At 37.0% G+C, this 288358-nt stretch overlaps 7 protein-coding genes and 1 long non-coding RNA gene across 11 annotated transcripts in view; 4 read left to right on the top strand and 4 right to left on the bottom strand.

Annotated features, from left to right (window-relative positions):
• Positions 1-5226, top strand: part of Gp150 (glycoprotein 150) — a 12304-nt gene extending 7078 nt beyond the window's left edge. Inside the window, exon 2 of the mRNA XM_071585231.1 lies at positions 1457-5226. Coding sequence (XP_071441332.1) covers positions 1461-3584 — 2124 coding nt within the window. The 5' untranslated portion in view covers positions 1457-1460 and the 3' untranslated portion in view covers positions 3585-5226. The remainder of the gene's footprint in view (positions 1-1456) is intronic.
• A 12280-nt stretch (positions 5227-17506) lies between these two features.
• Positions 17507-33402, top strand: T3dh (Type III alcohol dehydrogenase). The gene is made up of 10 exons (XM_071585229.1): positions 17507-17809; positions 17955-18078; positions 23390-23598; positions 25576-25772; positions 27896-28064; positions 28626-28793; positions 28912-29070; positions 30175-30326; positions 31909-32030; positions 32232-33402. The coding sequence occupies exons 1-10, from the start codon at positions 17757-17759 to the stop codon at positions 32313-32315; spliced, it is 1437 nt and encodes a 478-aa protein (XP_071441330.1). The 5' UTR covers positions 17507-17756; the 3' UTR covers positions 32316-33402.
• On the bottom strand, positions 29048-37420 carry LOC139687895 (uncharacterized). Of its 2 annotated transcripts, none has more exons than XR_011700681.1 (4): positions 37257-37420; positions 35637-35771; positions 30118-30397; positions 29048-29128 (listed from the first exon to the last, which is right to left on the bottom strand). It is a non-coding gene; the product is annotated as an uncharacterized lncRNA (long non-coding RNA). The 2 variants fall into 2 exon arrangements; XR_011700682.1 differs by having other exon boundaries at positions 35637-35735.
• A 345-nt stretch (positions 37421-37765) lies between these two features.
• LOC139687705 (rRNA N(6)-adenosine-methyltransferase ZCCHC4) lies at positions 37766-44254 on the top strand. Its single transcript, XM_071584960.1, has 9 exons — positions 37766-38143; positions 38225-38414; positions 38483-38630; positions 38714-38914; positions 39129-39363; positions 41110-41220; positions 42208-42368; positions 43776-44009; positions 44101-44254. The coding sequence occupies exons 1-9, from the start codon at positions 38065-38067 to the stop codon at positions 44176-44178; spliced, it is 1437 nt and encodes a 478-aa protein (XP_071441061.1). The 5' UTR covers positions 37766-38064; the 3' UTR covers positions 44179-44254.
• A 1943-nt stretch (positions 44255-46197) lies between these two features.
• Positions 46198-190351, bottom strand: LOC139687498 (protein scarlet-like). 3 transcript variants are annotated; one of them, XM_071584683.1, is made up of 15 exons: positions 190240-190351; positions 190040-190142; positions 64846-65129; positions 63379-63427; positions 63244-63293; positions 62968-63101; positions 60611-60763; positions 60221-60459; positions 58850-59084; positions 58316-58429; positions 57796-58020; positions 57410-57545; positions 54594-54699; positions 54377-54477; positions 46198-47223 (listed from the first exon to the last, which is right to left on the bottom strand). In XM_071584683.1, the coding sequence occupies exons 1-15, from the start codon at positions 190247-190249 to the stop codon at positions 47042-47044; spliced, it is 2121 nt and encodes a 706-aa protein (XP_071440784.1). In that variant the 5' UTR covers positions 190250-190351; the 3' UTR covers positions 46198-47041. The 3 variants fall into 3 exon arrangements, with proteins under 3 accessions (XP_071440784.1, XP_071440785.1, XP_071440787.1); XM_071584684.1 differs by having other exon boundaries at positions 190040-190165; positions 190240-190268; XM_071584686.1 differs by lacking the exons at positions 190040-190142; positions 190240-190351 and adding an exon at positions 147129-147215.
• Positions 190352-210110: 19759 nt separating this feature from the next.
• Positions 210111-228949, bottom strand: Hydr1 (phospholipase Hydr1). Its single transcript, XM_071585226.1, has 9 exons — positions 228765-228949; positions 228156-228454; positions 227859-228028; positions 226581-226794; positions 224925-225037; positions 224637-224819; positions 220070-220121; positions 219579-219744; positions 210111-217240 (listed from the first exon to the last, which is right to left on the bottom strand). The coding sequence occupies exons 2-9, from the start codon at positions 228264-228266 to the stop codon at positions 217032-217034; spliced, it is 1218 nt and encodes a 405-aa protein (XP_071441327.1). The 5' UTR covers positions 228267-228454; positions 228765-228949; the 3' UTR covers positions 210111-217031.
• A 31472-nt stretch (positions 228950-260421) lies between these two features.
• hui (hase und igel) lies at positions 260422-268469 on the top strand. The gene is made up of 4 exons (XM_071585064.1): positions 260422-260571; positions 264423-264506; positions 264932-265118; positions 268180-268469. Exons 2-4 carry the CDS (start codon positions 264446-264448, stop codon positions 268313-268315), a joined length of 384 nt encoding a protein of 127 aa, XP_071441165.1. The 5' UTR covers positions 260422-260571; positions 264423-264445; the 3' UTR covers positions 268316-268469.
• A 17474-nt stretch (positions 268470-285943) lies between these two features.
• LOC139687889 (uncharacterized protein DDB_G0282077-like) overlaps positions 285944-288358 on the bottom strand; it is a 4460-nt gene continuing 2045 nt past the window's right edge. The window contains exon 2 of the mRNA XM_071585223.1: positions 285944-286980. Within this exon, the coding sequence (XP_071441324.1) occupies positions 286613-286980 (368 nt within the window). The 3' untranslated portion in view covers positions 285944-286612. The remainder of the gene's footprint in view (positions 286981-288358) is intronic.

Genomic DNA, 288358 nt, shown 5'->3' with positions numbered 1-288358 from the left:
GCGATTATGTCCTCTAACTGATCGTTTATCCTATCGACTTCTTCCTCCTTATGATTGCTTTGTGGCATGTATACCTGAACAATGACCAAGTTCGTCGGTTCTGCTTTTATCTCTACTAGTAATATTCTATCCGTTGCTTGTTCTATGTTGACTATGCTTTTTCCTACCTCTTTATTCAATATTAATGCAACCCCTTGTTGGCTCTCATCCCTACCACTGTATATTATTCTATGACTATCACTCCAGTAATCCCTGCTGCCCTCCCATCTTACTTTGCATAAACCTAAAATATCTATATTGCCTCTTTCCATCTCTCGCTTAATATTCTCTAATTTTCCTGTCCTCAACATTGTCCAAACATTCCAAGTTCCTATTCTAACTTATTTGGTCTTCTTCTTGTGCGTCTTCTCTCCTGCTACTGACGGTTTTCCTTTGCAAGGGTTTTGCGAGATGACTACCTCGGAAGCCTTACCTCTCCTGCTGCCAGGCACGACACATGGCCAATTGTTGCTAGGACTCGTATTCTCTATAGACTCGTCCCGTAGTTGCCAGGACTCATATTCTCTATAGTGTCCATCATTATTTTCTTGGGAATAATTATTTAGGTGGTTTCCCGTTGCCTTCCTCAGTAATGTTTTTAACGTGACATCATCACTCAATGGACTGGGGTCAGATGCCTTTGTAGCTGCCTCTTTGAGGAACAGATGCTGCCTGGACTACCTTTCGTCTGGCTCCTAAGCTTTGACCTATCTAGCATGTGTGACCTTATTAGGAGCAATTATGATTACTCCCACCATCACAGCTCTAAGGGTCATCGGAATGCACAAGCCCTTCCACCTCGTCAATGATGTAGTCCATGGGAGGGATTTATATAATATCTTATATTATTATGCATATACACATTACTATTGCATGGATGGGACTGAACTTGTTCAACTTCACAGAAAAATTCATTTTTTGGGATTACCTAGACTTCTGACTGTTTTCATCTACCTGGAACTTATTCTGGACTATCGTTGCTCGGTTTAACAAGGCTACAGCACTGAAATCTGGAAGTCTTTTATACGATGCTTCAAATATGATGACCTAATTTTAAGACACAACCAAAATACAGCTGCTCCAGGTACCTATACCTCAACTACAGAAGCCTAGGGATCAAAATATGATAACATAGTAAAGTCAGGCATAATTACATTTCACGGGCAATATGCAATAAGACAAGTCAAAACAGAAACTCCTTAAAATTCCAATGTACTACTCGAGATTCAAAATGTCATGCCAATCCACAATTTTTTAAAGTAAAATCCTCTGGCATGTATAATAATTTGTGATAAATAGAAAACCTAGTGCTTCAACAGGAATTTGTTCTGTTTAGTTAAGTTTGCATAACTGACTATATTTGTAACATTTTCTAGTTAGTTTTTCTAACTATGGAATTTATGTCTTTCTTTTGCAGGTGGATGAAAGTGAGCGACATGCCAAACAAAGTGACTATGCATACCTCAAACAAGAATATTTATGGTCCTGTCTTTTTGCTGCTGTCTCTTCTCTCCCTTGGGAACTGTAGATGTGTACCTACTTTCCCTGATGGAACAGGATTACTGTGCACAGATGCCTTCCCAGAAGTAGCCTCCATTTCATATGATGTGCGCCATTTGGAAATAAAGCATGTCAGAACTCTTCCAATAGTCCAATTCTCTTCTTCATATTTTGCAAGGAACTCCAAGTTAAAATATCTCGAGTCTATTCACATTCACAACACAAGTCTGAGTTCCGTGCACAAAAATGCCTTCGGTGGCCTGAAGTATCTTGATTATCTAGACATCTCTGACAATTCACTCCTGAAGTCCTTCCACCCAGAATCTATTTCTATGGCGACTGAATTGAGAATCCTGTCACTTAGTGGAAATGTCAATTTATTTGATAAAATTTCTGGCCCCATCCTCATTTCTGAGAGCCTAGAGGAATTGGATCTCTCAAGATGTGAAATAGAGTACCTGCATGATGATGCTTTTAGTCAACTCAAGCACCTAACTTTCTTAAACCTTGCCTATAATAAGCTCCGTAAAATTCCTGAGGATACATTTAGTGGGCTTCATCATCTCATAGAACTTGATCTATCAGCTAATTTGCTGGTTAGCCTTCCAAAGTATATGCTCCAGAACAACTCTGCTGTTGAGGTCCTAAGGCTCAGAGCCAATCCCATACATGATATTCCTAAGGAAATATTTTCTGGTAATTCTATAGTTTACCTAGACCTTGGAGAAACTGAATCAGCGACTATAAGCATACCACCTATGCAATCGTTAACTCGCCTTAATCTCGGTGGCTCACTTGTGTCATCACTGGATGATCTGTCTGGATTCCCTAATTTGAATCACTTGAACCTATCCTACACAAAAGTTACAAAAGTTGACTCATTTTCTTTTGTAAATAACTCAAATCTAGAAACATTTCGCTTATCAGGCATCCCCAATCTGTCTTTGCCTCACCAATTTTATGGATCTTTCTTATACGTTGACTTTGTGGAAATCAGCAATTGTGGTCTGGTCTACTTAATGCTCGATTTATTCAAGGACATGAAATCAATTGTGAATCTTAATCTCAGCCACAATGCATTCAATGATTCCGCATCTTTGGGGAAAGCTCTCAGTCACCTAAGGAAATTGGAGATTCTAGACCTAACTGACAACAAGCTTCGGTTTATAGAAGAAGGGGACTTCTCCGGAAATAGTTTCCTAAAGAAATTACTGCTCACTGGAAACCCCCTTGTTTCTGCCCCATCTCTTTCCAGCACTCCATCTCTCGCAGTCTTAGACATAAGTCACTGCACCCTTACACGCTTACATCTTCCAGCCATCTTCCGCCAGGCACCCAAAATGCAGTATATGCTCCTTTCCCACAACAATCTTTCATCCCTAAATGATGAAGCATATTTGAACCCTGTTGAAGATGAGGATTCACCTTGGGAATTGCCAGGGTCACTAATGATATTCGACCTCAGAGATAATCCGTGGTCATGTGATCCTTCATTTGTCAGCCTGATCCACGAAATGAGCAAGAGGGGTGTGGCACCATCACCAGAACCACCACAGCAAATTAGACCCTCTGAGGGTGAAGGAAGGAATCTGGATAAAGAATGGGAGGAGCTAGTGGATGAAGTGTGTGAACAACCTCACTATGATGTTGCGATGACAGTGATGCCAATGATTCTGCCACCTCAAGTGAAGAAAACAGTGACTGCCAAGTTTCCCATCTGGCTGATAGTTGGTATTGTGACTTCCTTTGTCCTAGCAAGTGCTGCTTTCCTATTTATACAGTACCAAAGACATGTGAGGTACCTGCGACATTCCAAGGGACTCATTCCTTCTAACAAATCTGAGATCAGCAAAATCAATGTTTCTCTTGTGGGCTCAACTGCAGGGATAAAAATGTCAGGGCGGGCCAAGGACTACCAGCGACTGCAAGAGGATAGGTCACCTAATTCTCCTGTAACACCAAGGATATACAGGCCACCACCAAATGAACGTCATTTCACATTTCCTGATATCCCCGATGGAAAAGACCCAGAGAGTTGTGATTAGTCCCATAGTGTAATAAAAGGTAGAAACTTATGGGAAAGGAACGAAAAAAGAAAATATTGGTCTAATGATACCAGTCACTACAAGGAAGTTTAATTATTGGGTGAAATTACAAAAATCTGAACAATATTTTTCAGAATCAATAATAAATTTAGTCATGACCTTGGGATCATGAATAAATTCCAAAAGAATTGTAACATGTTTGTTCAAATAAGTAACCAAATGTTTAATGAAAATAATTTAATTATTAGTAATTCCTTGGATGTTAATTGTTATCCACAGTTTTCACATGAAATGTATACTTATGGACTTTTCTATTGATAAAATATAAAATTGGGGAAGGTTAATAGTTTGCTACATTTTGTATACACGGTCCTCAGCCAAGGTGTTCAATTAAATAAATATTTGCATCAAATTTTCAAGTAGTCTATTGCTGGTATCACTGCAATACCTACAATGCCACCCAATTGATGGGGGCAGTACTCCCCTGCCAGGTTTCCTTTCTATATGTTCATCTCAATTCTCCTCTAAAAGGAAAAAAGGAAGAAAATATGTTATGGTAGTAGTGTTATGCTCTAAACCAAATGGACTCCTACCCTCAAGGGTGTGTAAATGCTAATGGCTATAGCAAAAACCCTTTTTAACATTATAAGAAGTATTGATTTGTATTAACTGATAATGGCATATTTTATACGTGGCTATATCAAGTTGGTAATCCGTGCAGAAGAATGAACATTGTTAGAAAGTGAATCGCTTGAAATGGACGAACCAACATTTGAGCATTTACCATTTCAGGTTAGCAGCTTAGCCCTTCAAATAGAGATGAAATTCATGAAGGTGCTAATACAAATGCTTGCAATAATTCTATGTTGAAAAATGTCTCTAGCATAACATACATTTGTTTAGAAATTGTAGGAATTTAACAGACACTGTGTATGAACTATTTGGTTATCTTGTAAATGTTTGCAATGATTGTATATTGAAAAATCTCATAGGCATAACATATCTTTGTTTTGAAATTAAAGACATTGTACATATTATGAATTAACTTCTTGGTTAGTTTTTAAATATAATCACATTATACCTGTGATATTATTATGTTAGGTACAATTTTAAAATCTTATGCATAAAGATTTGGGTGAATTAAATTATTAGTATAAAAATAAATTGGCGGTCAAATAAAAGATAAAAACTAAATTTTCTACAATAAATGAAAGATGAAAATAGGAATGTTTGTAATAAAAAATAAAAATTATACATTAGATTTTGTTGACATTGAAAACTGAATATTGGTCCTTAATTATTTCATTGCACATTATTTTGAGAGATTATCGTTCAATGAATGGAAATTATGGAGTTTAAGGGGATCATTTAGATTTTTTAAGTATTAATGTGACTCTAACTTAAGGTGCAATGAATCTACATTCCAACTGCAGCAGTATTTACTTTTTCATGCAGCATAATAATGGTTTCATAGATTTTCATGGGTTTGCCATTTTGTCTGATGAGTATAGCCATATATTCAAGAAATTATTATATAAAAATATACAAAGAGAGCATCTCTGGTTATAGGCTAAACGCATTTACTAATTATTCATGTTTTGTATTCTAACAAAGACTTGATGTTTCGCATTATTTTATTGAGCTTGAGAAGTATTCTTACAAACTTTAAATATGCATGATTATTTGTGATGAAAATACAGTGAACATGCAATATTACATACATTATACATGCATTTTTTTATTAAATTCCTTGCATGAACACCTAGGAAATATGAATTTGCTTAAGAGGCATTCCTGCACAATACATGAGTGTCATCAATATTCTGGACAAAGACTGTTGTTTGATAGTGTGGCAATGATTTGATGCTTCATGATCCATCAAGTATCCTTCTAAGTCTTCAAATAATTATGAAAAGAAATATGATATAATGCTGAAACTATTTACATATTTGCTGTGGTTCTTAGCTGGGATATCATATTGGAAGAGTAGTTACTCCTATCATGTGCAGTGTTTTCTTGACTTGTAAGTCACCAATTTCACATGAAAGAAGTCATTGTAAATTTTCCTCTTTTGTCGACCTTCCATCAACTCAGAGCATTATACATTAGGTGCTAACTTCACTCCTCTCAAAGGCTCCGATGGCATCTAAAATGACATAGGTCATCACAGATTCCATTTGCCCATGATGCCCGGTGCATTTCTGAAACAACTGATGCCAATTTCAGAAGCTGTTTGAAGAATAGCATCAAGCGACTTATGAGTTGCAGAAAAACCCCCCAGGCCCGTGCATAATGGCATCCTTATGCAATAATTGCCATCTTTAGGGTATCTAATCTATCTAATATACCTATCTAATCTCTTTCTTCATACGATGAAGATACCTATTTAGTCTATTTTCCCCCCAAACTTGTTAGATGCCCAATAGAGTCAATAAACTGACAAACCAGAGGCATTAGGTATTTAGGAATGCAAATTTCTATAAACACATAAGTTGTAAGTACCTACTACTTAAGTTTTTCAATATTTTTTAAATTTCAGGTTGAGACTTCTTTTGCATTGGCAGCATATAGTAATGGTCTTAGCAAATTGCATTTGAGCTAAATAGTTATACTATTTCTCCTACTGACATCAGGTTATGGGCTAAATATAGAGTTTTTATGTTTGTCTGAATGCCATTGCAATTTAATTTAGTATGGTATCAAATGCAGTGGTGCTGGATGTACTTCGGTACCACTAAATATTCCTGGTGAAACAAAGTCTCTTGACTGGTCTAAAAATCCTTTGTCTGAGCTGATGTATTTCCCACAGCTGGAAAAGCTCAAGACACTGTACATTACCATCTTTGTATTGACTATATTAAGTAATGGAGTATTTAAAGCTCTGAAATCTCTAGTGTGGTTAGATCTAACAAATAATCTTTTCAAAAGCTTCCCCTGGAGCTTGGAAGCCCCTACCCTAGAGGCTCTGATATTATTAAGAAATGTGCAGCTAGATTTTTTTAACGAAACAAGACCCATACTTGAGCTCCCCAAACCTTAAAACTTTGGACCTGTCTCTTTGCTCACAAACAAATCCACCGTATTTTCTTCTCTTCCATTTTTCAAGTATTTGAACTTCCGTAACAAAATTCCTATGAAATTGCCCCATCAACATCGTTAGGCCACTTTCCTTTCTTAAATCTTTGGATTTATGTCATAACATAATTTTGTAATTTGAATTTTTGAATATTCTTCTATCTTATGCTTGCCTGCAGATAATAAGAAACCCACTTGCATTACTACACATTCGTCAACCTTACTTGATGTTTTCATTTCTAATTTTGATGGTGATGAAGTAACAACTAGGACAATCCCCTCACACCTTCCTGACCATTACGCTATTGTTGCTACTTTTCTAATGAATGCTATCACTCCATTGGAGGTTTATGTCACTCGATCTTTCAATAGCTCTAAAATTCATCATTTATCTCTTGTGGCTTGAGGAGTGGCACAATGTGTATAGCATTGCATAAAAAAAGGACCAAGTGTTAACCTTGGATAAGTAATGAAATACATTTCAGAGCTCAATATGTTAAAAAGCTGGCCATCTCCAGTAAAACTAATAGCAAACTTAAGACTGAATATGTAGAAAGGCAAAAGCATTACGGTTACATGTTACAGTCAGCTAAACGTTGTTATAATGACTGAAGGATCATTAACTCTGACAATAAATCTGGAAATTAAACCTCCAGAAACAAACCCAGGAAGCCGTCTCATATTCATCCGGAATTATTATATTGGACTTTTCCGAACTTGCCCATAACTTTTCATGGTGCTGCATGCTGGTGCTGGTGCTTTCATGCTGGTGCATTGACTTGATGAAACAACACTTTCTTCTTAGCCAAATGCAGCCGCTTTTGCTTGATTTCTTCGCTCAAACATTGCAATAAGTTCGCATAATACTCGTCGTTGATAATTTTTCCTTTTTCAAGACACTCAATGAAAATGATCCCACATGCATCCCAAAAAACCGACGCCAGGACCAAGCCTGCAGATGAAACGATCTTCACCTTCTTTGGATCTTCGCCATCTCTAGGTCAGGCCGGGTACATCTGAGCCTTCCCATGTATAGTAACCAAGAAGATTATTGAGATTCAAAATAATCAAACACAGAAAATAAATGTTGCACTTCTAATTTCACCATCAATTAGGAGTCTTGACCTCTCCAGATGCACTCACTGACTTATCTTCCAAAACCTTGACATTTATATATTATTAACAATTTTACAAAACATAAATGGTTTGTATAAAAGTTTCGGAAAAATAGATTTATTCCATATATTGCCACAGAACTTCAAAATTTTTCAAAGTACATCCCTTAAGCATCAACACAGTTTTGCCAATGGCTCTTCCCTGACTCAAAGGCTCCCTGATAGGTAGATTCCGGAAGGTCCTTCAGGGCGCATGCGCAAACTTCTTTAATGGCCCATGGTGGTGTCCTTTGAGGGAGGATTTCAATATTGGGAATAGAACATAGTCTGCTGGTGCCAAGTTGGATCTGTGAGGGGATTCATGAATCTTTGTAAGCAGACTCTCGACTCTGCTCTTGGTCGTTCATCAAGATCTTCGAGACGAATTTAGCTCAGATCTTTCGCATTGCCAAATTTTCAGTGATAATGGTGTGCACTGTCATTTTATCAATACCAATATGATCTGCAATCTTGCACAAACTTAACCAATGGTCTATATTCAGCACTTCATGCACATGCCAGGAAAAAATTGTTACCAAAAGTTTTTATATAAACTTTGTATATATCTCCCAGCATTTGAAGGCCTTTTTAACCTTGAAATGATACACATTACTTGAAAAAATTGTGCATAAGTATCTAGTGACTTATTCATAAAAAGTAAAAATAAATTGACATCCTTAAAATGTACTTCTTGCAGTGCATTTAATGCTTCACTAAGTTTAACCAAAATTTCCATGTACAGGTAGATCAAGGTTCTCAGCTAGTCATAGAGGTGTCTCCCTCATTACTTTTGAGCTCAAAAGCTGTCTTAAGACTTCCCGGATGACATTACTCTGACTTCAGGGATTTGACAAATTTATCTTTATAACTCATCTTCAGAATTTGAAGCATTGGCCTGAATGTCATAAGTGAGAGAATTTTACAAGAAAATCCATCACTGAGAATTGTTGATTATTCATATAATGGACTTAGGATTATCCCAAGGAGAATTTTCTCTTCTAATGCTTACATCATTGAAATCATTCTTCCAGGTAATGATCTAGGAGCTTCTTTGAGTGGCAGACCCATCTTTATTCCATGTACAGCATTGCATTTAGAATTGGATAGAACTGTTTAGACAATAATAGAGAAGAATTAATTTTTTGACCTCGAGTCAATAATTAGCCTTAATCTCTCCACGAATCCCATATCATTTGGGAGGAAATTGCATTTTCAGAACTGTAATGTTCAGAAGTTTTAGACCTGTTTCAAAAACATTTATTGCCCCTTCATCCCAACTCAATTGTCCCTAAAATGGCTACAAAATGATTTTTGTTTTCCCAAACAATTAATGCTGACTGTTCTATTGTTAGCTACTAGTAACTATTCCTTCCATTTGCTACAAATAAAAATTTTCGAAGTATTAGATATATCAGCAATATATTTTATATGCCAAATAATGCATCCTCAGGTATCCCTTCCTTTGATAAAGTAGGGTTACCCAATAATAATCTTTGAGACTTTGATTTAAATACATATATTCAGCTCATATTTACCTATGGTTCTAACACGGAATCCACGGTACAACCTTTCAAATCTGTAGGCATCACCCCTGATTCACCGAATTCCTTAGCAATATCTTGTGCTTTCACACCTTTAAAAGTAAACTGCCTAATTTCGGAATACATTTGCTTTACATATAAATCTACTCGACTAATCATCACTTTCCTATAACTACTGACTAAAGATTTAACTAAACCCCAAGCTTCCTTAGCAAAATAAGTGCTTGGATTCAACAAATAGTAATAATCATCCCAATGATCGTCCTTCTTATAAAAAACAAAGTCCTCCTCCAAATATGTGCAAAGATTGTTTTGTAAACGTATCACAGGGGCTGAATAAATACTGCAAACCCTAGGAAACTTTCGTTGGCGACGAAAGAGCCGTTTCCGAGGACGGCGACGAGAGCGTAATGATTTCAACTTCCTCGGTACATACTTCCTGTAACCGCTCCTCCTTCGGTAGTATGGCCTTCTCCGCAAACCAGTACGGACTCGTCGCCTCCACATATTTCACCCGGTTGCGAAGCGCCTCGTCAGTAAAACTGTCATAATTGGAAACAAATATAACAAGACCTTTAAAATCAATTCTACAAGCCAAACCACATTTAACAGAAGCCATAAAAGGCTTACCTTCCAATAACCTTTTCAACATCGACGCACAATGGTACTTCATATCAAATTCCTCAAACAACACAACATTATGAAATCCTGGATACAATTCCTGATAGGCAAATTTCCCTACATCGGTTAGAAAAACGTAATCCATATTACGCGAACCCAAAAGGTGTTCGACGTAAGACGTTTTCCCACAATTGGAATCACCGTACAAATATAATTGTTTCTTTTTATGACCTTTACTGACAATTGCTTCATTAAACCACATTGCGACTTCAAAAGCCCAACCCAAATACGTTACACTAACAGGTTTCAAATTCAAAGGACTTTCCAAAGTTTGCTTAAATTCACTGAAATATGATTGTAAAAACTTATATCTTGAATGATGTTCAGTTACAAAAGGATGCAAGAATGAAAATTTATCAGTAGTTGAAGCCCAATGAAACAGCCGGTAGTTGAAATTCAATTTACTAGTACTTACATTAGTAACAAGGCCAGTATCCTCCTTAGAAATGTATTTCAAACAGGAACGTGAGGACCGACAAGGTTGTACATCCAAATTAACACCAGGGAAAAATATTTCAAGAACACTTCGCACTTCACTGCAAGTTGTTTTCTCCTTAAAATTTAACCAGCAATGTACGTGATAATCAAATTGATTAGAAGATTCAGAAGTCTCTTTAGCAAGCCTTGACTTGATAAATAACCCTTGGAGGCGTCACTATAGGCTTGAACAATTAAGAGATTTAACAAATAAAATAAATATGGAACCTCATTATCTCTAGGTTTTTTGTGATAAACCAGAAAGGTTGAATGGTCACTATTGGAGTGTCGTTATTGAATGTGCCAATTTTACTCCTGATGAATTCCCAGAAAGAGTGCATCAAAATAAGGAGACTTCAACAAGAAAATAAAATCTAACTCATAGGATAAAAACTAAAAAGAGCACAGTATATGGGAATAGTTATCATTTATCTAGCAATGCATAGCTTGAAAATTATGAGATACCTAACAGTGGTAAATATCATGCCAATAGAGGTTCTCATCTTCCCAATGAAAATGGCAGTGACAAAGAGTATAGTGATTTTATTGCCTCTCTATTGTTCATACCCAAAGAAGAGCTTCTTGAACAGTGTATCAGGATGAGTTTTAATGGTATTCCTGAGTATGTGGTAGTTCTGAGCATTGGATATGTCCTTATCAATATTTTTTTTTAAGAGCAACTCCTTTGAGAAGTTCATAATGCATCAAAGTTGGACCTCTAAAAATGAGATAGTTGTTTAGTTACTTTACTTCAAAATTCCTTCAATATTAGTGCATATTTGCACTTCATCACACCCACATTAGGGTGAGCAATAAAGTGTTATATAAGGAGGAAGGTATTAGAGAAAGTGTAAATTGAAAGAAAATTTGTGAATGCAAAGCACATTTTTTCAATGTATACAACTGTATCAAAAAAATGAATTATGCACTTCCATTCTTCAGCAAATGGGAGAACTCCTAGTCACCTAAAAACATACAGGATGATGTTCATCTAGGAAAATGCTCCTAGAGTAAAAATGGGTACATATTAAGTAGTAATAGTGCATGCTTAAAAACAGCATTATTGATTGAAATGGGTTTTATTGTGGCTGGTCAAAGGGTGCAAAAGAATGTAAAAAGAGATAAAGAAATGCACCATAATTTATTTTTTGCTGTAAGATCTTTTTTTTCACTCTTCTAGAGAACATTTAAAAAATATATCTGGAAAATTAGGTCATGTTATTCAAATATAATGAAAACCATAAACACAGTAATCAACCCGAAAGTTGTTTTAGTAGGTGATGGTGGAGTTCACCCAATACTAAGCCTGATGGCATATGAAATTTACACATAAAAGTAGGGGGGGCAGTTCCTTTCCCTTTGCCTGCAATGATTTCCCAAGAAGATCTGGTACCCAAAAGCATCACACAGCTTGGGCGGAGCCGAGGGTGCCAAGAGAGTTATACCCAGAAATTGAACCCGAGCACTCCAGTCAGCAGTCTCTCCCCCTGGATTACAGCATCCCATGCATACATAGTATATACATATATTAGAACTAGAGGTAGCAAAAACGTTCATGTTTTTTGCCAAGCTAAGAATTTATTCCTCATCTGCTTTTTGCAATGAATGTAGTATGAGAAGTGCAAATAATTATGTTTAAATTAATTTTTATAATAATGAAATTTCATTGTAATATAGTATTATATATGATGTTGCCTTTATGAAAAGATAATTAAATATAAAATACATATAATATATTATAATACAATTATTATCTTTGGTAATCCACTGATTAAAGAAAGTTTTGGAGGGACACAACCTATACAATTGTATGATGATATTTCCCTTGCCTCTCCCACAAAACACAACCTGACAATCAGCAATAAATAAATGAAAGGACTAACTTTGTAGTTCCACATGAAAACGATTTATTCACACGACCCAGGTTTCGAAGTAAAACTTCATCATCAGTCACCTGATGATGAAGTTTTACTTCGAAACCTGGGTCGTGTGAATAAATCGTTTTCGTGTGGAACTACAAAGTTAGTCCTTTCATTTATTTATAATGAATCGGTTCCATAAAGTTACGCCAGAAACCATGAATTAAATCAGCAATAAATTAAGCCCCTCTTCAATCCAGCATACTTCCTTCCTCCCTTCATTCAGTCTGTCCTAAACAATACCTATACTAGTTTCCATGACTGCAACATGTCTATACTACTTTCCAACCCCTTCCCCACTTGCCTAATGTTCTCCCTTCTATCACAGTATTCAACATCCCATTGCCAATCAAAATACTCTCCATCCACTGGCCTCCTCTGTGTAACTCCCAAAAGTCCTCTCACTTCCCCCATCATGTCTTCCTCACTTGTTTTCCTTTCTGTCTATTTCACCTTTTCCATCCTGCTACCGACATACATTTCAAAAGCCTCCAATGCCTATCATCTAGTTTCAACAAACATGTTTCATTCCATACCAAACCACACCCTATTGCAAACTTTTGATGAGCCTTTACCTAATGTCCCTGCAAATCAATTCCCTTCTCCTTTGCATAACACAATTCTTTTTCTTATGTCCCCACTACTGTGACCATTTTGGTCAACTGTTGCACCAGCTCTTGTTAATGAGCTCCTAATTCAATGTTTAATTTAATCTTTCTTTTTCTCGAAAACCAAATAGCCTTTGTTTTCTTCACATTTATTCCTATCTTATATCCATCCCACTGGCTTGTCCATGAACCTAGTAATGCTTGCAACCCCTTAGTTGACTGACAAAATAAAGCTTGATCTTTCGCAAACCTGATTTTTTGAATAGTCCACTGATTTTCATGCCTATTTCCAGTTCTTCCCATGCCTCTTTAACCATTTCCTCAATATATACATTAAAGAGAACAGGTAACATTGGACACTCGTGTCACTCCTCTTCTTAACACTTCCCATTAGAACTCCCGATCCGCCACTCGCACCTGAGCAGTCTAAGACACACAGGTTATAAATAACTCCCCTATCCCTCCAATGTACTTCTATTTCCTGCCACACATTCATTAATTCTACCCAATTCACTATATCAAATGCTTTCTCAAAATTTATAAATGTTGCAAATACACCTGACTGAATTCCTTATTAAAAATAAAGTGCCCTCATTACTGCTAAGACATCACACATTCCATTTCTGAACCCGAACTTATCATCCCCTATGTGATCATTTGCTCTGCTCTTCATTCTCTCAATAATAATCTTGAGTACCACATTAGCTGTTAAGAGAAACCAGACTTATTGCTCTGTAGTCCTCACATATGGATGGCTTTCCCTTTTTTTAACTACGAAATAATACTGTTCCGATGAAATCTTCTGGCAAAGTTCCTATCTCACAAATGCTATGAATTAGTCCATAAAAACTCTCTATCCCTTGTTTTCTTAAACATTTTAGTAGTTCTGTGGGAGCATCATCTACCTCCAAAGCCTTTATTTCAATACCTTTTCTGTCTTGCTATCAAGTAAGCCTAGAAATAAGCTATCCTCATCTACATATTATGCTCTTTCATGATGGCACATGAACAAGTAAGGGAAGAGAAGGAAAGAGCAATGACAAGACCTGAAGCTGCACTTTTGAATAAGCTGAATGCTCACTGAAAGGCCGATGCATTGCACCAAGATACATACAATGTGAGCAGCAGAGGGAAGCATATATACTCAAAGAGAGGGTTAAAAATGCTGGCATTTGCTATTTATTAGATAAAAATGATTAACATGACAACAAATATCAAATTAACTTTTGTAAAATTGTTGATTAATAGATGCAGAGGAGAAGAGAGTAAAGTGTGACTTCTTAAACAAGAAAGTAGAGACAAACATTCATTTTCAGATGAAATAACCAAATAAGGTAAAACGAACTATGATACTACAGCATCAACTGTCACTTATATGGTTCATCAAATGAATTTCATCTAAAATAAAATCTCTTGAGAAAATAGGTCATGTTGTAGAATAAAGCTCTCTAATGACACGGTCCGTTGATGTCCATGAAGAAAAAAACCAAAAGATGCTTCGTGAAAGATTATTACACATGTATTGTCCTTATGATTTCTCTATCTATCAATTGCAAAATTATGGGTCAATATAAGAGGACAACAGGAAAAATAATGGTACATTTTCTAACAATGCTGAAAGCATGCATAATGGATTTTATGTTTTATCTAATGAAGAGACAGGATTTCAAAAACATCTTTTGATAGATGTTGAATGAACATCTTTGGTAAGCATAAGAAGGGAAATGTGTACTGCAGCATTCCAATTTGAGGAATAGATTGGGTCTTACACACTGGTGTCAAATATTGATCATAGCTTATCAATTTTTCAAAGTTCATTTTATTTACAGTAAAGTCACAAAAATTTTACATAAGGATTATAAAGGTAATATTAATGACTTGACCTTACTAATAATAACTTTTATGCATATGTATTCATTTTCCATGTTGTTCATTTTTCAATCGAGTGTGTTCAAGCGAATTTCAATTCCTGTATAGATAAACTGACATTTAATCAAAAAAATATAGCATGCATTTAGTAGGGATCAATGGTTTACAGTGGCCACCACCAAATAAGTGTAGCTTTGGAGTTTTACTTGTTTTTGATGAGTTAAACATGTGATTTAAATTAGCTTTGAAAAAGTTAATCACTTCACACTGCAACATTTTTTTACAATATCATGGTTCAATATTGATTCTTTAGATTACCTGTTTCTGAAGCTCTTATAATCTGTTTTGAAATTTGTTGTCTCAGGCGTAACTTTGTGGAATTTGCATAACATATTGAAATGTAATGAAATAATTGACTTTGTAATTCCACACACTTTCCACAAAAGTGTGTGGAATTACAAAGTCAATTATTTCATTACATTTCAATACTCTTATAATCTGATTTGAAGTAATAATATTGTGAGTGACACATTCATTACTCATGTACCTCTATCATGTTTCATTTATTTAGGCTCTTTAACCTCACATAGGCTCATTTGTTCCCAACATCATTCCAGAAAATGCATGTAAAATTAGTGGATCAAGTTTTAAGTGATCATATTACCACATGAGTATATGAATTAGTTGGAAGAAGTAATATGAGAAAATTTTTTAAATGGGATTCGTAAGCCTCATGCACATCTTTTTTTGTTCTTGTAGGTGTTGTGGGCATGGCTGAGCTGGCTACAGCACTATTCCTGATGGAAGTGGATTGTACTTAAGCTTAAATTGAACAATGAAAAAAAAACAAACTGAAAGCTTAAATGGGACAATGGATAACCAATACAAGAAACCCTTGAGTTGGCCGTTAGGAATGGGAGTCCTCATATGGATCAGTGGCAATCAGCCCTTGCAAAAATCAGCTCAAGGGAGTGCCTGTGAAAGTAAAAGGTAATCCACCCTCCTTTGCAGGATAGGTGGTTAAAAACCATAAGAGTGGTAATGTCGTTGTAGGCTGAACTAAAAACTAAGCAGTTCTGGCACCTCAACACAAGAAACCTTAATCAAAAGCCAATTGAATTTTTTTTCAATATTATTAAGTAAATCCGGGGATTGTCGCAATCCTGATACGCACCAGTTCCGGATAGTATTGAAAACTGCATTAATTAATTACTTTGTTCTCCAACCAGACCCAAAGAAATACCATGGATGATGGCTGTTATATTTTGACTGACTTATCCTCTCTTTTTCATGAACATATTTGATACAGTACATGAGAACCAGCTGATGACAAAGAAAAGTAGATATTGAGTAACAAAAAGATGTGTTCAGTTGCATATGTGGTCCAGAAAATTCCAAAGGTTCATCCTTGTGGCCAATATAGAGCAACCCAATACAGCAGAGCATTTTTTATTATAGGATACCTCTATATATTCTCTTTTAGATGATGACCAACAAAGCACAACCTCTCCCTCTGAAGAACTTCTTTCTGCCATTGACCAAGGCATTACTAGAGCTAGGCATGCATTAACTCAATCAGGTTGTTGGAAAATTTTGTCCAATTTAATAACCCCAATACTGTCATAAAGCAGTTGATTTTCAATTTTTCAGGTTTCACTCATAGACCTGAATTTTAAGAATTTATTCCTTTCGGTTATCACTGCAGTATCATTAATAATATTGGCATGTATTTGTTGCAGTTAATAATTTTTAATCTTGTGCTGAGTCTCTCTCATTATCCAGGCAGTGCACAATGTACTGGCGCTATTTAATGCGTTTTTCATATGCTTCCAGAGGATCTCTTTCCCACATGAGCTTTTCCAATGAAATAAGAGAAATGCTGCCAAGCTGATAAGCTCTTGAGCGGTAGTAAACAAATATTATGGCAGAATATTCTGCCATAATATTTGTTTTTACAACTATTTTGTGATGTTGTCATCTTAAATTACTTTCACGTTGATTGCAGCAGTCATAGTCATTCATTCAATAAATTATTGAAAAGAAAGCTTATCCTTCAACTGTAAACTGGTCACTTTTCATATACATTCATCCTAAATGTACAATTCCTTGCAAAATGCCACAAATCTAATATAATTCTTTTTCCTTATTGCAGAGCCACATAATAGTAAATAAGGAAGCATCTTTGGAAGATTTTAGAACTATCAACCGAAAATTGGCATTTCTTTTGAGAAGATTATTTGTTAAAGTATTTAAAAGCGAGGTCAATTTTTTAATTAATAATGTGGCTTTTGAATTGTACTTGTATGCCTTTCTCCATCCAATAAATATATATATACGCCAATGCAGATGTTTTCCTTTCTTGCGAACATCATCTAAGTCATTTCCCAATATTTGGAGTTTGTTTCGGCATTAAAATTCAATAAATAATTTAAAAAATTAATAATATATGGACTACATAAAATATATATATAAGACGGAATGGGCGCCACGGCACAGTAATGCGATATCAGCGTCATCTATCAAGAATGAAACAATGTCGTAGTTTCATTGTAAAAAACGCCCTCTTCGAACGGGGGACTTAAAGAAAACAGAGTTAAAGGTCTTTACACGGGAGTAGAATATTCCTTGGCTATGTTAATGCTGCGCACCTTTACGGAGTAAACACATACCATTTTCGGATGCCCTTCATTGAATACGGCTGGTGACTTGCGTAATAACACTCTAGCATAAACCAAATATAATCCCATCAGAACCCTGCGTTTTTATGCAGAAAAGAAAATAGGCATTTCTTCACAGGGGCTAAGGTTTGCGAACGTTCGTACCCGTGGTGGGCAATTCATTACTGGAAATGGGATCCCGTAAAAGAGTATTGGACTTAATTCGTGTAATCAATAGTTTCTCGTAAGTTAAAAAACTAATAAGCACCCAGTACTGAACTAAATGCAGAGAGCGAAATGGGAGAAAATTGTCATTTGATGCGTATTCTTTAAATTTTATCAAGTAGCACACTTATTATGCCGTTGATTAAGTATTGATTTTTTTACAGTTGCAAGTGTCCAGCGCATTCTAACAACGGTAGTAATTATGTCATTCCCAAAATATCCCCCGATCAAAGATTTCAGACAACATCTGTCAAAGATGAGAAGCCCTCCACAGATTACGCCTTTGAGGTTGGTAAAAGATATGCATAATTCCTTTAACCTAAGGATAACGTCACGAGCTCATTCATGACTAAAGCGAAGTTAACTAGAGGTGTGCAAATGAACAAGGAGCATATCTACCTTAGTATACACTCCAAGAATATTTGCCCCGAAGTCGATTAACTTTGTTAATGTATTATACACAATATTTAATTCTGGGGGAATATTTACCATGGACGTTTAAAAGTAATGAGTGTCCAAGAAATATTCGTAAGCTCTTTTAGCTGGCATATTTCCTATGTTTTCATATTAATCATTTTTTCGCCAAAACATTTTGTTCATAGTGTGAAATATATGGTTCTTAGTCTTTCATGGAAGCTTTTTGTTAAATAATAATCCATAACTTATACACTGAATGTAATCTCAGACTGAGGGCACTTCTCCATTGCCTTCGGTGTTCTCAAAAGAATCACTTGTTTTGATAATTTCTTCTGGCTCTGCATACATGCACACTATTTTTGCCCATTTAGGTGGGTAAAGTCAAAATTGGTCATTTTATTCCATTACCCCACCCCCTTGAGTGATTTCTTCCATTTTATCCTATCCTTGAATATTCCTTTTGTTATATATTATTTCATTTGTGGTCTTCCATTTCTGAGACAACTATTCCTTGTCTTGAATCACATTCACCGATAGCTTCCTCAGCCTACCTCTTCTCTTACTCCTATCATTAATCTCTGTCGTGATTCAACCCTCAACAATATTAAACTTTCAATAAGACATAGCCCACTTATTTCATGCGTCTATTACTGGTGCATCTAATCCAGGTTCATGACATTGAATGGTCGAGCCATGGTGACATTTGTATCGTTGTATATAATGTAAGCATTAAAATCATGATAACATTTCATCTGATAATAAGGTGCCAAGCAAATTGAACTGACATATTAGGAATTCAATTGCTTAACATTATGTCTTGGAAGGAAGCATTTTAAACCATGAGTAAATAATAAATATAGCAGATGACAAAATGAATACCTGACTAGAGTGTTGGTGCAAAATGGACTTCTGTGCAATGACATTGCTCAGTTAAGTCATTCCAACCAATGCTTGTATAGCAGAAATTAAAACATATTTCTGCACTTGAGAATTTTCCCTTAATGTTTGTTTACATCTGCTGCTTTTGGATGGGCTAAATTGATTGATTTGCTTCGTGGGCTGTGGTGAGATTCTGTATCATTATTACTCAAAGAAAGGGACATGCAGTTACCACTACTGTAGTACCTTCATATATGGTTTTGAATTTTCTCCAAAATAATATGCTACTATTGTACTCATCTAAATAAATATGACTGCCTCATTTTGTGATAATAAAATTGTCTTTCATCCCTAGATAATTTTAATGAAATGTGGTGGTGGTAGATTGGCTTCATAAAAAAATAAGATGGCCAATTTACAAATGCAACTTCATTTATGAATGCCAGTAAAGGTTAATACATAATAAAAAATACATTTATACAAAGCAAATATCTTCATCGATCCTATATTAAACTAGTTAGTTGAATTCCATAGTAATGACTATGATGTATATATTGGACTGAATATCGTTGAACAGCTGAGATTGCAATAATGACAAAAGTTTTTTGAAATGATGCAGATTTTTCTGAAATGAGGTTTGAGTTGGATACGAGTTCACTGAAGCCATCTTAGCATACTAAAAATGAAACATAATAATGGAGAGCATGATCTCTTCGAATTATGGATTATTCATTAGCCTTTCTGGTATACTAGCTATAGATTTTCCTATTCCTTGTGAACTTCTGCCCCAGCAATATGAACTGATATGGAGTAAATCCTGGAAGACTTGGATCTTCACTTTTCCTATTGACTCAACTAGTGAGGGGTAAAGTGCATTATCATCAAAGAGAGAATGTTTGACATTGATCTTCAGACAATTCATTGCAGTGCTCCTCTTTCCCTCCACTCCTTGCCCTTAGGGGAGAGCCTTGGGAAAACCCTAATAAAAAGTCACTGGCATTTGCAGTTTCTACATACATTTGGAAGAATTTCATGCTAGCATTTATCTTTGTTAACATTATTTATATTTATCTATTGGTGTTTTCACTTAAACAAGCTCCACATCTCATCTCATCAGGAAGACTACTGTATAATCGGCTTCCTGAAGAGTTAAAACGAATACTCCCCCAAGAAAATAAATTCAAAAAAATGTTAAAACATTTCTTTTTAAATAATGTTTTTTATAGCGTCCAAGAGTACACAGAAAGAGCCAATGTAGGAAATTCAACTTTTTTAAATCCTTAATACTCATATATGTCATGTACATTATTATTCCTAAGAACCTGTATACAATTGATGTAATTGAATTTTTGACGAAGCCCATACAATTATGTATTGTTCTATGGCGAATAAAACTATCTATCTATCTATCTTGCTTCCTTAACTTTGGAAGACTGAATTCTCCTTCAACTATCCACCATCAATGTGATATTCCAATGTTGGTAGAATAATCGCCAATACTTTTATCTACTTATTCATTGATTATGTGGAAAATGTTGAGGTGGATACCTGCACCCAGATAGTAAATAATCAACATGGGCATAATACTCCACAATCCACCACAAAGGTGTGTGGCAGGGGCTGCAAGCACCAGGTGGGAAGAGTAGGTGATATGGGGGATATGGGAGAGGAAGAAGAAAGGGAAAATATTAAGTAAAACTCTATCATATAATGTGCTTATATCTATACATGCTGGAGGAAGACTCAATCCAAAATATGGGTTGATTCACCTAATAAATAAGTTATTTGTTATACAAAAAGAGGGAATAAAAAAGAACCACGGCCACAAAATATGACAGGACTCCACCATAGCAAGACAGGTCATGCAGAATTGATAAGTAGGAGGGGGAAATTCCGCTATCTCATGGACTCCACCCTTATAGGAGGGACTCCAGCAACTCATAGTCTCCACCCTTAAAGTCACAGGTAGGGAATGTGACACACTACTGTAGGCTACGGATGGCATGATGCATCCCCTTCCCAACAGAGAGAGACGAGGGATGGAAGGAGAAGCTTTAAAACAATATAGAAAGGCAGGCAACACTGAACTGAGCGCTACATTCATTAAGTGGCAGTCCCTTGTGGGAATTAATACCATGGGCTTATGCATGAGGGCATTGGGAGACATTTTGCAACAAAAGCACAAGTTTTTTATGGTATGTCTACCAATTCAAAGTTAATATGCTGAGTCCATTTGTCAACAATCCACTAGGCCATTTACTACAGATTATTGTTTAAGGGGCAAAAATTTCTTTTGTGAGAAATGGATATAAAACACATGGTATTAATAATTTACTCATGAAACTTTGCTATGTATACACATACAATTAATGATGGGTCTTGGGGTCAAATTTCACAATGAATCATTTGTTTTCAAGTCATTTGGCCAAATCATGGCTTCAAATTTCATTACTGACATATTTCAGTTTATTTGTCCTTAAAAGGATTGGAAAGTTCAAAGCTTTTAACTGTTATTGGCTCCATTTTAGATGGTGTATACTTTGAATTGTGGGTCACGACAGTCCAGGGGTAGAGCGTTGGACTGCTAACCAGAGGGCCTGGGTTTGATTCGCGGGCAAGTCTCTGGGCACCTGCAGCTTCACCCAAGCTATGTGATTTTTCGGGTACCAAGCCTTCCTTGGAAACCATAACCGGTACAGGGAAAGGAACTGGCCCCCCTACCACGATGTGTGAATTTCACAAGCCATCAGGCTTAGTACTGGGTGAACTCTACCATCACCTACCAAAGCAACCTTCGAATTGATTACTGTGCTAATGGTTTTATACTTTGAATTAAATGGGATCAAAATATTGAATTGAAGAATTACATTTTTCATTGCTCTTTTTAGGCCTGAGAAGTAAATTATTTTCTGATCCATCATTAGCAAGAAATAATGAGCTCTATGACCTCTCAATTAAATAAGAATGGGAAAAGAAAACTCCAATGGCCGTAATAATTAGTTGCAAATCTCTCGTCAGACCAATTGTTGTGTTGGTTTAACGGGAACCACGTCAGGGACCAACCACAACTTCTCCACCAGAATACCCTCTGTGGTGGTTTACCGGGAAATTAATCTGCGTCAGGGACCAACCCACAGCCACACGCACACTATCCTGACTGAAATCCTTCACAAGGCTGTTAGACCCTGTTAAAGAATTTCAGATGGAGATGAGGCTGTAGAGTAGACCCTATTAAAGATTCCAGGATATTCTCAAGCAGGAAATTTTCCTGGTTGTGCTCTTTACCTGTGTCCAGATTCTCCCAGAAGTTGGGCCCTTTTGAGTGTGTGTTTCCTGAGTGCTTGTGTGTGTGATTGGTCTGTACCAGTCACTAAGTTTGTGCTTGAGAATATCCTGGAATCTTTAACGGGGTCTACTCTACAGCCTTGTGAAGGATTCAATCTCCATCTGAAATTCTTGAACAGGGTCTCACAGCCTCGTGAAGGATTTCAGTCAGGATAGTGTGCGTGTGGCTGAGTGTTGGTCCCTGATGCGGATTAATTTCCCGTAAACCACCCCAGAGGGTATTCTGGTCGAGAGGTTGTGGTTGGTCCCTGACGTGGTTACCATTAAACCAACACAACAATTAGTCTGACGAGAGATTTGCAACTAATTATTACGGCCATTGGAGTTTTCTTTCCCCATTCTTATTTAATCCATCATTGATGAGCCTATAATGGTAGATGTGCCACCAACAAGTTTGGCCACCATGGATTCCAACTGAAATAGTTTTTCTAAATCATATTTCCAAAGAGGTAGTGTGAGTGATAGGTAAAAATGGTAGTCTCCTACAATTGTAAAGTTCACATCTTTTACTCCCCATGTACAAGGGTGGCCACTACAGTACAATTGAAAATTTACTATTGCTCCTTGAAAGTATTAGAGAGTAGGGTATAGAATGTTTGAAAAGGGGTGTGAAGAATTAAATAATTTTGATTTTTTAAAATTAATGCTAGGTATTTCCTAACCATGTAATCCACCAGACTCAAAGTTGCTCATACCAGCTGAAATAAACTCATCATTTGACATTAGAAAACCAAACTTGGCTCATCCATAAAACAATTAACTATACAAACATATGCATTTTCTTAAGGTAATAACTGTATGTTTCCTTTTCAGCTTTCACATGTCATATATCATGACCATCTGTCAAATAAATGTTACTAAATTTATTGTTATCTGCATGAATAAAATATATGTATTTTGTCAGAGCATACCTACATTATGTAGATAAATATTAGTGAAATCGTTTTTTCCTTTACAGGTGGCATGCTCAACAATTCGATATGGCTTAGGTGTAACGAGAGAAGTTGGGATGGATATGGTGAATATGAAAGCCAAAAAAGTTTGTGTAATGACTGATCCTCATCTATCTAAACTTGCACCTCTCAAGTCAACTGTTGATTCACTCACCAAGCATGGTGTTAACTTTGAAGTCTACGACAGAGTTAGGGTAGAACCAACTGAGGCCAGGTATATTGTGTTCTCATGTGCTAAAGTATGTAGTTCAGTGCAAACCATATTGTCATGATAATACAGGTTATGTATTTGTTCATACACCTGTATTTGTTCATTCATGGTAATTTACCTATTAAAGCTTTTTTGGCAGCCTCCAACAACTGTAATAAATTATTTGTCTTTTGGATTTCCTCTTATTTACTTCAGTTCTTCATACTTACTACTTGCCCTCAGGCTGTCCCAAAAGCTCTTCTCTTCCTTCCACTCCCTGTTTATGTAAAATAATTCCTTCTGTCATGTCCTTCAGCATAACTCCTCTTACAATCTCCTCCACCCACCTTTTCTGTCTTTAGTGTCACCTTTGTGTAGTAACTTTGTCTATTTAATCATAATTGCTCGTCTTCTTCTCAGTCCAAATTAAGAAGTTCATTCTTTTCCACCATTTCATAAACCTCTTAATCTATTCTCATCCTTATTTCAAATATCAAGTTGTAGCTCCATGTAGTGCTACACTCCACATTGAAGTCCTCACTAATTCTTTTATTTACATCTCTAATCAAGCATATGTGTCATAAAAGTCCTTCATCTTGCAAATGATTCTTTTACCAACACAATTCTTTTCTCAATGTCTGTACATCTACACCCATTTTCCTCCAAAATACTGCCCAAATGCATACTTCTTTACATCTGGTTGAGTTCATTCTCTCATACTTTAATATGTCACTTAGTCTTCATACTACTTACTTATCTCATTACTTATGATTTATCTTCATGCTGCTTTGCTCGCATTGATCCTCTCAAGCACTCAACAATAACTGCAATCTATTAGCTGTTGGACAATGGTTGGGCCAATCACAAGCTGACTTAATCATCACCTAATTTTACCCCCAGCTAAAACCCATCCCATTTCACCCTAGTGTAAAAACAATAATGCACTTTTGATAAAGGACAAACCTCTATCACTGCCCATGTTGATTCTCCCTCCATACTCTTACTTGTATTGTCTGATTCATTTACGAATTTCTAATTAATTGCCTTTCTCTCTGGTTCACTCCTATATTCTGTGGTACTTGGATCAAATTTGCCCAGTCTACTCTGTCGAATTCCTATTTAAAATCTACAAAGCATACCAAGACATCCTCATTTTGTTCCGTATCATTTTCTGTTAATTTTCTCAACACAGCAATGGCCTCATATGCTCCCCTCTCATTTATAAGCCCAAATTGATTTTCACTTCTGTCATTGCTTACTTTATTATGTAAACTTCCATTGATGACTCAAACAACTTGATGCATGTAAAATTCAGCATATTTAAATGTGCTCTTCTGGTCAGATTCCTTATTCATAGCCTGCATGAAAGCCCTGAATATCTCTTTTTTTAATTTTTCCCTAAATCTAGTTTTTCAGTGGGGGAATTATCATTCCAACTGCCTTATTTGCTCTCATTTCCATTGTGTTTTGTATCTCATCATCTGATGGGTAGTAGATAATTTTTTGTAAAAAATGGAAGGAAATCAGTTTGAAATCTTGCATCAAATGGGAACATAATTATGACCCTTATGATTCAACTAAAATGGGTGATTTCATATTAATTGGTTGGAAGGGTTCTTGACAGAAGGAACATTTTCAATTGCAAGTCAAACAATGCTACAATGTAGTAGGGTATGAACAATTTACCCTCTTAATTAGAATCCCATGCTTGTTTACTGTCTGTATCATGTATTAATTTATTAAATTATACATAAAATAAAACTTTTTAAATTGCGCATTTTAACAAGCAATATGTACTTCTATTTTTTTGGTGAGTCAATCAATAAAATCCCTAATTAGCAAGGTGGTTGGTGAGTTAGGACTAAAACCTGGAACCAACACAAGAGGGTACTCCATTTGTCTTAATTAAATTTTCTCTTGCTAGTATATTTATAAACATTTTGGCTTTTCATCATTTATTGAATTTATGGCATCTAATTAAAAAATATTCTAAATGTGAAGCTTGCAGGATGCCAGCAAAATTACCAGAGCTGGAAATTTTGATGTCATCATTGCTGTGGGTGATGGATCTGTCATGGACACAGCCAAAGCAGCAAACTTGTATGCTTCAGATCCAGAGGCAGATTTTCTAGACTATGTTAATGCGCCAATTGGAAAAGGAAAGCCTGTAACTGTACCTTTGAAGCCTCTGATTGCAAGTAATGACCACCAATCTCATTAAAACAACTCTAAAAAAATACTGATGCAAAATACATAGCTTACATCGGTAATTGTCATAATTTGTCATTTCATTTTTTTCTCTTATTAATGTGCCGATATATAACCTCCTGTTTTAAATATTTTTTGTGACTCATATTTCAAAATGCATGTAGTAAAGGTAAAACTGCATTAATGAAGCTTGAGAAATAAGGAAACTTGATTATTCAATATTCTCATGTGAAACAGAAGTCATTCCAATTATCAAACACACATGTATAAGTACATGCATGCATGTACGTGTGTAAGAATTTAGGCCAGCAAGGTTAGGCATAAAAAGAAAATATGATATAGATAGCTTAGGTCCAGGCTTACTCAATGGTGAGGTAGAAAAGGTATCGGGAGAAATGAAATCAAATAAGACTGTGATCGTAAACACAATTGCTGCGGAACTACTGCATTTTCCCCTCAATAGCGTGCACCTTATGTATAACGGGCATGTAGAACTTAGTAGTTATCATGAATTTGCATAGGTACCACACACCCTTTTTCCCATGGCTTTGTGCAATGAAATAACTGTAACAGTAGCAGTTCTGTATAAAATAGAATGCAATTAGAAAGGCATGCTTCCAGGCTAATTTATTTTTGCGAGACTCTTCTTTAAATAATTGTGTACATTGGTATGCAAATGTTTGGATTTTCCAATTTTCGTTTTACATAACACCCATGGTCATTTTTTTTGATCATTTGAAAATTTTTGTATAGATAACGCGCGCGTTAACGATGGGAAAATACAGTACTTAAAGGTTTAGGAAAATATGGAAGAGTTTTTATGAACTAATTCATAGCATTAATAGAATTTAAGATAGAGATTTGCCCAGAAGAATTCACCAGATCAGTGTTAGTTCCTAATCCAAAAAAAGAAAATACAGCTATATGTGAGCACTACAGAATGATAAGTCTGATATTGCGCACAGTTGATGTACTTATCAGGATCATCAATAAGCAGATGAATTGCAGGGCAAACTACTACTTAAGGGATGACCAATTGGGGTTCAGGAAGAGGAGAGGCATAAGTTATGCTATTGCAGTAGTGAGGTCACTAATAAAGGGGAGCATAGAATAAGTCAGGATGCATTTCTCGGGGGTGTGCAAGGCTTATCGATGTTGAGGTGTATGTTAAAAGTCTAGCAAATGAAATCACATCCATTTCCTAACATTTTTTTTCATAAATTTCTTACAATCCTTACTCAATGTCCCTATAATTATTTTCCTCCTCCTTGAGTTAGTTTCTTTGCCTAATGAAATTCTTCTTCCTAAGTGATAACTTAAGTGATTGTACTAGAGCTTGCATACAATGTCCAAGATAAAGAGGGTGGCACATATTTAGTAACTTTTCCCAAAAAATGGTAAGGTGTAATATACAGAGCACAAATATTACTTCAAAATAGTAAGCATCGAGAGATTTTGTGAAATTGGCAAATGACTCAAGAGTTCATACCATTTCTTCGCTAATCCAAAGCATTTACAGTGTACATTGACATCTTTGGCGGAGTGCTTCATGCAATATGCAAGGATGTATGCTAGCCACAGGGCTGCATCACAATAGCTTAAAAACATATTGACCGGATAATCATGGCTGTAAGAAAGGACTTCAACCTGTTTTAAATGAGTCAGTAGTCTAAACTACATTTAAACTTAGTCTTATGTTAGCAAGGAACCTCAAATTTATGCAAAAACATTTTTAAAACTCAAGATTTCACTTAATATGTCATACTAATTTTTTTAAATGATTATCATATAATAAGAAAGTTGCAGGTTTCCAAAACAAAATGTCAGGCATTTTATGTAATTTCACATGCTGTCAACAAATTTTGCCTCTATCTATAATAAAGTATTAATCTAGACACCCATGGCCTTGAAAGTTTTTATGGCTGGACCAGGCATAACAGGAATAGGGCTCATTGGTGGGTGTTACTGACCACTGCTTTTCACAGTCTGTCTAAGATTTCAAATATGTCTAGCCTTTGAATATTTTATGTTACATGCCACTTTTCCAAAACCATTTGGTAGCTTCAGTCAAAATCAGTTTGACCAAGGGTCATGTTGTGTGGTCACTTTTCAGTCCCCACCACCTCTGGCACTGGAAGCGAGACAACAGGCGTGAGTGTGTTTGATTATAAACCACTTAAGGCAAAGACTGGAATTTCTAACCAAGCACTACGACCTGTTCTCGGAATTATTGATCCACTGCACACACTGTCCCTTCCAGAGAAAGTTTGCGTTTACAGCGGGTGAGTTTTGGTGCCAGTTGTCTTTTATTGCCTTGTTACCCTATTGACTCATGAAATTTAGCCTTGCATTTTTACATGCTTTCTCATGATTACTTATGTCTTTGCCATTGAAGATATGGGTGATACACATTCTTAATTGGAATGCTTTGTTCTTCATTCCAAGGTATGTTACTTTCATTTTAGCATTTAAATTAGAATGGCGATTCCCTTTTTTAACAATTGCATGATTTTATATGAGGTTTCCATATAATTTTCCACACTGCAAATGTGACAATTTGCTTGTTATATGTATGTTCTCTACTGTGACTGATCATTAGTTTAGTTGATCATCCAAGGCTATATATTGTTTTAATATCATCAATAATAAAGCTTATGGAATTATTTCATTTACCTTAAAATTATTAGGTTGAAAATATTGGAAATTATGAAAAAGGGTTGTTTATTGTGTTTTTATGTGTCAACAAAGTGGATCAGTGTGTCCAGCATCCATTCCATACTCATACGTTGTAAAATATTTTACATATCAATAGGTCATGACTTCAAATATTGTTATCTTTTAAGTTTTGATGTCCTTTGCCATGCTTTGGAGTCTTTCACCGCAATTCCATACACTGAACGTTCACCATGCCCAGAAAATCCTAATCTGAGACCTGCTTATCAAGGACAGAACCCTATCTCAGATGTATGGGCTCGTTATGCTCTGGAAGTTATGTGCAAATACTTTAAAAGGTAATTCAATGAAAATAATTAATTTAATCAATTAGTTTTCAATAAATCATACTGCAGTAACAGTGATACTATAACAAGTTTGAACGAATTTTAACCAATTCATTTTTTTCACTTCCAGAGCTGTTTATCACCCTGATGACATCGAGGCACGCTCTCATATGCATTTGGCGAGCACAATGGCTGGTGTTGGATTTGGAAATGCCGGAGTTCATCTATGTCATGGCCTTTCATATCCAATTTCTGGGCACGTTCGTAGTTTCCAGCCGGAGGGTTACAGGTACCTTATTGGTGTTGTGCCATTGGTTCTAGTTTTATGCAGCTTAATTATCTTTGTTCTTAAAGAGAAAAAGAAAAATTAACTTGCAGTATAACCACATTATTTTAAAATTAAAGGGACTAAAAGAAATGAACTTTGAAGTATCCAAATTTTAAATATACATATGAACTTAAAATATGACAAATCCATAATTGGACAGTGAAATCATGATGCTCCTTCATTCCTCTGTTAACATACTAAGGAAATTGACCTGGTAAGTAAGGTAATTTTTTCTGCTATGCTTAGTGATAAAGCATAAAGCATTGCCACAAGTATTTAGCAAAAATATATAAGAGTCATTGCTTTAGGGTGTGAATCATAGCATTTCTAGTATCTTCCACTCACTACCTTGCGGAGAGAGTATGAGGGGAACCTTGATAAAAATATAATTGCCACTTCTGCTCTCCACATATGCTTGGAAGCAACTGAACACATTTGGTTTAATTCCTGAGTGGGGGACGGAGAATCTGGATGGGTCATGTTAGGGAGAGGAGTGAGGCAGGGTGGTTCATTATAACCTATGCTGTTCAAATTACAAGGAAATAAGAAGGAAATGATGAAAGAGGCATGGGATGAACTGGAGATAGGAATGAAAGGCCATGGACAATTAATAAAATCAGGCTTGCTGATGATCAAGCTACAGTTTGTCAGTCAGCCAAGGGTTTGCAGGCTAAGTGCATTGGAAATTTAGGGCAATAGATATGGGATAAAATAAATGAGTGACAAGGTTACATTGTAGAGGTTTTTAAAACAAATGATCTGCACTCTGCAGGGGCTTGGAATCAACTGCCACTGGCCTCCAGCCTTTCCTCAGACCACTCCCTCAAACCCAACCCGAGAAACCACTGTGCGTCTGTCCTTCTTTTGGAAAAAAACAGTTCTACTACTTCTGGATCACACCTTGTGTATAGAGTTGAAGAGGGATGTATTGAAGAGTAGAATGTTTGATTGTGTTTGGTTGGGAGAGACAAGAGAATTATAATTCGCTTTCTTCCATATAAAACCTACCTTAACTGGTAGATTATCCATAATAATAATAGATATCTCTTATGATTTGCTTTGTAGTGATGATCACCCAATCATTCCACATGGCTTGTCTGTTGTGATGAGTGCTCCAGCTGTCTTCCAGTTTACATCCCCAGCCTGTCCAGAGCGACATTTAGAAGCAGCCCAGCTACTAGGATCCAATGTGACCAATGCCAAGAAGGCTGATGCTGGTGACCAAAACTTAAATTCTAGGAATAATGTCATACACAGACCTTTCAATGGTATAGAAGGCTATTGAATCCTGTAATCAGAACAAAATTTGAGCATTAAAAAATGCTGAAAGAACTCTTGTAAAAAGTATCGGTCTGGTTATCATTATGTAAGTTCTTGTGACATTGATAGCTACAGGAAGGACTTGGTGGTTTCCTGGTGTTTAAAGATCACCTTTAGAAACCCCGTTTCAACTATTCCTTGGCTCTTGAGTGTGAGCCATGTTTCACCCACAATTATGTATCAATGCAGAAAATCATCAGGTTTGGTACAGAAAAGCACCAAATCAGTCTCTTAATCAACCACATAATTGTATTTATTCACCACTGAGAGCAAATATGGCACCCATTTCGCTGAAATTTTTTTCACACCTAACATTTTCCTCAAAAGTAAAAATATCACCTTATGATATGCTTGTGGTCTCAATTATTTTCTCAAAACTATATTGTGGATTTTGCCAATCATTTCAGAGGGAGTCACTACCACTGGACATCCCAACTGATGCCACATTTAAACTCGTTTACCCTCCTGTAAATAGTCACATACACAGAAGCTGATGTACCATGAGCTTTGCCTAACTCGGCTTTGATCTCTTTTGATGTTAAGCCATTTAAATAAAAGTGTTTCACTGCATAAAACTCATTTTTTCCATTTTTCTAAAATAAACAAAAGTTTGCTGCTTCAATTGACTATGTAAATGAAACCACGCAATCAATTTAGCCAAAACTTAAACAGAAGTCTAGCGAGAGATGAGAAGGCTTACTAAAAACAAAATTTTCTAATACTACAAGTGCCATCTCTAGGAATTTCTAAGCAGTAATTCAATGACCCCTGTAGTATTAAGTTTAATGTAGCCAATTTTTTAAAATTATTTAGCAATTTGCAAGATGAATGTGATTAGACATCGATTTCTTTGGAACACGAAGGAAGAATCAAAAAGGCTGGTTTTGCTACACTGCAACATCATCTGGACTCTAAATTGAAATTCAGATGATGCTACAGTGTAACAAAACCAGTTGATAATTAATTCCTTCCTGTGGAAACACAAAGTCTTTTTGATTCTTCTCTCATGCTTCACAAATGGATTTCCACAAAGTATTACCTCTACTATCTCTCAAATTGATTTCTCTGCAATGCAGAACATTTCTACCAATTTGAATAATCTCTGCAAGTATTTCAAATTGAATAAGCCATTAACCCAATTTAAACACTTGTGAAAGTCCATGTAAAGAATACCCGAGAAAATTTAACATTCAGAAGTGGTTTCCTCTAATTTAAGTAAAGCCATGACATGAATAAGTGGCCCCTTGGAACTTACCCAGGGTAGAATAAAAGGCCAGCTTATCTAAATATGAAAACTAGATAAATTGCCTTTAGGTTCTCTGTATTTCTACAGATTGCCATGAAATAAAAAACAATATAACCTGTTATCCCAGCTAGAGTTGTTGTCTATTGTGGCCATAGCCATGGTCCATTGATGTGCTAGAATGTATTCTTTACCAGCAAAAAAGAGTTAATTTTTCCATCTTTATGTTATTTCAGGTTTAATTTTGGCAGATACCGTGAGAAAGTACATGCAAACCATGAAAGTTGAGAATGGCTTAAGTAAATTAGGATATAATAAAGATGACATCCCTTCATTAGTGAAAGGAACCTTGCCACAGGTATACTTTACAGTACTTTTTACAACCAATACCTATATATGTTGTGCCTTGTTTGTTATGTTTCTTGCTTAATACCCTAGCTCTTGCCTTATCAAGAGATCTTGAACTGTTTTGGAAGGCCATTATAAGAGCTAGTTTTATATGAGAAATATTCAGCGAAGAATAATTCTCAGCTCAATTGTACCTTTTTATTCCTTTCAGTACCGCATCACTAAAATGGCACCAAGGCATCAGTCTGAGGAAGATCTAGCTTCCCTCTTTAAAAACTCAATGAGTGTATATTAAAAATTAGTTTTATGAACTTAATTATGAATGAAGTACAAGACCTGGAGAAATACAAATACATATATGCATTAACTGTTACCAATTAAAAGGATATCTATCTGAAAAAAAATCGTTGCTCAATTTTTCAGGTACTTCATGAATGCAACATTTTGAATCATAAGTATGCATCGTGAATTATAGATCCAAAGGTGGTGAAATATTGTGGTGTAGGGCATGAATTGTGCATTCCACTTAATCAGGGTTTAAAGTATATTTTTATCTTTAAATGTTATGTTGTTATCCCAAACGTTAAATGCATAGATATTTAGACATTAGTGTTCATGCACTGGAATAAAAAATTTACAATACAATGACAATGCAATAGCCATATCAGATACAATTCTAAATCTTAATTCTTTCCCTTTATTATTTGTAGGCTATATAAAAATTCAATGATTCAAAATTGAAAAAAGTGGTTCACTTTAATAGCAAAAAGTGAAAAATTCACTTTAAGACCAATATTATAATGGATATTTGATCATTTAAATTTGAATGGAATCGAGAAACTGGATAGAAATAAGAACTTTGAACCATATTTTTGTGAATTTTTCAAGTGACAAGCTTTGAGAAAAATCTCATGAGCCAGAGATGAAATCTTATTTCACTGGTAACCTAAGATTTCTTTATCTGTATCTACATTTTGTTGTTGATGAAGTGTTTTTCTAAAAAATTATACTCTTATCAAGTCATTGATGCAATCATTTTGGACCAATGATATTTATGATGCATGTATCCCACACGTTCCTATCCATCAAATATTTTAATCATGGTCAAATGCCAATATTGTACTAGATAAACATAAATAAATCATTGGTATTTTAATAACATGAGAGTAAAAATATTTGTGTACATTTGCCAATAATTTTTCTGAGGTAAATTCAGAAGTTAATTTTTATGGATGCACAATAAAACTATGTATGTATATAAATGATTAAATGAATAGTGCCATCAATTTAGTGCAGATATATGGGTGGCTTTTCAATAAACTTACTGGGATGGATGAATAATATGTTATGGAAATATTTATTACTTAAGCAACTAACATAGAAATACCATGTCTTTAATTTAACATATTAATTTGTCAATATCATTAAATTTTGACCTTTTAGCCAAAGATTTTGAATTTTAAGTTTTAAGGATTGAGATTTCTTAATTAAATTACAATTTTAATTTTAAAACATATTAGGACCTCAACTTGAGGACAGGACTTACTTTTATTTAAGTAGCAATTGGGGATACATAGGGGAAGGAGAAAAGTCTTTGATAAATAAGGAAGTATTCATGTGGATAGTAGATGAGTCGAGCTTTGAGAGACATTTGGAAAGATGAAGGCCAGAGTCACAAAAGGATGATATAGCATTCAATTGTGGACCATTTTCACCTATTGCACAGTTTTGAACTTCTATAAAGTATACAAACATCTATCTTTGTTTGGAAAGGATTTCAAGTTCCAAGCTTGAGCTTTGGGAAATCTAACTTTAAGAGTATTAATAAAATAGAACTTTTAACTATACTAGCATTTTGTGACTCTCCACTTAGAATTACGCAGACCTATGAAAGCTTTCCCACATTTTTTTGAACTTCCCCCTTACATTATCTATGCATGAAGTTTATGGTTTTTGAAAGAGTTAATTTATTTGCAAATGATTTATCTGCACTTAACAAACGTGGACAAATGGGTCTCAGGCCATGTACTTAACTCAATATCTTGAGTTATTTATTTGATAATAACAAATAGAGGGGGAGATAGATCCTCCCAAATTAGATCAAATAGAGCATGCATATGATAACAGAGGATCAGGCTCCAGGACAGATAATCTACATCTACACAATAATTCACAAGCCACAATGAGGGAATGAGGAGGGGGGTGCTAGAACTTCACCCGTAAAAATAAAGTGCAACTATATGCAATACCAGCAAAGAAATGCTGATGTACATCCTCTTAGACATAAATATTACCGCAAAACTTATGTTAACTTACATGCAAATACATACACAAGCACTAAAAAACACATGTATATTAGTGCTTGTGTATGTATTATAATAAATGCAGTAGATGTCTATGAAGTATTTAATCTGGAGCCCACTAGGAATATCATTGACTTCAACTTTGTTACTAATTATTCCTGATCATCCAAGGGAAGAATGAATATTAAGAGTCTCGATCCCTCCTTGAGGTGCTTTGTGGAGGGCACTTTGAGTGAGTACGCCGTCCGTCGGATGGGACGTTAAACTGCGGACCCCTTGGCGCCTTTCGTAAAGAGTAGGCTAATGCCGACGCCGGGTTTCTCTCCACCCTTCATCCTTTCCTATCCATCCCCTATGGCGCAAATGACCTCAGCTGTCGGTCGCCTCCCCTCAAAACTACTACTACTACTATGAATATTAATACCTATCTGTGCTGGAGTCTGTCTCCTTTATCTTATCTTTGTGGCCTAACCTGCCAAAATGATGCGGGGCCATTATAATTCCCTTGTGTCATAGTAAAATTTGTGTGCTGCAAACCTTGCTAAAAGTCCAAGTTTCACTAGTTCTTTTCATGTATAAAGCAGCTCTCAGCCTAATTCCTAAGAAAGACCAGTCATGCTGATCTTCTCAACGCAGTAATTTTTGTTCAATCTGGAGAAATTGACTCCCAGTCTGATTCCTCTGAAAGGCCAGTCATGCTTGTCTTTTAAACATAGCAATTTTTGTTAAATCTGGTGGATTTTCTTTGAACTTCATCTAATTCTTTCATCAGCAATTTTCTCCCAGGATCTCAAATACTTGTGGCATATTCCAAATGAGTCCTAATTAATCCAAAATAACGCCTCCCTTTAACTTTCACATTACATTACCGCACCTCCCATTTAATGAAGCCAAGTTTTAGGATCATCACACTCATCTTTGTATCATAACAATTATTGAAGAAAATAAAATGTAAGTAGTTTCCCAGAATCATGTTGACTGAGCTCTCTTTGCATTGTTTAATAACTATACCTACTGCTTCACCTAAGTGTTATTAACTCAGAAAACTCTGAATCCTTAGTAAACCCCCAAATCCTTTTAGAACTACCTCTGCTTGTGAAACCTTAAGTGTTAATGCTGAAGATGAGCTCTGATGTGAGAAAAAAAGTATATTGGACGTAGAAGAGAGGGAAAATTATTGTGGATATTGAAATACTGATAATTCAGTGCATTAGAAAAACCAAAAAAATATCTATGACATACGATCTAAGGCAACAAAATTAAAACATGATTGCTCCCTAAATAAAATTATATGTAAACACTAGCATACTCACTTTACTAACAGGGATAGTGCAGTTGTGATATTTCTGACTGGCCTCTTGGTTTTGTCGGCCATTCCATTCTTCATAAGCCTTGATTCTACCTCTTTGCTCCTTGGAAAGCAAGCAAATCATTCAGTTATTTTAATCCTATAATAGATTAAAAAGAAAAATTTCTAGAAAGCATCTCAACCACAAAAAATATTATTAATGTAATAACATATTTGTAAAACCAATGATTATAGAAACAGCGATGAATTAAATAAATCAGTGCAACATCCCTCGGGCACATTGAATAATTATGAGTTCACCTGGTTTCAAAGTTATTCTTAACACATATTTTACGATGCCGTGGTGAATATTGAAGAAGAGGACGGTGAAGTTGCAAAGGGAATATCTAAATACAAAAATCAGTTTAGACTATGCCTGAGATATTAAGCAAGAATGACAGAATAAAAGAGATTGAGCCAAAAAAAAGTATGATAAAGTGTTAGCCCATTAAAGTGTTAAACCATTAGCCAGCCCAAATCTTCCCGATGAACTCAATAAACTAACTGCCATTTTCTTTGCTTGGGAGCAAATTTTTCAACCCTCATGGTAAATAAATGACATGATGAGTAAAGCATCTTATCATGGGTACCAATCTAATTCTGCACAAGTTTCATCTCAGCCATTAAGCAAGTTCATTCCAAGCTCTCTTTTGGAACTAGGTTTTTATTTGGTGGCAATGACATTCTATTATCAACCATTCTCATCATTAAGTTGACTACAACTAATATAAAATCTCCTTCCATTAATATATTGGTGCAAATGCTCACTAAATGTTAAAACAAGACCATGAATTAATTGGTGGTCATATTGAATATCTGTGTACACTGCAGTAAAAGTATACACTACGGGAGAATGCCGTCACCAAGAAATACGCGACTTTGGCATTTAAGAAATATTTCCAAGAAATCAAAAAACTTAAAGAGTCATGTCATGAGACTGACACTATTTACTTAATAAAACCGTTCTTTCCATCCCAACTTGTACATACATGTGCAGTTACGGCACTATTTTAATAATGCTCAGGCGAAATAAAATGTTTCAAATAAAATCATGGATTTTACAAGCCAAACTACGTTGACATGTGATTGAATAAACTAAGTTAATTAATTGCAGAATACACAAAATTTTCTGGCGACCGCAATAACACATTTCGTGTTACTACATTAATCACCTGGATAGAGGAATGGGTGATGCAGAAACTATGAGGATTATGTTTGGAAAAGAAAGGAATATAGAGAGTCTATCCGTTTCCCAGCAACAAAATATGACTAACAGGTAAAGTGGAGTTTGATGGGCCAAAAACAAAGTTATCAAGATACGACAGAAAATTTGAAACTCAAAGTTTTACCCTTTCAAATACTACAATAATTAGGATTTTTGGGAGATAATACACAGCTTGTAATCACTATTGCCATGACCAGTTCAGTTCAATGAAGGGATTTAGTAAATAGATCTCCATTCCCAGTAAACTAACTCTCAACCTATCTAATTCAAATACATTGCCCATGAGGAAATATGAATACGTTTAATTATTCAAAAATTATCTCTAATCCCCATGAGAATTAACTTTATGTTACCACTTACTCTTTCATGCTTCGCGCACTTTACCCCAAGTGGGAGTTCCGTGATTCACATGGTGTGAACGAGTTCTCAATAGGCGAAAAATATAGTTCCAAATGATGCCAACATTTGATGGCACGCTAATTTCACAATGGGCACCGTAAAAAGGAAGTATGAATTGATTCTCTATAATCAACAAAGACTAGCTAATTGGAATAAATTTTGTTACATCCTGACCAAGTATTGGAATTAAATTAAATTTTTATAAAGAGATTTTTTAAATTGTGTTGTTATTATTATTACATTGGTGTGCATGTTTATAATGCAATTTTGGTTCCATGGGTTGCCAAACACTCAGGCGCTGTAAACTGAGCAATTTGGGAACAGGCAGAGATCGAGGAATATTGCGTTTAAATTTAGGGGTAGTTTGACTGATGAAATATATTTAAAATAACTTAATGATATATGGAGGTATGCGAAATAAAAGGCGCAAAATTGAAAAAAATTGGTCTTTTTAAAATTATGCAATATTTTGCCGAAATTACTTCTTTTCTCAAAAAATGCAGCGTTCAAAAAAATCAATCAGTGTTCAAGACTATAATAGAATATAAAGAATGGCACCGATTTATTAGTTCCTAGAGTCAGTATTTAACCTTTGATACGCTTTTAGAGGGATATTGTATTCTGTGATTCAGACACTTGGACTAAGTTTACGTTTGTTTACATAATAAACTTTTGGACAACTGTGATGCCTAAGACGTGTGGTGGCAATCTGTTTTTGTTACTGTCAGAATACGCGGCGTGCACACTTGGGCTCTAACAATCAGAAAGCATGGACGATGAGCAAACGTTTTCTCCCAGCATAAGGGTGATAATGGGAGATGTGGAGTCGCATCCCCGCTGCCTTCATGGTAGGTGCATGAAGAATTTTCAAGAGTTTGACTGTCTTAGTGAATGCACTTTTATTCTACATTCATTGTTCTATATTACAGGACCTACCCTCCTTTTTGCTCGTACTGTCAAAGGGGGAAAAGAAAGGAAGTTTTATGCGTGTTCGGCATGCCGAAGTAGGAAAGATTGCAGTTTTTTCATGTGGGAAAATGAGCATGAAGCGAAAATTAGGAAACAGTTAGGGTCGCCTCGGGACTCCTCTCAATATGGTTTCACCAAATGCACGAACACGTAAGTTGTTTTACTTGAGCCTATTATTGTAATTATTTCTTTCTCTTATTGCCCATTCTTAATTACAGGATTTCAAAGTTTATCAAGTTATCTGCAAGGAAGAGAGGGTATTGTCATACATGTAATTGTCTCTTCAACGTTAAGGAAAAAGAAAAACATTGCAATCACGATGCCCTTTTAGGGGTATCTGACCATCTTATTCGCCGTCCATCTAAGGTCATAATGATTTTTAATTTATGAAATTAGTGAATGTTAAATAAATGTTTCTTAGAGTCTGTATTTGAATTCTTTCTTTTCAGTTGCTGAAGCAGTTGGAATCCTCCAAGAAAGAGGCGCAATACATGTTTTCGGACAGAAGTGTAAATTTTATTTACAGCACCCTAAAGAAACTGAATGTTACGTTTGTGATTTGTATTGGAGCTCCTAGAATCCATGAATATATATCAGTAATGCCTTCCTCTATCATGAAAACATTGCTACTCGACATAGATGAAAGATATGTATGTATTATTTTGTCATAAGTGTGTGCAACTCCACTCAACTATAGTTAGGCTACTAAGTAATTCTGTAAAAATTAAAAACTTTGTAGTAACACCTTTCAGCCAGGCACATTGATTGTGTATTTATTGGGTATGACTATGTAAGAGACTTGATTTAACTATTAGTTGCATTTCGTTTGCTTGCACCTAATTAGACATTAATATTTTTTTTCAGTATAACTTTTACGGTTCAGACCAATTCTGTCACTACAATATGTTCAACAATTATTTTTTTGGTGGAGAACATGCTCGGAAATTATTCCTTAGTGTTTTGAGGGATGAAAGTAATGAAATTGCTGTTGTAATAGATCCTCCGTTTGGGGGGCGTGTGGAACCACTGTCTTTTACTTTGCAATCTCTGCAAGAACTTCGCCAAGATCTCACCTCGTCCTCTGCTAGTCCAATCCCAGGTAATGACTTTTCCACCTTTCATAATTTTTATTTTCATAGGATAAAAACTGGAAAGGACCCCGATATTTCATAATATACACCGGTGGTGCTCAAGAATCAGATTACTAGTTTGATTAAAAACTGATGTTGACTCTACCTACCTCAGTTGAATTAATAGTTACATTTGAGTTGCTGAAGTTAAGTTTCATCAACATCAAAATATGCTGACAAAACACCACTTTTGGTTCATCAGTGTGTAACTTACCTGTCCATGAGTTAGGATGTTAAGAAAATATTATTGAATTCTTTGATATTGAACATTGTTTTTCACGGGATAGAAATTTGGTTATTAGAGGCTGGAGATGAGGATAGATTGGAGGCTTAAGAGGTGTGGGTGTCGAGAAGAGTGAGAACAAGTAAATTGGATGGGTATGAAAATAGCAATCCTCCATCCCCCCTAGTCAGTGTAGGGTACAGGATTGTTGGAAGAAGTTCGTAGGAGGCAGGAAAATTGGTTTTGGTTGTGTTGATTGGAAATCGGCAGTTCGAGATCATGATTGAAGGAAAGAATATTTAGCGAGCAAGGTGCAGTAGGAAATGAATAGACATGTTGGATGGACTGAAGGGTGGGAGAAATTAATCAGAATTGAATATGGGTTTATGGTAGTGAATGGTGTTGCATTGTGCCATGTTAGAGGAGGCATAGAAATTGCAGCAGTGGTTAGTCAATGTTTCCATTCAATTTCTACCTTTAACCATTCGAAAACTGTATATAATAATCAGGTATGTGTATTAGTTACTTTGGCTTAGTGACTGAATTAGTGAAAATTTTGTGTTTGTCTATACTTCTCAAACAAATTCAGAGTAAAGGTATATGGAAATCTGTATTTGTCTTATTTTAACTGGCACCCTTTTTGTCAACATATCCTGAACCAAATAACTTTGTTTTCTTTCTTTTCAAATGTTAATGATTGTATCCAGATGACGTAAAAATCTGCTTATGTCATTTTAAGTTGAAAATGGACAAAATAATACTCTAGTTAAATTCTATCATTAATAGGTATGTGTAGGTAGGTATTTAATGCAGCACAAATCTATGCATACAAGTGGTACTCTGACTACTAATGCGTAATTAATCACTGTACTTGAACTGTGTGCGGTATCTGCACCAACTTGGGATTTTGGTCAAACATGTCAAACTTATTTGCCTGGCTATGTTTAAATGTACTCGTATATATGTTATGGTAGGTTTTGGATGAACACACATTACAATGGTATGATATATACTTCTCTGCCTCTCCTAACAAGGCACAGCCTGACATCCAACACTACAAAAAACCCTTTTTCAATTCCTATTACATCTTTCTTCCCTTGATACCATCCAAAATGCCTCACTTACCTAACACTCTCCCCTTTATCACAGCCTTAAACATCCTATTTCCAACCAAAATGCTCTGCATCCATCTTTTCTGCCTCCTTGGAACTTCTCCCAGCAATGCCCTCTTCTTTCCACCAATCCTATATTTATGTGACATTAAATATGTTATTAAATTACATGCAATATTATAGTTCATATATTATAAGCGACTTTGAGGTGTTCCATAAGAATTTTCAATGGCTTTTTGGAACATAATCCTGATATTGTTACAAATAAATTCCACTTTGTTGTGATGAATAAGGAAATTATAAAATGCCCAAGTAATTTTATATTTGTATAAATAGTAGATCTGGGTAGGCATTGATATGTTTTGTTTGCTTTTTTTCAGTACTCTGGGCATTCCCTTATTTCATGGAACCCTACATCCGAGGAATGTGTCCTAATTTTACAATGCTGGACTATAAAGTTGACTATGAAAATCACATTCATTTTAAAACAGGTCAAGTATAACATGTAGTGGAGGTGTACCTATTTAAAATGCATTTAATATAGTCATCTTTTTTGTTCTCCTCCTGTAGTCATATGTGCCTCTTCTCTAGGTGCTCATCTCTTTATGCCTACATATGTACGTTCCTCCTTATTTGGAATCGTCCACCATTTTTGTCTATGTTCGTTCTCTTCCTTCCTCTTTCCATTAATCTTTCAGTTGGCAATCATTCCTTAGTGCATGACCAATTCAATCCCTTGTTTGGTTCTATCATAGTTCTCTTTTTATTACATTAAATGCACATCATGTAAAAAATGTTTTAAATTGCATTTCAGTTTGGACATTAAACTTACCCTCAAATATACATATGTTTACCATGTAAGCCTACATGTGTTATATACACACATGAAAAATTAAACCAGGTGTGCTACGGAGACCCTTAAGAGATATTTAATTCCCTTTGTACACATTCTAAATGTTTTGTGACACCAAGATGCCAGAAGTATCTAACAAACAAAAGCTTTCTTCTGGAGCTATTTGCTTCTTCTACATTAGCCTTTTGTTTTTACCATTAACCTAACAAATAGAGATTTCTTTTGGTCTACCAGATGCAAATGACATCAGTTATTGAGGTGCCTAAAAATTAAATTACTGCTACTAATCTTTTTCTCCCTTTAAGGATAACTGTGAATGCATGGGGAATTGTAAAAATTTAGCACACATCAAAAATTTTATAATTAAAAATAGAGTTTGATGAATTTAATGAATCCCCACTTAAAGTACCATTTCAATTTATCTCTTGCCTTTAATTAATATTCAATTTCTGATCAAAACTGAGCATGCTCTTGCTGAAACCTCTCTTCTATTATCTTTACCCCCACTATAAATTCTAAGATTGTTGGTTTGAGTTCATATTGGGTATGGGCATTATATAGTCTTGTTTTACACCATTGATTTTAAGCTTTTAGTTAATCAATGCCCACAATGTTTAAATTATAGGTGGCAACAAACGTGGATCTCCTGTTCGGATTTTCACTAATGTATCAGCCAGTAAAATTCCCCTTCCTGAGACAGAAGGATACTGTTATTGCTCAATTTGTGATCGATGGATAGCTCCAGAAAATAAGCATTGCCAATTTTGTAATGCTTGCACATCCAAGGTGATATGTAGTTTATTTTCTTAATTAGTTAGTCAAATTATGGATAATTAGAAATATTTGTTGTCTGATAATCAATGTTTTAGCCTAGATACTTGCATGTTTATAGGAGATGCCTGTAATACTAGAGTCCCTTCCAAGTGACCTAACCATAGTTTGATGAATTTTGATTTGAGATGAACAATGAATTTAATCAGCCAGAAAGATTCCAAAGAAACTGCGGGAGATGCCGAAGCAGTAACTTTTAACAGAGTCTACCGCTAATGTGCATTTCAATGTAACAATTTCAGAGTGTAAAAGTCGTAGGCAAATGATTTTTACGCTCTGAAATTGTTGCAGCCAGGAAGAAATGGCAAAGCACAAAATGTTAAAATATAGAGATTTTTAATGCAAGAGTCCAATTTTTTTATCGAAAGATGGTCTATATATTTCAGGTAAAAAGTTGTGGCTTCTAAGTCCTTTCAAATATCTCAGAAGTTTTTGGCACCATCTTTTTAGTGGGCTATTGACTTCATATTATTAAATGAAAATGCTATGTACATATTAGTAAATATTTATTGCTATTATCATACCTACATTAATGCTCATATGATTGCTATTTTTGAAAATGTACATTGGCCTAGTATTAAAAATCATGACTAATAGGATATAAATGACAAGAATCTTCATCTCTATCTGCCCATCTCTACAATATGTAATATTAGAAGCCAGTTATGAAATACTTCTTGTTTGATGTTGTTTATCATATTAACATGCATAAGGTGCAAGGGGAATCATAATTCTATTTATGGCATCTTGGACTACCAATGATCAAGATGAGATCAGTTGGAATATGTAAATTTTTGTTTCAATTTTGAATTTTCCTGAAGTTTTTTGTTGGAGAATAAGCCCTGGAAATGTTTTTAAATATCAATATTTGGTCATTTGTATCAGGAATATAGTCAAAAAGAGTGAAAGTCTCAAAAAGAATTCTCATGGTGAATTTCAAAGCTATGTGTTAGAGGTGCAGGCCATTTCATGGAATTGAAGGGATTATAAGTAACGTTGTCTATATCTGACTTATTTTGTCTGATTCTCAAAGTCATTTGGAACAGGAATGTGCAGGGAATGCAAATGTGATCCATACAGACATTTTATAAAAGGCTAGATTGCCTTGCCACTCATCTTCTATACATATAAGATATTTTTAATTAATAGACAGGTCGTAAATTTCCACTGAATATATGTAATTCATTGCTGTAATATTTTTTAATTAGAAAATTGCGAGTAGGTACATATGTAATGCCATTTTTCTACAAAATTTTGCTGATTTGATGTTAGAAAGAGTCAAAAAAAGTGTGATAAAAAGGGGGACAAGCGTTATGAGTGACATTTTCCCATAGAATTGTCAAAATTCATTGAATATTGCAGGATGGTAGAACATACAAACATTGCAAGATATGTGGAAGGTGTGTTAAGCCAGCGTGGATTCACTGCGCAGATTGTGGTCGTTGCTGCTTGCCCATTCACAATTGTGGGCAGGAACCTGCACAACCAGTTGCCTGTTTCTGTGGCTCTCTTAATCATTTATCTAAGGAGTGCCCTTTGAAAGGCAATAACTTAGAGAAACACAGAGCAAAGAAAAGGAAAACAAGAGAGACCAAGGTGGCTAATTACTAATATTTTGAAAATGCAAGTAAAATTAAAGTACATTTTAACTTGTGGGTACATATTAGTAATTATTTTTCTCTTTCAGGAGTCAAAAAAGAAGAAATGCCGTCATAATGAGCAACAGATTCAGAGAAAAGACTCAAAGGAAAAGGATATTAATTAAAGAACCTCATAGCTGTTGAACATCTGTTGGATACTTGCCTTATTAAAACATTATTACTTGTATATATTTATGCAAATAAATGAAAATTTTTGCAGTTAAATGTGAAATTTAATGATTTGAGTAATAAGAAAAATGAATGTAAAGAGTAAAGCCCACACCATACAGATACCAACAAAAGTAACCATAATATAAACTATAAATATATAGTAATAACCTAACAAGCATGAGCATAAATTAGAGGATTTTGAGCACAGGCATAGAGAAAGAAAACTGTAGTGGGAGAACAAAAATGAAAAGGTGTTGGAAGGACTTTTGGAAGGGAGGAAGTTATTGGTTAAATTCATTTAGGCAAAAGAGTAAAATTGAATTGAGAGGTGGTGGGATGTTAAAAGCCATGATATAATGGAGGATGTTTGGGCAAGCAGGGTTGAAAAGGAAAAGAATATGGATTTTGAAAGGTATAAGAGGGAGTAGAGGATATTGGTATAGCAAAAGCTCAAAAAGGAATTAAAATTAGGCAAACATTAAATTGGTGTGGCTCCAATTTTGTAATAGATCTCAAAATAAATTTTGGTATCTAAACTGATACTAAAATAATATCAATTTCCTTCATTGTGAAAACAAAGATAACAGCAGCAAATTAAAAAGGTCCACAGCATAATATGTGTTTTTGAGTCTGTAAAAACAACATTTTAATAATGGAAAAGTTGAATGAAAAAGTTACATCGCTTATAACTGTCTGAAAAATCACCTCTTATAATTCACTCAACTTCCCACTTACCCTTATTAAGAAAAAGTGATTGCATATCATGTTACACTTATTCTAATTGGCTTGCAAGTTACCAATGAAGCTTTTTTAATGTGTGGCTTACGTGAAAAGAACATTTAATTGCAGACCAGCATGAACTATCTTTGTTAAATTTTAAGACCTTCTCAGCCTGCTGCATTTTCCTCTTCTTTAATATTATTATATACCTACCTATTTGTAGTGGGTTAAATTTGTCCCATAAATTTCAATTTCAGAAATATTTTTACTGAGTACACCTCACACATGGTGGAATCCTCAATTGCATATCACATTTTGAAAGATAGCTAAAGGCAAAATAACTGTAACATGAAGTCTCGTTGAACATGTGTAATACTGAGTCAAATAGCATTATGCCATGAATGTGGAAGCTCTGTGCCCACTTCATGTGTTGCCATACAAAAATTGAAATTACCTCCAGATGATCTTCGTATGATTTGCTAGTTTACTCGTTTGATTATTATTACCAAAGCACAAGACAAGCACAGTGTTTTGAACAAGATATGCTCTTTTGATGGCAAGAGAGAAACATTATTTTCTGGGACTCATAAAAGAAGGGGTATCAATAATGAAAAATCCTAGTAATTTCAACTGCGAGGGCAGCGACAGCCTGACTACAACATGGAAAAGGGTGATTCCTATTCACCACCAAGAAAGAACCAATCAGAGGACTCGGTGCCAGCCAGCATCTCCTATAAATAGCGGCCTAATTGCGTTTTCACCCCGAAGAGGAGTTAATCCTAAAATGGGGTTTCCGTATTGTTTTATTGAGTTTTCCATTAAAAATATTTGACATATCTCATGTATCGTGCCTATCTGTATGAAAATATAAACCTTTTAAACTGAAAAAAACGATGCAGATCACTTCGACCTGAAGACGCATCCAGGACTGGGGGTGAAACAGTTGTCTAACAATCAACCTATGTGACGGTAATTCTGGGAAGCAGCATGGACCCTTCATCAGATAGACGTCGAGGAAGCCTTAGGATTAGCTTGCCTATTTATTCATTTGTGCACCTCTGGTAATTCGGTATCCTTGGAAATTACAAAGGTAAAATATATGTTTATCACATTATATCAGAGCCAAGATCAAAGTTGATATTGCAGGCTGTAGATTCATATTCAAGCATAAGTATATGATAATTGAATAGAAATAACCCAAAGATTTCTTTTTAAATGCCATTTGAAATTAAAATGATTTATGAACATTTTTATTTAATGATAATATATTCATAACATTTTTTCACAAATTTTTTTATCTTAAACATTACACATGATAAAATACCTACTTTCATTTTGTATAAAATCATAACTTTCACAACATATACCTAGATAAGATTTGATTTAGCTTTCAGTCTCATTGTCATATTAAGCAGCTTGCTTTTCAGCACCAATGAAAGAGCAAATATGAGAATAACATAATTTTCATAACTTTTATCCTCAAATTTATCAACAACCCCAATAAATAAAATTAAAAACTTTCATTTTCCAGGAAACCAAACTAATTGCAAATTTATTTCAATATCTCTCAATAATCCCCAACAACCATTAAACATAACTTTTCATTTAATTATGAATCAATCAATCACTCTCCTCCCATGCATTTAGTTCTTTTATAAGACTGGAGTCACCGCATTTTTTGTGATCACTTCACATCATCAAATGGGTATTTAGTAAAATGCTTCAAGCATTTCTATCACAAACATTTTGCATGTATGACATTTGTTCTTTATTACTGAACAAAAATTTCATCTTAATTTTTGAAAGGATTTTATCCTAAATTAAGCCAGATGCCATTAATGCAAACATAATGTAATCATAGCACAGCATATTACTAAGTCATTAACTGAAATAATTTCATTGGGATTTATGATTTCAACTAAATATGGATTTTAGAAATGCCTGAATTATCGCATACAATAACCACGAAATCACTTGCATTAATTAAAAATTGTAATCTTGGTACTTTTATAATCTATTCATTTTATAAACTTGATGCCATCAATGAAAGTCATTTAGTTGACAGGAAAAAAATCCTATGGTTTTGAGTTCAAAATTTCAATATGCTGCCTGATTCTTGCTTCTCCTGTAGAAACATGTGAAACCAACAATGTGAGAAATAATATATATGAGGACAAGTCCCAATATATCGATTGGTAAATTTTCTTCAGAAAATCCATAGTTTTCCAACACTTCATCACCATTCCGAATACATGGCATATCTGGGTTATCAGAACATTCTGAAAAATAGAAACAACAAGAATTAATTTCCCACTGTAATTTGAATGCATTCGTGCTTAAGCAACAGAAATCAACTTTAAAATAATAAGAACTAGCAAATAGGTCACTTGTTAACAGAGTTTATTCAGATAGGCAAATCAGCATTAAATGATAATTTCTCTGATCTATAAAAGGCCAAGAAGGTCTTTGAGAAAATCTAATTTTCTTGTGGAGCATGTGAACAGAATCCTGAAACTAGACACGCTGTTAGATTAAAAACTTACCGGATAAATCTATATGTGATGATATTTTGTCACATATTTAAGTCTCTAAATCTACACTTGCACCAATTCAAGTACTCATAATTCTAATTAACTGAGCAGTAAAATAAAAAAATAACACCCATTCCTCATGTCTGGCTCATGAATTTACAAGAAATGTGTTATCCACATTGTAAGTACATAAATCATACACGTGGCTCAAACAGATGGGTAATTTTAAAAAACGATTGAAAAAACATAAACCTAATATGTATGGTAAATGTAAATGAGTGATACTTAGCCATGACACTTATATCAAATTTTCAATTTGTTCACCACATAAAAATAGTTTCCTTATGTTAGTAGTTCAAAGAAGAGAATAGGTCAGTTGGAGAAGTATGTCAGATGGGGAGGAGGCATAAGTATATAAAATGGATCATAGTATATACAAATAGATAATAATACAACTGAGTGAGCTTGTGACCTTCATAATTATTTAAAATATAACCCTCACTTATGATTATGGGTTTATGGCCACAGAAATGTTTTATGAGCTTCATTTTCCTTGTGTGGTTTATTGGAAAAAATTTTTTCACACAGACGGTTAAAATTTTTTTAGTGCCTCTTAAACTAAACTGTAATTTTGCTACAATTTTGTGGTTTGCTTTAATTAAAATACCCAAATTACTGAGTATTTAAAATTAAAAAATCCAGAGTAGATTTAATTTTTTGATGTATATAATGAGTTTATGAAATGACTTGAACATACAACCAGGGTACTGAATGGTCCCTGGATTAATAAACTTGTTGATGTACCTTAAGGATTTGAGTTTGAAACTCACTTTTTCATAATTGCAGTAATGTCATGTGCAAATTTTTCATGGATTGTATTGCTGATACAAAGTATGCAATCTCAGCAATCAAAACAGCTGATGTAACAAAAGTATACACATACTATAGCCTACCTCCTCTGATAAATACAGCTATAAAAAAGGCTAACAAAAAATGAATTTTTTGTGCATAGCATTAGTGATTTTATCTTGGTATCATTCTACTGCTGGTGAGTATCCAAAATTGGTGGTACCTGTATTTATGCCTTGAAAGGTATGCCTTTTAAAGTAACTGACTTAGACAAAGTCTCTATGGAATTACACTTTGAAATATCTGTGATCATGCATTTTGAAGGACCTGAATCTGATCATTGCTTCAGTGTACCACTCCCCAAATGGCTATTTGAATATTTCCGTAATCAACTGGAACTAGTACTATCCCTTTTCTTCACTCTGAAAGCCAATATCATACATTGTTGGGATCTCAACATAGATACAACACTACAAACTAGTGATTGAAAATCTTGGAAATCTATTGCTTTCTTATAATTTATACTGGGCAAACAAACAGTGCACTTGACTTTCTGCCTACTTAGATAATGTAATTACCAATTGTGGTCCTGAACTCTTCAGTAAAAGTGTTATAGACTACCTTCTGTCTCACCATCAAGGTATAAACTTTACTTTTAAGACTCAAATAACTCCATATAAATTCTCAAATAGAAGTAAAACCATAACTATTAGGCCCATAACTGCTACAGTAGAAGATTTAGAGAGTTTCAAATGGCTTCTATCTTGTTACCAATCGGCTTGGTATTTGTTGAGCAACTTAGTTTTTCAAGTTTTTAAGGTAATTTCCGAGATATTTTTGAACATTTCTTTCCTAAGAAAATACTAAACTGTATGCTCATTAAAACTGAAAATAATCTGTGACATACTGAGGAGTTATTAGCTCTTAGAATTGACTTACTTAGTTACTACCACTCTTACAAAACCAGTGGAAGCCAGCATGACAAAGAGGCTTAATTGAAATACAAAAGAGATTATTATAACTCAAATAGGAGTGCAAAAAATAAAGATTATAAAGATTTTATTTTCAAGGAAAAAAATAAGTGAAAGGCATCTTGGAGAGTAATCAATGAAGAAGTTGGTTATGGTAATGCCAAGGAAAATCTTCCTTTTAACCCAGAAAATGCCAACAATTTTATCTTAAAAGCTGTTGAAGACAATTTATTCTCTGAAAAAGTTGATGCTGTCAATATTGGCAATATGCTGCAAAATATTCCTCCAAATAATTTAAATTTTAAATGCAATTTTGTTACTACATTTGATATTATATTGACTGTAAAAAAATTCAACATTAAGGATATCTATGGTCTGGCTAATTCACTAATCAAGGATATTATTGTGTTCATTGTGGAGCCATTAGGTATGTTACTCAGCTTATGTTTTGAGACAGGAGATTTTCCAACAGCTATAAAATATTCCAAAACAGTACCCATCTATTAGAAAGGAGATGAAGATGATTTCACTAATTGCTACCGTATTTCCATAGTCCTGGTTTTTGGTAAAATTTTTGAAGCTCTAATGAAAGACCAAATATGTGATTTTTTTGAGTCAAATAATTTGTTTACCAAATCACAGTATGGCTTTTGATCTAGGAAATCTACATTTATGGCTGTGGAGTCAATAATTAATTATGTCATTAATGTATTAATAGAGAGGATATCAGTCTCTGTGACGCTGTGTGATCATAGCAAGTTTCGACTGTGTTAAACATTCAATATTAATATCAAAGCTAGAATATTGTGGCACTATGGGTGTTGCACTGAAACTAGTGAAGTCATATTTGGATGATCGCCACCAACTGGTTGAACTTGATGGCTGTCAATATGCAGCTCTTAAAGTAAAATATGATGTACTGCAGGGGTCTGTACTTGGCCCAGTACTTTTCATTTTCATAATTAATTATTTATTTTGTAATATGAAACCTAATTCTACTTTATTTGCTAATGACACAGTTTTTGTACAAAAATGTCAACACCTAGGAGATACAAAGGCATGATCTAGCATTGCCCAAAGACAGGAAAAGAAATTCTTTGATATTAATCATTTACATTTTAATTAAAAAAACTCAGCACATTGCATGCAGTCTTAAATCATAAATAACTGAAATTGAAGCTGCTAAAATACTAGGATTTTATATTGATACAAAATTTAACTGAGAGACCCACATCAGTCAGATCTATAATAAACTGAGAAAAGCTGTTTATAGGTTAAGATAAATGAATTTTCTCATTTCAAATCAGCATTAGCATTTAACACCCCACCATGCCTTCTTTCAATGTCATTTGAATTATGGCGATGAGCTATGGCGTCATTCCCCACATGTCAAAAAAATCTTGCTACTACAAAGGAGAGCTAATTGCTCTCTTAGCAATATACGAGGGTCATCCGGAAAGTAGTACCCGTTCGTGCCGCATGAAGTGCTGACGACGCGAGTAGCCGCTGGACAAGGTCAGATAGCTTCAGTGGCTTGTCTGCCTTCTCTGAGCCAAGTTGCGTGACGCTAGCATTGCCTGTGTTGTTTCTGTGATTGTTTACAATGTTTAAAAAAATTGAGAACGCCGCCAGTTGTGAAGTGAGGGCAGTGATTAAATTCCTCAATGCAAGAAACGTTCGGGGATCGAGATGGTGCGGGGGCTAACGTACTGGCTTCCCACCCTGAGGGCGCGGGTTCAAATCCCGGCGGTGTTGAATATTTTTCAGAGGTATCTCGATCCCTACTTGAGGTGCTTTGTGGAGGGCACTTTGAGTGAGTACGCCGTCCGTCGGATGGGACGTTAAGCCGCGGACCCCTTGGCGCCTTTCGTAAAGAGTAGGCTAATGCCGACGCCGGGTTTCTCTCCACCCTTCATCCTTTCCTGTCCTTCCCCTATGGCGCAAATGACCCTAGCTGTCGGTCGCCTCCCCTCAAAACTAAAAACTAAGAAACGTTCGCCCATGTGATATTCATCGCCAATTAAAGGAGGTGTATGGAGACAATGTAATGGACGAGTCGTCTGTTCGGCGGTGGTGTCGCAACTTCAACATGGGGAGGGGGAACACACACGACGATGAGCGTTCGGGGAGACCGTCTGTCATTACAGACCAACTGGTGAGCTCAGTTGACGAATTCGTGAGGAACGATCGGCGCGTCACAATTGATGACATCTGTGAGCATTTTCCCAATGTTTCTCGAACAATTGTTCATGAAATTCTTAAACACCATCTGCATTATGCAAAAATTTGTGCAAGATGGGTCCCTCGCAAGCTTACAGATGAGCACAAAACCAAGCGTATGGCTGCAGCACTGACGTTTTTGGGACGTTATTCTGATGAAGGAGACTCTTTCTTGACTCGCATAATTACTGGTGACGAAACATGGGTTTGTTATGCATCACCTGAGAGTAAACGACAGTCAATGGAGTGGCATCATGCTCATTCACCAAACAAACCAAAAAAATTCAAGACAGTTCTGTCCACCAGGAAACTCATGGCAACCATTTTCTGGGATCGACGAGGTGTATTGCTTATTGATTTTATGGCCCGTGGAGACACTATTAATGCCAATGCGTATTGTGAAACATTAAAGAAATTACGGCGGGCAATACAAAATCGGCGGCGAGGTCTATTGTCTACTGGTGTCATTCTCGTTCATGACAATGCCAGGCCTCATGCAGCTGGGATAACACAAAAACTTTTGCAGCAATTCAAATGGGAAACTTTCGACCATCCACCGTATAGCCCGGACTTGGCCCCTTCAGATTTTCATCTCTTTACAAAGCTTAAAGACTTTTTGGCAGGAAAAAGATTTGACAGCGATGAAGAACTTAAAGAAGGAGTGACCCTGTATCTCAATGAGCTGGCGGCGAAGGACTATGCAGCAGGAATACAGAAACTTGTCACACGTTATGACAAATGCCTTAATTTGCTTGGAGATTATGTTGAGAAGTAGTTTAAAGTATCCTCTTTCAAATAAAATTTTTTATGTTTGTTAATATTTACTTTTGTGTCTTTATTTCACGAACGGGTACTACTTTCCGGATGACCCTCGTACCACTATGTGATTCCTGCAAGCCTTTTTGTATTAGGTAAATAATCATGACTGTACTTAGTTTATACATCTTTAATGCTCTGATTCTTGTGAAAGTTAATCTAGAAACATACTAATTAAGATCTCACATCCATAACTACAACATTTGGCACAAAGAAAATCTAAGTACTACTTACTTATTGTAGACTGTCTTCAACTTACAACATTTCTTAACATAAACATTTGACTGTATAACTAACTGTCTGCCTACTCAGTTGAAATTGGACTGTATCGCAAATTTCAAGAATAGGGTATGTACCTGGTTATTTGCTAACACACAACTCATTTCATGAATTATTTTGTGACAATCTTCATCACATTTAAGAATTTGTTTTTATATATTACGTAATATTTATATTGATGACATTTAATATGGCTATACCATTTATCAAAATTAATGAAGTATTATTTTCATTATAGTTGATGGTTTATGCAAAAAATAATATGAATTGGAGCAAGGAAAAAAGATCATTGCCAATTTATGAAAATACGTTAATCTCAAATAGCAATGGTTGAGAAAATGTGAGTAGTCCCTTCTGGGACCAAGAAAAAATGGCCATGATAAAATTCTTTTGGTTGGAAAGTTTGGTTCTTCCAGCATTATGGATGACTTCAGCATTTGGATTTTTCGGCAGCTTTTGACCGAGTGCCTCACGATAAATTATTGCTAAAGTTGGATTCGTTACCATTGGACTTGAGGGTAAAACAATGGATAAAAAATTTTCTCAGAGGTAGAACTCAAAAAGTAAAATTAGGGGATACATTTTCAAATGAGGCGAGCGTACTAGCAGGAGTTCCACAAGGTAGTGTTCTAGGGCCATTACTCTTCCTAATTTACGTAAACGATCTACCAAACAATTTACATTCCCAAATAAGACTCTTTGCTGATGACTGCATTATATACAGACGGATAGAACATGTAAATGACCACGTAATATTACAAAATGACATCGATCGCCTTGGTGACTGGGTTACAAATAATAATATGGGCATTAATATAAGTAAAAGTAAGCATATAAAATTTTCAAATAAAAAGAATGAAGAAAAGGAAATTTACACCCTCTTTGGAGAAAGAATCCCATGTACTAGTCAATGCAAATATTTAGGCATTTATTTAACTAGGGATCTTGGGTGGGGGGTCCAAGTAGATAATTTGACACGGAAGGCATTTAAAGTATTGCATTGGGTGATGAGAAATTTAAAAGGAAGTAGCGTAGCCACAAAAGAAAAAGCATATAAGGCACTGGTTATCCCTATCCTAGAATACTCCTCCATAGTATGGGATCCATATGAGGTGGGACATATTAAAAAGATAGAAAAAGTTCAAAGAAAGGCAGCAAGATATGTACTCGGAAGGTACAAAAGAACAGATAGTGTCACGGATATGTTAGATGTACTGAAATGGGAGAGTTTGAAAAATAGAAGAGAAAGGAGTAGGTTAGGCGCGATGTATAGAGTTGTTAAAAAGGACGAAGCGTGGGAAGATTTATGGCAAGGGATAGAAAAGCCTAACTTTAAGGGAAAAAATGACCATAGCCACAAAATAAAAATAAGGACTCAAAAAACCAATAAGAAAAAATACTCTTTTTTAAATAGAACCATAATTGATTGGAATCAGCTGCCTGGAGGTTTGATTGAGCCCTTTCCATCCAATTTTAGAAGTTTTAAGTTGAAATGTAAAGCAGCCACTGGGTAATAAACTTCATTGTAGTCATGAAAATATTGTTTGTATGTAATGTGGACGGCATATTGTATGTGATGTGGAAGTTTGTTTGTATGTGATGTGGAAGTGTCATTATGTAAAAATATTTTATCTCTTCTGTTTTTATGTGTTCGTATGTAATTTTCGTTGTAGAGTTATCTTTGACCTAACCTGACCGTTGCCACCAGGAAATTTGCCTAATTGCAACGCAATTGTGTAAAATAAAATAAAATTTATTAAACCTACGTATATTATCCACAAGTCTCCATTGGAATATGGATATTGCTTCATTGGCGTAATAAAATTGTGAGATATATTTAATCCAATTCAAGTATGATGGCACTGTGCTGTAAAAGAGAAAAAAAGTCTTATTAATTAATCCATCAAAGAAATGATCATATTTATTGTCTATTTTTATTAGTAATCAAGTGCAGGAATAATTTTGAATTACTTTGGCACTTACCTTAACTGGATATATATTCCTGAGAATGCGATACATATAAGATCTACTGGCACTGAGACCAATGAAGATGTACTTATGGATTCAAATGAAGCAGACAACATTGCTCCTGCAAGAGATGGAGAAATTGAGAAAAATGATTAAAATTTTGGCCTAAACTGACTGCAAACATTTGAAAATTGCAGAATATGTCATAGCACTATGGGTCACGCAACTTGGGTACAGGACATGCCACTAGTGCAATGCGATTACATATTTGGCCTAGTGCAGTGGTATGGGAACTGGGATGAAAAAACTCAAATGGGTTTAAATGAAATTGTATGGGGTAATTTTCATCAACTGATGGTAGAGGTCACCTTGGCATTAAGCTCTGCAATACGTAAGTGATTATGTCCTTGGGCATCTCCTATCTTGGGCATGATGAATGCGGAGATTTCTCACAACCAGCAAAAATTTGGTGCTATTGCCCTTGAGGTTTGATGAATTAAAATACCCATCCAGTTGAGTAAACCAGAGCTGAGGCTTTTCTGGGAAAAATGGCAGCATCTGCATGGGCTCATGAAGTTCATTTCACCTTTGTCTGTATCTCAGTTCATCTTGTTTGTGGCACACACAATTCACACCACTAATAAAATACTATGGCATGTGCATGCAAAAGAAAAAATAGTCAAATTGAACTTAAGGTGATAGAGTGAGTGGAGAAACAGAATACAAGTTTTTTTGTAGCCAGAGTAAGAGGTTACATGCTCACATCATGCCGGGGTCACTAATTTTAGAGGATACATCAGGGATGATCTTAAGAAAATCAGTAATCCTAATTAATAACATGCATTTATTTATTACTGATACACGTACACAAAATGAATGAGCAGAAGCTAAAGCAGAAGCTTTAGTCAGTAGTAACAACCAAGCGCTAACTGCCTCATCTGTTACCATCTGCCACTTGTCTCATTGTGGTGCTGCCATCAGCAACATTTGAAGGCTAATATTCATGCACAAAGCAACAACAATCTTATTACCACTATATCTAGCTTAAAATTGAAGGGAAAAAGAATGAAAAATCATAATCTGAAGAGCTAAAGATTGGGAGCAACTCTCTAGATTAACCAGATGAGCTTCCATCTTACAGGCAAGAAGATGTCTCATTCAATGTGGCCTGTGAAATTAACACATTCAGAGTAGGGTGGACAGCTCTTTTTTATAAACTACCTGTAATCTCCCAGAAAATCCTGTTGCTTAATAAAAAATCACAAAAATTGAGATGGGTGGGTCTAGGATCTTCCATTTTTGCACCCGACCATTCTGTCAGAACTTGGTGACCATGCCGCAGCTGTCTGAAATATTCCCTGTTTGTTTGTTAGTACCATATTAGGTATACATAGTTTGGAGAATTCATTCTTTCAATCATGTATTGTAGCCCTTGAGCTTTCCCAAAAATGATATAGTGATTCATTTTCCATATATTTGGGGTTCCTTATCAGTTTTGATATGTACACATGATGAATTACTGCTTCATAGGTCAGGATTTGGTGATATCCACACTTCATTCTCATACATCTGTGACAACATATAGCCCTTCAAAGAATGGAAATGCAACTGGATATATAAATCTGATTGTAGTCACTAGAAAAATCATTTCCTATTTCAAATTAAGTCCTAAGATTAAACATGGCTGACAATCAGTTGGAGAAACTAAGTTTCAATTAGGAAATTAAGCAAAAAATTCCCAAAGGGTACCGAAGTCAAATTTTGCAAGATGTATGTAATCATACATATAAACTGAAATAGAATTCTAGTTAAATAAACATGAACACAGCAACCAACTAAAAGGTTGGTTTGGTAGGTGGTGGTAGAGTTCACCAAAACTAAGCCCAACGTGTGAAATCCATTCATTAGGGTAGGGGGACCTGATCCTTTCCCTGTGCTGGTTTTGGCTTTTACATACCTTGGGTGGAGTTTAGGGTGCCCAGAGAGGTGTACCCAGAAATTGAACCCAGGTCCTTCGATCAGTAGCCCAACATACTACCCTTAAACTACCACGATCCCCTAGTCTAGTTAAATGTATATGATCTTTTCTTCAGTCAAAATTCTTACTCCATAAGGATATGGAATAGCACTATTCTACTGTTATAGTTAACAGCTCTCTATTACAGGTATGCAGCTTTACTGTAAGTATTAACCTGCGATGTGCCTTAACAGACGGAGCAAGTGTAGATAGTCGAATACTGGGAGAGGTTTCTAAAGGGGTGTGAAAATTCCAAAATGACACCAGTAATTTTGGCTAGAAATTTGCAAAATGTACTTTCATCATCAATTATCCTTAGAGATAGGTTAATATTATAAATTAATATTTTAGTAATTTCTGCATTCAAGAAGGTGAATAAGTGGTTTACTTGCTTCACTGTGGTGCAAGTGAATACAACTGGTCTAAGTATTACAAAATTAAATTTCTGAAATATTATAGCAGGCAGTCAGATACAAGAATAAGAAGTGAAATTGTGTGAAAGGAGCATGCCCCTTCAGTGAAATATCATATCAAAGCTGAGCTGAGCATTATTATTCATAACAGTTGATGAGAACTTTAATCATTTGAAGCTAAATTAAAATTCCAGTGATGATAGGCTTCTTCAGGAAGATTACACTTTGTAAAAGGAACTGATACACATTGAAATATGTACATCCCACAAAATTTCTCCCAAAAAATAATACTGTGTTAAAAGTATTAATAATTTTTCCTGGTGCATAGGAAATTTTTTAGTTTTTCTATTACATAAATAAGGCTTACATATTTTAACAAATAATATAATGAATCAACTTGCCATATGCAGTGCTAGATGTGGCACAGAAGATAACAGGGATACAAAAGAAGAGAAAGCCAAAAAATCCACCAGTCAATCCAACAACGTAGAATATGAGAAATGCATATGGTATTGGTTCAAAGAGACTTTTGGGTAACTGCAAAAAAATATTTATTCCATAGTTAATCAATTATACACATCTGAATTTGGAATATATGATTAAAAATGTCATGGATATTAATTTCATTAATTTTGTGAAGATGCTAGCCTGATATAGTGTACAAGATAATTTAATCAAACGGCACACTAGCATAGAAGTCCCATTGCCATCCTAAATATAATAAAACATGGAACTTGATTAATATTAACTAAAATATTGAAAAAGAAAGATAAATGCATCTACTAACCAAAGTAAGCATTTTTGATGCATAGAATGGTCCAGGTGGATAAAGACCATCACCTATTTCTCTTAAAAGCATAGGCATTTGTCCTGGAAATGTGTGCATCACTGCATAAGCATAGGTAAAGATAGTTTCTGTAACAACAAGGTATAATAGTCCTTGTCTACTCTGTATTCCACGCTGATCGGTTTTCATTTCCATAAAAGGAAAAGCCAAGACCATGCTAACAAACTGCAAGTAAAATTAAAATTATGTCAGAAAATAAATACTTTGTTCTTCCACATCTATTTTATTATTCACGACCTAGGTTTTGACTTACAAAGTCATCATCAGGTAAATGAAGATTTGAATGAAGATCTGAATGTTTTAACCACCTGACTCATGGCATATTTTCTTCATTTAAAATAGCATTATAATACAAAATATATTGTTTATGAACATTTATTTCTATTGACTTAATATATGCTAAAAAATACATACTTTAAACGAGCAACTGTTATTCAGGATTATTTATTTCAAACTGTACCATGAAAAGTCCCAGTCGAATTGCGTGTGTTGTCCACTGCCTTTTTTCATCAATTAAAGACCTCCAGGTGAGCCAATATAACTGAGTGTAACATGGTATTTTAGGATGATTTATCTGAAAAAGAAGGACCAGTAAATGAAAAATCTCGCAGAGGGGAGGACATACTTTAAAGTTGTGAAGCAAAGGTGTATTGATAGGTGTTTAAAGTGAAGGTGTTTTAATAGGAGTTTAAAGTGAAGGTGTATTGATTCATCTCAATTCTGACTAATGATAAATAACATGAAATAATGTATGTGTCGATTAAAAAAGAATAAAGCCTATATCACAGTACTTGTCTAAATGAAAGAAACAGGTTATTTGCATTAAGTTTAATTTTTAAATAAGAAGTCAGCACAGTTGCCACTAAATGCAAGCTCAATTCACATAGTTTTGACTATGGTTTACATGATCTTTTTGGAACTTTAAATATGTCATGCAGGAAGATGTAAACAGTAAATATAAAAGAGAGAAAATTCCAATATTAAGAATACTTACTGACTTGAGATAAGAATTTCCACTGATACAAGAATTTGTATAACCTTCATTATTTGCAGAATGAGATAGAGATGATAGCTCTTCTTGTAATGACATGCCCAGTGATGATAGGGCAAAGCGATCACATAAAATTTCTATGTGCCTCAGGCATGCTTCCTCTCTCCCAGGAGTTACAGCTAGCTGTTGAACATAAAATTCAGCTGGGTTGTATGTTGATGGACACTCCAGTCCCAAACTGCAAAATAAATAAATAACATTTTTCGCTGCATTATTTTACTATGTATCCATATGTAAAAAGAATAAAGCCTATACCACGGTACTTGTAATAAGTCTAAATGAAAGAAACAGGGTATTTGCAAAAAGTTTAATTTTTAAAAGATAAGTCAGCACAGTTGCCACCAAATGCAAGCTCAATTCACATAGTTGACCATTTAGAGACCACAGTGAAAAAGTGTACCTGGCAGTGTAAATGTACCTACTGTACATAACATAGTTTTTCAGTTCAAATTATTAACTTCAGGTCGATACTTTCTAGTTCCTATGATAGTATTGACCATCTCTTGGAGTTATGATGGGGAACATTGGGACATATGGAAAATCCCCTTCTGTTTTTATTTTCAAAGATCTTTTTTCTTTTATTAGCTACAAGAGATATGAACATTTATGTACTTCATTTCATTTTTCACTCCAGTAAAGACCCACACCCTCCTACTTTTCTCTCATCATGCTCAACTAAACATCATGCTCAGCTTTTGTATAAACTGCTTCAGTATTGAGTCCTACACCAGTGATTTGTATTAGTGCTTTTTAGCAAAGAATTTTAATGATAATAATTAACTAACTGGTTTTTAACTTTAACTTTAGTAAGGTAGATTTAACATTTTGCAAGACCTTATAATCATATAGGTAAACCAAGAAAAACTATATCAATCATACTACACATATTGCCAAAGTTTCAATGATTGGAAGAGAGTGGAGGTTGATTTTTTAATGTTATAACGACCAGAATTCATTGTCAGTGGAGTTACAAATGTAGTGACCAAGTTATTAAATAATTTCATGGCCATACAGCCCTTATTAATTGGTCAATTCAAATGATTTTTCATAGTAAACATTAGTAATTTTCTCACACTAGAGGAGTTGTCTCTGTTACATATATATCAACATCGTAATATTTAATGGTCATGTTATAAACGTACCATTCATAGTAGATAAATAGACATGAAAATTTAAATCATTATGCTGGATATGAACATGAATAAAGAGCTACACTATTGTGCAAATAACTTGTGTAACAGGAGTGTCACATAGTGCAGGGTTAAACAAAATGACAACATTAATGTACATATAATATTCCAAATCAGGTTTTACCTTTTAAAATAATTGGGAGCATCTGCTACATCTCCAAAATAGGCTAACCTACCACCAGCTAAGAGCAAAACTCTGTGAAAAAGGTCAAATAATCCAGATGCTGGCTGGTGGATAGTGCAGATGATAGCCTTGCCCATGGAGGTCAATTGCCTCAGTTTCTCCACCACAGCACCAGCACTGTAGCTGTCAAGGCCGGTTGTAGGTTCATCACAGAAGAGTATGGGAGGGTCAGTTAGCAACTGGGGGAAATAATATAATTAATATTATGATTGGTTAGAATAGGCATGTATATGTTATCAAAGTTTGTTCAAGATAAGTTCCTAGATAAATAACCGGCAAATAGAGTACATTCATCCAAATTCCTCATGCTCCATGTTCTTTGAAACATACCTGAACTGCCAGTGACATTCTTTTCCTTTCTCCCCCTGAGAGTGCTGATATTCTTGTGTTAATGCACTTGTTTAGGCCAAGCTCTGCTAACAGAGATCGAATCCACCTCTTTCTGTCTGTCTCTGTCATGGCAGGATTAATTTTGAGACGACTCTGACCAGGCAAGAAAAAATTTTTCATTAACTTTCATTTCATTGTTTCATTTGAACAGCTTATACCCCAGAATGTTGTGCATAGAAAATCTTACATTCCAAACGCTATTTAAATCAGGTGATTCCCACAGCTATACTCCACTATCTCTAACGCATTGAAACTACAGTAATATTTAAAGAACTGTGGGAAATACTTCAACGGTTACTTTAGCAGAGTCACTTGCAGATAGGCATGTGAATGTGAGTATTTCAGGTTGTACAAGTTATACAACAATTTTCACACAGTGATAGTCTCACTTTTAGATGCTATGTATACATGTAACTACAATTGTTCCTGCTGTAATTTATAACGTAACTTAGTTTTTTATTTGAAGTGGCAAATATGCCAAAGGCAATACATTCACAAAAAATTGTGTGTGTACAAAAATTAACAACCAGCATAGTATAAGGGTAAAGGGAATACAATAATTCCACAGGAATATATCAGTAATATGGTTTTGACAGGAGGCATCACGACCAGAATATATATTTTACATTATTGTACGGAAAAACTCACATGAGCGGCACAATAATGGGCTGACACAATATAACACAAATAGAATAGAATAGCAACATTTAAAAGGACACTCACATGGTAAATTGTTCAAGCTTTCAACCCTCTCAGAGGCCTTCGTCAAGTGAGACTCACTTAAAGAAGGCCTCTGAGAGGGCCGAAAGCTAGAACAATTTACCGTGTGAGTGTCCTTTTAAATATATATATATATATATATATATATATATATATATATATATATATATATATATATATATATATATATATATATATATATATATATATATATATATATATATATAGTTGAGTTGAGTTGGCTTCGTGACACGGCAGGAGAAAGGTATGACACATTGTATTAATAAACTGGTTTCTAAATAAGCTAAATGCTCAGCTCATCCTATGCTGTACATGAAGTTGAAAATAAATTTGATTTTTCTTGAAAAAAATAGGAGACCTTACTTTTCAAATTGCCCTTGTACATTTAAGTAAAATTCTTAAGTTTCAACATCGTAAATTTATTTTTCAACATATTCACTGTTAAGGCTAACACATTTCTCCCAACATTTAACAAGTTTTTTCATTCCGTCACTGAAAAACTCTTACGACTTTTCTCGAATCCAGGACTTGACAGATGCCTTCATCTCATCGTCCGAGGTGTAATGATTACTCTTGAGGTGTGTCTTGAGTTGAAGAAAAAAATAAAGATCACAAGGCGCAAGATCGGGGGAATAAGGAGGGTGCGGAATTGGTTCAATTTTCCGGTTTCCTCCGGGAGCCTCTCCAGTTGGAGTATGGTGGGGAAGGAGAGGGGTTTGTTGGGAGAAATTCAAAGGAGGTCGGAAAGATGGGTGCAGAGCATTCTAATTGGGGATGGGATTTTGAAGACTGATTGAGGGGAAAATGCTGGGCAAGGGAGGAAAGGGAAGGAATAGGATAGGGATGTTAGACGGAATGAAGGGAAGACGGGAGGTATATGGAGATGGAATGTGACTTAGTTGTAGAGTAGGATGTTGGGTTGTGTTTTGTAAGGAGAGAAAAGAGAATTGTTGCTGTACTGCTTGGTAACCTTAATCAGTGGATTACATATAATATTATACACCTACATATTTTAATATAGATACATTTAATGAAATATGTGGCTATATCCATATCCACTGTTTTCATGGAAATTCTTACATTATAGTAAATATCTGTTGATATAGGTGGTGATTTCACCATTTGCTATATTAAGTGGTCTAATTATAAATAGAGGATACCTGTTAAAATATATTGATATCCTCAATAGCAGCTGCCATTCAACCATATGGAGTAGTAGGAAAATTATTCACCAAAATCTTTGGTGGCTTTTTACTCATTTGAATTCTTTTTATATTTGACATGACACCAAATAATGTGCTAAGAACAATGGGTAATTATATAAATTTTATTTCCTCCGCTAAATCTGAAGGAATGCTTGTGGATGTCAAAAATCCATCCCGACTAGATTCTTTATAGTCTTTAGTAGCCTTTCTAAAGAGCATATGATGGCTTACATATGTACAGGGTTTCAATACTTCTCATGCATATTTTTACCAAGCCAGCAGAGATTTTCTATTATAGAAGTGTTAAAGATGTTACAAAGAGGCCATTAAAATGAAATAAAATATAATTACCATGAAACTCAAGGTTTCCTCAACAGTAAGAGTTTCAACATGTAGATCCTGCTGGGGTACAAATCCAGATATCTGTCGCATTACTTCTTTTGATACATTCTGACCATTTAACAAGATTTCTCCTGTTGAATGTGCTGAAAAAGTTATAAATCTCTTTTATAAATTGGCATTCCAATAGTAAACAAAAAATGAGGAATCAAAATTTGATACATTATCTGTTTGATAATTGCTTTTATGTATGTATTTGTAAATATTTACTTCCCACAGTATTAGTACCTTTGATTCTTTGACTAATTGTTGCAAGCAATGTTGTCTTTCCAGCACCACTGAAATAAAGAACAACACAGAATCAGATAAAAACATGTAAATAACTAGCATAAGCTTTATTATTTCTTAAATCTTGTTTATTACCTTGCACCCATTATGGCAACAAGAGATCCAGAATGAACTACACCACTGACTGTCGATGTCATGAAAATTACAGAAGAGATGCAATAATCAGTAAAAGATTCCTTTTTTCTAATATTAATTATAAGTACTATTTATTTTTCCACTAGAATTTAATAATAACTAACTATGCACCAAAGTGATAGCTCTAATTCCCTTTCTAGCAGAATATTAGTTTAGGAACATCAAAACAAAGAAGATCATAGAAATCTCTAAGCATGATTTTTAGAACTATACAATCATTTTAAATTAATATAGAAGATACTTGCATCACCCCATACTAGTTTAAAAAATAAATGTTAAAATTAAATAAATAGATAATTGAATGGTAAGAAATATTAGGTTAGGTTTAAGGTGATTAACAAAAGAAAAATCATCCAAAAGAAAATAGATACTGAGATGATAAAGACAATTGTGTATCATAATACAAATCATTTGATTTTGATACATGATTTGAACCGTTGGTTTAACTTAAGTATCACATGATTAAGACCTGTGTACTATTGGTGTGTGATCCATATCTCATGAAACCATTAATGCAATGATTTATTAAGGATGCCCAATGCATACCCGCTACATAACTAGGACTACAAGAGTGCTGAGGGCATCATCAATAGTTTCATAAGATATAGAGGCATTGCTGTGTCATATGATACACAACTATTTCAATATATAATATAACTTTGTATCTTGATGCACAGACTACACAACCATGATGAAGAAATCAGTATCATGTATTACAAGGCTCACATCATTGATAAAGAAACCATTTACATATCAAAAGCGGACCTTTCATATCATCTCAATATTGATTTTCTCTTGGCTGACTGCATTAAAAATTTTTTTACTTCAAAATTAGTGAAAATGGATTGTGTGTGTATTTTTAATTGGTTTCAATTATATTTTTCACATTACTTTTATTTTATTAATTGAGTTCAGCTGCTTTAAGGTAAGACATATTTATGTTGACTTAATGCTATCACTTGGAATAAGTTAAATGATATGAATAAATCACAATACTTGTGCTGAATATAAATTTGTACCTTTATATAGTGATGCAATATATGCGCTTATATCATCACTCAATATAAAATTGTTTTTTAACCACAAAACAATCTTTAGCTTAATCTCTTACTGCTGACACCAGGCCAACATCCACCAAACACTGCCTAATACACACAACTTGGTTTAAAGATGTAAATTCGAGATGCCCAACACATGGGCATTAATTTGGTCAAATACTTCTATTGTTGGTCAGTAGCCCAAGTTATTTTCACCAGGGTATTGTTGATGATACAGTTATAAGCTCAACTCCTAATAAGCAAGCAAGCCGATTCCTCACCATTGAGTGTGAGGATCTAGTATGACATAGCCACCTTATCCTTTTCCCTCCCTCTACATTAAGTGAACCTCATCACATTTTTTCCCTACCATTATTCAGGATCTCTGTATCCTCGTACTTGGGGAACAAGTTCAAGAATGTTTCCTTCCGTTTTTTTTTCACCCTGACAGAGATGTTCTTCCAGGATAGGGTGAATTTTGGAATGCCAGAGGCTGGAAGGACCTTGTCTATTTCTGAATTCAGTTGCGTCTCAAGTACTTCCTCCCCTTGGTGTACTAAGAGTGGCAGCCTGTCTGCAGGAAGGCTAACACCACTCAGGAAGGGGTCCTCCATTTCCATCTCGCTACCAATCACGCAATAAGCGTGATCAGGCCTGTTGGATAAAGATAATTTATTAAAATGTTGTCAATATCCACTCCATGAGTTGACTTTAAGTCAATGGCATTTTTTCAGATTTTTCTTGAAAAGGGTAAGATTTTTTTAAAGGAAGAGAGTACATTTACATTATTGTACATTATTGGGCACATTGATATATTGGTGTACCCCTTTCCTACTCATCTGAAATGAACTATTTTCCAATTTACAGGCGTAGTTTTTTCATTCATAGATTCTCCTTACAGTTGGCATACACTTGGTCCCTGTTAATATCACATCGGCGAATCATTTTTATGTACTAATCTTAGAATCGGGAGCATGGTAGGGGTTGAATAGTAAAAGAAGGAGAAATTGCCTCACCCTGCCCTCTTTAAATGATGCCTCTACTTCATGTAAAGAAAAACAGAGCACCTAGCACTACAATCACAGAATGATCCTGAAATAGCTTGACAATTTTCAAGAGGAAAAAAAACTTATTGACTCACTATTTCACAAAGTTACAGGGAGATGATATATACGTCAAATTTCTATGCTATTAGTCATCATCCACCATATTGATTTAATTTTATATCCAGCTAAGCTCATTTATACTTCTTTCACACTTTCCTCACCCACTTGAGTCCAGCCATTTCTCTTTGCATGATGGAAACTGGAACCAGTTTGAAAAAACGTTTCATTCCACTGGTAAACTTTCAGTCTAGTTGGAGTATTTTTTATAAATGTAGCATGAAACTTTCTTAGTGCTTGAAAAATAAATTCAAATGCATGAAACATAATTCAATAACTTTGCTCAGCACCAGTAAAAATCACCATTTTATTCTCTACTACAACAGCAATGCTCCAGAGGTATGTGGTTCAAGCAAATGATATTAACACTAACAATGTAGCAGTCTTGATTAATGTTACTCTCTGATGATATTCTACACATCAAAATACGTATATTAGAATGTGATACAATGTTCAGAGTTTCAAACCTGCTTTAGCCTGACTTGGAGTATAAAAATAGTGCATGTATTATCATTTTCTCAGGCTAGTACATACATCAAGAGGCAACATTTTGGCCACTGCCGGGCTTTGAGTACCATGCTATATCATCATTGAGTGCTATAATGCTAAGAGCCACCAATACAGCAAAGTGTATGCTGCTGCCAATGTAATGCTGCCAGTGGTATTAATATACTTAAATTTTATTAATTCATTTTAGTACCCTACCAGCCACTGCTAGGATGAGTGGCAGTGGGTGAATACACACCAAACTAATTTTGACCCTAATGTGACCCTGCCATAGTTAGACAATGTTATTCTGATCCCTTATCATTTGTAGAATAGATGACATCTTAAATCTATCTGTTCGACACTTGATCTCTCTAATTTAATTGACATGATCTCTCCTACCATAGTATAATAGGGGTAATAACACATTTTCAACATCTTTGATAGAGAAACATCCTTCTAATTTATGCAAGAGATTTAATCTGTAATTTAACCTTCCTTCCAAGACTGATTCCCAGCCTAGCTGCTGTAGTATTTTGGATATGCTACTAAGTTTATCTGAGGAACTTTTTATAAATCTAGCTCCTCTAAGATGCATGCGATCCATTCTGGTAACTAATCCAACTTGCTGAGGATACCACATACTGGCAGCATATTTTAAATGAAGCCTAACCAATGACAGATAACATTTCTCTTTGACCTTTTCATCACATTTATCCAGTATTCTTCTAATAAATCCTAATTTTTGTTAGCATGTGCACATATACGAGTAGGTGTATCCCCCAGGAGAGATCTTGAGTGAGGGTAATGCATTAGTATTTAATTGAGTCTTCACATTCCATTTTGGTGTTCCCAATGAGGTAGGCATTCAGAGGGGAATCGCTTTTTTCCAAAAATTTATCACTATGCTATTTTTTAAGTTTGATTCTAATTGCCTAAAGGTCACACAAGTTTTGTACGATATACGAGGGTCATCCGGAAAGTAGTACCCGTTCGTGAAATAAAGACACAAAAGTAAATATTAACAAACATAAAAAATTTTATTTGAAAGAGGATACTTTAAACTACTTCTCAACATAATCTCCAAGCAAATTAAGGCATTTGTCATAACGTGTGACAAGTTTCTGTATTCCTGCTGCATAGTCCTTCGCCGCCAGCTCATTGAGATACGCGAGGGACCCATCTTGCACAAATTTTTGCATAATGCAGATGGTGTTTAACAATTTCATGAACAATTGTTCGAGAAACATTGGGAAAATGCTCACAGATGTCATCAATTGTGACGCGCCGATCGTTCCTCACGAATTCGTCAACTGAGCTCACCAGTTGGTCTGTAATGACAGACGGTCTCCCCGAACGCTCATCGTCGTGTGTGTTCCCCCTCCCCATGTTGAAGTTGCGACACCACCGCCGAACAGACGACTCGTCCATTACATTGTCTCCATACACCTCCTTTAATTGGCGATGAATATCACATGGGCGAACGTTTCTTGCATTGAGGAATTTAATCACTGCCCTCACTTCACAACTGGCGGCGTTCTCAATTTTTTTAAACATTGTAAACAATCACAGAAACAACACAGGCAATGCTAGCGTCACGCAACTTGGCTCAGAGAAGGCAGACAAGCCACTGAAGCTATCTGACCTCGTCCAGCGGCTACTCGCGTCGTCAGCACTTCATGCGGCACGAACGGGTACTACTTTCCGGATGACCCTCGTAGCATTAAGGTCGTCTCACAAAGCTGCTGTGTCCTCAGGATTATGGAGATCACGTTAAACCACTGCATGATCGGCAAATAACCATATCTTACTAGTAACTACAGAGTCAATGTTGTTAACGTAAAGTAGGAATAAAAGAGGTCTGATGACACTTCCCTGGGGAACACCTGAAGTAACTTCTATTGTATTTCAGCTAACTCCATCTATCACTACTCTTTGTACCCAAATATTCAAAAAGTCTTTAATCCAACCACAAATAGTTTTATCTATGACCAGGGAGAAACGAAGAAAATAGGGGAGAAAAGGAAGAAAACCTGCATCTGAGATCTGATAACGAGTAACTACGATGGTAGTCTGAAAGTCTCCGTCCTGACAAGTAAGAGAGACTTTTTCTTCAACTTTATTTTAATTTTTCAAAATAGTCTCCATTTAAGTCAATTCACTTTTTCCTGCGATGCTCTAACTTTTTAACCCTTCCAAATAGTAGTGGACGTCTTTCTCCGCAAAATAAGCGTTTGCATTTACGATAACCTCCTCGTCCGAGACAAATCTCTGTCCTCCAAGAGATAAGTCGCTGGGGGCCCGATCTGGTGAATGCGGTGAGCATTCAACAAATTCAAAGTGCATTTCATGAATTTTAGCTGTGGCGACCGCCAAAGTAGGTGCGTTGTCCTGATGGCAAAGCGCCCTCTTCTTCTTCAAATACGATCGTTTTTTCTTATTTCTAATTTCAGCCTGTTAAGTCATTATAGATTTTACTCTCCCGTTATTGTTTTATTACCCTTTGGAAGATAATGGATGAACACAATTCCGTGACTATCCCAAAAACAGTCGCCATCACCTTCCCGGGCGATGGAAACGTCCTCGCCTTTTTCGGAGCAAGTTCACTCATTGCGGTCCACTCTTTTGACTATTCTTTCGTTTCAGGAGTATAGTGGTGGATCGAGGTTTCATCTAAAATTATTTATCAACGCAAAAAATTTTATTCGCTTCGCTTTAACCGCACCATCAGGCCCTTAGAAATGTTCATTCGAATACATTTTTAGTCCAAAGGGAGCAGACGCGGCACCCAACGCGCATGTCCAATTTTTAAGTAAATGAACGCATGAAAAGCGCGTTCTTTCTCTATGCCCATAGCCTCTGCTATCTCTCTAATCTTAATTCGACGGTCGTCCAGTACAATTTGGTGAACTTTTTTGATGCTATCGTTGGTTATCGCAGTTTTGGCCTTCCCGATCGCTCATCAACCGCCAAGCTGGTACGGCCACGTTTGAATTCAGCTGACCGAAATTTCACGGTTGCACGGTTGTACTTCGTAAATGATGCTGCTAAGTCCCCGCACACAGCGTCCTACTCGTCCTTGATATACGTAGGCGCATTGCCTTTCAAAAACAAATGTATGATGACATCTCGATACTAAATGTTTCCATTTTCGCAAAAAAATTCACGACTCACTCAGGCAATTGTCGTACAATGCATAGTGAATGAGTGTCCAAAATGGTCTAAATTTTGGTGAGTACCTTTCAACTCATGCGCAAACATTCATCAACTTTTGCTGAAGAGTTCCACCATCTTCATATTCAGGTCGGTAACTCCTCAGACAACCCTCTTATATGGTGCGAATTTAGAGCGCTGCAATGTTGCAGATGAAATATATTGTAATACATTTCTTCCGCCTCCACCGCTAACCCCTCGCGCCGCATGCTGCGTACAAAGGATTCGCAAGGTTGATACCCTCAAAGAGCTCTTGGCTCATTCATATTGTCTCGCTCTAAAGATCGTTGCAGTCTGTTGAGTCAACCGCGAAAAATTAAGTTGCAAAGGTTGGACGTTTTGATGACGCGGCACCCAGAAACCTTTCCTACCCCGCGCCTTAATTATTTTTTACAAGCGTTCCTCAAATCTAAATCATGCCTCGAAAAACTCACAAAAGCTACCTGTAAGTCACATTATCGCAATTCTAAAACATACATATGTAAATAAAATTATATTATTAAATATAAAAAAATTCTTCATGTATGTATATGATTTCGTCGAAGTAACACGGAAGTGTTGAATAACAAACTTGGATAGCAACTAACAAGATAAGAACACATAAAAAGATCACTCACACGTTATTTCTTGATCATTTCGACGGAATTTAGCTCCGTCTTTATCGGAAGAAATAGAAAGTAATCATTACTTCAATCATTGGGCTCGCTCCTAATGCAGCCTACGACTTCATACTGACGTGCGTCTTGAAATCAAATGTTGCTCCAGAAATATAATCGGCACATGCAAGGGTGGATCTTAATTTTTGATTGGGGGTGGGTTACGGTATTGTTGTGGTTAGAAGAAAAATATTAGATGGCTGAAGTGTTTTCTTTGCATATCATGAAATGCTTTTCGGGGTGGAGAGGGGAGGAATTTATTTAAAACTCTGCTAAAACCATTTTATCAATTCTGTTTTTGATACCTACAAAATCATATATAGAAAGAAATTCCCAAGTGTATGGGTGCGATCGTCCAATTCTAATAATTTACGTGTGCTTTGTTATTCTTCTATGAAACTTCATCACATTTTTGTCACATCACACTTTAGAGGGGTTCACATGACAACTTTGATTCTACACCTTAACCCGCCACTGGGCACACGTTATCCAAAATGAAAGTTACGAGAAAGAAGACTTAGCAGTGAATTTAATTCTCGCAGCACGTATCTACGCACGTTTTTCACGTTTGACCTAGAATAGGTACGTAACATGTTGTATGATGATTCTTAAAGTAAGTTTTTCACAGACAGTAGATATAGGCCCATTCACCGAAATGAAACTGGGGGAAGAAAACGGGGGGTAGAGAATAAACTAGCCCTCTGCTCTCACACCAATTGGTGTAAGAGTTGCTCGTTTAGAAATAAGAGGAAAAGGAGAAGCTTGTAAATTAATCAATTTGATATACATGGGGTCTTTATTCATCCTCTAATGCCAATTTACAAGCCCGTAGAGGGATGAAAATAAAGATGTTAGGAACTACAATAATATAGTCCGATTTCCCCAAGATGTTTGGTTTAATAATGTTTTATGTTAAATTTGAATTTTTTTCCATTGTGAATGTGTGCACCTTTAGCGTTGAGAAACGGGCACTGTATGTACGTACCTACATAATTACGATGGTTGATTAAGAAAGCTGGCCGTTTGGGTCGACTTCGCACAGTTCGACACGCGTCACGGACGGCCAATTTCTCTTTCTTATCCATTAAAACTTTGAACATTTCACGTGGGCTTAAAATAGGTCCTACTGCAAATGGCTCAGAAGAGAGGTTGCTTCTACAAAACTCGTTCATCCTAGTTGTTAAGGATCGATTTATGGAAAGAAGCAATCAATGTTAATTTGCATTACTTTGAAGGCAAAAAAATTGCACTTTATTTGAATTTTAGGACATTTTTATGAAGCAATAAATGTAGCTGTAATTTAAACTTTACCTAAAAAACATATGAAACAGAGATTCAAACCAGATAGATAGATTGATGCAATGACCTTAGGAAGGTGAGATTTTATTCTTTCTTTTGTTCTCGTGTTGACCTTGATAGAGGAGAGCTTCATCATCGTGCCAGGTTCAGCATCCTAACGGCTGTGCTTTCGTTACAGCACAGGGAGGCTCTTAACATAAATCGCTTGTGAAAAATAAAAAGAGTACTGAAATTTTTTCTTGTAACAACCTCGGGTACTCCATCCGTACACTGTACTAGCATTCCTCAAGGTAGTTAAATAGATTAGAGAAAGATATAAAAGAGAAAGTAGTTAGGAGGGAAGATTACAAGGTCGTTTTTCATTAACTCAATGGCTAGCTGCATTGGAAGTTTGGGCCTCAGAATAATAATTATTTAACTAGAAAAATCACTTCAAGTTTTATTTTTATTTCTAATGAAAGGTGTCATTGGAAATAACAAATTCGCAAACCAATTACTGAACTTGCAAATATATCAGACGTAATCATAACTGCATGATTAAAACTTAACTCTGCTAAGCGTCCTAGGACCCACAAACTGACCGTTCACATTCAAGAGGATTTTTAAAATCTCTGCTTATATTTAAATTCTTTCCGTTGTATAGTCTGACTTTGCTAATGTAATCATTGTACCAATGCCGTAACTACAAAACTAAGTTTTCTCAAAATGTGAAATTAACTCTCAAATCTAATTTGATATCCACTAAATGAGTACTTAATTTAATCTTAGTACTTTTTGCAAACTGAAACGTGGGTCGTTCAATAATTCCTTAGAATATCCAATATATAGCACTCGTAGTTTCGGAAAGGGTTTGTTTATAGTAAGCCTTATCTTTCATTAGACTCCTGTTTAAGTTTCAGCTACATCTATCCTGTGGTTTCATATTCACAGTCGATTGAAGCAACAGACCTTTTTTCATTAAAAAATGGAAGCAAATGAGTTTCCTTCGGTGTTTAAACACTTCTATTTAAAAGACTTAGCGCCGAAAGAGATCAAAGTCAAGTAGAATGAAGTTCATGGCACATCTGCTCCTGCGTTTAGAAGAGGGTAAATGATGAGGGTAAAAGATGAGGGTAAAAAATAAATTTTACACTTCCGCAATAAATATTTAATATTTACGACCATAAATTTCGATGCTGTGGATAATCATTAAGAACACCTGATGATGATGCACAGCATCGAAACCATGGCCGTGAAATATTCAATCTTTATTTCGGAAGTGTAAAGTTTCTTTTTTACCCTCATAATGAAGGAATTCCGGAGTTTAAAAAGGGCCGTACATCCACAATGGACGTTCATCGAGGGACTTCCATTGCAAGTGACCAAATCCATGATATGGTTTTGGGTGATCCACGAATGAAAGGGGGGATCGAGATGGTGCGGGGGCTAACGTACTGGCTTCCCACCCTGAGGGCGCGGGTTCAAATCCCGGCGGTGTTGAATATTTTTCAGAGGTATCTCGATCCCTACTTGAGGTGCTTTGTGGAGGGCACTTTGAGTGAGTACGGCGTCCGTCGGATGGGACGTTAAGCTGCGGACCCCTTGGCGCCTTTCGTAAAGAGTAGGCTAATGCCGACGCCGGGTTTCTCTCCACCCTTCATCCTTTCCTGTCCATCCCCTATGGCGCAAATGACCTTAGCTGTCGGTCGTCTCCCCTAAAAACTACTACTACGAATGAAAGTTCACGAAATCGTTGAAGCCATAGGTACTTCAAAAGGTACAGCGTTTTCAATATTGCACGAAAAATTGTGTGTGAAAAAAGCTCGTGGCTTGGTCTCAGTGGAGTACTTCATTATTGCGCAACCGTGAGGTCGATTCCGAGTCTGGTTTGGCGCTTTTTCGTCGCAATTCTGACGAGTTTCTGCGTCGATAAATAACTCTGAACGAAAAGATGATACACCACCAGACTTCAGAGACTAAGGAATAGTGGGAACAGTGGTTTTCTAAAGACGATCTGGTTCCAAAGAAGTTAAAGATAGTGAAATCGGCCGACGAGGTGATGGCCACGGTTTTTTGGGATGCACGCGGAATCATCTACATCGATTTCTTGCACAAGGATGAACGGAGTATGCATCGCTATTGAACTGGTTGAGCGAAGGTATCAAGAAAAAAGTCTTAATTTGACGAAGAAAACAATTCGCTTCCTTCAAGATAATGTACAGATGAACACCTGCGCAATTTCGATAACGAAAATTATGGATTTCAAGTTCGAATTATTACAACATCCACTGTATTCACCAGATTTGACCCCTCCGTAACATTTTTATTTCCAAAACTGAAAAAATGGTTCGGAGGAAAAGGATTCCGTCGAACAATTAGGTTATCGCCAATACAGATGCCGATTTTTGAGGACCTTCCGAATTTTTAATTTTTGGACGGCTCAAAACAATTGGAGAAACGCTGGGAAAAGTGAATTGTGATAAAAGGAGATTATATCTAAAACTAAAAAATCTACCAAAAATAATTTATTTGCCTATTTATTCCTAAGAGTTTATTGAACGACCCATATAGTCATGCTTAAATTAAAGTCTTTAGGATTCAACTAGGTTTTAAATCATGACAGAATATCGTAGTTACTTGGGAGTTTCGCGAAAATTTGTACATGATATCATTGGTCTCCATAAAATCCCTAAGTCATAACTACCATTTGACCGACACTGATTGCCCTTGTCATTAATGCGTTCTTTAAAAATGTTTTCAAATATGAATATTACAGGGTCCAGTACCAATGAAATAAATGTGGCATGGGAAAGGTTTTTTTTAAGGGACGGGATGAGGAGTGGGTTCTTTCCAAGTGATATATTTATGGACTACGGGCATAATTAACGTCTAGATTTATGTCAAAGAAATCATATCGTAAACGCAAATACGATCCGATTCACAAAATAATGAAACTAATTGTAAGTTAAAATCTGCCCCGAACCATGACGAGTCGTGCGGACAGGATGTGCCCCGTCCTGTACTCGGCCGAAATCACCTGCTCATAATCAAAAGAGAAGATTTCTTCTCATGGCAGTTAGGCAAAGCGGAAGAGCAGTTAAGGGGAATCGTCACGGAAGAAGGTGTATGGATAGAAAGCTGCAAATATGACTGCATGGGGAGCATCGGACTTACTCGTGTATATCGGTGAGTATATAAGCTTTAGCAGTGCATTCATCAAGTCAGTCCAAGCCTCAAAGCACCTCCGACAACACCAATCACCATGAAGCTGCTGGTAAGTCTTTTCGTCTTGGTGAGGTTTGACTACCGTGGATCTGTGGCATAACCGACTACCAGAACTCTCAGCCGTGATTACTCTGTGCTGTAAATTATAAGTCAAGCAGAATCGAGTGTGCACTTCGAAATAGTGCACGATCTGGAATTTTGTCCAAGATGAGTGCATAATCAAGACTCGTTTGCATATTATTTAAACAATCTTATGTTTAATATGGAAAGTGTTTTAAGCCCGTAGTAAGAGTATAATGGCCAATAATGATTGGGGAAATTCTAGTGACATTTTGTAATGTTTACACTTAATTTTTTGTTATTTGAAAATGTTAACTTATAGCACAAAAAGCAGATAAATGTACTCTTTTCACTTACTTTTACATTCAATTAATTCAATTATAATGTATTGTTTCCGAAATATCGACGCCTGGGTTAGTACTACTGTTCTAACTATTAACTAAAGCAGCTATGAAATAAGTTCACCATTTGAAAATGTTTTTAGCTTTTTCTAGTATTTCTCCGCATAGCGATTTGCTCGTCACACATTTTCCACCGATTCGACTCGAAGTTTTTGCGTCACTGCTCTTATGAATTCATACTATTTAAGTGTTTTAATTGTGAGTTGTGATCTCTGTATATATAATCGATCACTTTTTCAGCCGTACACTCTTCCCTTCCTGGCGCTCATCGCCTTCTCCTCCTGCGAGGAGTCGGCCAAGGTAGGAGATGCCAAGAATCAGGAGAAGAGGGGTCTTTCCGACCTGGGCTACGGAGGAGGTCATGGTGCCGGAGGCGGGCTCGGAGGCGGTTACAGCGAGGGCCATGTCAAGACCGTGACGCTCACCAAGGAAGTTCCCTACTACGTCCCAAAACCTTACCCTGTCCACGTTGTGAAGAAGGTCCCGTACCCCGTGCCGCACCCAGTCCCCTATCCAGTCGACAAGCCCTACCGGGTCCTAGTCCCGCAGCCGTACCCCGTTCACGTCGACAAGCCTTACCCGGTCACCGTAGAGAAGCCGGTGCCTTACCCCGTGCACTACGACGTCAAGGTTCCAGTGGCTCACCCTTACCCCGTTGCCGTCCCCAAACCCTATCCAGTAGCGGTCCACAAGCCAGTAGCCGTGCCAGTGCCCCACCCGGTGACCATCAAGAAGCCAGTGCCCATCTTCGTTCACGGTGGTGAGCACGGCGGATTCGGAGGATTCGGAGGATTCGGAGGATACGGAGGCGGCGACTCGATCGGTCTCCAGGGACACCATGGAGAATTCGGCGGTGGCAGCTCTTACGCCGCATCCCACGGACACCACTGAAACCCGACCGACGGTGGTGAGGCTTCGACGCTTCTCGAGTGAGATGGGAGTTGTTTTTTTAGAAATCGATTCGCTGAGGATTGTGCGAAGGAGTTGACGACGGGGAACAAATGAATCCAGCCAGCGTCATCGGGAGAGAACGAGCCAGCCCAGTCAAAAAAATTCGAACACGCCAACCACCGCATGGTTTCAGGATTCCGATATACAAGCTCGTCGGATGAATCCATAGTGTGGTGTGATTCACACTACACAGTGGCTCGATTGAACCCTCCCCAAGATTTCCTACTGACTGAAAAATTAAGAATAAAATTCATTCGTGCATTTGAACGGAAAAAAATGTCATTTAGACCACTCTGACCTTCATTAGCTCACATAATCTTCACACACTTTCGAAACTCATATTTAATTGCGTGAGCATGTTTATTGCCCATCTTTACCATGTGCTCTTTGCTATCCGCATTCAAAACTGGTCGGAAGTTATAGTCTTGTTCATGTGAAAGCCCCGCCTTGGAAATAAAAAATAATGCTAAATTCTTGTGTGTTAATTTTTTTACTAAATTTACATGCCTGGTCAACTTCGAAGGTAACTTTATGAAAGAAAATGCAAGCGGAAGAAGCAAGGTCAAAAGTTTGGATGGAATGCTGCCATGGATATTCAATTTTTTTGGGCTTGGAAAACATTTCTAAATCTTATTCAGATTAAAGACAAATGGGTGATTCCAAAATAAAATCGTCATAACGCACTGGGTGGCGTTCCTCTCACCTTCTGGCTTCCCCATAGTATTTAACCGTTGTCTATTTTAATGCATCTTTTTCTATTAATATTGGCAGTCAATCGTTTAAGGTAGGTTTTAAATTGACTCAGTCTGATCTTTGCTACTCTTCTTATCCACCTATTCATAATTGTGTTCTACTCATATTTCTTGGGATAAACAAAAGATTAGAATTAGCTATCACTCCAATTTACGCTTTCGTTCTTCTAAACTCCCATCAACTTTTTCCATAGCATATTCTGCTGGGGATTGAGGGTTTCATTAGTCTTTCCAATGCAATGCATTTCTAGCTTCTCTTAGTTTACTATAGTTAAATTGATCACTTCGCCTAAATAGTATCCATTAGTTCGTCCATTCTTTCGTCAAGTATTTCTTTTTCACATGCAAAATTCGATTTAATATAAAAATTACTTATAAAACCCGTTTAAAATTACTAAACTAATTGGAAAAAGCCAGAGTAATTAAAATATTCCTGACGGTTGGCGATTTTAGGTAGCTTGGCACGTCAGAACTTTTCGCAAAAATCGCACTCGACCAGAAGATCATTCTTAAAATATCTGAGTCGAGCGTGGGATTCCAAGTCTCAGCAAATAATTCCCCGATGTTTTATTAAACCCATGGATAATTACCGCCAATTATTACAGTTAAATATTACGTAGAGTGTTTAACTATTAGTAGAGAGTTGTTAATTATTTTGGTATTTGTGAAAACTCAGAAATCCATTTTATACCACTTGCAACTAACCCCTCAAATTAAAAGACGTCGCTTTTTATTTGAACTGATATTTATGCGGATGAATCAGGTTTTTTACATTGATTTTATAAATTGAACTTGAAATGACGGTCTCAAATCAATTCAAATAAATGAATTAATGAGATGAACTAATAATCCTATACCTTAGGCCATGTAGCTGCTACTGCAGAGAATGTGACTTATTTACTTTGCATATAATTCTTCTACCGTTGAGATAACGATCCAAAAATGGGTAATCACGACATGCGACATTTGGGACTAGAAAGAAGCGGGATTATACTGATGCATTTTTATTTTAATCCTACGTCTACATGGTTTGTATAAAAAGTATCAGGAAAATTTTCGGAAAATAGATGTATTTCAGATAGTGCTTCAATGCCTTAAAATTCTTCGAAATACATCCCTTGAGCGTCGAAACACTTTTGTCAGCGGCTTTTTTACGACTCCAAGGCTCAACTGGTAGGCGGATTCCGGAAGGTCTTTAACGGAACGCGTGCAAGCTTTCCTGACGGCACTTAGGGTCCCATTGTGGTGCCATTTGCGGGAGTATTTCACTTTTGGAAATAGGAATATCTGCTTGTAAAAAGTCGGGACTGTATGGGGATTGGGGAATCGTCGCGATGCTGTTTGCAGGTCTCCGCAAGCAGACACTCGACTCGGTTCTTGGTCGTCCGTCATTACCTTTGGGACGAGTTAAGCGCAGACATTTCGCGTCGCCAAATTTTTAGTGATAATGGTGTGCACTGTCATCTTATAAATGCCAATACGATCTGCGATCATGCTTACGCTTAACCGACAGTTTTGATTTATTACTTCGCGCACACATCAGGAAAAATTGTTCCCGATACTTTTTATACAAACCTTGTATAACCAAATGGTAAGCGGCAGCGTTTAGTTCCACAGATGTTTTACCTGACTACCATAATCCAAAGAGTATGATAGTAACTTTTCATTTTCTTGCCTAGTCGGAATGACGGCCGGTCTTAATTCGTAAAAACTTAATTCACAAAAGCATGCTGGAAAACTGAAATTTTTCCTAATTGAGATTTCTCAATCTAAATCGTCCCATTCTATCATCGTTATCTTAAATTCCGAATAATTTCTTCCATTCTCGAAACAACTCCACAAATGCATACCCTTCTTCCGTCATCTCAAGCAGATTAAGCAAGGTGATGAATTTATTGTCCGTGGTGAATCTGTGCAGAAATAGCATAATCCATACTTATGATGGGGCATTAATAAGGGACGGGTACAGAGGGGGTTCAATAAATTCCTTATACCGCCGGAAGCCCAACTAGAAGAAAGGAAGTATAATAAAAACTCTAAAATAAATTAATGTCAGCGTACTCCTAACCTCGTTCGTTATAGGTTGCAGTAAATTGAAATTAATTGCATTTAAATATGAGGTTTGATTCAAGAATTACTCATTTCGACTTAGAAATCATCTTCACAGGACAACATATCACATTTTTTATGTGCAGGAAAGACGTCCACCAAACTTGTATGCTTATGCGTGATTTTATCTAAAAAATAAGAAAATCACGGAAGTTAAGGATCATTGTGTGTTGCTTATATTCGCAAAATACGCAAGAGACGGTTTTTGGAACTTAGTTCACATATCCAGTTCCAGCCTTCACCTGATGAAACTTCGTGAGATCCGCCGCAATGAAAATACCTAGTGATTCGTAAATGACTCGGAGTTAGCGAGGGCACCAATCTACTCAAAATCCCCAAGCTTTTACGAGTCTTCGAGTCACGTTTCAAAATTTTTTCAGATTCTGAGCGGCGAAAAAGAAGTCCAAGATAAGGAAAAAAATCCTTCTGGGGTAAAAACCAACGACCGACCACAAGTGATTGACGCAACCTTCAGCCAGCACTACCTCATTGGTTCCCCCCACCCCCAACCATGATTCGACTGCAACACATCATCCTCACCTTTTCCTTATTTTTATCCCCAAATTTCAAAACCATCTCTCCGCTGGGTGTTTGAATCGAGTCTATCTTGCTTGCCCCTCTGGAGTAGTGTTCAGTGAGGGACAACGAAGAACCTTGGTCGAAGAGGAGCGCAAGAGGGCCGCGCTGAGATTACAGCTACCTGGTGTACCGATCGATCGTTAGGCACCCCGAAAATTCCCCAAGGACGCTTGCGCCTATTCGAGAAATTGCGAACCTGCTCACGTGAACAGCCTCCATTCCCGAGCAACAAGCATGTAATTTAAAAATTAAAATAATATATATTTGGTGAGAATAACCATCGCAACGGATTTGGTGGGCTGAGCACACCCGTATTTGGCACAGCGTGCACTTGCGATTGCGTTCTCACCTAATTTAAATAAATGATTTCCGATTTTAAAGATACTTTTTTTATTTACTGGTGATTATAATGCGCTAACCTTGCCGAATGTAGGTGCCCAAAATGATTAATCAAAGATAAGACTGAAAATTAAAATGATACTACTACTAAAATTAAACTTCTCAGTTCATTGAAAGCGGTAGAACATTAAATACGGTCAGTGAAATGGTGCGATTAATTATTTTAATGTGAATTGGTATCTCCGGAACCCCAAAAATATTTAGTTAAATGCTGGATTTTAAGTTTTTAATGCTCCCTTTAACGTGGACCAAAACGTAAAAGATTCCACTCTATATCGCGGAAAAATTAGGACAAAATTAAATTTATGCTATAGTTAAAAATAGTCCTCGTAGATGAGAGAAAAACGGATATTGAACCGAATGAGGGGTTGTGCATTATTTTAACCTTTCTAAGCTTTTCCTTTTTCTTGATGCTACTCACTGACCAGAAACTGAATCAGGTGAATTCAGGTGAACTAGCTTTTTCTCTTCTGTCGCGTGAATAGTCGTGGCAGTCAGGCTAGGAAACGAGAAACACAGAACTGAGAAAGTCTTAAAATTTCCCAATATGGCCAAACGGGTGAAAGATTCCAGGTATTGGCTAAACGAGTTTTTCTGGTGTCCCCGCGTTGATACATCTCGCCGGACGAAGGCATTTTAGCCGGCATTTTCGAGTCTCCCAGGACGGTAATTTTGCCGGATTTTCAGTCAGAAATATTCCGGCTCTAAGTTAACGACTGTCGCCCAATGAGATGGATCGCCAAGACCTAAACAACCCGAATACCTTGGACCCCGGGCGTTCCACAGCGGAATTCTTTCCAATATTTTTTTTGACATATACCCGCTGGAGACATACAATGTGTTTCTGCCATTAAACCGTCTTGGTGTGTTGTATTTTCTCATTAAGATAGCTCCCAATCTAATCATTCCTGTAAATCCAACACACTTGGAAATGGATCTTGCGTTAGGTAAAGTAAAAAATTAGTTGTGTTTGGCCCAAGTATTAGTCAAAACACAAATCAGTGAGATTAATGGATGGTCTGTGCAGGGAGGGAGTTTTGTTTATTTTTAAACAGCCAAAATCGTTTCAGTGCATTTTAAGTCGACCTCACATAATGGAAAATTAAGAACTTAATTTAATGGAAAACTTCTTAATTAATTAAAATAAAATTGAGATTACCTCAAATAAAATTACGGCTAAGAATTAAGTATTTTTTTACTGCGTCATCCTAATTTCCTCCGAGGAAGGCTATAAAAAGCCAACCGGCCAAAGGAAATGCCAAACTATCATTAATGATCCATAAATTCAACATTAATTGCCATACATTACTTTCCTATTCATTTCTTCGTGACTTTTACTAGCCATCTTGCTGTCTACAAGAGCCGACTCCCTTCCTTCCTCAACCCTACTCATCCATTACTCTCCCCTCCATCACTGCCTCCACAGCATCCCATCTCAATATTTCCTCCTCCCATTTTTTCTGCATTGTCCTCCTTTTCCTTTCCAATAGCTTCCAATCTTGACCCGTCATACTTAAAAAACTATGTCTTTTGTCTTCCTCTCTGTCCAACTCAAAGTCTCCATTCTTCGCCACACCCACATCACAAAAGCCTCAAATCTACGCTCATCCCCTTGCCTATAAAGACCACGTTTCAGAGAAATCAAGCAATACGGCCCATATTAAAGTATTTTCATGACATCGATACATTTTAATTTTATGGGATGATAAATAATATATATATATATATATATATATATATATATATATATATATATATATATATATATATATAAATATAAAGAAGACAGAGGAGGGAAAGGAAGAGGAAGAACTAAAAAGGAAAATTGGCTAATTTTTCGCGACTCTTAAATACGCAATGCCATCATCAGATGTATATGAGCTAATTTAAATTAGATAAATCAGATTTCCGCTACAATTTGGAAATATTCAACGAGATATTTCAAAACATTAACGTATTTAAATAAATTCCTAGAATCAAAATAATTTCTAATCCGAATTTCCTCAATATTTATGCGAGAAGGTGAAGTGATCAACCGGCGTAACCACTCTTCCCTCATTATTATGACTTCTAATTCCTACTTCATATTCTCCAAAATAATGGATACGAGTAAAGATAAAATTCGGCAAAGAATAATTTTACTGTGGGTCAATTAACTCTTACTCATTAAAATAAAAACGAACGGTGGCGTCTTAAGGGCTTAAATGCACATGCTTTGCATAAAAAGTATCGGGGAAAGTTTCGGAAAAAAAGATTTATTTCAGATATTGTTACAATGTCTCAAAATTCTTCAAAGTACATCCCTTGAGCGTCGACACACTTTTGCCGGCGGCTTTTCCACAACTCGAAGGCTCCCTGGTAGGCGGATTTCGGATGATCCTTCAGGGTACATGTGCAAGCTTCTTTGACGGGATTTAGGGTCCTATGGTGGTGTCCTTTGAGGGAGGATTTCACTTCTCGAACATTTTCAACGCTTTTTATGCTTAATGTTGTCTTACAATACGATTTGAAAATATAGGTGAGCAAATTAGAGAGCATTTCGTAATAAATTCATTGCATTTTACTACAAATGTCAACACAATTCAGTATCCTAAATCCACTGAATAATTCCGAAAAGTAAAAAGGACACAAAAATAGAAAAAGCTTTTGATTATGCATATCCTATTTATTTTCTCTCATGCACTTGCCTTCCATAACACGCAATCTAACAGCAAGATTGATGGATGATCTCATAATCAAGTTTTCGAATCCTTATTCATCAATGCCTGTTTTATGTGCTGTATCAACTGAATTTTTTATGTCGTAACATTAAACGACATTTATTTGTTGCAGCTATTAGCCTAGAACTAGTCTCTCAATCATTCCACCTAGCGCATGACAACTGGGTCAGTCTGGCAAAGTTAATACGCCTACCTTATGAAACGATGGTCGCGGTTTAGAACATATATCGAAAAAAGTGTCACACGAACTCTGGTAATGTTTCAATCCTTAAGAAACCAGAAAACATTGCCAACAACCACAGGAGCACGCGGACCAAAGTAGTCTTCTCAGCAAATACGTAATTGTATTATTATGTAATGCTGCAGTGCAAATGCCATAAACTCTGAATACTTTCTCTCAATTTCTCATTCTACTCCATGCTACCACACCGCAATGTTATGAAACACGTCTAAAAAGTTAGTGGAAATATTTTTCATCAAAAAAAAATAACGAGACAGATCTCCATTCGAGGATAAGGAGCCGGAAAAATGAAATTAGATTTTTTATGACTTCACTCCCTAATAAATTAAATTAAATATTGCGTGGGATCTGACCAATACTAATGAGACATCGAATTCATACGTGAATAAAAACCATGATGCCTTTTACGTTTTCACTGTGTAGGATTACAAGAAGAAAAGTTGAGAAGGTTGAGAAAATAGCGCTCCCACAAATTAAAATAAACTTTGTTAAGATGCGCAGGTTATTTATTAAATGAAGAGGAGAACTAGTCGCATTCCTGAAAGCATCATCAGGTACAATCTTCTAAATAAATAACCTGTTTTGTCTTAAAAAGTTTCATTAAATTTTGTGACAATGTCCCGTATCCACCACGAACCACCTACTTACCAGTGTGAGTTTAAGGAAAATAGCTGCATTTTCTTGATAAAATACACATTTTATATTTTGTTTTTAACCTGATATAGTTAATTTGCACAAATATATATTTATCTAAAACAATCGAGTCAAAACACACCATTCAATTTGAAAAAATCTGATGATGTATCCTGCAAAGGTAAGAAACTTAATCTTACAAATATTGGAACAGTGCAAAATAACCCGAGAATCAAAAAATTGCAGCATCAATTTTCTAAATGAAATGATCATCAAAGAGGAAATAATCAAGCTGGGAAGGTTTAAGGGAAAAGGGTTTTGTAGCCTAAGGGTGATTAACAAAAAGATTTTTGCAAACTCCGGATAAGTGTTCCTCCGATCATAGTGATGTCCTTTTGAAAAGATTATTTCTTAGGAGGACATCATCAGTAACGTCTGAGGATAATCAATTCGGATATTTATTTATTGCGTCATTATTTTTTAAGATTACTACTCCTTTTTAATCCGATTTTCTCTCATTCTTGTCCGAGTTTGTTTGTTTTATAGCTTGATCATTAAAGCAACAAAACATGTGTATGTGATTTCATCGTGATTAATATGTTCTGACTTGAAGAGAAATAATAATGAAGATCAAACCACTAAGACTTTTACGCAAGTATTCCAAAGGGACAGAGAAATTAAAGCCTATTTCAATGCATTTTTATCATGAAAGATAATTCTGAGTTTATCTAAGAGAAAAATTAAAACACAAAAGGAAGCACTAAGCTACACATGCAATCGATAGTCTATTTTAATTAAAATCATATTAGGCAATCTATTTCTTTATGACGATGTCGGTCAGGACGTATCAATTTCACGCGCTCATAAACTGGTACTCACACGTCGATAAGAATGATGATGCATTTTTCCAACAAAAAGTATTGCATTTTAGCAGTCATCAAAGATAAATAACATTAAAAGATTTCATAGCCTAACAAAGGCTTGAACTGCTTCAAAATAAATAGTGTAATTGAGTATCTTAAACAGATATAAAATTGACTGGAATCGCAAAAGTTCACTTCACTTAAGTTATTTATCACAGAGGCCTCATGTATTAGAGGCCTGCCTGATAATTTGAATAAAAATTTTGTCTCCGCGTGTTCCTTACCTGAGGAACTGTTTCTTTTCTGAGGTGCTGTTTCCTGTTCAATCCCTTTCGTGAAATGCTGACGTTTCTGCGTCTTTCGCAAGTGCAGTTGAGGAGGATGGCCGGAATGTAGGGAGTGAACTTCCCTCTTAAACACTCACACATACATATTTTAAACATTGATGATATGATGACATGTCAAAACCGTCGTCCATACCGAGCCGCACAAAGTATCGGGTACATTGCACAAAGTATCGGATATAACAACGTATGCTTGTATCGCATTCGATATATAGTCTATAACGAATATCGACAATATTGTTTGTAACTAATATCGATTATACAGCAATATACTTCATGAAAAAGCAATCGTGTATCCTGAAAAACGTTGTCCGCACGTTATAGGTTGCGTACACGATATCGTTATATCGACGATAAATCTTCGATATAACGATATTCGTATTTTCGTGCTTCAGGGACGAACAGTATAAAAGTTGTGGTGAATAAAGCGAAATGCTTGAATTATACCCTTGATAAAATACGCTTGAATACCCTGCAAGGTTGGAAGTCACAAAACACCTGATTTGCGACCAGGCGACCTCCGGCTCTCGTAATAAAAATGGTTAGTAAAGCAGCCCACTTGCGTCCATTAAGGAGCGGATCAATGGGAGAGTTTAACGACAACGATCGGCCTTACAAATCACGGTCGCCGGTAATGACGAAAGCATGACGAGCCTACGCCCAAATTCACGTGACCTTGGGCACGCGGTCCTTGCGTTTGCTTCCAGACAAGGAGAATGAACCTTCCTCCACCTGGGGGTAACAGATTGAGCTCGCCGCTTCGGCCCAAGTTATTACAAAATGCGCAACGTCGGATTCTGTGGATCTCGATGAGGGCGAAAGTTAAAAATGAGAGCCGAAATCCAAGACGAATGCCCTTACTAGGAAACTTGGCGTCCCCGAAAGGAGGATGTGTGGTATTCCTTAATCATTTGATTGAGGAACTGAGCTGATGCGCAGAATTTGGAGAGTACACAGCAAATGCTGTTGGAACCTAGATAGCCGTAGGAAATGAACCAGAGTTTAAATAATATATTTTTTCTTTTGAAAATTAATCGTTCAAAACAGACGCGAAATTTTTAATTCAGCAAAAAGTGTTTCATTCCCTTTGTATGAGCTGCAAAAAATTTTCACTCAGTGTTTAACCATATGTCTTATTTGGTGGGTGAGAGTTTAGTATTCCTGGGGTAACAAGATATTTTTAGATATTCTAGTACCCTGTAAGCCAACGCTGGGATGTGTGGCAGGGGGTTAATACACACCAGACTAATTTTGACCCGAATGTAACCCTACCGCGGTCGGACAATTTTATAATGATCCAATATTGTACGTGGAAAAAATGACATCTTAAATCTATCTGTTCCACCCTTAATCTCTCTAATTTTACTAGCATGAATTCTCCTACAGTTGCACGATGGGGGCAATAATACATTTTCAACATCACTACTAAAGAAACCTCCTTCCAATTCATTCAAGAGCTCAATCTGTAATTTAAACTTCGCTCCGTGACTGATTCCCAGCCTAGTTGCTCTAATATTTTGGATACGCCAGAAGTTTATCATAACGTTTCACGAATCTAGCTCCTCTACGCTACACGCGATGCAGTTTGGCAATGGATCCAACTTCATTAGGATCCCATATGTTAGCAGCAAATTCTAAATGAGGTATAACGAGCGAAGTATAACATTTCTCTAAAACCTTTTCATCACATTTACCCAATAATCTTCTAATAGATTACCATTTTTTCTTAGCTTGTCCACATATTCCCCATATGTGTTTCCCCCAGGAGTGATGGTGAGTGAGAGCAACGCTTAGGTATTTAATTTAGTCTACACATTCCATCTCGGGATTCCCAACGCTGCAGGTGTTCGGGAGGGAATTGCTCTTTTTCTATAAAATTATGACAACGCAGTTTTTTTAGTTTAATTCTAATTGCCAAGCGTCGCACCAGCGTTGTATAGCATTGAGGACATCTGATAAAGCTGCCGTGTCCTCAGGATCGCGGATATCACGGTAAACTACTGCATCATCGGCAAATAAACAAATCTCACTAGTGACTACAGAGTCAATTTCGTTAACGTAAAGTAGGAATAAAAGAGGTCCGATAACACTTCCCTGGGGAACACCTGAAGTAACTTCTACTGAATTTGAGGTAACTCTATCTATCACTACTCTCTGTACCCGAACATTCAAAAAGTCTTTAATCCAACCCCGGATATGTTTACCTATGCCATATGATTCTAGCTTTTCGAGCAGTTTACTATGAAATACTTCGTCGAAGGCTTTCCTAAAATTTAGAAAAATCGCGTCCACTGGGACACTACTCTCTCCCGAAGTAGGAATATTGTGAACAAAAAGTGCCAGTTGTGTCTTGCAGGATTTTCGTAGGAAATATACAGGAAATATAATATTAATGTATGTATATGCCATACGTATCCATGATGTATAATTCATAAGCAAGCTGTGTATTAGACTTTTGAAATAAAATATGTATCTTTCAAATATGCCAATATTAGAAACAGATTTTTAAAAATAAATTTTTATTTCAAAAATGCACTTACCCGCAAAAATTGTAGTGCGCACTAGTTTTTGTATGGGAACATATTCACTAGTGGATAGAGGGAGAGATAGTACTGACTCGAGAACCCGAGCTCGATTCCCGAGAGCGCCTCTGCACACCCTCAGCTTAATCCAATATGTGCCATTATTTGGGGTACCATGTCTTCCTTGGAAACCAACGGTGGCGCAGGGAAAGGAACAAACACCCCTATCCTAATGTGTGAATTTCACACACTTTTGAGCTTAGTACCAGGAGATGTACCGGTCGATATTTTCAGTATAACGTTGGCATAGAACAAAGGACAATCACAAAACCTAGGGACCTGCCAAGATGAAGACAATTCTGCTGGTGGAATTTTTATTCTCGAAAGGTGTGCAGAATGAATGCTGTTGATATGATCAGTATTTCAATTTTCGAAAGACTAAGGGAGAATGGGAACAATCTAAGGGACGAAAATAATTTATCTCTCCTAAAAATTCAATTGCATATGAACTAACAAATGATGTCTGATACAATTACAAAAATCTAACCGAGTATAATATTGTAATAACTAATTAGATGGAGCAGGTACATGGTAGTCATAGGAAATAGTCATTCACCAATTTATCGCCGTCTACTTAGTTTTTGGAGAATATTATATGGTAGGATTGAGGGAGTACCTTCAAAATGGCGGGCATCAAAGTGTATCCCAGAGTTAATGAAACCGAGGTCCCTTGTAGATAATTCACTTCCTTCATTTATAAAGTTCGAGTAAGTATTAAGTTTAATGAGCAACATAATTAAATTCGGATGGGCGTCTCTTTCAGCGACTCGACTGGGCAACTTGTTATTCTTTAAAACAGATGGTTCCCCAATTTATATATTTGATTTATCTCATTACGTTACGGTATGGCTTTTCAACGCCTTTTTTCTGTTTTGGAAAACAAATCCAAAAAGAAAAAATCATTTCAACAAAATCCTAATGAATTAAATTTTGATCTCTTTGAAAGGCAGTAGGAATTGATTATTTTATGAACACTTCGTCTATTAATAGATATTTTGTTTAGAGACTATCTAGGAAAAAACCCAAATAAGATTGAAAATAGTTAAAAAAAATAAAAATATTATTAAACATGCAAAAATTTTCTGAAAATAAATAAAAAGATACCCTCATAAGAAAAGAAAAGATAAGAAAGAAGATATACACTCATAAGATAAGAAAATACCCTCAAGCTTACGCTAGGGCAAGACTGAGTCACCTTTTCGGTAGCCCATCATAACCAGGGACTGATCCAAGGGGGAGAAGGCCATGCCCCCGTATCTTGAGAAATATTTTTGGCTTACATTTATTACATTTCAAAAGAAATTTTCCTTGCCCGACACTATTTTTCAATACTTTTTGTCCCCGAGCCTACCTACAGAAGGATTCACCGAGGTCTTAAAATCATTATGATTAATTTCAAATTGGATGATTTTCAAATTTATTTTTAGGAAAATTGTAAAATTATTTTCGTAAGCCAAAATGTTACCTCTTTCCCTCACAGGCTTTCAAGATTCGCTGGCAGGCATGTTCCGCATTTATTTCCATTTAAACGGCCTAAAATCATCCTCATTGCCAACAAACCTTCCCATATCTATCCGTCGATTTATTTTCTCATGTTTTTCCAGAAATCCTTTGGCAATCAAGAAATGGGGAATTAATATCCACATCCTTTCCACTATGCCACGCCGCAATTCCAGTGCAGAAGGAAACCGCAGCTCTAAGAGCACGCCGGCGCCCGTACCTGTCAAACGCACATTTCTCAATTAGAGCACGACAACCACAATTTGCGTGCCTTTTCTCCAATGAATTGAATTTCCACCACTAATAAAACTGGAAATCTAATATTCACCTGAAGCTCACAAGTCATCAGAAGAAAACATCAAACTTACCGACAAAATAAGTGTAACATATATGAACCTATTTTTACACATATGCCACACGTGTGTGTATATATTATACCCACGTACAAGGAACATACGTTTGGATAATAATTGAGTTACTCCTTTTGCTACAAAATAACTAATTTAATCAAGTTACTCTAGCCAGCTGTCATAATACGAAATCGAAGACGCGTCATCACGCGCGTGTTGCACGCCAATGAGAATGATGAGGGGCTAAGGGATGGTCTTTCATCGCTATCGATCATTGGTAACGTAAGAATGTATTCTAAAGAGAAATCATGTCAATGCTTACACAACTGTTTGTATGCACTGTTATATTATACTTTCAGATGAGGATGCGAAGAAAAAATTCTTCTAGACTGTTTCGATCCTACGATAAAAGACATTTCGTGTTTATCAGAACCAGCCCTGATATAAAGTAGGGCGGTCGCCCGAGGCAGTTGCTCCATAATCTAACGCCGTCCAGCCATTTAAGGGTGGACCAATTATTGTAAATGGCCTAATGGTAAGATTTAAAGGTCCCAAAAATGCCGTTGAAAAGAATAACCACCTGATAACGCTTGAGAAAATTAGAATCCATTATTTTAATCTATTCTCTTTTTTAGCACCGGACCCCGTCCTCAGAATTTTAACTACTCTCTTCTAATCATCTGGGCTGTGCGGTAGCTTAGCCAAAAGACCTTCGGTTACATCCTTAAGTCCAACGGATTCAAGCCTCTGTTGAGACCTTTAAGGGATTTTGTTAGATGCTACTAAACTACGCATTAGTAATTTAAGTAATGCAATGTTTAACATATATACAGAATATGTTTCATTTCTTTAGTTTCAACCTTTGAAATACCCCATTTAACATTACATAAATGTCCATTAACCGTACAGCAGCACAGCTTACAAAAAATTAGGATTCATAAGAAGAGTACTTGGTAAATGTGATGAAAGGGTCAAAGAGAAATGTTATATGCCATTGATTGGGCCTCATTTAGAATATGCTGCATGTACATCGTATACGGGAACCTTATGAAGTTGGATTGATAGCCGTATTGGATCACGTGCAGCGTAGAGGAGCTAAATTTGTAAAACGTTGCCATGATATACATTTTTCCTCCATCTCTTAAATATCTTTGGTCCATCATATTCAACATTACCGTGAGTGGGATGTGAATTAATTATTTCACGGTCATAAAGGATGAAATTGTTTCTTTTAATATCATAATAAAATAATTTTTCGCCTTATCCTTCTGAAAATAAAATTTAAGGTTGTCATTTATCATATGCATGCAGACATAGTACAATAGCAATCTAGTAACATACTTCGAATTTTCACAACCCCTTGAGGCTATGATATATACACTGTTCGCAGTATAAAAAGAATATTGACATGAAAGATACGAAAGATTTGTTTGTAACATACGCAATAAACTGACATGGAACGTATTAAATCACCCCCTGAAGTAATTAAACTCTAATATGTACACCCTGAGATGTGTAACCTTCAACTATTTCTCGCTCGCAATGACGTTGATTGGGTACGTGTGTAATTAATGAGGAAAGATCGAAAGGGAATATGTTTGGCGTGTGTTTACGTCGACACTTTGGTGGCAGATTTTGTATTACGAAGAAATACAAAATAATGAATTGGTTGGCAAAATTACAAGAATGTTGCTTTTAGCACATACAAGAGCAATAAATATTCGTTTATTGACAGATTGAATTAAATAAACTACATTTACCGAATGGTATCTCATCCTGAATTGTTATTTTTACTGAACGCCTTAATAGGTAATTTCACCATCTTACAATTATACTTGTTTATTCTTCCTACTAAAATCTTCTTCAAAAGGATAAAACACGACAATTTATATAATTTGTCGCCAGAGTGCGTTTTAATGAATGTCTATTGAAAAATATATCCATTATAAACAGCAATTCAAAAGGAGTAATGGTTGGAATAAGGTCGAAATAATTCCATTGAAATCCCGATGAATTTTCTTTCACTGCGTTTTATTTTGCCCTCGGGAAACGAGCCTTCAGCGAAAGATAGATGAATAATTGGTAGCTCTATATTTTATATAAGACATTTGTAAACTTTGAAATCAGTTTATTACAAACGTTCTTCTAACGTAATTCAGAGATTAAGCACATTGGAGACAATAAACAATACCAAATAAATGGAGTAAAAATGTAAGACTCTTATTGTTAAAGTATAAATTTAAAAATAATTGACATACTAACTGTGATACTTGCGAGTTAAAATATATATTACTCTTCTTTATGTAATGACAACAGATATCAGGTGCTAACAGAAGATAGCCCTATGGTGTCTTCAGATCCTACCCCCAATCATGTGAGAGCATCATCGAGAAGGAACCGTCGGAGTGAGAAGTGGGAATTCTATTGATAGGTAAGAACAACGAGCAACGCAAGTTTGGAAAAGGCTAACTTATTAAATTTCTTCTTTCAAAGAGTCTTCTCACCAAATGCCTCCGACAGCCTACCAAATCGTGTCGGTCAACCGATGCTCAATATTGAAATCTCATAAGATAGAATATAACGTTTCCTGAAAAATATTAAACCTAATAAATCCTCCGGGCCCGATGCAATATCCGCTCGTATATTTAATCATCTAGCTTCAGAAATTTCGCCATATAAGAGAATAGAAATAATATTTAAGAAGTCGCTGGTAGATCACAAGGTTCCCAGAGATTGTAAAACGGCTAACGTGAACCATTATTTAAAATCGTAGACAAGCAGGAACCGAGTAATTACAGACACATTTCCCTCACATTCATTTCGTGCAAGGTTATGGAACATCTAGTTGCTAGTTCGATCTTGAGACACCTCGAATCACGAGTTATTAATGAAAAATCAGCACGGTCCCGAAAGGGTAAATCCTGCGAGACACAACTTGCGCTTTTTGTTCATGATATCCTTATTTCGGGAGAGAGCAATGTTACAATGGACGCGAATTTTTTAGGTTTTAAAAAAGCCTTCGACCAAGTACCTCATAGTAAAATGCTCGAAAAGCTAGAAGCATATGACATAGATAGAGATATCCGGGGTTGAATTAAAGACTTTTTGAATGTTCAGGTACAAATAATAGTGATAGATGGAGTTAGCTGAATTGCAGTAGAATTTATTTCAGGTGTTGTCCAGGGAAGTGTCATCGGATCTCTTTTATTCCTACTTTCCGTCAACGAAATTAACTATGTAGTCACTAGTAAGATGCGTTTATTTGCCAACGATACAGTTAACCGTGATATCCGCGATCCTGAGGACATCAGATGACCTTAATGCTATACAACGCTGGTGTAACACTTGGCAATTGGGCTTCAAATAAAAAAAATGGGGTGTGATAAAATTTTGGAAAAAGAGCATTTCCCTCCCGGAAGCTTACTGTATTCTGAATACCAAAATGGAACGTGTAGACTAGATTGAAAATTACCCAAAATACCAAGGCATTACCCTCATTCATGATCTATCCTGGGTGAAACACACACGGGGAATATATTGACAACCTAACAACAAGTTAGGATTTATTAGAAGAGTACTGGGTTAATGTGATGAAAAATTGAAAAAAAATGTTATCAGTTGCTGGTTAGGCCTCATTTAGAATATTCTCCAAGTATATGGGATCCTCACGAAGTTGGATTAATTGCGGAATTGAATCGCGTGCAGCACAGAGGAGCTAGATTGGTAAAACTTTGTTATGATAAACTTAGGAGCGTATCAAAAATATTAGACTACCTAGGCTGGGAATGACTCACGGAGCGAAGGTTAAATTACCAAGTTTCTATAATAATTTCAATACTTAAGACATTTTAGGAACGTTCATTGCTAATTAATCAAGAATATTATCGCCCGTAGCAGGTGAAGTGACAAGTTGAAGCATGGAGCTCAACGTGAAAGCATTTGCGGCGGCTTTCAGGTATCTTTGCCCCTGATTTAAAACTATATGGGCCTTAATCTATACATGGGGCATTGAAATCTCCACCAATTATGTCGTCTCGTTCGTTGTTTTGCGATGACAAACTTTTTATTAGCTTGTTTAGTTCTAGTATAGAACTATCTCTATCTCCCGGTGGCTGTTAAATGCTATAATAGATTCTTTTTGTTTTTTGAATTTATCTCTCTCTGAAATAATTATCAGCTAATTCCTAACCCCGATCCGAGATGTGAAGGGGCGCAAATCCACCTACGGTCAGTAATACCTTTCCGAATTTCCGTAGGTAGAGATTGGAAAACTCAAATGGGTACTATTGGCGAGTGACTTAAACTGGAATTTAAAAATACGTATTTAATAAACAATGGATTTTGTTCAAAATAATGATTAGGTTAAATAAATTAGAATCATAAAACACAATTGTAGAAGTTAGACATCTTCAACCTTTCCATGTTTTATATACTTTAAGGGAAAAAACCATGGTAACGCTAGCTGATGTTGTAAGGAAAATTAGAACGAGCCAAGAAGAGTAAATCAGACGCAGTCCAAACATTCAGATAAAAAGTTAAAGATTGTTAACTCTTTCCTCTGCGATTAAATAATGTGACAACGATTTTAAATAAAAGAATAGATAAAATTAATCCCAACAAAGGCTCTTTGGTGAAAAAATACGTTCATCCTCAGACATCTTTTTGGCTTCGGTGTAGGCAAAAAGCAAATTTGGGTAATTTTTATGAATATAAGTTAAAGAAAAACTTTATTAACTCCTTTAGGGAAGCAAATATATTCACGACATGTTAAGCACGGTCACACGGCCTCGTAAAATGATTTTTTCAATCACAGTTTTGATGACAGGCTGCCAGCTCGTAAAATACGAGGGTCATCCGGAAAGTAGTACCCGTTCGTGCCGCATGAAGTGCTGCCGACGCGAGTAGCCGCTGGACGAGGTCAGATAGCTTCAGTGGCTTGTCTGCCTTCTCTGAGCCAAGTTGCGTGATGCTAGCATTGCCTGTGTTGTTTCTGTGATTGTTTACAATGTTTAAAAAAATTGAGAACGCCGCCAGTTGTGAAGTGAGGGCAGTGATTAAATTCCTCAATGCAAGAAACGTTCGCCCATGTGATATTCATCGCCAATTAAAGGAGGTGTATGGAGACAATGTAATGGACGAGTCGTCTGTTCGGCGGTGGTGTCGCAACTTCAACATGGGGAGGGGGAACACACACGACGATGAGCGTTCGGGGAGACCGTCTGTCATTACAGACCAACTGGTGAGCTCAGTTGACGAATTCGTGAGGAACGATCGGCGCGTCACAATTGATGACATCTGTGAGCATTTTCCCAATGTTTCTCGAACAATTGTTCATGAAATTGTTAAACACCATCTGCATTATGCAAAAATTTGTGCAAGATGGGTCCCTCGCGTATCTCAATGAGCTGGCGGCGAAGGACTATGCAGCAGGAATACAGAAACTTGTCACACGTTATGACAAATGCCTTAATTTGCTTGGAGATTATGTTGAGAAGTAGTTTAAAGTATCCTCTTTCAAATAAAATTTTTTATGTTTGTTAATATTTACTTTTGTGTCTTTATTTCACGAACGGGTACTACTTTCCGGATGACCCTCGTATATTAAGACCTCTTGAAAAAAGGCTGGTTAAATTTTTTGTGTTTTCGTATGCACATTAACAAGGTAATTTAAACCAGCAATTCTTCTACCGCGATCAAATGAAACAGAAGCCTTTATATTTCATCGATTATTTAAATATTTTCATTAGAAAAATTATTAATATTTTTCTTATCTCGAGAGTATTCATTACGCAATGGGGAAAGCTAATTTATTTTTTTTAACTGGAGCGAATGGGTGCGAGGTTGAGGAACCAGAAGCTCCAAAACCAGATTGAAGTGGACTTGAAACCCAATTCCAAAATAAAACTATACCTACTCGTGGCTTTTTTGAAAATCTTTCCAAATTTGAAAGACATTTATCCGACCCCGGTTTTGACAGGTCACTGTCCTTTCCAAAGCATTGAGAATTTTGACGGCTCGCTGTCATTTTGAAATGCATTGGAAATGACAGTGAGGTATTGAAACACGAGTCGGAACTAAGACTTAATACCAAATAATCGTATCACCTTACTTCAACATGGAATTTTACCCAGGGGTATGCCTGATAGACTTCGTTATGCAAAAAAACACTTCGGTCAACAACCCGGTAGTTTGTTTGATAGATGAAATTTAGCTCACGTCAGCGCGTGAAAATAGGGGGAAGTGAATTTAAATACAAGTATAATACATGTAGATCCAAAGGACAGAAATTCACTGGCTATCTAAAAGTATCCGAAGACATAGGGAGTACACATACGATGATTGATAGGACCTCAGCTGATTATTCTTCTGCACATTGTGATACAACTCCGTCTCTGATGAAATGAATGGCTGTTGAATCATCGCTCAGCAGTCACAAGGGTACTAGCGCTAATAGAGCTAACCGGTACATCCTCCATAAATACACATATTTAAGAATATATCTTTCCTGGAGTCTTAATATGGGAACACTGGGGCTTGTAGGTAACAAATTACACTTAAACATGAGTGAAACCTATTTAACCCTCGGTGTCTCTAGTACACCCATTGGCTATTGTATAATTATTAATAATTTAAAATTCTTTAGTAAGACTTAAAATCAACTGTTTTCAATGCGGGAAAATGATGGAACAAAAACATTTAGTTTCCAGGTTAATTAAAAATGAATTAATGAACAAGTAATTGACAATGACCTTTTTCGTACATGATTTTTCCCTGCAATATTTCGGTCTTGAACCCTAGGAGGAGGGATGAAGACAAATATCCTCAATCCATTGTGACAATTTCACTCCCTGGATGTGGGGATACTCGGTAATATGTTTAAACAATTTCTAAGAGTCTGAGAGAGGATTTGGCTTAAATGGCTCAATATTATTTTCTTAGTAATACATCTTGTAGAGTCCCAATATTAAATTAAACAGTACATTAGCATAGTAATTCAGTTGACATACTGCTTCATAAAATATTATTTGAGGGAGGTGTCAGAATGCGAGGAAACATATGGAACGTTTCCTTGTATCTACCAAACCACGGCGATCAATGCTATTTTAAACATCACGTACCTGACCGAGGGTTAAACATTTCGAATTACGAAAGCATAACAACATAATGTGGCGTTCTCGCATAAAATTTATTCTTCATTAAAATATCTTGACTGCCTCAGAACGACTTAAGACCGAGTGACCACGGATGGAGAAGTCAGGCAAATAGACATAAACGTAACTTCTGGCATTTGAAACGCTCTCCGTTCATCACTAGGCCTTTCACAGTCCGTCACCATGTGCTGTGGGGAATCAACTCCGATGAAAATTAATGCAGAGATACTTCCAAGTAAGTTTAATTAGCACATGAGGAAATTAACCACGTGATCCGAAAGGCGAAAGGTAAGAGGAGGCATGGACAAACCAATGGAATTTGCGGATACAAACAAATTTCATTTCTTTACTTCCATTGCCAAAATTATTTCTACTTTTGTTACAGATATTAATAAAATGTTTTACTGCGATGCACTTACGACTGTCGGAAAAAAATTTCCGTGGTCAGCATTTACGTAACTACAATGAACAAGCTGATATATTAAAATAAGTTTCTTCGGCCAACAGACAGCCTTGGACTCGAGAAAAACTTGGTTGACGGACGATTTCATGAGGCAAAACTTAATGGGTTCATGAGCTGGACCGCGGGCCAATGTCAGTTGAGGTGAATGACAGGCTGCAATTCTCTCAAAAACATTACTTCCCTGTCGTATCTTAATGTGGAATAACAATTTACTTTTTTTTTTCTGAGATAACGGATGAGATAATTTTTAAATTATAAAGGGGATGAAATGATTATAAAACACTGAAAAGTGGTATTTTTGAGTGACATTGGAAATAAAATTCGATTAAACACCCCACCACACGAAATTTTATTCCACGGATTCGAAATGAAAGCATGGAATGGGTTATTGTTTGCGCATTTTTTAAGACTCTGGCCGCACTGCTCTCCGATATTTTATTAGAACAACCAGAATAAATGGACATATTTGTGGACGGAACGGATGGATCCATAAATTATTTTAAGTATTCGCAACTTTTCCAGAACCATTAGTTTGTTTCTTAGCATTTGGATGGTATCAAGAGGTTAATCATTCGGTCATTATAACGGCAACTATCCTTTGCTTCCCCTTACCCTCAATATTTCCACTTTCAAGAGTTGTTCCCGCTGGTCAATATAATCCTGCGGTCGGATTGCGGGATACTGTGGCCGGGATTCTCAGACCTAAACCACTAGCCCGGCTTCGGGATTCGCAGTAGGTGGAAGACCACAAGTGGATCGGACGCCTTTTCCTATTCTCTGAAAAATTTTCTGCGGGTACGGCATCGCATTTGACACGAGGAGTCTTTTTACGTCTCATTCAGTTCATTTCTTAAGCATCCACGTAAGACGCATAACGCAGGGCATGGTTTTGCACATGAATTATATAGGTGGATTACCTAGCCTCGATTGACTCCATAAACGTAAAATATTTGGCTGAGTCAATATCTGGAGGTCAAGTATACGACTCCATAACACTATGCAGCAATATGCTAACCGGCATCCATGGATCAAAATAAAAGCCTTTTTTTAGCTAATAGTCCTCGGCAAATTAAGAATGGCATTTAAAACGATGCGATGTACTTGAAAATTCTCCTCTCCTTTTCATTCCTTATATATGAAATGTAGGACCGACAGATGTTATTTCCATAAGATCCTTCTTTTCTAACTAGTTTTTATGATTTCCTTCGTATTTCACTTCTCATCAACCTCCGCGTGGTTCCTTTCCTTCCTCTGCTTACCTTATCCAACTCAACAACAATTACGCAAAATCCTGCCAGTTTATTATGATTTCATTCATATTTTGTTTGAAAAATCCAATATCTCCATGCTCTCAATAGAATATGCTTTAATTATACTTAATTTTTTTCGTGAGGGTTTTTACTCATTTCAAATGATTAGTCTACTGATGCACTATAAAGGGAATTTGTACTCATTGTACGGGAATTTTCGTGGTTAGTAGTGGCCTTTTTTATGGTTTTCTAATGGATATTATCCACGGAGTAAAATAAATTCAAGCATTCAATCGAAAGCCGAAAGTATTGACTATGGAAGATGAAATCGCCTCCACTGGAGTACCCAAGAATGCTGCCCTCTCTTGGCAGATAATAGAGGCTTTTGCGTTTACTGGCAAATAAACTTGAAAGAAAGAGTAAATTTCCAAGGAGGAATAGGATTAAAGAAATAAAAGTTATAAAAATCTATCATGAGGTCATATTGTGTAGCATATAAAAAAATTCCAAGTTACCCCTAAATTCCACACCAGTGATATTTCATTTTTTTCTTAAGTAAGACCATCGACAGTTAAAGGAACGTATTCGACAAATTTCCTCGTCCAGAAATCCATACACATTCATAAATCGATCCAACCACTTTATATACGGATGGCGAGTCACTGCAGTGCGAGTGATTTCCCCCTTAAGTCCTAGTGTTTGGATAAGACTCACGAGGCTCACAGTCTAACACAAATATGAGTAAGTGTATAATCAAGTTTGTTCATTTATTTTTTTATTTTTGAAACATCAATAATTTTTTTCGTCTCCAAATAGAATAGAATGATTTGAGGCATCACTTTGTGAAAGCGATTCATAAGGGAAAAGAAAATACTTTGTCCTTACACACATATTTTATTATGCACGACCATGGTTTCGACTTACGAAGTCATCATCAGGTGAAGTACAGGGGACACACAGCTTTATATACTAGAGAGAGAAGAGGAGGGAGGGGGTGCTGGTAAAGTGGGGGGAGGGTAAAGAGAGGGGAAACTGGTGTGTGTGTGTATGGGGAGGAGGGGGAGAGGGCGGATGGGTATGACCTCAGGGGGGAGAGGGCCTGTGGAACAGAGGGAGGTCCAGGAGGGGGAGCGGGAGGAATACAACAGGTCGCCAAATAGATTAAGGCTTTGGGGGTTATTGCTATAACTCAACTAACCTTCTCACTTCCTCCATTTCTTTCCGTGCTCACACATCAAAAGCCCTAAATTTGCGCTCCATCTCTTGCCTCATTCGCTCAGTTTCTACGTGATTCAATTTTAAAAAAATATCCTTAATGTCTTTCAAAGGTCTCGGTCAACGATTTCCTATTCACTCGTATCGTTGATTTATTAATGCTAATACTTTCGCACCGTCCTTATTACTACCTTCATTTCCATTCAAAATAGTCCCCGAAATGTTTTCCCGCTTCAACTGCTACATTTTCTGTAATTTCGCTTCAATTCTTAACTCAACCTCCCCACGCGTTGAGCAACAATTTGCGTGATTGTTTCCTGGCGCCAACAGTCTTCCTTCTTTTGAGACGATGAAGAATTTGGCTGTAGACTGTGCGGAATCTTTAAATGTAGAAAGCAGTATGGGAAAGGGTGCGAGAGGAAAGGCGTTTACCTTGAATGGAAGTGTCTCCGATTTCCGTCACAATTTCTAGTGAATCTAAGAATCAATCCCCTAAAACCTGTCCCCAACAGGATAATACCTCTCCATGAAGCGTAGCTACCTGTATGTACGATGCGGAAACATGGTCATTGAAGCAAATTGATAAGCTTAGATTGGAGGCATTGAAGGAAAGGGGTAGGCATTGGATAGGGATGTTGGACGGAATGAAGGGAGGAAGGAAGTACTCGGAGATGAAAAGGGATTTTGTTGTAGAGTAGAATGTTGGATTATGTTTTCTTAGCAGATATAAGAGAAATATTTGGTTGCCAGGTAAACCCAAAACCTACCTTAACCGGTAAATTACGAGTCATAATAACATCTACCGAACTGCCCATGAAAAATTTTAATTTCTAAGAGTGTCTGTCATTCATGGTGGTGTGAAAAAATCAACCGTGGGGTCTAAGTGATAGTTTAAAATATCTGCATTGATGTTGAGGTCGTTAACAAGTCCCATCATCTTCATGGTAAATTTAAGGCATATGACCTAATCAGGTTAAAATTTAACCAGTTAACTTTTTGGAAAGGCAATGAGTAGTTAACTATTTCTATTGGCCGCAGCACGGAAAGGTTTCCGTGATTGATTGACAGAAGAAGTACCGGTAATTTTTTATTTATCGCCTACCTATGCGATTTATTTCTAAATAATGAATAAAGTTAATGTTAATTCAGAGGAAAGCGCAAAAACGGTCTGGTAAATTGGGCGTATTCGTAATGAGGCTGCGGATTCAAACAAGGAAAGGTTGTTTCTGTACACTAAAATGCTTTCGGAAAGATGCATGGGAGGAGAAACTGGTTGACCGACATTTTCGTGTCATTGGAAAGCACTCAAAAAGATACCTGTTACCGTGGGTTATGGGGGTTTTATATAACGGAGAAACGACTAGTGTGGAAAAATTTTGACTCTGCTATGAAGTCAACGGGTCAGGACCCGAAGAGGCTTAAGTGCTTCACGGATATGCACAGTGAAATTTATAAATTGATCTGATCTCAAAATCTGCCCTGTAAATTACTTTAATTCGAGAAATTTATATGCGTTACCTAAGTAAAATGTTGTGATCTTTCAAGCATGAAATTTACAGTTCAATATTTCCGTCAAGGGACGTTGCCAACGCCACTGAGGACATAAACAAGACATTAACTTAAATTTATTTAAACTTTAATGAAACTGTAATCAACTAAATAATGACTTCCTACATTCGAGCCATCTTTTCTTCAACTGATTTATCACATGTGCTTTGACTACATCTTTGCTTTAAATACTGTCCGCTTTATATTGTTTTTCCAGGCAATGTCAAAAAGTGCGTGAAAATGTATTTAAATGTAAAAAAAAGCCATCCATCGTTTGCCAAGTACGCAATTCTAGTCAAAATTGAATCTTACCCAGGTTAATTTAACTTGGTGTATCCCTAAGTTTCTGTTTTCTTTTCATGTTTATTTTCAATGTCACAAGTTTTACAATTTTTTACGAATATTCATCAGTACTAATAGCTTTAATTTTTCAAATTATAATTATATTCTATTGCTAAAATACACAAAATTAAATATTTCTTAGAAAAATCCTGTTTTTTTCTCGCAATTTATTTCAGTTGAATTAAAGCGGTGGGACGCGATTAAGACCAACCACCGTGAAACACGTCGACGATATTAAACGAATTGCTCTGATTGGTCTTAAATGTTTGGTAGATTTTATTTGGTGCATTTTAATTGAACGTTCGGGGATAAATAATTTACACAAATATTCAATACATTAAGTTGATAGGTGTTGTCCACTAGATCTGTACTTATTTTACTTACTAATATTTTATTTTTTTAAAGAATCCCCGAGTTAAATTAACAACTTCGTCATGATACACACTTTAATTAAGTCTCGGCTGGGTACGAGGTTTTAACGTCATTGTCCGGACTGATAAAGAGCAAAAAGGCCTTCAAAATCCTTTCATATTGAAGAGGAGAGGGAGAGATGCTACAAGGTAGACTGACTGTACTGATGATATGACTGAATATAATTACCAAAAACGACGGATGGGAATAAAAGAGATTTAGGTATGGGGATGGAACACATTTCTGAAGACTTCTAGATAGATATTTTGTCTGTAATAATTTCCAAAGATTTTACATGAAAAAAAATTGGAGAGGTCTGCAAATTAAGTTAGGAACATTTCCTTGAAAAACAACAGGAAAAATAAATTTAACAAAAATAGAGAGATGAAGAATAGGTATTTTAAATGAACGTAAGAGAGGTATAACGCAGAGCTAAAGAATGAGTTACTGTAACATGCAGCATATGGTTTAAGGATCTTTAGAGTCATAGTAGTAAGAGATTATGAGCACAGTTGTGTGCAGTGCCCAGTTGTGGCCCACCCAAAACCTACCATAACCTGGTATACTACCGCAAAAAAACTTCATTTTTGTGGGATCTAATAATTTAATTAATATATCGCCAAGAACGCGTGAGAAAGTTTTTTGAATGAGATATCAACAGCACATTGTTTGTGTGTAATGAAAAATCATTAACAACAAACTATTTTTATTAATAATGGTAATCAAGTAATAACCATTAAACAAATTTGGATTATTATGAAAATTGCATATCATACTCGTGGATTTACGATTTTCTGGCTAAATCCCGGAAGACGTCAGAAAAATTTTGGGACTGCAAGATAATACTTGCATTTTAGGAATACACGTATTATAATTGCATAACTCTTGGAAGGCATATCATTCCTCTTAAATTAGTGATTTTGAAGGAAACAATAAATTCATATGTGAAGTATTACTATCGTACACCAATAGAGCAGTTTCTTGCAAGGGCTCTTGCGTAGCCCTTACACTGCGCCTTTCCAGCCTCCAAGGCTACTAAGGCGGGAAGAATTCTTCTGCGTTGTCAGTCGTTTGATTTATTCCCGCTCAGAGCAGCCTTGGCTTCTTCTTTGCCGGAAGGGTGTCTTGCTCGTCTTGGGATGCTATGGGGCGCTTGTAGCGGTCCCATGGCCAGACCCTTATGTCGCCAACCCGGCGAATTACTTTTACTTCCGCTTCTGCCGCTTTTCTGAAGAATTTTCCAGATATTCTAGGCAGAAGGACGTCCAGGGTTTCCAGCTTTCCGTCCTCGTACATCTCGGAAACGCGGGTGTAACTGATTCCCGTGGACGGACCCCCGTTACTCCGGTCGGGGCTCCACTGTGTTGCCTTTCCAGCCGCCTAGGCTTCTAAGGCAGGGCGTCGTCTTCTGCGTTGTCACGGCGTTCTGGCGATCCCTGCTACTGAAGCCTGGGCCTCTTATTCGCTGGGAGGGCATCTTGGCGATCCATACTCGCAATGGGGCGCTTATAGCGGTCCCACGTGGAAACCTGGATCTCTCCGAGGCGTCGAATGGTGGCGACGTCTGAATCCGCAGCCCTCTCGAAGAATCTTCGAGACAGCTCCGGAAGAAGGACACACGACTTGCCTTGCCGTTTTTAGGCGGCTTTGTTTATCAGAGGTCGCCTAGTTGGGCTTATGCTCTGTGTCTCAGTATATAATTCCTTTTTCTTTCTGGAGCACCACCAGCATCGTTGTTTTTGCCCTTTTTATATTTATTTAATTGTTTTCCGTATTATTATTGGAGTGTGACATTATTAGGTCTCTTATATTTATCATAGGGGCCTATTTTATTTATTTTTGTGTATGTCATAGCCCTATTTGGGTTTTCTTTTAACTTATCATAGTATGTTTTACACCTTGTTAGTAAGAGATCTGAGAGTTTTTCTATGCCTGTTTTTTGGTATACATTCTCATTTTCTTCCCAGGGGGGGAGCCCAAAAGCCAGCCTCAGGGTCTTCCTTTCTGTGCTATTTAATTTGTCCATTAGGGATCTACTGAGTAGTCCCATCCACGCAGGGGCTGCGTAGGTCAATGTTGGTCTTATTATTGCCGAGTATATTAGAATTTTTATTTCCTTAGGGGTGGCGTTTTGTCGGATAATCGGTGCCAATTGCGACCTTATTGCGGCCGCTTTATCTCGTATCTGTTTGATATGTATTTTAAAGGTCAGTCTGTCATCTAAGTCCACTCCTAAATATTTGATGCTTTGACTCCATTCAATCGGTTGTTGTCCAATCCTGATACATTCACAAGATGCTTTACGTGATCCTGGGTGGACGAAAAGTATTGCTTTGGTTTTTTGGGTATTTATCTGCAATTTCCATTTTTTATACCACGATATTATCTCGTCCAATGCATCTTGTGCTCTTTCTTTTACTGAGGTCATGTTTTTCCCTTTTACCAGGATTGCGGCATCGTCAGCATAGAGGGCAGTTATACTTCGCCAGTCATTTCTGTGCTTTGGAAAGTCGGCTGTATAAATGTTGAATAGAAGAGGGCCTAGTATGGATCCTTGTGGGACACCAGCTTTGGCAGTTTTATTGTCGCTTTTTTCTTCGCCCCATTTGACTTTAAAAGTTCTTCCGTCTAGGTAAGACTTTGTCCAATTTATCATCCATTTGGGGAATTTCCAAAACTCCATCTTTTGAATTAGGCCCCCATGCCAGACCTTGTCGAAGGCCTTAGATAGGTCAAGGAAAATACCGATGGTTTTTTCTTTTTTGTTGTAAGCGTCACTTATGAAGTCTGTGACTCTGTGAATCTGTTGTTCGGTTGAATATCCCTGGCGGAATCCGAACTGTTCTTGTGGTATGACTTCCTTTAGCTCCGCGTATCTCTTGATGTGCGGTGCTACAACCCTTTCAAAGAGCTTACCCAGGCTCGAGAGGAGGGATATTGGTCTCAAGTTTTCCTCTTTTAGCGTTTTCCCCCCCTTTTTAGGGATACATTTGATCAAGGCCTCCTTCCAATCTTTCGGGTAATATCCGAGTGCGATTGACGCGTTAAAGATCCTTACCAGATACTGGCCGGCCGCTTCCGGAAGTCTTTTTATTATTTCGTTAGTGATGTTGTCCTCTCCCGGGGATTTCCCGTTTGGGAGCTTGGCTATTTCTTCAACAACATCATCCAGTGTGATAATTAGTTGCCCCTCCGGTGACCCGGCGTCGTTTTTGTTCAGTGGTTTAATTTCGGCTTTTTCAGCCCCCGGGTCGTTGGTCGTAAAAATGTTTTCATAAAATTTTGCCAAATGTTTGGCCTTTTCTAGGGACGTCGTCAGGGTCTCTGTTTTTGTTTTTATACTTGGGTCACTGGTAGGGGATTTCCGTAGTTTCTTTGCTAACTTCCATATGGAGTGATTGTTTTTATTTACTTCTGCTAGTTGCTGATTGAATTTAGCAGTCCTAGATTCCTCAATTGAAGTCCTTATTTTTTTGTTAAGATCTTTAACCCTATTTTTAAGTTCTCGGGTGCCTAGGCGATAGTATGATCTTCTAAGAGCATTTCTTTCTTTAATGAGGGTTTTTACCTCGTCGCTTAGCTTGAGGTAATCATTCGGCCGTTTCTTTGCCATCGGTATTCCTTTTTTCATGCCTTCCACAATGGCATTTGTTATTTCTGCTACCATCTCGTCTATCGTCTCAGTCGTGTCTGGGCTGCGGCTCTTTTCTAGGCAGTCTACGATAGATTCCCTGAAGAGTGGCCAGTTTGCTAACCCGAGAGAGGGTCGTTTAGTCCTTTCCAGGTTTATTATCGGTTTAGTCCCAATGCTTAACAATACCGGGTAGTGGTCGCTTGTTAGGTTTTTATAGGTAATGGCTTTCGCTGGGCTCCTTATATTTTTTAGTATTGCGAAATCGATGACATTTTGGCCATGTACCCTCGTCGGTTCGTTTGGGGCTATTATTTTTGCTTTGAGATCATTTGTCCATTTTCTGATAAGTTTCCCGTTTTCGTTCTTTGTCGGGCAGTCCCAGTCATAATGTTTAGCGTTAAAATCGCCACCAATAATTGTTGGTTCGTCAGAGTCTAAGAGGGCGTCAAATTCTGGTTTTACCATACTTTTTCTTGGTGGGAGGTAGCAGGAGTATATTTTTATCTTCCCTTTGTCCATTAAAATTTCCAGCCCTATGCTTTCTAAATTGTTAGAGGTTAAAATCGGCAATTCTGTGGTAGTCAGCTCTTCTCGTACTGTGATTGCTACGCCTCCTGCAGCTTTTTGTCTCTGTGTAAGAGCTCGGTCATTCCGTCTTATTTTATAACCGGGGAGTTCCCAGCTAACGTCAGTTTTTAGATGCGTCTCTGATAGAAGACATATGTCCACCTTATTCCTTCTGAGGAAATGAAGAAGCTCGGGCGTTTTATGCTTTAGCCCTCCGTTAACATTCCACAGGCAAATGACCAATTTTTGTTTATCTTTATGTCTATTTTCCATGATAGTTGGCGCTTGTAAGTATTATGCCGCTTATTTTGGTCATCATTTCCTGTAACATTTGCATTTGTAGTTGCATCATTTTCCCGAACTCGGACATGGTTTTTATAAGGTCGGATATTTCGGGGATATGTCCGTATGTTTTTTCGGTTTCCTGGCTCTCGGTCCTAATAGTACCTGTCAAATCCTTTCCTTCTTCCGTAGATTTTCCTCGTTCTTGTGCCTTTTTTTGCCATGGGTTGATGGCCGTGAATGGGAAGAAGGACGTGAACGAGGGATGTAATAATGTACTAATAATCTCGGAAATGGATTTGGATGTTTGGAGGCTTGAAACCCGTTCTAGGAAAATTATTCGGGGATTTGGCAGTTGATTGACCATAATTGTGAACCCATAACAAATAATAAAATAAAAATTTAAGAGGAGAAGGCTGTTTGGGAAGTTGCTTCCAGGCTTATGGAGTATTATCAGGCGCGATATATTAAACCTGTGGGAAGCCATCTATTGGAAGAACACGGAAACTGACAAAAATCACCTCCGCTTCATTCTTCTAAGTTGGAGTAACTAAAACATTAGATGTAGCCGCCAAAAACTTTGGTACATAATTATAGGTACTTCTTTGAAAATAAAATCATTAAAGATTACAGGAGAATTTCTGACTGGAAAGCATAGTAAATATTCATATCTCTAGGTTGAATCTGAAGACTTACCCAATTTATTTTTTAAGAATTTGCATTCATAAAAACACACAGTAACATAAAATATAGTGCGATTACAATCGCATTGATCATCTTGCATTACATAATAGAAGGAATGCCCGAAAGAAGGAAGAGCCAGCAAGGAAAACCCATGCACATAAACGTGGGCCAAAGTAAGTGGTGCGTGAAATCATTTGGGTCGTCTTTAGGATTGAACTTGAGGGAAGAGCGGAGGACTGCAGCGAACTAATCTTTGATGAAATGCTTATAGGCGACTGATCAACATATTTTAGTGCCGAAGGTATAGATAGGAAGTGAAAAATCTTCAATTAATTCAAATAAATCTCAAGAGACTCAATTTTAAAAATCAATCACCAAGACCTCGTTTAAAATCCAGATTCCTCAATATCCGACCGAGTACTTAAGCCAATTGAACTAACGAGGCCATCTTAAACGAGGTGCGTTAAAAAAATAGCAGGAAGTTTGTAATTTCGCATTGTACATAGTGCACCATGAGGTCTTGCCACAAGGTTAAACGATCAATGAAATGTACTGCTTACAATTTCAACGCCGTTTGCGTGAATAAATACAAATGAAATGCCCGTATTTGTGGCGAAACAATTCTTGCCTTTCTCACCATCACGATAATGCACCTACTTACTCAGAGCTAGTTCGTGAATATTTGGCCAAAAACAGCGCTGTAATGACCCAGCCTCCAAATTCGCCAGACATGGCCCCGTGCGAATTTTTTCTGCTCCCAAAAAAAAGAGTACTTAAAAGGGCACGAATAGATGAAATTGAAAATGGATCGCTGAGAAGGCTAAAAACTATATCAAAGATCCGAGTTGCAAAAGTATTTCGAGGATTGGAAAAAGCGTGTAAATATCTAATGGGGGACTATTTTGAAGGGGACGAAAGTGATAAATATGAATAATTAAAATTCTTTCAAAATAACTCAAAGCTCCATTATTTATTGAGTATACCTCTTGCATCATGAATTTCGAAGGGATTCCAATAAATTTTGATATCATCAAAAAGGGTTCTCCGGAATCACGATAGTTTGGAGCAGTCTTTCTTTCTCAAAACACCATTAAAAAGGGACTACTCCTCCTTTTTTCAATTCCTAAGCACCAAATCTGCTTGCAAATAGCGTGTTTACTGTATTACTTATCCTTAGCCCTGAACTAATTTTCACTACCCACATTTCAATCATAATTTTAGAAAAAAAAGTACACAGTCCCGCGGGTTACGCAACGCGAGTTCAGGGTATAAATAGCAAAAATAAGCTAATTTGTGAAATTTGTATTCCCGTGTAAGAGGAAAGGTTCATTTGTTAATCCAAGCACGACGTCTGTGGCGACGATCCAAGTCATGGCTATCGGCGCAGCTGTGTGTGAAGTCGTAGTATTTCTACTCGGCGGCAAAGAGGAACGGTTATGTCCTTTGGAGACTATCAATTAAACTCATTCTTAACCGATGGTTGCGTGTTGTCAGTTCAAACATGTCAACGAGGACAAACGGGAACTAAGAATAAGTAGTACTGAACGTGCCGCGAGTTCTACCGATGAGCAGAAAAAATTGCGTCCTTTCCATTTTCAATCGATATATTTTTTTAATACCATTAAACACGAAATACATGCTTCATAGATGAGAGAGAGAATATGAAAATTTTTATTTCTCTCTTTTTAAATTACTGTGCAACGTAGAAAAAATCAATGCCCTGAACCATCACAATGCGTCATTGCGTTTACAGGTTCCTATAGAATTTTACAGGGCCGAATTTTGGGTTTTCACATCAGTGAATTTTGACAGCCTTACCCGAAGGCTATTCTGAAAGTTTGGCCAGAAAAAAAATCAGAACAACCTGAAGTACAAATTTAAACGTGAGATATTGTTTCCGGCAATGTTTTATGGAACAGGTCAATATTAAAAATTATCAACTGTCACTAACTTTGCAATTTTCCACACCGCACTTAATTAAATACCGAACATAATATCGATAGATGACTGTTATTATGAAGATAATAAATTTGACTACGCGAGTCATCCGTCGAAATCATCTTCGATCTTTAATAAATTACGGTGTGTGAAATAAACTATAAGATTAAGTAAAGAAATGCACCAGGAAAAACTTAAACTGCGTCCAAAAATAAGCTGCCTTTACACACTGTTTACGCTGGGATACAGAGAGTCGTACACTAGAAACCGCAAAAAAACAATATTAGACCGTTTATGATGATGGATGATAATTAAAATGTACTTCTTCCATTTTGTTTGCTTTTCGCCTCTCTCCAGTTACGTCTCAATCAAAACGCATTAGATTGAGCCTTTCCAATGGATTATGCTAAATGATAGTTAAAAAATCAATGTACTTCTGAGAAACTCAAAACAGTGTTTAAAGTCTGAAAAATGTCAGATATTTTTTCAGGGCGCCGATATGTTGCATAACTTACAGTTAAGGGCGTAGGGTCAATTTGTGTAGGGGCGATTTTCCTTTAAAAATCATAAATTTTTCAAATTTTCGAGATGTTTTTAATGGAGGCAATATTATATATTTATTAAAAATCAACATGAGGACAGACTTAAAAGTGTCTGGCGTTGTGGAAATTCCTTAATGAAATAAGTCAACGACTTAGGGTGCCCACGTACTTACTGTGGAAACTACGCATGTGGAAATACCGAGTAATTACATTACTCGTATTTCATGTGTAATATTCCATGAAAAAATCCCTGAGTAGTAGTAGTATTTAGGGGAGGCGACCGACAACTGAGGTCATTTGTGCCATAGGGGATGGACAGGAGGATAGAAGGATGAAGGGTGGTGAGAAACCCGGCGTCGGCATTAGCCTACTCTTTACGAAAGGCGCCAAGGGTTCCACAGCTTAACGTCCCATCCGACGGACGGCGTACTCACTCCAAGTGCCCTCCACAAAGCACCTCAAGTAGGGATCGAGATACCTCTGATTTTCAGCAAAATTCTCTAATATATCCTGTACTGTTCCAACATTTTCTTAATTTCCATATATTTGGAAAATCCCATAAGATATCGATACGTAAGGATATCTCTCGTCAACCGCGGGGATTATATCTACACAAACGCCGCGGTTAAAAAAAACCGCGGTTGGTAAACCACTATGCCTAAGGGAAAGCGGGGTTTAGGTTTCGTCGTCCATTTTTCAATGGAATATATTTACCTGCCTTTTACTTTTACTAGAGTTATTTACATGAAAATAATGGAAGAAATGTTACCGTCACTTTTCGATACTGAGTTTGCGTTTTAAAAACCGGCAATCGCGTCAAAAAAGACGAAAGGAACGGATCTCCACCACCAATACTTAAATTCTGGTAATGAATTCACTCGCTTGGCGGTTGGAACTGAAGAACTGAATGGGAACTGCATAAGATCACAGTTTCTCCCTAGCATAAGTATATTTAGCATCGAATTATGATACTGCACAACTAAAACTGGTAGGAATATTTTTTTAAAGGCAAAGAGTAATTCTTTGTGCAGTCAGAGGGATTAAGTTTCTCAACTGAAAATGGCGAAAGTGTTGCCAGAATCCTGGATCTTGTGCGTACTGATCATGGTGTGACAGAATGATCGGGAAGCAGTTGCATTTGACACAAACCACCGCTCATAAGGCTTTGACCAATGAATTTAGGATGAGGAAACTTTGCGCAAAAATGGTGCCGATAAACCTTTCCGAGGGAACCTTTCCATGATTGATTTGTTAGCAAGTAACGATATCCCTGTGGCTCCTCCTCCCCCTTATTCCTTCCACTTGAGTCCTTGGGATTTTTTCTCATCCCGAGATTGAAAAGCCATCTAATCACGCCACTTAAAATGACGTCCTTTAAGGACGTTATTTTGGGGTATTAGAAGATATTAAAAATGACCGTAACCAACCAACTAAAGGTAATTTCAGTATCAGAGTCCCAGAACTGCTTTAAATAGTGGTAAAAACGTGTTCATCGCTGTAAGGCTTCCCGAGAAAACTCCTTCGAAGGAGATAATGCGGGATTGTAATTTTAAATCCAATAAAATTATTAAAAATCATTCAAATTCACTACATATTCAAATTTAGTACACGTTTAAATTTATTTACACACCTCGGGCACAAGGAAAGGAAATGGGCCCCCTACCCTGATGTGTGAATTTCACACGCCGTCGGGCTTGGGTTACTGGGTGAACTCTACCATCACCTACCAAACCGACCTTCGGGTTGATTATTGTGTTTATGGTTTCTTATATAGGACTTTATGAACATTATTATGGTATATTAACATTTAGTGCTGTTAAGGAGTTAAAAGAAAATACAATCAAGGCTTATTTAAAAAAGATAAAATTCCGATAGCCATGTAGTTGGCGAGACAAAAATTCTCTCGGAATTTGTTTAGACAGAAGCGTGTATATGCAATGGAGATACCCACTCTACAATTGACCAGTCCTGTGCTCAAGAAATCGGTCGTGTGTAAGCAAGAGTTGCGAGAGATAAAACCACGCTGACAGGGATAAGGTGAACTTAAAATATTTATCTAATAATCATTAAAATCGATATATAATGCTCTAATAAGACTTAGTTTTTATTTTTTAGATAAGGGACCAGGCTAATGAACTAGATAGGGTGTTCCATTTCGGGTTTTTATTGGTAATGACTCAATTGTTTATAATTTTTCGGCTTCAACAGTTAATTTCAGCCCATAATTTGACTTTAGGTTTATTTTTATCTTTGTAACTTAAGACACTGCAGCTGACACCATGACCCGGTAGAAAACTCGCAAAGACTACACGTAAGGTAAATTATAGTTTCACAGGTATCACGAGGGGGAAAAAATTTAAAGTAATCGAAATAGCTATGATTCAACAAAATATATTTCGAGTTCGATTACACATTTCATCTTTTCGTTCTATGGTGTAATTTCTATGATTTATGAATTATATCAGTCTCATGATGTCGGAGTACCTTAGGCGTTATATGTGTCTGTATAGTTTTTGTGAAATATCCAGTTTACCATTCTCGATGACGGCGGAGTATTGCTAATCATTAAAGAGGTTGGCGGTTCGATTTCTACCAAGGTAGGCTTTCGTGACTTAGGATTTCAGTGATTGTAATTATCACTCATTTCAATTCTCATTCATTAAAATCCAATATAAAGGCCAAAAAAGCTGTTGTTGTAATTATTACGGGAGGCGACTGAGAGCTGGGGTCAATTCCGTCATTAGGAATGGTTGAGTTATTAGGGGTAGGTATTTAGGGGTCTCCACCCTTTCACCATTCAGTGAATAGTGTCGAAAGGCGCCAATAGGGCCACATTTTAACATTCCATCCGATGGACGGCGTACGCCATTCGAAGTGGTCGCCACATGGCATCCTAAGAAGGGATCGGGACAGATCTGAACTAATATATCAACCACCCTTATCACCGCACCATCCCGACTACCAATTAGCTATTAATAATTAGTTAAGTCACGAGACGTATAAAAAGAATCGGCGAAATATATTTAAACATTAATAGAACGAAATAGTCAACAGACTACTAACGATAGGGGAGACAGGAAGGAGAGTATCCGCAAAATGCAGTACAGTTTAAGAGGGAATTCAGTCACAAGAAACGATTACCAACGGCAAACAGCACTACGGTAAGAAAGAGATTCATGAAGTACTCGAAGAGGTTCATGATATATGCCTGGAGTTGACTTTTATATCACTGTTAAACATGTACGAACGATAGCGACGGAGGAGAAAAAAGACCAAAGGCGATTGAAAGGAAATTTTACAGAAAATGATGATGATAAAATAGACCGAAGTAACAAAAGTAGTACCTTAAGGAGCGGATGAAAAGAGTGCTAGATAGATGCACAAGAGGGTCAAGGAAACTAAACAGAAGCATTCTGAGTCCCAAAACTTTGCTTTTGAAAGGAAGAAACTATTTCACTTTATTTTACGGCAGAGTCACGTGAATGCTTTTTGGTCAAAAACTTCCAAAAATACGCGGAATTTTCGTAATTTTCGAGAGTAACGGATTTGCGTAGATATCCACTGTTTGTCACTATTTCCAACAATGAAAAATATGAACAAAAGATTAAAAATTCACAATAAATCATTTTAAGTGCACTTTATGTACTCGGAAAACTTAATACAGCGGTTTTCCAAAGGATTTGATATTGTAATGTCAAATTATCACGCGGAAACGAGTTAGTATACGCACGCATTTCTTGCAGCTACTTAAATTGAATTCTTGGAATTCACAACTAAGTTTTTCCTCAATGACGATTCAATCAATATTTACAGATATTTTGTCAAGCGGCTGGGAGGTGCTGAATGGAATACATACAATTTTCATTCTCTCTCCTTCAGCGTGTCCATGGCAATTCCGACCATTAATGCGCCATCTGATGGGGTTTTTTCTGGCACACATTGGCTCAATGGTGGCATTTATCTGTTCATGGACTTCAAAAATCGTGTTCCAACCTGACAGAAGCAGTAAAACTATCAAAATAAAGCTGCAAATATGACCTATGTCACTCGCATACGGCTTATGATACTTTCACGTGGGGCAATAAAATGTGATATTGGAGTAATGATACGAATATGGCCCAACATTATAGCCATTTGCCGACAATTATTTATTTTATAATGGCAATTTCCTGCGTTCCAAAATTGCCGTAATTTTCGCCATCCCTAGATATGGTTGTCGATTGCTGGGAAAGGAAAATCTGTGCGTGCAGGAATCCCAAAGAACTTCAAGTTGTCGGAAGGGTTATTACCTCTTAGATTAAGAGCATGCGATTGAGAGAATTTCGTAATACATTTTACCAATTTTCCATGGCTGAGGTTCTTGAGTTCGCTGTCACATGACGTTCGGGCTTCATTAAACTGTCTCACTCACGTACGCGAATTTTCCAAATCCATAAAGGACCATCGAATGTCTCACTCAATTGCCGATGCATTGCGATGGGTTTCAAATTGGGTAACTTGAGAAAACGGATGATTACACGCTGTTCTTGTGCATCACGATACCATTTCAAGTATTGAAAACGGTTCTTACATTAGCGGCAGCTTTACCAACTCTGTGAGCTGCACGGTGCAGAAAATTATTTTTGTGTTTATAAAAAGTACTCAAGTTTTTATTTATATCTAATTTCAGTCCCGAGGAAATATTTGACTACTTCAAAAATTGAAGCCACCTTGCATGACGCAAGTTTTGGTAAAATTATCTGCAGCTTACCTGGAAATGATCAAATGTGGAAACGTGGGTCGTGAAAATAATATATTATTAGGTGCAATCGGAAAATGAATTGCTTCCATCCTCCTCGACCACGGTAAACTCCATTGCGAATTTTCTGAAGTCGGGCGTGTAGACAGTATGTTAAGTTATTCTTGCTGTAAACTGCAATCATCGTGGGAAGTCGTTTTCAGGACACCAAAACAAGCATGCCAGGTCGGAATCATCGAATTTAGTTTAGCCGATGAGTGTGCTAATCACCGGAATAACAGGATATTCACACTAATGAAATAGGTTGTATTGCCTACACGATAAGGTGAGGCTTTGTGATTAAGGCAGCAGGTTTACATAAAACAAGGGAGAGAGAAAAAATACGAGGGAAATTTGAAAATAAACACTAGGAATAGTCAACCAAGGATTGGTTTGCACACAAAAATTGATTTAGTCTGCCAGTGCATTATGCCCAATTTTATTTTGCTAACCACCTTACATGTGCGTAAGACTGGGCAAAGAGTAGGATCATGCACGAAACATTTCCTAATTTCTGGTGGGAGGAAAGATTTTAAAACACCTTACGTTTTAGAACGTTGGAAGATTCATAGCCAACGTCATCAATGCAGAGCTTTAGTTTCAATAGGAATTACAACTTTGCATAAAAATGTCACGCCCAATCCATTTTAAAATTTAAACGTTTGCACAAGACACCGGAAACTCCATTTATATGACAAACGAAGATAGAGATCTAATACTTCCTGATGATACAGTTATTTAATATCTTGAACATTTCACCATCGCCATTTAAAGGCGCTCTTAATCATATAAGACTTCATAGAGCAGTTAAGTGACATGGGATTACCTTCGTGCTAACCGGGTGCTCATGCTACTCCGATAAAATTGTACTTTGTTAAATAGTAAAACTATCACAAACAATACAAGAGATATAAATGAGAGAGACAATAACAAATGCATCTTACAGCAAAAAGGGATGGCATTATAAATAGATGCTAAGTCGTTTCCATCAGAGTTGCCGAAAACAAATTTTATTTCCGACCGCTGGGCGTCCCTGTTGCTTTCGGTTCCTCTCTCGTCGCCACGCTAGTAATGTAATGAGGATGACAAAATTCCAATCGTAGCCTTGAAAATCCTGGAAAGACCGGTCCCAGATTTTTATATGGAAACTGGTGACCTCGGTGGTCCACCCCGTTATCATTCCGGAAAATGACGGACGAGTGGGGTCTCCTAGTCGAGAGTCAACGGAAGTGTAAAGCGCTTTTCACAATTCGCACGAAAGCAACTATAATCCACCTTTGACCTATGGGTGCTATTTGTCCGTCATTCGCGAGTTACCGTGGGTGAGGGTTCCAACCCTGGACAACCTTACGATAGACAGAGCGCGTGGGCCGAGATAAAGGTGAATTGGTATGCTTATAGTGGCGGTCATTCATCCAAACTCAACTTTCCTCGGAGGGAACGGAGTGATTGGAATCCTAGAGCAAACAGCCTCGGAGATGCGGAAGTCGTTTATGACGGCGAGGCGCTTTTGTCACTGCCTCCTTATCTTGTATTTACACCCTTCCCCTCCCGGGTTTAACTAGGAGATTTTCAAAAAGGCTGGCGTCTTCGATCAAAGTTCGACATAGCAAAACATTTACCAGGAGTTTTGAAACATTAGCAAGACGAAGAGGTAATGGAGATATTATTCTTTTGTTAGCCAAGTAAATTCCGTTAAGTGCGTTTTCGTTTGCTATAACAAAATGCTCCAGCGTATTATTTGCAAAATATGGTAGGTTAGATGAAGAGGTGGGTAGAAATACCATCAGAAAAATTGTTCCTAGCACGTGGATATTTATTAAAAAAGAATGTTTACCTGAGCCAAAAAAATGGCAGTGTCTAAAAGAGTTTTAATGCATGGAAATAAAACATGTATATATATCCTATGATAAGAATAATAATAAAATATATTTATTTTTTGGGGAATTAAGTTATTTCCATGGGATGTAATCGTTAAACTTTTATCACAATCTAATTATGGACAAATATGGCGTTTTCCAATGCCTTCATTAATATTGCGTGGAGGAATTTTTATTCAAAATAGTTTAATTAGTGAAGGCTATAAGCCAATGTCAACATTGTTTTCATGGTTACTCAAAGATACGGTATATCTATTGAAAGAATTTGCATAGATATGAGAGGAACGAAAAACATCAAATATTAAAAGCAAAATTCGTATTCGTCGAACTTGTAATCCTCACAATGGCCTTATACCTATTTGAAGAGAGTGGCATGTTTTAGGAATTTTGCATCTTCAGTCAGAGATAAGCATACATGTCACGTGAATGCGGTAGGAATGGATACTACAATAGGAGTATGCGTAAAATAATTAGAGACATACGAAGACGAATGAGTGGTTAATGCAAGAATGTCGACTAAACACGCAGATGAACGGATAGGGTGACACAAGCGTGACGCTCTTGTTTGATCTTGTTGAGGAAATGAATGAGATTTTATTTTAAGACTAAGAGATGGATAAACCAATGTATGCAAAATGTTGAGAGATGGGAGCAATGGGGAAGAAATTAATCAATGAAAGTACAAGTAAGGTACCTTGCCATAATTTAAAATCGGTATTTTTTGACTTGCTTGCACAGATGGGTGAGACTGAATTCCACGAAATCGGCCGCGGCACTGCGATGTAGAAACCACCACATCGGTCTTCCTTGAAAATCCAGCCTTACATATATATGTATTCAATGTGATGACATTCCTCCCGATAAAATATTTCCGAAGCTAAATTAGGCCCAATTCATTCTACGAACGGAGACCACTGGAAGGGGAACATCAGGCGGATGTGCGGAAAGTCAGTCAGAAAAGCTGATAGATGTGGGTTAGTAACATAGAACATGAAATCAATGGTACAGACTAAGGAAACTGGATTGGGATGGCTACACTTAGGATAGGCGTGCTAGAGGTCATCAAAATAATTGTCTTCTCGAGCAAAGGATACTGAGCAATATACTGCGATATAACAGGAATATACGTCATACTGATGACAGTATTGAGGAGGGAAAGAATAAAAGCGTATTAGAAAAATAGCGAGAAGATCCTGATGGTAAACAAAACAGTTTACAGACAGGGTGTGACATGACAGGAGTGCATGCCGACGTCCATTATATGGAAGAGGAAAGAGAAGAGGTCCTCGGACGACTGAAAGAGGTCCTCGGCGTAGTAAAAAGTAAAATAATAATTAGAGTCGAATAAGTGACTGGAATATAGTGGTAGTAAAGGATAGAGAGGAGAGTAGCATAGAGTAATTCGAGCCGTAGATATGGAATGTCTAAGAAAAATGTCAAGTGGAGTTCTCAAAGATAAAAATATGATAGTGGCTTCGTGACACTCTTCGGACAACACCAAAGATGAAGAAATAATGAGAAATACCGGGGAATAGATTCAGACACCAAATCGATAGCATAGTTGAGAGACAAAGGCACAAAATTAAATGAAGCAATTATAAGAGCACAGGTATTAATAGTGGCCACGGACAGCAAGCTATAATACAGAAAAACGTTGAATTACGGTGGAGCATGAAAACTCTTGAGGAAAATGACATTCAAAGAAAGATTTCACGGCAATCTTCAGCGAAAAAATATGGATAGGTAATGGTAAAAAAAACCGTACTGAAGGAAGGGAGAATAATCTGAAGAACACAATCACAGATACAGCAGGAGAGCAAGTTTGGAGAGGACTACTACATGCATCGGCGAATAAAAGAAGGAAACATGGAAACCCATTAAATAAAGAAGATGAAGCCTTATAGAGGAAGTTATTATAAGAATACCCTCGATCAAAAAGTTCCCGGAATAACCACCGTGTGGCGGTCCCATCGTTCCGATTTGAGTTCTGTTTTTTTTTGTTAAATTGGTACATCTATTGTTGATATTCCCTTTAAATCTTAGTGTCATAACTTGACATTTGCAAAAGTTACGGTCGGTTTTCGGTATGTCCATCAGTGCTTCCTGCGATTTTTCCATTACTTCCTCTCGGCTGCTAAAACGCGTTCCCCGTAATGGTTTTTTAACTCGATTGAACAGAAAGAAGTCACAGGGAGCCAAATCAGGTGAATTCGGTGGCTGTTGGATGGTATTTGTTGCATTTTTCGTCAAAAAATTACGAATAATGATAGCACTGTGCGACGGTGCGTTATCATGGTGCAAAATCCACGAGTTTTCTGCCCACATTTCTGGTCTCTTTCGGCGAATTGCTTCACGCAAACGTCTCATAACGCCCAAATAATACTCTTTGTTTACTGTCTGGCCTTCTGGCAAAAATTCATGATGCACTACACCGTTGTAATCCATGAAAACCGTCAGCATTGCCTTCTTTTTTGACTGAAAACGACGTGGTTTTTTTGGTCTCGGCTCATTTGGTGAACGCCATTCACTTGCCTGATGTCTGGATTGCGTGTCGTACTCATAAACCCACGTCTCGTCTCCAGTAATGATCCTTTTGATGAATGTGGGATCGAATTCAGCCTCGCAAATCATGTCTTTTGCGACGTCAACACGGTCTCTTTTTTGCATGAAATTGAGGTCTTTTGGCACCAACTTTGCTGCTACACGACGGAAACCCAAATCATTAACCACAATGTCTTGGGCGGATCCATAGGCAATGTTCAAGTCCTCCGCTATTTCTCTGATGGTTAATTTGCGGTTATTGACCAACATTTCTTTTACTTTATCAATTTTTTCACCGACTTTCGATGTCGATGGTCTGCCACTGCGTTCATCATCTTCGATTGACTCACGACCACTTCTGAACCGCTCGTGCCACTGGTAAACGACCGTTTTTTTTTGAGAATCGTTGCCGAAACACTTTTCCAACATTTCCAACGTCCGTGCGCCACTAAATCCGTTTTTTACGCAAAATTTAATACAAGTTCGTTGTTGCAAATTTAAATCCATTTCTGAAATTGTAAAAAATCGCCAACACACACAGAGATAGATGTACTCTTGGCTACGTAACTTTTGCAAATGTCAAGTTATGACACTAAGATTTAAAGGGAATATCAACAACAGATGTACCAATTTAACAAAAAAAACAGAACTCAAATCGGAACGATGGGAGCGCCACACGGTGGTTATTCCGGGAACTTTTTGTTCAAGGTAGTATTTGTCAAAAGAGAATCTAAGAACTCCTTATAGCAACATATCCTCAACATATATTTGGAAGTCGCAATAAAAGAGGGAAAATGGACAGAGATAAAAGGAATGAAGGAGATCCTAGGGGATATTAATATGCTCCTTTTCGGAGATGGAATCGCATTAATTTGAGAGAATCCAGAAGATCTGCAGGCACCGCTGAACACAATTGGTCAAGCACTGAACGGGATATCACATCAGAAACAACATTAAATACTGTAGTCCTACTATGCGGCAGAAAGAAGATGCAGGCATATGTTGCGTTAAGAGGAGACTCTTAAAGAAAGATGAATGTTTTACCAGCCACGTAAGTAGAAATATCTTGGGCGGACGGAACTCAATGAATTTCTAAGAGGAGAGCCGGTAAAGAAAAAAGAAATTTACCGCGAAGTGGTAACTGCTATACACGAAGAAGATAAGTATGTATACCGACAAGAAAATAAGAATTACTTTGAAATATGGTAGTCAATGGTTCAAAGATACTGAAATCGGAAAAGCAGGCCAGAGGAGAATTGATGCCTTCAAATCTTGGTGCTGGAGTCGAATGCTGATGATAAAACGGGTAGATAAGTGAAGAAGTGTACAAAAATTTGAAGGGACAAAGGCGATATGGAGCATTATAAGTAAAGGAAGAACCAGTTGTATTGGGAACATGTTTAGATCATATGGATTTCTTAGGACACAATGGAATGGAAGACTCAGTATGGAAGACACCGTGAGACAAATTGGTAAGCGAAATAAAGAGGGGCGAAAGCGCTACAAGTATCTTGTATCTGGGTCTTATGGCAGCACTGGAGCCAACCTGAGGGCTGCAGTCAACCAATATTCGAATTGAAATATTAATTATGACCGAGAAAAGTAATACTATGAAAGGTATCCATAGATGTGTGGATAAAAAGTGTCCATCTCGATCTTGAATCGAACCACATTAGCGATGGAAGTAATACCGCACAGAAGTGGGATCTGGGTCCTCTTAACCTTAAGCTAACATTGATACATATAGAAATCACGATGTATTATATCCGGTTGATTGCAATGATCCATTGATTGCGCTGAAAATAAAAATAGGAATGCGGTCGTCTTCGCGTTTGCTGGACAGGGAAATCCTAGTGGTTCAATTCTGTGACAGAATTTTTTCCATGGCAATTATATTTGCGCCCGACGATTGAAAATAATGCTAGGAGCAACCTAATATACAAAACATTTGGACTGTTCGCCGATTGGTGGAGAGAATAGAGTTCTGTTAAAGTCGATCATCAGTCATCAGTTGCTATACGAGAGAATAATAAGGTGTAAAATTAAACACACCCTTTATTTCCCTAACTTTTCAATAGTCATTCGAATCTGTCATTAATGAGTATTTGAACTAAGAATTAATTTTATATGGTCCTTATTAGCTACCTATTATACGGTTCATAAAATGTACGCTAAAAGTGAAGGAAAAGTTCTTTTTTCGTCCACCAATTTGGTAAATATAAAAGTGTGGGCACCAACCTCTAGATGCAGGCAATTTAATTCAAAGAGTTGTACCTAAATTGGGTATAACTGTAATACTTCCGTCCGTGATTACACTAGCATTCTATTCATTTAAAAGCAGTCAACCCGAAGGCGGGTGTGAAAGGGCGAGAGTGTCACTTAGGAAAAAATCCGAAGCCCTACATATATGTGAAAATCACCTATCAGGCTATCGGAGACAGGTCCTTTTCCTATGCCGCCTACGGTTCCCTACAGTGTCCTAGCATTCATAAAATCACTCCGCGTAGATGTTATATGGGGTTCTAATAAAAGGTATGAACTTAAAATCTAGCAGTCAGTAGCCGAAAGGTATACCAACTAGCCTACCAAGCCACTTCATCCTAATAGGTTTTACAAGAAAATATTTGGTCAAAAGCTTAGAATTTCAGAAGATATTAAAATAGCTCTACGTCACGCGTCCGGTAGAAAAAGAAATAAATCTTGAAAATCAAACCATCATGGTAGAAATCTTAAGAGTTGCTAAAAATTGTAACAAAAATGTGAGCAATTATTAAACAGGAGAAAGGAAAAAAATATTTTTTCCTTGTTCGAGCAATTATTAAACAGGAGAATTCAGGCATTGCTTCGCTCAAAGATGTTCGCAAAATTAATATTGTTGCTGTGCCTGAACAGAAAAACGATTTCAATACTTATTGATATGCCCTGAGATAACAAAGAAAACAATTATGAAATGACATATTGTATTTCCACGTGCAAAATATATATCCATTCGAAAAGAAGAAGAGAAAGAGAGCGTAAACAAATTGATTATTCTTAAGTATAATATCGCACCGATCGTCCTTGCTACGCAGGCTAATATCGCAAGAAAATACAACTAGGAAATTGCGACACATTTTACCCGAACGTCTATTTTAAACTCCCTGTAGCTTCAAGTCACTTCTATTATTGTCTCAGCTCACTCTTACAGGTTTTTTATCCACGCAATTAATATACATTGCTCTGAGATTTGAAGGATTAACTGCACCCCCGTGAAACAATTGATAATAAAGCACTCACATTGGGAAGGAAAACTGGTTTAGGATCGAGGAGAACCAGTATTTACGGTGAAGTCTTACTGCATACAAAAGCATTTTTTTATAAACATAAATTCGAATAAAATGCAAATAAGATGTTTAAAATTCTAAATAGTATGACCATAAAAATAACTTCGACTTTATCCATTTCCTTTGGAATGTAGTAGCAATCCCACGGAAATATATTTTCATGCATTACACTCATTGGGATTTGACATTTCTTTACTTATTCGAAGAATATTCATTAAAATGCATTACTCGCTGGAAGTATGTACTCTTATTCTGTGTGCGATAATTTTTTTCTCTTACACGAATTCAATCATAAATTTCAACAACTAAAATAAATGAAAAATACTACGAAGGGTTAACTTTAGCACATATATTATAATAACTAGCTTGTTATCCCTTGGATGTTGACTTCATTTTATTTGGTACCAAAAATACTGAGCAAGCTTTTCCTAACGAGCCTTCATTTCGATTTTCCTGGTCTATTTCAGTTTTCAGTGTTTGGTCATATTTTTCATTACGTCGGGTATCAGATATTTTATCTACAGGGTGTGGAATATCTAATACCAAACATTTCCCGGAGAAATGTAATTAATTTCAGAAAATGTAACCAATTTTTATCTCATGGAGTCGACATTGCAAAAGTGTAAATTTTCTCATTCATTTGTGGGTTTTCGTTTGAGTCCTTCAGTTAATCTGAAGCCCCAGAGTTACACTATCTACGCGAATGGGTGCAGTGGACGATAAATGTGCAAAATACTCACAATGTAAACCAAGTATAAAAATTACTTCCTATTATTGAAGTATTATTCACGATATTCAAAATTGAGTCAATGAGTTTCCCAGTTTAATTCTTGCAGTCACCTAAACTTTTGGCAACACGTATTTGGTCCTGATTGTAAAATGGTAGGTATTTTTTTGGGTTGAGAAACCAATTTATAATTAGGACCATAAATGTTACCTAAAATCTAGGTGAATGCAAGAATAAACTTGAGAAACTCACTGAATCAGCATTGAATATCGTTAATTGTATCTCGTTAGTAGCTAGTAATTGGTAGCCAGTCACCTTTGAACACGCTTGGAGCAAATATATTTCAAACAAAAACGAGTGAACGAAAATTATTCCCCGTGGAAAATTTCCGTATAATTTCGGTATTTCCTGTGTGTCCGTATTTCTTCCTTAAGCATTTTAAAAGACAATGAAAAAACTTCTGGATTCGGACCCGGTTCACTTACAGCAATTACCTATATGGGTGCTTATCTACGCCTGTAACAAATTTCAACTAAGCACTACATTCTTTAAATATAGGAGAATTGAAAAGAACACTCAAGCTTGTAGAATTGTTTCCACGGTGACATTTCGCATCCGTCTGCAGAAGAAAACTGAAGAGCGGAGGAAGGAGTTGGGACTAAGAGGATAGTCAAGAGAGAAGGGGACGGGTTTAGTGGCGCTTGTTGAGACCCGGTAGTTACGAAGACTATAAGGTCCAAATAGAGTCGAATCAACCTCAGGGAACCAAAAGAATAGGAAAACTTGATGGGGATGTGTACTTAGTTGAGAAGTGGTGATTATATCAATAAGAAGGAAGTTTTACAAAATTATCCAATGCAGGAGAGGCGAAGGTTGAAAATGGGAACGCACATGGACGTCGTTTTTTGAAGAGACGAGCAGTGTGAGAGCAAAGTGAATAAGTGACGCGTGAACGTGAGGAACCTGGGAGGAGGGAATGCAATGTTTTGAGGGGCATGCCTAACAGTGAAGGTGGTTGCAGGGTCGATAAAGGGTAGTATCAGGACGGCCTGTCAACGAATTGGTGAATTTTTGTTATTTTATTCGGTAATAATGCGAAAACAGTACTTTTGGCAATTAAATCAGACTTTTTAACAATTACATGACATTCAAAACAATTAAAAACACCTACTGGTTGGAAATTTTTAGGTATTTTTAACTTTTTTGGGCCGTTTTAAGGACAGAGAGAAACATTGAGGTTATAAGGAGGCGATAGTTTTATTATTTTTTCAAATGTGATATACTTCTTTCAGAATAAATATTTGTGTAAGATCCTGGGAAGGAGTTAATGAGCAGATAGCGGGTGTCGGGCGTCGTTAGCTCGTGACATAGAGTCTAGATTAAAAGGAGTGAGAATTTTCTATTTTTAGAGACGTTCCGGTTATCCGCGTTTAGGTAGCACGAGCGTGCGTTAATCAAGTTACCGATTTAACGCAGGGGTGTTGTTGAGTGATAATGGATTGGGGAAGAACCGTTTACTGAAGAAAAACGATAACTACTATAGTGTAGATATTGCTCGCAAATTGTTGTCTTATTTTGTACTGATTTACAAGTAGAGAACGTATGGTTCTGAGAACGAATATCATTTTTGAGGAAAGTAATGGCGCTGCCAGATAAGGAATACGTAAGTGAACAAATTGGGTAGCTTCAGGCGTGATGTGATGGACGTCGAGCATAATGAATAACTGATCGTAGCACTTTTCCACTTGATAAAATTTTAATTTTACGACCGGGTTTCGATGTATTACATCCTCACCAGGACCTGATGATATGCCGTTCGTGAAATAATAATTTTATCAAGTGGAAAAGTGCTACGATCAGTTATTCATTAGGAATACGTGAATATAACGGAGAAAGAATCATTTATAGGTGCAGTTACTCCGTGGAATGTACTTATTATAATAGATTAACAATGTAATTTTCCAAACTTTTTTTATTGAAATACTACTCCAGTTTCGACAATTGTACATCATACCAAACTGGTAGAGTATTTTAAGGAATAAAGTTCGGAATAATATTACAAGAATTCACGCGGAAAGGTGAGCTTAACCTTGAAATCATTCAGGGAATCTAAAACATACGTTCAAAGGAGAAAATTGTTGTCAAGATAGCGGGCCCATAAAATTGGTGCGAGTTTGGTGGGAAAGGGAGTGTTCTAAGTGACCCATGCAGAAGTTGGCATATGCTCATGCCATTCGGTTCGAACCTACGCACTTGCTAATTATAGCGTAGATTTGTACGGGCGGCGTATTAGGTGGTAGAGAATGAATTATGGAGAATGTGATGTAGTCATAAAAATTTTCCATTTGTGTTTGGGCATGAGTGGGACTGGGGGGGGGGGGAAGAGGGCACATCACGATCCGCAGGAGTGACGGTGGTGTTTGAGAGGAAGGATAGGGGTGTGGCCTATTCGCCCATATAAAATTCAAGGCACTCACTACATTATAAAAGGTACACGACATTAAATATTGCGCATGCGCTGGATGCCTGTGTGGTGGAATGTACGTATCGATGTGTTTGGGCTACGGAAATTAGTGTGGCCTTGCGGAAAATTGAACATGTTTATGTGTAGCACACTGCCGAAAGGGGGGTAGGAAACCGGTATTATCGCCCCGTGATACTAAATGGCTGGGGTTGAAGTTAGATGGGCGTCTGAAGCGTACGGACAGGAGTTAGCTTAAAACCAGGTAATGATGAAAGACCAATAGGTATTGATTTTTCCTGGAATATCTATTTCTTCGAATCGAACGTCCCCAATTATTTTGGGCTATGTCTCGTCTGTTGCAAACATATTTTACTGCATATTCATAAAGGGAAGCATATACTCAGGGAAGAGAAAGTAAGCTGCAGAAATGATATAAATCACGATTCTTGAATTTTTAATAACAATATGCCTATGTGTTATTTATGTATAAAGCTGTCTACGTACTATTATTACCATTTTGTAGTACCCTATAAATAAAATTATGCACGAATGCATACAAAAATCAATATATAGCAATGTTAACATTATATCGGCAACAAGAAAAGGAATGAAAAGAGGGAACTAATTATTCTCAGACAGGTGAGACAAAGGTAAACTTGTTTGAGGAGAGTGAAAACGGGTCTATGTTTTCAGGATTTAAATTCACTCAGGGTTTAGGGCAGAACAAGAGTGAACTTATCTTTTGAGAAATATGATAAAAGAAGATAGGGTGCCAAAAAAGTTTATGCATATCGTTTTGCCTGGCGATGAAATATTGGAGTCCGATAAAGAGGAGAACGTTGGGCAAGCGTGGTAGGGGGAGAATAAGAATAGACAGATTGAACGGAATCAATGGAGGCAGAAAATATTCGGAATGGAAAAATAGTTTACCATAAGAATGTATGGTGTTAGGGACGTCTTTTTAAGTAACGCTTCGAAATGCAAATGTGTTAACTCTGTGTCAATTCAAAGCCTAAATTTAGCGATCAAAAGTCAAGTAATAGTAATAACTAAAATACCAAATTTAATTCATCAATAAAAAAAATCAGTTAGAAACAAGCGTTCACCCATTTCCATCTTCCTCTTCGAAGTCGTAAAAACAGTCATTTCTGCCGCGTTCGAATTCACCAATTAGGGGACTACACGTTACCACCGAAGGGGGACACCATCTTGAAGGATGTTAGTCATTGAATGACCGCCAAATTTAGAGATCCATTATTACTGACAGGGACTTATCTTTTGCGACGCAATCATGGAATTCTTTGAACCCAATACTTTTTAATTTGTGAAACTTATCGAAATTCTAAGGTACATTTCCTAGCTTGTGCGACGTGCATGCTCCCTAGTGCTAAGTTCCACTTCACCGCAATCAGTTTAATCAAGGGAAGATTGATTAGGTGTTGACATGCCTCATCCCGTGCTCTGCCCTACGTCGTGTGAAATACACACTGGGCGGAGGGTCCAGTTTCTCTCTCTATGCCACGTGCGGTCTCCCAGTCCCAGCGCCCAGAAAATCAACATCTCTATCTTTTAGGTTGAAGGATCCGAAAGCAGCCAGGACCTTTCTGTCAGTAGCCGATCGCTCTGACCACTATTGCCTACCATACCACTCAAAAACGCCATAATCCGACGCCAGCCAGGAATTCGACACTGACAGAAGGTGACCACCGAATGTAAATTAGAGTTGCTCGTGTTTACGACATTGAAACTTTCTATGCCACACGTGCCGGAGGCTGAGGATATAAATCAAGCTAGAAAAAAGAGATAATATTCAGGACAAGCATTGTGTTTTCCTGTGACCCGCATGCTGAAACTACCAAACAGAAACGAGCATGACGGGAATAGTGATTCATTATAACAAATGAAGCGCCGCTGCGCGAACTAAAAAAGTTGACAATAAGCGGCATTATCACAAAAATATAGAGGCAGAAAAGAAGATGGCAAGGAAATTTTAATCCATATTAGGAGGAATATTCACGGTTTTACCACAGAAAGTACAGAAATCGTTAAGATAATAAACAATAAGTCCCTCCAAGTAGCCTTTTAGTAGGTTTTTTCGATGTTGCTCGAATTAGAGGAGGTAAAGAGATACATAGTCCCACACGAGTGCAATCGAATGTTTTCTCGAATGAAATGTTATACTTGCAGAAAATTGGTCTTAGTGACAAGGAAAATATTCACAGATCAATTAGATACCTTAGATGATTTGTCGCATGAGTCCGATCTAGCAGCTAATGGTCATGAGTGGCTACCTAATGACCATCAGCTAATGGAATGAATCCGTTCCAGCAGCTGAAATGCATTTGAACTCTGTTTTTAATAATAAAAGAAAGTATGATTACCATTTTTCCGACAAATTTTAAAAAAATTTTCATGTCTCCTTTGATGCGATTCCGCGCCACTCATGGGATGCGAGAATCAGTTGGACAATCGCGTTGATGGATTATTAAGGAAACAAATGACGTAACATGTATTATATGCGGAATACAAGCCAGAACAATCAGCAGCACAACCCAATAAGAATCTAGGGCTCCATGGTATACTAATTTGCGAAAGCTCTTCATTTTTACAATCATTATCGATATGTCATTAGGATAATGGTCGAATAATGGGTCCTAATTAATAAAACTCCTATGAAAACTTGTGGTCACAATGGCTGTTGCACATTTTTGTTAGTTTTTCACTGCTCTTACTTACCGCGGGAAGTAAGATGATTGAAATATCAATAATTCAGGTTTCTACATCAACTCAATACCCCGCATGCCGCCGCAAGGGCGTGTGGCGGGGGGTGTTAGGACACCAGTGTTTCTTGATAATCCAAAGTTAGACAAACAACACAAAATTTTAATTGCCACATAAAGTTGATAAAAACTGAAATGCAGACGTAAGACTACTTTTTGACAGATTTCATTCAAAATAAATTTTAATTTCGTAACTGGTGAATGTAATAAAGAAAAATATAATGTAATACAACTCAATATTAACTGGTATTGATAGTCCCGATTGATGATAAAGTACCTGTCTGAAAAACTACTCGAATCAAGTAATGTTGAAAAAGCAAGGATATAGTGAAAGCCGAAGTGCATCACCGTTAAAATAATGAATTCGTGGAGTCGGTTTTCACAAATCGTAAAAAATAAATCATATTTGGAGAATTGATTCGATTCATAACTACCAGCGAAGTTAATCGTTTATGATTCAAAATTCAGCTGTATTTATGGCATTCAAATGGCTGTCAAAATCACGCCAGTCAATATTAATTCATTTTCTAAGCACGGTTTGGAAGAGATAAACAGGGTTTGACGACTCCTAAATGGCATGAATTACATAAGAACAAAACACCTAAATATCGGTTGTACCCTTAATGCTTCATCGCAGACCGATAATTGGAAGAAAGTGCTTAATTATAAGGGATTAAGAAAAAAATTACACTTGGTTACACCATTCATGGACCAATTCTTCAATTCGAAGATCAAATTTATTGCTGCCCTCCATTTTTTCCTATCTAGTCCAAATTAAAAAGCGATCTGAAAGCTCTGACGTTTTAAATCGTTCTTCTTTTAGGCTTCGTATTTTTCCCGGTTTTCGGTCGCAGGGAACTCCCATTTGTTTCCGCTTATTTTTTATTCATAATTAAACGATTGCGCCTCATGATGTGTCCAACTATTCGGATAATTCGTAGAAGTAGTATTTAGGGGAGGTGACTGACAGCTGAGGTCATTTGCGCCATTGGAGATGGACAGGAAAGAATGAAGGGTGAAGAGAAACCCGACGTCACCATTACCCTCTTCTAAACGAAAGGCGCCAAGGGGTCCGCAGCTTAACGTCCCCTCCGACGGACAACATACTCACTCAGAGGTCACAAACCACCTCAATTGGGGATCGAGATACCGCTGAAAAATATTCGAACTCGGGCCCTCTGGATGGGAAGCCTGTACGATAGCCAGCGCACTATCTCGATCCCAGATTACTCCTTTTTATTTCTTACCACTCTTCATATAATAGTACAGTTCACGTCGGGCCTTGACTTCCTTTAGTTTTCTTCTCCATCCGTCTCTATTTGACGTAGTTCTCTTCTGGGCTCGTAGATTCGGTAGAAATTAGCGTCTTTTGGTCCAGGCATTTCTTCCACCGGCTTTCCAAAGACCTTCATCCTTTCGTCCTAATATTGAGCACTGTAGGTTTATCCTATGATTGCCCATCTTTATAACATGACATACTCATCGAGGTTTTCGAATTTTGATAAATAGTCATTGGTCATTCATTACATGGTTGGTAAATCCCATAATGCATCATAATGCAGTCAGCTCTAAATCTTTAAGTGTAATTTTCGTTATCTGCGTGCAGAATTTTCCGTAATACTTATCTTTCCAAGTTGACAATGTGGTTTCATGGAAAAAGACGACGAACGGTCATTGACTAAGAGGGTTGATTTTTGTGGTTCCGATGGATTTTTCTGGATCTAAGTTTTTTTTTACCTTTTCTCACTGCCATATTCAGTTGGTGTCACTACAACGTCTAGAAATCGCTCCACTCCTTCTTAATTGTCTTCTCCTATTCTTTTCTTTTGCGGTGTGGTGTTTATGCCAGATGTTTTGTTTATATTTCACTTCACTTCCTTTGTATATCTCTCTAGGTCTAAATCAATCTCTTTAACAGCTGCTAATAACCACCTACATACTGCTAATGTCATCCGAGTAGGCATCCAGTTGGTTTTACGTATTTGTAAACATATTTGCGGTGTTCGCAGATATTTTCCTCGTGATATATTTCATAGCGATATCGAATCGTAGAATGGGCAGTCTAGCCCTCGTTTTAACCCCGTGCAATCTTGAATGGATCCGTCAGCTGGTTCTACGTCCGTATATATTTTTCCGCATTTGACTGACACGGGTGAATTTTATGTATTTAGCCAACCATAACGACTTTCCCCACTCTACTCTCTGACTAATTTTCCTAAATGTGTACGTCTATGATTCTTACAGGACCACACTTCTTTCGAGAGCCATTTGACAAGATATTGCATATATTTATAAAACATCCTGCACGTGTATATTCTTTTCCAAAAGCAGAAACCCTAGGATTTCCAACATCTACACAATATCCCGTAAGTTACCACAAGGGCATGTTGGCGGGGATCGTTAGGGCATCAGCCATGTATGCGCAAATATTATTTTATACAACTGGAACGAGTTCCCTGGACCGTAATTCATACACGTAGGTCAAGGCCTATATTCCCATCCCATTTGCTTAATTCACGGTCGTATTAGCGTTCTACCAACTCATTTGAATACATGCAATTGTTCATACACACAAGCATGCATCGGTACGCACACATACATGTCTACATGCATCACGCAATAATATATAATTATTTCACTAAAGTATTGAAATATGATTTTTATACAAAACATATCTGGGTGCTTGGATTTTGTTTAGACTGTGCCTCTTGCAAGGTGAGAGCGAGTACTTGAATCTGTCAGTGACGGGGTTTGTCTTTTTTTATCCTGATGGCTGAATCAACCAATATATAATTATAGTCTTCTATAAATAAATGATATTTTCTACACAAATACACAAATATTTCACTACAAATGATAAAGGGGGGGGCAACGGATATTTGAGCATGTATGTAATCGGGGTCTAGCTGTGAAATCTAATCGAATCACAATCAGCACGAAATGGAGTGCTTCATCTGATCGAAATGAATCGCAGGGTCCGACGTTTTTAAAATCGGGAACCGAGAAAATCGTCCCCATGTAAGCTTAGAACCACCTAGCAATACCTGATGATAGGGGGACGGAAGAGTTATATAAATATATGGCGTCGGCCCAACAGCTATCCCAGAATATTTCGCTTCACTTCCAGACGAGGGCCGTGGCCCCGAGCGCTTCCCTTCCCCTTACTATGCCGGGAATCCGTCCTTACGTAAGCCCCTCATCCAACTCCCCCCTCCCTCCCTCCCTCACACTCACCGCATATTCCCCCGAGAGTCAACCATTCACAATCCCACTCCCGTCCGTCATAGTCTCCGGTATGGGAATGACCTTAGAAGCCCGGCACGACTACGTAAGAGTTCTTTAGGTTGTTTCTACCGTTATCCGTACGTAACTTCCACCAGTGATCACGGGGCGGATTCCCTAATATACAGATTATCATTCACTCCCCCGCATTTAGACTTTCGTTTCCCAAAAGTTCCCAATGTTTTCGCTTGTGTTAGGTGGTTTAGGAGCTTCCGAAGAATACATTATTTTCTTAGGTTGAAAAAAACAATATATCTGAGACAAATTCCACCTGTAGCCAAAATTTTCAAAACCGCTGGAAGAAATTTCACATATGAGATTCAACAACATTCGGGGTAGGATAATGATACTATGATTTCGGGAATCTAACTGTACTTGTTATTAATCAATAGCTGGAGGAACAAATCTAGCAAAACAAAAAACATAGTCGGGCCTAAGGATCATAAGAGAGGAGGAGTGAATTCTTGGGATTTAAGTGGCATTAAGAGAGAGATGATAGACTACGTGACATTTCATATAAATCAACTGTAAGGAGTAAATTTACGTAAAATAATAATTAGTCATTATGGTTCAGAAAATTACAAAAAAGCTGGTTTACAGTGAATGTTTTCATGAAAAAATAACTGTTTATGGTACCGTAGACTCATCTTGAGTTTATGAGACATAGTTAGGAATGATCGAGTCCATTCATCTTGATGTTTACGTTAGCTTATCACAGAATCAATTGATAAATATGCCCGGGCAGTTTACGTTGTCTAAATAGATTACGTATCGAATCACAATGCCGATTATATGCACACTACGAGTAGAATATTCGCGTGGGCGTAACAAAATTCACAGCGCATCCCTATGTGGAAAACAAGGGAACCGTCACATTTGTCACCCGGCAGGTAGCAGACCTTCACGCGCAAATGCTTCGTCATCCGTCCCGGTTTAACATTTTGGAGATGACAAAAGTCTTGCAGCAAAATTGTGAGGAGACTAAGAAATCAGCGTAAGATATTCAAAAAGAGAAAACAACGAGTAAATGTATACATTTTGGCAAAAAACTCAAAGAAAGAATGCAAATGGTGGAAGCTGAAATTTTACAGCATAAATCTGAAGGAAATAAGACGTTCTGGGAGTGGGTAGACAGAAAATACAAGAAGGGGGGAAAAGAGATAATTGCAATAAAGAATAAGAAAGGGATTTGTCCTGGTAAGAACACGGAGTTGACATACCCATGAAGAACGCATATCGAGAGTTTGTATAATAGCGATCAGGTGTATGAAAGCGAGCCAGATGTATTACAAGGTGAAACTGATTGCAGGGAAGTTATATAAGTAATAATGAGGCCATAGTAGCAGCAAAAGATTTTAAAAATGGACAATAAGTGAGCGTAGTGCCTATTAATATGTTTAAGTGCAGAGGCAAGCGTCATATTGATCACTAGTGCGAATTGTTTCGCTTATATTAGCGAATAAGGTGGCCCCAAAATATTGTGAGGAAGCAATTATTTTAATACTGCATTTTTATATAAATGGACGGGAAGGATAATGAAATGTCAAACGTATGGTAGCAGTTAGACTCGACAACATACCAGGGAAAGTGATCGATCAATTGTTGATTCAAAAGGTCACTTTGGGAAATATCATGGGAGTGCGATGTAGTTATATCCCTATCATGAAATGCATGGAATCTTTTATTGCATGTTAGCAGGTAATTAAGACAATAATGGATATGTGAAAGCATTTTATTGCACCTTTATTTATTTTGGGAAGGAATTTGGCAGGAATTAGAGAGGAAAGAGGAACAGTTAATTAATGCAATAAAACCGATTTGTAAAAATAGGTTAAAGAGTTAATGTGGCCTTGAGTGATAGATTGTGACTTGGGTGACAAGTTGTAAATGAAACATGGCGTATAACTGGGTTGCATTTTTTTCTCCGTTCCAGTTTCAATTTTCTCATAGACAGATGTGTGAGAACTACATTTATACGTTTGTTTTGTGTACATAAGATAGACATTTTTGGAGATAAGGTGGAAAATATTAATGAATGTGCGAATTTTCACGTTCTTTTACGTACCAACGATGTATGCTGCTGGCTTAAAGATCTCAAGGAGAAACAGTGGGGCGATGGTAACATAGTGGAATAAGTACAAATGAGTGCAGAACGAAAGCGGTTTCATTTGCTGAGATGAATGGAGAGAGCTATAGTGTCTCAAGTATTTACATCGAAATAAACGAACACATCCTTTGAAGTCCTCGGTAGTTAGGTTTTTTAGTTTTCTCGTCGCTTCTTGCTTTATTGTGTTCACATCTTCCCAGTGATGTCCCCTCATCATTTTTTTGCATTTTGGGAACAGGAAAAAGTCGCTGGCGAATAAGGGGGATTTTCAAGGATAGTGATAGAATATTTTGTCGAAATCTGGCGAGCAATCAATGCCGAATGTGCAGGTTCATTGTGTCATGGTGAAGAATCCATCCATCATGTTCGGTTAAATTAGTGTGCACTATTGATTTACCAAAATTCAGTTCATCAGCTATCATTCGGACACTTTTTCGATGATCGGTAAGGACAAGGGACCGCACACGATCAATGTTGTCGTCCCGGCCTTGCATCACTCGTGGCGTCTTGTTGGCTTTCTTTAAAACGCTTAATCCACTTGAAAATGAATATTTTCTTCAGAGCATTGTAACCGTAAAAAGCTGTCAGAATTTCAGTACTTTCTTAATAACTTATACTGCAATTCACCAAAAACATTTATGTTGATTTGTTGCTCCGTGATTCCGTCAATTTCCATTTTCGACATACGGTAAAACAAGGACAACAGAAACTAACATAACTGGCACCATACGCACAGCTCGACGATCCGCGAAGCACAGACGGCTCATTGGGTCTCCGACAACCAGCGCCGCTAGTGGGCAGGGCTATAGTCCGCGTCATGGCCACCATGTTGCATCAGTTCGCGCATTTATTGCACATACCACGTATATGCTATTAAATTTTTCACCCTCACCGATTCCTTTCCGCATTATTACATGAACTGTAACAGAAACTCTCCAGTATCAGAATAAATGTCGACAAAATTTGGTGGATATGGAGTACATCGTCTACTTGAACAATGGCTAGCTTTGTCATAAAAATGAAAAAAAATATCATTTATTTAACGTCTCTATTATTTGTGTATAACTTCATAGATCTGTACGTCATTTTGGCCGACGTAAATGGACTCCGTCGCGCAATCCAGCTACTGCGCGCAAAAATGCATTAACATATTACAGAAATTATAGCATGCTATTTTCCTGACAATATGACGGAATTGTCATGTATGTGATTGGGTCTATTAGGGAAGTAAGTAAAGGCAATTTTTTTCAGATATTGATCATCTGTTTTGGTTGGTGCCTTGCTTCTTCTACCGGCGCGGAAAATCCCAATTTCACTCGTAGAGTCGGAAGGTTGATGTCCCTTCCTTCATTTGTTTGTTGTGACTTCTTAGTCCAGTCGCATAACCATTTCTGTCACATTCCATCCAAATCCTTCTAGGTCTTCTTTCAATCTTTCCACCACACGCCCTTGCACTTGAAACTCTTCTACTCACGCAGTTTCCCTGGCCTCCAAAAACTTAACCATACCTTTCTCCGAAGTCTGATTTCCTTGACTTTTCAAGTTTTGTCAGTAATATTTGTTCGCTATATCTCTTATACTCATGATTCATCCCGTTTAATATTCTAACTTCACTGATTAACCCAAAGGATTCATTTTATGATAATACAATACTTTTGGGGGCTAGTTTTAGCAGACCAATATTAACGGAGTGCGAGTATTAAAATTGTTGCGTGATCTCGGCTTTGACTGACATTTTATTTTAAATTAATTATCAATCACAATAATCAATCAAGTTGAACTTTACATTGAACTCATTAAGCTTTGAATTACAGAAAAGACTATACAAACACCCAAGTCTTAGGTGGCTGGAAATTCACCTAGGTGAGAATCGAAGCCCCGACCACTGACTTAGTCGGCGAGAACGCTACCTACGCCACCGTCGCCGAAAATAAGCTCCAACTTGGGGCACGTCAGTGTCTCAAGAAACATCTGAAACACCAAGTTGCGAACATTCCCGCCATAAAATTCTCATGTCTTTTATTTATTTTTATCAAAAGAGCACGGGTGTTTGAACCAGCTAAAAGCTTCGAAGCAACTTGACATCCTTGAAACATGAATTTTTCGGCTACTGGCGGGAATTACACGGGACTACGCCACCACTTTTTACGTACACTCCACTCGCAGCCGGGAAGGGCACCATGAGAAATAAAAATTTTAAATGACCTTTCAGCTGGAACCATTTTTCAGTTCAGAATCTGAGTCTTCGTCGACTAAAATGGTCACTGCGCCCATTCCAGTCTCGGTGCATTCCAGATGTGTCTCCAAAGTTGGGTGCGATCACAAGGGAAGCCGCTTCCTACCTTAGTCCCCCTCGTAGGTCTAGTCCGCCTTAGTAAGTTGCCCTCCCATCCGGCAGACAGAATTATTTATCGAGTGGGCACGGTGAAATGGTTAGGATATCATTCCTCTGAAATCGTATGACATTTATAAAGTTAAGCTAATTAAAAAATACCCTGTGCAACCAAATCGAGAGAAATGTGAACGTTTCCTAGCATTTCTTATCTGTTGAAACCATTGAAGTTCGAATATGTTGTTGGTAACCGTTGCACTTAAGTCTCGTCCCCTCCCACCGAAACTGTTGTAAACAATTTGGCCCGAAAAGAAATACTGTGTAAAACCTACTTGGGGTTTGTGGGAAGACCCTTTGGGGACTAGGAAATCAAACACGCTTTTTACATTGTTATTTGAGGAAGATAAAGGAAAATGACAAAGGGTCTGAGTAAGGGAGCAAAGAAGAGGCAACTTAAAACTTTGACATGGAATGTAGAGCTTTTTATGGCGCGGAGACTTGGCTGCTGAGGCAAGAGTATTAGCGTAGATGGAGGTTTTTGAGATGTGAGGGTGGAGAAGGATGGAATAAGTAAAACGGATAGAAAGAAAAACAGACGATGAGATTCTTGTCACGGCAGGGATGGAGGTAGGGTTGTTGTGAGAAATCCAAAGGAGGCAAGAATGCAAGACATTTTGAGTTTACAAGAAATGAGCGCAATCGCTGATTACAGAGAAGGAAGGAAGAGCCAATTGAAGATGTGGGCCATCTGTTGAAATGGGCCAATATTTAATCAATCGTACGGCAATCCTTGAGCTTTCGTTTCTTAAATGTTATAAAAGTTAGTCGACCGCGACCGTCCCTCCCTGTTAATGCTAATTGCCGCCAAGACAACAAATACATCCCCCATTATTTGGGCATTATTCTTTTCGTCTGCTCGAAGTGGTCCTCTTTTTGAGGACCACTTCGAGCAGACGAAATTATCTTCGCCTAACCTCTATAATTCTTGGCTTCTAGTCATTAAATAATATTCAAATGGTTTTTAGTTAAATGTCGCTTATAAGTCCAAACTTCCTTGCGAGACCTCGGTAATTTGCGATACATTTTAGGGAAAATCGAAAATTTGCCTTTGATCGGTAGACTACACTCATAAAAAATGACGTACATAAAAGGACGGCGATTAACCGTGATCACACGGGGTGCGTTCCAAAAGTAATGCAATTATTTTTTTTTTTAACTGGTACAAGGTGGTCTCTTATGACGGGCTTGCAGACCTATTTTCTTAATCAGGGAAAAATATTACCCGCAACAAGCTAAGCGTTAATAAAATTGAGATGTGTGGGTGGAGAAGGATAGATGGAGGAATAATCCTCTTCAGGGAACTTGAGTATCTTGCGCCTCTTAAAAATTTGGATTGAGTCCAATTTTATCTTCATTTTTGCACACCTATTTTCTCATTTTGACAGAGATAACTGATATTCTGAATGAAGTTGCTTAAGTTTTGCGCCTCATAACTCCAATTTAAGTTTAACTGAATTGTATTAACTTTATAAGATTGGTTGAAATACTCTTTTATTGAGTGTTGACATCTCATTAATATTATCACGCAAAATTAATCATTTATAATGAAGAAAATGAACACAGAAAAAGTATTGAGGGAATATGAATGAAAATCCACGATTTATACTGCACACCTCTAAATAAAAACTACTTTTGCCATTCAACTGGTGTACTCTACAACCTTTATATTAATTTAGTTAATCCGGATGAACGGGTGGTTCCCGCAAACACGGTTTATCGGGGGAAATGTTTGAAAATAATGTTTCCATACCTCTCATCCCCAATTTTTAATCGATTAATACTGCATGGCGGGAGTCTTCAGAGCAGATACGGTTGAGGCTCCAGAAAAAGCGCAGAATTCTATAGTCAATCTTCGTACTTTGAAAACATATAACGGTTATTCAAATGAAAGTTACTGTGTAAGCTGAATCTCATTGACTACGAGTACAACGCTGACTAGTGTGGTGGAAGGGTTGTGCGTTCTGATGACGCTTAGAGCCGGCGTCCTCGGTAAAATGGACAGCAAATAATAAAATGGAAAACCATACTATTACTAGACATAGAGGGGGAGGAGAGAGAATTTTTGGGGAAGTCCAAAGGAGGTATGAAAAGTTTCATTGGCGATGGAATTCTTAAGACTATGATAGAGAGGAGGACATCGGAAAGGCGAGGTAAGGACAGAAAAATGATAAGCATTTTAAACCCAATGAAGATAGAATCAAAAGAGAAGAATAGAATCAAATTGTGAAGAATAGTTTGGTTTATCAGGTTATCTTTCAGGAAAGACCTAGGAAGTGCAGCGATGATCAGTCTGTGTCAAGTCAAAACCTACCTTAAACGTTAGGCCACACCAATTATAATGATATAACCTAAATACCTCCTACCTTGAGTTGACTTGAACCAAACCAACCGGGTTTATCTATCACAGTATTTCAAATCTACTCTTTGATGATTGTGTTGAATGTAAGACTATAACTGTTCTCTAGCGCGCGTGTCGTTGACATTCTGATTACGTAACGAAACGCATTCGTTCGATGACAGGGCTGCGACGCTCGTCGCATCTCACTTAATTCCGCAAGAAGTCAATCTCGTAGGTAGGAAACCTATCCGTGTCCAGAGTGCATTTGATTGGGTCAAATAGTCTATACGTATCCTAGTTGGTATCTGTGACAGCTTTTGTTCGATCGCGAGAGAAAGATGAATCTATCTAAACGATCGCTTGATTCAAACCACTCAGATAAGCGTGAACAACGTATACATTGCTTTACAACTTCTGAATGCGCGGGAGAAAGAAAACAATAATTAAAATTACCCTATGTATTTCATTCTCACGCTGAAATTTCAACAATATAAGTTCTCGAATAATATAATTATTCTATCAAACACGCGTCGTGCCAATGACGTAGTTTCTCTCTCAAATATTTTTCTTTGGAATGTAACTATGCATATACCTTGTTGCTGAATAGCAATTCACAATAACTAGAACATAAAATTAATTTCATAACTCTCATTTAACAAAATTAAAGATTTTACGAAGGTTTTTTCCATTAATTCGTTCCAATACTTTTCATTATAGTTAACATTTTTCTCCTTTACGGGTCTGTGACTAGCCGCCGCCTTTCAAAGGGAACCTACGATACATTTGGGTAGTCAAAGCAAGATACGGATGGCTTCATGAAGTACATGGCTACTTAGTAACAATCAACTTAACCACGTAAATTCACTATTTTCATATTCAGTAGATGTAGAGCAATCGGAGCAAGTGCCCACCCAACCCTTTCGTCTCTCCCAAACATTATCGGCCCACCGTAGCCCATGCTAGGGAATTTAAAGAAGATTCAGTCAATCAATGAAATTCAACGAGAATATGGTGATCGCTGGCCCCTTTCAGTGCATTACACCGACAGAAAGACAGTGGTTACGGGAAACGGACTTCTCCGGCGTGATTTCCGGCAAAAACCTTGAGTGCACTAAAGGTTGCAAGGGCAGTGGTGCCAAAGGAATACGTCGGCAGACTCGCGACTAGGAGTCGCCAGAGACTTCGTGGTTGTCCACCGTCCACTTCGTATTTTCATGTCGTCAGAGGATGAACTAGGGGCTGCAAAGGTCTCGTATTTTCCATAGTGATGACGAATTGTGCCAGAGAAAATGGGATTCTTTAAATCGCTGTTTGGTATTCAACTTACTATATTACTATCTAATGCTGTGATCTCACCAACTAATTCTATGCTATGCTAAAACTATCATCTCTGTCGGTTAACAATATGATTTATATTTATCTAATCTATCTACGAGATGGTGGATAATGTACTTGCTTCTCACCCCGAGGGCCTGCGTGCGAATCGGCCAAGGTGGCATAATATTTCAGTAATATCCAGATTCCTACTTGTGGGGGCTATGCGAAGGCACTTCAAGTGGAGTACATGGTTCGTCGGATAGTTTGTTAAATTGAGAATCCCTTGGCTCCTTTCGTCAAAAGTAGGCTAATGCCGCCGCTGGGTTTCTCTCCACCTTTCCTCGATTCCCTAAATATCCCACCTCTAAACCATTGGGTTCTACCACCTGACGCAGAATCCCTGCACGAACCCCGATAGTCTGTTTGTCAAAGGGAAGAACTTGGCAGTTACAGACCTTTCTCCCTCTCATACAGTCATTTATTTTGTAAATTTTTCCACGAACGACAAGGCATCAGAATAACATTGTCCGACCGCGGTAGGGTCATATTCGACTCAAAATTTGTCTGGTGTGTATTCACCCCCCGCCAAACACCCTAGCGGTGGCTTTTAGGGTGCTAAAAATACTAATGCTAATAACTAATACTGCGGAAGATCACGAGATTGCTATTTTTCCGTGAAAGTGGGCAGAATAATTTTCGTTGAAGTATCTCCGGATATTTTGTTTCACAATTAGACCAGGTAGGCATTACTACAGCATTCGTTATTACAGACACCACAAAAAAATTTAGTCTTTCATGCGTAGAGTAACAATGAAAACTTAAACGATATAACGGATGCATAGTTTTTGAAGCATTCAATAGTTAGAAGTACGAGTATAAAATTTCACATTGCGTTGCTAAAAGTTTAGTAATTTACAATGTGGGTAGTCAAATATCTGGTGTTTAACCCTAACGCTCTGCCACCGTTGGCATGGCTAGTAGTGTGTCACAAAGATGTGTGACTCGAAATGCAATGAAGCCATTTCTTTTGAGTTACCAATTAATTAAGAGTATCTGCTTCTTGTCCGTCACTTATAGGGGAAAAACATGAGAGCTTTCACCGACTCAGAAAGTCATCGGCTAAAAAGTCAGAAATTCTCGTGAGGCGTTTTTATCACATTTACTTTGCACGAAATACCCCGCACTACAACCTCTCGGGTAGACGAGTTGAGAACCAATAGAACCAGGCGTTAAAATGTAATAATACACATTTACTGAACTCAACGATTTGTTTTTGGTCACCTCGGTGTCCTCGAAGATTTTAGCAATGTTTTTAATCATGACGTTTCTTCTCTCCCTTCGAGTCGAATTTCATTAAAACAAATCATTAGCGGCCTCATAGCGGAGGCGTGATAGTGTGTTCACAAATGTGTGCACAGACTGATATAATTTTCTGAATCTAAAGTTTAATGCATTGATGCCAAAACCTGGTCAAACAAGTTAAGTTGCACAAACCATATCTGCCGGTGATGAAAGTCTCCTACCAGAAATAAAATATACGCTCTTTTTCCAAGCGTCCTAGATCTTATTTAATAGCTGAATCAGAGTACGATGGTAGGCACATTCGTAGTAAAATACGCTGCAAGTTTGCACCTACAAAAAATAAGCGGACTAAAAGCTAAAAATACATTCTTTGTATTCATTATACACGTATTTCTGTAGCGTGAGTGTTCATTGGGATGGTCCGCACGAAATCATTTCGAGTACCAAATACGAAGAAGAGGTCATCAATTGAGAAATAAAAGTAAATTATCACTCGTGATAGCTTCACTACACGCATCTCGTCAGGTAGGTGGTCTTCGATAGATTATTGTCGAACATCCCGCCGATATGAAGAACATGATTTTGTTAGCTGCAGAATTAATTTTTTGTTGTTACGTAACACTTTTAAAAGGAGATATATAAATCCTTGGCCACAAAATGGTAATCAGGCTGTCTTAACTGACAACCGGTTGACGGCTTCACAGTAATTTTCCACCACCCAAATTAATAGTCTTTTGAACTTAATTTATCACAGCTCTTCATAAACAAATTAATAAAATTCACAATCGGAAGGTTCATAAATAAGTTTTAAGGAAACAAAACGACGTGAGGCACGCGACTTTCAAAGAATTAATGTTTTCACTATAAAAAATCGCTGAATTTTATACACCCAGCTGTATTTTTTTCAGATCGGGGAATTAAATGCAAAACTTTCCAGTATTATCAAACTTTGACATTGCTGGCAAGAACTCTTGGCAGTTGTGTATTTTTCTTAGTACCTACGAACTTGAATCAGGGAATTTAAATTTTACTCCTTTACATACTATATTTGTTTTTATTTATTTATACATACCCTACAAGCCACCGCTAAGGTGTGTGGCAGAGGGTGAATACATACCAAACTAATTTTGAACCCAATATGATCTTACTCCAGACAGACAATGTTATACTGATCCCTTATCATTTGTGGAAATAATGACATCTTAACTGTATCTGCTCAAAGCTTAATCTCTCTAATTTTATTAGCATGATCTCTCACACTGTAGTAGGATGGGGTAATATTACATTTTCAACATCACTACTAAAGAGACCTTCTAATTTATGCAAGAGCTTCAATCTATAATTTAACCTTCGCTCCGTGAGCGATTCCCAGCGTAGCTGCTCTAATATTTTGGATACACTACCAAGTTCATCATAATAACGTATTACAAATCTAGCTCCTCTACGCTGCAAGCAATCCCATTCGGCGATTAATCTAAATTCGTGAGGATTCCTTATACTTTTAGCATATTCTAAATGAGGCATAACCAGTGAAAGATAACATTTCTCTTTGACCTTTTCATCACATTTACCAACTACTCTTCTAATGAATCCTAATTTTCTGTTAACTTGTCCAAATATTCCCCGTACCTAAGTATGTTTCACCCAGGAGAGATCATGAGTGAGGGTAAGGCCTAGGTATTTAATTGAGTCTACAGACTCCATTTTGGGGGAATCGGGATGGTTCGGATGCAAACGTAGAGGCTTCCCACCGAGAAGGCCTGGGTTCAAGTCCTGGAGGCAACAAATATTTTTCAGCGGCATCCCGATCCCTAATTGAGGTGTTTAGTGGAGAGAACTCTGAGTGAGTAGGACGTCCGTTGGATGGGCGTTGAACTGCGAACCCATTGGCGCCTTTCAACAACAGTCGGCTAATACCAACGCCGGGTTTCTCTCCACCCTTCCGTTCCCATCCATCCCTAATGGCGCAAATGACCCTAGCTTTCGGTCGCCTCCCATAAAAACTACCCAACTGTATTTTATTTCAGTGTTCCCAATACAGTAGGCGTTCGAGTGGGAATTGCTCATTTTTCTAAAAATTTTTGACTACGCACTTTTTTAAGTTTAATTCTGATTGTCAAGTGTCCTACCAGCGTTGTATACAATTAAGGTCATCTGACAAATGTGTTGGGTCCTCAGGATCACGGAGATCACGTTAAACCACTGCATCGTCGGCAAATAAACGTATCTTACTAGTGACTACGGAGTCAATGTCGTTAACATTGAAACATACTTGTGTACGGGGAATACGTGGACAAGTTAAAAAAAAAAATAGCATTTATTGAAAGAATACTCTGTAAATGTGATGAAAACGTCAAAGGGAAATGTTATCTTTCGCTGGGTAGGTCTCATTTAGAATATGTTGTAAGAATATGGATACTCACGAATTTGGATTAATCGCCGAATTGGATCGCGTGCAGTGTAGAGGAGATGAACTTAGTAGCGTATCCAAAATATTACAGCAGCTTCGCTGGGAATCACTGACGGAGCGAAGGTTAAATTACAAATTGAAGCTGTTGCATAAATTGGGAGAGCGTCTCTTGAGCAGTGATGGGGAAAATGCATTAATAACCCCATCGCACTACGGCAGGAGAGATCATGCTAATAAAATTAGAGAGTTTAAGAGTAGAACAGATAGATTTAAGATGTCATTTTTTCCACAAATGATAAGGGATCAGAACAACATTGTCTTACTACGGTAGGGTTATATCAGAGTCAAAAACACAAACCACAAACAAACAAACCACAAACCTTAGCGGTGACTTACGAGGTATATATACAAAAAAGAATTCAATAGTTATTCGCAGATATCTTTGCCTCTACCTCCCGTTTTAAACTACGATTGCTCCAGTCAATAGATGGGACATTGGAATCTCCACCGATTATAACGTCGCGATCATTGTATTGGGATGAGAAACCTTTGATTTGCTGATATATATTTAGTATTGAATTGTCTCTGTCGACTGGCGATCTGTAGAACGCGGGAACATAAATTCTTTTGGATTGAGGACTTTTCATTTAGCACCAAACGCTTTCCAAATCATTACCCGGAATTACCTCACTACTGTCGCAAGAACATTCAACTGAAATAAAGACACATATTTAAGGACATATAATTTATTAGTCCATGGTACACTTATGGCGGTATCATGCTGGAATTCCTAATTTTACTCTCGATTTTCCGGCGCGCTTTTACGCGTTTGTTCTCACAAAACATCGGCGTTGGAAACTTGAGGAGACTACGAGAAAAGAAGGTCATCACTGTCATTGGCGGGAAACCTCTTCGTAATAGAAATCCTTGACGCCAATTAGATTTATGGCTTTTAAAACGAATTTTACGATGCCATGGTGGATTCCGAGTGTGGTATTCATTGATATATTATAAAAGAAAATAAATTTGGGCAATTCATATGCGAGTTTTGAAGAATAAATATTGCTATCAGAAACACAATTAACCATAATCAAGCATCTTTTGATGTGGCAGATTAAAGATTTATTCGTGATTGCGCATATGGCCACACGGGGCCACACTCTAAAGTAACTTCATTATTCTTGAATTAAGGGACAATAGTTCTTTGTTATTTTTCTCAGCAAATAATCAATTTAAAATGAAATCAATAGTTGGCAAGCTTATTATGAACAGGAAGGAGCAATAACATGGGGTTCCACAGGGTATCATTTTCATTGCCAACTGCGAGGGATAGCCTTAACGGTGACTATGCTGAAAAATAAATATATGATTTTGAAATTTAAGATTGTTCTTAGCTGTACTTTTTGCCCGATCTTTCTATTTGTTTATGTTCACGCTCTACAAGCATGTGTGCATTACTTTTCAGCCTAGCCACGTAGTTTCGCAACAATATAGTATCATCGAGAACTACTACTCTTAAAGTGTAGCAAAACTAGAAGACGATAAAAATTCTATTCTGTGGAAACGCAAAAGTTTTTGTTTCTTCCGTTTCATTAAGACGGAATTCCATTAAGTATTGGCCACAACTACCTCTTGAAGCCAAGGCTATTTCGGAGGACATATAGTAGTACTATTACTTGTCATTCTATAATAATTACGAATGTCGGTTCATTGACAATGGAAGCACGAATCTCACCTTCATTTGGGAGAATAAGTAATCACTCACATATCTCGTTTAGCTATTAATTACCACATTTGTCTTCCACTGTCACGATGCGACACCATCTCCAAATATCTCCCACACTAAAGATAGCCATGTCAATCGACGATACATCCTCTCTCTGCTCTTTCTCTACAAATAACATAAAATACAAGCAAAAACATATCTATCTACCATCATCAAGAGTTTATTAATAGTCACAAGATATTAATTCTTATTAATAGTAGGCTAAAATGTAATACTTTTTGTGCGTAAGAGCCAACTTGCTGTTTTCTTTCAACCATCTGAATGAAGCTTTTTTCATTTGGGCATTCTTGACTTTAACCTCCTCAGCTTTTCAATCTAAATGAAACCACGGAGAGTCATTGGTATTCAGAATGCGCCTCCCGGACTGAATGCCATAAGGAAAGAATCTTGTTAACATGTTCGCCCCAAGTTCTCGGCAAAATAAAAATCGAAGACAATACTTCATGTAGCGAAATGTGTGGAAGGACGATACTAGGTGTTTTCTGATTTATTGATCCGGAGAGGGTACATTTTCAACATGGTAAAGAGGGAAATGTTTAATGGAAAATTTAGTTATTTACAGAATGTTGAAAAAGTGTTATTTTTAAATACTAAAGCGAGTGCAATAGTAAACGAGACATTGAGTAATGAATTTGAGATAAATCATGATGTGAAACAAGGGTGTGAGCAATTTCATCATGGTTGGTAAATGATTTTCATGAATGTGCGAGTTCAATTACGGATTGCATTTGTTGGCAGAATTCTGATGAAAGGATGACGGAAAAAAATTAAAATCCATGTCATATACCGGGAGGATTGTATGCGGAGCATATAAAAGGAGTTGATGTTTGCCAAAGGTAGCAAAGATGACAGTGCACAACAGTGTACAATAGTTCTTATTACATTATCGCATGTGAATGAAAGTTGGGTATGTCGGGATGGGCACAAATATGGACTAATTGTGTTGGGGAGAGGGTCCTAAAGGCTATTGCAAATAAAAAAAATAGGGTGAGGAATAAGTTAAATATGCAAGTAATGTATGTGACATGGATACATTGATGATGTTGGTATATGTAACCACTCTTTTTCAGTTCGTGTGGTTTTTCAAAATGTTTCTATCGCTAATGTTGGCTGTGGGCAGACCCTGCAATTAAAAACTTTGAGAGCACCCCGCACTTTATACTTGGCTGTTGCATTATTCCCGTTTTTATTGCATATGAATGCTTCTTAAAGAATTGCAGTTTCTGAATAAGCATTTGTTTTGACCAACTGAAGCTTGCCTTCTTTTACATATACACAACACACCGCCAACCACCTTAACAGTATGTGGTCGGGGATGTCACGATGGCAGTCATGACAATTTAATGGATGAAGTTAGCATACACGTTTTCGTATCGTATATTTTGCGCAACAAAAAATGGCTGAGATGCTTTTATATATATATATATATATATACATAATATATTATATATTTAATTATATATAATATATATATATATATTATATAATTAAATATATAATATTATATATATATATATATATATATATATATATATATATATATATATATATATATATATATATACATGTTAACATACTTCTTCGACTTTGCAATTATTTACTGACTAATAAGCGAAGAATGGGACCTTTTTTGTATTACTTGGATGTCGTAAGAGAATAACACAACTGATATTTCGTATTAGTAGGAATTTTGTGGCGCCATTGCCCACAGGGCACATTATGGTTGTTCACAATTCGACAAGGTTTGTGGTCTTTATTCATACCGATTGTGACGATTGCTTTTATTAACTACGAGGCCATCCCGAATATGGGGCGGGAAGTATGGATGAGGTATAATTTATGCGCGACGCTTTAGATGAGACGTGTCGGGTCAACCTTCGGAAGTTAAAATCTCTGCCCGTTTCTCGCCGGAACTCAGGCTAGGAATTCCGAGGTTACGAGAGTCGGGGATAGGATGCCGCGGAGGAACGAGTTGAAAGAAGACGAGAGGGAGCTTTCCTGGAGGCACATGGAGTGAGCTCGGCGTAGAGCGCGCGAACCGGTCACACGGCCGGGATTAGTCGCGTTCTTCCGTGGCCGATGCCCCTCTCTCCAAGCTGTGGAGGAGACGCGGCACCTTCCGACCCAGGGAAGGTCCTTGAAAGAAAAAGGAACACTCGGGGAGCTTTCAGATCACCCTCTGGTTCAATGGGTACTTTGCGTTCGTTCACCCTCCCAACCTGGAGACTGAGAAACGGGTCGCGTCCACAAGGCGCGGAAAACGAGGACTCTGAAGTCACTTTTATTTCTCAATTAGACCGGCGGTATTATTCTGAGAAGATGAGTATGTGCGACGGCTTTATACGGCGGACATACGTGAACACTTCACAGAATATCATAATTGGGGGCTGCGTGAAGGGGAAGAAACACCAGCATTTAATCACGGGTCACCAAATCTTGGTGATCTCGCCGTTTTCTAAAAAGAAAGAAATGTTTTCATGCTGGAAAACAGCCGCGTTCATTTATTTTTTTGGTCCCGAATAGCATCGCGTTCCTTTAAATCGCGATTTTCTCGTCGGCGTGCTCCCCTCCCGATCGGAAAACTACGAAATAATGGTGTCGGCACATAGCTCAACTCACCACAGGAAACAAAGTTCGGACTCTTAAGTGTTCTTTTCCCAGCGCTAAACGATAATGAATCTTTCCGTTTGCTTACCCTGCAGAAGAGCTCCTTCGCCGCGTGAACGTCCCAAAGGATTTCCCAAAGCCTCCACCACACGCGCACTTATGTAACTTCAGGCGACGGCAGTTCCACTCTCGACTACCTCTTGGCCGCTCAAACCGACTGGTTATGGTCGTCTCAGTTGGCCGTAAAAACGCCTCGCCCACCACCCTTCCCATCCCATTGCATTCCCTCTCCCTCATGGAACCAGGCCTCCCATCCCCTGGCCCTCTCATGAAACCAATAGCCAATGGAGCGGGTTTTCGCCTTTATTCCCCCACTTTCTCCCCTCATTCCACGGCGCTCTTTGGTCGGATTTTATTTCTCTTTATCACTGTGTTCCCACTGAGCAGGGGACTTAATCAAATGCATTCATTACCTCGACCCGGGTTCAAACCCTCGTGAATTCTTACTGCGGAAGCAACCTGTATTAAGACTCGACTTCTTTTCCTGTCTTGAATAGTGATACATGTAGATCAGATCGACGGCGTAAAGCTAGGGATGCGATACACGTCACGATTATCCTGTGAGGTTACTTGGAAGGGAATCAATTTTTCTTGAGGACACAAGTTACCCTTGTCTTTGGGAAGCTTCCATCGTTTTCACGCCATATAAAACACATTTATGTGATATTACCACGAGAACCTTGTCACTGAATCTTTATGGCTGTCGGCACTCTATTGTTTTTCTAAATGTGTTCCCATTCTCCTTAGAGGACAGATCGTTTAAGTCTGGTTAAGTTCACTCAGCCAATGACATAATTCTGAAGAATGATTGATGCGACGAGACGGCGGGGGAAGGTGGGGAGAAGATAAAATCAATTTTATTGGTTTATGGGGGATGGCGAGTCGGGTGTGAAAGTTGATGGGCTGCCTATCTTCAGAGAAAATATTTTCCCACCGAAAGATGCCACTGGTGCCCCCGTACATAACGTGATACGCTATATCCATAAACACATTAAATTTTAATCGATAACTTACCCAAAAAAACGACATTAAATTAACTAAGAACGTGCAAAACAATATGAATTATAGTGTGCTGCATACCTCATTTCGAATGTTCATTTCACCTTCCCCTTCTTTCATAATTTTTCAATTTAGTCTTCAACTTTGTTCGTAATGCGGTGCTCGCGGATTTCGTAATTGTGTGAGGATAGACCATTAGACTCCCGTTTATTCGCCTCTACGTTAATCGCTGTACGCTTTATCCAGTCTTGATTTCTCCAAACGATAAATTACTAAATATAGACCCTATTTATATTTCGGGTCGAAAAAAGTAAAAAAGTATTATTTATATGAAATAAGTTACATCCTTTTATTAATTTCTCCCATGCTACCCTATTATTGCAAAATATATTTCACCACTGTCATAGCCGCATATAATTTCACATATGCTCTTTGTTCTGTCCCTGAAAAGTCGATACTTCTTGTTATATGAGACTTTATGGCCATATTTCCCCATTACTTTCACAATGTACTCATCCCTTTTCGAGCATTCACTCTTCTATCACGGATACATCTTGTTCGGGGAGTCAACTCTCATCCATTCTACCAGCATGGCAAAACAAGTGTAGTACGTCTGTATCCTGATCATCTTTTTCCGGTACCTCCAATCCACCGCATTATTGCATAACCTTATTTTTCCAGGCTTAGACAAACATGCATTGTTTTAAATACTTCATAATCAAAAAACCACAATCACAGTTTTTCTCTTATGCGCTTAGAATCCACTGAATTCCTTCGGATGATTGTCTAACTAAAGTTTCATCGTCCGAAAATCTAACCGATTTTAATTGCGTAGTTTCAGGTGCGATATGATGGAATTGGAACATACGATAATCGTGACCAAATGATAGCACTTTCTCTATAGTTAAAGATGTATTACCGACCAGGTATCGATTTACTGTGCTGTATCATCTTCAGGATCTGATGATGATGTGGTACAAAAGTCTAGCTGGTGATAAAATTTTGAGCTACTGGAAAAGTGTAATTATTTAGTCAATAAATTCCTACCTCTAGTCCTTCGTATGACTCTCTCACCGTTTCCTCTGCGTGTTCATCGAAAAGTACAGATTATAACGAGGAGCTCTGATTTACCCGTACGATTACCACTGTCCATTATAATTCTCCATTTGATATCTGCAATTGCGCAGTCTGATTCATGCACAGATTTAAAATAAGTCGCTTATCAATGCGATCTACCACCATCTTCTGAAGTGCGTTCTTAATATGTAGTAAATTTACTCCATGACACTCATTTTAGAAATCCACAATGAGAACAAATATACGAGGGTCATCCGGAAAGTAGTACCCGTTCGTGAAATAAAGACACAAAAGTAAATATTAACAAACATAAAAAATTTTATTTGAAAGAGGATACTTTAAACTACTTCTCAACATAATCTCCAAGCAAATTAAGGCATTTGTCATAACGTGTGACAAGTTTCTGTATTCCTGCTGCATAGTCCTTCGCCGCCAGCTCATTGAGATACGCGAGGGACCCATCTTGCACAAATTTTTGCATAATGCAGATGGTGTTTAACAATTTCATGAACAATTGTTCGAGAAACATTGGGAAAATGCTCACAGATGTCATCAATTGTGACGCGCCGATCGTTCCTCACGAATTCGTCAACTGAGCTCACCAGTTGGTCTGTAATGACAGACGGTCTCCCCGAACGCTCATCGTCGTGTGTGTTCCCCCTCCCCATGTTGAAGTTGCGACACCACCGCCGAACAGACGACTCGTCCATTACATTGTCTCCATACACCTCCTTTAATTGGCGATGAATATCACATGGGCGAACGTTTCTTGCATTGAGGAATTTAATCACTGCCCTCACTTCACAACTGGCGGCGTTCTCAATTTTTTTAAACATTGTAAACAATCACAGAAACAACACAGGCAATGCTAGCGTCACGCAACTTGGCTCAGAGAAGGCAGACAAGCCACTGAAGCTATCTGACCTCGTCCAGCGGCTACTCGCGTCGTCAGCACTTCATGCGGCACGAACGGGTACTACTTTCCGGATGACCCTCGTATATTGACATTATTTTGTATGCCATGCCTTCCTATTCGTGAACTTATTACTGTTGTTACATCACGCGGGGCTCTCCTTTTTCTCAAATTACCTTATCTTTCCATAAATAATCATTTGGCCTCTTCTTAATCATTTTTTAAATCCAAAATACGACAGTAGTCGCTTGCAAAATCAAACATATACATCCTATATACTTGATCTATTGCTGCATCCTCTTCTTTGGGATAGGATTACTAGTGATTAAACAAAGCCTTCATAACAACTTCCTCTCTTATAAATGGTAATATTCTTGTAAAAACTTTCTTCTTCCATCCTTCGCGAAACTCTTGAGTATTTTTGCAGAGACTTATTCTATCTCCAAAGCCTATTTTTAAATTTATTCTAATGCTTTCTCTATCTCCCTGCCAAGTTCGCCGGCTTCTTAGCTATCCTAATTGACATGGTATACTTGTACGATGTCTAAATTCCTGGATCCATGGCTTAATATATTTACCATACAGTTATTCAGCGTATTCTATCAATACTTCCGGAATCTCAACGGTTTCGGTAAATACTTCTCAAATCTATCTCTAATATTGCGTTCAGATTTTCTTTTATTTTATCCTGCGAGTACTTTTACCTTCTTGTATAGTGCACACAATTCACTTTGTCTCTATAAAATTGCCATATAATCTCATTTGTCTTAAGACCACGTTTCTTTCTCCCTGTCAGTTTCTTACATTGGTTATTATTAAGCTCTTTGCACTCTTCCCTATTACGAGCATATGTTAAGGTTTCCATTTCCTCCTCCTTTTTATCCTCCTAATCATCTCTTCTGTTATCAATCACTGTCTGATTTTTATCTATTTTTTCATTCTGATTATTCCTTTTGTAGCTTTTGCTACCCATTTAATAAGAAATCCCCTACCTTCCTCACACCATATCCACATTTAAGATTTTATCATCTGCTTCCTGGCATTCCTTTCTTTTCGTTCACCTTAACGCTTCTGCATTCCAGTAACTTTTTTTTCTTGTCTTTTTTATTCTCTTGAAATTGATGCTATTCTACACGAATAGTTAGTTAAGTTACGGTCCAAATTCTCACCTGAGATTAGAGGAAACTGTGAATTTATGTTTCTGTTCCTAAATAAATGCCACATCATCAAATAAGGTCACTGGTTTTTCTTTTTATATAGCGATATTTTGCACACGAATTTGTCTATTTTCATGGTTAAACCACCAAGTAGTTTCTTAAAGATAAAAACTCAATTCCCAACTCCTCAGAAAACAATTTTAAAATTAATCAAAATTATTTAAAAGTACACATCCCCTGAAAAGTAGCCGTGATATGCGTTAAAACTAATTCATTTCCACTAGGAAGTATTAATTAATTTATTACTCCCGAAAAACTGTATTGCTTTTTCACTACGGTCATTTCTTTTCCGAACTTGACTCCCATGCGTGTACCTCACTCTTTCTCCCCCTAATCTTACCATGGCAATTCAACCCCCATCACCAATGTTTCCTGTCAGAACCACCCCGATTACCCTTTCTAATTGCTTGCATACACTTACTACTTTTTCCTTCTCATGATTACTTGTCGGAATGTAAACCTGAACAACAATAAGTTCTTTGGATCCGAACGTCGATTAGCAATAGATCCGAAAATTGTCGTCGGTTGCCGGTGTGCTCAACAGTCTCCACTAAATCCTTACCGTTTTCTCCCCCTTCCCCCGCTCCAACCCTCACTTTCACTCCACCCGAAACCTTCTGAATTTTACCTGAGGAAGGCGGGAAAATTAAAATTTCTTAAATTTATCCTTTTACGTGCTTTATATGTACATACATTTGTATGTTCTACGGTGCCGCCCAAGTGTTATGTTTTCTAGTGAGTTCTTCAACATCATCGATGTATCATATGTATACGTGGGTATATATATATATATATATATATATATATATATATATATATATATAATATAAACACAGATGTAGATTTTTAAAACAGAAACGAAAAGAGGGGAGTGTCCTTTCTTTGTGTTTCCATGTTTTAAAAATTTACATCTCTATTTTTATATATTTGTGCGTCGCCGAAGAGCGTTCTATTTCGAAGAAATTTATATAAATATATATATATATAAATATATGTATATATATCTATATATACATATAGATAGATATATTCTCTGTAGTGCCCATCATATTTATCTTGGGAATGTCAATTAAGGTGGTTTCCCGCTGCCTTCCTCAATAGTGTTTTTAACGTGACACCATCACTTACTGGCCGCCCCACTAGGGTCAGACGCCTTTCCAGCCGCCTCACTGAGGAACAGACGCTGCGTGGACTACCTTTCGTCTGGCTCCTAACCTTCGACCTAACTGGAATGGGTGAACCTACCAGGAGCAATAATACTACTCCCGCCAGCACAGCTCTAGGGGTCATCGGAACGCACAAGCCCTTCCACCACGTCAAGGTTGTAGTCCGGGGAGGGATATATATATATATATATATATATATATATATATATATATATATATATATATATATATATATAACACTTTTTGAAAGTCTCACGGACGTGAATAATAATGTATCACACTTAGCACTAGTGGACACAGACAAAAACACAGAAACACACAAAAAAGAGACTCACTATTTTTCGAATTTTCGGTGGTCGTGACCACCTTTATCAAGGAAGAGAGGGACAGAACTGAAGGGAATACGAGGGCTGGAGCGATGGATGGAAGGGGAAGGTGGGGAGAGAATTCGGAAGGGGGTTTGGAGGGGCAGCGTTAGAAGGGTGGGGAAAATGTAGAAGGTGATGGGGGTGGAAGGGGGATGAAAATATAATTGGAGCAGGGTAATTAATCCCTAATATTGATTCCTGGCCAATTCCAGGACTCCAAGAGCCAGATGAAGGATTGCTCTAATGTTTTCAGTTTCAGTGGAGGATCAGAGGGTGGGAGGGATGCTATGATGGATACACTATAGCAGTTTTTGTCTGTGTCCACTAGTGCTAAGTGTTATACATTATATATATATATATATATATATATATATATATATATATATATATATATATATATATATATATATATATATATATATATATATATATAACAAACTTGGATAGCAACAAACATGATAAGAACACAAAAAGATCACTCGCACGTTATTTCTTGATCATTTCGACGGAATTCAGCTCCGTCTTCATCGGAAGACATGGAAGTAATGAAATTGGTCATTACTACTATTTCTTCCGATGAAGACGGAGCTGAATTTCGTCGAAATGATCAAGAAATAAAGTGTGAGTGATCTTTTTATGTGTTCTTATGTTGTTTGTTGCTGTCCAAGTTTGTTATCAACACTTCCGTGTTACTTCGACGCAATCATATATATATGTGAGTGTGTGTGTGTGCACCATATGGACGGCACCATAGAACACAAAATTAAATAGATAACTTGTTGAAGGACACTCACCTTTTTGATTGTTTGAACTTTCGGCCTTCTCTGAGGCCTTCTTCAAGTCAGACCGGAAGGACTGAGACAAGGACTATGGAGTCTTCGGGGGTTGGGTGTAGGATATGTTGGGAAGGGAATTAAATATGGCGGTTTAATGGGGAATTTTTTGAAATATCGGAAAGCTAGTATGTATGCAGATTCTCGAGTTGTCACCTCTATATTCGTGGCTGAATCCGGTAGGGATTCTAGGATGGTTACGGAGAAACACTGGTCGAAGGAAAGATTGTGGGAATTTGCGTGTGAAGAGATAGAAAGAGAAGATAGTGTGACAGAATTGCAGGAGTACCGGTGATTGCTCATTCGAATGGATAAGTGTGCAATGCATTCGCCTATGTAAAATGAAGTGCATGTTTGCACGACAAAAGAAAAATAATGTTTTTTGAGAGGCAATTAGCGTTGGTATGAGGTGAGGGGTCAATGAGGGGATGTGAGGAGAGGGGAGCAGATCTGATGAGCAGGCATGTTTTACATCGGGGGCAGTTGCAAGTAGGGGTAATATGAGGAAATTTGTCAGTGGGGGGGGGGGGGCGCCAAAGGGTTGGTGGAACTCAGAAATTTTTTGAGATTGGCGGGTCGTCTGAATGCGAGAGAGGGGTATTGGAGCAGTAAGGATGTGGTCGCGTCATTATCGTGTAAAATAGGAAACAGTTCTTAAGAAAAGTTTTTAGTCTGTGGGATCCGGAGAAATTAGTGGTGCAAAGGTTAAGCCCTGCGTCAGATGTGGGATTGTTTTTCTGTGGTATGTGAGATCGGGTGCGGCAGTGGATTTTATTCTCTAGGAGCTTTTCTGGGTAACCATGTTTGTGGAGTGCATGGTGTAGATTGTAGAGGTATTTGTTTAGGGTGGCTGTGGTGTTGAAAATCTGGTGTCCACGGATAGAGAGAGACTTAGGAATCGAGCGTTTGGTGTGAGAAGGGTGGTAGCTGATGAAGTTCCAACTGTTTTTACTCGATATGGTCAAAGAAGCTCCTTTTCAAAATCCACAATGGTTTCATGCCATAGTTTGGTGTCGCAAATGCTATGCGTTTTGCTATTAGTATTCTAAAGAAGGTTGGGTTATGACTGACCAAGTCAATGAGTCATCATAGTTCATACATTTATGACGCGCGAATTGTAAAAGGTAAGACAAAGTAATGTAACGCATTTCGTTCATCGTTCGGAAACAAACCATTCGTTCGTCGTTCCGAAACAAACATCATGTGAACACAAAATGTTTAGAGCACTCCGAGAATCTTATTAATTATTGCAAAGTGCTCCAAAACTTTTGGCTGTTTTGTCATAAATGGAGTAATACCAATTGAATATGCGCGGGGGAGTGCTGTTAAGTTACAACTATTATATAGTTGCGTACGTGAAATCATAATTTTGTCGTGAACACGTCATGTAATTCTGCACCATCAATCCATAAATCTGGTGGTATTGCCCCAATACCATTAGGGGACACATTTAATATTTTAGTTGCCAACTTTATAAAAAGTAACTCAAAAAGATCCTGCTCATTCGACAGAGTGCACTTTAAACTGCAACTTTAAAAATATTTGTCGAAAATATTTAAATTATCTTGGCCATACACGTGACACCTCGAGACAACCGCCTTAAACAAACAACGGCCTTTCTCTATCTCCTGCTCTTTTAGAATCCGAGTTGCCTACCTGCCTTATCTGTATTCCTTGCCTCTGCAGTAGAGACCTAATTATTAAATCTGTACACGAAATTTACTTTTGTCATTTGTACATTAGATTCTTTCCATAATTGTATAACTGAATATTCATATATAGCAATATCCGTTTTTTGTTTACGACTTTCAACTCTTGGTACCTAGGTAGTTACGCTGCAAAATTCTTCCTTCCGTATTACACCGTAACGGTATGTTAGTACACCCAAGTTCTAATGAACTCAGTAAGTCCAGCCCTCCAGTTAAACCCAAACAAATCAAATAGATTATTATGAGCAAGTAAAATGTGAATTGAATGGCATAGGAATAAATGAAAGCAAAGGATCATTATCATAATGCAAATTACACTCGATTCTGTTTCAAAACATTTTCTATGGGATATTTTAAAATCATGTATTCTGTTCTTCGAACTATACTCTTTGAGATATTTGAAATGAAAATTATATAAAAATAATCAGCGCATGGGAAGATTCCTTACCGTGGAAGACTCAATCAAATATGCGCACGGAAAAACTATCAGCTATTAGATCTGATATTAAACGAAATATTTCCTCGCCTTACGTGAGGAAGAAGCTAATGTCGGTCAAACGTTTCTCTCCATCATCCAGCTGTTACTTATTTCCTCTGGGTGCCTGTGATCTTTCTAACCTCGTTGGCGAAAAGAATCCTGGTATATCTCGCGACTTTCACTTTTATCACCATTAGTGCTATTGGGAAATTCATTTCATAGGAAGGGTGTCGTAAATACTCGAGCTAACTATGACCAAACGGGAATTACTTTCTGGACGACCCTCATGTGACAATAGCGGAGTAACTGTAGATAGGCTGATATAATACCGTTTATAACATATAATTATTGTGATATTAGGGCCATATTATTCGTTAGAAATAGTTTAAATCAGAAAACTCGGTGACCAAACTGCTTGCCGTTAAGGAAAAGCAATAGGAATAGTTATGATAAATCTACTGCTGAATAATTCGTACAGGAATTAAGCGGCGAGAGAACGTATCCGAAAGGAAAAAGAGCTAAGGAAACTCACCTGGCATTTTTTGATACATGTACATGTCTGTTCATATGGTAATTGATGTAGTCAAGGGAGAGAGGAAACCAATAACTTGGGGAGGTTGCCATAAACCAATGCTTCAATGAGACATCTTTAGTTATCAATCCATCAGGATTGATTTGTAACAGCCTTTCACATCCATCGTTTGCAATCCTTTTTAGTTCTGAAAAATTTCCATATCCCATTCCCAACATTATCTGCTTTACATATTCCGATCTGGTTCGTCATCTGTAGTTTTTTTCATAAAAATTCCATTGTGACCCGGTGTTCACCAATCCTTCATAATGTAGCAGATATTCAACCCATACGTCCTGCCTTCTTTTCAGTCTTCCGCAGGGATCAATCTTCATCCACTGCCCTCAAAACTTCTTCATTATTCAATTATTCGGTTCAAATTGTCTTGGCCATCCTTCTATAATAACCCATCTCTTACCCCCCAGTCGTTGCTACTCCGCATCTCCCTCAGTCAACACTTCTTCACCATATAGCTTTCATTGGTTTAAACATTCTGTTAAGTGGACGAAGACATGTGGTCGAGTACCAGTATAAGCGTGGTCCAGAAAAACCTGCGACCATTAACACACCTTTTACGTAATACCATGAAACTTCGGAAAGAAAAATGTTACAAGTCGTGTGGAATTTAAACTATTTTCCAAGCGATTCAACTCCAAAACTTGTATAACACTTGTGACGAGAACTTCAAAATGGTCAAAGAATTTGATGAAAATACCAACTGTTTTGGCTACTGTAAGTAAAGGAGCAACGTGCGCAAAATTACGCTAGTGTTTTCCATTTTCATGTTTCATCTAATAAAAAAATTATTTCAACTTTTAGCACAACCATTACAATTATGCCATAAGCTTAGTAAAAGTGATTAAAAACGTCGTGGAGAGCGAACGCTTACCGATAGTGTGCAATTTAAGGAATTTAAATTTCGTATCTATCATAAAACTGTAGCATTAATCAATCAGGTTTCCAATGGTCAATAATAGAAGAGAAGTTTGGAGAGACGAGTAGGATGACGGAAAGGTGAGGATAAAAATGGAAATGTTAACTGGAGAATCCCTCGACGACGGGCTCCTGCAGCATCATCTACACTTGTAGGTGACATTTCTACTTCGTCTCAGCGAAATTGGGTAACGGGTGGTAATCACAGTAGCATGCTGTGGTAGTGTAAAAAGAAGGCAAGAGTAGGTTGGGAGGTACAACATTTATTCAAGGAAGGATCAAAAGAAAAGGGAAAGGATAGAGAAAAATAGCGCGTTACAAAACTGTTTCGACAGAAAAGCCATCTTAGTCAGGCAAAGAATTATTACGGAGTGACTGCCCTACAGATGGTGGGGGAATAAGGCAGAAGAGGAACTAATGGGTGGTAGAAGAGGGGACGGAAAGAGATAAGGATCACGAATCATGATGGGGTGAATGATTCAGAGGTAGGGACGCCATTGATATTCACGTTTATCTTGGAGAAAGAACTGAGCGTATGAATGGTGGTTTGGAGTGCATTCTATTTTTAACGGTAAAAAAATCTATAAAAAGCCAAATAATCATTGATGATATATTATAAGCATTCAAAATAACTAGGAGGAAAGAGACTTATTCATAATAAGAGCATGAGCAAATCTCAAAGAGAAAGATTTCCATTTAGGCTACATCACCGATGTTTCTACTGACATTAACTAAAGAAATAGCGTTTCTGGTCATTTTACGTTAACATTTTCGAATAAAAGCCATCTGGAAAAGACGTCATGTGAAAGGAAGATTTTTTTCAGCCAAACCACTATCATACAATATTAAGTGTGAAATTTGTCTTTGAAGGACGTTCTGGAGGCAAAAAATTACTTTTTCTGCATTTAAAAATACGTGGGATTAAAATAACAATAGCTAAATGATAGATAAGGCACAGTCAAGGCTATCTTAACAACATCAGACATCATAAATGAATTCATCTGTTTCCGGTTAGGTTTGACGATTCAGTTTATGTTCGTGTTGAGTTTTCACGTGGAGTAATCATTATTCAATAGAGAAGAGAGGAAATCCTTCGAGTTGTTCTCACAAAAAAAATGGTGGAAATATTTCATGTTCAGTTGTTTGGCAATCAATTGGCGCCTGAATAATTCATCTGGCTATGATAGACCATTTTCAATAAACATATATTGCTTAAGAAGCTCGAAAAGAGAAAGGTACAACTCACGACTAACGGGTATAAAAATATAACTGATACTCTTAAAAAAATATTTATTTTCCACAACTGGAAAAAGATTATATAACAAATGAAATATGAAGCAACTGTTATGGTTGTAATTTAGTTTTACGTCAAGCGCTCAAAGTTAAATCAAGGAAATGGTGCAAGCAGATTTGATAATTTATAAGGGCAGCTATATCCAAGTACACGGAACAGTCACAAAACAAACACACAGCCTGTAGTTGTTCACTTGCAAATATTTTCTCGTGAAGGACAACTACATGGTTTAGACATACTTCCCATTCGTGGTTCCTTATTAGGGTTTGGTGTGGACATCTTCAAGGAGAGCTCTCTTCTTTAAGAAATCCTAACATAAAAATAGTTCTCAGATAAAGATGGTGCTTCAGAATGAGTTAAATATGTCCATCATTTTCTTTTGCCTTCCAGAGACTTCACTTCTAGGTCAGAATTATAAGTAGACTACCGATTTTTATTTCCTAAAAGTTAAATTATATATAGCTAACAAGGCACTTTGGATGTCTCAATTAGAGTTTTATTAAACGTGATGTAATCTCTAAAAATTACTACAAAAAACGGGAGCATAATTCCTGTCAATACAATTAAAAACCATGAAAAGAGCCAAGGAGTATGCACAAAAATGTTTCCAGGACACGAATTGACCTGTTGCTTCAAATAATTTTGAGAACTTGTTTTACTGGTACGCAGTAAAATATGTTCTCACAATTTCGTTATGCAAAAATAATATTTTTATGCATAAAAAAGTGGCGTTCAATAAATGAGATCGTTATTCAAGTAAATATATATTAAAACATCATAAATAATAATAAATAAACGCTCGTCAGTATAACTCACCCATCATTTAAATGGTCGTACGCGCTGACATGATGAAACCCAATCAATGCCTACGCATTCGGAATAACCGACGTGGTAGGTTAGTTAGTTAGGTCGTACATTTCCGATTTGGTGTTGGCCATCTGACAATGACCATGGTGTGAAGGACACACACCGATCATTGAGTGATCATTTTATTGCCAAGACATAAATATGAGCCGAGCAAAAATCTAATTTTAGTGGCCATTTTTATTACAAAATTATCCCTTTCAATGATTTTGGCACAAAAAGACATAAATATATTTTAAAGTTGAAAAAGGCACATTTAAGTCCAATAAAATGTTCGTTTTAGGAGTTGATAATTCTTTAAACATTTATAAACATTTTTTTATTAAGTTATCTATTCGGACAATAAAAAAGGTTTTACGGAAATATCCGCGGTGTGCTTAAATTCAACCCATTTATTTCCATTATTAGACCTCAATTTCATCGCTTCATTTTTTGCCGGTACTATGTCATAGCTGTAGCAAAGTAAACACAAGGCATACTTTTTCAGTAGTAACCTTATCCTTGCCACTACTACTAATGGTAATAACGATAGTTAAACGTCTTTATTCGGGCGAGACTGAGAGTAAATAGTCCCTTCTTACCCCTAGTCCCTCATAGGGATGTTTTTTGTAGAATTATGTCTTAGATTGCATAATAAAAAGAGGATTAAGGAAATTGTGATCAAAGTAGGTTATGGGGTTTAGTAACATTCCCCCAGAACCACTTAAGGATCTAGGAAAATGTGAAAGGTAGAGTTTGCATGGACTAATTTGTAGCATTTTTGAAAAAGGACTTTGGCCGGAAGCTTTTGCAAATCAATATTAGTTCCCAACTAAAGATAGAAATGTCATGCGAGAACTGTAAAACAATAAGTTTGATTTCATATGCAGCAATGGTGGTACTTAGAATTATTAATAAAAGGATTGAGGAGAAGGAAGATTACTACTTGGGGGGATAAGTTTGGGTTCAGGAAGGGGAGAGGTCCGCGTGATACCATCGCAGGGTTGAGGTCACACTAATAGAAAGAAACGTAGAGAGCAATACGGATGTATTTGTTTATTGCCAGAATTTTGAAAACACCTTTGATAGAGTAAAGTGGATAGAGTTAATGAATATATTACGGAAGGTAGGTAACTTATCCGGAAACTTTACATGTCTTAAATTGGTCGGGTACGTGTGGTGGATGGAGAGTCTGGATGGGCAGTGCTAGGTAAGGGAGAAAGTTAAATTTGCGCATGATCAAGCTAAAGTTAGTCAGTTAGCCATGGGATTACAACTAATGGTAAGCGGTTGAAGATCAATGTAAACAAAACAAAGGTTTTGAAGATTTCGAGGAGGAAGGCTAAATTGAAATAGGAGGGCAAAAATTAAAGTAGGTGGAACAGTTAACCTATCAAGGTAATACTTTGTGCCAAATAGCCAAAGTAGTAGGCACGCAAGAAGAACATTTGCTTTAGGCAAAGAATTTATCACAAGGTAGTGAGAGTTAATGACAGGGAGTAAGGATGCTGAGAAAATATTTATGAAAACTTATTCACCGAAGCAAGATAATAAGTATCGTTTGGAGGCTTCTGCAATGCTTCTGCAGGCATGGAGAAGGATGGAAAAAAATAAATCGGAGCGAATGGAAAACAAACGAGAAAATACTAGTTGTGGTGGGGAGATGGAAAAAAAACTCCAGAATTTTAATCATTGATCAACATAATTTTGATAGACTAGGCAATATAGCGAGAAAGTAATACAATTATTCCATGAAAATAGGCCTCAGAATGTATCGCCATTTTCGGTTGTGAGAAAGTTCTACACTTTTAGAACACTAATTGAAGTTGTGCGCTAGTATTCACACAAACAAAAGTCACATTTTGATTTTGTAACAAAGAGATATGTAATATTTGTGATAATGATCAATGAATATGTTTATTCAGAAAATGATATAATTTTGTTTCAAATTATCTCGCTTCAATGAAAACAAAATAAAGCTGATGATTCATTTACTTCTTCGTTGTTCAATTCGTATTATATATATTCGTATATCGTATTCGTATTCGATTCTAGTTAAATTGATAAGCATTATTGGCCAAAAATGCTTAAAATTTGAGATGTCAGTCGAGAATTTCAATAATTTGAATAGATTCTAACATTTACCAATTTTACTTAAATACGCTGTACTAAATAAAATATAGTTCGATTTTCAGTGCACGTTTGTATGTAATAACAATTTCACTGGACGTGAACAACAAAACTAGGATAAATATTTGAATCCCATTGTTTAAACAGCAATGGATGCCGGGATATCGCAGTTTACAATTTCAGTAATAGGAATAATTTTTTTTTGGAAATCAACCCAGACAATATCCCGTGTTAGTCCACTCTGGGACCGGAGCTCACACATTACCACAGTCCAGTCGATTTTTATTGGGTAGGGAAAGTTTGACCATGACATCGGCACTACTGGCGTTGAGCGTGCCTTTATACAGGTACTGGCGTTACGTAAAATTATTTGATCGCGATCAGATAATAACCGGTTTTGAATTATGAAACCATTTGATGCTCATTTTCTTTCTTCATTTCACGCTATGAGCATGAATGAGATTTGAAAAGGTGGCGTTTTGCTTGGAGAAGGAAAGAAAATTTGATCAAAATATTTTAACTTAAAATGAAGTTAACAGTTTCAGGCTTAACTTTGTGGAATTCCTTCACGATGAGGGTAAAAAATAACAGAAATTTTGCACTTCCACACACTTTTAATGTCCTACGACCATGGTTTCGATGCTGCGCATCATCATCACCTGAAGAAGAGTAAAGCGAGAGAGAGTGTTTCTGTCAGCCATTAAGTAGTCAGTTAAGGATAATTTTTAACGAAAAAAAAACACCTCGTACGAAAAAATTCTCATGAAAAAATAGCATGTGAAATATTATCTCTCGCGAGAATGAGTTCCGGAAACGCAGAAAAGAAGAGATGAATGGGAAATTGAAAGATGAAAAAACAACAGAAAGAAACGAAGACGGACGGGAATGATTAATGAGGGATTGTGAAGATAAATATGCACCTTCATGGTACTATGCGAACCACCACAGGAGCAGGCACTCTTTTCGTTAACATCAATATTGTTTTTCTTAAATGCTAGTTACCTATACACATGTAAAAGATAAATAAATGGAGTCTAAACTACAGATACATGAAGTACGAAGCCTAAGTTGAAATATAATTCTGGTTACATTCGAGACGAGCTGCTCGTAACAAGAATAACAGCAAAATTCGGATTAGAAAAGAAGCTACAGCATTCTTGTTTGAGGACTTCTGGTTTGAAGGGGTCGATTTAAAATCGGCACGGTCGTTTGTTATTATTCTGTTCCCTTATCGTTTACGGGAAAATTCGCATATTCAATCTACCGGCCGGGCACTTGAACTCTCTAAACTTTTTTCACTATCTGTTCTGCCATAGAACAGTGAGGCTCATTACTACATTGTAAATATTTGGAAGGATAGAAGGGAATCGATGGAGTGGCATATGGATTTATGCCGTCAGCAGGCCGAGAAAAGAATCACCGACGTAAATGTATCTCGTCGTAGACAACTGGAGTATGTGAGATAGGAAGACTCAGGATGTTTGAATCCCTTCGAAGAGGTGGTCTATAACGGGAAAGGATCTAGCCAAGTGGTGATAGAGGAAATATTATGTGTCTACTTATCCAAAAAGCACTCAAATTATGCATGGAAAATGTGGAAGACACAAAATAAAGTCCCACTTAAACCAAAACGATTTTCAATAGGAAATACGTATTAGTTAAAACTTTTGGTTTTGGTTAAAATTTGTGGAAAAGTTGAATAAGAGTTATAGGTTAGGTAATACAGGAGTTAAAATGCTCTTGTTCAAGGAAATTTGGGGCAAAGGGGTGGAAGTGAGCCCTTGAAAATACAAAAAATTCGGTGCAATATAGATACACCTGAGAAACCCAAAAAAAGTCACGTTGACAATGAAGTGCCAACATACGCTCAAAATTAAAATGAGATAAATTGTAGACTGCTCAGAGGAATTTCATTCCAGTCCATAAATTAAACAAGCAGCAAATTTCGACACTTTTTACAGATAGATAAGCTATAATACCCTTGTAAAATTTAAAATAATAAGAAAAGCTAATGGAATTACCCACCATACTGTAGCAAAGTTGAACCAATCCATGGACTGCTAATGTATGATTGTGGACATTACTGTTCAATACACATAAATATATTCAGGAAAGAATATATGATATTTTTCTAGTTCTATGGTTGAGCGTCCATCGATTGAGGTCGGCTGTGTTCTTAGATTTATATCAGCAATGAAGTAATATGGCATACGAGTTTGAGTTAAAGGATAGGAAATATTATCTTTTGCAAAATAAATGCAAGGTTGCTATGGGATTAAAAATCCCAATTGCAAAGAAATAAATGGTGCTAAAGAATTGACATATAAAGAAATCGAGAGAAATTGATATTATTTCAAAATTCCATTGCATGTAGTAATCAAATTTAAATATCGAGAACTATAACTGGGTACTTATCGAGAAATTCTAACTGTTGCAAATAAAGAAATCACATTTTTTTCGATACGGACGGGATTATGCTCATGATTAATATTAATAGAAAGGGGCACTTTTAGTCAAGTTTTTTGTGCGTTTATACAAAATTTTAATGTAACACCGGCATGATTACAATCTTCACACTAAAGGCTCGTTTTGAAGACGAGGATGATGATCACATGATAATAAGTCCCACGGTGTTGGAAATTAATGTGAGTGCGTGTGGAGAGTAATCACCGGAATTTTATCCTGATCCTTCTGGTCAATGGAATACCTTCTACCTTTTACGTCACTAAGAGCAGAATAACAACGAATAGCTCTTTATTCCCCTGGAATCGAACCTTGGGTTTGAGAGTATTGTGACTAAACACGTTTCCAGGTGTTAAGTCACACAGACTCTGACCATTCTCGTCCCACTTCTGTAGCAGTGGGTTGCTATTGCCCAGCTGAGATTGATAGCCATGACGGTAAATTGAAATACTCAAAGAAAGAAAAAATGGCTGTTTTAATTTTAAACACTATATTTAAATATTTAGAATACCTAAAAACGATGCAACCATTTTAGAGTGTAAAAATCCTCCGCCTTGACTGGGATTCGAACCCAGATCCCTCAATAGCCGGTCGAGTGCTTTAGCCACTTAAGCTACCGAGGCGTCCTCTTAATCTCAGAAATTTTGGGGCTTTTAAAGGAACTAGATGTTGTGACGAAATGCCGTACATACAATGTCACAGGCATTCTGTGGCGCGTCGCGCACGAATACGAATACCTGTGACTTTGTATGTACGGCATTTCGTCACAACATCTAGTTCCTTTAAAAGCCCCAAAATTTCAGAATTTAAGAGGACGCTTCGGTAGCTTAAGTGGCTAAAGCACTCGACCGGATATTGAGGGATCTGGGTTCAAATTCCAGTCAAGGCGAATGATTTTTACACTCTGAAATGGTTGCATTGAAATGCACATTAGCGGATGACTCCATTAAAAGTTACTGTTGCGGCATCTCCCGCAGTTTCTTTGGAACCTAAAAACGATATTCAATCAATTGAAATTCAAACCTATCCATTGGAAATATTTCCATGCACATTTCTTTTTCCAACACAAGTAATTTCAGCAGTAGATATGAAAACAATGCAGCGTGACGCCATTATTACCCTAACCAAAGAGCCGAAAAAATCTTTTACTAATCGCATGCTAAAGAAATCATTCAATTATTCGAGCGAGATGCATGAAAAATGAACTGAGTAACATCAATAATTTCTTTAAAGGTATTTTATATCAGTACCTCTGGTCGTAGTTAAAACGGAAGTAATTAAATAAAATACAAAAAAGGAAACCTCTACAGTTGATTCATTACTTTTCATATGGAGCCCAATGGTGACCGGTTGAACGAGGGGCTGAAAAAAAACCTTAAAAATAAACAATTACATATTTTCTTATTAAATATAGGCAGTTTTTATCTGAGATCCGCCGACATTCGTAATGAAAATTTTCTTCCTCGACTCTTAAGTTGGACCAAAGGTTAGACAGGCAGAGCTTCGAGGATATTCCTTAGAGCCACAGTCACGTTATGGACAAAGTAATCGAGAAATGTGAGCATTTACATTTATATAATTATAAACTACGAGGGTCATCCGGAAAGTAGTACCCGTTCGTGAAATAAAGACACAAAAGTAAATATTAACAAACATAAAAAATTTTATTTGAAAGAGGATACTTTAAACTACTTCTCAACATAATCTCCAAGCAAATTAAGGCATTTGTCATAACGTGTGACAAGTTTCTGTATTCCTGCTGCATAGTCCTTCGCCGCCAGCTCATTGAGATACGCGAGGGACCCATCTTGCACAAATTTTTGCATAATGCAGATGGTGTTTAACAATTTCATGAACAATTGTTCGAGAAACATTGGGAAAATGCTCACAGATGTCATCAATTGTGACGCGCCGATCGTTCCTCACGAATTCGTCAACTGAGCTCACCAGTTGGTCTGTAATGACAGACGGTCTCCCCGAACGCTCATCGTCGTGTGTGTTCCCCCTCCCCATGTTGAAGTTGCGACACCACCGCCGAACAGACGACTCGTCCATTACATTGTCTCCATACACCTCCTTTAATTGGCGATGAATATCACATGGGCGAACGTTTCTTGCATTGAGGAATTTAATCACTGCCCTCACTTCACAACTGGCGGCGTTCTCAATTTTTTTAAACATTGTAAACAATCACAGAAACAACACAGGCAATGCTAGCGTCACGCAACTTGGCTCAGAGAAGGCAGACAAGCCACTGAAGCTATCTGACCTCGTCCAGCGGCTACTCGCGTCGTCAGCACTTCATGCGGCACGAACGGGTACTACTTTCCGGATGACCCTCGTACTTTCAACCATTTGAAACTCCCTAACGGAAATTGTCACGGTGGACACGGTAGTTAGCGTGATTGTTTTACTGAATTTTTTTGCGCTTTTTTAGATGTGCTCTATTATACGATAAGGGCAAACATATTTAAAGTTTTACTCTTTTATGATTCCGAAAACTTTTCCAAAAATAATGGATGCTGAATTTTAACAAGATCTTCTAATTTTAAAATTTTGCCTCAGACACAGGTCATCTTGAATTCCTGTATTCGGAAAGCCAAACAGCTAGTGTATTTGAGACGATTTTTGAATCAATTAAATTTTGAAAATCTAATACACTGTTGATTGATTTAATATCGATAAATTAAAAAAAAGTTTATCTTCACAGTGTTGGCCTGAGTAACTATGTAAATTATGGGAATTGATTCTTGTGTCTATCCAATATATACTCACAATATCGAATGATATAAGTAATCTTGCCGTTGTTGTTGCTTGCTGCCTTTGCAGATTTTTCCGTCCCACCAAAATGAAATGGGAGATTAATTAATAAAATTTGAACGACTCTGATTTGCAAAAATCATTCCCATGATCGTTGAATTTTCTCAGAGTCTATTGGTGTACTACAGTATTTGGCCATAACCCTTCAACATCAAGAAATAGCGGCCAAAGTGCCTCACATTGTCAAATTGAACATATTTCCCCAACATTAGATGTAAGTTTCAGGGCTCTGGCATGGGGCCATGAAATAAAATGAAAAAATTGGCTCCAGAATAATGAGGAGACATCTTTAAGCGGTTAATTCAATTAGAATAATAAATAATAGGTGTGGTTCAAAGGATTATTAGGATGTGCCGTGCGAAATTCGGTATCCCCAATAGCCTATTTGGATGACGGTCCAGCATGTTGTAGGAATGGAGGGTTACTGCACTTCGCTGCGTCAACAGAATAGCGCTCAGGTTGAGATTTGAATGCCAAGGAAAATTGCGCTCCAACGCCGATTTTAATCACGCCGCACGGTGAGGGAGACCAGTAAAATATCCATCTTACCCAACCAATTCCTTTTCTATCGAGAATTTATAAATGAAGTAACTCATGCCATAGAGAAGCGATTGCCGATCGGTGATCAGAAATTTTAGTCTTACGCGCGAAAGTTCAAACTAGCGACAATAAATTGCTATTAATATTATTATTAACAGTAGTAGTAGTCTACCGGATAAGGCTAGATTTTTGATGGACCTTTAAACTAGAGACTACGATACTCGCACATCCAAAATAACGGAACACAAGATATCCTTAGATCCCATGCTACATACGATTTACAATAACTCATTCCAGAGTTCTGTGCACATTCTACTTCCCTCCCTTATATCTCCATAATTATACTTCCCTCACTTATACCTCATTCATGCTAGTGCTCCCTCACTTATACCTTCCTTAATTTTTTTCTCAACAATAAATATGATACCAATTATTTTGTGGTATTTAAACGAGTGATAATAATTTGTTTAGAATTACACCAGTGAACTTACCATTTCACATTTATAAGTGGTATCTTCAATGAACATTATTTTATTGAAGTTATAGACTTTTTCAAAGTAATTCATATTAGTGTTTCGTGGGACTCGACGGAGTTTTGAGTCTTATTGGTCAGTGAGGCGGAAATGGTGGACGATGGCGGCCATAGGGCAACGAAACTTTCACACGTCTTACCTGCACGTGGAGCGGAATGGAATTCATAATTGCTTTAAGGTCACCGTCCAAAACTTGTGATCAAGAGTCAAATTTCAAAGAGGCAAAGTAAAAATCAACCACGGCATGAATTTTTAGATCAGCCGTGACTATTCCCTCGTTAAAATAGGACAACTTAAACGCCCAACAGTCAGAGATCCTCACGTACATGGCCGTGGAAAATCTCGTTTCTTAACTCTGCTTCAACGGATGGTACCAAAGAACAAAACGAAACCTTACCCCCAAAAGCACCCATACCCCCTCCCCCTCAGGATTCCTGGCGGTGTACTGTCCTTGAGATTTCATCACCCAAACGGGAACCTGTGTTGAACCGGCCTTCAGTTGATCCCACCGCCTCACCCGCTGGTTACCGACAGGGCTAACTCCGGATTTGAAATGACCGTTCTGCCAACCAATCGTTAGCACACGCATTTGATAAAAGTAAACAAAGTTCGCCAGAAAGTTACCACATAGTACTTTCACCCAGTTAAGCCATCCATTATTTTTCTAACTTGACTAACAGTAACTTTTCCTCAACCTTGCATATTTATTCGCGCTGATAGTTTTTCGCAAGTGCGAACGCGAGAATTAAAATCATAGCATTTAATGTGGTGGGCATCTCAATATAAAGACTGCATCTTTTATCTGTAAGATATTACTTTCATTGCATCGCATAAAATACAACAGAATAAATAAAGAAAGAAGACAAAAGAACGAGAACGAATATAACTTTTCTTCAAAAAGATATAGATGCAGATGAAGATGCATAATCAATAAATTAGTTATTGATTATAATAAGGTGCTAATACAGTATCTAGGGAGGCGGAGATTTAATTCAAAATTAAATTTTATACACAGTTTTCATTTCAGTCAGAGAAATTTAAAATTCAGTTCGAACGATGAGGGAAAAGATGAGGACATGGAGATCTAATGCAGTGATGCCCACGGGATATTTTACGGAAACCCTCATAAAGGAATTTATTCCATTTACAATAAATTTCCTTATACTAAATGAAGGAAAGGCTTGATGATTAGACCAACCAGCACGTAGTTCAAGGAAATTAAATTTTTTCTGAACAAAAAGTCACACTTAAGCCTAAATTTTATCCGCTGATCCAAAATAACCCTCCTATTAAGAATATGGCTTCGTGAATTGAAACGGATAACTACTAGTGTTTTTGTTAAGCTTCTACCATGGGTTTTGACTTCAATTATAAAAAAGAATGTTTTAATAGTTCAGATTCCCTTCCAAAAATGTTTTATTGGCTCCGCTAAGTGGATGACAAGTAGTTTATGATTTCGTTACAGTGCTAATCGCCAATAATATAATTTTATTACATTTTAAACGGTCTGCCTATCGCTAATTGGTTGTTATTGGAGTATAAGGTGAAGAAAATAATTTCACTAATCTGACGATACGCTGTCTAGATTATGAGTATGATTGGTCACATTTTTAGGTATAAGACTCACTAATCGTAGACTTAACACCAATAATTTTCCCAATTATGTTCAATAACTCGGGCATACGTGTACAATGTGCAACCGGAAAAATCATTAACATAATTGAAATATCCAGTGTCTCAAATCTTTTATGCATGTGTGAGTGTATGTGTACATTGGGAATGATATCTACTGTATAGCGACAAAAGAATTGAGATCACTTATGAATACAAGATATCCACGACGAATGCCAAGAATAAATTTCGGAAAGTGTTAAGCGAATTCAAAAGGAAAAAGTTGGCGGAAAATTTGAAAGAGATTCCGAAAGTATTTTGGTTATTCGTCAGAGAAGTTCAGGGAAATAAGTCAACTGTTAAACCACTCAAAAACGAAAAAGGCAGAAGAGTAACCAGCAGTTTGGAAAAGGCTAACGTATTCAATTCCTTCTTTCAAAGCGTCCTCACTAATATCTCACGGAATACCTCCATTAGCTTAGCGAATCGTGCCGGTCAACCGATGCCCACAATTGAAATCTTATATAATAGAATAGAACGTTTACTAAAGAATATTATGCCTACTAAATCCTTCGGAACCGATGCAATACCCGCTTGTATATTTAAGGATCTAGCTTCGGAAATTGAGCCGTATCTAGAAATAATATTTAAGAAGTCGCTGGTAGATCACAAAGTTCCCAGAGATTGGAAAACGGCTAACGTAATACTAATATTTAAAAACGTAGACCAGGAGAAACCGAGCAATTACAGACCTATTTCCATCACATCCATTTCGTGCAAGGTTATGGAACATCTAGTTCGATCGTGAGACACCTTGATAATCAGGAGTTATTAATGAAGAATTGGCACGGTTTCCGAAAGGGTAGATCCTACGAGGTACAACTTGCGGTTTTTGTTCACGATACTCTTACTTCGGGAGAGAGTAATTTACCAGTGGACGCGATTATTATAAATTGTAAGAAAGCCTTCGACAAAATACCTAATAGTTAGAAGCATATGGCATAGATAAAAATATCCGGATTTTTTCAAAAGACTTTTTGAATGTTCGGTACAAAGAGTAGTGATAGATGGAGTTACCTTAAATTCAGTAGAAGTTACTTCAGGTGTTCCCCAGAGGAGTGTTATCGGACCTTTTTTATTCCTACTTTACGTTAACGACATTGACTCCGTAGTCACTCGTAAGATGCGTTTATTTGCCGATGATGCAGTGGTTTACCTTGATATCCGTGATCCTGAGGACAGGGTAGCTTTATCAGATGACCTTAATGCTATACGTACAAACCTTGCGTGACACTTGCCAATTAGAGTTAAACTTAAAAAATTGCATGGTGATGGATTTTTGGAAAAAAGAGCAATTGCCTCCCGAACGCCCACTTCATTGGGAACACCGAAGTGGAATATAGTCGGGTAGTTTACATGGGAGGCGACCGAAAGCTAGGGTTATTTGCGCTGTTAGGGATGGATGGGAAGGAATGGTGAAGAGAAACCTGGCGTCGGCATACTCTTGTTTAAAGGTGCCAAGGGGTCCGAAGTTTAACACCCCATCCAACGGACGTCGTACTCACTCAAAGTTCTCTCCACTAAACACCTCAAGTAGGAATCGGGATACCGCTGAAAAGTATTTGTTACCTCCAGGCTCTCTTGGTGGGAAGCCTCTACGTTTGCCACCGAACTCTCTCGGTTCCCCCGAAATATAATGTGTAGATTCTATTAAATAACTAGGCCTTACCCTCACTCACGACTTCTCCTGGGTGAAACATACTTGTGTACCGGGAACATGTGGACAAGTTAACAACAAATTAGGATTTATTAAAAGAGCACTGGGTAAATGTAATGAAAAGCTCAAAGAGAAATGTTATTGAGTAGCTTCAGGCGTGATGTGGTGGAAGTCGACCATAATGAATAACTGATCGAAGCACTTTTCCACTTGATATCACTTTTCCACTTATCAAGTGGAAAAGTGCTTCGATCAGTTATTTCGAGATATGTAATCTTTCGCTGGTTACGCCTCATTTAGAATATGCTGCAAGTATATGGGATCCTCACGAATTTAGATTAATCGCCGAATGGGATCGCGTGCAGCGTAGAGGATCTAGATTTCTAAAACGTTGTTATGTTAAACTTAGTGGGGTATCCCAAATATTAGAGCAGCTACGCTGGGAATCACTCTTGGAGCGAAGGTTAAATTACAAATTGAAGCTGTTACATAAATTGGAAGAGCGTCTCTTTTACAGTGATGGTGAAAATGTATTATTAACCCTATCGTACTACGGTAGGAGCGATCATGCCCATACAATTTGAGAGATTTAGGCTAGAACATTTACATTTAAGATGTCATTTTTCCACGAACGATAATAACATTGTCCGGCCGCGGTAGGGTCGTGTTCGGGAAAAAATTAGTCTGGTAGCTATTTACCCCCTGCCACACATAAGGTGGCTTGCAGATTACATAAATTTAAAAAACTAAAAAAGCTTAGTAACATCGTCACGCCACTAATAGCTGGTGTAACTCCACCCCTCCTCACGATGCTTCGCTGTTATTCAAACAGCACAAACCCTCCACATTCTTTAAGTTCACGACGCATAATGCGAAGAGAGATGCTAATCGTATAATTTTCCAATCATTGTCACTCGCAGATTGCGTAGTCAGGAAGCTATTAATTATCGTCCATAATGTATGCAGTGAGGTAGCCGATTAACAGGCAAAGCCACTGTCACTTGGAACAGTAAAGGTAAAATGTTGCTATCTTCGTAACCGTGGGATACGAGGATATTTAAAATCGGAAAATGTGATTAAGTGAATTTTTAGTAAAAAAAGAGACAAGTTTAATTATGTGATTTTTCGTGTCACAATGTAAGAGGCATCGTGCATGGAATGCCGTGTAAGGATAGCGGCGCTTTCCCGGGTCTTTCGTCAGCGGTACGAGGTGTATTCAGCACGGAAGTGACTGATGTACACGTATCTATGTTAATGCAGAAAGTTGCGACCGTAAGTCAATGGGTAAATGTTCTAAGATAGTAGATCATTAGCAGATTTTATCTCCAACAGTATATCCATCTTCGATACTTCATCTACAAAACGAGAACATATTGTAAGTTTTTTTTATTCTTGACTAACAGTAATATTTTTAAATTTTAGTCAAACCTAACAACTGAAGTGATAGATTTTTTTATTTAATCCAGATGAGCAAATAGGAATATATTCATAGATATGACTCCAAAAAATTATGAATTACTCTTTTTTAACTTAATTTAGTACCCTGCAAACCACCGCTAAGGTGTGTGGCAGCGGGACCTGACGCTGTTTGGGGACATGCACCTTATGCTGTAAAATGCACATTTAGGGAATTTCAAGCAAAACGCTTATCATATTGAGGACAAAATATTATATATTCTGAAAATTAACAAAATATATGTATTTTTTACAGTTCTACCGTGGCTGGTTCGAAATAAATCAATCATTGATCGACCGTTAGAAGTTTTAGGAAGGAGGCTCATTACGCGATAGAATCTCTTTCAACTCATAGATATTCCAAGCCAATGATACACAAAGTTTACCTAATGCATGCATTTCTAATCAACGACATTTTAAGCCTTAAGTACTTGGTTTGTCTGATCATCAGAAACCACATATATAGTCATCGGTGTTAAAATCGCTCTGGTAAAGAGCTCCTCTCCATTCCTTTTGCAATTACCATCTTTATATTTTCATAAATTTTACCTCACCTATTTTGTTCGGTACATTCCGTTCATGGTCTAACATGTTGTTTACTGAGTGTTTTTCTGCCTTATTATCAATAGGGATAAAGTTCTAAGTAGATTACCATACAATATCAACTCGGATACATTTACATATGTCATAATGGAGTAAGGATTACATATTTTTTACAATAAGTAATTCACTGTCAGCAACATTAATGACTATCATTGACCACGTCTTTCTAAACCTTCTCACCAATAACCACTGCGCATAGAGACGTTCTGGGGACCATCCCGCTTTTCCTACTCATCGCAATTAGTACACATAAAGGTGAAGAGAGGATGAAGTTGTGCGGTAGAGTGGAAAGTCTCTTTATGTCAGTGAACATTATACGGATGCAGGGAAAATTAGTTTCCTTCCTTTCGAATCGAATTTCAATGATATTTGCACTTTAAAACATTTTCATATTATAATATATATTGTGTGATTTAATTTGAAGATATAATTAACCTAAATGAGTACCGAGTTATGCGCTCTACCTCCTGTGCCCTCCAGTTCAAATAATATAAATAAAACTACAGCAAGGTTATGACATCATACGTGGATCAAAGTAAATAATAATCAAACTTCAACCATTATAGCGTGAAATTTTAATATTTATCCTCCCAATGTGATCCATGAAGCATTAGCCTTTTATTGAGGTATTTTAGTTGCCCAAAGGTCACCGCTCATATCTAGTACAACAAGTCACGCAGGCTTAGATTCAATGATGTGCACACGACCTTAACTCTCGAGTCGCCGTTGGATCTATCCTACTGCTTCCCGCTACCAAAGAAATATTCAGTCAATCTTGAATATCAATTCAGAGACGGGCTCTAGACACTCAGTAATCTTTATTTGCGAGATAAATGGCATAGAGAACTATTTGTAAGATGCGTGGGTAGAGCTGAATGCTACCTTCGAGGCGAGAATGCGGCTTAAGTCCTCATACCTTTGGCCTCTGATGGCCATCATTAGCCGCCCGCCATGGATGCCATTAAAAGTAGACGCTAATATTATAGTGATTAGGTGAATTTCTCCAGATGGAAAAGGAAATTACGACAGCAAAGAAAGGCATCGCTCCAAATCAAGGTTCCGATCACATAGGCCGAATGGATAGTGAACTAAAGTGGAATCCCAAGGCCCACGCGACCCTTCCATGAAATAAATTTCTCTTGTTGTGTTCTGGTGATTTATTTACATTAAAGGATAATGAAAGATAAGCAGTTAGAAAACCTCGTGTTGGTGTATATTGCTCGCAAAAAATATAATAAAAAGGATGATGTACACTACATAGTGAATGGTCCGGTGTAAATGAACTACGGCTGGTGTTGATTCTACGATCAAAACGCCATTCGTACTGCAGCAACCGATGAAACACTCAATGTTGTCATTCAATATTGTCTACTCATTGTGATGATATAACTTTGACCAAAAATACAAGTTGAGCTATAAGAACCACGCTTAAGCAAGCATGTTACATGGAAAGCTAACGTTTCTTATCTTTCGAAATAATTGCAACGCTATTTGCACTTTAAAATAATTTTCATATTATTATACGAGGTCTTTACAGAAAATAACCTCTGTTAGGCTATTAAAACACTGGAATAGATAGAGAAATGTTATTATTTACATCTCAAAACTGAACATCTCTAATATTTTTCCACATACTCGCTAAACAGATCCAAACATTTGTCATATCTCCGAACAAGTTTAGAAATTCTCTCAGCTCAAAATTCTGCCATGTGAGATCGCAGCCAACCGATGACAGCATCTTGGAGTTCCTCGTCGAGACGAGCACAAAACTTGTGGTAGCCTAACGTTTCAGTAAGGATTCTAATCAAAAGAATCCTATAAATCTGTGGAAAACTTTATGAAGAACTCAGATATGGCAAAAAACCAGTTTTGACGAACCTTTTAGTCAATTTTCCGGTGAAGTTCATTGTTCACTACAGACGGGCGACCACTTCTGTCGTCATCATGGACATTTCTTCGTTCACTCTTAAACGAACGGCACCACCGACGAACAAAATGTCACTTATCAATTAGTCGGTTTACAGAAGAAATTTCCCGGCGGCTTGACCTTAAAAAAAATTGCAGTTCGAGGCGTACTGCCCTAGTGTGTGTGTCAATACAGCACATATTCGGCTCCCCCATTACTTCGCACACTACACGCACACAGAGGTTACTTTCTCGACAGCCCTCGTATATTGCGAGATTTATTTTGAAAATATCGTTAGCCTAAATGAGTAACAAGACGTCAGCAGAGATACTCATTTATCCATTTTTATCACGAATATTCATTATAATTTCGTCAGCACCTTGGGGTACATTTACTCCATTCATGCATCGAGCGTGGAGCTCTTAAGTCTCAGAAATGTTGTCTTTGAGGAAATGCGATGAGTTTTCCAATGTAGTCTTTTGAGACGCCGTAGCCTTGAAAGAGAAGGATAAAAGTGTACCAGATATATTTTTGGGCATGCGAAGAAGTGGGAAAAAGACAGGAATACTTTTCAAATTTGACTTTAATTTTATTGGCCAAGCCTTGAATTCTTCGAATGAAGTTATCTTAACGTTTCAGACCCTGCCATTAAAGTCAAAAGTTGAATTTGCTGTTTCTCTCTCCCTCTCCATTGATGGAAAAATTCCCAAACGTAAAGCCTGATAACATATGTTTCAAATGTTAAAGTGCTGGGTAGGGAGGGGGAGAGAAGTGCTTGGTCGGGGGCATGCGCAGAAAGAAGCGGTGATGGCTGAGATACCGACGGTAACGGCATGTTACGTAAGGTAGAATTCGAGGAAGGCAAGCATGGGAGGAGGAGGAGAAGAGTGAGAATTTTGGTCGGTGGTAAAACTTATGAGCACAAGACTCTAAAAACGAGACAAAACAACTAGTATGCTGCATAAGCACAGCATACTACGAATTGTTGCTCTTAATGCTTCAAGGTATACATGGTTTGTATAAAAAGTATCGGGAAAAGTTTCGGAAAAATAGATTTATTTCAGATATTGCTAAAATTCCTTAAAATTCTTCAAAGTACATCCTTTGAGTGACTACACAATTTTCGACGTCTTTTCCAAGATTCGAAGGTTGGTAGGCAAATTTCGGAAGGTCCTTAAGGGTACGCGTGTAAGCTTCTTTGACAGCACTTAGAGTCCCATGGTAGTGTCCTTTGAGGGAGAATTTCACTTTTGGGAATAGGAAATAGTCTTCTGGTGTCAAGTTGAGACTCTAAGGGGGTTAGGGAATCGTCGCGACGTTTTCCAGGAGATCTTCGCCAGGGGATACTCGACTCTGCTTTTGGTCGTCCGTAAAGACCTTCAGGACGAGTTCGGCGCAGAGCTTCCGTATCGCCAAATTTTCAGTGGTAATGGTGTGCACTGTCATCTTATGAATGCCAATTGGATCTGCGATCATGCCCACACTTAATGGACAGTATGAATTCAGCACACGTCGGGAAAAAATTTATACCAATGCTTTTTATACAAACCTTGAATTTCGTAGCATGCAAAAATATAGTTTAACTATTCAAATTAAACCTGTGAGTTCCCAGTATATTATAAAGTTTATATCTGCTTATTCCTTGAAAATAAATTATGGTCGTGACAATAGCGCGAGCTGGAAAAGACTCATCTAGGAAAGATCAAGAGTAATATGTTGGCTAGAGTGCAATGGGAGTTATGGGTGCGGTGGCTTTATCTTATCGTTGCAATTATCCTGTAATTCCTCGGATCAATCCTTAGTTCATTTTTTCCGACAGATTAATAAATATCAGCACGCAGTGGATACAAATCATTCAAAGACGTTAGACACGAGGATGGATTAAGTACAGAAGGTGATGGAATGTCACGGAATGGAAAATATGATGAAAAAAGCTGAAAATGAGAATTACAAACAACCCGAAACCAAGAAACTAACGCTTCAGAGTCTAAATGGACGTTAATGTAGCATAAAATACAATTTCAAATGTTCAAAGACTTCAATCATAATAGACATCACACTTTTCACCCAACTTGCCACCTCCTCAACGATGATCTGTTAAGCTAGAGCGTACCCATCACGATAATAATGACGTTAACCCTTCTGGCTCTCAACCAGAAGATCTCTTTTTGAAACATTTTTAGAAATGGTTTGCCTTGGCATGATTCAGAAAATCACTTTATTCAACGTGCCACGGAAGCCATATTACTCCAGTGTGCGTGGGATCTGTGTGTTTCCCGCTCACAAGAGAACAAAAATGTATTTGAAGGGATTAAAAGGATCAGAGTTGGGAATAAACATTGCAACTTCTTTCTGCTGAGTATTAGGCCTAACAAAAAGGATATCTTTAACGTGAGGGACCAGCTATATTTATATATTATTATTAGGTAATCTACCGGTTAAGGTAGGTTTTTGGATGGACATAATTACTAATTAAATAATTTGTGACCCCTAGCAAAATACAACATCCTACTCTACATCAGGTCCCCCTTCATCTCTGAGTAATTTCTTCCTCCCTTCATCCCGTCCAATAACCCTATCCTGTTCCTGCCCTTTCCTCGTTTGCCTAACATTCTCCCCTCTATTACAGTTTTCTACATCCCACTACCGATCAATACTCCCCTCATCCATTTTTCCTGCCTCCATAGGATTTCTCCCAACAAACCCCTCCTTTCACCCACCATACCAAGTACTTCATTTGTTTTCTTCTCTGTCCATTTCACCTTCTCCATTCTTCTCCACACCCACATTTCAAAAGCCTCCAATCTACGTCTATCCTTCTACTTCAATGACCACGTTTCCGCACCATGCATAGCCACGCTCCAAATCAAAGTTTTTACGAGTTTTTCCTTAACATCCGAACACAACGTCCCTATCATCAGCTCCCTCCTCCTTGTGAAAGCCTCTTTGCCTAGCGCAATTCTTCTCCTTACGTCCTTACTACTTTAACCGTGTTGGTCCATAACACTTCCGAGTTATGTTAACTGTTCTATCAACTATATTTTTGCCCTCTAATTTTAATTTTTAGCTAAGCCTTTTTATTTCTGGAAAATCGCATAACCTTTGTTTTATTAATATTGATTCTCATTCCATATCTATCGTACTGGATTTCCAATTACACTCAGCAATGCTTGCAACCCCTTGGCAGACTGACAAACTACAGCATGGTCATCAGCAACCAACTGATTTTACGAATTCCCCTCCGACTTCCATTCCTACCTCTAGTTCTTCCCATGTCTCTTTAATCATTTCCTCTACATACAGGTTGAACAGCACCAGTGATAATGGGCAACCCTGCCTTACACCTCTTCCTAACATTGCCCATCCGGACTTCCTGTTCCCCACTCGCAGCTGAGCAGTCTGAGACGTACAGGTTGCGGATTAGCCGCCTGTCCCTCCAATCCATTCCTATTTTCTGCAATATACTCATTAGCTTTTCCAAATTCACTCTATCAAACGCTTTTTCGAAATCTACAAAACAGGCTAATACTTCGTCATTGTATTCTATAATCCTCTCGATAAGTGATCTCATTACTTCAATGGCATCACGCGTACCTTTCCCCTTGCTAAACCCAAACTGGTCATCCCCTAAGTAATCATTTGCCCTGCTCTCTATCCTTTTGTTTATGATCCTGACCGCAACTTTAGCTGCGTGGGATATCAAACTTTATGTCCTGTAGTCCTCACATGATGTAGCCTTTACCTTTTTCGGAATAGGAACTAACTCTGATCTAACAAATCTTCCGACCAGATTCCTTCTTCATAGATACTACTAATCAGCCCATTTAGCCTCTTCCTCCCACATTTTCCTAAAAATTTCAGTTGTTCCGCTGGAATACTATCTACCTCTACGGCCTTATTTAGTTTCATCTCCCTTATTTCCCTTCCTATATCATCGTCGAGTATGTCTGGACCTAAGGTGCCTTCATCTACGCCATGTTCCTTTTCTATGTCTAACTTTGTTGGCCTAAGTTCTTTACCATACAGTTCTTCTATATATTCCTTCCATCTCTCTTGGTTCGTTCCTGTGTCAACTATTATATTACCCGCCTAATCTCTGACTGTTAGCTTAGATTTTCCTTTCTTACTTCCCGATAAAGATTTAACTTTACTGTACAGCGCACCAATTTCACCCTTCCTCTGCAAACTTTCCATATATTTTCACCATGCTTCTTTTGATTTATTTGTTGCCCGTCTCAATTTATTATTTAGCTCTTTGTTCTTCATTTTGTCAATCTCTGTGTTTACATTCTTCCATTTTCTTCTCTCATCCATCTTGGTAATCCTCTCATCCGTGTTCCATGGTTTCCTTGTCCTTAACGGGAAAGTTAGCGGTTCCTATAGTTTCTTTTGAAGCTTTCGACATCCCTATATATATATATATATATATATATATATATATATATATATATATATATATACATATATATATATATATAACAAGAGAGTGACTGTGGTGTAAATAATTAACTAGCACCCTCTTCGTTTAGTACTTATCAAATTTATCTAAGATGCCATGTAGGCTAAAATTCCTCCCAACCCCCATAAGTAACAGAGGTCATGTATTCACCATTCCAGAAGTGCTTCTTAATTACTTCATAAGCTTTTAAGAATGTACATAGCTTATAAAGAGTTTACAAAAATCTTGCTTTCACCTAAAAGACTACGTGTGACAAAATGCAATTTTATTACAGATGTCATTGATTTTATGTACTTACGAACTTACTGCATACGAAGTATTCAGTGCCACTGTTATTCTTTGCTTCTTTTTCATACTCTCAAAAGCTTCTCTTGTAATTGGTTACTGCAAACTCTATTTCCATGAGACTTAATGGCAGTCAAAAAATCAGTCATTGTAGGATCGAATAACCTAACGGGAAATACGGGGCAGATATATTTGATCCCTGTTTGATGAATCGAAATTATTAAAAATAAGGGAAAAATACTGATATGGAATATTAAGCTTATGTATTCACATGCTGTGACAATTTAGATAAGAACACCAAAACATTTTGAATAGTTAAAATTTTGAGAAAATATTTCATCAATGGACGTCGGTTGCTGGTTTAGTTTTTTTATCGTGATACGAAACATACTCTGCTGAGGGAATAAATTGCGAAAAAGCTAATATTTTAAAGTTTAAATCTGTAATTTTGAATGAATGAATGCTGAAATGAACATTTATTTAAAGTATCTTGAAGTTGTAAAAACCGATGATCTAATAGAGCCTGCATTGAAGAGTCTGGTTCTTAACAACAACAACCTAAGTAATACGAAAAATGAAGTGCATAGCAGTACTCATCAAGTTTCCATCAAATCTGATTAAAAACTCCAGAAAAAAAATTTGGTAATTGATCTTGGGCCTCCCGCTTCACATGAATTAATAATGGCTGCGATATTTCAGCTTTATCAAATTTATTTAACCGAAGCAACGGCTGAGAAATGGAAAGAAAAAGTGCCGAAAAACTGGGTCCTTGAAGACTGATTGCTACTCAAACGCGGCATGCGTTGATAATTCGTGGGCGTCAGCTAGATGCCATCTTCCAAAACCTGTTGTAAAAATGAAAAAAAGGTTGGCAACGCAAGTATCCTTTTTCCACAATTTTGAGAAAGGTAACGAGATCGCTAAGCGAGACAAAATATCTCACGTCCCACTAAAAAATTGCTGTCGCTCCAATTTTGCGCGATAAGGGCTCAAGATACCCGATAGGTAGTTTGGCTATTCATTTTCTAGACTCGCCATCAGGAATGCAAAGGATTCGCAAATCCAGCATTTAAGGTAACATTGGTAACTTTCGCATTTAGCATATGGTGATGTGTGTAGTACCATCCTGAGCAAGACCAGCCACCGCTCTGCGTCGGAGAGAAAAAAATTCAGACGATTTTTCTGTTCCATTTAATTTCTTTCCTCTCTCTTTCACTCATTTTTGGTATTAATGTCTGTCGCAAAAATAATGAGTTTTCGTTTCGTTTTTGAATTTAATCTCTGTGAAATAAATTCAAGTTCTGTGCTATATTAGTAAAATGCTTAGACATAGCAAGTAGCAAAGTTAAAAATTATTTTCGCGCAAGATAATTTTTCACTTAAGAGTGTTCTCAGGTATTTCTTGCATCTAGCTGAGGGTGGCAACCATTGGATTTATCGAATTATCAGCACAAGTATCCCCTAAAATGGCAAAATACACACATTCTTACACGTCTACGTTAGGCCTTGCGAGCCCACACAAGTGGTGTCTTACTGAAAGTTAAAACACAATTTTGTATCATATGAACTCATGAGAATGTGAATTATTCGTTTCAATTTACATTACACATTTGTGCATTGTTCCTAGAGTATTTAACCTTGTTTTTATGTTAATCGCGACTTTTTTAAGGAAAGGAAGGGCGTTGAAGAAATGCATCTGTCCTTGATATGTTTCTCGAATTTTCTCTCAGTTATTTGATCTGCTTATGTAAGGTGGGACCATAAAAATTCACTCGGCGCTATAAGTAAACTCAACCGGTCCGAACCTTTCTATAAGTCTAGTCTTGTGCTTTCCCTTTACGTTGGCGGAACGCCCATTCTAATTTTCCCAATTGCGTCCCATTTATTTTTTTTCGTAAGAATTTCCAACGACATAGCTCGTCTCTCTGAAGTAACCAAACTCCAGAAGTAGTACGTCCTTGGATGGATGGGTGCAAAGTATTTGGCGCATATTCCAAATGTAGACTTACGGTCAATGTAAAAAAAACCCCTTAATTTCCTTTCTTATGAACATAACTCTGCCTCCCCAGACTTACATAAGAGAGACATCATTCAGTCAAGTGATTTTGACGGGCTTTTTACTCAGGTTTTCAAAAAGTTATTAATTATTTTAATTTTCTTTTAGGAGGCATTGAAAAAAACAACTCAGATTACTAAAATCATCACATCCTTTTACATAATTTGCATTTCGGCTTTGTGCATTCTGCGATTCAGCGGGAACTTCTACGAGATTAAAGTAAACAGTATCTAAAGACAACACAGAAAATGCGAATGCCGAAGAAAAGAGGGTGGATGAATGTGGCCCACTGACTATGCCGCTTTACTCACAGTGTTATTATTATTATTTCTAAACGAACTGTCTTCCCTTCTTCAAAGATAGCGTTAGTGCCCCGTGTGGATGCAAAAAGTATTCTAAAATCTAAGTTCATAGTTGTATGCGTTATTTGTCGTGACTTTATTATCTAGAATATCACCGGTTAGAAAATGACAATCTGGGCCGGTACATCATGGGACCAGTAAAAACTTGCTACCCCCCCCCCCCAACTCCTAGGGTCAGCCTATTGCATTGAATACCACGACGAACGGGTGAGACCGACTACTGCACTCATCCGGCAAACATTTAAAACAATAGAAGTGGGTCCTAATGTTGCAATTCTGAAGGCAGTTGCATCTAATTTTATTCGACGCCTGAAGCTTGAATTCTACGTCCGATTGAGGCTACGTGTAGATAAACAGCACCAATGAGCTGAAACGACATTTATGTTTTGAGAGAAATTATATAGCTAAACTTTATGAAATAATGTGGTAGCTAAAGGCTAACGGGGTCGAAAGAACTGGAAGGTTGCCGGTACACTTGTCCGAAAAGGCAATGTTCCCAGGGAATTAATACGCAAATGGAAACGCAATGACAGGAAGTCATCAATTTTCTCCGCTGTCATCAAACACATTAAGCGCAAACAATTAATTTAATTTTCAAGGGTACCGAACGTGAATCATGGAATTTTGATACCCGAAATGGTAAGAGTAGACCTTTAAGGCAACGAGATTACAAAAAAATACGAATCGTAGCACTGGTTTTTGAGCTCGATGAATTCACTGATTGAATTCCACTCTCAACACAAAGTAAGAAATACTACATCCTGTCGTTAAGTCCACAAGTTATAATTTGATTTAATGTCAAATCGACGCCTTCAACTCGTTTTCTCGATCTTAACGACACATTTCCGTTTATGCTTGAAGTCATTTCATCATGGTGGAGTTAGGAGTCTGAGAATGCTAAGTTTTTACGAGAGGTAAATGAATACTAAAGCATCACTACATTTTTTTGCGATCGCATATGCTCATTGCATCTATAATACTATCATTACACGCCTTAGTCAATTGACAGTACATTTCAATGGGTGTTTAATCACGCAAGGGAAGAAAACGGATGATTAGACGCTGTTCTCTGTAATACACGACGCTATATTAGTATTGAAAACTCTTCTCACATGAGCAGCAACTATACGAACCCAGCAAATTTTACGCTACAGCCATCAATATCTTTTTATACACAATATTTGTACAGAGTACCCATACTTTGTAAGCTCAACTAAATTTTTCTAACTACACTTAGCTCCGAGAAAACAAATTAAGTTATCTTAGAAATTGAACGTAGTCGAGTGATACAAATTTGAATTTTGACGATGGCAACCCATTCTTACCCAGTTTACATACCTGAATTTTTCTAAAAAGATGTCAAACGTTTATCATGGCAAAATTATTGCCACTTAAACCAAAGAGCTTCGGTACATTCCAACGTATTAGGACTACTATTCGAAATTACATAAGAAACACGTCAACGAAATTCTCACACGTGCAAACAAATATTTGCCAAGACAGTTCTAGAGATTTGTACGCTTAGACGATGGAGGGACAGAGAGAAAAACAATAAAATTATGGAGGACTTTATAGTATAACATACTACTTTATCAAGATATGTACTTGGCGAATGTTGCAGGGAATCAGAAACGTCCTCGAACAGTTTTTTTATAAAAAGTTCGTCCCCCACATTTCTTCCATCTTCGTACTAAACACCAAAATATCTGTGGCTGTCTTGACGAAGATTTTTATCGATTTTAAAAGAAAATATTCATGGTCATTGGGTTACACAACAATCCTGAGACACGTGTACAATTTTATCTCAGCCAAATCATCCGCTGAGGCGAGGTGGGGCGTGTCGCTTTGTGTCTCGCAAAAACTCGACTTTGATATCTGTACGAAATCTTATTTTTAATGAAAGGCGGACGTCTAAAGCAATTTAATTAGTAGTTTTGTTTTTATGAAGTTTATCAAACTTAAAGCGGACGGTATGCAAACTCTAAAAATGTTTATAATCGGATCCATGAAGTTGTCTCAGACTCTTGTTTTCAGTTATCCCTTAAGGATCATTGAAATGAGTCAATTTTTATTTCATTTATATTTGATTTTCTTCACTAAATGGTTAACCTGACTTGTTTGGGATTTCCTTCAATCATTTAAGGCTCAGAATCATAAATCGATATTTCAAAACTAGACTGGAACTTACTAAAATTTCCTTGAAACTCCTGAGAAGTGTTAGGATTCAGGCATACTGTCAGAGCGTTTACCCGAGAGAAAGCAATTAAATATCTAGATTTTTGAGCAAATATAGTTACCAGTTTGGATCTCTTAGTGAACTGATGCTTTCTGAAACGCATTTGAAACACCAACCCTCTTTTATAACCTCCCACCGCAGACCATCGAACCAGACGAATAAGTTCGAAAATTCTCAAGTGACCGTCCTACTGATTGCAGAGTGTAAGGTCAACTGGGAATTTAACGCCACTCCTGCCTCCTTTGAATTTATCCCAACAACGCTGTCTCCTCCTCCACTATGGCTAACATTTCTTCGTTTTGTTTTCCCTTCCGTCCATTTCACTTTAATCATTCCTCTAGGGGATCAGAATGGTGCGGTGGCTAACATGCTGGCTTCCTACATAGAGGGCCCGGGTTCGAATCCCACTGGCGGCAGATATTTTTCAGTGGTATCCCGATGCCTACTTAAGGTGCTTTGAGGAGAGACCTATAAGTGCGTGCGCATCCGTCGGATGATTGTTTACTTCGATCCCTGTAAAATTAACTCAAGTTATGTATTAAATAAGTAAAGTTCTTGGACGTTGCAAAGTTAAAAATTATTTTTGCGCAAGATAATTTCTTGCATCTAGCCGAGGGCGGCAGCCATTGGCTTTATTGCAATATCACCATAATTACCCCCAAAAATTGGTCAAAATACAACTAATATTTTCCGACCGCGCTTGGGAGGGTAAGTATTATGCGTCAAAAGTAGTCTGGTGTTCAATCACCCCCTGCCACACATCCTAGCGGTGGCTTGCAGGGTGCCTTGTATGTATGAAATTATCTGACCTGACATCCAGGGTAATCTCAGAATAGAGCAAATTCTATCATTTTATATAGCACAGTGGTAATAGTGCATTCCATTCTTGCTTAGCGTGTGCCAATGAAAGCCTATTCCTCAACTCCCTGTTTCCTCTTCCTTTGCTGGAATCTATAAGTACTATTTCCGGAAATAATAAACATCCTATATACGATAGGAACAATTATAATTTATCCACAAGCCATGATGTCGCATACTAGCATCAGTTCGTCTGCAAAAGCACGAAACGCCCAACGTGAAAGCCACTGATGGGTAGCGGGAAGAATGAACTACCAGTGAGAAGCTTCCACGCTAATGATCACCTTCCCCCTCGTCTTCCATTCCCTTCCCAGGGTTGTTATTTCCTCCCAAAACGCATTCGAGTCGGGAATGATTGACCAAATCACACCAACCAAGCTGTGGTAACCGAAGTAAATCACACAGTATATGAAATGGATGAAAATTTCGAAAATATGGATGGGCAGAGCACCTCTTCTTTCCCTCTACCGCCGACGCGTGACTGATTCTCTGCAATTTTTTTGCGGACGCTCAAAAGTGGCACGTGACGATTTGACGATGTGACCGCTTGAGGTTCATTTCTCGGGGTTGAATTTAAATTAGCAAGATCTCAACCATCAACCATTTATGTTTAAATAATTAAAGACAAAAATGATATGTTGTTAAATTTATGTAAGCATTAAGTATTCCACCCATCATTCTGACCAGCAAATTATGTACGTGTGTACTACAATGGCTTGTAAGTGGACTTGTAGCTTTGAGTAATTAATGAGTCCTCCGCTTTGCCCCCGGTTGAGTCAGGAGAGAATTAGCCACCAGCCAGAAAACCAGCGAGCCTAAGATGGCCGACGTTTTGCATCTAAAGGTGAACATCTTACCTACCAACATCACGGCCTGCCTTCATTAATTCACCGCCCTTCCCACTTTCCTTCTCTCCACATTCTCCTTCTCGGTAACGTAAAAACCTACTCCCATAAAATCACCTAAGCAAGGCCTCAGCAAGTGAATGGGATGAAAACATGCATGAAGTCGGCGCTGCTTCACACTGTTTAGTCTCAATAGACTCTGCAAGTATTAATACATATTGTTTAAAGTCCAAACTAAGGGAAACTGATGAAGGCTAAAGAAAGCTCGTCAAAAGATTCTATAGTAAAAAAATGATACAAGCCTTTTAATACTCAATATATTTGTCTATTTTCCATCCTTGAATGCATTCATGTGGATTTAAACATTGAAAGAGACAAAAAATACCCGAGTTAACTCGCGACTCCGAATGAATCGCACTTGTAAGATGGATAATCAGGGCTGTAAGCACGAATCACAATCCTGATATTTATTAGTGGGCTTTCACCGGAAGGCAGCATTGGTAGAATTTACGAATGGGTTAATAGGACGACAGACATGCTAAATTTAATTGGCTCCAAAATCAAATTGCGCTATAGAAATTATTTATATATAGATATGACCTGCAATCTGACATGGCCAAGTTTTTTTTCGTCATCTGTGGTGGTTAGGTGAAAGGAAATCATTTCACCTCTTCTCCTTCCTAGACCTTAGACATATACCTCTAGAATAACGTCCTTGGAATGGTGAGCGAATTTTGCGGTTTGTTGGCGATATCGGCGAAACACATGAGCACCAGCGTTCCATAGCGATACCACAAGGCAAATATAGTGTTATTTTTAAAAATGATGAACATTTATAATATTTATGACTATTTTAATCTGTAGAATAAGTCGGGAAAATACTTCGAATTGATATGTGAGCTGAAAACTTCTTCCCTCTCCTTAATTATCCCGAGTATTTTCAACACAATGCTAAACAATGATTATATGACTTGCCTTATTTTTTTGACTAAGGAGATATTCTGAATTTATCTGGTTTAGCTGATGAACTCATTTCATTAAAGCCAAAGATTTTCTTTTCTCCTCAATCCAGGAGGGAGCGTGTGAGGAAAAGATATTGAATTAACTTCTTCTTATTTATTTTTTAGCATGTTACTGAATTTATTATGTAAATGTGATCCTGGAGAACGAACTGGACCAGTGCGACAAAATAGTTGGACAAATGAAGATTGATACCATCAGTTTACATTAGGCGCTCATTGTATGATATCTCAACAATTCAAATTAAATTTGTTTCTTTATTAATTTTAACTACGATACCTGAAAATATCAATAGAGAGGGAATCACGGAAAGTGTAGCATCTCACAAGGAGCACTCATTCACAATACAATTGTATACCATAACAGCTAGTTTTCCATCGATGCGTTACTGACTTTAGATGAATGGGTAACCTGATGTTGGATAATTCTTTGTTATAAGTATATTGTTGGTTTTAGCGAAAATCTGTGTGTAACCTGAAAATACAAGTATTTGAGAACCTGATGAACGTTAGTGAAAGATTTGAGCCGTTGCTGAGAATTTCCGGCCGAAGCCAAAGTACAAAATACTCTTCGATGAAAATAATACTTTGAGTAGGAATCTGGAACCCTCGTCTCATTCACATAACATAATAATTAGCCAAAGGTCCATCAATTTTTAATGGAAAAGGTCCCATCTCAGTGTTTAAAGAATCACCTACCCGCCACTTAGAAAGAACGAGCCAATTTTAATTTGATAACTTTTAAAACCCCACCTAAAGAAGGTTCAAAGCGATGCTTATCTGTTTTCAAACTAATAAAGTTTGATTATAGCTGAATAATTATTCAAAATTATAGGGTAGAATTGCTTCATTTCGTTCCAATTTCGAGGTGCTCCGAAACCTAGGTCCGCTAGGATTCGTGTGTCTCGCGGGAAATCTGGCACTAAAAACAGCGAAAAATACCAATACACAGCAATTACTTCCCTATTATTAGGTGTTGAAAAACCGACACACAAAATGAAAGTTAACATTATTTTTGTCAATGTCAGGGCTAAGTTAAAGAACGTGTGATGTAGCATTAGCGTGGGAGGGGTTGTAGAAGTCGGAAAAAGTGGAAGAAGGAGATGCAGAAAATGTAAATTCATCGCATAATCCGGCGAAAATTACAAAAGTCTATTTAACGTTTTGATGGCCGTCACATGGGCGGATTTAGAACTGCCGCAAATGGTGTGATCAAGGGTTATTCCACTCACAAGAGTTTCGCCGATAAAGGGACATCATTAATAATTTCGTCCATAATCATTGAAACAAGATTATTTTAAGGACCAGCAGTACGGATGACTCCTGGCCTACTCCATTCAAGCACGTTATGCATGAATGACCTCTCTTTTAAGGATTGACCCGTGTATGACCCGGGTGCTGCGTCTATTTCATTTTAAGAAACACTAGATTACATTTTAAATGTTATGAAAACAAGTACAAATTTAAAATAGGGATTATTGTTTTTTCTTCCTGGAATTTTATTCCGTCCAAGGCAGGTTCAGATATAGAAAATCTATAGGATATTTGATATTGATTTAGCTCGTAGAGAGGTGGAAAGTATATCAACCAGTGGCATAATACCTTACACCCATGCATTCGGTAAGGTCAGCATTTCTTAGAATTCTAGTTTCCAGCAGTTTTTAGCGTTAAGTTATTTCATTAAAAAACATATATTTACGGGGATTTATTTCATTTTTACCAGCAGAAAATAAATAGGTACATCATAAGGTATGCGCTTTCGAAATAACGCTATTTTACCACTCAGAATATTATCTGAATATTTTTTATGCAACATGAGCGCTAAGAATACTATCACATCCTTTCAAGTAAGGTAAATATGTAATGCTGCCTTGTCTACGTACATCACTATTTAAGCCAATAGGATTGGGAGACCTTGTTTGATGTAAAAATTAATAAGTCTACCACATAAATATTTTAAAAAAAGCATACGTAGCGTCACTATAAATGTAATACTAAAAATGCCCGGAATGATTAACTTTTAAACTCTTTGAAGAAATTTTTCATTGAAGTTTTAAGCAAGTAGCATAATCTGACTGAAAAATCTAGGTGAAAGCTAATTAAAACTAGATCTTATCGACGAACTCTTAAACAAGGTATAGAGGGAAAACGTGTCCAGGAGGATTTTATAGATATTTCTCAAGATCACTTCAATTATGTTAAAACTACACATTTTTCCGTTCCGTCTTCCTTTCAGTGTGGGAGCGAGAAAACCAGCGGTAAAATTTAAAGCAATCGGGCTAAGGCACGAGGAGATGGATGCCACGGAAATAAAGTAACATTCTTGATCTTTAAATTTGTATCACAGTCTTGTTATGCCTGACAGTAAAATCGCCAAAATGATAATGTCACTGGCACCATATAATATGCTCGACTGGAATAAACAATACATCGAATATAATTTCAATTTACTTGACATTGAACTGAATCCTTTCTAATCCTTTTGCTTAATATAGAGAAACGTCAAACTGATAAATTGATTCAATCTAAAAGTTTTTCCAGTAAACCTTGATCCTTTTCTTAGTTTTAATTTAAAAGGTCAGTTATCTGGGTGAGGAGAAAAAGCTATTCTCAGGAGCCAATTAAATAGAATCCACTTACATTTTTAGCTTCAGAGGAGGCATTTTGTGCGGAAGCTCGCCGGCCAGATGGATCTCCTCACTCCAGGTGAAGCTCAGGGGTTGGGGGTTGTGGTCAGGACGACCTGCAAATTTTAAGCACGAATTGCTTTAATGGAAAGCGTTCGTCAACCGTCAAAGGCACTCCTCGGTCACCTCAAGGCCGTGCCGCATTCTCCTTACTCCGAAACATTGTGTCCTCCTGATTCGGTCCAACGAGAATTGAATCTCAAGTGCTCTTTCTGGTGGGTCTTGTGCAAGTGCCGCTACGAGCTGCCTCCATTCAGTGGTTGCGCGCGCCGAGTATGAGTTGACTCAAGTAGGTATTGGTGTTTGGAGTGAATCTCGTTACATAAGTCGAATTACATAAGGTAGGCGCTCCTTTCCCTAAAGCGCCTACTCGAGGCCTTCAACTTAGTTTCTAGTTTCTCAAGCTCTCCTCCCTGAATTGCTGGAGTTCGTGTTTTATTGTCGCTGCATTTTTGCTATTCCATCCTTCATCTCTCCTACTGCCAGTTTGTGCGGTAGGTGGCTTCCAAGGTACGTACACAATGCGGGTTCGTTCCGTGTAAACACAAAAGGCGCTTATCCAATTAGGTGCCATGAAATTTCAAAATAGCTAATTAATTACTATACCACGAATTCATACCAATGTATGTCAACAAGGTGGCTGGCATATTGGCTTTCCAAAATGATGGCCCAGGTCCAAAGCCCGTCTGTGGCAGATATTTCTGTGGGAATTCGATCCCCACTGTGGCATGATGTGATGGGAGCATTCAAGGGCACATTATGCGTCCTTCCGATGCACCTTAATTTGAGGATCTTATGACTTTGTTGGTAAAGAATCAGCTCATCCCAACGAATAATTCCTCCCTACTTCTTTTCTTTAACGTCTTACCCCACGATGGGTGACCCTTATTTGAAGTATTAATATTATGATATTCTGATGAAGACAGGGCTGAATTCCGTCGAAATGATCGAGAAATAACGTGTGAGTGATCTTTTTATACGTTCTTATATTGTTTGTTCCTGTCCAAGTTTGTTTATATATATAGTATATATATATATATATATATGTATATATATGTATATATACATATGTATATATATATACATATAAATATATATATATATATATATATATATATATATATATATATATATATATATATATATATATATATATAAAGTGCTGTACAGCGATAAGTGGCCATGTGACCTGACCCTGAGGCGTTTTTTATTCAAGCGCCGGACTGCAGTGGAACTGAATTAATAAGAAGTGGCAAAGACAATAAATCTCATTTCAGTGGGGAGAGTAAGATCAGGATCCTAGTTCTCAACATACAGTGTCTTTATAATAAGTTAGATGAACTTGAAGCCTTAACTTTAATGGACAAACCGGACGTAATCTGCCTTTGTGAGCATTGGATGAGTGTACTGGATGTCACAATTCCAGGATATGTGATAGGGGACTGTTATTGTCGAAAAGTGAAACGCCATGGTGGAGTGGTGATCTATGTAAAAAACACTATTGTGCATGAAAAACCGAAGATAAATCTGCAGTCCTTGAACACTGAACAGATATTTGAATGTTCAGTGGTAAAACTCACTGTCAATGAGCAAACTCATATAATATTTGCACTGTATCGATCTCCAGTAGGATCCTTTAGGGAATTCGTTGATAAATTGGACAATTTACTGTATAATATGACAGCTTATTCTAAGAGGCCTAAAATAATTCTCACTGGAGACTTCAATTGTAACCTCCTTACTGATGGTAATAATCAAAGAGAACTGCTATCTCGACTAGCCTCCTACAACTTAAAACCCTTGGTGAAAAATCCTACAAGAGTTACAGCTAGTTCTAAAACCCTGTTGGATAACATCTTCTCAGACTACCCAGAATCCCAAGTTAAAACTGTTGTTTTTAACCCAGCTCTGTCTGATCACAGGGCAATTATGTCAGTTTTCAATGTGTCTGAAATTAGCAAATCTGCTGTTGCTCCTACCATATTTAAGAGGGTCTTTAGTGACTCTAATGTCAGCCACTTTCAACTTCTCTTGAGTCAAGAGAATTGGAAGTTGTTGAATGAAAATAACTCCCTGAACATTAACTTTGACCTGTTCTACAGAACGTTTTTGTTTCACTTTGAATCAGCCTTTCCCCTTATACCATTTAAGCACCCTAAACCCATTCAAAAAAACTGGATCACACCAGAAATTAGACATTTGTCCAGGGTATTAAGGATAAAATCGCAATATAATATGTCCTCTGCAGATAACACACTGAACCATGAATATTCTAACTTAAAAAAGCTGTACCGTATTATGATAAAGAAGTCAAAGAAAGAATATAATGATAAACTAATCTTAAATGCAACCAATAACACAAAAATGGCATGGCATATTATTAAACAAAATTCTAGATCTAATGTTGTGGAGTTACCAGATCAATTTAGGAATGATAAAAATAAACCGGTGGATCCAATAAAACTGGCAAACGAATTCAATAGTTCCTTTTTAAAGCTACCAATGGTTAATGTACAAGAACCTCCTCATGATATCAATATCTCCTTTACTACATCTTACAAGTCTATTTTTCTTAAACCATGTAGCATTTCAGAGCTTCGCTCATACATTACCAAGGTAGGTAAGAAAGCCTCAACTGATATAAATGGTATATCAGGAAAAATAATTCATAATTGTATAGATGAAATTTTAAGTCCCTTACTCTTACTTGTAAATCAGAGTCTGAGAGAAGGCACATATCCTGACGCACTAAAAGTATCCAAGGTAATACCAGTTTATAAAAACAAAGGAAAAAAAAATGATGTGGGAAATTATCGGCCCATATCTATTATCCCCCAGCTAGGTAAAATATTTGAGTATGTGTTAAATAAAAGGCTGACAGAATTCCTTGAAGGCAATAACCTGCTATCCCCAAAACAATTTGGTTTCAGAAAAGGGAAGTCAACAGAGCAGGCAATTTTCAATGCAGTTGACACGATCATACAACAAATTAACTCCAAGCAGAAAGTAATGGGTGTATTCTTTGACTTGTCCAGAGCATTTGATATGGTTGAGTATGATAAACTCTTGTTCAAATGTGACCAAATAGGTATTAGAGGCAAAGCACAGCAATGGTTGGGAACATACCTCAAAAATCGGCAACAAAGGGTAGCTGTCCAGAAGAATGGGAATACCTTCTTCTCTTCACCATTAGGTGTTGAAAAAGGTGTTCCTCAAGGGTCAGTGTTGGGTCCAACTTTATTTCTCATTTATATAAATGACCTACCCAAAAAATTACGTGTAAATCCTCTCGGTAACTGTGTCTTATTTGCAGATGATGTGAGCTTTGTGCTGAATCAGAAATCCTTTGAAGATTTGATGACTCTAGGTAAAGCCATTATTCAGGACATGGGCATGTGGTGCTATGGGAATAACCTTATTCTTAATGAAACAAAAACTCAGGCCATGATTTTCTCTGCAAAAACCTGTCATTCTGATAAAAGTACGTCTCAGCCTATGTCAAATAACTGTAAAATTATTGATGAGTACAAATTTTTGGGAATATATTTTGATAAATACCTGAAATGGGACCTGCATATCATAAATCTAAGTAAAAAATTAAATTCTGTGTACTATCTTCTTTCAATTCTGAAACATACTGTTAGTATGGATGTTTTGAAAACGCTCTACTATGGTCTTTTTTATTCTCTTGTATCATACGGTATCATAATCTGGGGAAGTGGGTCATCAACTAAGTTAAATAAAATATTTATTATTCAAAAGAAATTGCTTAGGTCCATGTGCAATAAACCCTATAGAGCCCACTGCAGACCTCTCTTTCAAAGCCTTGGCATCTTAACTGTCCCTAGTGTTTTTATTTATAATTCAATAATTTTTGTAAAAAAGAACATGCATCTATTCCCATCAAATAATGGCACACACGCCTATGGGACTAGGACAAGAAATCATCTGTGTGTAGTGACTGCTAGCATGACAATGATGTCCAAGGGACCTCGTTCTCTGTGCATCCAAATATTCAACAGGCTTCCCATTAGTTTAAAAAATGAGAAATCACTCTCTATTTTTAAAAATAAGTTATATATGTACTTAAATGAAAAATGTTTTTACAGTGTGAACGACTACTTCAATTCTGGGTAATTCTAATTTTATATTGTGTAAATCCTTAACTATATGTGTAGGTGTAATTTTATTCTCTTTTCTCTGGCTAGTAATCCAGTTACTGTACTTCTTGACGTACCCTATACGATTACATAATTGTATGATATTTTGTACCATACTATGTACTTGTCAATTGGGGAAATAAAATTATTATTATTATTATTATTATGGGTCGTGGTAGTCCAGGGGCTAGAGCGTTGGACTGCTGACCGGGGGGCCCGGGTTCGATTCCCGGGCAAGGCACTCCGGGCACCTGCAGCTCCACCCAAGCTATGTGATTTTTCGGGTACCAGGTTTTCCTGGGAAACCATAACCGGCTCAGGGAAAGGAACTGGCCCCCCTCCCCTGATGAGTGAATTTCACACGCCGTCGGCCTTAGTACTGGGTGAACTCTATCATCGCCTACCAAGCCGACCTTCGGGTTGATTACTGTGTTCATGGTTTTTATAATCTAATTATGTTGTAACTGATTTCCTGCACCTGGCCCTATGCGCACTTTTTCTCTATTTTATAGTCCATTTGCATTATTTTATTTGTGTTTTAATGTGTGCTTTCGTTTTCAATTTTTTTCCAATTCGTAGTTCTAGAGTCATAAATTATACCATTATTCTTGCATTATAACGCATTCTTGAGAGTATCCGTTATATTAAATGTCGGTCGCATCCCTTAATGATGAATAACTTGACTAGCATGTTGTTCAAATATAGTGTTGAACTTGTGGACTATCAAATATTTCTCCAAGTACGCCAACGAATGGTGTTGTCATGTGAAGATTCTCAAAATAATGTTTTTCAAACCTATTCATCGCCGTTTTTATCTTTGATAACCTACTCATTAAATTTAGTTCTGGAAGGGTCTATGGCAACTATTATAGAAATATGTGATCGCGTGGTCTTGTATACATGTATTCATAAATAGAACCCTGCAAGCTACCGTTGGGGTGTGTGGCAGGGCCTGATTCCACACCAGACTACTTTTGACACACAGTTCTTTCCCCCTCTTGCGCGGCCGGATAATGTTATTCTGATCCATTATCGTTCGTGGAAAAAATAGCATTTTAAATCTATCTGTTCCACACTTAACCTCTCTAATTTTATTTACATGATCTCTCCTACCATAGCACAACCTCATGCCATGGGGCTAAAAATACATTTTCAACATCATCGCTAAAGAGACATCCTTCCAATTTATGCTTTGCTCTGCTAGTGATTCCCAACCTAGCCCCTCTAATAATTTTGATACTAAATTCAGTTTATTATAACAACACTTAACAAATGTGCATCCTTCACGCTACACGCGATCTAATTCAGCAACCAATCCAATATTATGAGGATCCCATACGAGCTATTCCATACCTCGTATACCAGCCTCATATCCTAGATGAGACCTAACTAGCGAAATAATAATAGCGAAATAAATTGCTCTTTAACCTTCTCGCCACATCTCCCCAATAATCTAAGAAACCTATTTTTTTGTTAGCTTCTCCATATACTTGTATTCTCTACATATGTTTCATCCGAGAGAGGTCATGAATGGGTGTAACGCCTACGTATTTAATCGAGTCTACCCTTTCTATTTCAGTATTGCTTATACAGAACACGCTCGGGCGGGATCTAATTCCAAAACTTCATCACTACGAACTTTTTCAAGTTTAATTCTAATTTCTAGTTGTCGCATCAACGTTGTATAGCATTAGAGTCATCTAGTAAAGCTACTTTACCCTCTGGACTACGGATATCTCTGCAAACGACTACGTCCTCGGCATATAAGTGTATCTAACTATTAACCTCGCTTTTTAATGCCGTTAAAAGCATAGAAGTAAAATAAGCTTCTATAACTCTTCCCTGGGGAACATCTAAAGTTGCCTATATTGCATTAGAGTTAATACCATCTCTGACTACCGTTGCAGGCTATCATTAAAACGTCTTTGATCCATCCCGGGATATTTTTATCTGTGCCATAGGCCTCTTGCTTTGTGAGTAGTTTACCATGAGATACTTCGTCAAAAGCTTATTTAAAATCTAGAAATACCGATTTCACAGGAACATTACTCTCTCCTTAATAAAAAATATCAAGAATAAAAAGCGAAAGTTGTGTCTCGCGGAATTAACCCTTTCGGAATCCGTGCTGTTTTCTCATCAGTAACTCTTGACTATCGATGTGTCTAACTATCGAACTAGGAAAATTAATTTTTCCATGGCCTACGTCATACGGATGTGAGGCAAATAGGAGAAATTTCTGAAAACGCTTTGAAAGAAGGTATTAATTAAATTGACTTTTACATACTGCTGATAGCTCTTCCGCCTTTCTCGTTTGAGTAAATTAACTGCAAGCTTATTTCCCTGGACGTGTCTGACATAGGACCAAAATACTTTGGAATTCTTGTTTGATTTTTAGCTAATATTTTCCATTTGGATTCACTTTACGCTTTCCAAAATTCTTTCTCGGCATTCGCCGTAGATATCTTATAATCATGAGTGATCACATTCCGTTTGTCGCTAGAGATTCTGTTCTTTATTATTTTCATCTTGGCGTGAAATTTCCTTGGACGTCTTACGGATATTCTGTCTTAGGCGTTTTACCATCTATGGTCCGAGTCATCTTTTATAAATTTACTTGATTTACCCTGTTGTCTACTGAGCGCATGATGTCAAGGAAATGACTTCACGCATCCTCATTATATTGGTGTTTACTATCTTTCTTCCAACTTGCAACTCCGTAACACGCACTTTAAGACATTTTAGTCCCTTTTCAAATAAGTAATTTTTTCACCATAGCATATTATTTCGGACCACAAATAGGGAAAAGTTAGCATTTACTGCTCCGTGGTCACTTATTCCTTTAATAGTTTCTATATTTTTCTTTTTTTGGCCTTTTAGGGTACGTTCGTTGCTAGCAAATCAAGAATACTATCGCCCTTTGTTGATGAAGTGTCAAGTTGATGCATGGAGCGTAACGTAAAGGAAGGTTATAGTGACTCGCAGATATATTTTCCTTTACCCCCTATTTTAAAACCATATCTGCTCCAATCAATGGAGAGGACATTAAAATCTCCGCCGATTATAATGTTACGATCGTTGTTTTTGGATGATCGTAGTCCAGAAGTAGAGCGCTTGACTACTGATCGAAGGACCCGGGTTAATTTTCCCGGGCACGCCTCTGGCCATACTCAGTTTTCGGAGGCTGTGTGATTTTTCGAATACTATTGTTTCCTGGGGAACCTCAGGAGGCAGAGAGAGAGGATCTATCCCCCCTACCTACATGAACACATGCACATGCACACACACAAACACACATACATATATATATATATATATATATATATATATATATATATATATATATATATATATATATATGTATATATATATACTTATACAAACAAGAGGTCTGTTCAAAACGTATGACGACTTTTGTGTTTTTTCAAAATTTATTCATTTATTAATTAATATCTATTTTGTCCCCATCTAAGATATCCCCATCAGATATTATACACTTGTGCCAACGTTTTTTCAAATCCTCCAAGCACTTCAAAAAATAATTTTTTGTGATCTTGTTCAGCTCCTCCTTCGATGCAGTTTTTATCTCGTCTAACGCAGCCTTAGCGTCGTTCTTTCATGGGCCTCTACAGTTTCGGGAACAAGAGAAAGTCACTGGGGGCCAGGTCTGAGGAATACAGTGGCTGCGGCATCATTAGTGTGTTGTTTTTGGCCAAAAATTTGCGCACAAGTAACGATGTGTGAGCAGGGGCGTTGTCATGCTAAAGCCAATTTTTGTTCTCTCACAGATCCGGGCGTTTGTAGCGGATAGCTTCGCTCAAATTGCGCATAACATGCAGGTAGTATTCCTTATTTACCGTTCTACTCTTGGGAAGAACTCATGATACACCACGCCCATGCAATCGAAGAAAACTGTAAGCAAAACTTTCACATTCGATCGAACTTGTCACGATTTTTTCGGTATTGGCTCGTGCTGCCGCTTCCATTATGATGAGTTTCCACGTCACAACCATAAACCCAAGGTTCGTCACCAGTTATGACCCTCTAGAGCAAATTTGGGTCGTCGCGGATATTGTCATTAGCAATGTTAATGCGTTGCTGTTTTTGGTCGAAATTGAGCAATTTTGGTACGAATTTCGCGGCGACCCGTGTCACGGCCAAATCATTGTTGAATGGCACAAGCCAATCCTTATGTTTAGGTCCTCAGCAACTACTCTAACGGTGATCCGACGATTGGCCAATACTATTTTCTTCACTTCATCAATGTTTTCGTCTGTTGTTGACGTGCTCGGGCGTCCGGCACGCTCTTCGTCCTTCACACATTCTCGGCCCTCTGTGAACATTTTGTACCACCGATGAACGTTGCTTCGGTCCAAGGTAGCTTCTCCATATGCCACAGTCAACATTCGGAATGCATCCGCGCACTTAATTTCGTTTTTCACACAAAATTTGATGCAGATTCTTTGATCCATTTTTTGGAACAGGCAAAAATCGAAGACAAGCCAAAAGCACTTCCTAGCAAAACAGCTGTCCAAATTTAACGGAACATTCAAAATGGCCGAACTTTTCGATATAAGGGAAAGACATAGGTACCCTACATAACGCCACAAAAAATCAAAAATCAAATTTGCGTAACCCGCGGAATTTCAAAATTCGCGATACTTTTTGGACAGACCTCGTATATTTACATAAATATATATAAACACACACACACACACACACACACACATATATATATATATATATATATATATATATATATATATATATATATATATATATATATATATATATATTATACATATACATACATATAATGATTAAGTAATCTACCGGTTAAGGTAGGTTTTGGATGCACAAAACTACAAAATAAATATTTTGTGACTTCTAACAAAAAACAACCAAGCAACCTAGTCTACATCAGGTCCCTGCTCATCTCTGAGTACTTCCTTCCTCCCTTCATCTCGTCCAACACACCTCTCCTATTCCTGCCCTTTCCTCGTTTGCCTAAAATTCTCCCCTCTATTACAGTCTTCAACATCCCACTACCGGTCAATACGCCCTTCATCCATTTTTCCTGCCTCCATAGGATTTCTCCCGACAAACTCCTCTCTTCGCCCACCTTACCAAGTACTTCCTCATTTGTTTTCTTCTCGGTCCATTTCACCTTCTTCATTCTTCTTCACACCCACATGTCAAAAGCCTCCAATCTACGTCTATCCTCCTGTCTCAATGATCACGTTTCCGCGCCGTATAAAGCTACGCTCCGTATAAAAGTTTTTACGAGTCTTTTCTTAATATCCTTCCTACAAGTCCCTGTCATCAACTCCCTCCTTCTTGTCAAGCCTCTTTGCCTAGCGCAATTCTTCTCCTTACGTCCCTACTATTTGACCGTGTTGGTCCAAAACACTTCCGAGTTATGTTAACTGTTCTACCTGCTCTAGTTTTTCCCTCCTATTTTAATTTTTAGCTAAGGCTTTTTATTTCTGGAAAATTGCACAACCTTTGTTTTATTAATATTGATTCTCATTCCATATCTATCGCACTGAATTTCCAATTACCCTCAGCAATGCTTGCAACCCCTTGGCTGACTGAAAAACTAAAGCTTGGTCATCAGCAAACCTAACTGATTTTACAAATTCCTACCTCCAGTTCTTCCCATGCCTCTTTACTCATTTCCTCCATATATACGTTGAACAGCAGCAGTGATAATGGGCAACTCTGCCTTACACCTCTTCCTAACATTGCCCATCTGGACTCCCCGTTCGCCACTCGCACCTGAGCAGTCTGAGACATGTACAGGTTGCGGATTAGCCTCCTGTCCCTCCAATCCATTCCTATTTTCTTCAATATACTCATTAGTTTTTCCCAATTCACTCTATCAAACGCTTTTTCAAAATCTACCAAACAGGCTAATACTTCGTCATTGTATTCTATAATCCTCTCGATAAGTGATCTCATTACTGTAATGGCATCACGCATACCTCTCCCCTTCCTAAACCAAAACTGATCATCCCCTAAGTAATCATTTGCCCTACTCTCTATCCTTTTGCTGATGATCCTGAGAACAACTTTAGCTGCGTGAGATATCAAACTTATTGTTCTGTAGTCCTCACATGATGTAACCTTTACCTTTTTCGGAATAGGAACTAACGCTGATCTCACAAAATCTTCCGGCCAGATTCCTTCCTCATAGATACTACGAATCAGACCATAGAGAGTGGGGACCTTAACAGAAGTTATTATCATAACCCTGCTTATAGAGTTCTAAGTGCCATCAGAATGCGCAAGCCATTCTAATAAATCAAAGTCGTTGGCCTTGAGAGAATGAAACATGGTGAGTACATTTTATTATACATCTCCAAGGTCAGCTGGGAAAACTAAGACACTACAGTGCACGCATAAATGAAATAGTCAATAACATTTCGATTAGTATTAAATCAATTTTCTACGGTTTAGGGCTTATCTTTGTGAAATTCCATGATTATGAAAACACAAAAGAAAATGTAATATCCATAGTGTTTATTTACGTACGACCAGTTATATCACCGAGGTGATTTCATCATATAATCAATTGAAAAGAAGTTTCTTAAAGATAAAAACAATTAAATAAGCGTTTAATTAAGTAAAATAAATGACAACGGAAATCAACTAACATATTAATTTTTCAGATGAGGATATTTAGAGTTCACCTCGTACTAAGAGATAAATGCGTGTAATCTCACACCAAGGAAAGGGGGATTAGTTCCTGTACATGCGCCACCATTTGGTATCTCAGGAAGATTTCGTCCCCTCAGATTGGCCCATAATCTTGGATGAATTTAAGGGTGTCAAAAGCTATATGTATCCCCAAGACCATACGCCCGGAAATAATTAAATATATAGATAATAGTCCAAGGCTTATAAGTATTCCTTTGACTGATGGAATAGGAGTGAGAGACGTTTGATCACTTCGTTGGAACGCCTATTGCTCCTTTGCGTCATAAAAGAACCCTCCGGCTATGAATGGGCGGAGGAAAGTGAAGTTTCGCCCTCCCGACTTCAAAGTGCGCAGCAGTGTCATACCAAATCTCCTCCCCACGCGCGAGGGCACTTCAAACTACAAAGCATGTGCGTAAATAGCTTCCTTTGGGTTTTAGCATTTCAGTAACAGTAATTTCACATCTCCAAGCACAACGTCATATCGGAGTTACTTTATTGGGAATCGGCCATTCTACAGCGAAACCACACTATTTGAGTGACAAAATGGTGAAATTCGAAATTTCGTTGACCTCGAAACTCGCCCATTGTATTCTCAGCATATTTTTTGTTGCTCCATTTCAAATCAGATTTTATTTATTATGCATGGGATGATACTGCGCTATTACAGGTGAAGTAATTGCGCATGCCGTGGTAATCAGCGCATGACCTTTTACCTTCCACCAATTAATTCAGCCAATTTACTTTGTTTCCATAATACCATTATCCTCTTCCCATGCTTTTGTATCGCAAGATTGAGGAATATATTTAAAGGGAAATGAACAGCACAAATTTATCGGGAATATTTGCGCAGTGCACTGATTAAGAATGAGTGACAGTGTTGTGCGTCAGTGGTGCCGTTAGTTTAAGAGTGAACGGACAAATGCCCACGATGTCCAAGAACTGGCCATCCGTTGGTTCATCTGCCATAAGGTTAGGCCGACCACTGTGGACCTCGTAGTTAACATTGGTGCGGCCATTTCTAAACTGAATGCACCACTGCCTCACTCTACCTTCACTCATTATTCCGTCTCCGTACACTGCTCATAGTTGCTTATGAATTTCAATTGGGCTGTGGTTTTTTGCCATAAAAAACCTAATTACAAATTGCATTTAACTACTAGCGGGATTTTCTATTGCAGCGCACATTTTAACAGCTCGCCGTAAGCGAAGTAGAGGAACCAAAACAGGATGCGAACTTAGTGTAGGGACGTTGAGGCCCCAAGATGGTGTTCTACCCTCCGTCACACTAGGCTGAGACATAAGTTACTTTCTTGACAGCCCCCGTGTGTTTGTGGCCGTATACTAGTTGTTATATATACTATATATTAGATTAAATTTCTGTATGGTGAAATATGTTTTTACTTAAAATTATTATAATGTGCGTCATGAGTATACTGCAAGAATTACTGAACTATATAATATACCATATATTACATTAAAGTTACGTTAAATAGGTCTTTCATAAGGGTAGCTTTTATAACGTATTTTATTTTAGTAGTTTATAACATTTTAGTGTAAATTTAACAAAAGGGGGGTGCCTAAATACACGAAATCCAAAAATTTATAATAGTCCATTGAAATGAAATGAAATGATTTGCTCTGTAATTCCACACACTTTATTTTAAAAAACACGACCCAGGTTTCGACGTTGAACGTCATCATCAGGTGGTCCTTATATAAGCAAACTTAGTATATATAACTTCTGATCAAAAGAGGGAGAGTTGGTCGGAGAGGTTGAAGGGGTAAAAAGGTTACAATGTAGCTGGAAAGAAAAGAGAATGACATCTTTTTGCATTGGAAGAGTGCTAGGTCTAGGAATAGTGAGTGGGAGGGCCACAAAATTTCGTTGGCAAATTCATCTTTGCAACGGACGCATTTCAAAATTTCCAACTGCTCCAAAGCATCGAGCCTTTGACTTTTATTTTCAAAATGAATAATATTTGTCACAAAGTCAAGTTTGTGGTCACTTTCGATGAGATGCTTTGCAGAGAGAGATTTTATGTTCTTATTTTTTACACATGTTTGGTGTTCTTTAATTCTTTCTTTAAAGTTCCGTCCTGTTTGCCCAGTATACTTTGTGTTACATTCTGAGCACTTTAACTAATACACTACACTCCTCTCGTTTTTGGGGACTTTGTCTTTAGTGTGAGAGATCAGCTTCTTAAGGCATAAAACTGTAAAAGGCACATTTAATTTTTCCTTTAGGAAAACTTTAAATTACTTTTTTAGAAATAGTTCCTAGATAGAGTTTCTTCGCCATTTGGCAGTGGGATCTTTTAAATGTTCGGGGTTGTAAATTTGGCTTTAGACTATTTTTATAAGTTTATTCCGGTAAAGTTTATTGATTAGATCATCTGAATAACCATTGTTTACTGCTAACGTTTAAATTACATTAAGTTCCTTATTCACATTGAATTTTGACATTGGGATAGCGGTTAAACGGTGGATCATTGCATGAAATGCCGAAAGATTTTGGGTGAAGCTATGCCTTGAAGAGGATTTAGTTAATTGGTCCGTATACATTTCCTTCCTAAAAATGGAATACTGTAACCCATCTTTGTCTTTACAAATTGATAGGCCGAGGAAATTCAGGGAACCTTTTTTTTTATTTAATTTCATTTCAATATGTTTTGCAAATTCCATAAAGTTTCGCCTAAGACAACAAAATTTAGAATAGTCTCTCGGATTGAAACTTATTCAGGCGTTTCAACCTATCCAGGCGATTTCAGGCCTTGTATAGGTACAAAGAACTTTATTTACATATAGAGCAGCAGTGTTAAATAGTTAAATATATAGATAATAGTCAAGGCTTATAAGTGCAGCTCGCTCGTTAAATATGGAAGGACTCTTTTCTTACGAATGCAAAATCTTACGAATATATACCGAAGGACTTACGAAAGCAGAATCTGCATGAATTAATGGAAACCTACTACTACGGAAAGCATTTTACCTTTTTTTCTTATTGTAGGTGAGTCCGTGAAAGGAACCTATGTTCACAGGAATAAAACTATCAACGAAATCCCATTGGCTTTTTAAATTACAGGTAAGCGAAGTGTAAATAAACACTTCCACCACTCAGGTGGAAATTACTATATGCCTCCAATTTGCTTTTAATTATGGATAAGGCTTTTATCCATTCTCCTAATCCCCAAAAAAGCAGGGGGTAAGAGGAGGTAATAAATTCCTTGAAAAGAAACCAAGAGAAAGAATAATGTTTCTCTTGAGCCGTTCGCGCAAAGAGAAACTGTAATTAGAATGCAATTTTACTTCATGAAATGGATTACTTTGAACTGTAAATTATGAATGAAGATAGTAATGAAAGTTCTTCCTATAACTTCGGGAATCAATTGACCCAAATCTGCCCATTTTGGCGGGAATGCATAATTGAATCAATATTAACAGAAGAAAAGTGACCTAGATATTAAAAAATGCTAAATTATCTTTTCTTCCAAGAAAAATATTGTTCTTTTCAAATACTTATTCATGACACAGTATCTCGAGCACCTCAGTAGAGTCTGTGGGATAAAAACTAAAATGCGATCTCTTCCATCTTTCATCCATATGAAGAAATGTAAACAAGAAATCATTGCCAATAATATACTAACATATTCTCGACCAGGTATAAATCACATAATCTCGTACAAACGCTGATTCTTGGTCGCAATGTATCAAGCCTTTGGCTCATGACACAAATAAAACCGTGTTTCCTTTTCAGAATATTTCAATTGGTGAACAAACAGACGTAGCAGCGGATTTTGAAGACATGGTTTTCCTAGTCCGACTCTTTTCAAATTAATCATTATTATCCTGTAAAACTCACATTAATAAAAGCATTTTTGAACGAATTAAGCTGTTTTATGGTGTATTCAATTTCGTTCGCTCTTTTGGAAAAAATGCAAAATTCACCATATGCATTACTAATTTATTTTCCATCATCGGAAATTACTAGTGTTCAACACTAACCATGAGACATCCTTCCTTTTTTCAACACCAGAAAAAAGGTAAACAAAGTATGTTCCTAGTCAACATTCCGATTGGTCTGGCTGTGGGCTGGCTATGCTTTTGCTCTACCATTGAAGGGTGGCATTCCAAGAAGGTACTTACTGATCCTGCATTACGTAACACAACCGAGAGTCCCTCATTCCCCTGGTGAAATTTCACCGAAACCTCCTATCTGCCACTTTTGAGTGTGTTACGTAATTTAGGGACGGCCTCAGGCACGCACGAATAGAATGGAAAAAAATCTGTCTTCTTCGAAAAACTCCCGTCAACTTTCAATGAAAAAGGCTAAGTTTTGCCGAATTATATAAGCAAAATACTCTTGAGCTATCTCAGTTGATGGTTGAAGCGATAATAAATGTCAATGTTTTTTGCATTCATTGACTTGTGGCCGAGCAATGGATTCTCTTCTTCTGTTGCGTGTAAAAATATAGGTTCGCTTTCGCATATTCTTCCAGAGGGAAACTCGTCATAAATCAAAACATTCTCGGGCTGGTAACCCTCAGAATCTACAAGTTCCTTGAAGGCACGGCTTAAGTTTTCTGCTACCTTTGACTCAGAGCTTGCTGCTTCATCATGCCTCACCACGCCGTGGATGCTGGTTGTTCTCGTAATTTCTCGAACCACTCATGGCTTCTCCCGAACTTCGTTTCGAATCATATATATATATATATATATATATATATATATATATATATATATATATATATATATACAGAAATTCTCAGAGAAAACAAGGCAGTGGGCTTGTAGATTATTTCCGTTTATGATCCCATTAGTCGGTAGAGTTGCATATGGAATATCGACGTGCAATCTCACATGGAAAGATTCGATTAGTTAACCATGCCCTCAACTCAATAATGACGACAAACTTTTAACCAGCCACGTGATGCCGCAAGATATTGGCCACCTCGAGTAAGATACGCATGTATGAGTGAGTGAGAGCTTAATGTGTCGATACATTTACGAGAATTTTGAAATTAACGCTTCACGTCAGACCGTTTCAGGGTTGAAAAATTTACAAAAACGACTGCTTTCAGTTTGTGATTACGAAAACCCGCTCTTTTACCAATTTCTTTATTCTAATCTAATCTACCCCTGCAAGCGTTCATTTTCCCTGTCGCACTCATATTTGCTATTGTTTACCTTCTATTAATCTTCGGTTTGGACATCTCTGTGATGATTTATCTAGGTACCGTTGTTTCTCATACACCTGTTTGGTGATTCGACTCTCATCCACATGACTACTTTTTCGTCATCGATTACCGTATTACTTAGGCATTCAATCCATATTCTTTCACTTCCCGCTCATTCTTCATTCTGCCCTTATTCTTTTTACCGCAAACGCACTTCAATTACCTGATACACTCCACACTTAGACTACATTTACATTTGATATTTTTTTTACCTCTCATCACTCAAACAATCATTCGGTAATAGCATTTTCAACCGCAAACAGTATTATTGTGGAATAAAAAAGGTCTGGTCTACATTTATCCTACAATGCTATAGATATAAATCACGCCTAAGATACTTATCTTTGGCATGATTTATATCTATGGTATTGTCGGAGACTGTGTCTCACAGACAGATAACTATGTATGATGCACAGGAATGTGATAGAAGAGAGAATCTTATTCACAGGTTTAATTGTAGTTGACATTGACATATTAGATCATTAAATTAGAATATACGGAACAGCTAATGCTTTTAGAAAGTATTTTGGATGAAAATTGATTTAGTTGGTTATGACATGGACGCCAGTCAGTTAGAATCTAGGGGGTGGGGTAAACAACCAATCAAACCTTCATCACCCATTATTACCTTTCTTTTCATCCTAATCCTTTTCTATGGGTTGCCATTTCTTTCGGTATCTATACTTGGTAGATTTAAATAGCCTGGTGAACACCATCAACGACATTTTATCCGAAATTTACGAGCTTGAAAATACAAGGTTAGAGTCATGAACCCCTCAGCCGACGCCCAAGAGAAATTTGGAGAAATGATTTAATGAACGAAGCGTTCAACATAAACGGGGAGTTGATTACCAGTGTTCTGAAAGTAACGATAAGCATACCCTTAGAAAAGAAGCATGGCAAAACACACCAACAACGCCGACACTTGAGAAAGAGGATGAGAGAGAGAGAGAGAGAGAGATTGGCTGCTTTTAAGATGCTGATTTGGAGTAGGTGAAAATGATGTAGGTAGAGTGGAAGATGGATAAAGAGGCATTAAGATATGGTGAGGGTGGACTGGAATATTCAAAGAGGAAAGAGTAAGTGGATTGATAAGATAATGATATAAGTGAGATGCTGAAGGCTGAGTCAGAAATGAAAACTTAAGAAGGTGCTCAGTGAAGAGGGAGAGAAAAAGAAGAGTAGAGTAATTCGGTCTGAACAAGAGCTGTTAAATAATGTGAAGAGATGAAAAAATAAATTTTGCATGGCATACATGCATAGTGCTTTACTAAGGAAAAACGATTATCAATGTTAATCAAGAGTCATAGTACTCTTTAAAGTTAAATGAAAAACTGGCCCAGAAAAAATGAATCATCAGCGTTTGATGAAGTATGTAAGGAGAGCCATGCGTGGTTCGAGAAGTTTACGAGAGCAACCAGCATCCACGGCGTGGTGAGGCATGATGAAGCAGCAAGCTATGAGCCAAAGGCGGCAGAAAACTTAAGCCGTGACTTCAAGAAACTTGTAGATTCTAAGGGTTACCAGCCCGGAAAGGTTTTGAATTATGACGAGATGGTTTCCTTCTGGAAGAAGATGCGAAAGCAAACTTATATTTCTAAACGCCACAGTAGAAGAGAATCCACTGCTCGGCCACGAGCCAATCTCACCCTGCTATTTTGCGCAAATGCAAGCGGCTAATTGGATATTAAATCCTTATCTGTTTAACTTTCAGAAATTCCACGAGCCTTCAAGAAGTGTTTTTTCCACAGCAGCAGTATAAATTTAATTTGGAGATCACGGGAAACTATTGCATCGTACCATGCGTACGAGGCGTATCGCCCTGATGAGCACATTTTTAAATGGCGACGTGTGGCAGAAATTTATCATTATTATTAGGTAATCTACAGGTTGAGGTAGGTTTTTGGATGGACACAGCTACTTGAAATGGACCGAGAGGAAAACAATTGAGGAAGTACTTGGTATGGTGGGCGAAGAGAGAGGTTTGTTGGGAGAAATCCTATGGAGGCAGGAAAAGTGGATGAAGGGGGTATTGACCGGCAGTGGGAAGTTGAAGACTGTAATAGAGGGGAGGATGTTAGGCAAACGAGGAAACGGAAAGAACAGGATAGGGATGTTGGAAGGGATGAAGAAAGTACTCAGAGGTGAAGAGGGACCTATTGTAGAGTAAGTACTGGATTTTGTTTTGTTAGGAGTCACAAAATATTTATTTGGTAGCTGTGTCCATCCAAAAACCTACCTTAACCGGCAGATTACCTATTATGCAGAAATTTATGTAATGATGATTCAAAGTCGCATTTTTACAAAATTTTGAAGCGTTGACAAAAACAAATGCTTCCAGATAACTTTCTAGTAAAAAGAAATTAGGTACTAATGATAAATAAGAATCTATTTATTTCGGTTTTCTTTCGCTTTTACAAATCGAGTTCGCATTCCCGGTTGCTTCGTTCCGCGATAGAAGAAAAGGTGAACATGGTCCACGATTCTAAACAGAATATAATTTACTTTGACTAAATCATTTACTCGAGTATTTTTTTCGGCTTGGAGCGCATTATTGTATTTTATTATACATTAATTTTTATGCGAAAAGTTGTTTCACAAAAAGTGTTTCGCTTTACGAGAAAGATCGCGGAACGAATTATGCTCGTTGTACGAGGTTCCACTGTACGATACTCGTTCAATAATACCCTTTGAGTAATGCCCACACTGTTTGAAATATATGAGTTGGAGAGGAAATCAATACAATTTTGATTTTTTGTGAGAACAAAGGGATATTGACTGTGGGCTATTGGCATCAAAGTAAATTAATGTGCAATATCTTTTTCCCAATACCATATTATTTCACCGATCCTGAAAAGAGCTGTTCTCATAGACCATTCAGTTTTTATGGCATTTCAAGAGGGTATAGCTAGGGTAAGTGCATAATACTTAATACCCTTTGACATTAAACTTAATAAAAATTGACAGGTTTGGATAGTTCTGATTTCATGATCGCATCCATTAGTATCCTCAAATAAACCATTAATGGTGGATTATTATAAATACATTGATGTAATAATTAAATCATCGAATTTCCCTCAACATTTTGCCATTTGTTGAGGATACAACAACGTTGCTGATTTATGTGAAGATGCATTTACAAAGAACCAGGAGCGGACAATATGTGCCTTGGAAATACATGGAAAAAATACATGGAAAAGACTGGTGAAAACTTTAAACTTGGAGCATAGTTTAAAAAGCTACCAAAGTTGATCATCAAAGCAAGATAACAAACATTTAAGGTTTTTGAGACAGGAATGTGGAGAAGAAAGGAAAAATAAAACAAATGAAAGGAAAACCAATGACTAAATTATATTTACGGTAGGGAATAATAATTATAATAAATTGACTTTATTTGGATGAGATTGTGACAGTCCCTTCTTCCATCTAAGCCATGGGAATAAGAGATAGTTGTTAGGAGAAATTGAAGGAAAGGGTAGGAGAAATGTGGATGCAGGAGATTCTGAGAGGCGGTTGAATGCTGAAAGCAGTAATATAGGAGTGAATGCTGGGAACGCGAGGCAAGTGAGGAGTAGAATAGGCATTTCAAAAGGAATTTAAGGATATAGAAAGTATGCAGAACAAAATAATGAGTTTTTGTAATATTTAGTATGAGATTCAAGGATTTTTTGGGTCATGTAACTTGGGAGCTTACAAGGTGATTAGTTCGTAGAGGCAGGCCCCATCAGATATACCGTAAGTAGGAAGGCTACAGCTAACAATGATAAAAACATAGTATGTAGATTTCCAAAAATCTTAACAATCATTACTATAAATACTTAACAATCTTCAATACATAAAGTAAAAATCTGTAGCTAGTTTTATATTTTCCCAGGCAGGTTCAAGAATTTACTTATTTAAACACAATGGCAGAAAAAACAAGAATGGCATATGGACACAATATCTCTTAAAGTCTCTTATAAACTTGATAAACAAAAAAGTGAAATCACTAAATGAGATTCAATCTTAAACTTTCACTAGGCATTTATTTAAAAACTGAAGTCTACACTGTCCAACTTACAACTTGTAAAAATTTATTTGTAATCAGCAACAGTGTGTAATTGAAGGAAATATCATCAATTTTGAACAAAAGACAAGTTTCAACAATTAGTATAAAACATGCTTCGATGTCATCTCAGTAAATCAAATTTGGCCTAACTCTTAATCAATATCAAGTACGTAACACTGATCAACTGTATAACAACCTCTTGGTGAAAACTTTCCTATGGACATTGTAAACAGTTTACAAAAATAAACACAACATTGATCAATAACAGCAGGGGGGCCAATAGTGTTTCAAAACTATGTACAGCACTTAATAACAAGCCAATAAATTAACTTAAAATACAACTTTGATACAAATAATTGTCATCTGTTATCACAATTTCAGAGTGTAGCACCGGCATAGCACTTAATGCCATCTCATTATTGTGCACTTTGTCATCAATGGGATTTTGAAATATTATACTGAAAACAGGGTTAAATACTTCTTTACCAAAACATGAATAAATCAGGACATTAAAATTAACCCACCATCCAGAAATCAACACTCATTCACAAATACCATTTAACATTATTTTAAACACAACAAAAGACAGTTTTGTCAAAACATGGTGCATAAACTTTAAAAGGAAATCAGGCCTTGCATGTATTCAGTACACTTGCCTCTAATAACTTCATCATAATTCATAAACATTATAATGCTCTTCAATTTGACAATCTAGATACAAATTTCAAGTCAACTACATATCATATGGCTATTTTTTTAAGCAATGATCCTACATTATATTACTTCATACTTGGATCTACTTCAGAAAAGCCTAGATAATGTATTTCGTTCATTTGAACAGCGATCTAAATGAATTCAAATGCAGTACATAGCCTGATTATGAAAAATGTACAGGAAATGTGTAAAAACTACAAAAATTATGCCTATGCATGCAGTTCCATGATGTATTAGCATTCTTCACCATTTTCTGACAAACCCTGAACAACAATAATGTTGTGACCTTCAATAATTTCTCAATATGCTAACACTACCATTGACTACTTGCATATCCAATGAAAAATATGCATACTTTTGAAACCTAAACAAAACTGTAAGATAATTTACTTAAAAAAGTTTTAAGGTACTTTTAAGTTTGAAGCTTTGATGAAAGATCCACAACATATGATGATAACAAGTGCTACAGATAACTTTACCACACATTTGGGGATTCAATTTCGAAATGCAACAGAAAAACAGTAACAGTTGCAACATTTATCTACAGCTGAGGTGCACAGAGCCCATCGATTGAGACGGATCAATCATTGCAGCTTTCGGTTACGTACATATTTCAGATTTGGTTATATAGAAGGTGATTTGCCTCTGCTGCTTGTCTGATACTTTAAGGTAGACAGTCTCCAAAGAAATTCAGGGGTTAAGATGGATCTCTATATATATTAAATATATAAAGAACACCAAGGCTTCTTAAATCTGAGCACCCCAGATCTATAGGGTTTAACAAAAACAATATAAAATACATGGGACACTCAAGGAAAAATATTTTGACCAGATATTAATGAAACGATTTCACAATAGCAGGTGAAGATTTGTGTTTAGCATGGCCATAACCTCAAACACTTTTTCTATAAAACAGCAGCATCCAAATACAAAAATTTGTCGTTGATCTGAAGGCAACTTATGGTTTTCACAACATCTCAAACAATGGATTTTTGGACCTTAAATACTATGGTTTAGCTATAATATTTATTTGTATACCTGCCATGTCTATTTATATGCTTTATTTATCTTATCCCTGAGAGGAAGAGACAAACATTACCAACAATTCAATAAAACTCACCCCTTTGATGCACTATTTGAAGCATATTTAACACTAATGCCTTGTGTGGTAATAATTGATATGCATACAGTCCTAAAACTACAATTATATTATGGAAAAACTGCCAGTCAGTATCTTTAAAATAAAAGATACAATGCAATGAAGTTCCTTAAAACTGTTTTTCCCTCAGCTGTCAAGTTTTGTGCACATAAAAATTTTACCTTCACTGAGAATGAATATTATCTCTCACAACGGCGGTTCTCACCATAATTCAGTCATGCTGACAACTGTGCATAAAATTATAATTAAAACCAAGAAATTACAATTATAGTCATTGGAATAACCAACATTGGCAAAGGATTCACTCCAAAGTTTTTGGTCCAGATGATCAATTGAACACCTAACGTATGAACGAATGTGGTTCACATTTGTGCAGTGATGGCAGACATTTAAGATATGTGAAGGGATACCTTTTGCACAACAACAATAGAAAGATACCAAATTCCATATAATCAAAGTTTCCAAAAATTTTACCACAAGTGGATTCGACACAAAACTTAGCTCTACAACACACATTGCATGAGCTACATTGGACTTAGATACCTCGACACAACAGAATGCCAAAAGGTCTAGGCATTGTAGGAACTTCACAACTAAAAGAATTCCACTAACATTTGCAATGCATAGGAAGCACTTAATCAACTACTAAAACTGTTAAGAATCCACCATGCCAAGTTACATTGTATGCATAATCATAATAACAACCTTCATTCTACCTTAGTAAATGGATTGCCTTGCAAGTATTGTCAAGAAATTGGGTAAATACCTATACTAAAGGCATTTCCAGGTTTGCTGGTAAAATACAGGTGTCCATGATAAATAGAATAGATTATTGTGTTATGTAGTGTAATAAGATACTACGGTAATTTTGGTAAGAAATGATTAAATACTTTGTACGCATTACATATTTTGAAAACATTGCTTATTTAAATGCAATATAATGAAAGAATTACCATAGAAGATTAAAGACACCTGCATCATAGGAATGTGTGCATTCTTGAGATGTTTCGCAACAGCACAAACCTGGGAGAAGTAAATTGTAATGAGGGAGTAAAGAGGTATAAGAGAGATATATATTGATATGTACCACTTGTTAAGAATTAGTGTGAATTTAAATGCTTGCATCAAAGATAGAAAGATAATGTTTATGGAAAACTCTAAAATATTCTTAAGCAAAACACAACTTTTTACTTCTGGTACACCTTTCAGAGAAATAATTCACCTACAACTGATTTCTTAACACTCTTAAATGCCATACTAAGCACCTAATTAGCATGAAGTTTTGGGATTCTTCAACCCGAAGGCCAAGAAGTATGCTAAGGAGGAAAGATCTTTCAGATTTAGAATATTTTTACTCCTCATGAAACAGAAGAGGAAGAAATAAGCACTTTGGAGCAATTATTATTCAGAGAAAGGATTTGGTATGGTTTTGGGCAGGCACAGGAGCCCAGTCAACTTTGGACGGATGACAATTTAATAACAAATCCCATTTCATAGAGGGAGCAAATATTATATTTCTCTAAAATATACCAAATCATATTCCCAGACTTATATTTTTTCCAAATGAATTGAAGATATCTCACTAGATATCTCCTTGCCATGTGTACAATGAGCCGCAAACTTCTTAGCTTCTTTTTCAAAGATTACATTTTAGCCATTTAAAATCACTCAAAAACTACCTATGCAATTCTGCTAAATATTATAGGATTAAGAAATTATAAATAGTCACTTCATGCAGCAGTGACATTTGATCAACTTACTGAACTTTGATATTATGTCAGCTTTGCATTAAATTATTAGTCACAAGAGTATGCACAAACAAAGATGCACACCACCTCCAAAGGCCTCTCTTTACAGCATAAATCAATGGCATGGATATCCATGCAATATTCTTTTTGAAAAAGCACCAGTCCTATTGTTTTTTTTTTCATCGGTACAATGATGATGACAACCTATTACTAAGCCCTTTACATGCTTAAGAAGTGTTTCACGCAAGCTTCAAATGTAGCTGAGATACATTACTAAGAATTACATTGAAATTAAATTTTCCAAATGTATTAAAAAACCTAATAAACTGTGTAGAAAGCTATGAATCTAGTTGGAGATGAAATTCTGAGGATTACTCAGAACCCAAAACAAGTTACTTTATTCAAAAAGTGACCAGTAGCATTCTATGCTTGGAATGCCAATGCAAGTCTCTATGAAAATATTCATTCACTATTCTGGTAAAATATATGGAGCAACTGAGAAATGAAATAGTTCAAACATATATTGGCTACATTTGCATTTTTGCATGTGATTAAATGAGAGTAATTGTATTCTAAAATATTCAAAGAACAAAACTTAAATATTAATATTTAATATGGAGGCATCAAGAAAATATAAAGCAAAATGGTAATGTATGGTTGAGTGTCAAGCTATGGTCTTTGGTTTTATAATAAACTGGTAACCTAATTTTTAATGTGTTCTAATGTAATATAGAAGCACCGCTAGGTAACATAAGATATACCTTGAGAATATACAAGCTGAATTTAAAGGAAAATGCAAAAATACTTAGTATTTGTCAAAAAAATAAGACTAGATTGTTAACAATTCCATGAATACAGAATGGACTAATGAATGGAAAAACAGTTCCACTGAACCACTTCCACTGTGGAATATAAATACATCATTCACCAAAAACCTTTACTAAATATCTATCATACACACCCATGAATGCAGTATAGACTCACTTTATACCCAGTAAAATAAATCTTAGTCAAACAATTTTATCTGAAAACTGTCCAGAGAAAGTAGAAACAGATGTTGATGCACCCAGTTACTCAACATAATAAACAAATTTTGCAATTAATTATGAGCTAACTAAAAATTTAATTTGCCATACATCATTTTTCTCTGGAATGTAACCACCTAGGGAATATCATTTCATCCATACAAAACCTCAATTTTTATGATTTCATGGACGAAATTTACTATAGTGATTTAATCAACATACTCCAGAATGCATTCAAAAATCAATTTAAATGGCATGAATCCAAATTTTATCAGATAATACACACATAACCGATGTATTTTAAACACACAAATGATAAAATATGATTTTAAGGCATATACACATGCAATATAGATGATGTCACCTAAAATTTAAATTGCAACATAAATACAAGTGCTGATTTACATTAGGTACAGCAAGGTAGAATCAGATTTAAAGGATGGATAATATTAACTATGACCCATCACGTTTGGATCCTAATGCTCAAGTGCTGACAGATGCAAATATTACAAGAAACGACTGGTATATCCATCATCGATATCTTACACTGCAGATTATTTCGTGATCCAAATAAAATATATACTAAGATTTCTTCCAAAAAAGTCAATTTCTTTTGGAAATGGCCTGAGTTCATGCAGAACACTTTAAGATATGGTGCTAAGCTTTTACTTATGTGTTGATCTACTATTAAGATTTTGAAGGGATAAACATTTTCCACATGATCCATATGCACCCACTGAAGAAAACACAAAAGGTTGCTCTTTCATGGTAAATTCCTCAATGAGTTTGTTTTTGAGCTGCCAATGGGTCTATACTAATGAGTTTTTCAACAAATGAACAAACTCTCTGCCTCATTGAAGTTAATTAAAGGTAACACAGTGCATATAAAAATACTTCTATTCTATTGAAAGGTGTAGATTGGCGACCGTAAATTTCACATTTAATTGTACTTTTAATCAGTGGAAAAGTGTGGCCGCCTGAAAATTCATATAAAATCATGGCAGGACTTTCAAAGTTAAAACAGATTTCCTTAAGCTTTCTTTTGGTGTGCATTTGTTTGTACTTGAAATAAAGCCATAAAAGTCAATAACTATACAGTTTTTCATGATCCAAAGTAAAATCGACAGCAAGAAATGTTTTCCTCGTTAACTAAGAGCCATGAAATAAATGATGATGCTTGTAACTCAATAGCATTAATTTAAATAATAAAGCTTAAACAAAAAAATATTTCTATCAATTTCAAATGACGAAGAAATCTTTTGTTGAGATAAAACATACAGAAAAACTGATTCAATTTTCTAGCTCCCACGAATGAAAATGTAGTTTTGGATTCAGTTAGAGACATTAAATGTGGATTTAAATTGAATGGGTGGAAATGAATGACATAAATCTGTGATTTTCGTAGCTGCTATCAATAATTAAGATTTCTAGACCAATGTTTACCAGTAACACTCAATCACTGCAAATAATACCAATATGTTTCTCTTGAAATCAATAAACTTCCCTTAGTATTGAGAAAGAAAAAGTTTCTCTCTTCAATTTTGCAGTGATTAAGGAACATTGTTACATTATGATTACTAATTTTTACTTGAAGGTGTCATAGACCTTTTTGGGCCATTAGCATTAGCTTTTTTATTCTGCAGTACCTTGACGTCAATTCGAACAGAAACTAATAGCGTATATTTAATATTTCACAACCTAATTTGTCACTAAAATTAGCATACTGTTAAGGGCCTAGTAACAACAAAATAAATCCATCAGTATCAATCCACAGTGAAAGAGTCAGTAGCATAGTCCACCATTAAATATTAACATCTTAATAACCAATAATGAAATTATATGAACAAAAGATAGGTATTTTTTTAAATATATGAAATCTTGAACAAAATAAATAATGTCAGTGGAATAAACATGAATTCTAAAACACATTCTAACATTACTTGGGCAATGTTATGTGATGTAAACAGGAATTTTGGAATGTTTCAGAAAAATGTGTATTTATGCTTGAAACTTAACAAACTTTGTTTCTGATCATTGTAAGTCATGAATAAAAGTTGAAGAACTTCACATTCTTAGTCCTACAGAAAAACATAATGAGGAAGTTATTAATGCCTTCTTTCACTGAAGTAGTAAAACAGATCTTGGATCTTACAATAAATTAAGGTGGGGCTACATCTGTTGATCCTGAAACTTCTGATGCTCCACCATTGATAAGCATGGCTTTGAAAAACTGAGTGAAGAGACGACACATATACTGCTCGTGCAATGGAAACAACCTTAACCCTTCCATAAATCCAATATGACCTCCTCTAGCTGTGACAGCTAGTGCAACGTTTTCTAAGCATGATGCTTCTGCCATTGGGATTGCTGAAAAATAAAAGAATCCATCAAAAAAATATTAAAAATAAAGTGAAAATACTGTGAATTTAATACATTCAAAATAGAGAGGAAGTTAAATATTTCACATAAAAAATGGCGTTCAATATATCCATACAAGGCTCTAGAAGGTAGAGAATATCAGACAGAAGGGGATTCTTACTGAATATCTGGGATACCAACTGACAATAAATTAGGGCAATTCACCAGATGATATTCTGCCAACAATATAAACAGCTCTTAAGAGTTTAGTACCTCTGCCTATAGCCTAACAATTTGACAAACCACATTTTTGACATTCTTAAGCAACAAAAGTACAGTGTGGCTCAAATAAGAAATTCAACTTTGAATCCCTTACTGTAAGGGATGAATAAAAACCATCAAATTCCACAGATTTATCCAGTATGTACAGCTCAATTTCAGCAGGTATAAATATTTTAAACTTCACTTTAACATTTTTTAAATGACATAAATGTACAAGATGAGGAAAAAAATAATCACACATAATACTTCAACCCCTTTAAACATGTACTTGTACTATCTATTGAAGATCAAGGTTGCTTACTACAGAGAGTGGTTATCCGAGGTGCAAGGAGAAAGGAATTGAAGAGATAGTGGCAAAAAAATATCTGTAGATATGGTAAACTGATAAGTAGCACCAAAACGTTTTCATACTTGGGTTGAGAAATATTAGATAAAGATGATTTAATCCCACACTTAAAGTATCCGGAAAACATACAGCAGATGAGCTCACATACACAGTATAAGAAACATTAAATTTCATGGAGTATTTGAAATTAAATGGAGTCATAAAAATGAAAAGACATAAGGGTAATAAAAAAACCCACTCTCAGTTGCAATCAGAGAGATATATAAAGCTACTGAAATAAACCTTCACTTGAGGCATCTCTAGGTAGCACTTTGATAGAAAAATAAGACGAACAACGCATTGGTCATAGATGCTACTGTTGTACGCCTAATGCATTGAAGTAATATACCGTAATAATAGGCAATGTTAAAAAAATGCCATCACCGGAAGAAATTCAAGTTTTATGTTATTAAAAACAGCTTAGCTAGAAAATCATTTAAAAATACTCTGGATTATAAGACAAACCATTAAAAATTATGCAAGCTTTAGTGATTCAAAGCTGTACTGACTCCACCATGACGTTATCTGGAACTTTTCTACAATCACCACAGAGAAACCATAATATGCTGCATAGAAAAAATTAATAATTGCCTAAAAATGAATAGGAACTGAAAATGATTAGAAGATCATTTTCTGGTTTAATTTTCCTCGTCAAATCATAAACACAGTAATCAACCCGAAGGTCAGTTTGGTAGGTGATGGTAGGGGCTACCCAGTACTAAGCCCAATGGCATGTGGAATTCACACATTAGGGAAGGAGGGACAGTCTCTTTCCCTGAGCCGGTTATGGTTTCCCAGAAAGATCTGCAACAATTATCCCACTCATGCAATTTAATCCGGAAATTCTTCACTGCGAAACCAAGGACAAAAGACTTGATATTTTAGAACTCAGAATTGTAAAATTAAATAGGAATGTTATTTTAAATCACCATTTTTTAAAATCACTCTCCTCTCCTAAGAATCCCCTTTCCACAGTGAAAGTGAAACTCCCTCTCTCCTATCGACTCCTCCTTTCGCTTATTTTCCCATCCAACCCCCCCTTCTACCTTTCACTATCAGTATGTGTCAAACAACCCTTCCCAGATAATTTCCTTCTTAAAATCACTCATACCTCATCCCTTAACCTGCCTCTATCCCTTCGCTGTCTCCTTACTGCTTAATCCTCATTTATTCTTCCCTCCTTCCTAATGCCAGGGCACAATTTACCCGCCACTGTCCTCTCAAATAATTACCACAATAGAATGGTTTGATGCGTCACTTTGTAGAAGCGATTCATATCGGAAAGGAGGATGCCTTGTTCTTCCACCCATTAATTGTTTTCTGTGACCTAGGTTTCGACTTGAACAGATGATGACTTTGTAAGTCGAGGCCTGGGTCCTGAGAGTTGGATTGTATGTGGAGGAAAGGAGTGTTTTGTTTTCCAAAATGACCCTCTTTGTCCCCGCCTACCTTACTCCTCACTCTTTTCTCCACCTCCCCCTCTTCCTCAAACGGGTATTAATATGATGCATCACTTGTTGAATCTTGTCTTGTACCTGAAGATGGTTCAAAGAACTGAAACACGTTGTGCGTTACAATAAATCTGAGGAAAAGTGCAGAGTTGTTTCTCAGAAAGACGAACTTCCACTATATCTCGCCTGATTCTGTTGAATATAGTCCTTCAAGAGTTCACCCACATACCTTCATAAGGTTGGAAAGGATCATCAGCAGCACTGAGGCATAACATTGGAACTTGAATGTGATGTAATTTGTTGTGAAGTGTCGCAGCTGCATAGTAGTCATCTACAGTATCAAAACCAAACTGCTTGGCTGTAAAATGTGAGTCAAACTCCCTAATTGTTTGGCTCTGGAATGATTATACAATAAATTTAACATTATTTTACATACTCATAAAAATCACCACTACTTTTACTTTAATAAATATAATCAAAAAAGCTTATTATGCAAAAGTTATTCATTCAAATGCAAAAGCTTATCAGAATCAAATTCTATATTATTATATTAACAACTGAACAAAATGAGAACATAGAAACCTTTATTGGGGCTATTGAATTTAAAGCAGGCCACCATAGCATTTAAAAATATTCATGCCATTAATTACAAGTACATAAAGAAGAAAATTTGACAATTAATTACTGAGAAACTTTAATAGTCATGGATCTAAATAGTACCTTTAGTACTTTATCCAAATCCCATGGTCCCACCTCTAAGTGCTTACCACCCCTGAAAATGAAAATACTATAATTAAAAACACATTCTCTGCATCACATTGTTTTCTCAGAAGTACTTTAATGTGAAGTACATGCTGATTCTAATGTACCTTTCAATTAAATTAATTCCATAAATTTTAATCCGGAGAAAGGTAAATAGTTGTTCAAAACTAAATATCTGATTCTAAAAATTATGAAAATTTTTTCTAAAACCATTTTTTGAAATAAAATGCGCCAAGAAATTTTAAATTCTTGAGGTATGCTAGATTGAATTTGGTATTTAAGGCCTGGATATTTGATTTATTGTTACCTTGATGCCTAAAATATCAAGTGAGGCTTTCCAGTTTTTTGATGGTGATAACATTTACAAGATACAATATTAACACTAGTAATATTTTATCTATATTATATTGTGGTGTATAACACTATAATTATCATAGATATTCTTTTTCAATTAATAAAATGACTGCATCCAGGAATTCTATAAATAAAATAAAATACTGCCATTGATTAATTTATTCATAGGCAGTAATCACACAATTTATTGCTATATTAAACACAGTAGCCTCTCCATTATCAGATACAACAGAAAAGGTTACCTACCAAACAAAATCTACATAATAATTCAGATTTGAACAAAACCTAATTGACTCACAAAAAAGACAATCCTATTTATTTAATTTCATGTAGTGATATTTATATGTCAAATATTTTGGACATTTATCATGAAGCCATCAAGATGTTTTTCTACATGTGTGCCAGGTAAATAGAGCATTATTATTTTGAATCTGAAAACACCAACAAAATATGTCATACCTACACTGCTCAGTCTATGTCATGTACAATATGCATGTGTTTATCTAGTATTCCTGTGATACAATTATACATTACTCTGTATGCACCAAATGAATACAATAAACTTATGGTTGGCACACAAATAATGTTATCATGAGGTATATTTTAATACTTAATTATTTTCATGGAAAAATACATTTAGCTCAACAAAGCATGGCTATATTGGGCTTCCGTACAATTTGTACTGAAGAGTAGCAATTGGTGCCTCAAAGCGCATAATACTGGCATTTATTATTACAGGTAATATACTGGTGAAGGTATATTTTGAATGAACACAACTACCATATAAATATTTTGACTAGCTTAACAAAACACAACCCAAAATCCTACTCTACAAACAAACCCCTCTTCACCTTGGTATAATTCCTTCCACCCTTAATCTGCCCAACTTCCCAATCTCATTCCTGCCCCCCTTCTTTGTGTGCCTAACATTCTCCCATCTAGCACATTCTTCAACATCCCACTACCATTGCATATGGTTTTCATCAATTTTTCATGTCTCTTCATGATTTCTACCCCCCATACCCAGGACTTCCTCATTTGCTTTCCTTTCTGTCTACTTCACCTTCTCCACACCCACATTTCAAAAGCCTCCAATTTGCACCTATCACCCTGCATCAATGAGTATGTTTCCACACAGTACATAACTATGATCCATATGAAAGTTTGAATGAGCCTTTTCTTAACACCCTAACTCAACTTTCCTGTCATCAATGCCGTACTACTTGAGAAGCTTTTTTTCCTACAGCAATTCTTGTGCTTTGTCCCTACTACTTTGACCATTTTGGTCCAAAACACTTCTAAGATACGTTAACTGTTCCAGCTGCTCTAATTTTTAAACCAATGCCCCTGCAAAATTAGACATATAAGTATTTAGGTCTTCCTACACCTCAACAACACAGTATCCCTGATTGAGTCCCCAACAGATCAACAAGAAATCCTGGAGAACTTTAGATTTTGGAAAGATTCATGGAAAAGGGGAAGGAAATTGAAGGCAAATATATGTACAATGAAAGCGACCATATTTGAAGAGGAGAAGAAGAAGAAAACAATTTCGTAGAATGAGTGTTAATGGCAAATAATAATGGTGAAAAAAGAAAAGGGTGATATTGCACATTTTGACAGAATGTTTGTGAAAGATTTGCAGGATACATGAAGAGATTAACCATTTCGGTTACACAAATATTTTGATGGGTGCCATAAGCTTCAAGGGTAATTTGGATCAAAGTTTCAATACATACACTAACTATTTATCAATTAATATATTTTTTGTTTCTTTTCTGAATTTGCAGGGATATACTACCTGTTAAATATTTGAAAATAAACTTCAGTATCATGAAATAACTATACATAATTTTACAATATAATTTTCAACTTTAAAATGTTGACAAAATATTTTGCTTACTAAACAATATTTCAGGGCACATTAAAATTTTCCAAGTAAAATGCAATTTAATCCAAAATATGAGCATTTATTGAGATAGAGAAAAAAGATAAAAAAAAAATTAAGAAAAAATTAAGCAGGTAAATCTGGTTGATAACTCTTATAGTGAAGCAATTCAGGATAAATCAATGGCAAGGCTGAATGTAGTTGTTTTAGGGACATTAGATGAATTAAAGCCATATGTCTGTGTTAATTGAAGGTAATAACAATTGTAGGAAACAAATTTATATTACATAGTTCTTTTGGCAAATATAAAATAGATTTAATGGTCAGAAGGGAACAGTTTTTTTCATAAAATGCAAGCATTTCATACTTAATTGGAACTGAATTTTGGTAAACACTTTCCCTGAACATGTGGTGTATAGAAAATCTCACAATAAATCAAAAAGAGAAACAGATAATCTTTTAGTCATTCCTAATTCTATAAAAACATAATCAAAACCTTCATCATTTATGCTAACTGGATACTATTATTCAACATCCTCTAGTTAGATAATGATTTAGAGTGTAAAAAATAATTATTTTTTATTGCACTCATTTGCTATTTTTAGAGTAATGTTTATGGCCTGAAAGTCATCTAGGTAAAAGTTAAAAAATTCCGTTTGTGACCGTGAATTTTCAAATATACAAGTTTTTGAGTTTTCCAAATTTATTGCAAAGTGGGAGAAATATCATTAGCATCCCATTCAGGTTCAATACAATGGTTGCTGTTGTAACTATAATGAATTGCTACCAATATAAAAACGCTTTTCTGCAATAAGTTTTGCTAAAGTTTCATGCTCAAAAATACAATCTTGAGTTCTGATTGATAAAAGAATGATGATTATTACTGATGATGATACCAGCCATTAAGGTATGGCAGTGCTACATATCTCGCATGAATGCTATGAATTGTTTGCTCCCTTTCCATCAAAACTGTAACTATTCTCCTTTGAGAAAGCATTTATATTCCAATTTTTTCCATTTAAGTTCAACCTTAATGCATCCTTTTCTGTTTGTAGTAAAAATACTGTGCAAAATTACATAATTTTTTGAACTTATCCTGGACTTTTGCAGCATTTCATCCAAATATTTCAGTTCAAACCCAACATTTCAAGACAATCTGTCATTGCCTTTCCAGAATTAAGATATTATGAAATCTTCTGCTGGGGATGATCCAAAATTGAAAATAACAAAGATAATAACAATGCATTAATGCTGCTTTACAAAAATAAGTAAATAATACACTGCAAAACTAAATGCCAAACTATTTGAGTTGAAAAAACAGCATTCCAGAACACTGTCACACCTACTTCAAATATAAATAAACCTAATCCAAATAACAAGCACTAACATGCCACACGCCTTCTAGAAAATGGGGGTCTTTCCAAAAGTGGTAATTTAATTAAGTTAGAGGATAGTTACTCTGGTCACCAATGATAAGCAGTAGTACTGCAGGAAATGATCACACAGTTGGGGGGATTGCATCAAATCCTACCCACCACCAGTTATTGGCCCGAGGTTGGCTTGGTTTAAGCAAACATGGAGCTTACTTAATGCCCTATGGAATGTGAAACTCAAAAAACAGGCAAGGCATAAGCTAGTTTCTTTTCCTATGATGCCTTTGGTATCATAAGAAGAGAAAGATCCGATACCCAAAATTTCATATAGTTTGGGTGAAGCTGAGGGTTGGAAAAATAACCAAGAACTGACCCTGAGCCTGCTTTAGCCACTGGACCACCATTTATCAAAAAACTCTTCAATAATTTGCTATTAGCCCTAAAATTTAAAATTCCTTATTGCTTATACCATATGCAACATCATTTATTACAATAAAATATGGATCAATATAGAAACCACATGCTTATGTGTGTTCTTAAACTCCTGCAACAGAGTCATATCAACAGAACTGTGTGAGCCAATGAGGGTTGAAAGTCATCATCATATTGCATGAAGGTTGAGACATGTGATGCAAAAAATTTTTTGATTTGAAATTTTAATGACAGTTATGATGCAACCTTGAGGCAAAGTGACCTTCAATTCAGATTAAGCCAAGATGCAGAATCTCGCCCATGACCCTTTGGGCTACCAAATTGTCAGGTGCATGAAAACATGATACAAAATTAAAAGAAAAGATATTTTTATGGCAAAGAATGACCATTTACCTATTACCCAAAGTCTACATCACATCGCAAAAGATGAATATTAAAAATTTAACACCCATTACTTTCATTAATACACAAATATCACCTTTCTATGGTCCGGCAAAGATTTCCCACGAGATGGCGATTAAGGAGCAGATTTAACAATGGTTTCTCAATACTTTCTGAGCCTTTAAATACATTCCATGGCACTGAGATTCCCATAGCAGCATTTAATTTCTTAGATGCCTGGGATATTTTTTCTCCAGCCAAGTAATTTCCTAAAATCAGCCTATGAATGCAAAAATCAAACATTTACAACTGGTTATTATTACTTTGCCTTCACACTAAATTGAGATGTTAACATTTAAATACATGGAAAATTACATAAACATACCCTCCCATTGAGATGCCCGTTGCCCCAATAGGAGCATCTGGGCAAATGCTTTTAATGTGGTCAACTACTTCGGATAGATCTTCAAAATCACAGGCACAATAAGTTCGAGGAGTCTATTGATTAAATGAGAGAATGTGATCATAATTAGTGTAAGATTACATTAGTGTAAACAGTTACATAGTCTATTCACAATAACCTGAAATTCATCACAGAAAAATATAGTGTGAAAAGGCTGTACCTGGCCTTTATTTACCCAAGAATGTTACTTATGGAACCTTGAAAAAGAACATAAATGCTCTAATATTTAATTAAACAAAAATCATATTTATGAGAAATGTTGGCCTAAAGGAGCATGCAATAACTTATTGATCCAACACTAAATACAGATACAATTGATTCTTTGAAACATAGCTTAATGGAGTATATTATATTTTATAATGAAAAACTATCACTTTTTAATTCCACAGAATTTTATTCAATGATGACCGAGGTTTCCATGTTGAACATCATCATCAGATCTGGTCACAAAATTATAATTTTCATGATAAAACTAAATAGAGAGCATTAATTCTCTTTGATGAACTACTTTCCAGTTTTTCTGACATTATATAAGATCTAATAAAAGATAAATTGGCCCAATAAAAAGAATATTACATGTAAAAAAGCAGTATTATGATTAAAAAAAGTATTCCTACATTTCAAGAGATTCATTAGATTATTCATTAGATTATTACTTAATGAAAGGGAAGGTGCTCTTTAAGGTAGATGTATGTCCCATTTTATGATGCTTCAATATATTTATATATGGTTTCTGATGACAAATTACATTTCAATTTATACACCAAAACCACTGATGGATGTTAATTTTAGGCTAACTTATTGTGATTGACTTTCTTGATATATATTAATTGCACTTAGCTATTCCAATCTCTTGCTCGCATTATCAAATTTAGCAATTCGCTTATTAACATGGAATCCTCACTCTTTCAAATATAAACAAAGAGTGGGGAAGACCCTACATAACTAGCTTAATCCATGAAGATTTCTTCTAAGAGAACACAATTACCTTGCATACTGAATTTGGAGCAATATTAATATTCATCTTCCCTGTTTACAAAGGGACTACTGATTCAATTTAACTCTATATCATTCAATAAAAGACATAATTATTATGACAATAGTACCTAATTAAAATGGGATTGACTTTTTTATCATCTGTATTTTTAAGGTGATTATCAGGTCAAATATGACTTTAAAACTAATGCTTTACCATTTAGATATCATGCTATGACATGAATACTTTGCATTTTTCTGGATAATAAAATGAAAACTGAAATATCATGCGGGCTGTTTTTGTTATTGACTAAAAATGTGTACAGTAATATTTCATTTGGTATTTCGAAAAGAAAAAATCTAGAATACATACCTTATACTACCATATTTTATGTCTTAAACTCTGTACAAAACTATAGTTTAGTAAAATAACTAGTTATGGACTTCATGCATATTTAAAGTGGTAAAATAATTGTACAATCTTGAGTTCCAAGATGGTCTTTAAATTGTAAGGATGGATGGATTGCCATCTTGAGTAAGATTTCAATGCATTGAAAATGTTTAACACGGGCACACACTGTTTCCTGAGGGGAAAGTAATTACCTTTAGTGGTACACCTCCTAGACCTCTGTTATTAAAAACAACACAGCATAAACCTTCTTGGCAAGCAGCCCTCACTAAGCCTTTCACATATTCTGCTTGGCTAGCCCCTGTTAGCCCAGGCAAGATGATAACAACTGGTGATTTTTCATTTCCTTCTTCATTCTCCATCCAGTCAAGTGCCACTTCACCTCCATCTTTCAGTTTCAAAATCTCTCTGTAGAGAATAAAAAAGATAACATAATGTAAATAAAAATTGAATGACCAGAAAAATGTTTTAAGGCTGGCATTAACCCTAATTACTTTTATTAAAAAACACATTCTCTGTTGCACACAATTGTGAGTTCGGTTATGCCTCGAACTTGACCCATAACTCACACTTGATCGGCATCTTCTGACAATTTGTAACCAATACGAAGCAGTAGGCGAAGCTCTAGATAAATGGAGAGATCTTAATACTGAAAAAACCCTGAAGCCATAACAATATTTCATTTCCTTCCTTCTTCTTAATACAGACTCTGTGTAAAGTAGCTCTAGGGGCATAAAAATTAAACTACTATCACTTCCAATGTTTCAGTTAGAGCTTAATTATACATTTGAGTAATGCTTATGATATACTTTACCAATTGAATGGATTTATTAATATTTTCCTTACATTCATTAAATAGTGTTATCGTATAAAGCATACGAGAAAAATATATCTGTGTTACTTCACCTAGTAACCTTCACCTAATATGGTAATTATTTCAGGAATGTAACATATGTGAAAGCTGAGGTAATTTTGGAAAATATATGACCTCAACTACCGAGTTAAATCGACAATTATTTAGAAATAGAAAGTTCTCACCCAAGACCGATAACCAGTACACATTTACAGGTCACCTACCGATGGTTTGTGTTAAAGTTCCACTACTAATGCCATTCAATGCAGGGTAAGCACTGCCCATTAGATATCTTATCAACCTTAGTCCCACCTACAATAACGCATGAGGCAAAGGACAGCTGTTTAGCTGTCGCACGTCTCACACCTTTCATTTTTACTAAAATCATTCTCTGCAACTTTGGACATGTTATATACATTATTAAACTATACCAATAATTATACATGGCCATGTAAATACGCAGGAAATGTTGCACTCATTTTCAGGTACCAAATTATGTTAGCAGGGTGTCTAAGACTGTTTTCCCTTTCCATGATTATGCACCAATGCTACAGTTGTTCTACATTCTTGAAATTAATGAATATTAGACGATCACAGTAGAAGCACTGTTCATACTTACCTCCTATAATTAATATCTGGAAGAATACTGGAACGAAGGACGCTGGCCAAAACTGTCTGAATACGTGATTCGAAGCACCACACTGTCGGCCAATACTTCTCCCTCAGAATCGGCACGTTGGTTTCTAAATAGTTTCTGAATCGACCTTTTGAGCAGGCAATTATTGGTTTCTACAAGGAGTATAAGTGTGAATGAGCACGCTGGTTTGTTGTTCAAATATTCTAAAAACTTATCTTAAATGTATCATCAGTGTAAATTTATAAATCACGGCACAAATCTAGATTGAACCGTATCTACCTTAACGGCAGTCTGAAGATAATACGTTACAAAGCCGGTCCCAAGTATCACAGCTACCGACCACCTTGGCAATTCGGAGATCGAATCTAGACTGCTTAAAACGAAATCCATTATGTTTTCCTGAGTAATTCTCTTGCAATTCTTCCGCAATGCCGGTGGTTTATCCTTCTACCGCAGCCTCTTATCTCCCCGATATTGTACTGGCTGCGGCAAATCATTCACTCGTGGATTCATTACGGCCTTGATATTCTGCTACTTCAGAATTGGAAGTGGAGTGGGGATGAGATCGGCAGCTAAACCTGCAAGTAGTTGGGAGGGTATTAATTCATACTTTGGGGCGCTGCGTATGCTGCCGCAATTTGCACCGCGAAAAATAAATTTTCAACGACCAAGATGTTTCATTTCCACTTGAAGAACACGTGCAAAATTAAAATGAGTGAAAGTGTTTATATTTATCTGCCAGCATCACATATTAAATTTAAAGATACATTAACGACGATACTTGTCAGAAAAAATAGTGAATAAAAATGAAAAAATATTGTATACAATAATAAATAATGCGCAAAAAATGCCCTTAAGGTTCCAGTGACAATTACACCTTGTTCTTACTCCATTAGGTCCAATCCAATTAAAGCAATGTGAGGAGGAAAGACCATTCACAGCAAGTAAAAAATCTTGGCTTAATGGTTAGTGCGGCGTTTGTAATGCACCATTGTTTCCATGGGCCTTCTAAATTATGATTTTGGAAGTAATACCTTTGTAGATTACACAAAATTAAAATAAAATAATAATAGAAGAAGTTATCACCGCTATGCAAAGAAAGATTTCGATGATAGGTTTCAATCAATGATTTACGATATGCGTCGGAAGGCGAACGAGCTTGCACAATACGGCATGATTGGTGCTGCCATCTAAGCTCGAAAAATTCAGCTATTCTACAGCAGTAGGTAGCGCGTTATTTAAATTACTACAAATCTTAATATTGCAGTAGCATGAGCATTCTATGTCTCCTTAGAATTTTAATTTACGTGCTCACAAATACCTTCTGTAGCCTCACGTTCCGTGATATTATTGAGAAAATGCTCAGCCTCTGTTTTCGCCAACATAATGCTCCGCAGGAGTGTAGGTGCTAAATAAAGAAAAAAAATAAAATGTTTTGATGTACTCATTGTTAAAATGTTTATATGGGTAAGCCTTAAGTGGGTAAAATTGCCCTTAAGACTTACCCATTTTACCCAGCGGCTACTTTACAATTCAGGGGAAACTATTAAGGAAAAACTTAAGTGGGCAAAATTGCCCTATTATGGTGTCCCGCCCGAAAAAATTAGCAAATTGTTCCTGAAAGACAAATTCAGAATTGCTTTCTACATCAAACAAAATTTAAAAATGTTCATAAATAAAACTAAAGATAAAGTTGAGCCACGGGAAAATAGTGGGATATATGAAATGGTTTGCGGGGATTGCGGTGCGAGGTATGCCGCAAGTATTTGGGATCCGTGGGAGAAAATTTGGCAAAAAAGAATTAGATAAAGTCCAGAGAAAATCCGCTAGATTCGTTACAAATTGTTATGATAAGAACACAAGTGTGACAGGTCTCTTAGGGGATTTAGGCTGGGAACCACTTGAAGTGCGGAGAAAACAAGCGAGGCTTAGACTTTTAGAAAGGTTCAGAACAAACGAGTTTAACTATGACACTGAAGGAATTTTAATGGCCCCACACTACTTAGGTAGATCAGACCACAAAGATAAACTAAGGGAGATAGATTCCAAGACAGATAGGTACAAATACTCATTCTTTCCCCGAACAATCAGAAATCATAATAGCAAGAAACCGAAGTCACTTTCGAAATATTAAAAACGTTGAATTTACAAGTCGGAGCAAAGTTAAACACTGCAAAGCTTTTAGGTATACTTTCAGGTGCATGTGTATGTTAGTTGGTAGTTTTATTGTGTTTGCATGTGTGTGGGGTGTAAGTGTTCATGCATGAATGTATGCCATGTTTTTTTTATATATGATTTTGTGGTTATTGCATGCGGTTTTTTTTTCTTTTTCTTTTCTAAATTACGGGTGGTGTCCTAGCACCCCCCGCCACACGCCCTTGCGGCGGCTTGCGGGGTATTAAGTAGATGTAGATGTAGACATTAGCAATTTATTTACTTGCGTACCAATATCGGAAACTTTGCTTAGGGTGGAAGAACTACTCAAGGATTCCACCATTGCCCAAAATATCTCAGACGAATTGGTCCCCCTCATCAAAATGACAGTTAACCAGAATTATTTTAGTTTCAACCACACCCTTTACAGCCAAACGGATGGGTTAGCTATGGGTTCCCCACTGTCCCCCTTCCTAGCCGAAGTCTTCCTCAATTCTGTAGAAGAACATCTTTTTAATGCTGACAATCAGCATAACAAAAACGTGGGCTATTGGTTTCGTTACGTGGACGATATACTATGCCTATGGACCGGAACCAAACGGCAGTTAGACTCCTTCCTTAATTTCCTAAACAATCTTCATCGGAATATCTCCTTCTCCATGGAAAAAGACGTCAACGGCACCATCAACTTCCTCGACTTGACAATCACAATTAGGGATAATAGACACGAATTTGCAATTTATAGGAAACCCACATATACAGACCATATAATTTCTAATGATTCCGCACACCACTTTTCTCACAAACACGCAGCCCTCCACTCCATGATCCACCGCCTCCTACACATCCCCCTTTCCCCCAAAAACTTCAAAATTGAACTCGTGAATATCACTAATATAGCTACCAACAATGGTTTCAACCCCAAACTAGTTGACACCTTACTACGGAAAAAACAAAAAGCACTGGCCATAAAAAGCATTTTCGTATCTCAGCCCGCAGTATCTAAAGATTTTAAGTGGTGCTCGATCCCGTTTCTGGGAGATCTTTCATATAGGATTTCCAACTGCCTACCCACCTCACTCAAAGCAGCCTTCTACCCACCCATAACCCTCTCCAAACTTCTAGCCAATGGAAAAGACACCCAGGATAGCCTTCTCAAATCAGGCATTTATAAACTGAAATGCGAGGATTGCAACAGCGTTTATGTCGGTCAGACCGGCAGGAATATAAAGTTACGAGTCAAGGAACACGCTAGGTGTCACAAAAATCAGAATAACAACTCTCTCTTCGCCAAGCATTTACTAGAATTGAACCACAGCAGTGACTTTGTCCCAGAGATATTACACACACTCCCAAAAGGATTAAAAATGGACGCTCTCGAGCAATTAGAGATTAGAAGGCACTTGGTGAACCCCAACACGACACTTTGTAATGAGCAATTATTCCCATACCCCTCCCCACTCCTCTCCGAGAAATTAGCCTGGAAATGGTCAAAACAATCCATCAACGCACCTGCGAGCCCCCACCCCCCTCAAATCCTTCCAACCCTCCCCGCCCCCACTCTGTCCTGAGGGTATATATGCTTGCTCTGTCTGTTTTGCAAATTTGTACCTGATGATGCCGCAAGTCGGTGAAACGCGTCGTGCCGTATAATAAAATCTGTGGAAAAGTACGAGTCTTTCTTTCTATTTCAATAATGGATATCATATTTGATGACTACATTAGTATTGAGGACACACAAGCAATCATTTTATAGGGTAAATTATTACCATATGAATTGATCAGTTCAAGGAAGGATAAAGTCAAGCCATATAAATAAATGAATGAAAAATAAATCCACAATCAACATTAGCAAAGGAACGTGAGAAATTTGAAGAAACTTTCTTTAAACCAATGAAATCGAGAGGGGACAAATTGGGGAAAACTTCTACGCTTATTTTCTATGAGGCAATGAATCTTTAAACTGTACGCGTAAATAAACTCAGCATTAATTTTTATGAATGAATGCATATTTCATAGTGACATGAATGAGAAAAACAACCCTGAGTTATGTGCATGAAGACAATCGAAAAAGATCATATCGAACATCATATGTAACAAAATAAGTATCACCTAGGAAGAGGAACTGCGGTAATTAACATTGAAATTAACAAGTGACCAGTATTCCCATAGAAACTTATGGATACCACGTTATCTGAGTATTCACCAAATAAGGGGCAAAAAATATTAAGTCGAGCTAAAGAAAATTGTTGGAAAAAAAAGATGAATACGTACCGCCAAACAAGCCAAACAACTAAGAGGAGTGAGGAAAAAAAGAAAAAAAACTTGGGCTGATGAAGTGAGAATTCATTCAAAACTAATTTTCTTATTGACTTGGATTGAAAATTCAAATGAAGACAGTTCTTTTAATTTCAATTAATATAAGTATTAGCTGAGTAAACATTTAAAAAATTTACTATTCATATTCAAAATTAATCTACCAATAAAAGCTTGGTTTTATATTAATCATTAATAACTATCTATGCATACATAATAGTTGTTAGGATAATCACTGTCAAAATTAAGTCACTTATGTTAGTTACTTGATGCAATGTAGGGCAATACTTCATGCTGTTTGAAATTATTCTAGGGACAACGATGCACAAGTAAGTTCCATCAACTATAGCCATGCGGAACAGTATCCCCGTCGTGGGACTTGACTTTACGAAAGTCATCACGAGGAGGCTAATTTAACGTCATGTTCACGCGCGTTCACTCCTAACGCATGCATTTGAATCCAGTCAAGATTGAATACAAAGCTAGATGGAGGCAACAATCACGTATTGATGGTAACTGCCATACATTCTTTGGAACCTCATAGATCTCCAAATACAAATACGGCGCCTTGCAAAATTTTGCTTGCGCAGCTTTACTGATCGTTTCCATAGGCACCACCCGGATCAGAGCCTGGAGCCCAAGTGCGAACCAAATACTCGGTCCATGTCCGGACTTCAATCTGTCATTAATTTAAACATGCTAAATGAAATAATTTTTGTTGAATGGGGTGGCTTTATCTTTCTCGTTTCAATTTATTGGTAAAAAAAGTGAATCAATGACCTCAATGCTGAATATTTCTTGATTCGCTCTCTCCACTTAAACTGATATTGTGGGTTATTTTCCAAAAGAAGGTGGAACATTTGGAGACTGAAGAACTTGATGCTCTTGGGCTTACCCAGATTAATTATCTTGCCCTCGCACAAATGTGTACGCACTTATGTAGCACGAATGTTTTCAATAAAGAATATTCTTCAATAGATGCTTCCTCGCCTAATTTTTTTTCAATGGACACATATTCGCTTCCTCTCCTAACTCAATGATAGAAAAGTGAGGCAGGCTGGGTGTACACGAGGGCAAAATTCATAGGTAATGCCATCTGAGCCATGCATCAAATATATTTATCGGACTTAAATTTTTCATATATTCTCTAGAAGATTTAATGATTTAATCTATGTCGTCAAAATAACTCGCTAAATCCTCTCATGCCTCTTGTAGCGGTCTTAAATATTTTTACCACAATTTATTGAAAATTTTTGTATTCCTAAAAGAAATTGTTTCCAGTGGGTTAGCTATGGAGGGCTTTAATCGGGAGTCCAAATCAAAAAATATTTTCTGATGTGAGAAGTGATGCTTACGTTTGTTACTCAATGTTCAAAACACGAATATATGAGGAAGCCAGTGGAGAGGATTTCACCAAAGTAAAAAAAATAGGTAGGGGTAACATTAATCAACATTTAAAGCAATTATCTTAAATCTATTTATTTTTATAAATAGTTAATATTTACTTGTCAGTATGGTGGACATCAAAGACAATGGGAAAGATTAAAAATATTGTACACCATGGTGAATGGTTCATAGAGACGATAATTATTTATCAAAATAAAACCGAAATAAAAGAATAAATATTTTAAATCCGTATACTGTTGGGTCGGACGTAATTGAACATAACATGATAGGTCATGGCTTGTAAATTACCGTAGCGAGAAGAGGTTCTAGTTGCAATTCATTAAGAAGAGAACGACTATTACCTTGAACATATTGATACTGAAGTGAATTACTAAGATTATCAGGCTGAGGATATTCAAAAATGATTCTGGTTACTTGTTTTCCGGGAATTGTTTTCAGATATTCCGGAAACGCATGATGATAATGTAGAGCATTAAAGTCGCAAGAAGGGGAGGGCATTTATCATAAATTATCTGCATATCTTCTTCACGATGTCGGCGATGGCAGAGACACTTGGACACGGAAATGATACAGTTCAGCGCTCGGATGAGCTGAATAGCGGTTAGAACGCTGAGAGAAGATTTCCGTCCAACTCAAGGAAGGGATCAATGGATAGGGATCAAGAGTCTGAGAGAAAATTTAAATGCTCCCGACACCGCAGGCATTTGAAAGAAATATAGTATCCAAGTCAACCAGCGATCGGCGTATGCATGAGACCAAGCTCATCTCCGTTATCTTTCATTGTCGCTCGCATCCGCCTCGCACTCGAGGTCCAGAGGACGTTCACCGATTATAATCCGCGGCGGAACTCGCCTCCCTCCTCCCTCTTCCACTTAAAAATAAGAGCATGCCATCTACTTAAAGAGGCCAGGGACGACTGAACACCACCGTCTGTCCACTCGCGAGTTAAAGGGGACGTGGACTGGAATTGTGTCTAGAAAGAAGTGCGAAAAAAATTAAATGATAAAGAAATCGTCGGAGAAATGAGCATGCTGAGCACCGTCGGCGCGGTCGGGAGAACGGCGTGACCCAAGGGTCACGCGATTGAAAAACCTCTTTGGGCGATGCCAATCGTATAATCTTCGAAGTTTGCGGAATCGAGAAATTTGTCCTTGGGATGGATGATATGCGAGAACAGGCCAGTCGGCATCAGAAGGGGAGGGGAGGGGTATAAGTCGAATGGCATTACTTAAACATTAAAAAAAGGACTAAACGGAGAGGATGGAATATGATAATAAGGAATAACTTAGGTTTTTGGGCAGTATTATGGTCGAAAATGGACGTACTAAATGAAACACGGAGGAGAATTGCGTTGGAGGAAGAAGAATTAGCAAAAAGAGGGGTTATCGGATCCATTGAATGAATTCAAAATCTGGTCTTTGAGACGAGAGGAAAAGCGTGAATTAAGAAGCTTTTGATGTGTGGCTATTGGGAAGAATGGGGAATGTCATTTCGGTATGGATTTGGTAAGTTGTAGGGAGAAATTTTTAGTGAGTCAGGAAAAGCAATGAATGGGATATTGAGAAGTAGTGAAATGCTAATGAATGCTAAAAAATATCCTAATGGAGAGCAGGATACTCGAGAAGTGAGGAAGAGGAAGGAAAATAAAACGCTTGTAGAACGATCGTGATGACAGGTGGAAAGTAAGAAGAACCGAGAGGGAAGTATTGCTTATAGGACAAATGAGAAGAAGCCCACCTGACACGAAATACGTAGGTCCAAGCGGTTCATGAACATCCAAAACCTATCACAGATGGATGGGTTACCTTTGGCAATGTTGTTCTAGATTGATTACAATCTTGATGAACAAAACCGCAATCATTATTAAGAGATTTAAAAAAAATTATGCTCATTCGAAAGTCTAAGGAATATATCACAACGCAATAGGAAAATGAAGTGTAAATGATGGTATATATCGTATTAGAGAGAAAGGGAGGCATTTCCTCGTTGGTATGACTATGACTTCTTATATAATATATAAATCCGCAAAAGTGAATATCGTACTAATAGTCGCATTATTGTTATATACATAGCGTAGTAGCATAGCGCGCAATCCGGCTGAGGGATTTTAAGCCACCATTCAAACTTTATTATGCATCAAAAATAACAAAATTATTTAATACTATGTTGAATAAATAAAGTTTGTCGTAATAAAATAAAAAGCTGTAACGGGAATGTTAAATTATAGACAGGATTGATGCATGCGAAGGCACGAAGAAGCTTTAGTCACCTAATCGGTTTTTGGTTGGGGATGTGTAGGATTGAAGAGTAAAGGCCAAGGCCTTCACGCCTGACGACAAGGGAAATGAAGAGGAAAGGAAACGTCGCGTAACGGAGTTTGGGAGTGTGTATAATAGGCTAATAGTATTGTTAAACATGCATGCCGATGCCCGGAGTGAAAAGGGCGTTAGATTCTTTCACGTGACCAGACTATTTAGCCCCTGGAAAAAAGTTGTGTCGAAGGGAATACATTGATGACATTTTATTTGAACTGTCAGGTTGTTGACAGCTGGTCAAATGTTTGCCTCACTCGAATTCCTAAAATTATTGCACCAAGCTTACTTGCAATAAAAAACTAACGAACCCCGCTGTATTTTGTAAATGACAATGAGAAGATTAAGTCAGAATTTTCCATTTTTAGGAAAATATAACACATGGATATCTAGCAGTAATCATCAGTTCCGATGCAATAGCTCATTAGCATCAAATAATTCTTTTTTATCGCGTCTAACTGCTGGTTCTTTTTAATTCCCTGTTCGTGTTTATTGTCTGAGAAAAAATTCATATCGCAATTATTTCCAAGATGATATGGTGCCTCTTTTAATTACTAGAACGCAAACAACAATTAGGAAACTGACACATATGAGCCATGTACGCATCAGACATGCATTCAAGCTACATCTCGTTTTCTTTCGATCTGGCAGAAAATTGTTTGGAATTTCAAAAGCTATATCTCTCAATCGGCATTTTAAGTCCCAACTGAGAATTTGCGAATGTACTCACTTTTGTGCCTACTTTCTAACAATTTTCAAGTAAACTAATAATAGGAGGACCTACACGGACCCCAATACTCATAGTTAATGGTCCAGATTCAATTCTCCAGGCTATGAAAGATTTTACGCCAGCATTCCAAATTTCCTGATCGAACAACATCGGGAGAATTCATCTAACGCGGTACGGTATCATCCCAGCGTTGAGTTTTTGTCCACACATCGTTCTTCGTTGGTCCCTTTCTCACCCTGATTAATATTCCGAACCAGATCAACCTAAGCTTCAATCAATAACTGACCCCGTTGATATGATTTCTCTCGCAATGACAACAAGTGCTACAGTAAGCAAAAGATCACCTCACTCTCGCCTTACTTGTCTATACCACCGGCACAGCAGAGAGACAGAGAGAGAGGTCGAGGGTTGTAAGGGCGTGCTATTTCGAGATACGATGGACTATTCCTTCCTCGTCTCTTCTCATTGACTTCGTCTCCCACCGTTCCACTTGTCCGTCTCCATTATGTTTTCACGCCCGTCAATCGTTCATCCCCGTCCCATACATCTCTCCGCGCTCAGAGATCGTGAACTGGGACGGGTAGGAATGGGAAATCGACCGGGGGTGAGGGCAGTGCGAGTGGGGCGGTCGAAGAAGGGGTGGCGCGTCGCTTGACGTTGTCGCCGGCAACGGAGCTCATCTCAAAGGCGGTCGAAACGTGACACGGCGCCTCAGTGAAGAAACTCGACGAGGGTCAAGGGACGTCCGGCGTATACTAATACGAAAGGCAATAGCGGTGTATCGCATGTGTATGGCAGCTATTAGATGGCGGGAAGACATCACGTAATGATTAGTGAGTTTCCACCGGGCAGTATTAGCGACGCATTCTGGTGAAGGAATCTTCAGTGTCGAAGTAAATAATATCTTCCATGAATTCAAGAAATCTCAAAAAGGAGGGGAATGGGTCAGTGCGGTGGCCTCGGGTTGGCTTCCCACTTCAAGGACCTGGATTCAAAACCCAGAGTTGGCAGAATTTACAGAGCTATCATAGTATCCTATTTGAGTGCCATGAGGAGAGTACTTCAGGTGGAGTACGCCGTCCGTCGGAAGGGGCGTTAAATTGTAGACCCTTTGGCGTCTTTCTTTAAGCTAAGGCTAATGTTGGCGCCTGGTTTCTTTCCACCCTTTACTCATTCCCTTTTCATCCTACCACTAATAAATACCCACCTATCTCTGATGGCCAAAATTACCTCAGATTTCGGTCGTCCTCTAAAACTACTGTTGCTTCGAAGTGGATGAATCATAAGTCTGCCCAGGGATTCGATCCCGGATCCCTTATTTTCCGATCGATTAAGATACCAATGTATCCTCAACTACTACAAATATATGCATATGGACTCATGGCTAATGGATTCGCTGAAGCTAATATTGTGACATTTTTGGAGTTTATTTGAAAATGTCCATCCTTCATTGGAGGTGTCCCTAAGCGCGGAGAAGGCTTTTTTTGTGAGACGAGAGAAAACTTTTGTTATAATGCGAAAAGTTTTTCAGTAATAAAACACTCACTAAATAATACAACGGAATCGGTTTACAGTCCTTTGCTACTTCTTTCCATTCGCTCAACACTCGGTAGTAGTGTTAGTCATTCTGTAACGATAACTTTCGAGGAGGAATGAAAACTGATTATTGAAAAGGTTAGTAGCAACCACTTTTTGGGCAATATTTAAAGACCAAAACGGTTTAAATAAAAAAATTTCTTCGTTGATTAAATTGGCTACGTTTGGAAAGGACGAGTATGGGACTTATCGAGCGTAAGCTAATATGCTATAATTTGACAATTTTTCTCCAACTTCATGATTATTTACCATCGTTGATTGTGCTGACATGTGGCATTTGCTATTTAGTGTATGTCGAAAAAAATTTCCGAAAATATACAGGAAAATAACAGTGAGCGTAATGAAAAACGATTCGCTAATTACAATTTAAAATCGAGCTGACATGTGGCATTTGCTATTTAATGTACGTCGAAAAAAATTTCCGAAAATATACAGGAAAATAACAGTGAGCGTAATGAAAAACGATTCGCTAATTACAATTTAAAATCGGTTTTTAAGGGTGATCCTTAAGGGAATTCCCTTTACCATATTGAACTAAAAATTTCCAATTCAATGGAAGTAAAAAAGACATTTGGGCTACAATGAGGTCTGTAATATTATGAGTCGACTTACCTTCTAGATGCGCTGCAGCCAATCAAAAGTGGACGACTGTTGGTGGATGAATGACCGGATTCTCCAGTAATTTGGGAATCGGATGACGGAAAATGTATGTGCAAGTAACCATAAAGAATGTAAAATAATGTTAGGAACAAAGGTCGCACGGAGAACTGATCCAAATCAATCCTATGATAAATATTTGATGGGAATAATGACCCTGGATTATCCCTAGCGATTATTAAATATTTCGAATTCTCTTTGACTTCAATCAAATTTTTAGTTAACCTAAACTAAGCTAGCTTTATAATACCTTATAATAGTTATATTTACCTATACAATCATTACAGACGTGTAAATAAATTTTAGCTGCACATTCAGAATTCACACAACGGGGCCCCTTAATTCCGTATCGGATTAACATTGTTTTTGTTGTTATTTCATAGGCATCGAGGCTGAGTTTTTAAAAATAGTCTTTCGATAAAAACAACACAAAAAGTCGATCTGCTTTCATTTAACTCTGTATGATCTCCAAAAAAAAAAGAAATTCAATAGTATACGTTGAGTTTATTAGAAATGCAAATAAAAGTTAGTCACTCATATACATTCAGTATTTACGTAAGCATGCTATGCATTAACAGAGGAATTAAATTGTGTTTTTCGATTTGATTTCATCAAGAAGATTGATATTATTAGTTAAATTTTGTGAAACTAATTCTTTCACAGTACCTACGACTCTTGAAACTATTTCCTTTCTGATGAATCTACGAATCAAACCGTTTCATCCTTGCTCGGTACACACAACATTAATTAAATAATCCAAGCATCACACCACATCAGCATAGCGTGTGATTAAGATCAAATTAAAGAGCTTACCGTCGAATCTATACATAAAAGAATTAATTTTTCCATGTTACGACTCTCGAGCAAAACAATATTATAAAAAATATTTCAACGGACTTCTTCCACAATATCTTCATTGGTGGTGTACCAAACACACTGTAGCCCGTCCCTTTATTAGGCAGATTACATGAATCACCGCTCGGACTAATGGAGGAATCACGAGGTATACCTGTTCGAAAAACGTGGTCAAGCTTTCTATCGTGGGTGGGAAAAGCCCAAGAGAACATTAGGAAATAGATGGGGAGTCAATTAGAGGTGGAAGATTAAAACGTGCGTAACCTTTACTGTCACCACACCACCAACATTTTCACATTAAGGTGGAATACTTGCTTTCAGAAAACTGAGCCTACCCAATATTTAGGAACTGATATTTGCGAGAAAAATAAGGGAACAGGAAATTTAATTCTTATCGGTCATAATTTGCATGACTAATGGTAGCAAAATTCGAACGAGGACGAGTCAGGCTGATAAGTAGTGGAGTGGTTTAAGAAAGTATGTCCAAGTTTATGGAGTTACCGGCTGGAATGTTCCTATTCGGTTGAAACAACTTTAAAGCTGAATAGACGTAGATGCTAGAAATTCTAATTCCCTTGCAGGCAAATTTTGAGTCCATATAGTGGAGGCAGGAATAATTTTTGGGCAGCATATGGTGTATTTACAGGTACAATCCGTGCATAATCCCTCTATAATCCATGAGCTCAAAAATAAAGACTCTTTCGTGAGGATAAAACTGAAATAGTTTATACGGAATATAATTATCGTTGAAGCTTATCAATGATTTTGACAGGCTAACTTGACGCATGAGAAAACGTCGATTTGAATCATCTCATGTTTGTGTCAGACACGACCAAATTCGTTCTTTAATGGGAAAATATTTCCTTATTTCAAAGTGTCGACGATGATAAATCTTTCAATTACTGAATTTCTTCAAAACTTTGCGCAGATGAATTCTAGTAAAGTCTTTGATGTGCCGTGACGTCGAGAAAGAAAAATCGAACCCCAGATAAATAGACTCTTAATAAGAGCAACCTAAGAATGGTCGTGGAGTGATTACACAATTGTTCTATCAATTATTTTAACATACCTTTGTTCTCTCAAAATTAAAGCTTTATAAAACTGGAAGAGGATTCTCAGGTAGTCAATAAGTGTGCTTTTACTTTACGCATTTGATCACATATGGGATAAAGTTGTTAAATATTCTTATAACCGAATGCATTCATTTAAGCATGAGAAAATTACATACGATGATTATGGGAGAATGGGAGATTATATAGATGATAAATCTTGACACACTATGTATTAAAATGAACCAATTTACTGTTGCTAATGATGTCTAAAATACATTGCGCTGTCTCAGTGGTGCACAGCAATTCTCGAGTGCCGCGAGTAGATCTGCAGCAAAACATGTGCCTTTTTGTTTGCTCCGGACACAGGATAGATACTTTGTGAGTAGAAAGAAAATGGTATGTATCCTCAAACCATGATATTAGAGCATAGAATATAGATTATGTAATGTTTGGACTGTTACAAAGATTATTTTTTGGAAATAGATCTTTTATGTTATGCTATATTGCCCAATGGCGGGAGCTTCTATGTGGGAGTTATTGATTTTTCCGCGGGAACGTTTCAAACTTCAATTCATAATTAATCAGGAGACAGTTAAAACCTAGAAATACAATAAATAAGGCGCAAATTTACATGTCAAAATTATTTGTTTGTAAGATATTACGAAGTTAGAACTCTTGAGCATTATCCAGAATGCGTCCTTTTCGGTATTTTTTTCTGATTGTCAATGCCATCAGTAAATTACGTTTATGGAGAAAATTACAATGTGTGCAAACGATTAAACAGTTGAATGACTAAAATTGAGGGAAACTGTAATACTTCGCTGCAACTATCTAAACATTTGGGGCATTCTTTGTAGAAAAATCATTTTATCATAAAGGCATATCCGCCTCAACCGAATGGGTTTTGAAATCGTTGTGAAAATCTTTCAGGAAGTTCGAAGATAGCTCCAAATGCAGTGGAAAGGATTAATTACTCAAGAAATTCGCGATAAATATTGTATAAGTAGTCAAAGTTGCCTGACCAGAAGTCTTCTATGAAAGAGTACAAACTTATTGGTTTTCTTAATTACCGTATTGCTTTGAGTGAATGAAAGCTCAGTCTATTCCAAAATTGACGATAATTTTAAATTTCACCCGTCACATAGAGAGACATCATCACCATCAAAATACCATGCGACACTTAGAGCACCCGAAAATAATTATATCGCTCCAAATAACCACCGCAGAAGCCTAAAGATATTTTTCTTCCCGAAGCGTGAACTAATTAAATTTCTCGCACCCTTTCACATGAATGTCAAATTGAGGTTTCAGCCGAGATTGCGGTGATCATTAAGAACAGTTTAGTTTATTAATAATGATACAAAGTTAAAGTACTCATTTTACTCCACCAGTTATGTTTTCAAGAGGTTGAAATTGAAAACTTAAAATCATCAAAATCCTGACGCTTTTGATATTTAATGAAACTCAAAATAAAACATTTATTTTTCTTCATGTCACGGAGGTCCTTACTTTAATTTTAAAACTAATGAAAGATTTGAGTAAAGTAAGACTCATAAGTAACATGCTTTAATTTTGCGATAGCATTGACGATTTCCTTTGCATATTTCAAACACACAGATAGAAAAGAATGTTTTTATTTTATTTCTGATAGTTCAAAAATAAATTTGGTGCGCCGATATGAAGTTGATATTTATATCATTGTGCGATTTCAGCATGCCTTTTTAGTCCACCTGGAACGGTGAATTTAGCAGTCACGACAAAAATTACTCGTGAAGTCATTTGGTTGTATTGATTTTTATTTGCTAGTTCATTTCTGGCTGCGGATTTTTTATTGCTGTAGACAAGATGCAGACCAGGAGAATCGTAATTATTCTGCGTACGACAGGTACTTACCATCATGTAAAATTTTATTCGCACATTCCCAGGGAAGCTTTCTAGCTATAGGCATTTAGGGGAGAACTAAATATAGTTTTAGTCACAGAATTCACCTAAAAATTATCCTGTTCCCGTTATTTCGCCAGCCAAAAGATTTAGAAGAGTATCAGTATAAGATGTTATCCCATTTGCATTTAATGGTGTCACTGCGGAACTTCGGCGGGCATGACTTCGCACCACTGAGTTTCGGGGACGTCGATGGAGGCTAACGAGTAGAAATGGATGAAGGGAAGTCGGGGAGGCTCTCTTTGTGATTCAACGCGACAACCCTCCGTTTGATAACGCCGTGGGAGGGGGACGCTTTTCAACTCCTGCCAGGCGGAATGCAAACATTTCAAGACTAGGGTCGTCCTATATCCGTCGGCGAGCACATAAACAAGCTCCGATGCCGTCACCTCCGGCACTCCTTGCTCTAGGAACTCGGCGTCAGACCTCTTTTTCGACTAGTTTCACGTTCAAAGGAATATTACAATGAGCTAGCTTGCTGCAGGCTACTTTCCTGGCTCCACTCACCGCAAAAATTTGTCCTCAAAAGAGTTTGTTTAGAGCCGTAGGGGACGCGGGCCCGCGGCCAATCTATTGACAGCCTGTACTGGGTACATAAGCGCAGAATGATACGCTCCTTATCAAGTTTATGCATCTAAATCTTCATATTTTCTTGTAATCTTCCGCAAGGGCTCGGGGTAAGCTTGTTAAATTAACAGTCATCGGCTTCCGTTGCATCGTTCGATATACAACACCTTTCGGTAATATTTTATTTTTAAATAGCTTGGTTGGACGTTCCAATTATTTTCAGTGCCTAATATGGTCGCGAATTGAGTATAATAGAGCGAAATATAAATTAACATGTCACTTAGTACGACAGTCAAATTTTCTGGGAACTTCTCATTGTGATCGGTATGTTGAAGCATATCGCTGTTTTCCCGGCGACTACACCCCACAACCCTCTGTGACAGATGAAATGAAATAACTATTTGCCGCAACTGAAGCACTCAGGTTCCTACTTATCTTGTCAAAGCATAGGAAACAAACAGCCTGCTACACAAAGCCGTCTTCTTTTAGGAAGGGGGCAGCTGTGCGCGCAGGCATTGCTGTCCACTTCTGTACTCATTTGTGTGCAATTTCGTTTACTCATCCAATGAGGAGTAAGTAAGACTTATAGAAGATGTCAATTTCAGTGTGGCCGAGGGTCTTAAAGAAGTTGTTAAAATTTGGATACCACTTTAGGATTTGAATATAGCCCGATGATGAACATAATTCGTTTCTTTTACCAGTAATTTTGAAAAATCGATTTCATTTCGAATTAGGAAGAATTGCCTGGCCGGTTGCCTTCTTTGCTTACGATTTTCAAATGAAAATTCATTGATTATGCAAATTCTCCTCGCATTTTCGGTGTTTCTATTACTGTTGGGCCATTTTCTGTCACAACGGATTCTTAAAGACCCAAATAAAACCACGACATTTTTTTTAATGCCCCGGCTTTCATTAATGCATTAAGATTGTTTAGATAAGTACGCAAGGACTCGACCAAACAGCATCTCTCATTATAACTCCATAATAATTTAGAGTTAAGAAAAATCGCTTACTTATTCAGAGTAGAAAGAATTGCTATTTTCCATGACAATCATACCTTAAAAACCGCCTTTGATTTCATTTCATTGGAAGTTTTAAAATTCATCAAAAAAGGAATATTAGTCTTTTAATTTTGATACCTTAAAATTTGATAAACTCGTGTGTTGATAATCGTTTGAATGACACGATAAATGATGTCAACAAATATAAAACTCTATTCAAAACTTTTATTTCACATATAAATTGTTTCATAACAAATTGTATGGCGTAGAGTCAAAAATAATAAACCTACTCTACGCTTTTTTATGATACTTCGTGTTCTTTTACCAAATATTGGCCCTTCCTGAAAATAAACCGGCTACGCGTGCTGAAAAAAGAGTAAGGGAGTAGATATGAACTCGTGAACAGAGATTTTGGACAAATGTGTCACGGCCGGCCGTTTATGACGTGGATCCTAGGTCATGAAGCGTCAATGAGCTGTAGTCGCGGGCTGAACGCGGGATCATTTTAAAGGGGAAGTATTGCTTCGTAACCTGAGTGCTTTCGTTTACTCACCCAATACACTGCTTAAGTAGACGGGTGACGGACAATTCCGGCAGAGCAGTGTGACAGCCGAATAGTGACGAAAAATTTGCCGAGAAGAATGCCCTCTTGGCTTGAGAGTAATTTGTATTCAATGTGAGATCCAGGTAAAATTTTTTTTTCAAACGCCTCCATTGCATATTTCTCCCTTTTTAACATCAATTTATATCTTTGAATTTGTTCCCGAATATTATTTTTCAATCAACGCTTTTAATTTCAAAGATTAGCCGTTAATAATGTCTAATATGCATACGTTTAGTAGTGGCTAAAAAAGGAACGATTGATATATAGTATTGCTTCCATAAAATGACGTCATTTTCATATGTGCGAGTAAAAGAAATATCTAGCATTAATTACATAACCTGAACATAATTGTCACTCAAGTCATAGCATTGGAAAACTATAAACCTTTAAGAAACGTATCTAAAAGAATCTTTGGATTTACATCGTAGGACATGAGGAGTGGATACAATATCACACCTCAATCGTGGAGTAATACCGTATCGGTAACAGGAGCAAAAAAATAGTAAGCAAAATTAGGCAAACCTTTTTCCTTGCAATGGCGGAAATGTAGATGTTTTGACTTACTTGGGCTGTCAAAGTAAGGGTGGTCATACATTTTTGATTCGCATGATTTGGTGTGAAAAACTTCAATTGTTTGTTATATTATTATTTATGTAAATAATGCAGTTACGGTTCTGGTTTTATTTTGTTGACTCCAATATTGCGCAAGCGGCAGCCATTGCAAGTTGAAACATGTTAACTTTTCATACGTCTGGTTTAGATAATGAAAAACGGTTCCCACAGTGGTGCTTCTTCAAATTGGGGAACTGAGAAAAGTCACAGTGGCTAGGTATGGACTAACTGAGGATGAGGAACACATTTAATGTTGCGAGATAATTGCTATTTCGCTTTAGGTTTCGCAGAATCCACCTTTTCCAAATATCTTTTATGTTCGATATTTCTATTACCTACGTGCGGGTAGCAACCAATGAAATTATATATATTTTGGATAGTGCTCTAAAAGCTATTCGACCACTTCTCTGGCAATGACAGCAGCAACGTCAATGTATACTTTTGTAAGAGTAGTGACTGGAGCTCTGGGTCCACATTCCTTTGAAATTGCCTTCCTTCCTTAAACATCTTATTAAATCTTACATCTGTGCGATAGGGAAAAAAAACTTTGCACATATAAGCCTCCTATGGTATCAAATGGACCTCCGCTGACCATTTTTTTCGGCAAAAGCAAAGTTTTACTGCAGCGTCGCCGGTTACCTTACTCCACCATTGCTGTTTGCGGATTGAATATGCTCAAACTTGCACCAATGCTTCTGACGCAATTTTTGAGTAAAAAAAATGAAACCTCTGCCACATATTATTACACATTAAAGTTTCAATATTATATCCATTTCAATTTATGCACAGTAAATGATGCAATTAACAATTTTATGCACATAACTCTTTTATCCACACTAGAAATACTTTTTACTTTTCCACAGATTTTTATTATTAGGTACAACACGTTTCACCGACTTGCGGCATCATCAGTACTTGATGATGTCGCAAGTCGGTGAAACGCGTTGTACCCTTTAATAAAAATCTGTGGAAAAGTTCAAAGTCTTTCTAGTATGGATGATAAATACTAACACAAAATGAAGCCTGAAACAGTAGAATATATACATAACTCTTTGTTGAACAACCCTGGTGCATTAAATATTGTTATGTTCCATAATTATTAATTTTCTCAATTCCAATAAACCATATTTTAATTCAAATTTAAAAATGCATAATATACCCATATTATGATTTATTATGCCAGCACGGACTTCAAGTTTATGTGTTACATTTTTAAAAGCATATGGATAATCACAAGCTTACTTCATGCCCTCGTTTTCTCTTAACGTCTATCCCTTCTTCTCTATTTCTTCTATTTCCACATTCTTGGAAAATTCCTTTTGTTTCATATACGTATAGGTTTTTGGAAGTGACGACCACGAATCAAATTATACTAAGTGAAGGGCATGTCAAGCACGCATGAATAGTCGATGAAGGCAGACAGCACTGGAGGTGTTCGTGGATTTGAAAGGTCTAGATGAATCGCAATCATCACCGCCAACCACCTCTCGCCTTTCTGGCCGCGTGATCCCGTCGGCACCTTCGACCCAACGAGCGGTTACAAGTGGGGGTGGGCGGTTCAGGGAGGAAGTGGGGTGGCGCAGGGATGTCGGGGTCATGTGAGGATGTCGCGGAGACGGGAGGGCCTCCCGTGGGGGAAGTGCTTCGTATAAAAGGGTAGCGGCGGTGGCTGTTTTGCAGTCATCTCTCTCCTGTGGGCTGTGTGATTTTCGAATGTTGAACAGGGCAGTGCGATGTAAAATGGAATTGAGCCCGATGTCACAATGCATATGGGAGACTTTCTTTAGAACTGCGTCTGGCATCTGACGGTATGCCAATTCGTAATTTCCTGTTAGTTACCACAAAGATACTTAATATGAGGTACCTCACCCTAATTCCAACTCTTCTACACCTACATCTAAACAATACCCCGCAAGCCGCCGCAAAGAGGTGTTGGCGGGGGGTGTTAGGCCACCACCCGTGTACTAGTTGAAACTACATGCAAAATCAAATCATGTTACCTCTACAACAATATTAGTTTGTTCATGCACCCTAAAAACCTTAATCACACTAAAGAAAGTACTTAAATGCATCAATATTTAATAACAGGATACGTACAGTCATGCTGTAGAACTGTTAAAAGATGGGTTAATTAATTAAAAAGAATAACATGGAGGAAGAAACATGCAAGATACCGACAAATACGAGTATATGCACTACCAATTCTAATTATCTCTTACGCGACTACTGTCATGTCTGTTATGATCTCTTATTGTTCGAGGAAAAAAATTTTTAAATTCATTCGTTCTACAATAAATCTCCCTGATTTTACGTTGGTGATCTGATCTACAATAGTAAGTGTGGACCTGTAATATGTCCTTAACATCCTCAGATAAGTAACCTTCCTCAAATTTTCGCAGTAAATTCCAATAGTGTCGTCACACTGCAACCTTGTTCATAACAACTTTTCACAAACCTAACTGCTCTTCGTAATATGTCCTTAGCATCCTCAGATAAGTAACCTTCCTCAAATTTTCGCAGTAAATTTAACCGGTATTTAATCCTACGGTCAACTAGTGGCTCCCATCCTAATTATTCCAATAGTGTCGTCACACTGCAACCTTGTTCATAACAACTTTTCACAAACCTAACTGCTCTTCGTTGCACTCGATCTAGTTCCAAAATTAGGCCAACTTTATGAGGATCGCATACTAGTACATTTGCAGCATCCTCACGGTGGGTCCTAACTAACGTAAAATAACTAAGCTTCATGACCCTTTCATTAGAATTCCCAAGTATTCTTTTTATGAATCCTAACCTTTTATTAGTTATTCCAAACATTTCACGAATGTGTTTTCCCCAGGACATATCCCTAGTTATTTCTCTTTTTCTCTTCTATTTACCTAAACATATTTTCAATCTGATTCAGATCTGGGATGAAATGTCTCCTGGTATGAAAGTCTATATTAATATCTAAATGAACCATAAAAATCTCAATGAGATTTACTGCCTCGATTCAACCCCATTAGCACATCGCAGCATAAAGGTTAGGAACGCTAGTAAGTCGAAATGAGTCATGTCTGATCGCCACCGTCTCTTTCGAGGTGAGATATATTTTTATTCGAAGTATGACTTCAATGTCACCATGCTAGAGGGTTTTATTTTGTCTGTATTGGCCAAAGGAAAATAATGAAATAAGTAACTAGTTAACTCTGGCAAAATTAAGAAAAGTAGCCACAGAATAAATTAGATTCTTTTATTTTAAACGTTTGATGGAATTTTATGCAGCTGACATCTCTTCAGGTCAAAATTTATAAGGAAATAATTTATATTTTGATAGAATTTCCTCTTTACATTGGAACCTCAAAAGCATATTATTATACCCTCAAGAGATGCAACATGAACGGATATTCACGAAGTATATGTGCAAGGTAGTTTTGAAGAATTGCTATCGAAAGCATACAAAAATATTAAACTATCAGTATCTTTCATTCTAAGACTATACTTGTCTTAAATTCTAATAGATTTGAATCATCCTCAAACAGAGTGCATGCATTATTGGGCATAAAATAACATCAAATCAAAGCAAAACGTAAGACACCACGATTTCCAAAAACACCGTTCGCTTCCAGTCACTCGTAAAACGTCATTGACGATGGTCACTTCGACTACGTACGTGGAAAGGCAATTACTGGTGTGGTAGCTTTTGGATAGATATATAGGTAGGAAGGGTAAATGGCAATTCAGTAGGTGTAGTCGTGGAAGAGACCTGAAATGAGAGTTAAGGACGATAAAGCTAACGTGTCTCTAGATTAAGATGGACAGACATGAAGACCAGACTTAGATACCAGTAGTAGTAAAGGTTTGGCTGCCGACAAGAAACTATGAGAGAAACGACGGGGGATTAGAGTTTGAAGGCACTGTAGAAGTAATAGGAGTATAAAATAAGGGAAATTGAAAAAAACGTGAGATTTTGGAACAGAGTCATCTGAGAAAGTGAAATAGGAAAATCATTGGAAGAATAATTGTTAGAAAAAAAATGAAATAGGATAAGGGATGATGTAGTTTTGTGTAAAACAATTTGATTACGGAGAGCGTACTTATACTATTTCAAATTCCCAGACGTCATAGATAGATAGAGGCCTTTATTTGGGCGAAATTGAGACCAAATGGTCCCTTCTTCCATTTAACCCATAGATATATAGAAAAGACAAGCGAGAGAAATAAATATGCGAACATGATGAAATATCAAATTCAATCAATCATAGAAAATTGAGGTTTAGCTAACTAATAACGGACTGAAATAGGGACGGGGGCTGGATAACACCAGTGAACAAATTTAGTACTTCCCAACTTACGAGAAATTCCCAGATGTTGAAGAGAACAAAAGAACCAACGGTAGATGAAAAGGCTGGAGTAACTCGATTGGAGGATTTGAATAAGAGTGGAAACATAGGAGACAGATGTTGGATCATTTAAATCCAAAATTAACAGAAGATAGATGGAAAAGTCAGAATAGATAGATGGAAAAATCAGAATAATTAAACAAGCAATAGATAAGGTCAAGAAAATCTTAGAAAGGAGGTGATGGCTCATTTTATGGGTTGCTGGCAGTTAGGGAAAAGAAAAAAATCAAGGTCACTGGATGTGACGGCAATTATTACATAGGAAAAATAAATATCATTGCCAAAAGAGCAAAGGGGACTGAGAAAGAATTTATGTAAAGCATGCGTCATAAATTAAAACTACATATGGAAAGTTAAAACAACTTCAGAATGGAGAGAAAGTGGTGAAAATGTGCATTCGCGAACGCAGTGCCATTGGTACTGGTAATTCTGCGTTCCTATTCAGTACACAGATAAAAAAGAACGGATAGTACAATCGGATTGCATTTTAAAGGAAATGAAATATATTACTCGGTGATGCATATTGCCATATTTAACCAAGGAGAACCAAGGAACTGAAAATATAAGCTAGTATTAAATTGAGAACAAGGGAAAGCTGCTTTTCTTTTAATCCTTGCCATTTTTTTCATAATATTCTTAAATTATGGCTCATAATAGGTCGTATGATGTCATATTTGAGAAGGTGTGCGCCAAAAGCTCATTAGCAAATAATACGCCTGGAAATTGCGACGGCTGTCCAGAAAAAAAACCTCCGTTCTAGTGTAGCATGAGAATGAGTGGAGGGAGCCAAATGATCGCAGTCTTGACGCACACAGTTGGTCAGTACGCATCGAACTGCAGTGGTTGGCTTGTTGTTTGTTTACAATAATAAGTCAAATAGAACAATACAATTGAAGTTCTCGCAAAATGTGAAGTTCGTTCTGTAATGAGGTTTTCGCTGATAAAAAACTTTAAAACTGTTGACATTAATCGGGAAATTTGTGCTCTTTACGGACCAAATGTGATGAGTGACAAGAGTTGTGCTTCAGTGTTATCATTTGTCTAAAAGAGAACATAAATGCCCATGATGATCGTAGACGTGGCTGTCCGTCTGTGGTGAACAATGAACTACACCTGAAAATTGACGAAAATGTTGTGAAAGCCGGCGTTATACGATGTCTGAAATCTCAGCAAGTGTTCCCCAGCTTTCTACGAATCTGTTGAATAGAAAAATGACTAAAAAGTTAGAATACTATGTTTTGTGCCCGTCACGATGAGGAAACTCAAGATCCCGTCATCGGTTGGCTGCGATCTCAGGTGGAAGAATTTGATGCTGAAGGAATTTGAAAACTATGAGGGTAGGCTGAAAAGTAATGCACACATGCTTGTAGAGCACGGACAAAAACAAATAACAATAACAAGAAAAAAGTACAATAAAGTACAATTCTTCAGTTTGAAAATCATATATTTATTTTTCAACATGGTCACCGTTAAGGCTAACGCATTTCTCCCAACGTGTAACAAGTTTTTTTATTCCGTCACTGAAAAAACTCTTCCGACTTTTCTCGAATCCAGGACTTGACTGCTGCCTTCACCTCATCGTCCGAGGTGTCTCTTGAGTTGAGGAAAAAAAAATCGCAAGGCGCAAGATCGGGGGAATAAGGAGGGTGTGGAATCGTTCAAATTTCAGGTAACGTACACCTCTCCAGTTGCGCGCGAGGTGTGTGAGCGAGCGTTGTCATGTTGCAATATTATTAGCGCCAGGCTACCTTTAACACGACAAACTCGACGTCGGAGGTGTTTTAGGGTCTGTTTATACTGAGAAGAATACACCGTTGCCCATTATTCCTGAAAATTGGTCACATTAACTCAGTGAGCATCCCAAAAAACAGTCAAAAGAAGTTTTTTTGCGGATGGTTGTCTTTTTTTTTCGCCTGAGGAGAAGACGGATATCAATATTCAGCGGACTATCTTTTCTCCTCCGGGTCGTAATGGGGGAGCCATGACTCGTCCCCCGTCTCAATATTCAAAAGAAAGTCGTCTCCTTCGTCACGGTATTGCTGCAAAATTTGCTCGCAGCATTCCAATCAACGCTGTTTGTTCTCGTCTGCGAGACGGCGTGGTACCCATCGTGCAGAGATTTTACGGTATCCCAATTTCTCAATAATGAAGCTGACACGTTCCTTGGATATTCCACTATGGCTTTCGGTACACTTTTTAGTGATTCGTTGGTCATTTTGAATCAAATTTTAGACGAGTTTGTGATGTTTATCGTCTGTGGCAATGAGCGGACGTCCGCTGCGTGTTTAATAAACAATTTTAGCTTATCCAGGCTCGTAACCACGAAATTTTACTACACATTGATTTACAGTAGACCTATCAACAGCTTTGTCACCATAAACAGTCTTTAAACGACGATGAATCTCAGTAGGAGTCACTTTTTCAGGAGCTGAAAATTCGATATCAGCACGCTTTTTAACTCACTGCCAGCTAGCCTATCTGACATATACTATAGTATCACTAGAACACGTCTCCATACTTCCGCTTCTCGAAATACACAGGATGAATGTAACGACCTGAAACCTGCGCATGTTGAGGGGGAATTTTACTTCATCATACCACCAGAAGGACTTCTGAAGGTCATTTTGCTTGTGGTCTACAAGCATGTGTGCATTATTTTTCAGCCTACCCTCGTAGTTCAAAGAAAGAACGAACGCTTCAATCTGTTTGGCGAATACGTATGAAATAGTAAAGATATGTGGTTATGAGATGAATATAATACATTTTTTGTATCTATATCACTGTATTTTTACAGCAAAATGCAGGATACTTTCTGCACAGCCGTCGTATATCATCTGAACTGATTAATCACACCATATACAGAAATGTACTGGATAGACAACTTAGTATATTTTGACCCCGGTTTAACACCACTGTAATTAACCCAAATTTGAAGTGGTGAAATTGGAGTTCACCTAGAATGATGAGGTAGTTGTTCTTTCATTACCAATTCAGAATTCCTACCGAAATCTTGTGAACAGAAATCAGACCGATTGGATTTTAAATGACTTTATTCTAATACTTAACCCAGGATTTTGAACCGAAGACTGTAAGGGTCAGTGTTCACACGCTCCACAAACATTGACACCAAGCCTATTTATTTTTGTTCGTATAAGACCAAAAGCAGAACCGTCTGAGCCATTGAAAATCGGCTAAGTGGAAGGGAGGCCCATTGACAAAACTTAGATTAATTCAGATGCAGTAGTATTCGATTGGGCTGATCACATTCATATTTACCTGCCTCCTCAAAGGTCATTGAATTTAACTTTTCAGACGTGTAGGTTATGGTCATCGTCGGAAACGCTCCGATCAGATGCTTACCGCAGTATCTAGACTTTCTTCTGCTGAAAATTAACTCATTTTAATGGCAATTGATTAAGCGCATTCTATCACATATTTGTAAAATATTTTTACATTTTGTTTTTGAAAAAATCTGCAGACAAACCAACGAGGGAAGGACACACACACGCACACACGAGTACGTACGCACGTACACACACATATATATGTGTGTGTGTGTGTATATATATATTTTTATGGTTTATACATATATATATATATATATATATATATATATATATATATATATATACATAAAAACAGTAATCAACCCGAAGGTCGGTTTGGTAGGTGATGGTAGAGTTCATCCACTACTAAGCCCGACGGCTTGTGAAATTCAAACATCAGGGTAGGGGGCCAGTTCCTTTCCCTGTGCCGGTTATGATCTCCCGGGAAGATCTGGTACCCGAAAAATCACAGAGCTTGGGCGGAGCTGCAGGTGGCCAGACTTGCCTGGGAATCGAACCAGGGACCCTCAGGCCAATAGTCCAACGCTCTACCTCCTCGACTACCGCGACCCATATGTATATCTATATATATACATACATATATTTCTATATGTATATATATATTATATATATTCATATATACATACATATATATCTATATGTATATATATATATGTGTATTTGTGTGTGGGTGTGTACGTACATATTTATGCTTCATGCTGATATAGGTATAAGAAAAAAGGATAGAAACACATATAAAATAATACATAAGACTATTGGGTAAGGTGAAACGGTGCGGATTCCAAACAGGAAAAGTTTCCTTAAACGGGACTTGAGCCGCGGACTTTCGACTTACCGGACCGATTATTTCCCTCTAGTAATTAAGCTATACACGTTGTGGGTTCGCTTATTAATATGCAGCTGTATATTTATATACGTTTTGGTATCTACAAGGTGAAAAGGAACTAACGAATTTCCTGTGAGAGGTCAATAACTCGGTTTAGAAAAGGGTGGATACTTTATCGATGATCGAAAACAAACATATTGCCTAAGCAAAAACTTCTTGTGGTCGAAGCCCCACGGTGTTCACCTGAAAATAGGAAAGAGGCTCTTTCATTAAACTCTTGACCCGCTTATGTGTGTCATAAAATATGAATCGATCTATCCCAGGAGAAACGGAACCCTTCCTTGGCTGACTTGATCGTAAAGGAGATATTTCATCTCCAATGGTGTTCGTTTGGCCGACGGAACCTGAAAGTGCCATGAGACGGCAATACGGGCTAAATTCCACGCTGTGGGAGGGATAGCATGATGGGCGGCACGAAGAGTGGTGGGGCTGGGCTTTCCTGCTCCCGCGTTGAGAGATGACGGGTTGGGAAATCCCGAGCGAGTTATTTCCAGGAACTCCGCTTATCTCCACCGACCGTCAAATTCGCACGCCCACCGCTCTGCCCTTGTTCTCTCTCTCTCTCTCTCTCCTCGCCCAACTTCTTACTGCGCCCCACCCCTATCCCATCGCCTTACCTTCTCCCCCCCCCTCCTTACTTATTTCCTACTCACCGGTTCACCGAGGGTTTTGCATAGTTAACTTGGACATCGAAAAAGTGCAAGCGCATCGAATTTTCTTGTGCGACGGATTACTATATCATGCCATGCATACAAATCGTCATGCATCAGCACAGTGCAGGACTTTCTGAAAACTCCATCGAATTAAGGAAAACAGCTTCTCAGAGAGATAGATTGTGAAACAAAGGATTAACACGTCTTTCCAAAGAACGATGAGACAAAGAAATCGCTGCAACCATGATCAACTAGGGAATATATAGGATCATAATATATTATAGGCTAGATTAGTGGACTTTTTATTTCACTGTCTTATTTATTTACTTCGTAAAGCTTCGAGAATACAGACGAGTATGCTAATATCTATTAATTGTTTTTAAAGGTGCCACTGCGTCTTTTTATTTTGTTTTCTGTAGTAATTGGTATTGTTTTTTTTAGGTTTTACTCCTACAGACTATAAATATAGTTTAATTACGCCAAATTATTTCTGCTTTTATAGCTCGTCACATGAATGCAATATTATGTCAAAATACTGCACCAAAATTATATCAAATCTTCCTCAAACATGTATCATATTGCCGTCAGTCTTACCAACTTAGCAGCCCGAAATCTTCCAAAAATCGCTCATCATATGCATATTCGTAGTAACCCATAAGCTGTCGCAAGCGCATGTAGAGGAGAGTGTTGAGCATTAGACTTTGATGTATAAATATTTACTTATTTTAAATATATATTTACACATGCATAAACCTAGTCCATTGGCAGTATAAACAACGTGATATCACCCTGTCATATTCCCATCTTCCTCCTCCTGTTTGGGTTTCATCCCCATTCCATTGCTCGAGCTTCCTCCTTCGCCTCTGTTTTTTCTCTCACTTTTTCCTCAATTAAGCCTAATTACGAGGGCTTTCGGATGTTTTTTGTCATTCAGTCGAGCTTGTTGTTACAAGTGAGATAAATGTACATTTACAATTCAAAAGGAAAGACATTTACAATTCAATGGCGGCCGGAGCATTTTGTAATGGCTGCTTCAGGCGGCTGTCTAATAAGGACACAGTCTCTAAATGCTAAGATATCGATTCTTATTATTTGTACTCGAACGTTTTAGGTAGGTTTAGGATGGATGTAGACTGAAATACGACACAATGATACATTTGCCTGCATCTCCTAACAAAACGCAACCTGACATCCGACATTGCAATAAACCCCACTTCACTTTTGCGTGCTTCCATCTAGCCCCCATTTTGTCCGATATACCTCCCAACGAAATCTAGAAATCTATGAAACAAATAAATACACCCTGATTGTAGTCCATTTTCTCTCTATTACCGAACTCATTCCTACCATAGAATCACGTGTGCGTCTCCCGTTTTGGACACGAAACTGTTCGTTCTCAACAATATCATTTTCCCTTCTCTCCATAATCTTAATGATGTTCCTGAGTATCTCTTATGCTGCGTGTCAAGTCAAACCTATTGTTCTGTAGTCCTCACTTATGGTTGCCTATCCCTTTTTTGAATGAGGAAAAACACTGATCTGACAAAATCTTCCGGCCAAGTTTTTCCCTCATAAATGTATTATTCCACTAAAACTCTTCCACCCACGTTTTCCTAAACCCTCAAGTAGATCTGTAGTAATAGTATATAGCCCCATATCTTATTTAATTTCAATTCCTTTAATGCCCTCACTATCTCGCCATGGAGCATGTCTGGATCTAAGCCATTTCCATTTACATCATATTATCTTTCTATATCAACGCGTGCTAGCCTAATGTCTGTACCATATAGCTCCTCCATGTATTCTTTCCATCTCTCTTGAACATTACCTGTTTCATGTAATATTTTCCTGATAAATCTTTTCATTTTTTCAAGGATTTTTGATTTTCACTCGCCGTCGGGCGTAGTACTGGGTGAACTTTACCATCACCTACCAAACCTGGGGGTTGGTAGGTGATGGTACCTTTAAATCTTGGGGTTGATGACTGTTTTTTTGTTTTTTATCATCTACATAGGTATACGTCTATATTCTACCTATAAGCTATAGATAGGGATATACATAACCTTTATAAAATTTGGTATAATTAAGTTTACCGAAAGCTCTATTGGTGATTTTTGAATAACCTCGTCACGGGTACCACCAAGTCCTTTGAGAATATATCTTTTGACCAATTGCTTTCGTGAAAAGGTTTTGCAAAAAATCCTATCGGAATGTTTAACTAGCTACGGGAAAAGACTGCACTGAGGATAGTTTCATATTATTTGAAATCGCCGAAAGGTTCTAATAGATTAGTGAAATTTGTTTTATCTACAAGTTGCTTAAACAAGTTATTGCCTGTCAATTGATTTTCATACCAAGCAGTTTTGTTTTGTGTAAACTGAGGATCGTTATTTGCTTTTAAAATGAAGGAAGGGCGATGCCATAAGCAAAAGTTGCAGGCTGTCTGAATGCCGTAAATTACTGACGACATTGGATGGGAAATCATCACCTTTCATTTATTCTGGGCGTAACCTATTATGGGACGATCCTCTATAGTTATAGCTCAGTTTCTCCGGGCCAGTGCAAGGCCATTGGCTTGTTTGTGTATACCTTTCAAATGGAAGCAATCTTTTCTCAACCTTGGTGGGATCAAGGAAGAGAACTATTCCTGGGATTTCAATTCCAAGAATCAGTCTACATTTTCCGTAGGAGTTTTCAATTGATGATTATTTTTGCCTAATAATTGTCTTAGATAAATTGCTGATAATTTAATTGTTTTAGATAAATTTGAGTAATAATATCTTTAGTGAAAACTCTTACGACATTCAAAACTGCTATTACGACATCGTTACTGATAAAAAGAAACATTAAGTTTAGATCAAAGTTCTGATTTGAATATAATTTATTGAAAACTAAACTGGATAAAAATTGTTTAAAACTTTTCTGCACACATAGAGGGAGTCCATGTTTAACTCAAAATTAGGATTTAAATACATTCACTTCTATGAGGAACGAAAATAAAACTGTCCCCTTCTTTTTCCATCTATTATATCATTTATAAACGTATATCATGATTTATGGTGACAGCTGAACAGACGCTTCGTACTACAATACAAAATTGAAGTCTCAGATTATTTCTTCAAAAGTTAACTTTAAAAGGACGTCAAGGTTTTTAGTAAAAGCCACTGCAAAATTCGATGGTCTCGAATTCTATCTTTAAGAGTCAAATTTTTAAGTTCATCAGCTTGTTTTTTCGCATTCGAAGTTCATCAGGCAAAATCGCTTGGTCGCAGACGACACCGTCATAAAGAGACTGCCTATTTACATAAAAAGGACTATACTACAAATCTATCTGCAGCAGGAGGGGTAAAATGGTCCGGCGAAGCCGAGCACAGCTACTAATGTGTTGGTGATTATTTCAATGTTTCGTTATTCACGCTTACATAATTCACATTTCACGCGCAGCCATATAATGTAGAGTACATATAGGAAGAAGATGACTACAATCCATATTGATTTATGTTCTCTGGCTTATTTAATTATTCAAATGCCATTTTTTGCCATTAATATGCACTAAAAATATACTTTCACATTTTGAGTGGTTAGCTCTTAATTTTGCTGACACTACCTTCTATACACGCAAAATAATCAAAATTTAAGAACTAAAAATATCACTATAAGAACATTGAGCATTTTGACAGGAGTTAAATAATATTGAATTTCGTTAAATATATGTATAATATAATTAACGGTAGTGAAAATACATTTTCAAACCTAGAGAAATACAAAATAAAAGTATGAGATATTCCAAATCATGATCCCGCTAGAAAAAATTTTGTTATTATCCGAACATCGTCAATGAGTACTTTTCATGCAATTATAATCAGCAGAATCTTGATCGAGTCCGAGTTGACCTTCCGTTTTGAGAGGACTACAACACAATTTAAGTTTCCTTGACCCAAGGTAGCTATTTTTGCGAATTAATAAAAAGCTAAATGTTAATTGTAAAGTGTTAAACTGCAAACCATTAAGGTTGTAAATCTAACCTTCTGTTACAGGCATTGAAAGTAGAACATTAATTTGAAAAAAAATGATTTATGGAAAACTGATGACGAGAATGGCAACGCAGCATGTTCCGAGGAGTACATACTCGTATCTTTAGCCGAGAACAAATGATATTTATCAGAATAACTAGAATCAGAAACTTTAACCGGGATATTAAATTTCTTAGTGACTTAATTTCTTTAAATCCGATCCCTTTGCAGATACGTTGAAGAAGTAATCCTCTGGGGAACTCGTGCCAACTCCAGATAGTTACCCAACAGTCGCCTTAAACATCATATAGTATTATTATTCCTGATAAACTCGTCTACGGCACTGATGAGCAGTGAGTGATACAATCGCCGACAAAACCTCGTCCCGCTGGGTCAACGATCCGTTTTGAGGTCACGTCCTCATCGTTTATTCCTTTTTTTGGAAGTGAGAGCGAAAAATCCTCACCACCGCACGGAGAAAAATGGCGAACGACGCACTTCAGCTACCGTCCTATTATTCTTTGGAAGCGCCTCATTCATGAGGAAAAGAGGAGCGCACCTGCCTGGAGGGTGGAAGGAACGCGGGGAAGGTAGCCGTCGGCTCGTCTTTTGGGTGCATAACCGTCACCTTTCTTCTGGTCCACTCTACGAAGAGACTACGAGGAGAGGGTGGGAAAGAGAGGGAGAGAAATAGAGGAGGATAAAGAAGAAGAAAGGGAGAAAGGAGGGAGAGTGAGACAGGAGAGAGGGGAAGAGACCACCGCCAATCCCTACACGGATGGCTTGGTGCACGAATATCCCAGGCCACTCTTATCCTTCGCCCAGGTCTCCCAAGGTCGCCTAAATTGAGGGACACCGCTGAACTGGAGGAGAGTTGAATGAGGGAGAGACCGCAGTGAGGTTGATGGGGCAGAGATGAAAAGATGACCCGTCGGAAGCAGACATTTTTCTTTGGACGGGACAAAACCACACACCGAAGAAATTACGTTGACACGGAGTTGGAACAGGCATATTCCACCTCCCGAGAAAGAAACTTGAGGGGGATAAATGCACCCATTATCTCCTTATCCCTCCTGTCCCGACGGACTCGAAGAGGAACGGGAACAACAACGCGCGGGAGATAATGGGGAAAAATTGTTCATCCTCCTCCATCGTCCTTCTTCGGACAGGTTTCCATATTTTCGCACTCCTCCTCCTCCAAAGCCTCCGCGAGAGGTGGAGGAAGGTGGGACTCCGCGCGTGTCTAATGCAGAAATGGATGAGGTGAGCGGAGAGGGACTCAGAAAGTGGGCAGTGGAGGAGGGGGAAAGTGGAATCTAAGGGGAGGGAAGACTGCGGCGTTGTTGCCGGAGGTTTGGGCGGCTCGAGAGGGGCGAAGTGGGGGGGTTAAACGGGGTGAGTAGAGGAAATGGTAGGGAGAGAGGTAGCGAGGGGAAGTGAGGAGGCGAGAGAAGAGAGAGACGGAGAGAAACAGGAAACTCACCGTGTTCTGCGGCGTATAAAGGAAGAATCGCGTTTGAGTGACCGCTTATTGCCTATGGTGAATCGTTCCTCCAGACTCCCTGACGTGCTGAGAAAGGAAGGACCCACTCTGAGATCTTATTTTGGTGAGTCCTCCACGGATTCGTGTCTATCTTTTTTTTAAATATGCAGTCGATGCACGCTATAGTTGCCACTCCGATCGGTCAAGTCGTGTCCTTCAACCTTTGTGGAGACGATGTTTTTTTTCATCCAAAAGTCCTGATTACTCTTGTCTAGGTATAGCTTCAACACCGACACCAAGCTTGTTCATCTCTATACGGTTCAGAAGTTTCTATTCAGTGTCCCTTTTATTGACCTTAGATTATATGATAGAAAGTTTCTCACGTGGGTGAGTTCGAGCGAAACGCTATTTGCGGATATGAGCTCTCTTTTGTTTAATTTCTCTGCGAGATATGGCGGGTAAATATGTATCCCGATAATAGTGTTCAATGCGAGACTTCTTCAACGGGTATGTTTATGGCGTCTAGAATACTTCGTACCTATGTATTTATTTCAAATTAATTGTCAGCTGCAGGATGTCTACATTATCTAGACAAAATTATTGGCAGTCCTCTCAACGCCAAATTGCTCAAATCTGTTGTGTGAATACATTAGAATCCATTTTTGCTGCAGTAATCTAAAAATATGGAATATTTGTATTAGAGATCAATAAGAGTATATTTCCCCAAAACAAATTATGTGAGATAAGAGTGGAGCTTTCTGCTCTCCTAAATTTGAAGACATATCAATTGAATTGTAACAAAAGGGATCTATATATTTTACTATACACTGCATGAATATTTTGAGTTATGCCCAGTTTAGAGTTCATAAAAGTTCATTTCTATGTTTCTTCTAATATGAAATCGTTATTTTGGAGATTGATTACTCTTCAAAAACAATAAACCTTCCCCGTCAAACTAATCAGTTATTATTGAGTAGATGTATGTATTAATAAGTTTCCGCTAAATTTGAAAACTATTTAATTTTTATGCATGCAATCTGAATAATTTTGTATTAAATGATATTTTAACAGTAAAACATATATTCTGAGTGCTGCTTAATAATTATAAATCCAGCAATGTCCATTTAGCGGTAGAACTAGAAATAAACTGGGATACAGCGGCGATCAAAACGAGCCAATTCACTGTAATATATATTTATGCATAAAAATATCTTATCCACCTCAAACAAGCGATGCGTTGCGAAACTCTCAAAAGGCCCCCAAGGACGTCTTCCTTGGGAAAGAACAAGGTCTCTTTTTGATATCAGTGGTGACTTCAACGCCTGGATCACGTAAATTTTTTTCGCACTTTTCGGATGTTCGTGAATGTATTGGCAAGGAAGCACGCCTAATATCACCTTAAATACCGAAGAATTTTCGTCGGTTTTAATTCCAATTTTCCCAGTCCACTCAATATTACGGACCAATGAGCTCTCACAACGTATATGTCTGGCTGTGCTAAGATAGGAATATAAATGAGAACACCTTGGTGTCTTTTAACATTGAATTAAAACTATTATTATTGATTTATAAATACAATTAAATTAGTTGAGTTAAAGTTAAGCAAACGTCAACTTAGTTAAGCTAAATATTGCATAGAGTTTAAGAAGAAAGTTAAAGTTCATCCATTCTTCAATGAAATAATTTATTAATTTAGAAACTGGCCCAAAATTATGTCTCTGTAAATAAAGCAAAAATATCTTGTCGAATTTGTGGCCTTTTCGTTCTCTCTTTTTTATCTACCGCAAGTACCTAACTCAGGTTTTTCTTCTGAAAATTTTCTTTCACCCAACAACTTAACCTTTCACGTATCAAGTCATGTGTTAAGTTTTTCTAATTAAATGAGAGCATCAAATAGATAATTAACTGGAAAATAAATCGATGCGTACCACTCAATCTGGAAAAAAATAATTTCCAAGTATGTGTCTGGGCTATGTAGAAGTAATATTTCACGCATGTTTCAGATGAGATGTTTTTGTATAAGAAACAGCGCAAGGAAGCGATAATGAAAGCGTCGTGTGTACTCGGAAATTACTTTCGTCGAGGGTAATGTTCTTCATGCCGGATCGTTCTCATTTTAAGCCGATGCGTTGTCTTGTAGTACCTCGAATACTCATATTTAAGTTCTATAGTAGAAATTGAAGTAGTGAAGAACTTAATTGTTGAAGACTTAAGCGCTTAAAGCAAAGCATCCAGGAAATTAGAAATAAATTGTATGGGCTAAATGCATAATATTATAGAACTTACTGAGAAATATAGATTAGGCCATTTTAATCTAAAACGTTTGGGGCAACCACAATTGAGAAATTTCTCTCTCATGTAATGAATTCTCACTGGAGTAACAGCGGTACAATAGCAAACGTAGGCCTTATGACAGATCGCCTAAAATGGCTAAGTAATTTATGACCCGGCAACTATCATGAGTGATATACGAGCGTTTTTATTGTGATATGTGCGCATAAAAAAGGTCAAGGTCTGTCTGGATTAAATTTTATTTCCGATATTATGTGATATTTCACTATTTTAGTAATGACTAACTTCCGTTTATAATCTCATTTTGCATAAAAGTTAGCAAATGACTGAAGGATTATGGTTGTTAGTTGTCTTCCATATTTTATTTATATTATGTACTCCAATGCAACAGTTTCAGAGTGTAAAAATCATTCGCCTTGACTGGGATCCCAGTCAAGGCGAATGATTTTTACACTCTGAAACTGTTGCATTGAAATGCACATTAGCGGATGACTCCGTTAAAAGTTACTGTTGCGGCATCTCCCCCAGTTTCTTTGGAATATATTATGTACGATAAGCAAGCCCTCCGATACCTTTGTTCCATCGCTGTTTTTGGGGTATATTTTATAACTGTCTTTGCATGATCAGATTTTAAATTCCATCGTCATCGCCGCTTCAAATAAATTCTACATTCACAATTTAAGTTTAAAATTTTAGCTATTTTTATTGTGATAACATCTAAGATCATAAACGGTTATAACTCAACATGTACACTATAATTTTTTTGTTTTTGTTAAAAATTTGGATTTTAGTTCTGAATAATTAAAATTTAGCAAATGTAAGCAACATATGCATCATATTTTTCATTAAAATTACACGGAATACATTCATGTACGTTTTTTAAACTCAGTTTAGGCATCCATTCTTATATCTAAGGTAACCAATGAGTAGTTATGAGGTCAGATCAATCATGTTAATGGAATATATGAAGCAAGATATTGGTAAAGTATGAATGCAAATAAAATTAGTTCAAACTGAATTAATTAATTCCAAATAGATATGGATTACTATATAAAGAGTATTTAGTCATTAGTAACCTAAACATGCAACAAAAATAGAATACATTTATGGAAAGGGACACACTTATAATCTATAAAGCTCTACTTTTGATTTAATTAATTATATCTCTTCTCTATCTGGTCAAAAATCAAAACAATTTAACGGGTTTTCACTATTGGCGACTAAATTTCCGATATTATGTGATATATCACTAGTAAAGCAATGGGATGGACAAGATTTGAAGGACTATCTACCAGTAATGAGAGTCAATCATATTCTCAGTAATGAGAGTCATTTCTCTCCCCACAAGTAGCTGATTTGAGAGTATATTTACAAGTAAAATTGTAATAAAAACATAGTGATATTTTTACTCATTTAAATAGCATTTAGACAGCAGCAGGTCTTGCATTTATATTTATTGTCTTATGATTGATAATAAACTCAGGAATAACTTGCTAAAATTGAACTATATGGTTTCTAGCTGTGCATAAAATAATTGCGTTTGAATAAAAAAATAACAAACCAAGTATATGAAACATTTAAACAATGTTCCCTAAAAATTTAACAATAATATGTGCTGGAGTATTTGTAAAAGTGCATATATTTATAGATAGTTTCTCATGAACAATGTTTCTTTTATTTCAGTTTGAATCTTCAGGATATCAACCATGGAATTTCGCGCCATTGTGCTGTGCATAGCAGCTCTAATGGTGGTCTCCTGCAATGCTGGTGAGAACTTTTTACACTGTTTCACAAATATTCAGCGACAAAATGGATGGAAGTTCCCTTTTTCATTGTGCTGAAATTATAAGTTTGAAGACCTTCTTAGTACAGATTTAATGGAATTTTGATTGGTTTATTTTATTTGAATGAATAATAACCACTACTTAGTTTTTGTTCATTAAATTATCAAATTAAAAAGGAAACCGAGTTTGAAAGTTTTACTTACTTCCAATGAAAAAATACTGTTGACTTTTCAAAACAACTAATTCAATTCTCTCACTGGACCAGAATAGATGTAAAATTATAATTTACGCAAATTATTGACTTGCCGTTCATAAAAGTTTGTAGTAAGAAAAAGCAAATTATAATAGTTTGATTATAAGAATAAATTTTTGAGGTGTTTGTTTTATTGAAGCATTTGTCACCAACAGGACGGATAGTTCGAAATTCTGGATCTTACTCAAGCTCCAGTTCCAGCTCTAGTTCCAGCTCTGGATCTATATACTTTGGAAACCCTGGAAATGCATACTCTGGATCCACGTCTGGTGGATATGCTAGCGGAAGTCCAGGCAACTTTGGAACTGGACCACATACGGCTTACAGTGGTTACGATCAGAAGTAAGCTTTGCGAATTGCAATAACGAATTCAGCGCTATGAGGATGATAATTTTAGTTATTTTATTAAATGCTAAACCTAAGATTTCGCATATATTTTTAGAGGTTTATAACTAATTTAGTCTGGCATGGTTCAAAATAATAAATTCAGGCATTATGTGTACATATATAAACTAATCATAGTTATTGCCACGAATTCATTTGTTAATGAGTTACTTCCTTTAAAGAAATATGAAATCATCATTTGAAGATATTTTGAATGTTATATACACTCTAATTAGGTTAATATTTAAATATAAGACCTAGTTAGTTGGATGGTATCCGCCGATCTATTGGGCCCGAAGGTTGTGGATTTTACCCCCGTTTTGGTTATTTGTGTTGGGTTAACTTAGGTAGTTTGGATCTAAGAAACTAAATTAAAAGCAAAAAGTGGCTTATCGGGATTACAGGGACTCACCGAGAGCAAAATATAATGACGGGTAACATGAAGTCCTTTTTTTACTCAATATTTTGCTAACTTTTATTGCGGTGAGGAAGCCACACATAAACCTAAGCCACGCGATAAAAATAATAAGTTAAAAATTCTATCAGACGTCACTCGGTGGAAACGGTCTATTATTTTGAAGAAATAATAAGTAGCTCGCAGAGGGTAGTTAATCATTATTTAATGGTCCATTATATTCAGGAGAAAAATAATGGACGGATTATTTAGGAGATTAGGACTTAATTATGGCGAAAATAAAACTTAAGAAGACTCAATTTTACCGGATTGTAATTAGTTCCTGAAAGGGTTTTCAAATAATGCCACATAAATGCCATAAGCGGAAAATGTGGATCTAGTTTATGAAAAATATTTTTTTTGGAAATGCTTTATAAACAATCATATACTCGTATTCACCGCATATGGGTGTATATTAAAAAATGAGAGGTAAATTATAAGGAGAGTTATTAGAATACATTTTGTTTGGGTTCTACTGGAAGTGTGGTTTGTTGAAAGAAGAGAGACTGGAGACGGGTGCTAAGTCAATGGTGTATCAAAACTGGTTCTATAATTGAATAAATTGTATAATTCATTCGTCAAAACTGCTTAATGAAAAGGACCGTCGGATAATATGACATCTCTCAATGTAATGCCATATTTCAACTCTTGATATGCATTCATATTCAAAAAAGAATAATACCTATGTTTTGGCGTGAATTTCTACTCCTCTCTTAATTTTTGGCTAAATATTGATATAGTTAGTCAATATGTTTGGTCATCAACGGAAAAATTATAGATTAATAATCAACCTTACAAGCTACCTTTTTCCGAGATATTGTCTTAATTCCTCTTTAATTCCCTTATTCCAATTCCTTCAAGTAATTCTTAAACTTATTATTTGTTCTTCGTCTATATTTATTTTTTCAATTTTTTCCCTCAAACTTCCTACTAAGTATCGTATTACTAAATATTTCCACTGAGTCGACATATTTTTATCACCAGCGTTTTCGCTAGTTATTCTTTACAATCATCATTTGCATTTTTAAATCAAGAATTTGATAAGTTATTTATATTAATCACAATTCTTTACATCGCATTACCATCATTTTTGATATCCTTTTGTCTGGGTTAGACTTTCATGGAAATGGCTAATTGTCGCCAGTAATCGCTTCTTCGATGAAATTACTAGTTGATTGCCGATAGAAATCCTTGGCCTCTCCTAACCTGCTCACCAAATACCACTGATTATATTTTCGAGTAGTAGTTTTTTGGGGAGGCGGCCGACAGCTGAGGTCATGTGCGTCTTTTGGGATGGAAAGGACGAAGGGTGGGGAGAAACTCGGCGTCATCATTAGCCTACTTATAAACGGAAGGCGCCAAGGGGTCCGCAGCTTAACTTCCCGTTCAAGCGGACGGCTCTAAGTGTCCTCCATATAGCAACTCAAGTAGGGATCGGGATACCACTGAAAAATATCTGCCGCTTCCGGGATTGCAACCCGGGCCCTTTGGATGGGAAGCCAGTACATTAGCCACCACACCATCCCGATCCCTTATTTATTCAACCCTTAGACTTTGCTCGGTTTTATTTGTCTTTATTCCATAGTTTCACTTTTTATCCTCTTTTCAATGAAGTCTGTAATCCTATACCATATCAATAATAAACTCCCTAGCGTGGCTAACTTAGTCACGCTAGGGAGTTCACTTACAAATAATTTAGCCTTATATTTTCTAAATTCTAAGATAATATTCCTAAGAGTAGAATTAATTAGTCTGAAAAAGCCCTTTGACCATTGAACGAAGATGAAAAATTAAGGAACCGCACATCAAGAACAGGAGCTTTTACATAAAAATCGGGAATATTTTATGCAAAGACCCAGGCGAAGAAGAATAATTGATAATATCCCTTTCATGGAGGAAGAATTTTACTTTATACCTATACATATATATATATATATATATATATATATATATATATATATATATATATATATATATATATATATATATATATATATATATAAGGTATAAAGTAACCTGGCTGTCAAAGCCACATGGCGTCATTTTCAGTTCCGTCAGGGCAGTTATTGCATCCTCTGTATCATCTGTGCACAGTTATTTCGTCTCTCCCAAATTCGCACATTTTTTCATAGAAGTGATTTTTTCTGAGAGTTCTAATAATAATCTAGAGCATCTTAATCTGCATTAACCCATAATTTTTCCATCTTAAAATATTGACAAGTAAATCAGGAAAAAATATATGAGCTATTAGTTTTTAAAATAGCAAATAATAAAAATTCATCATTAATAGCACTTGATCTTCGGGCGTAATTTCAACCTAATTATTTTTATGTATCATAAATAAATCTTTATGAACCGTTTATTTATACCTGACATGAAAATTATATAAAAATCTCTAATAAAAAGTATTGAACTTATTCATTTAGGCTTAAAGCACTAAATGAAATAAATCCTAGTTTATAATTATATTAGAATATTAGCATCATGTTATTGATATAGTTCTTACATTAAACTCCTTGTATGAGAATATGTAGCTAAATTGGTTATTTACCATCATTTTTTCAGCCAACCTGATTTGCTGACCCGTTCAGGTTTCGTCGACACTGGAAACACAGGAACGAAAGGAGTCTTCTCTGCTTCTTCCTCCAGCATAGACAGTGATGGCAAGATTCACTATAGCGTCCAAGCTGGTCGCTTGTAATTTGGGATATTTGTTCACGAGTAAACCAAGTGTTGTTTGACTATCTAAAATATATAAAAACATGTCTATTTACGGAATATTTCAAAACCTGTTCAAATTTTGTTATCATTTCTTATTTGCGTTTCCAATTCAAATAAAATGATTTACTCTCTGATTCGTTTGCTTCATCATCTTGCTTTTAACGTATTTTGTAGTCCAGTAATTAAAAAAGAATTCCTAATTTAAATCAACTATCATAAATGCAATATATATTTATAATATTTTACCTCATCAACAGGTATATGTCACATTAGAATATTTAATATTGCCTAAGCTACATTGAAATACTATTTAGCAGCTATTAATATTATATATATATATATATATATATATATATATATATATATATATATATAGTGGGGAGCGTTGGACTACTGACCGGAGGGTCCCGTGTTCGATTCTCGGGCAAGGCACTCTGGCACCTGCAGCTCCACCCAAGCTATGTGATTTTTCGGGTACCAGATCTTTCTGGGAAGCCATAACCGGCACAGGGAAAGGAACCGGCCCCCCTACCCTGATGTGTGAATTTCATACGCCGTCGGGCTTAGTACTGGGTGAACTCTGCCATCACCTACCAAACCGACCTTCGGGTTGATTACTGTGTTTATGGTTTATATATATATATATATATATATATATATATATATATATATATATATATTACACAGTAACAAACAGTATAGAAACACAAAAAAAGGAACACTCACACGTTATTTCTTTATAATTTCGACGGAATTCTACTCCGTCTTCATCGGAAGATAGAGATATACTCGGGAGATGAGATCATTACTTCTCTATCTTCCGATGAAGACGGAGTAGAATTCCGTCGAAATTATCAAGAAATAACGTGTGAGTGTTCCTTTTCTTGTGTTTTTATATTGTTTGTTACTGTGTAATGTACTATTCGGCACTTCTGTGTTACGTCTACGAAAGCATACATACATACATACATACATATATATATATATATATATATATATATATATATATATATATATATATATATATATATATATATATATATATAATGGGCTGACACAATATAACACAAATAGAATAGAATAGCAACATTTAAAAAGACACTCACACGGTAAATTGTTCGAGCTTTCGGCCCTCTCAGAGGCCTTCAAGTGAGACTGAAAATATGATGTTGCTGTGGATAGGGGAAAGAGGTATGGGCGGGGAGGGGAGGTATGGAGGGAATGCTGGGAGGGAAATTAAAGATGGCGGTTAAGGGTGGGAATTTTGAAAGACCGGAAAGCTAATATGTAGGCGGATCCACGAGTTCTCACCTCTATATTGGTGGCTGAATCAGGTAGGGAACACTGGTCGAATGAAAGGTTGTGGGAATTGGCGTGTGAAGGGATAGGAAGAGAAGATAGTGAGGCAGAATTGCAGGAGTACCGGTGATTATTCATTCGAATGGATAAGGGGGTAATGCATTCACCTATATAATGGAAGTGCAATGTTTGCATGATAAAAGATAAATAATGTTTTTTGAGAGGAAATAAGCGTGGGAACGAGGTAAGGGGATGTAGGGAGAGGGGAGTAGGCATAATAAGAAGACAGGTTTTACATCGGGGGCGGTTGCAAGTTGGGGAAATATTAGAAAATTTATCACGGGGGGGCGCCAAAGGGTTGGTGGATCTCAGAAGGTTTTTGAGATTGGCGGGTCGTCGGTATGCGATAGATGGGCATTGGGGTAGTAAAGATGAGGTCGCGTCATTGTCATGTAAAATTGGAAACAGTTCTTTAAGGAGGGTTTTCAGTCTGTGTGATCCGGGGATATAGGTGGGGCAAAGGTTGAGTCCTGCGTCAGATGTGGGCTTGTTATTGTGTGGTGTGTGTGGTCGGGTGGAGAGGTGGATTTTATTTTGTAGTAACTTTTCTGGGTAACCGCGTTTGAGGAGTGCAAGATGTAGATTGTCAAGGTATTTGTTCAGAGTGGCTGTGGTGTTGCATATTCGGTGTCCGCGGACAGAGAGAGAGTTAGGAATCGAGCGTTTCGTGTGTTGAGGATGACAGCTAGTGTGGTGTAGGTATTGCTGATGAGTAGTGAATTTGTTGTTTTGAAGTGAGATGTCTGTGTCAAGAAAGGTGATGGTGGAGTCTGAAATGGAAGAGGTGAATTTAACAGTGAAAGATGAATTTAAGGCGGATAAGAAATTGTTGAGAGAATCAAAGCCATGTGTCCCGAGAATAAAAATATCGTCTATGTAGCGGACCCAGAAAAGAGGTTGAAAGGGTTGCTGTGACAGGAAAATCTCTTCAAGATGGCCATGAAGAGATTGGCGATGATGGTGCCATCCTCGTTCCCATCGCTGTGCCTTTTGTCTGTAGGTAAAAACAGTTTTGGAAAGAGAATGCATTTTTAGTTAGGACGAAAGTGGCAAGATTGAGGAGAAATTCTGTCGAGGGGCGCTGGCGTAGGGGGCGTAGAGACAGATAATGCCGGAGGGAAGATACACCTTCTGCATGGGGAATAGAAGTATAAAGTGAGGTAACGTCGATGGTGGCCATAAGTAGGTTGGGTGTGGAGGGAATAGAGACAGAACCGTCTAACTTCTGTCTCTATTCCCTCCACACCCAACCTACTTATGACCACCATCGACGTTACAGAACCGTCTAAATTCTGTCACTCCCATGCCCTGCGATATACGTAGATGCAAAACATGTCCTATTTTTAAAACCCGAACCCCATTCCTCTTCCACCCGGTTTTTATCTCTATCCCATCCATTCCCTCCTCCTCATGTACTTCCAGCAATATAGTTTACCATTTGAAGGGCCAACTATGCCTTGCCTTTTATATTGGACAGTGTACCACACCCATCAATATTAGAATCAATAACCACTGGGCCTCATGCAAGAATTCTTCCCTGATTTAGATGATCCCAATCCCAAAACACACCTTCAAACACCACATTCCCTTTGATAAATTCTATAGTGTATCCATTTTAGTGTCCCTCCTACCCTCTGACCCTCGCAAATCTTTCTCCATGTTCCCCTTCCCTCCAGTGTCTCCAGCCCCTACTGTCTAACCTTTTCGTCAGTTTCTTCCTTTTCTTCCTTGAAAAAGGAGGCTTGTGAGTTTCTTTTATTTGTTGTGTTTCTGTGTTTTTGTTTGCTAATGCTAACTTCACACATACTATTATTCACAGATATGAGACTTTCACATGAGTTATATATATATATATATATATATATATATATATATATATATATATATATATATAGATTATTTCGTCGAAGTAACACGGAAGTGTCGAATAACCAACTTTGACAGCAACAAACGATATAAGAACACATAAAAAGATCACTCACACGTTATTTCTTGATCATTTCGACGGATCGGAATCGACGGAGTCTTCATCGGAAGAAATAAATAATATAAATATATATATATATATATATATATATATATATATATATATATATATATATATATATATATATATATATATATATATTTATATATACAATGGGCTGACACAATATAACACAAATAGAATAGAATAGCAACATTTAAAAGGACACTCACAAGGTAAATTGTTCTGAACAATTTACCGTGTGAGTGTCCTTTTAAATGTTGCTATTCTATTCTATTTGTGTTATATTCTGTCAGCCCATTATTTAGCCGCCGATAAACAAGTCAAAATGGCTGAGATGTTACGTATACTTGCAATCGAAATTGTTCGCGCTGGGCGTTCGCCCAGTGAAATAGTTTGATTCTGTGGGTACCTCATATAAACTGTTTACAATATTGCGGCTAAGTATAATTCTTCGGAGTCTGGGGAAGATTTCGCTAACTCGGCGAGGAAATGCGTGTGTGGTGTGGACAATCGAAAATTCGAAACCCAAAGAGTTTCTTTACTTTTTTTGTGTGCTTCTGTGTTTTTGTCTTCGTCCACTACTGCTAACTACATATAGTATACATTATTATCAACGTTCTTGAGACTTTCACAAAAGTGTTACATATGCTATATTAAATATATATTTATATATTTTTTAAGGTAATCTATCGGTTAAGGTAGGTTTTTTGGATGGACACAACCACCAAACAAATATTTTATTACTCCTAACAAAACACAAAATCCATCATCTTAGTCTATATCAGGTCCCTCTTCATCTTTTATTACTATCTTCCTCCCTTCATCCCGTCCAATATCACTATCCTGTTCCTTCCCTTTCCTCTTTTGCCCAACATTCTACCGTCTATCACATTCTTCAACATCCCACTGCCGGTCAACACCCCCTTCATCCACTTTTCCTGCCTCCATAGGATTGCTCCCAACAAACCCCTCTCTTCGCCCACCATACCAAGTACTTCCTCATTTGTTTTCTTCTCTGTCCATTTCACCTTCTCCATTCTTCTCCACACCCACATTTCAAAAGTCTCCAATCTACGTCTATCCTCCTGCTTCAATGACCACGTTTCCGCACCGTACATAGCTACGCTCCATATCAAAGTTTTTACGAGTCTTTTCTTAACATCCTTACTCAAAGTCCCATATATATATATAAAATATCTTCGAAATAGAACGCTCTTCGGCGACGCACAAATATTTAAAAAACAGATTTAGATTTTTAGAATATAGAAACACAAAGAAAGGACACTCATTGTGAGTGTCCTTTCTTTGTGTTTCTATATTCTAAAAATCTAAATCTGTTTTTTAAATATTTATATATATATATATAAATATATATATATATATATATATATATATATATATATATATATATATATATATATATATATATATATATATATTTATATTTATTTATTTATTTATTAAAAAAACATAATATTCCTTATTTATTCTTCCTTGTATCTTGTATCGATTTCAGATTTTTTCATGTTGATCAAACGGATTTCAAACCTTGTTTTCGAAATAAATTATTTTATGTTTATAGATCGGAAGGCCCAGAAGTACCCGGTCTGATCTAGAGATGGCAGTAGCTGTTTGAAAAATATCACTATATTAAAAAGTATACAATCTATAAAGCATATGCTTCAAGTTCAAAGATTCCACGTTGCTTAGTATTTGTTTGGCATCCATCAATTGTGAACGTTTTCAGAGGATTTGTGAAATTGGAGAAAATTGGTCCTCATTTCGTGATACATTACTTTTATTTGAGTGGCCTCAGCCCAACCAATATAAAAGCTAAAGGGGCTTCTACTCTGGGTGAGTCTGCTCCTTTGTTAACAACAGTCAAATATTGGGTAGAAAAATTTAAACGAGGCCCTACGAGCTGTTAAGACGAGCATCGCATTGGTCGACCAATTGAGGTGACGACTCCGGAAACGGCGAAGAAAATCCACTTAGTGGTACTGGATGATCGTCAACTGAAAATTATCTAGCGAGCTAACAGGCATAGTAGGGATTTCAAAAAGTGAGGTTCATCGCACATTAACTTGAAATTTGGATATAACAAAGCTGTGTGCAAGATGCGTGCCGCGTTTGCTCACGCTCGAGCAAGACCATTGTCGTGAAGATGTTTCAATTGAGTCTTTAGCAAAGTTTTACAGCAACAAAGGAGAATTTTCACACTATCTCATAACTATGGATGAAACTTGGGTCCGTTACTTCACATCCGAGACAAAAGAACAATCAAAACAATGGATTCAATAGGGAGAACCAGTTCCAAAGAAGGCGAAGAACCGTTTCATCTATAGGCAATGTCATGGCGTCGGTTTCTTGGGATTCGCGTGGGATAATTTTCATTGATTATCTTGAAAAAGGAAAAACCATCAACGGCGAGTATTGTGCGAACTTATTGCATCGTGTTAGCGAAGAAATCAAGCAAAAGCGGCCGCATTTGGCTAAGAGGAAAGTGTTGTTCATCAAGACAATGCCCCAGCTCACAAATCCGTTACTTCAATGGCCAAAATTCATGAATTCAAGTTTGAGTTGCTACCTCGTGCATCCTATTCGCCAGATTTAGCCCCCTCCGATTATTTTCTGCTCAAAAATTTGAAAAAATGGGTCGGTGGCCAAAGATTTTCCAACCGTGAAGAGGTGATGTCGGCAGTTAATGGCTATTTTGAGGAGCAAGAGAGTTCTTATTATGAAAAGGATATGGAACTTATTGAACATCGCTGGAAAAAGTGAATAGAGCTGAAAGGAGATTATGTTGAAAAATAAATACAATTTTTTCCAAAATTTTTGTGTTTCTTTGTTGAGTCGGGTGCTTCTGGGACCGCCCTTGTACCTTTGAATGCAGAGGAACTAGTTCCCTTGAATTGAGGCCAATATTCCTCCATTTCTTAGCAAACAATTTCTGGAACCATTGAAGTACTAATGTACAAATCATTGCTGTAAACTATTAGAACGATCACATACAGAAACTGGCTTGATTTCTATGAAACAAAATATTGGAAGCAATATCAGCTACGAGGGTACTAAGCAACGATTATAAGGAAAAAAAATCGATTTATTAAGTACGTTCTTTTTTCTTTATTATTTCATTATTTTTTGTTAAAATGCAGAGCATTCAAAACTTTCCTGCTAATATCATCATAGGCAATCAATTTCATTAATTAAATTCGTCGAATCACACCTTATTCCTGTACGTACGATTATGACTTAATAATTTTCTGTTGCTTTTTTTTCTGTAGCACGTTTTCCTGCCTTTCCATGCAGTTTTTTTGATGAACTTTTCCTGCAGTCCGTGTTTTGGCTCAGACCAGTGTAACAGTCATTAAGTTAGTCATTAGTAATACTTGATAATTACATCAAACGAAAAACCTTCATGGGCACTAAATACTTCAGCTAAACGTGAATCAAGATCGGTGTATTATAAATGTACGCATTTCAGATTTGAATGGAGTAACCAAATAGGGGTATGAGACACGCGATACCAAGGGGAAAGATATTGAATTTTCTCTATATTTTTCTTCAAAGTACTGCTTTCCTTAAATGATTCCATTTATTTATTTAGCGATGAACGTTTTTTATTCAATATTCTTCTGATTCATTTCATTAAGGAGAAACGTACCGCAAAAAATTATGTGTACGTCTGTACTACATGACCCCTTGAAGATTGGGACATCGGATAGGGTCGCAACACCTGGAATTATGTGGGTTATAGAATACCTCCAAAAGCAGAGAAGTAGATGAGGGTATTATTTAAGATCAGAAAAGTTGGCTTTTTAAAGGATACCTTGAAAGTTTGACTTAGTCAGAACTTTTAAAAATTAGTATTGAGCAGTTAACGGTGATTATTCATTTATGAAACTTTATTAAAACGGTACACAGAAGCATTCATAGGATTACATTCTGTTTACACATCAGAAATGAGTAACATTTGATTGCTTTATTTGATCAAGTTACATTAAATCAAATTATTTAATTTTCCCTACACAATATTTTTAGAGTATGGAAGAGATAACTTATGTTCAATATTAAATATAATATTCTTCAACAAGCGAGCGTAGATAACGATCACGGCCTGTAGGTAAAAAATAAGATTGTTTCTGAATTTATCTATTACTCTTGATGGTGATATCGATTATTCCGGTGGAGAGTCATTTGAATGGCACATCCAAACTCCCTTTCGTCCGAGGAGTTGTTCAACTTCCGCCGCAAGTGTGGCCGTGAAAGCTGGACGTGGAGGTGTTGCTCTTTTCCGTTGGCGTTGAGGAGAACGCCCAGAAGAAAATATCTGGCGACTTTCCCGTCTTCATTCTGCATCCATCAACGCGCGACTATATTCGCTTCAATGCTTGTCAAATCTTGTTCATGTGCAATCGACGCGTGTCGCATCCTCCCGGGACGTGCTCCGTGGCAAATATTTCGTAACCAGGTCCTCAATTTGTTCATACCGTCATCTCGAAACGTTATCGATGTTCATTCGATTGAATTCAATCGGTAAACTTGTCTTCCAAAACATCAGGGAGGGCTGAGGATTGAGCTCCGGAGATTGAGGAGTCGACTCAGCGGACTGTTTCTGTTTGCAGATCCGGGGCCATACACCGAATAACCAAGGTTACTCAGCTGACCTTCCCGGTGTGCATTGTTATGATTAACTTTCTGATTGGGCTTCTTATGAGGTGGGAATAGGAAGCTCCGCTCGACCCTGCCTGGAGGCATCGTCTGAACTGCTCTTTGGCTGTCGGTTGATGCTAGGGGAGAAAGATAAAAAATTAAACAAAAAATAATGGCATTATTTCCCAAATTTTACCACTATTTAAGGATTAAACATTCTATGAGGATATGTCGATATAGACTAACTTCGAGGAGACTTTCACCATTAGCTAGAGCATCAAAAAGGAATGGATAGCTTCCGAGTTCTATGGTACGTATATGGAACATTATGTGGCTGGGCGTTTTTCTTGCGTTGTGAAGTTCACTTCGCTCCCAAAGACGCTCGCTGAAACGCGAGAGAAAATTCGACCCAATTTGAATTCTCTAGTATATGCGGCACCACTAAAGCCTTGTGTCAACATGGTCAAAACGCTGAGATATAAGGTGCACGTAAATGGTGAGGGATTCTACTAAAAGTTGTGAAAGCATTTTTGAGAAAGCCAATTGAATCACTACACATCCTTAGTAATTAATGAGTTATTCCTGTAGTCAGACATATGAAAATTAATACGCCAATAATGAAAAAAAATTTATAGTAATCTGAAGTAAGTGACCAGGCGATAATAATTTTTGGAAGGACAATGAATATTGATGAATATTCTTCAGAGATTCTGGAACATGACGGAGAAAATTAAAAAAAATAATAACCCCATCGGTTACAAGGTGCAGTTCTAGTAATTTCTAATCTCCTTCGTGATTATTGCAATCATTGTTGCAGAGTATTGAAATTGTGATATGTTTAATTCATAAACAAGTTTAATCAATCGGTTTTAGGCATTAATTTGTGAAATAAGAGCATCTTAGCGTAATAAAAATCAATTCGAGTAAAATGAATATCAATTCAAATCCATGAATCATACCCATTTCCAATCAATTTGAAGAAGTTATGAAATATATTTCATGATACCAGAAATATTCTAATACCAATTTTTGGCAGCCAAAATATTAATGATTTAACATTCGAGATTTGTGAGACGACATTTACTTCCTTGAAAGAATTCCATTTCTGCAACTAGAATTTATAGGTCTAGATGATTCAACTGATTTCATTCAAATTTGCAATGTGTAGCAGACACTTATCCTTAAACATTTTGAAATTATACAAAGAATCTCTCAGAAAATCTTCTATAAAGGGAAATGGATTGAAGAGTAACTGTAGCACACACGAAAGATAAGGAAATTCCAGTTCAAGTCCTTGTTAGTTCAAATGATGTTTTGCAGTAAAACTATAAACAATTTCACAATAACATAAAATCCCCTGTGGTGCTCTTTACCTTTGATGCTTGCGAAGACGATAGCCAGAACGCTTATCAGCAGCAGGAAAAGTCGGGCCTTCATAGTTCCTCGTTGGCTCTCTGATTGGGTAAAATCCACTGCGTGGGTACAACACTCGAAACTTCGTGGTAATGGATATAGAACTGTAGTTTCACACTGGGCGACTGATCTTTTAAACCTGCAACCGATTTGGACCATACGCTACTCTTTTATAAGTCCACCTCTTCCGGCGCTCTGAAGGCGGAGGATGGAGGGTATTTTCGTAGAGGGTGCATAGGTCACGTATCCAAAGACGGACTCTTGTTTGCAGAGTTGGAGGTGTAGAAGGTGGTATGAATAATCACCTCATTAGTGTCCTTATCTTTGTTTGAGATTCTCATTCGATTCGTGTCGGTAACTTCGGGACTGGTCATCCCTCCCTCCATTCAGTGAGGGGCAGTAGCTCCTTGGCACCTACCTTACCTCAAACTCCGTTCACTCAATCAAAATTTGCCGACTCGAAGAAAGGAATTCCTGGGCAAAAGATATTCTATTCTAAGAATGGTCTGATAGTATTAAAGTAAAATAATTTCTTTCTTTAGAGTAGGTAATGCTAAAACACCCTCTGACTATATATATATATATATTATATATATATATATATATATATTATATATATATATATATATATATTTTCAGAGGGTGAATATATATACATATATATACACACACACACACATATATATATGTATATATATATATATATATATATATATATATATATATATATATATATATATATGTGTGTGTGTGTATGTATTTCTCCTATGTTTGTCTTTCATATATATGATCCTATTCCTTTTCCTCATATAAATGTTATGTGTATGTATGTATGTATACATATTTATTTATTCCGGCACGCACACATCCACACACACTGATATAGTGATAGTAAGTCTGTGTAAGATAGTAAAGTTATTTTTTAATATTTTTATACTACGAGGAAATTTGGCAGAATAATTAATTTAAAAAAAATAGAAATCACCAATAAACATTAAATATTGAATTTAAATATAAATTCAATCATTAATTGAATTGCCGTAAGAAGAAATTGAATTCGATAGGCTGAACTTCTGAGTTGTTTTTCAGGATTTAAAAGCCCCAAAATTTCAGAGTTTAAGAGGACGCCTCGGTAGCTTAAGTGGCTAAAGCACTCGACCGGATATTGAGGGATCTGGGTTCGAGTCCCAGTCAAGGCGAATGATTTTTACGCTCTGAAATTGTTGCATTAAAATGCACATTAGCGGATGACTCCGTTAAAAGTTACTGTTGCGGCATCTCCCGCAGTTTCTTTGGAATTTGTCAAAGGGAAAACACCATACGTGTTTAAAGTTGGCTTTAACCTCGTGGACAGTGGCGCCTCGCGCACGACTACGAATGCATGTGACATTGTATGTACGGTATTTCGTCATAACATCTAGTTCCTTTAAAAGCCCCAAAATTTCAGAGTTTAAGAGGACGCCTCGGTAGCTTAAGTGGCTAAAGCACTCGACCGGATATTGAGGGATCTGGGTTCGAGTCCCAGTCAAGGCGAATGATTTTTACGCTCTGAAATTGTTGCATTGGTGTCAATTATTTGAGATATTGCAACTTCTACTTGAAAAGATGCTTTGAATATCGGCGGACAGTTAATTTCAAACATGATATAGTTGAGGATTGACGCGCGATAAACTGTTACTTTCTTAAGTTTGGACTTTCAATATTAAAACACACACATATACTTTAATAATCATAAATTTGCACAGAATGAGTATTGATAATTGGATCTTATTCTATTCAATTTGTTTGAGTACAAAAAAATAAACTTCAATTAGCAAAGTAATTCAAGTCAACTGATAAAACAAAGGTTAATATGTGAAGGGTGGGAAGCTCCTCCTCCATGACCACAATGTGATTGATCGATTATTCCGGGGTGGTTGTTGCTGTGCAGTGGGAAATTGCAAGAAAGTTATCAATGCGCCGTCAATCTTCACTACTATTAGTTGACAATCAACGTTAAGATTTTCTCTCCTCGAGGGAAGGATGAAGCTATCGCTTTTCCAAGTTCAAGCATGTGAATTAACAAATGAACCTGTATTGACAGTTTCCCATCCAATTCTATTGTAAAAGAGCGCGCATTAAAGGCAATGGCGTTCACGTTGGTAATAACCTAGAATTGACAAAATAAATACAAATGGTAAGTAGAATTTATGATAAGAATACCCACAATTTAATGGGCCGCTACGAAATATAGGTATATTGAAGTGTGATAACGGGATAATTTATATTTTTATGTACATTGTGTGTGTTCATTCCAGACTCTTTAGCGTCTGTAGCGATTGGTTTTTAAGATGCAATGACGTTGGAAGAATAATGGACCTGGTAAGTCTATTTGGATTCTTGGAGGCTTCGACATCACGATTTTTGGGGTGCCTGGCGATCACCTGAGCTTACCAATGGCTGGTTCGGTAGACGCGGAGCAGCAGCACTCATTGAGGAGGAATATTTGAGAAGTTTTTTGAAACGTTCATCTGAGGTACGAAAAAGATAAGTGAATAGGACCATGCCTGATGGAGAAATGTTACTGATTGGGTATTAATTACTCCTTTTCATTGGTCAAGATGATATAGTACTTACTTGTAAACTTAAGAAATTTTCAAATGTAGTAAAATTTTATTTTTAAAGTAATTTTCAGAGTGTAGCTACGGTAGGGTAAGTATACAAAACCCATTTTCCGCATCACCCTAGACATACATTTACTTAGTTTACTTAAGCACCCAAGGGCGTATAAATTACTCTTGTTGCGGTTGCACCAATGCATTAAAATTGAAGAGGGAGGAAGTCTATAACTAGGCAAAATGCAACTATTTAATTGGAAGAAACGAGAAATATTTTGTATACGAAAGTATTATTTTAAAAAATGTGTTTAAATTCAATAGGCATATTTTACTGTGATTAGGAAGTTTATTATCCCCTATTTGTTATGGTTTATGTATAAGCATTTGAATTAATATAGTTGCGGTTATCAGAAATTAAGAATGGATCTCAATTGTGCACCACACTCTCTATCCCAGAGTTGTTTGATTCCCGGAATGATTCCACACATCAACGCTTTTTCTCCTAAGGGAGATAAACCCTTAAGTGAGAGGCTCTTGAAAATAGTGATGGACGTTGGATGCATTTTTTGGTAAAAATAAAATTATTAAACGACTAAATGCATCATGTCGAGGAAAAATTAATTAGCCATAGATAAACTGAGGTACAATAAATGAATATAATGTAAACTTGAAAATAGTACAGTATGTGTTACCTCTTAGTATGTACTTAGCAGTAACTGAAGTATAAATTGCCATATTTTTTAAGAAAATTCATCCAGTCCTGAAATTAAAACTAGTGACATTACTCTTAAAAAATCAATCTAACCTGGTCAATTTTTATTGTATATTAATGCGTGGGACGAGAACTACATGGAAAGGCTTAACTTGGGTTCGGCTCTATCCTCAACTTTCAAGAACAAAACCAACCTAAAAATATTCAGATTGATTACTCATCACACATCAAAATGATTTTCCAGAATGATTTTAGACGATTTTTCAGTCTAATAATTGTAATTTTAGCGATTTTACTTCATGAAACAGTTATTGTGATCCAAAATTACGGCTCCATTTTTGAAAATTAACTCCCAATGGACAGGTTCTTATATAGTCTTACAACTGTGTTTCGCCAAATAAAGTTTGGTCACAAATTTCAAAATTTTCTCAAATTTTTTTTGGCACGGTCTGGTCCCTATTCCCTTTTATCATACAATATATATTTGTTGACAGTATTTTCAATGAATATGTTTATCATATATTTTAATCAAAGTGCTTGATTTTGCCTTTCTGATAGCCCAGTAATGTATTGTCCTGAATGGCTCTTCAAAAATAGATATCGACATACTACCTTGATCAAAAAGTTCCCGGAATAACCACCGTGTGGCGCTCCCATCGTTCCGATTTGAGTTCTGTTTTTTTTGTTAAATTGGTACATCTGTTGTTGATATTCCCTTTAAATCTTAGTGTCATAACTTGACATTTGCAAAAGTTACGTAGCCAAGAGTACATCTATCTCTGTGTGTGTTGGCGATTTTTTACAATTGCAGAAATGGATTTAAATTTGCAACAACGAACTTGTATTAAATTTTGCGTAAAAAACGGATTTAGTGGCGCACGGACGTTGGAAATGTTGGAAAAGTGTTTCGGCAACGATTCTCTAAAAAAAACGGTCGTTTACCAGTGGCACGAGCGGTTCAGAAGTGGTCGTGAGTCAATCGAAGATGATGAACGCAGTGGCAGACCATCGACATCGAAAGTCGGTGAAAAAATTGTTAAAGGAAAAGAAATGTTGGTCAATAACCGCAAATTAACCATCAGAGAAATAGCGGAGGACTTGAACATTGCCTATGGATCCGCCCAAGACATTGTGGTTAATGATTTGGGTTTCCGTCGTGTAGCAGCAAAGTTGGTGCCGAAAGACCTCAATTTCATGCAAAAAAGAGACCGTGTTGACGTCGCAAAAGACATGATTTGCGAGGCTGAATCCGATCCCACATTCATCAAAAGGATCATTACTGGAGACGAGACGTGGGTTTATGAGTACGACACGCAATCCAGACATCAGGCAAGTGAATGGCGTTCACCAAATGAGCCGAGACCAAAAAAACCACGTCGTTTTCAGTCAAAAAAGAAGGCAATGCTGACGGTTTTCATGGATTACAACGGTGTAGTGCATCATGAATTTTTGCCAGAAGGCCAGACAGTAAACAAAGAGTATTATTTGGGCGTTATGAGACGTTTGCGTGAAGCAATTCGCCGAAAGAGACCAGAAATGTGGGCAGAAAACTCGTGGATTTTGCACCATGATAACGCACCGTCGCACAGTGCTATCATTATTCGTAATTTTTTGACGAAAAATGCAACAAATACCATCCAACAGCCACCGAATTCACCTGATTTGGCTCCCTGTGACTTCTTTCTGTTCAATCGAGTTAAAAAACCATTACGGGGGAACGCGTTTTAGCAGCCGAGAGGAAGTAATGGAAAAATCGCAGGAAGCACTGATGGACATACCGAAAACCGAATATAGAAAATGTTTCGAGGATTGGATCAAGCGCTGGCATAAGTGTGTTGCAGTCGATGGGGATTACTTTGAAGGGGACAATATAGATTTAGATGAATAAACTTGTATTTTTAATTTTCTGAATAAATTCCGGGAAATTTTTGATCAAGGTAGTAAGGCTACGATTGATGAATATATTGTGATATCAAATTAAAAAAAATATGGAATCGCAGTATACTTGTCTTACAATGGCCTGTGCGATGGAATGACACAATGTTAAACCGGAAGCGGTTTTATTTTCGCTGGCACCTGATAGGCATTAGACGATCGTGTACTTTTTAAATTCCTTCGTTTATTCATCAAATTTATTGAGTTTAACATTTCTTAAAAGTTCGAGGAATCCTCACAGTGAAAATAACTCCTACAAAAACGTGAAAATATTAAAAATCAATGATTAGTTAATGTACAAAATTCTTTCAATTTTCTTTGCAATTCTCTCGTTGCCCTCTCTAAACATTTGTTATGAATGGGGTATCACACAGGTAGAAACAAATAGAAACAGATGTCTCCCATTCTAGGAACTGCACTACAAGGACCATGCTGACATTTATGAGGTGTCCCTTAGATTCATGGCACATTGTTCTTGGAAACGGGAATCAATTAAAATATTGGTACGCAGACATCATGGTGGGCGGAAGAGTTATTATCAGCGCTCGGGAATCCCTTGCCATAAATTCCGGCCCGAGAAGAATTCACGAGGCGTCAGTCTGACTGATTACTAATGCAAAACATGAAGAGGAAATTTGTCCCTCATCCTTTAAGCTTAAAACTTGCGGGATGCGTCCGAACTCCAAACATCCTTGAGAAGAAACAATATAAGTATTGTGATTTATAGGTGATAGTACGGTATGAATGATTTCCAAACACTCTGAGCAATGCGTCACATTTTTTGATTCCCTCTGCTCGATACCCATTAACAATTTCACTGATTCTTTTCCAAAATTGGAGCCGAAATCAAATAAGTTGCCTGAATTAATTCATCTGGTGTTTCAAAAAGAGCATATCTCCCAGACGGTAAGAGTCTATAAAATAATGGAAAGAGAAAAAATCTACTGTGTGATAATGGCAACAGAAAAGAAAGAGCCTTAAAATCGACGGTGGCAGTACTTGAACGTTGAGCGACGGCGAAGAAGTCAATGTTTAAGCAAATGCTATACTAATATACTACTCAGGCCATATTTGTTTGCTCTTTTACAGCAGAAATTATTAGCATCTGCTTAAGACATGTACATATACAATGGTTTCACGAAAGCGAAAGCATACCTGTATTAATTCAACCCCTTGGCAAGCCCTCTCTCTCCCGACCTCGGAAAAAAATATTTCGGTCCACCGTATATAGCTAACGATTGGTCTTTAAATGCAATAAATGCATGTCGTAACATTTTAACTCAAAATTCAGATGACCAAGCCATACTCATAAGCAAGTACTTATTACGCATAGGTCAAAAGATAGAATTCCAGATGTATTTGTATCTTTTCATAAAAATGGAAATATTGGCGTCTCTTCTTTGAATTCGGTTGTATGAATTTATGAGTATTTAAACATTAACATTATAGAAAGAAGAAGTGTGAGTTATTGGCTATGAATGTTAAGTTAGGTTAATTCCTATAGCCAATAATAAGAAGGCTCCAATAACGTAATTTCGGCCAACCGATGACCATCAACGGGGACAGTAAGGGTTCAAAAGCGAGAAGACATCAGTACCGTCGCACTGTTCGATGTCAAGTTCCAAGTTTCTTAATATTGGCTATGGGAATTTATCTAACTACACATTAATATTACTCTTAATTAACCCAATAAGGTGGTGCATTTCCGTTCATGTTTTACCAGCATTACGTTTTGAAACCAATTTTCAATTCTTGTAAGGATGAAATTTTCCTCCGCTCACTTTTAGGTTCAAATATTTGAGCAGGATTTGAAAATGTTAAACAATCAGTAATTAATCAAAAGTAAGAAACATATGACAAAGAACATAGAAGGAAACTTTTGCAGTCAAATAGCTAAGAAATTATAATCAAATAAAAACCACACAACTTGGTTGTCAGAATAAAACAAAACAAGTAATAGTATGTTTTCAATTGATGATTATACCATGAGTCATTCCCAATTAATATACCTCTACTTCATAATCCATACAAAAAGTGTTACTTTCATCAGGGTAGAAGGTAAATTTTTTAAATCGTTGTTATGATAAACTGGGTAGCGTGTCAAGCTTATTAGAGGAAGTAGGCTGGCAATTACTCAGGGAGCGAAGGTTAGATAACAGACTAAATCTCTTAAATTAAATTAGTGATGCTGATGAAAATGAACTATTATCCCCATCGTACTACCGTAGGAGAGGTCATGTCAGTAAAATTATTGAGATTACGTGTAAAGCAGATAGATTTAATATGTCATGTTATCCCACGAACGATAAAGCATCTCAAAAACATCCGACCGCCCTAAGGGGAAAATATTTTTCTTCTTTCATTCTAAGTAGCCTAGTATGATGTATTGGCCTCATCTAAGTTTAATGGTTGCGCCTCTTATTACCTGCAGCTCCTCTGCGCATGGGCAGATATAGTTCTCCCAAGTGAAGAGAGGTAAAGCTAGCTTAGTTACAGTTGAGTATGTACCTATAGTTATCATGATCCACTTTATTTGAATAATTTAAGTTTTTATGTATTGCAACTAACAATTGTGAAGATCATAATTTGATGTTACATTCCTAGTGGTTTGTCACCCGCTTCCACACACCCTAGTGGTGGATGCAGGGTATTTGGTAGATGTCGATTAAACAGCAACTTAGGCAAATAATAATTTATTAGATACTAAAAATCAGCTCTCTAGGCGGGAGTAAACTTCGCACCTTTCCGTCTACCGACCAATTTATTTATGAATCAATTGCTTGGGCTCGGCACTGGAAGAAAAAAACGTCGACTGGATGCCAGGTATTGTTGAAATTAATCCTAACACGTCGTTACTTACTGCATATATAGATACCTATAGCTGTTATACATCACGGTACAGGATATCTAGGAAGACGATAAGAAAAATCTGAAGCAAAATCTCTGTCGCTTTTCAACTAAATTTGTATTTAGCATCCATTATTACATTAAGAATAAAAATTACAATTGGTTTATTCAGGTCAAGAACTTTTTTTTCAACTGTGATAAAATCTGAATATTTTTTTGCTCTTGCGAAGGACGAACTCGCGTATAATGTATCTTATTTGCAGCAGAAGCATTGGAGTTCACAAATGAAAAAATCGAATAATATGCAAGGTTGTACAGTATATTTTATTAGGTTTACGAAAATTTTATTTGCATTAAAAATGGAAGTACGAGTCTTTCCCATTTGGTATAAAGAAATAAAGATTATTTTTTAATGAAGAAAATTACCTCCTCCATAACAACCCACATCGACATTCAAGGGAATGGAAATCAGTCATGGAGGGTACAGGGCCATACTACTTCTGCAGTAGGATCATCCAACAGCCTCTTCACCAAGCAAATTGGTGTCATGAGGGTAGAGAGAGCGGGCTTCTTGAATGAAATATAATCACATGGACACTAATATCTTCTTTTCGCAATTGACGGGTCATTAAAGGAGGAATAGAAACAACGGGATGACGTGCGTTGCCCTCAAAGAGGGGCTCTCAGAACATCAGTTGGCGTCCGGTTCTGTTCACCCTCTCTTGTCCCCAGCGGAGCCGAGTCCTCTACCAGCGTCGGTCCTCCACCTCATTTGCCGTACACTGGCTTCACGAGGGTCCCAGAGCTCGACCCGGCGTTACTGGCGGCTTGGCTGGAGGTTAGAGTACCGGGGTATCGACCTTGGCCGAAAGAACCCGAGCTGCTGCTGGAGCTGGACCCGGAGCTGGACCCGGAACCTCCGAAGCCACCGCCGACTGAGGAAGAGCTGCTGCCGCTCTGGCTGGATGATCCAGAGAATCCACCGCGACCTCCAGAAAAGGAGCTACTGGAGCTGTCGCTCCTACTCCCGCTGAACGAGCCAGCATTAGGACCATGGCCAACAAGATGTCTCTGGTGAGGAGGGAAGAGGAAACTGCTGCGGACCACACGCCGTAAGGAATCTTCATCGCCTGGAACTGTGTCGCGACAGAGAAGAAGGCGAGAGTAAATTAGAATAGACGACAGTATCAATGACTGTAGAATTGACCATCTGCGCAGTTGCGCATCCAAAGCGAGACAAAAAGCCGGAAAAGGTGACCAAAGAGAACTTCGAGAAAGTGCTAAAGGGTATGCGTCATGTTTATCACAAGTTTTCATCACTAGAGCATGCTCGTAGATGCAGAAATTTTTAGTTATAATTCAAATTAATATCTTTGAAAAAATTGTTTGACAAATTCACAAATATCTTCAGTGAATGCCTGTTTACAGTTGGAAAATATTACTTGGAAGCATAGTAAATATTTTCCCTTTTTACTTTAACTTTGAACCCATACCATTTGAACCCATGTAATAAAGGTGGACGAGACCACTATATTAAACTTTACTTCAGGTTATAGAACTTCACCAAATAAATGGCAAAACATTTATTGGAAAAATACCTAAAAATCACACATGGGCAAAGTCTACATGTGCTGAATAAAAAATCAATCGTATTTCCATAAACTTCAATTTCTAGCCGTGTTGATTTCTTCATGCTATTGGAAGAATACTCCAAGAATAGAACAGAAACAAACTTCGCTGAAAAATAACTAATATATATTAATTGGTCGCGTTTTTTGCAACATTCCAGATATACGCCTTTTATTTTTTACGAGCGGCAAGTTATTGATTTCATCCTGCAAATGTAATTCTGATGAGCCTATAGCCTATTTCAAACTCTATCCAATTTAATAAAGCAAAATAAAATCATCGGAACCCACCGTGAAATACTCTCTCGGGCACTACCCGTGTCTTTCCAGACTTCCAAGATGGCAATTCCTTCGCTGCCCGGTTTTAAACTGTGTTTGGTATGTAATAAACTTCAGATTTGCCAATTAATGATATTTTAAACTGATTTCCTATTCATAGTGCGTGGTCAACCTTGGCCTTATTTCTTTTATTCATGACCTAATACTTTTTTGTTTTCGGAGGAGCAAATATTTAATTTTAGTTCACGAAAATGCAACCAAAAAACTCAAATATAAATGCCTATCTGAAATAATTGTAACTATCGAAAAATGAGCAACCGATTTTATCACAAAGTTGAATCGTATCCACTCATTTCACAATGACTATATTTGGAATTCCCATTAAATGTGTGTGTATTTAGGAATAATAAAGGTAAATTAGCACTTGAGGACCCAATGATTCAGCAACAAGGCTTATTAACCAAAACTGTAACTGCGATTAATTTTCACACACTGCAGCAATATATATATATATATATATATATATATATATATATATATATATATATATATATATATATATATATATATTCAAACACAAATTCTCGCCAAACGGTGAATAAATACT

This window comes from Hetaerina americana, unplaced genomic scaffold (genome assembly GCF_022747635.1).
Source record: "Hetaerina americana unplaced genomic scaffold, ioHetAmer1.1.p SCAF_2, whole genome shotgun sequence".
Lineage (NCBI taxonomy): Eukaryota > Metazoa > Arthropoda > Insecta > Odonata > Calopterygidae > Hetaerina > Hetaerina americana.
The sequence above is the reverse complement of the archived record's forward strand: the minus strand, read 5'-3'. Positions and strand labels throughout refer to the sequence as shown.

What these genes read in the sequence shown, in the direction of transcription:
- T3dh (XM_071585229.1), top strand. Translation starts at nt 17,757, where the DNA reads ATGGGATCCCGTAAAAGAGTATTGGACTTAATTCGTGTAATCAATAGT. An exon ending in AAAGTTTGCGTTTACAGCGG is followed by an intron (nt 28,065 to 28,625) that starts GTGAGTTTTGGT and finishes TTATCTTTTAAG; the next exon opens with TTTTGATGTCCTTTGCCATG. An exon ending in ATGTGCAAATACTTTAAAAG is followed by an intron (nt 28,794 to 28,911) that starts GTAATTCAATGA and finishes TTTCACTTCCAG; the next exon opens with AGCTGTTTATCACCCTGATG.
- LOC139687705 (XM_071584960.1), top strand. Translation starts at nt 38,065, where the DNA reads ATGGACGATGAGCAAACGTTTTCTCCCAGCATAAGGGTGATAATGGGA. An exon ending in GCATCCCCGCTGCCTTCATG is followed by an intron (nt 38,144 to 38,224) that starts GTAGGTGCATGA and finishes TCTATATTACAG; the next exon opens with GACCTACCCTCCTTTTTGCT. An exon ending in TTCACCAAATGCACGAACAC is followed by an intron (nt 38,415 to 38,482) that starts GTAAGTTGTTTT and finishes TCTTAATTACAG; the next exon opens with GATTTCAAAGTTTATCAAGT.
- LOC139687498 (XM_071584683.1), bottom strand. An exon ending in AGGAAACCTTGAGTTTCATG is followed by an intron (nt 60,764 to 62,967) that starts GTAATTATATTT and finishes TTGCCTGGTCAG; the next exon opens with AGTCGTCTCAAAATTAATCC. An exon ending in TTCGACTGGGACTTTTCATG is followed by an intron (nt 58,021 to 58,315) that starts GTACAGTTTGAA and finishes TTTTACTTGCAG; the next exon opens with TTTGTTAGCATGGTCTTGGC.
- Hydr1 (XM_071585226.1), bottom strand. Translation starts at nt 228,266, where the DNA reads ATGGATTTCGTTTTAAGCAGTCTAGATTCGATCTCCGAATTGCCAAGG. An exon ending in ACGGGCATCTCAATGGGAGG is followed by an intron (nt 224,820 to 224,924) that starts GTATGTTTATGT and finishes TTGCATTCATAG; the next exon opens with GCTGATTTTAGGAAATTACT. An exon ending in CTTTGCCGGACCATAGAAAG is followed by an intron (nt 220,122 to 224,636) that starts GTGATATTTGTG and finishes TTTCATTTTCAG; the next exon opens with GGGTGGTAAGCACTTAGAGG.
- hui (XM_071585064.1), top strand. Translation starts at nt 264,446, where the DNA reads ATGGAATTTCGCGCCATTGTGCTGTGCATAGCAGCTCTAATGGTGGTC. An exon ending in GGTGGTCTCCTGCAATGCTG is followed by an intron (nt 264,507 to 264,931) that starts GTGAGAACTTTT and finishes TGTCACCAACAG; the next exon opens with GACGGATAGTTCGAAATTCT. An exon ending in TACAGTGGTTACGATCAGAA is followed by an intron (nt 265,119 to 268,179) that starts GTAAGCTTTGCG and finishes TCATTTTTTCAG; the next exon opens with CCAACCTGATTTGCTGACCC.